Source organism: Cololabis saira, chromosome 12 (genome assembly GCF_033807715.1).
Source record: "Cololabis saira isolate AMF1-May2022 chromosome 12, fColSai1.1, whole genome shotgun sequence".
NCBI lineage: Eukaryota > Metazoa > Chordata > Actinopteri > Beloniformes > Belonidae > Cololabis > Cololabis saira.
The window spans coordinates 38,583,071-38,871,428 of record NC_084598.1 but is presented as its reverse complement, the minus strand read 5'-3'; the positions used below and the strand labels follow the sequence as shown (position 1 = coordinate 38,871,428).

At 42.1% G+C, this 288,358-nt stretch overlaps 3 protein-coding genes across 3 annotated transcripts; 1 reads left to right on the top strand and 2 right to left on the bottom strand.

Moving 5' to 3' along the window:
* Positions 1 to 32,835: 32,835 nt before the first annotated feature.
* Positions 32,836 to 46,678, bottom strand: LOC133457480 (Krueppel-like factor 15). Its single transcript, XM_061736803.1, has 3 exons — positions 46,445 to 46,678; positions 41,680 to 43,241; positions 32,836 to 33,942 (listed from the first exon to the last, which is right to left on the bottom strand). The coding sequence occupies exons 2-3, from the start codon at positions 43,164 to 43,166 to the stop codon at positions 33,765 to 33,767; spliced, it is 1,665 nt and encodes a 554-aa protein (XP_061592787.1). The 5' UTR covers positions 43,167 to 43,241; positions 46,445 to 46,678; the 3' UTR covers positions 32,836 to 33,764.
* Positions 46,679 to 80,917: 34,239 nt separating this feature from the next.
* cpne9 (copine family member IX) lies at positions 80,918 to 218,493 on the bottom strand. The gene is made up of 20 exons (XM_061735068.1): positions 218,417 to 218,493; positions 213,373 to 213,413; positions 172,036 to 172,082; positions 164,734 to 164,837; positions 163,320 to 163,359; positions 158,057 to 158,133; positions 132,336 to 132,399; positions 128,309 to 128,412; positions 124,945 to 125,049; positions 120,112 to 120,153; positions 119,776 to 119,851; positions 116,102 to 116,155; positions 115,888 to 115,949; positions 114,685 to 114,731; positions 107,584 to 107,765; positions 105,617 to 105,744; positions 99,335 to 99,437; positions 96,751 to 96,808; positions 91,618 to 91,691; positions 80,918 to 81,100 (listed from the first exon to the last, which is right to left on the bottom strand). The coding sequence occupies exons 1-20, from the start codon at positions 218,491 to 218,493 to the stop codon at positions 80,918 to 80,920; spliced, it is 1,668 nt and encodes a 555-aa protein (XP_061591052.1).
* A 21,954-nt stretch (positions 218,494 to 240,447) lies between these two features.
* lhfpl4a (LHFPL tetraspan subfamily member 4a) lies at positions 240,448 to 287,815 on the top strand. The gene is given in 6 exon segments (XM_061736801.1): positions 240,448 to 241,315; positions 242,778 to 242,816; positions 242,819 to 243,020; positions 275,327 to 275,563; positions 282,469 to 282,485; positions 285,075 to 287,815. Coding segments are annotated over 6 exon segments (714 nt in total). The 5' UTR covers positions 240,448 to 241,150; the 3' UTR covers positions 285,129 to 287,815.
* Positions 287,816 to 288,358: the final 543 nt, after the last annotated feature.

Below are 288,358 nucleotides of genomic sequence, written 5' to 3'. Positions count from 1 at the left end.
TTCACCTCTGAACTGTCCCACGGCAACCCAGAACTGGTTCCACAGCCCAGAACTGGTTCCACAGCAGTCTTGTACCAACTAACTTCATGTCCTCCTTCACTTCCTCTAGTTTCTGAAACAGTCTAGGAGTTATGGGAATGAGAAGTACTCTAATGGCGCTTTTCCACTAGTACCTACTCAGCTCGACTCGACTCGACTCGCCTTTGCACTTTCCCACCAGGGGTCTAACGTGCCGAGTAGATACTTTTTCTGTAATTATTCTGCCGAGGTTCTAAGCGGCTGAGTCGGCTGTATCTGACGTCATCACACTACAGGCCACCGATTGGTCGGGGGGTTGGAGTCAGACGTCTGAGTCAGGATGTGACATCAGCGAAAGAGCGACTCTGACGGCTTCTTGTTCATTTTATTTAACAGGCAATGGCAGCAGAAGTTTCATGATCCAACTCTGAGGTGCAGATGTTCATAAACCTGGTGGCTGAGGAGAGAATTAAAAAGGGATGTAGACGGGCCAGACTAAGAGCGGTTCACAAGCCTATCATGATGACAAGTAAATCGAGGACCGTTACGTCGCCCGGATCGGCGTCACCGGGGCCCCGCCCTGGAGCCAGGCCTGGGGTTGGGGCTCGTAGGCGAGCGCCTGGTGGCCGGGTCTTTGCCCGTGGGACCCGGCCGGGCACAGCCCGAAACGGCGACGCGGGTCCACCTTCCAGTAGGCCCACCACCCGCAGGAAGGACCATGGCAGGCCGGTGCATTGTGGGCTGGGTAGCAGTCGTGGCGGGGTGCCTCGGCGACCCAATCCCTGGACATCAACCCTCACAGTGGGGACATGGAATGTCACCTCGCTGGGGGGGAAGGAGCCGGAGCTTGTGCGTGAGGTTGAGAGATACCGGCTAGAGATAGTCGGGCTCACCTCCACACATAGCTTGGGCTCTGGAACCCAGCTCCTCGAAGGGGGCTGGACCCTCCACTACTCTGGAGTTGCCCAGGGTGAGAGGCGGCGGGCTGGTGTGGGCTTGGTTATAGCCCCCCAGCTCAGCCGCCATGTGTTGGAGTTCACCCCGGTGAACGAGAGGGTCGCTTCCCTGCGCCTTCGGGTCGGGGATAGGTCTCTCACTGTTGTTTGTGCCTACGGGCCGAACAGCAGTGGGGAGTACCCGGCCTTCTTGGAGTCCCTGGGAGGAGTACTTGATAGTGCTCCAACTGGGGACTCCATTGTTCTACTGGGGGACTTCAACGCTCACGTGGGCAATGACAGTGATACCTGGAGAGGCGTGATTGGGAGGAACGGCCTCCCCGATCTGAACCCGAGTGGTGTTTTGTTGTTGGACTTCTGTGCGAGTCGCAGTTTGTCCATCACGAACACCATGTTCAGGCATAAGGGTGTCCATCAGTGCACGTGGCACCAGGACACCCTAGGCCGGAGGTCAATGATCGACTTTGTTGTCGTTTCATCTGACCTTCGGCCGCATGTCTTGGACACTCGGGTGAAGAGAGGGGCTGAGCTGTCAACTGATCACCACCTGGTGGTGAGTTGGATGCGCTGGCGGAGGAGGAGGTTGGACAGACCGGGCAGACCCAAACGGATTGTGAGGGTCTGTTGGGAACGTCTGGCTGAGCCCTCTGTCAGGGACATCTTCAACTCCCACCTCCGGGAGAGCTTCTCTCGGATCCCGGGGGAGGCGGGGGACATCGAGTCTGAGTGGACCATGTTCTCTGCCTCCATTGTCAACGCGGCGGCTCGAAGCTGTGGACGCAAGGTCTCCGGTGCCTGTCGTGGCGGCAATCCTAGAACCCGGTGGTGGACACCGGAAGTACAGGATGCCGTCAGACTGAAGAAGGAGTCCTACCGGGCTATGTTGGCCGGTGGGACTCCTGACGCAGTAGATAGGTACCGGCAGGCCAAGCGGGCCGCGGCTCGGGCAGTCTTGGAGGCAAAAACTCGGGTCTGGGAGGAGTTCGGGGAGGCCATGGAGGAGGACTTTCGGTCGGCCTCGAGGAAATTCTGGAGGACCGTTCGGCGCCTCAGAAGGGGGAAGCAGTACTCTGCCGGCACCATTTATGGTGCTGGTGGGGAGCTGTTGACCTCGACTGGGGACATTGTCGGACGGTGGAAGGAATACTTTGAGGATCTCCTTAACCCGACTGACATGCCTTCCACTGAGGAAGCAGAGGGTTGGGGCTCGGAGGCGTGCTCATCCATCACCCAAGCCGAGGTCACCGAGGTGGTTCGTAAGCTCCTCGGTGGCCGGGCACCGGGGGTGGATGAGATTCGCCCTGAGTACCTCAAGTCTCTGGATGTCGTAGGGCTGTCTTGGCTGACACGCCTCTGCGACATTGCATGGAGGAAGGGGACAGTACCGCTGGGGTGGCAAACTGGGGTGGTGGTCCCTCTGTTTAAAAAGGGGGACCGGAGAGTGTGTTCCAACTACAGGGGGATCACACTTCTCAGCCTCCCGGGGAAAGTCTACGCCAGGGTACTGGAGAGGAGATTACGGCCGATAGTCGAACCTCGGATTCAGGAGGAACAATGCGGTTTTCGTCCCGGTCGTGGAACACTGGACCAGCTCTATACCCTCCGCAGGGTGCTCGAGGGTTCATGGGAATTTGCCCAACCAGTCTACATGTGTTTTGTGGATCTGGAGAAGGCATTTGACCGTGTCCCTCGTGCCATTCTGTGGGGGGTGCTGAGTGAGTATGGAGTCCGGGGCCCTCTACTAAGGGCTGTCCGGTCTCTGTATGATCGAAGCAGGAGTCTGGTTCGCATTGCCGGCAGTAAGTCAGACTTGTTCCCGGTGCATGTTGGACTCCGGCAGGGCTGCCCTTTGTCACCGGTCCTGTTCATAATTTTTATGGACAGGATTTCTAGGCGCAGCCAGGGGCCGGAGGGGATCCGGTTTGGGAACCTCAGGATTTCATCTCTGCTTTTTGCAGATGATGTTGTCCTGTTGGCTTCATCAGACCGGGACCTCCAGCATGTGCTGGGGCGGTTTGCGGCCGAGTGCGACGCGGCAGGGATGAGAATCAGCACCTCCAAGACCGAGGCCATGGTTCTCGACCGGAAAAGGGTGGCATGCCTTCTCCGGGTGGGTGGAGAAGTCCTGCCTCAGGTGGAGGAGTTTAAGTATCTCGGGATCTTGTTCACGATTGAGGGAACAATGGAGCGTGAGATTGACAGGCGGATCGGTGCAGCGTCCGCAGTAATGCGGTCGATGTACTGGACCGTCGTGGTAAAGAGGGAGCTGAGTCGAAAGGCGAAGCTCTCGATTTACCGGTCAATCTACGCCCCTACCCTCACCTATGGTCATGAACTTTGGGTAGTGACCGAAAGGACAAGATCGCGGATACAAGCGGCCGAGATGAGTTTCCTCCGCAGGGTGGCTGGACGCTCCCTTAGAGATAGGGTGAGGAGTTCGGTCACCCGGGAGGAGCTCGGAGTCGAGCCGCTACTCCTCCACATTGAGAGGAGTCAGCTGAGGTGGCTTGGGCATCTGTACCGGATGCCTCCTGGACGCCTCCCTAGGGAGGTGTTCCAGGCATGTCCCACCGGGAGGAGACCCCGGGGAAGACCCAGGACACGCTGGAGAGACTATGTCTCTCGGCTGGCCTGGGAACGCCTCGGACTCCCCCCGGAAGAGCTGGAGGAGGTGTCTGGGGTGAGGGAAGTCTGGGCATCCCTGCTGAGGCTGCTGCCCCCGCGACCCGGTAACGGATAAAGCGGGAGAAGATGATGATGAGCTGATGAGTAGACGGGCGATAAGGAACGACCAGATCTACCAGGAGCTCTGTCACTTCATAGCTGCTCGTGGCTCCCAGCGGACTTTTCAGCAGCTCTGAGACTAACTAAAGAAAAATTAAAGCTGCTGCGATGAACGGGCCCTTGCGCGTGCAATTTTCACCAATAACTCTTTATGTCAAACCAATCAAAAGTTATGGCAGAGAATAGGATCTATCAAATATCGACCAATCAGAAGAATGGGCGGGCTATTTTGCAGCAATTATGTTCAAGTACTCAAAACCGAGTCCGATGACACCACCCACGAGTCTTTATGTCAAACCATTCAAAAGTTATGGCAGAAAGTAGGAACTATCAAATATGGACCAATCAGATGAAGGGGGGGGGGGCGTGCTTTTTGGCGTCTATCGTCGCCACGGTAATGCTTTTGACTGAGAAAAGTAATGCGAATTGTCGCAGGATGGAGACGCACATTTTGATGTATAACACACCTGGGTGCACATTACGGTTTGGGCGAAGAAGTGGCCGAAGAAATGGCATAAATAGCGCCAAAATTACACGATTAATTCAAAATGTCCGACTTCCTGTTCCGTTTCGGCCATGGCGCCAAGAGACTTTTCTTTAAGTTGCGACATGATACAGGTGTGTACCGATTTTCGTGCATGTACGTCGAACCGTATTGTGGGGCTTGAGGCACGAAGTTTAGGGGGGCAAAAAGGCCCTCGTTTTGCCGGGAAAAGGAAAAAAAAAAAAAAAAAACGACGAGGAAAAAAGTTCCTACAGATACAATAGGGCTTTCGCACTGTAAGTGCTCAGGCCCTAATTAAAAAGTGGCCCCAGTTAAAAGCATTGTTGCTTTGATTTACCTTAGAACAATTGTTAGAAACTTTATCTAAAACAGACATTTACCTTTGTTTGGTTTAGATTTAGGAAGAGGGATGAATTCAACTACATTGCCCTCCCTCTCAGAATATCTGGAAATTGTATTGTAAGTACACAAAACATGTTTTAAAAGTTTTAAAAGTTTTTGGGCATCAACTCCAGAAAACAGATGAGTTCAGGATCTGCCCCAGAACTGGTTCCACAACAGTCTCGTACGACAGCCGAAAGCAAACAGGTTTACTGTATATTATCTTTCAATTAAGTCTTCATTCAACGTTCAGAAGTCAAGACAGTGTAAAGCAAAATGTCGCTAAAGTGATAACAGCATCAAACACAAGCTGCACTACTACTTATACACACATTTGTTGCTTTACGTTACCTAATGTGGTGCAAACATCTCCCCATACAGTTATCATGGATGTCAAATCCAGCTATGGAGACCAAAACATTTTTTTGGTAAAGAAAGTAAAAAGTTTTACAATTTAACATATGTGCATTTGGATCCAGCCCCCAACCCCCCGGCCGAGGAACCGCACTACTGGTTTGGCATCAGACCAGCAGACCCAATATAGCCTCTTGTTTTAGCGCATGCCAAAATAAAATCCAATAACAACTCTGTTTATGAAGAACGCTTCTGAAATTAAGTGCTTCGTTTTCCTGTGGAAAACTGAACAGACATTTTGTCAGCACTTATCTTAAAGCTTTTTAATTAAACACCAGTCATTTATAAGCAACAGGATTATGCTGAATAATTCTTTCATTATTCAGACATCTAATAGTTACAAAGCAACACTGAAGTCTTATTTAACTCTCTTTATCAACAATTACCTCAAAATAGTAGCTGGATCCATTTTTTTTTCCTGTTTTTGACAAGTGTTTTGATTGCCTAACCACAAACAACTACTTTATAATGACTCACAAATTTGTTTTTAATTTCTTAATATTATAATCTTCCTAAAAAGCTACACTTCAAGCAAGAACATCCTAATGTTTTCATACTTAATCTGTCACTCACAGGGTGTAGTCTGTTATAAATGAGGGGTAAGTTAGTTTAGTTTAGCCATTTCAACGTTGTAATTGTTTAATTTGTCTATCCAGACCTTTAAAAAGAAGTATCAATCATTGCTGATGTCAAATTAATCCACAGAATTAAATGGCTGTTTAACGGAGTGTGGTTCAATGCCTCACAGCGAGGGAGGATCCATCTAATAAAACCTGAAAACATTCCCCCGTAGCTGATCATTTTCAACTAACGTGTTCCAACATGTTGCTCAACAGACCATTAACTCGCTAACAGAGGCTTTTAGACGTCCTTCACTTCAAACATGGACATAAACCGTGACATCGCACATACATCCTTGTGAAAATACACCCCCATACAGTAGTCATGGATGTGAAATTTACGTTTTATTTTCTAATTCTGAGACAGTGGAGGCTGGAACTGTGGCTGTTTAAAGTTTGTGACGTTCTCTCACAGCAGCTGGTGTTAGTTTTATTCACAGCTGGTACAATGGACTCACTGCAGCCAGTTTTAGTGGCATAGAAATAAAATTAAAATCAATAAAATCCCAGACCCACAACTTCTTCACAGCAGACACTTTGGCATGTCACAATGGCTAAAGTACAGGTGTAAATTAAAACTTTATTTTCGGCTGTGTGGCACATGTGGGAGGTAAATCTGGAATAAAAACCCAATTCTTACATTTAATTGTGGGTTTTTTTCTGTTTTTCACTGCAGAGAATATTAAGCAGTTATTTCTTGTATGGTCTGGCCAGTTTAATTTATTAATAATATTTATAATAATAATATAAATCTACTCCTGCATTTCAGACATGTGGCCCTTTTCAGAAAAAAACAAAAAAAAGGAGGTAAAACAGAAAAAAAATAAAAAAGACAAAAATGGTGATAATAATGCCATTATTTGAAACAGGTGAATTGAATGAGTGATTTTAATCACTGTTCTCTGAAAAAAGGCACCACCGAGGACTTTGAGAAGAAAATATGAGCAGAGGATCTTCAGTTTGCCAAAAAATACATGAGAAAATCATTTAAAGATTGTCTAAAGGCGATGTTCCCCAGAGGAAGACGGGAAGGGATTTGCATATTTCTCCGTCTGGCCATCCTGATTGTTTGAACGTGGAGGTTAACAGACCCGATTCATGACAGTGACTTTTCGATTTGTTTTCAATAAGTATTCAACAAGTCAGAATGGAAGAGAAAAAAATAGGAAGCCGATTATCAAGATGCACAAGATAATCTTCAGCCTTTTGACTTTTTTCTGGATGTAATTTAAGCAACGAAAAGAAAAGCTTTGAAGAATCTACATTCAAGTCATGTTTTAACTGACCAGATGGAAAGCTATTTCTGTTTTAACCCAAGTGTTTCTGCCTGCAGTTTATTTCAGTGTTGCACTCGAGTCACTAAACTTTAAGATCGAGTCCAAGTCAAGTCCAAATCATTAAGGTCAAGTCTAAATTTCATCCATGATTATCCAAATCCAGTAAAAACACTTTAAAACACATCCAGTCTTTGAAACACATTGTAATTATAAAATGTTAACCCTTGTACTGTCTTCGGGTCAAAATGACCTAATTCTCCTGTCCTTCTTTCCTCCTGCTCTCTCCTTCCTTCCTTCCTTCCTTCCTTCCTTCCTTCCTTCCTTCCTTCCTTCCTTCCTTCCTTCCTTCCTTCCTTCCTTCCTTCCTTCCTTCCTTCCTTCCTTCCTTCCTTCCTTCCTTCCTTCCTTCCTTCTTTACTCCCTTCTTTCCTTCCTTCTTCTTTCCCTTCCTTCCTTCTTTCCTCCTGCTCTCTCCTTCCTTCCTTCCTTCCTTCCTTCCTTCCTTCCTTCCTTCCTTCCTTCCTTCCTTCCTTCCTTCCTTCCTTCCTTCCTTCCTTCCTTCCTTCCTTCCTTCCTTCCTTCCTTCCTTCCTTCCATCCGTCCTTCTTTTCTCCCTTCCTTCCTTCTTTTCTCCCTCCCTTCCTTCCTTCCTCCCTCCTTCCATCTTTCTTTTCTCTCTTCCGTCTTTCCTTCTTCCCTTCCTCCTTCCTTGACTTGAAAACAGCACAAGGGTTAAAACAGCGCCACAGTTCTATACTATTTTGATAAAACCCGAAGACAATCATCGCAAGTTGCAGCTCAACTGCAGGAAAAGAAACATGTAGAATGCATGTGGGAAATATTGCGATACTTTGCCGGCCAATTCGATATCAATATTCAATTATTTTTTTTCCAATAATAAATCAGGTTTCAGACGGGTTGTAAATCCAGTAAGACTTTATTGTAAACATGGGCTTAAATAATATTGTTAATTTCATATTATGTAAATAATACGAAAAACATACGCAAATACGTTGTAACTTTAGCTTGTATAGTTACAATAAAACGGCATGGATAATTTGAATTACATTGTTTTGACTCAGTTTGTCCCATGAATTACCACCATAATCTGGTGTACGTGGATTTTAAGATGCATAACGCCTTTTGCATTTTTCAGCGAACTATGTATAACATCGCAATATATCGCAAAATCTGCATGTGGCAATATCGTATCGTGACTCGAGTATCGTATCGTGAGGTCCTTTGCAATAACCACCCCTACTCAAATACAGTAATAGTTCAAACATTAATATGGACATAGAAGTCTATATTAGAATAAAAATTAGCAATTTAAACAAATTATACACTGTCTGACCGAAAAATTTTATTAAATAAAAGTCACCACCTAATTGGATAATTACTGAAGGGATGATGATGTTTCAGTTCAAGTTATTTAACCCTAACTGGTGCAGTGAGAAGCTTCTCATTTAACATCCTGTGGTTGTGGAAAAGATGTTAATCTGTTTCAGAAGGGTCAAATTATTGGCATCGAGCAAAGAAAACATCCAAGGAGATCAATGAAACTACTAAAATTGGGTTAGGAATTGTCCAAAAACCATTAATAAAAACTTCGAGGAAGAAATAAGTTTGGAGATCACTTAAAGGAGACCTATTATGGCATCTAATACCTATTTTAAACAGGCCTTGGATGTCTTAAAAACAAGCTTTTGATTGTTTTTGCTGAATAAATTAGAAATCCAGCATCTAAACCATGTCTTTATCTTCCCATTCTCTAACCTCATTATCTATGCGGGATTCTGAGGGGGCGGGGCTATGATAATGAGGCTCTGTGCTGATTGGCTGCCTGAATGACGCGTAGAAAATGGCGGAAGCTCCGGCCGGCGGAGTTAGTTGTTGTTGTTCCGGCCAGAGTTAGTTGTGGGCGTGGTTTCACGTATCGGAGGCCAACCTATGTTGTAGAGGCCAAAGAACAGTTCATAGTTCTGTTAACATGATTAAAAATGTGTTACATAAGTTCATGATATATCATTTCATATACTTTATATGTGTTAAAAAGATACATTATTCGATCGAGGAGAGAGGTAAGAAAACCGTTTGCTTCCACAGCTCTCAAGCTCTGACTGAATCTCCTTTGCAATTAGTTACAAAAGGTGTTTTTTGGCCAGCTTAATTTTCTTGCCAGTGGATGTACACTCTGGGAATGAGTAATAAAACGGAGATCCTTATTTTTGTTTTACTACGTTTCTGGAGTGAACTTCTTTGATCTGTGTTGCTAGGCTAGCAACGAACACCGCTTGTGGACGTAGCTTCTTGCTAACGATTGACTGGGACAGAGTAAGCCATAAGCAACTATCTCAAGTTCTAATTTAAACCTCTACACTATGTAAATCGTAAATTCAGAATCTGAACGGCTCGTAGATCCACATCACACTGGACGGCTCATCCGGGCGGCTGTACAGACTCTGCAGAATTTGCTTTCCTCCTCCTTTGAGTTGGCAGGCTGAGGGGAGACCACTTTATATATGTTAAAGCAAGAAAAATCGTGTTTCTCATAATAGGTCCCCTTTAAATATTTGGTGTAATCAAATCGTAAAACAGTAGAACTTAAAGACTATGTTTAATAGTGAAAGTACAAACAATGACGTGAACTCACAGGACTAAAACTTTGTGTGGCCTTAAGGAAACCGCTCAGCAGTGAGTGTGATCCAGAAATAAGGCTTCAATTTGCTGGAGACGAGAAAGCAGAAAGCAGATTTACCAGCATCAACAGTAATAAAAAAAAAGGTCATAGTCAACTTTTAAAAGAGCCGTTTCTGTGCTATGATGCGATTTAAAACCAGACCTTTCCACAAAAGGTCATTATTGTGTAAAAATGCCTCGAGTTGATTAAAAGCAACTTTCTCCAGGACTTTGAGACAGAAAGGGCAACTTCAAAATTGACTGATAATTAGAAAGAACAGTTCGGTCAAGATCTTTCTTTTTTATGAGCGGCTGCACAACAGCATGTTTAAAAGCAGCTGGAACAAAACCTGATCTTAAAGACTTAATTAAATTGAGGCTACGCAAACTGACTGTCTGAAAAACATCTCTAAAGAGACGTAAAGGCGGTCTAGGGCCTGAACTGATGTAGTACGCCTGTAAACCAGAGAAGGTCACAGGCTCAAACCGCTCAGAAGCAGCTGAGCATGATGGAGAGCAGGAAGGGTCAGAGAGAGGGCCTCACAGAAGCTGTGGTTTCAATTAAACCATTGCTTCTTGTAGTGCATTGTGGGAGATTACTGAAATGCTGCAGTAAATAAAAAAGCTTTTCAACCTTGACTTAAATCAGATGAGAGTTTCAGCGGCTCTGATGCATTCTGGGATTTTGTTCCAGAGGTGAGGAGCACTAAAGCTGAACGCTAACTCACCGTGTTTGGTACAGGAAGTAGGCGTAACCCTGACGACCTGAGGGGTCTGGTTGGTTCACTGTCTTTTTTTTTTAATTTTGTATGGAAAGGGCAGTCGACACATACAGAAAAGACATTATATAGAAAAAAAAAATACTTATTTTGTGGGAAAGAAAGCAATAGAGTGAATGCGCATGGCGTCACAGATGCAAGTTCACAGCGGGTTACGCCCACTGAGTGTCAGAAAGACTGAATGGCAGCGCAAACTTTCAGTTTGAGCAACGTGAAAACATCTAAAATGGGAAAGAGCTGTTGTGGGATCGACTGTACTCATAGATTTAGCAAGAAATCAGAGTTATTGTTTTACAGACTGCCGAAAAATAAGCTTAAGAGAGACAAATGGATCGCTGCAATTCACAAAAACAACTGGATTCCAGGCATGGAAACGTGGATTTGCAGTTCCCATTTTGTATCAGGTAATGTTGGATTTTTGGGTAGCTAACGTTAAACGGTCAAATCATAAAGTTCGGTGTCCTCATCACTTTAATTTCGCCAACAAATCCTGCCTTGAAGTCGGACCAAGCGTCAAGACTTTTGTATGCCTTCAAGCTTTGCTTCGTGTATTTCCCCGGCGTAGAAAGTTTTTGTTTAAGCCGATAATCGGCTGTTATCCCGTCTTCTCCACTAGTTGCAGCTGTTTTTGCTGATGTTTTGCCATTCAGTGCGAGTAAGGGGGCTGGTCCAGTGGGGAAGTGACATCAATCCAGACCCTCTATTGGGGCGTGGAGGTCTGTAAAAGACCAAACCTCTGTGTGACATATATCCGTCCTCTAGGAGCTTCACCATCCTCTGTAAACATATCCTCCTCTGAATCTTCAGGTTTCTCCCAGTCACAGTTATGACCCTCTCCTACCCTCATACATGCAGTTTATATATTCATTCATGACCTACTTCTGTCTGTCCCACTTTCTTACAGTGTTAACTGTCCACTATGTACCTACGAACTAAGGGAAGCTTACATTTTCAACATTTTCACAAAGAAAGGGAAGGGGACTTAAAACTTTGGTGCGGTTATACAAAGTCTGCTCGGAATGGAGATATAAATTAAGTCCATTTACTCCGAATACAAATACAAATTTGTCCTTTTGAATTCTCAAAGAATAGGTCAGCTTTTCCATTTTAAACATTTCCAGGACTATCCCGTGCCATTCCTCCAGTGTAGGTGGTGCCGGGTTCAACCACCTTCTCCTAATAGAGTTTTTACTGGCGGCCAATAGAACCTGTAGCAGCTTTATATCCCTCCTTGATTTCAGGCATTTGACATGAACCAGGTAAAGATTTTTGAAGTTTAATGGTATTTGAGTCGTGAACACTGTATTTAATGAGCTTGGGGAAACCCCAGAATATATGGAAGTGATTTGCTGTCATTGAACCACATTATCTCCAACATTGTGAGTTTGTGTTTTTATATTTTTCTTGATGTGGAGTCCTAAAAAAAAATCGTATAATGTTTTTCCAACAGTGTTTTCCAGTCCGTAGAACTGGTTGATGTGCACTGAAAACTGCACATTTCCCCCCAAGCTTCCTCCGAGAGACTCAGTCCCGCCTCTTGTTCCCACTTATTTTTAATATACAGTGTGTTATCCTTTCTAGCGTAGAATAGAGAATTGTATAGTTTAGACGTGGCTTTAGAGTTTAGATTTAGAGTCGAGCTGTAAGCTGCTTCTAGAATTTTATAGAAACTCTGATTCTGCTAGTGGTTGGTTCATTGTCAAACGGAAAATAGTTGTTCATTTTACACTAATAGTATTAATGTTTAATTATAACAAATAAACATTCAAAGTGGTTAGATGAATAAAAGTAGATGACGCAACAGTTGGTTGAACCTAAGAGTTTAATTCAATTGCCTTGTTGCTGAAATGTTCTATATAAATAAACTTTCCTTGCGTGTCGCCCTTCCCTTTTTACGTTTACTGACAGGCAGCGGCGTGTTGACCCCGACCCCGCTAACAACCCTCCTCTGGGGTGACACTTAATCGCGGGTCAGGACTAATGTAAACAGAGCTGACGCGGGGTGGCAGGTCGTGGGAGGAATTGGTTGATGAAAACCAGGATGTCCAGAAACAAGCGCTCCAGGCGAAGCAGCAAGACCACATCATGATGCAGCCTCCGCCGTGCTTCACCACTGAGATGAAATGGGATGACTATTCTTCCAGAACAATTCAAACTCATTACAGATTGCCAATGTGCTCTTTAGCAAACCTCAGGCGGCCAGCAAGTTTTTTTCCTTCAACTCTTTTATTTTGCTCTCTGAATATCTAGTAAGAATTTTTGCATGTTATTTTATTCTTTTTAGCTAGTTCCTTCCCTCCTAAAGGGGAGTTTTTATTGCCACTGTTTGGCTTAAGGCTTTTCTCCCTCTAGGGGAGTTTTTACCTGCCATTGTTTATGTAATAATTGCTCGGGATTTTATGTTCATGTTCTGGTCTCTGGAAAGCATCGAGAGACAACATTATTGTTGTATTAGACACTATATAAATACAATTGAATTGAATTGAATTTATTATATCACTTATTATACACAGAGATATGTACACTATCACAAGTAAAACATCCCAGTTTTAGCAATTCAGCATATTTAAACCAAAATCAGACTAAAATAGTTCTTCATTAATTTTAATTGAGGTAAAATGTTCCATTGATTGTGATATTGATTTGACGTCACATCGCCCAGCACTAATGGACACCTTTTCTCATTCTCATGATCTCATTTACAGACATGTCGTTTAGATGTCCTCCTCGTTGGTTGTCGAGGATAATCAATTCTACATTTGTTTTTTTTTGTTTTTAAGTATTTTTTCTTTGCATTGCTCTCCCTCTTCCAGCCCCGGGAGGGCTGGGAGGAGCTCCAGCCTCCTTCTCTGGGGTATGGAACTGAGGAGGAGTGACTGCTGCATGTTTCTGTGAGGGTAGCTCACATTAATTACCCGAGGGAACACGGGGAGAACATGCACCCAGGGTGCCGATGACATGAGGAAGTCAACATGCCCTCAACACCCACAGCTTTCCCCGGCGACCTGGACCTTCCAGCTGTGAGGAGGCTGCACTACCAGCTACGCCACTGTGACCCCCAATTCTACAGCTTTGCCCATTTGTTATTTTAGTCTGGAGATCAAGTCCTTGTACAAAGAGCATGTCCAAATTTTTTTTTAAGGATTTTCCAGACTCAAAAGACACAATACTTGATATTAATACTCACTGACTGCATTTACATGCAGTCAATAACACTTTTAAAACCAGAATATTAGCAATAACGCGGTTTTGCACGGCCATGTAAACACCAATAACCCCTTTGAATAACCCGAATTTGCTCATATTCGGGTTTTTAAAAACCCGAATATGACCCCTGGGTTACTTCTATACGCCTAAAGGAATATCCAGATCAAAAGGAACATGAATTTGTTTTCTGCGCATGTTCTTTTCGCAAGGAATCTTGGTCTTTTGAGTCCAGGAAGTTCTTATAAACACGGAGAAACACAAGACCACGCCACACTTTTGGAGTGAGGAGGAGACTAATCATTTTATAAATGTAATGAAGGATATGAACATTTTGGCATTCGTAGACGGTAGAAAGTACCGGGATAGCGAGATTTACAAGAAGGTGAGCGAAAAGTTGCGCGAAGCAGCATTTGTTTTGAATTTGGTTACAGGAAGAAGAAGCGGAAATGACGGGAATTGCGTCATGATGTTCTCCGCGTGTCGCTGGTTTGATCGAGATATCCCAAATTCTTAATTACCATGTAAACGGAATATTCCGAATGTTTCAGTAACCGGAATATTAGCAATAACCCGAATATTGACTGCATGTAAACGTAGTCACTGAGAATGATACCCTTATTTTTGGCAGTATCTACAAATACTTTCGATACTGGTATCAGTATTTCCCGGAAAAGTAGCCACGGTACTAAATTGCCTCCATTTATAGACATTTTGTCTCACTTTTGTGTCATTTGCCAGCCGTATTGATTGGATGTCTTTAGAGATCTGCTTTTATGGAGGCATGGTTCACATCAGCCGATGCTTATTTATTACAAACCCCAAACCTTGAATGTTCATCTTTAAACAATCAAAGTAGCTCTGAACCGCACCTCCAAACTCATTAACTGCATCCCAGATGTGAACACCAGCCACTTCAATCAGCTTTTGATGGAGTAATTAGTATATTGGTTCCAGCACTTTCAATTCTAATGAATGTGTTCAATAAATATAAGAAATGACAATTGACCTAGCATGGGTGGTTTAAGCTTGTTGCGTTTGTCTAATATTGAGACTTGAAAGAAGTTCAGGACATTTTTATTGCAAATAAATGAAGAAAACCAAGGATTTCTTGCCATTTTAACCGTTAAAAGAAATATGTATTAGTTAACAAAATATTTCCGACATGCCAGTATCAATTCTTTCTCAAGAGGACATGCTTATTGTCTGCTTTCTAAAGTCTTCATTGAATTATGCAACTGTGACAACGTTAAGATCCTTGAAGGTTTAGGGACAAAAACATCAAAGTTTCGAAATTAAAAAACAAGACATTTGTCAGAATAAAACTGTTGTTTTGCTGACTGACAAAGTAAATGATGGTATTTCTGAGTAGCTGTATTTATCCTCATAAAGCAAACAGGAACAACAACATATGAGAAGTATTAAGTTGTACAGAAGAGCTCGCTGGAGGCTCAAAGGGTTAAAGTGAGCCTTTTAATGGCGTGTTCTGGGCGTCATAAAAGTTTCTGACACCCAAACTGCAGAGTTGGCTCCATTGTGCTCTGTAGAAACTGAACTGCCCTAATTTCTGAGAAAACAAACAGAAAATTCTCAGAAATTAGAATAACAACCATTATATTGTCATTTATGTATGAAAATGTACAACAACAGGGGCCTTTAGTAACTTTACCCTTATTGTAGTTTCTGAGTCACACAAAGACCCACAAACAGTTAGATCCAGAAGAATTTGGACGACGACAGATTTATATATAATTCAGCCTTTATACACCACCACAGTGTATGGTCCAATTTACGAGATTTCACAGAAATGTGGTGTTGATCATTTAGGAATTAGAGCCATTTTAAGCAAAGAGCCTCCATCTTCACAACTGACTGGTAGGAAGTTAACTGTCCATGTGTCACCACTTCAAGAGAAATTAAACAGGTAGAAAGCTCTCAACTCGATATGGAGGTATGGAGGTATTTGGCCGATATTTGACTAGAGATACTAATATGAAGTCCATGGAGACCTGAATACAATGAAAGAGGCCTTCGTTGGGCTGGGAGGAACTACATTAATCTACAGGAGAAACAGCAGAGACCTTAGATGTGGCCAAAGAGCTTGGTACATCCTTAACCCATGTGCTGTCTTTGGGTCAAGGGAGGGTGAGGGGAGGAAAGAAGGAAAAGAAAGAATGAAGGAAAGAATGAAGGAAAGAAGGAAGTAAGGAAGAAAGGAGAAAAGAAGGAAGGAAGTAGGAAAGGGAGTAAGGAAGGGAGAAAAGATGGAAGGGTGGAAAGAAGGAAGTAAGGAAGAAAGGAGAAAAGATGGAAGGAAGGAAAGAAGGAAGGAAGTAGGAAAGGGAGTAAGGAAGGGAGAAAAGATGGAAGGGAGGAAAGAAGGAAGTAAGGAAGAAAGGAGAAAGGAAGGAAAGAAGGAAGTAAGGAAGAAAGGAGAAAAGAAGGAAGGAAGTAGGAAAGGGAGTAAGGAAGGGAGAAAAAATGGAAGGGAGGAAAGAAGGAAGTAAAGAAGAATGGAGAAAGGAAGGAAGGAAGGAAAGAAGGAAGTAAGGAAGAAAGGAGAAAAGAAGGAAGGAAGGAAAGAAGGAAGGAAGGAAGGAAGAAAGGAGAAAAGAAGGAGGGAAGGAAAGAAGGAAGGAAAGAAAGAAGGAAGGAAGGAAGAAAGGAGAAAATAAGGAAGGAAGTAGGAAAGGGAGTAAGGAAGGGAGAAAAGATGGAAGGGAGGAAAGAAGGAAGTAAGGAAGAAAGGAGAAAGGAAGGAAAGAAGGAAGTGAGGAAGAAAGGAGAAAAGAAGGAAGGAAGGAAAGAAGGAAGGAAGGAAGAAAGGAGAAAATAAGGAAGGAAGTAGGAAAGGGAGTAAGGAAGGGAGAAAAGATGGAGGGGAGGAAAGAAGGGAGAAAAGGAAAGAAAGAAGGGAGGGAAGAAGGAAGGAATGGATAATATAAGGAAAGAAGGAAGGAAAAGCAAAGAAAGGTAATAAAGGAATAAAGGAGGGTAAAAAAGGAGGAACAGAGGAAGGGAAGAAGGAAGGAGAGAGCAGGAGGAAAGAAGGATAGAAGAATTGGGTCATTTTGACCCAAAAACAGCACAAGGGTTAAAGAACTAAAAGTACTGGTGGGTTCAATAAAATCCAAAGGAAGACGAGTAAAGTGAATTATCACAGAAGCATCAAACTGTTTTTTTTATCCATTTGACAGAGTCAAAAACACAGAAAGCTGATGAGTCCTAGAAAAGACGATATCTGACTGTCTCGCATTTTTACAGATTGTTTTAATAGTTCCATGAAATTATTGACATTTCCATGCCATCAGCGTTTTAAGTTTCTCTGTATTTGATGTACAGTCATTTTAGTATCCTGCACTCATTTTCTCAGATCTTTCCTGAAAAAGCTAATAAAATAAACAGACCCCAGGCATGAAGAGTAAAGGGAAGCTCAGCGCTGAACAAGAGGAACCAGAGTGTCGGTCAGATCCAGATGTGGTGAGTTAAACCATCCCAGAGACCCCCGAGACTAAACTGGCCCATAAATTGACTTGATCTGTTACCATAAAAAAAACCAGGACATTTGGATGCAGCTTGTTTGCGCTGTTAGCTGCTGCTTTTTTATTAAGTTTAGCCTCTTTGCTTTTGCGCAACAGCTCAATAAACATGGCAACAACAACAAAAAAGCATCCAGTGTGTACAGTGCTGTGGAGGAAGGGGAGTAATTGTGGGAAGAAAGGCAGGGTCCGGTTGAAGAAGAGCAGAGTACAGGGGTATAATCTTCATGCAAATTTGCCATGTGTTACAGATCATGTACTGACATAACTTCACATGTTTCACATTTGTTTCTTATGCAACTTTCCGGGAAACTTTGTTTTTGACTCTTAAGCTCTTCTAAGCTCCAGATGCATTTAAAAGTCAATTTATTTCGAATAATTGCCTCTCAATAAGTCCAGAAGTGACAGTATGTCCCTGAAGATAATTACGAGGGAAAGCCGATCGATTGGCAACCGATCGGGATCGGCCGATAATGTCGCGGTAGACTCTACAGAGCATCAGCACTGAAAATGCCGTCACCGGTATGGAGTTTTACAACGTCCGAAAAGGACAACAAATTTGCAGTTTGCAAGGTGCAAAGGAAATACCCCGAGGAGGGATGTTACAGAATTTCATCAACAAAGCCGATATGACATTTGAAAGTTTTGCACACGAAGGAATATATTGAGTTTCCAAAGTTGGCTGCCGCTAAGGCAGAGAAAGAAAAGGAACAACGCCGCTAACTCAACTGAACGTAACAGAGACCTATAAACGACAGCAACAACAGCAAGAAAAATTAAAGCTGCAAGCAGCGATGAACGGGCCCTCGCACCCTTGTGCACGTTCAGGCTGCAGTGGAAGCTTGTATGACTTGAATGTAGATTCTTCAGGGCTGGACATTTAGTGGATGAAACCACCCACGACTCTCTATACCAAACCATTCAAAAGTTATGTCAGAAAGTAGGAACTATCAGATATTGACCAATCAGAAGAAGGGGTGGGGCTAATTTGTACCAATTGAGGTGAAGGAGTCAAAACAGAGTCCGATGCCATCACCCACGACTCTGTATGTAATACCATTCAAAAGTTATGGCAGAAAGTAGGAACTATCAAATATGGACCAATCAGATGAAGGGGGGGTGCGCTTTTTGGCGTCTATCGTCGCCACGGTAACGCTTTTGACTGAGAAAAGGAATGCCCATTGTCGCAGGATGGAGACGCACATTTTGATGTATAACACACCTGGTTGCACGTTACGCTTCGGGCCGCATTAATGGTCGAAGAAATGGCATAAATTGCCCCAAAATTACACGATTAATTCAAAATGGCCGACTTCCTGTTCAGTTTCGGCCATGGCTCCAAGAGACTTTTCTTTAAGTTGCAACATGATACAGGTGTGTACCGGTTTTCGTGCATCTAAGTCAAAGCGTATTGTTGGGCTCGAGGCACAAAGTTTTCTAGGGGGCGCTGTTGAGCCATTAGGCCACGCCCATTAATGCAAACCATTAAATATCAAATTTTTTGCCAGGCCTGGCTTGCGTGCAAAATTTGGTGACTTTGGGGGCATGTTTAGGGGGGCAAAAAGGCCCTCATTTCGTCGGAAAAATAAAAATAACGAGAAAGAGAATAAAAACGAGAACAATTCCTACAGATACAATAGGGCCTTCACACATTAAGTGCTCGGGCCCTAAAAAAGAACTACATCATAAGGTAATGGATTCATACGCTTTGATCAGAGTTTCCTGGGTCACACGCAGCAGATGCTACCGCTAAAGCTTTTTACAAAGCTTTCATAATTCATTTTTATTTTAAGATTTAATTCCTTCTTTCACAGGAAAACTAAGGTTTAGTTTACAACTCGTATCAACTATAAGAGAGTGACATGCCTGCTGTTGTCTTTGTTGGTGCACATGTTGTGTTGTACACGTATTTATTACCACGAGTCTCTGGAGGGTGAAATATATCAATTCATGATACTTTCTAATCTCTTAATTTTTATACCTAATAATACAATGTGAACAATATTGACCAATTTATTCATGCTGTGATCAGCAATATCGGGATCGGCAGATACTGCTTTTGGTCATTGGAGATCCTAGAGGACTTGGAGGCATAGATAACACCTGCAGAAAGAAAGAAAGAAAGAAAGAAAGAAAGAAAGAAAGAAAGAAAGAAAGAAAGAAAGAAAGAAAGAAAGAAAGAAAGAAAGAAAGAAAGAAAGAAAGAAAGAAAGAAAGAAAGAAAGAAAGAAAGAAAGAAAGAAAGAAAGAAAGACAGACAGACAGACCATGCACCAACTACAACACAAACTCGTATTTATAAAGGAAGACTGTGCTGGGAGGATTTTCACATCACAAGCGTCTCTATTAACCCATCCATTCACACATCTAGGGGGAAGATTAAGCGTGATAGGGTGTAGCAGCCACATGTGAACGTCCTCCAGGAGCCAAAGCTCGTTTGAAACGGACTGAAGCAAAGCAGACCCTGGATTGCAACCAAGGATAATCACTTTGGGCCCCTGAGCAAAGCCCTTAACCCTTGCTGCTCCCCGGGTGCCGTGCAAGTGGCAGCCCACTGCTCGGATAAGCATATCAGAAATGACACCACCCACGACTTCCTATGTAAAACCATTCAAAAGTTATAGCAGAAAATAGGGACAACCAATCAGAATAAGGGGCGGGACTAATTTCAGGTCAAGGACTCAATACCGAGTCCGATGACACCACCCACGAGTCTTTATCACAACCCGTTCAAAAGTTATGGCAGAGAAAAGTTTTCTAGGGGGCGCTGTTGAGCCGTTAGGCCACGCACATTAATGCAAACCATGAAATATCAAATTTATCACCAGGCCTGGCTTGCATGCAAAATTTGGTGACTTTTGGGGAACTATTAAATATGGACCAATCAGATCGGGGGGGGGCGTCTTTGGCGTCTAGCGTCGCCACGGTAACGCTTTTGAAAGAGAAAAGTAATGCGCGTAGTCGCAGGATGGAGACGCACATTTTGATGTATAACACACCTGGGTGCACGTTACGGTTCGGGCCGTATTAAGTGTAGAAGAAATGGCATAAATTTCGCCAAGATGACGACGATTAATTTAAAATGTTCAAAATGGCCGACTTCCTGTTTGGTTTCGGCCATGGCGCCAAGAGACTTTTCTTTAAGTTGCGACATGATACAGGTGTGTACCGATTTTCGTGCATGTACATCAAACCGTATTGTGGGGCTTGAGGCACAAAGTTTTCTAGGGGGCGCTGTTGAGCCATTAGGCCACGCCCATTAATACAAACCATTAAATATCACATTTTTCACCAGGCCTGGCTTGCGTGCAAAATTTGGTGACTTTTGGGGCACGTTTAGGGGGAAAAAAGGCCTTCCTTTCGTCAGAAGGACAATAAAGAAAAAAAAGAATTCCTACAGATACAATAGAGCCTTCGCACTGTAAGTGCTCGGGCCCTAATAACAGCACGGCGCAGCATGGCGGATAATCGGACCCGCTGGTACCGTTTTGCTTCTCGGCCCTGTAGTTCGCCTTTTTCAGCGGAGCTTGATCTGGTCTGGCGTTCGTACAAATCCTGCTTCGCGCAACTTTTCGCTCACCTTTTTGTAAATCTCGCTATCCCAGTACTTTCTACCGTCTGCAAATGTCAAAATGTACATATCTTTCATTACATTTATGAAGTGATTAGTCTCCTCCTGGTCTTGCGTTTCTCCATGTTTATAAGAACTTCCTGGACTCAAAAGAGCAAGATTCCTTTGTGAAAAGAACATGCGCAGAAAACAAATTCATGTTCCTTTGGATGGGGATATTCCGTTAGGCGTAAACATGACCAAATATTCGGGTTTTAAAAGGAGTACCCAGGGGTCATATTCTGGTTTTTAAAAACCGGAATATGAGCAAGAGGTTATTGGTGTTTACATGGCCGTGCGCAACCGGGTTATTGCTAATATTCCGTTTTAAAAAGGGTCATTGACTGCATGTAAACGCAGTCACTGTGGTTCCTGCAGACCCCCATGACACTGAAAAGGACTAAAACAGGTAGATTATAAAAAAATCTAGCCCTTTTTTTCGCCAAAAATCACTTTAAAGCAGGGATCTTCTTACCTGGTCCCCCGGAGCCACTGTCCTGTGTGTTTTAAATGTTTCCAACCCTGATAAATGTGTCTACGTCATCAACAGAGCCTGACAACAAGCTGATGATGACCACTAATCAGAGTCAGGTGGTTAAGGGAAGGAAACGTGCAGCTCCAGGACCTGAACTTCCCCATCGCATTAGAATTTTACTACATGGGCCCCCAAAACGGCCTTGAAGTTGACAAGGTTGTTAAGGTACATAAAGCATGTCCATATGTCCCCCCACTGGACAAAACACACATTTTTAAATCCAGTACAACACAATACATATGACTCATTGAGGCTACCGTCCTTCTGCAGCAGTCGCAGGTTTGAATCCCGGCCTTCGCACCTTTCCTGCATGTCATCATCATTCTCTCTCTCTCTCTACCCCCTTCCTGTCTGCAACTTGAATAAAGGGCCACTAGAGCCATAAAAAAAATCTGACTCAGAGCCAAACCACTTCAGTTCATCAAGGAAAAACATTAACCAAAGTTACCAAAACCAGAATGAAATTGGTTGACAAAAAAGCCTTTTAAAAACTATAAATTATTTACCTTTTGGTGGTTGCTTCACCTGGAAAAGAAGTTTGTGCCACTTTTGTACTTGTGGGTGAAGTAGACGACGCCAACGTCTCCAAACTGCAACTCTTTGGTTGAAATCCTTCAGCAATCCTTCAGTTTTATTATCGGTGGAAATTAATGTCCAATTTCTCCCTTTGTGTTTCTCACGAACTCCATAAGTCGTGAAAATCGTTTGTTTTATTCGCTTTCTGCGCCCAACAGCGAACGCTCGCAACGGTCCAATCTAGCCGTTGAGGCTTTCAATCAAGCGCGTCAGGTGTAATGGCCGTTGTTGAAATAAGTCTGAAAATTTCTCAATTTTCAGCAAGAAATTAAAATCTGGAGTAAGTGATCTTTGGTTGATACGGTCTGAGTTTTCATTTCAAGTTATTCCAGAACGAGATTCACTGAATTTCAAGTTGGTAGAGACCATAATTAGCTCTTTTCTGACCGTTGAGTCTGTTGAACTACAAATGGGGCGGTACCCAAAATGCTTAGCGACAACAATACCCACAAAATTTTGAGAAAAGAAGTAACGGATCGATCGATCTTGGCATCTTTTAAACTTTTCTTAGTAAAAAAAAATTATTTTCCAGTGTAAATTTACCAGTGATTAGAGTTGAAGTCACATACTTTACTACCTGGCAACCGCCGAGGCGCCATAGCTTTTTATGTACACATATATATGTCTTACAAGCCCCACAGGAAATATGAAAATGGAGTCAGAGTCAGATGAAGGTCATGGTGGTTTATACATAAACATCCCATCTGCAGTCTCCTTAAGTTCTGTTAACCTTTCTTTTTTATTTCCCCAAGGATATAATCCCACTTGCTATAAAATATCCTCTAAATCTCTTCCGGGTTTTTTTCTGAAAGCCATGCTGATTGATAAACTCTTCTTCAACTCTTCTCTTCAACTTTTGAGTGAAACAGGAAATGTTGGGCTGGGATCTGCTGGGGTCCATATTCCCCTCTGACTGATGCTAACCTTCCTAAAACAGGACTTTAAACATGTTTGCCATTTACTTTTTAGGGGGGGGGGGGGTTTGTAGGAAAATTAGTACTCTGGCTAACTTTCCCAAGAGATGTTTTTACATATTTGCACAGACAATTTACATTTTTCTTTTTTTTTTATATAATAGTGCTCCTGTCCCTGCTAACAGGACTTATTGCATGCATGCCTGCACATAAACCTTTGGGGTTTGGGTTGGAGGACAGGTTAAAGTTCCGTGTGAAGCAGCAGGGATGGAAATTAGCAACCCCAAATCCAAGGTCACAGTCGGAAAAGGGGTTTGATTGGTCTGTGGGTTTGGGATTGAGGCGTTTCCTCAAGCGTAGAAGATTCAGTCCCTCAGGGTTTTCTTCAACAGTGACAGAATATTGGCACTTGAGATTGACAGGCAGATTAGTGCGGCACCTGAAACAACAGGGCCTCTGTATTTCCTTAAATGCATTCTTTGTTTTTACATCTACTGTTTTTACTTTACCTCATGCAAATCTGCCTCATTATGCAAATAAGGAAGGCGGTCCTTCTTGCTCCAGCTCCTCTACTATTGGTCAGTAAACAGGAAGAAGCAGGATTTGCCAAAATTAAGACTATTACGCAACCGGCGGTGTTCCCAGGAATCTTTATCCAATCCGAAGCCGGCTATTGATCTGATAACTGATAGGAAGACGACTGCTCATATTACTGGGCCGGTAATCTCGGTGTCGAACCCCAACATCGCTTACCGTCCCTGATGTTGGAGAGGCTAACGATTAGCATGCCAGGGCTGGTCCCCCACTGCATCGGACACGTCATCGCCCGTCTTTAAGTTTGAACAGGCTGGGCGTTTATAGCTAGAGTCTGGCAGCTATTGTGCCAAAAAAAAAGAAATAAAGAATAAAAAAGAAAAAAGAATAAAAGTGAATTCTTTAACTTTAGTGACTACGTTTACATGCAGTCAAAATCAGGTTATTGCTAATGTAACCCTTGTTAAGGTATAATAACAGAGCACTGGTAGGTAATAATAAATAATAATAGCTGGACCAATAACAGAAGACTTAAAGTTTGAAAGAGCCCTTATTTTTGATTACCAATAATAACAAAGCAGCAATTGTGTGCTGATTTTTCCCTTGTTTTTGTTTTGTGGCACTTGCTACTACAAACAGACAACACAATGAAAATATAACAATTTATTACAAAAAGAACATTCAATGAAAATAAACTAAAATAATAAAGCCGGCAAAAACAAACAAAAACCATCAGTTCCCAAAGTTAGCGCTGGGGCCCTTTTTTTTCTTCTCTCAGTGTCAGTGTATCAGTGTAGATGCTTGTCCTACCACACAGTCCGACAGAGAGGGGGATTCAGGAAATCCTAGGATTCAACACCAGTGGTTCGATGCGGCTCGCCGCCCAGTTTACACTGGGACTCTGTTATCGGATCTGGAAACAGTCTCTGGATCTGGGAATCGGAAACTTCACACACACCCAGCCGGGGGAGTTCCAGGGGATGGTTGGAAGTAGTTTCAACCTCTTTAAACGATGTCACCAAAAACCTGACCTATAAGCAGGTCAGATGAAATCCAAATAACGTGTTACATTCACAGCTTGTTCGAATAAATCATGTTCTCACAAAGCTTAAGTTGTACAACTAAAATCTATCCTTAATTCAAGTGTTCATTAACAGTTGTGAAACTATAAATACATTCAAAGTACTTCTTAAAATTATGTTCAAGTACTCAATAAATTGTGGTTACAATAATAACCATTTTTCAGAACTGAAATGACCGTGGTTACATTAGTAACTATTCAAAAATCCTTTTACAAAAATAGAAATTACAAAGTAACAATTCCCTTTAATTTGGTGGAAATTTATATTAAATGATGTAAACATTCAAAGTAACAAAGTAAAGTAGAGGCATTAAAGTTTAACGTGCTTAGCTGTCCCTCCTCGTACCGGTAACAGTGAGAGACTGCACTGAAAATTTACCTCTATTTATCACAAACACGAAATAAACATATGTAGCAAACTAAAATTTAGGAAAATAACATCCCGCTTTTATAAACAAAAAACACCATAGTAAGTGCTTCAATAGCTTATGAGCCAAATAGCCATACCAGCTAAGTGGCTGGGCCCAAGTTAATAAACCATTAGAATTACAAAAGAATAATCCGTGGCCAGCACCATTAGCACCTTTTTATGGCTATGTACACCAACAAGCATGAATATCAGCTGCAACACGACAGGCTAAAGAGTGTTTTCACTCACCAATGAGTCAAGGCATAAATGCACTTTAATTCAGGTCGCCAGATGGGCAAAATCATCCCGTCTCTCTCGCTGCTCTAAAAGGTTTAAATATAACAGTACAGCGATCAGCAGCTGTTAAACATCATTAAGAATTGATAAAACTTGGTTTAAAAGATTATTTTCGTGTCTTACCTAGTGGATGACAATCGATTTTATCTCAGAGTCTCTCAACCGTACACGAGGCAGCAAGCGTGAGAAAATGTCCGCCAAACCGGAAGTAGTGACAGGAAGTAGAATTATGGGGCCGATCAACTGGGGCTCACTGATTTAGTTGGGGATGCAAAATATATTTTTTCCTTCATCATTTTAAACACATTTTTAACCACTTTTAATCATTTTTGGTGCATATAAATCAACTTGAATTAATTATTTATTTATTTCAAAATAAAATTAATTGTTTTAACGATTTTAATGAATTCTTTACTTCAAAATTAAACCAAATTATTTGACAGGAAGAACTTTAATATTAAAAGGATGTCACTTTAGAACCTGTGCTTCACTAATATTCCGGTTACTGAGACATTCGGAATATTCTGTTTACATGGTAATTAATCATTTGGGATATCTGGATCAAACCAGCGACGTGCGGAGAACATCATGACGCAATTAGCGTCATTTCCGCTTCTTCTTCCTGTATCCAAATTCAAAACAAATGCTGCTTCATGCAACTTTTCGCTCACCTTCTTGTAAATCTCGCTATCCCGGTACTTTCTACCGTCTACAAATGCCAAAATGTTCATATCCTTCATTACATTTAAGTGATAAGTCTCCTCACTCCAAAAGTGTGGCGTGGTCTTGTGTTTCTCCATGTTTAGAAGAAGTTCCTGGACTCAAAAGACCAAGATTCCGTGTGAACAGAGCATGCGCAGAAAACAAATTCATGTTCCGTTTGATGGGGATATTCCGTTAGGCCAGTGGTTCTCAAACTTTTTTCGTCATTCCCCACTTTGAACAAGTGGGGATTTTCAAGCCCCACTTGCCACCGTCGCCCCAACAAAAATCTTGACGAATTACTTCAAATTATTTTAAATGTATTGAAATTACTAGCACCAAGTATATCAGTACTATTTGATATAGAATCAAAATCAAAAACAACAAATAACACAGTTCAAAAAGTTCAAAAAGAGAAAATAAAAGTGCAGTTGTGCTATCATAACTTAATTTGCAAAAACATAAACAAGTGAACTTTCCCTACATTACTGGTGGCTGCAGTGTTGCCTGTTTTGCACTGCACATCCTTTCAAAACGGGGTTGCAGGCTGGAAACTGCCACTCTCAAATCATGCTCAATGTTGAGCTGGGATCTGTACTTAGTTTTTAGAGAAGCAACAGCTGAAAAGCTTCTCGCAGAGATATGAAGTGGCAAAGGGAAGAATGATGTTCAAAGCTTTCTGTCCAATGCTGCAAATATTGTCCCGCTGCAATTAACAGTCCAATGTCAATCGTTGTTTTTGAACTTTAGTTCCAGGGTACATTTTTCTCCGGTCCCCTAATGCTTTTTACCGTATTTTTAGGACTATAAGACGGATATAAACGTCTTTTTTTATTTTTAAATGTACCGCACGCCCAATGACGCAATGCGCCCATAGTACTATTGTAAAGGCTGATTTATGGTTCTGCGTTACACCGACGCAGAGCCTACGGCGTAGGCTCCGTGCGGGGCGCCTGGAGCGGATGGAGCGACTACCGAGAAGGAGACGCTGCTCCCGCGGGAGTCGCGCCGCAGAGACGGGCCCGAAGACCGGAGGAACCACCGCCCGAGCGGGAGCCGATGCGTCGGCTGCCGCTCGGGCGGCGGGCTCCGTCGTTTACTGTTGAAGGATTGTTAAAGAATTGATGCGTGGGCTGACGTGTCTGCTGGGTTGGACTGTTGTTCGGGCTTTTGCAAAAGCCGGCATCATTTCCGAGGGGCCGCACGGCAGGAAAATGACTCTGCTATCAGCGCGGCCAGAGAGCTGCGGGCTCTGCCCGTCGCAGCTGATCAGTTCTCCCGGTCTCATTAATCAGGCTCGGATATTTGCAGAAACGGAGGATGAAGATTTCGATGGGTTTGATAATAACTTAAATAAAGCACAATCAAACTAAGTTTTGCTCCCGCTCTATTTTTAAATACCACACTTGTATGCTTGTGTGTGTGTGTGTGTGTGTGTGTGTGTGTGTGTGTGTGTGTGTGTGTGTGTGTGTGTGTGTGTGTGTGTCTGTGTGTCTCTGTGTGTGTGTGTGTGATTGTAAGGCGGCGATCCGTGTGTGTAGGCGGCGCCTTTTTGTTCAAGCGCCATGTGTGTGTTTTAAATCCAGAAATGACACACAAAACTGATGGTTTCCACACGGCGTGGCGAATGGTCGCGAAAATACGGTTTAGCTATTAATTATTGCTGTTTGTGTGTGTGTTTTGTTTAGTGAATTATCTTTATTGTCAATAGCATTTATAGTAAAATAGGCATGAAATTGAAAATTTCCTCCCGTTTGTCGCGCCCCACCTGACATGTCTCCGTTCCCCACCAGTGGGGCGCGCCCCACACTTTGAGAAGCACTGCGTTAGGCGTTTACATGACCCAATATTCGGTTTTTAAAAGGAGTAACCTAGGGGTCATATTCTGGTTTTTAAAAACCCAAATATGAGCAAATTCCGGTTATTCAAAGGGGTTATTGGTATTTACATGGCCGTGAAAAACTGGGTTATTGCCAATATTCGGGTTTTAAAAGGGTTATTGACTGCATGGAAACGCAGTCAGTTTTTCTTGCGCTTATAAACAGCAGAAAAGACCTAAAGAGTGCTTTTTCCGTTTCTGGCAGCGTTGTCGATAAATGTCCTCAATATTGATTTATATTCATCTCGATTCTACTCTACATTTTATTCCAGACTAAAACTAATATGGTGGGTGAGTTTAGGATAACGACACAACTGGTCCCAATGAGAGTTAAGACGGCTATAAAAAAGGCAAATCTACACAGGTACGGCTGTGAGAGGAGGTTCAGCCTGTAAACTCAAAGGTCGCTGCTGCTGTAACCAAACATTTATGTTGGCTGATCTTAGCTATTGTTTCAGGGATTAATTTGTAACTTACATCTTATGAATCAGTTTGTTATTATATGTTAGCTTTTAATGACCAGGAAGCTCCAACTGTGAGTGCCAGAAGCTGGTTACCTAGATCCCTGCATACTGGCTTCTCTGCTTGAGCTGAGAGAACAAACACACTATTTCGCCCGGGGAGCAATTAGGGTTAAGGTCTTGCTCAAGGGCCCAAGGTGGGTCATCTTGGTTGCCATTCCGGCGTCCTCCAGACCCAAGCCCAGCTCCATAGCCGCTAGACTACTACTCCCCATTTTACCCCTCTTTCCTGCTAGTATTTTCCCGTATTGTAATATAATAGCTTTTTAAAAAACGTTCTTTTGTCTCTTCATACGGTGGCCGAGACCCGCCATTGCTGAAAATTAAAGAAACGCTGCAAATAAAAACAAACGCCGCTGCAAATAAAATAAATGCTTTGCAAATAAAAAAAAAACCTTTGCAAATAAAATAAATGCTGCAAATAAAAACAAACGCCGCTGCAAATAAAAGAAACGCTGCAAATATAAAGAAATTACGCAAATAAAAAATTCACAACGGAAGTGATATACCGGGGACTATTTTTGCTGATGCACCGCTGTTTTTTACGTGAGAGGAGAAGAAGAAGACGAAGAGGACGTAAGTGAAAAGGAAGAAATAAGAATAGCGAGGAATAAGAAGAACAGCCAACGAGGAAATAAGTGAAAAGGTTAGTGTTCAACGTCGCTATGTGTAATTTTTAATGTGCAACGCCGGTGCATCGGCAAAAATAGTCCCCGGTAATTCACTTCCGTTGTGGCTTTTTTATTTGCGTTGTTTTTTTATTTTATTTGCAGCAGGGTTTCTTTATATTTGGAGCGTTTCTTTTATTTGCAGAGGCGTTTCTTTTTGTTTGCAGCATTTATTTTATTTGCTAAGCGTTTATTTTATTTGCAGCGTTAGTTTTATTTTCAGCAATGGCGGGTCTCGGCCACCGTATCTTCAAACTAAATTGTCACTATCCTCGCTCTATCACTCTGGCCCAGCCCACAAATATACTCCTCCCGAAACAGTGTTAAAAGATGCAACGTCTGCAACACATCTGCATGATCATGCACGAGTGAAAATGACAAGTTTAAAAAAAAAAAGAAAATGTAAATGTTTCACTTGAAGACAATCAATATGTATATAAACTGAACATATGTAAAATAAATAAATGTGCTTGAAATCCCTTTTGTGTTTTCATTTAGGCTCTATAGGAATTACATATATAGGAATGTCCACAGCATTTCAGTGTCAACAAAGGTAGAACTAGCAGTTTCTGATCACCTAGTTGTAGTTTGTAAGTGGTTGACAGGTAGTTATTTTAGATTTCTTGTGAGGGATGATGGACCTTGGTTGGGCGGCGGGAAAATTTCCAGTATTTTAAAATCCAAAACTTGACAGGTATGCTTTATTCACAGCTCAGGAGTTCACTGAAAGTGCTAAATAGAGACAGTTTTCTTCACTTCCTGGGTTAAGTTAGGCCACCACACATCGGCGGTGCAACCGGTGCAGCTGCAGGGGCCAGACGCCATCAGGGGCCCATGAAGGAGGGAGAGAGAAAAGAATCGTTTTTGTGAATGGAATAGTCCAATCACCTTAATAGGCTACCTTTTTTTTTAAGCTCTACATTTTAATTATTATGATGTCTCCGTTGTGTGTATGTGGGGTTTGTATGAGGGGTGGGGGGGGGGGGGTTAAAAAACGTTCTTTTGTCTCTTCATACGGTGGCCGAGACCCACCATTGCTGAAAATAAAAGAAACGCTGCAAATAAAAAGAAACGCCGCTGCAAATAAAAAAAAATGACGCAAATAAAAAAAACCACAACGGAAGTGAATTACTGGGGACTATTTTTGCTGATGCACCGGTGTACATGGCCTAACACATTAAAAATGACACGTAGCGACGTTGAACACTAACCTTTTCACTTATTTTCTCGTTCGTTGTTCTTCTTATTCCTCGCTCTTCTTATTTCTTCCTTTTCACTTACGTCATCCTCGTCTTCTTCTTCTCCTCTCACGTAAAAAACACCGGTGCATCAGCAAAAATAGTCCCCGGTAATTCATTTCCGTTGTGACTTTTTTATTTGCGTAGTTTTTTTAAAAATTTGCAGCGGTGTTTCTTTATATTTGCAGCGTTTCTTTTATTTTCAGCAATGGCGGGTCTCGGCCACCGTAGGTTTGGGCCCTGTTTTAACTTTTTAAATTGTACAATTTCTAAACATGTAAAGCACTTTGCGCTACATTTATGTATGAAAAGTGTTTTATACATAAAGTTTGCTTGATTTATTGACCTGTCAGTCATGTTAAATGCATGATGACGCAAGAAAAAAAAGTAAACAAAAGAAAATAGACGACAAAAATAGCGTAGCATCATGTTCAGCGAGCCCAAATAAAAAAGCGGCGCACAAAGGAGAAAAGAAAAAAAGAGACAGGATGATGTTAAAGCAAAAATGGCTAAATTAAATCAGTTTTTACTGCAACCGAGGAAAAAGCTAGCGAGGGGGTGGGAGGGTGACCTACATGTAATAGCTATATAATGGCGGTGTGTACTTTTTCTTTAGGAGGGGGCACAAAGGAAATATTTGCACCGGAGCCATGATGTGACTGAATCACATATTTTCATACTAAAGTAGCCCCCAAGAAAAGCGCCGTTGCTGTCACCTCAACACACTTTCAGCTTTCAGGCTCATGATGTTAATAATTAAAACACAATCCCTTGAATTTCCCCAGAATCTGACTTCTTTCTGACGTCTTCATCCTCCATCTGTAAACTTCAGCCTGGCGATGATGGAGACCGACAGTCGAGGCACGAGACGGTACTTTAACTTTAGGTTTTTATTGTAAATATGTTTTACATAGTAGAACAAAGCAAAAATACAAGATTTTTTAGCAACTCGTTTAGTTTGTGCAGAACACATTTCTTAAATAACTCACATGTCTCATGTTGCATTACGTCACCGTTCTGCACCGGTCACAGTCAACACACCGATGACACACGATCCATGGATGCATCATGAAACATTTCATGAAACTATTTAGTAATGTGTCCTGTAAACAGCTGACAAAAAAACAAAACAAATACGTTTTCCATATCTTACATTATGTATGCGAATCATTGTGTTATGTACACTTTCTTTACATTTTCAGAAATTGTTCACAATCACGGAAATCACAAAAAGGATGTTTCATGTCTCCTTTTCTGATGCATGTACAGTATTTACATACATTCATGGGATCACGCGTGACACCCGTTCAGAGAAGCGTCCTCTGCTCGCATCGAAGGAATGCCTAAAAGAGTAAGTACACTTCCTCCACACAGCATCGCGGGGGTGCACCCAGCCCTCCACATGGTTCTCAATCATCCAGGAAATCTTTCTAAAAACAACAGAATTCTGATTCTCAACTATTATTATTTTTTAAAATCTTTAATAACTATTTTAATACTGACTGTTAGCTACTCTCTTGACGTTGTGGCACGGGACGTCAACATCTGCCACGTCTTCCACGACTCGTTTGGTTTCATTTGGACCGATCTGCACCGATCAGGTACGTGTGATACGGTTAAAAAAAGCAAAAAAAAAGAGAAGCTTAAATGTCACTGCTCCCTTAGAGTACGAGACAAAAGACAGATGTCATGTGCTCACGACCAAGGACAGATAACGGTGTTCCTTGGATGCTTTTTCAAATCCCTGTTAACCATTAACAAGCATGCAGCGACGAGTGATGAATGAGTTGATGTGCGGCCTCAGCGCACCCAGAAAACACTTAAAAAACTAAAATGACGGGTGAAAATAGTCATTATTTGAGCTGCTTGATGTCTCTGTGAGTCAGGTCCAAAATCTTTCACTGCGTTCAGCTTCTAAAAGAGGGAACAGCACCTTTAATATCTTAAACTACGAGCAGTTTTACTCTGAGAGCCTTCGTCCGTCCGCTACGACCAGAAAACTTCTGTTAATGTTAGAGAACGTTAGTGCATTTATTTTACTAAATCATTTTACTTTTTTATTATTTTTATCTTTCAGCTCAGTTCAGCCCCAAAAAGGGCTGTTAGGAGGAAAAACATTTTTTTTTTTTTTTAAGTTAGAGCCAACCAACAAGGGGAACTTTGACCGGGCCAGAACCTTTGGTTAACTTTGCCAACTTTTTGCTAAAAATTTGATGACTGCATCAGTTATGCAGTTAGAATTAGTGCTTTTATGTAATTTTTTTACTTTATTTAAATTCAGCTCAGTTTCAACAAGGGCCTATAAGGAGGGAGCGGAAGAAAACAATAATTTTTGATATTTAAAATCTTTCATTTGATAACTTTTTTTCAGGAGACAGGTGAAAGTTGGAAATGATTAAAAGCTTTGGCTCATATTCACTTCTTCTGGCTAACGTTTGGTGCCCGCGTCAGCTGTGCAGCATTAGTGCATTTATCTGAGGAAGCAGGGGGTGATTTTAACGTTTTTAGCTCAGCTCAGACTCAACAAGAGGAAATACTTCAACTTATATTTAATAGTCCATCCTTTCATTTGATAAATTAGAAAAACATTAACTATTGAACTAATTAAAGCCTCTAGTTGCACTGCGACCTTGTACTATTCAACAGCAGAGACAATAAGTAAATGAAGTTACATGAAGCGTTGCGGCATTACATAACAGAAGAGTTTCGGACACAGTTTTCAACCTCAGCTTGTTTCCTGGATCGTGATTGGCTGCAGCCAAAATAGCCAATAAATAAGGTATTTTATCTAAAAAAAGAAAGTTTCTCTTCCTTAGGTGAGTCAAATAATGAGTAAGACCACAGTGCAACGACATAAAATACCAGATATTTCATGTGTGCCAGTGCAAATTACACAGGGGGGGCAGTGAATCAACACTCGTGTCTGCAGGATATTATTTTTTCCACTAATGAGACTCAAAAGGCGACAAAATGACTTTTTCAAAGTCCAAAGGAATGTTGGTGTATTCATCACTCCGCTGTGTCTCCAGAACGACTCGGACCAAGAACCCAACAGTCCCCGCTGCTTCCCAACGGCCGCTAAACATCTTTACTTGCATCCCTTTTTAAAACATTTGGCTCCAGAAAAGTAAAAAAAAAGAAAAAAGAAAAGGGGGAAGGGTTAAAAAGAGTAGCAGACCCTCCCCGGTGATATAAAAGAGTTTGATATAAAGCTCCAGTTGCAGAAAAACCGCACATCAAAGTGTAAAAATACTCGGAAGAGCAAGATCTTTTCTTCAAAATAGATCATTTACATTTACAAGATTTGAGAATAAAGTCGTAATGTACAAGAAGCTTATTCCACCCGTGAGATTGCTGTGTCAAGTAACAGTTTCCTGTTTTTAGTTTACAGTTTGTTTGTTTGCTTTTTTTCCTCGTCACCCAATAAATTATCACAGTACCTTACATGCGCATGTCACGCGGACATACCTGGACATAAACACACACACAAGCAAAAAGAGCCCTGCACAGTTTCCTTTTAAGGGTGTTTGGACACTTATCACCCCAACCCCCCCCCACCTCTCGTTTTCGTCTCTCTCTCTCTCTCTCTCTCACACACACACACACACACACACACCCCTCCCCCTCTCCCTGGCCGAGCGGGGTCAGAGGGGTCCGTTTGCAGAGCGTCCTGTCCTGCTGCTTCGTGGAAAGCGGTGGACTTTGAGGTGTTTCGACAGGTGATCGCTGCGGGCGAACTTCTTTTCGCAGACGATGCACTGGTATGGCTTCACTCCGGAGTGGGAGCGCCGGTGCCGGGACAGCTCGTCGGATCGGGAGAACCTGCCCGAAAAAAAAAAAAAGGAAAGTGGTTAACGACACCCGTAAAAAAATGACAAAACCAACATTTTCTCTAATCGCGAAACACGGCTCATAAATGTAACTTTTATAAGCCAATAAAAGTCTGAACATGAATGAAGCGCTTCCTATATAAAACGACCACGACTACAGCTGACCAGTGAGATAAAAGCCACGTTAAAAAGCTTTATTTCAGTAATCTGATCCGTTCTGCGACATCTCTGAAGTTAAAGAGCTGCTGCCACATTTAGCCCAACACATGAGCGCTGTAAATCCCGGCCGGGTCTATTCCTGGCCCCGATCCGCTGTGGTCTCCACGGGTTCCAGCCCCGCTATGGCAGCGGTGAAGGGTTAAGCAGATGACAGCGACGAAGTTAAGATCAAATTAATCTCTACTAGCGGTTGATTTCACGGTGGCGGTAGTCGTGGAGGTGATAATCACAGATTTAGAAGACACCACGTCGCTCTTTATCTCCGACTGCTTCCAGACAAGGATCTCACGACGGGTCCATTCATCACTTTAATGGCCCGGTTAAGAAGATAACTGGAAGAGCTTATTAAAGTCAGGCTGTTGAATCTGCAGAAGTTAGAGACTCTAAACAAACGCTGGAGACTGCTGTGGTTGGTACCGGGACCTCTCTCACCTCCAGTCCTTTATAACCCCAATAATAACAGTAATCAGTCACCGCTGAAGCAGAGGTCAGTCTGCAGGGATGCTCCTGCGAGGCCGTCTGGATGACAAACCCCAGTTTACAATTAGATCCTTTTGTGGTTTTGTTTGTGGGTTTTTTTTGCCTTATTTAAAAAAAATGTGGTCATTTGGTTCTCAGACGTGTTAAAGTGACATCAACGTCAGGTAGAAATGGTAAGTAACACTGAACGTTAACGAAGCACGTAAATGTATTATTCATGTAAAGAACTTGTCAGCATCTATCCTGCAAAACAGGGAAAAACTAAATCCTGAAGTCGTTTTAATCGATTTTTAGCAGCTCAGAGAAAATAAACCCCCCATTCACACAGTCAGTTTAGTCCGCCACCGTTTTACCATTATTACGCACCACTGTAGCACCTCGGGAGGATGTTAAAGGGCGCAACAGCAGCGAAATAAGTGCTGTGTGACTTCCCACATACTCCTTTTCCACTAAACCTGTTCCAGGGCTGGTTCTGGGTCAGTGCTGGTGCTGGTCAACTTGCGAACCAGCTGAGAACCAATTTGTTTTTCCATAAGTCGGGGGCTATGGGGAGCCACGTCATTACGTCACCGTAAACGTCAGTTATGTCTCTGCATTTGCGTGAAGAGTTGAAGCAACAGTTATGTCTCTGCGTTTGCGTGAAGAGTTGAAGCAACAATAACGTATTTGCTCTAATACAGACTTGGTCCATGTAGCACCTCCGTGGTCCATATCGCTAAAAGATGCATCCAGATTAATTCTTATTTGAAAATGTCTCCGTCTCCCAGTCTTGCTATTGCTTGCTCTAGCCCAGCAAAGAGTTGGTGCTACGTTGGAACCGGGTTTTCTGGCCCGGAGCCAGTTCTTTGTCCGTGGAAACAGAAACTCAGTACTGGCCCAGAACCAGCCCTGGAACCGGTTTGGTGGAAAAGGGGCGAAAGAGGACTGAGATCACCGACGGAGGGATGTGAAAGACCAAGAAAGAAAAGACAGTGAAGGGTGCAGTTTGGTGACTGTGTGATGTTTTATGTGTAACATGTTGGGGGTAACTGTGGAGCTGCTTTAAGGCCGGGATACACCAACCTAACAGCCGACCGTCGGCAGAAAAGCAATGCGGCTGAAAGTCAGCTCTCGTCTCACCGAGTTGGTCAAAATAAAACCCTCGAACACCAACCGACACCGACTGGAGCATACGTTCTGCGCATATGCAAGGTCGTAATACGTCTCCATAACTGCAGGGGGCGCTAATCTGTGATGTCACTCAGAAAGAAAAGGAAAGAACAACCGTAAATGACGGATTGAAAATAAGATGCTAATAATGAAAATATAATATAACCAATCAGATTGGTCATAACGGCTGATGGATAGTGGCCAATTCTACATGTTTCTACAGGCCTCAGGGAGCGTTCCAGTTGAAACCTCCAACTAGGAACTGGGAAAAGGAATTCCAAGCACAATTACATGTTATTACTTTCAAAGATGTCGACTGTTCCCATCATAGACTACATCTGGGAGTCATCAATCTGAAGTGAACAGACAGATTTAAGTTCCACATTCGACTTTTATCTGTTTGACTTTGTTCATTAGCTCGCTGCTAAGTCTGTGCCGTGGTTTTATCAGCTGCTTCAGACGAGGTCATCGAGAGGTAACGATGGACCAAAACATTTAAGATTCGCGATGCTAAATAAAAATGATGAACTGAAGGGGGCTGGCTTGGATCCAGTGGCCACATCTCAATTGTGACCGGGTTTCGTGTAGCTTTAAATCTGCAAAGCAATGTCTACTACCGAAGGGTGGCGGGGACAGTAGTGGGTATGAGTTGGTCGCCCTCCAACTGGAAGGTCGCCGGATCAATCTCCAGCCCCTTCATGTGCCAAAATGTCGCTGGGCAGGACACCAAACACAACACCGTGCCCCCCTGCTCTGGGCGCTCCGGTCAAAAGCAATACGCAGGACACGCTGTGACGACCGGGAAGACAGGAGCAGGACCAAAATTATCCTCTCTCCTAAGATAAAAAATAATTTGACAAGGCTCACGACTCTTTTAGCCCTACATGACTTTACATGCCCATGTTAATGCTCGTGGATGCTGCTCATGCCGCCTGGAGCTCCGCCGGATCGGCTGCAAGCCGGTGCACGACAGAAACCACGTCCAGCTCCTCTCCTGACTGAAACTGGGCCCCGAGCCCAACGACAACATGTTATAGAACCCAAACCAGTAGAAACACTGATATCTTCTTTATCTTTAGGTTTTTCATGCACCGATTCCCTTGTAATCCAACCATGTGTGTCTTTTCACCTCTCTACACCTTTCTGCTCTCCCATAATCCCCCAGTTTGGAGGTTTTTTAGTCTTAGTTTTCTCCAGGCGACTTAGTGTGGCCTCCGCCTTAGTGTAGGTGCTGTGGGAAACATATATGCAGGTCTTGTTCTGGCTTGTCCCAAACTGCTGCGAAGGTGCGGCAGTCAGATCTTAAAGTACACAGTCATGTACACAATCTGAGAATGTACTGTACATCGAATGTCTTCTCAAAGTGGTATTTGTTAATCGAGTCGCTGGCTTGGTGGTTAAAAACTATTTCTGAAGCTATTGTGGTTGTGTGAATTTAATATCCAGTCCCTCTTTTGCTTTTGTCTTTCTTTTGACTTCTAACAATCAACATCTAATGCAAAATAATAAAAACCCTGACAGCTCTGTCACCACCCCACATTCTGTTGTCGTAATGTTGAATAAATCAGCCCACAAAGACAACAAACCACAGCCCCGATGACAGATGTTGAGTACACACACGCCGCAGTGTTTTAACATCAAACTTCAGTTCGCAGCTCAACCCTCCCGTCTCCGTCACGCAGGTCTGATTCCCTAAAACCTCCATCGCTTGTGTTTCCCGCTGCAGGTTTTGGATTTGAGTGTCCAGATTTGTAAAAGTGCATGACTACTTACTGCTGTGTATCGAGACGAAGCAAGGGCGAAACAAGAAACACAACTTTAGGTTGCAAGCTGGAGTCCAGCCAATGGAATACCAGCCCAACGCCAAGGATCTATTCTTAGGTCAACGGAGGGTTGGGGGGGCGAAAGGTGCCTAACTCGAGAGCTCATGGCTATTTCCTGCCCTGGGGGAGAGGGGTAACATGGGGGGCAGCTTTAATATACAGTCGATCGCTGCTGTCACAAGAGGACGATAATCTAAACCATCCCAGTAGTCCTTTTTACCTCGTAGCGCGAGTAAAATAACCCAAAAGAGGTCATATTGATTATGTTTATTACCTGTATAGTGCGTTTCAAACTACAGTCGTTCTAATCTCATTCCTGGCATCAAAAATATTGGCATTATGTCAACGGAACGGTGTTATTTTTATGCTGAGGAGCTCATTACGTAAGTCTGCGGTTACACAAAAAGCCTCATTAAGGATTTAATGAGAAAACCGTATCGCTAGAAACGGAGGAACCGCAGAAGCAAACTTCTCACGGACGAGAGAAACCCCCCCCAAAGAAAGCAAGAAGGCCACAATAATAAGAAACACCGTTGTTTTTTTTATGATCTAAAACGATATATCTATCGCAGGGCCGCCGCAAGGGGTGTGCGAACCGGCCCGTTTTTTTTTTTTTTTTTTTTTTTTTTTTAATTTTTTTTTTTTTTTTCGTTTTTTCCCTTATAAATATCGACAGTCACGTTCCATTACAGACCTAAATGTGTACTAGTCTGTGCATATCAATAAATATATGTGCAATGATGCGCGTGTCTGTTGTTCAATACAACTAGACCAAGCGCAGACACAAGGTGCTCTGATCCAGACGGTGGAGTTGGAACAAACTGTCACACAATGTCGAGAGAACTAGACAGAATCAGGACATTTTCATCAGGGGATGAAAAAATTAAAAAAAATAAAGAAAAATGGAAGAGTTTAATGCCTTTCTGAAAGGCTTGTTTGATACATTTGTTACAAAAATCACAGACCGGGTCTCAAGCAGCCACGGGGCCTCGCGTCGAGGCAAGCCAAATGATGATGAGGCAGGGGAAGGTATCCAGTACTTTGCTAATTGGAGAGTTAAAATTGCGCATATAGACACCCGATCCGACCCGAAAAACCCCAAAAAATTTGCGCGCTCGCTACGCTCAGGCGTGAGGGCCCCCCCCAACCATTTCGCACAGGGCCTCGCAAATCTCCCAGGCGGCTCTGATCTATCGGGACCAGGAGGAGAAAAACTGTCTCCGAACTTCTCCATTTGAGATTTTGTGCAGTTTTAAGGACATGAGGACAGTTATTCAGACTATTTAATGAAGATTTATTACTACGATAGCATGCACACACACACACATACATCAAACAGGATCTGCTGAGTGAATGAATCATACCCCGAGATGTTCTAAGTGTAACGGCACTCTTAGACACATGGAGCATTAATCAACCACTAACTGTTGACATTTATTCATTTCCTCAGAAAAGCCTTGTCTAAAAATGGACCTTTCATCATCACTGCTGCTTGTTCTACGGCTTGTTTCCGTTGGGGAGGCGAAATTTGAGCAACAGTCATGAAGATGTTTATCTGAGGTCTGTATCCATGGCGTCAGCCAGAATGGCAACTAACGCAGCGCTGCTACCTGCCAAAGGTGAGATTTGTTCATCCTGGACCCGTCAAAGACTGAAAAAAGTTGTCTTATTCGGCTGAATCCTGTTAAATTCAGCCAGTTTGGTCATGAAATGGCCCGTTTTGGTTAAAAAAAACTCAGTCGTGCAGCAGCCAAAACACACACACGCTTTATACAAAAAATTTAAAATAGAAATAACCAATAAATAGTTAAATAATAAAAAGAGCAATATAAAAAGTAGAAAAAGAGTATGTACAAGAGAGAGAGAAAAAAAAAAAAGTAGCCACTGAGTAGCCACTGCCACAATTCTCTCCAAATTGAGCTGCAGTAACTCTAAAATCCGCCCAAGTTTAGACTCAAAGTGATCCGTTTAGTGACAAAGTTCATCTATCGCATCTTAGAGAAGAAAAAAACAAACAGTTAAAGTTGTCTTAAATTATCTCACGCCGCTAAACTGGTGATATAAGCCGGTTAAAGTTTGGCCGGAGCAGTAAAGTTGTAACTGTAATCAAGTTAAACAAAATCTCGGGATGTGGAGGATTTTAATCGGATGCGGGTGCAGTGAAAGTTTTATCACACAAACACACAAACAATGTGTGGTCATGTGTGTGTTTGCCCCCCCTCCACACACCTAATTAAAGCCTCCAAATTAAATCCTTATCTTGATTTAAGCTCCGTTATAGTGCTTGCCCTAACTTAACCCTGTTTTTTATTCCCTCTCCCTCTCCGTCACACACACGCTTGAGCAATAACTGCAAGCATAGAGGTGAAATTCGTTGGCCAACAGGTCAAAAGATGGCATTTGTACTTTGGATGGAAGAGATCAAAACAAGATGTTGTTACACAGAGGCCGTATTTAAAAGAGGGGTAACTTTAAAGGCGGATCCGTACTCAATAAAGTGGACTTTGAAGACGCTTCTTGCATCAACGTCATCCGTTAAAAACACCTTTACACCTGATTCTGCAGCGATGCCGTGCGTTACAGAGTCGTTACGGAGAGCGAGCCAACAGGTGGAATAACTAACGGGGGGCCGAAGTCCACCCACTTCAAAGGGCGCCCTATCTAATCTGTATTTTGAACATGGTTCAAAACACGCAGATAGCAGCGCCGAGCCGCCTTGTACACAAGAACAAACTGTAACCACGCCGAGCGGTCCAGAGTGTTCCCTCCTCGCACGCTGGACTTCCTAATGCGTGTCTGCGTATAGTAAACACACTACTGTGACCCCATAAAACTGTTGTTTCTCATTGTAAAAGAACATCTTTGACCCCTTTAAACCACCGCAGTGACTTCAGAGGACTCGCTATGGAGAGAAAATCAACTCAAAACATTATCTTGTTTGTGCGTATTGTTAGATTTGTGAGTAACTTGCTCAAAATTACGAACAAAACGATAATTACGAATTCACACACAAATCGTTGAATCACACAAAGCTATAGATACGCACAAATGGTTTTGAGACTCTTTTCACGCCTCCAAGAAGCCTCACAAATTCGTGCATGGTGCATTTAAGTACTTGTGGAAAAAGCTGGGTCATCTGAGTTTTCCTCTGAGTCAAGCGTTATTTCCCTGATAGTTACCTACCCTAAGTAGGTAAACCTATTTAAGACCACCTTAGACCACCGTGATGCCCCACCATTACTGTCTTCCTGCCTCCTGATTTGACCGTCAGTCAAAAGTCCACCACCTAACTACTGGTGGAAAGCTGGGTCATATGAGTTTTCATCTGAGTCCAGCGTTATTTCCCTCGATACTTAGTTACCTCTGTGTAAGAAAGAATATCTCAGCACCCCGTGGTTATAACACCTTTACTTTGTAATATTCTATAATTCCTTATATGGACAGATGTGCATTTATGAGCCCTGTGCATTTATGAGCCCCACAAATGTAATTAGATGTTAAAGCAACGACCACTAGGTGGTGGACTTTTGACTGACGGTCAAATCGGGAGGCAGGAAGACGGTGATGGCAGCATCACAGTGAACTGAAGTATGTTTAGGGTAGGTTACCAAGTATCGAGGGAAATAACACTTAACTCAGATGAAAACTCAGATGACCCAGCTTTTCACCAGTCCTTAAATGCACCATGTACGGACGAATCTGTGAGGCTTCTTGGAGGCGTAAAAGAGTCTCAAAACCATTTGTGCGTATTTAACGATTTGTGTGTGTGGGAGGCTTTTTGAATACGTAATTATCGTTTTTTCTGTAACTTTGAGCAAGTTACACACGCAACATTTCGAATAATACGCACAAATCAAGTAGTACGCTCGGATAATACGCACACAAATGATTTGAGTCGATTTTCTCTCCATAACTCGTAGCCACTCCTCTGAAAAGTATAAAAAAATCTACAAAGATGTTTTCAGAGAAGTGTTAAAACAAGATTCGGAGGATGTGCTCTGTCACCTTTCGGTTAATGAATAATTATCTTTAACGTGAGGGCGGTCGGTTCTGCTCACCTCCATCCACAGCCGGGCCACGTGCAGGCGAAGGGCTTCTCCCCCGTGTGCCTCCTCAGGTGAGCTTTAAGGTGGCTGCTCTTGGTGTACATCTTATTGCAGCCGGGAAAGGAACACTTGTGCATCTTGATGAGGTCTGCTACCGCGCTTTTCTGGTACCGCTGGCCCCCGGCCAGGACGCCTGCAGCCGAGCCTCCACCCAGAGCCCCGTCCCCGAGCCCGGTGGGCTTAGCCGCGATGGGAACCGGAGCGATCCGGACGAACTTGGATGGAGAGATGGTTCCGCCTTTGCCTGAGTTGCCAGCTGCCGGGGAAAGCAGCTGAGGCACCAAAGCGAAGGTCTGGCCTTGGATGGTGACCAGGAGCTGGGCGATTTTGATGTCGGATGGGCTTTGGGTCGCCTGGGAATGGGCTTTCGGGGGTTGACTGGTGGCCACATCGGATATGGCGTTGGGGTTCGGCTCTTGTTTGATGTGTAAAGGCTGGATTTGTAGGATAACAGGCGCCGTGGACGCGGCATCGTCCGACGACTCTGTGGACGATCCACAGTCCTCCTTTTTGATCCCATCAACACAACTGCTGGAGGAAGCAGTGGAACCAGCATCCACAGGTATGTCTGATGCATTCGGCATCGAACGTTTGGTCTCTAGAAAGGAGGAAAGCGGAGAACGAGCCACAGGCACAGTCTGATCCGAGTTCTGCGATGCCGTTTCAAGCAATGTCCTTGAACCCTCCGCATCGGCATCGTCGCACATCGACGCCTCGGGCGACATCGCCTCATCGCTCCCGTCTTCCTCCCTCTCCATCGCCACGACCATGTTCTCCTCCAAGAACTCCTCAATCTCCTCCAGGGTGGGCTGGAAGAGGAGCGCCTCGGGGTCCTGCAGCTCGTCCAGGAAAACCGGAAACTCAAAACCGTCCTCCTTGGCTTGTTGCGGTTGGGGGTTCGGCCGCTGCTCCCTCCTGGATTCCCACCCTAGGCCCATCGGCAAGAAGGGGGCAGTGGGAGACGAGGAGGTGGAGGAGCCCGGGGAGGAGGAGCAAACCGAGGACGACGGAGGGAACGAGATGGCCCCGCTGGCTCCATGGGAGCTCGACGAGTTGGTGAGGGATGCGTGCGAGAACAAGAGGTCCAACAGGCTCTCCTGGCTCTCGCCCGACGACGTGCTGAAGCACTCGCTGCTCCTGCCGCTCCGGCTTTCGTAGGTGGACGAGATCCACGGCGCCGCGGACGACGACTCGGGGCTGGAGCAGAGGGAGGAGCGAGCGCTGGAGGAGTCGCTGAGGTCGTCCTCGGAGAGGCACGGCGGCGAGGCCAACGTCACCCCCTGGTACGGGTGGTGCTGGTAGGTGCACGCATCGGTTACCATGACGCCTGGCGAGACGCCGCCGCCGTCGGCCTGGCGACGGGCGCAGCTGTAGTCGGACCCCGGGGAGCCGGCGTAGTACAGGAAGGTCTCCTCACCAAGCGGCAGGTGATCCACCATTCCTGTGCGGATGGATGGCAGCTCGCCCTGCTTCCCTCTCGAGATCAAGCCGTTGACGGAAACTTCTGTTTATTCCTGTAAGAGAAATACGTTTAAGATTGACAACAGAAACACTCAAAATTGCATTTTCCTTTTTCAGAACTTAGGAACATTTCACACGGTCACATCCAGCTCTCTTTTGCAGCTTTTTGGTCGGACGGTTCAACTATAGACGAAGTCTCCAGTTGCTTTAATCGATGTTTTCCAAGACTTGGACCTTAGATCTTTACTTTCTTGAGCCTCACCTCAAGCAATACTTTCTTTTAACCCTGGAAACGTCAACCTCAGCCTCAACGATGATAACTAATGTACCTCTGTGAACTGGCACTACTATTTTTGATGTATATAAGGGCTGTAAAGTGATTGCGAAATTGGCACAAAAGACGACTGAGGTGGGAAAGGTACTTTGGGTGGTTTTTGCCGATTGTTGGCGTTGGAGACCGTGAGATTGAGGCAACACTTTCTGAAGGTAATAAGTGTGTACCCCTGCTCTCCAGCAGATCCCTGTGACCCTAATTGGGAATAAGATGACATAAATAAAGGATACATGAATATTAAAACAAATTAAGGATGGGGAACGCCATGGTTTAAAGAATTTGACTTGAATTTCTGCAGGATCCGTATAAAATCCAACACAGGACCAGGCTTGAATATGGTGGACAGTAGGGCTGTGCGATTAATCGATTTTAAATCTAAATCGGATTTATTAATCAAGACGATGTTAAAAAAGGAAAATCGGAAAATCGATTTTCCTTTTTTGCAGCTGGCTGCATTACAGACAGAGCTCGTCTAGTCATCTTTGTTTGGTCAAGAAAATTGTAAATGTTGTCACTTTACTAAACTCAAGGAGGATTTACAGTATCTTTCAATTGCACTTCATTCCCAATAGGGAAATTTGTTTGCTATTTTTCTTTAAAAATAAAGATAAAATATTTGAAACAATTTATTCCATTGTCTTTTGTAGTTTTACCCAAAAAATCGAAATCGAAAATCGGGTTTTCAGAGAAAAAAAAAAATCTGGATTTTATTTTTGTCCAAAATCGCACAGCCCTAGTGGACGGACTTGGTGGATGTCAAAAACTTTTATGTTTTTGACATCCACCAAGTCTGTGGTCAGTCTGAAGTAAACAGTAACGTTAATGTTTCACACGCCGGTGCCTCAAGCACCAATAATGACAGACTACGGCTACTCAGTGACTTAGAATTCAAATGTTTGGTCTCAATGGACAACTAATGGCACTTCAAAAAGGAAAGTCGGGCATGTGAGAGGGAAGAGGAATTTGAAAGGTCCCTCCGTGTGAGAGTGTATGTGTGTGAACGTGTGTGTGTGTAAAAGTGTGTGTGTGTGTGTGTGTAAAAGTGTGTGTGTGTGTGTGTGTGTGTGTGTGTGTGTGAAAGTGTGTGTGGACGGTGCAGCTGCTGGTTAAGACTTCAAGCTGACCATGTGGAATCAGGAGTTCCCATTTCTCACCACTGCTAAGATTAAAGCCACATGGTCATTTAACTGAGTATTTCTACCCCCCTCGTCTTTCTCGTGGCCCTTAATTCATCTTTAACCTGAACAACAACCACAATGCCACAGTTATGTGTCCTGAGATTAGAATAAAATCTGAACGACTTCATGAAAAGAGAGAAGGATTTAGCCTCTATTTTTACATATCCAACAGGTCACAAACAATACATCTCATCTACATTTACGTGGATTAAAAAATACTCGACAGCATCAGATGGCTTATGACAATTAAACATGAGTGAAATCCCTTTAAAACCTTAAAACTTTGCGCTGAAGCCCAGTGACCGTGCGCCCTCTTCTGTAGACTGTCAGAACAAAGCAGAGCGGAGCGGGGGGACGCTCCAGGTTTCCTACAAGAGACTCCAGGTTTCCTACAAGAGGTTCAGGGGTCCTACAAGAGGCTCCGGGGGTCCTATAAGAGGTTTAGTGGTCCTACAAGAGTTTCCAGGGGTCCTATAAGAGGTTCCAGGGGTCTTACAAGAGTTTCCAGGGGTCCTACAAGAGGTTCTGGGGTCCTACAAGAGGTTCTGGGGTCCTATAAGAGTTTCCAGGGGTCCTACAAGAGGTGTAGTGGTCCTACAAGAGTTTCCAGGGGTCCTACAAGAGGTTTAGTGGTCCTACAAGGGTTTCCAGGGGTCCTACAAGAGGTTCCAGGGGTCTTACAAGAGTTTCCAGGGGTCCTATAAGAGGTTCCAGGGGTCTTACAAGAGTTTCCAGGGGTCCTACAAGAGGTTCTGGGGTCCTACAAGAGGTTCTGGGGTCCTATAAGAGTTTCCAGGGGTCCTACAAGAGGTTTAGTGGTCCTACAAGGGTTTCCAGGGGTCCTACAAGAGGTTCCAGGGGTCTTACAAGAGTTTCCAGGGGTCCTATAAGAGGTTCCAGGGGTCTTACAAGAGTTTCCAGGGGTCCTATAAGAGTTTCCAGGGGTCCTACAAGAGGTGTAGTGGTCCTACAAGAGTTTCCAGGGGTCCTACAAGAGGTTTAGTGGTCCTACAAGGGTTTCCAGGGGTCCTACAAGAGGTTTAGTGGTCCTACAAGAGTTTCCAGGGGTCCTACAAGAGGTTTAGTGGTCCTACAAGAGTTTCCAGGGATCCTACAAGGGTTTCCAGGGGTCCTACAAGAGGTTCATTGGTCCTAAGAGAGCTTCCAGGGGTCTTACAAGGGGTTCCAGGGGTCTTGCAGGAGGTTCCAGGGGTTCTATGAGAGGTTTAGTGGTCCTACAAGAGGTTCCAGGGGTCCTACAAGAGTTTCCAGGGGTCCTACAAGGGTTTCCAGGGGTCCTACAAGAGGTTCCAGGGGTCGTACAAGAAGTTTAGGGTGCTACAAGTTGTTCCAGGGATCCTATGAGAGGTTGCAGGGGTCCTACAAGGGGTTCCAGGTTGTCCCGGTAAAACTATCTCAGACTTCCACCAAAGGTGACAGCGCACGAATTTCCCACCTTCTTTTGTGAATTATTCCAGATTGCCAGATTTTTCAGGGGGGTTGGAGGGGGTTATCCTCTGACATGCATGGGGGGGATCTGCAGCAGCGGCGTGTAGCGGACACCTCACGGATAGGACAGTCGGAGAGGAGCGTGCACGGACTCCCTGGAGCCCCGCGGAGCAGCTCTGACAGCGCGATGCGCTCCTGGAACCTCTGCCGGAATCCGTGGCACGTTCAATGCACTTCATAATGGGAAACGGAGCAAACCGTCGCGGATTAAGACTCGGCTTGTAAAAATACTCACCCCTTAATCGCGATGAAACTAAATCCCGCTGTGTTTTTGCGCTGCGAGCTCCCGTCTGAGAGGAGTGCGTCGGTGCGTAAAAGCGCGCAGTGGCAGTCCAGCTCCAGCGCAACGGGCTTTGCAAAGGTTTAGGAATCTGTCCCTCTCCCATGCACACATGTAAGCAATCTCTCCTTCCCCCTTCTCTCTCTCTTTCTCTCCTTCTCTCTCTCTCTCTCTCTGGAGTTGTGGTGGATCGCTTAGCCGTCACATGACCGCGGAGCTGCAGTCAAATGAGGGGCTCGGCCTGTGAAGGCTCGCCCGCTCCGCGCGTCCCATTGGCCGGCTGCGAGGAGAGGCCGGGCCCGGGGAGGAGAGGCTGGGCCCGGGGAGGAGAGTCCGGTCCCGGGGAGGAGAGGCCGCCCCGGGGCCCGCCGTCAGCGGCTGGAGGTGTGAAGAGACGAGGCAGGACGAGTTCCCATCATAAATCACCTTCATGCCCTGTTGTAACTTCATAATAAGACTGTTCTTGACGCACGTCACGCAAATTCATACCAAAACACGTCAGGACGGCATGTGAAATGTCAATGTCAGATCTGAAAACATGTCAAATGTTGAAAGTGCATGGGGCATTTGAGATATTCATGAAAAATACTGGCTCATTTTGATTTTAGTGGCAGCAGTTAAAAGTTAACTTAAAAAAAAGATGGGACATGCTTAAAACAAAGGTTTAAGGTAATAAGTGATACCACACATCTGACATCTCATTAGGTTAATCGTCGGCATAAGCAGAGGTGTCAAAAGTATTCACATTCATTACTCAGGTAGAAGTATAGATACTAGAGTTTAAAAACACTCCTGTAGAAGTTGAAGTATTAACTCAAAGTTTTTTCCTCAAGTAAAAGTATAAAAGTACTCGTTTCAAAACTACTTAAAGTATAAAAGTAAAAGTAATGTAAGGGGGAAAAAAGCCATTAAGGACAAAAGCCATTGAAAATGAATGCATCTTAGTATAATGCAAATATATTAAAGAACCATATATGTGTACTATTGAGCATTAACATGTGTTTCAGAGAGCAGGAGATATGATGACTAGTTGCCTATAAGTATTGTAATGGTGCAAAAAGTCAAACTTCAGAGGCATGTTATCATTTATCCTAACCTTTATTGGAATGTACATCCAAGTTTAGTTGCAGGAATCTGAGGGAACGGATGTAAGAACAAAACTGGACAAGAACATCTGAAACAACCACAACCAAATTCACTCTATCCGGACGGAGCAATTTAACTGGATAGTTTTTTTTTAAAAGGCCGAAATGAAATAGAGTAACAAGGCTGTTTTTAAAATGTAAGGAGTAAAAAGTACAGATAATTGCGTGAAAATGTAAGGAGTAAAAGTAAAAAGTCGTCTGAAAAATAATTACTCCAGTGAAGTATAGATAACCAAAATTTTGACTTAATAAAGGTAACAAAGTATTTGTACTTCGTTACTTGACACCTCTGGGCATAAGTGGATATAAAACAGCATCTTAGAGCTAAAGATGAGCAGAAGTTCATCAAGTATCGAGGGAGGGTTGGAATGAGACGTTTATAAAGGAAACACCAAAGACTTGGACACATTTTGTGGTGCCCCGAAATAAAAGAAAGACAAACCCACTATGTGATCACTGAAATAACCCAAAACTGACAAAAGTGATGATAAATAATCATTTACTGAACACTGACTGATGAAACTCAAAAACTTTCACTTGGTATGTTTACATGCGCTACCAGAAAGCCGAATTGTTGCCTTAATTCGACCGATATCGGAGTTTTAAAAGCCGTGTTTACACCTTAGCCAGGCTGTAGTTGAACAGAACTGAAGCCTTTGAGATGAAGCTTTTAGTGCCAGATAATGCTCCTAATCCAAGCTATTCCTGCATGTATACCAGCCCACACTTAGCTGAGCTACTGACCGCCCCGGGACCCCCCACTTCTGGAAGTGACGACACTGCAAAAGCCAGAATATCAACACAGTAGAAGAAGAAGAAGACGAATGACAAAGAAATAACTGGAAGAACGCCGACGGGAAAGTGCGTGTGGTGCCACCTAGCATCGCGGAGTCAAAGGCACCTCACTCAATAATCCATCGTCTTCTCGCGCATGTTTACTCTGATTACTCTGAAACTCCAGTTTAATCCATAGCTAGATTGTTGCCAATAGCTTGATTTAGATGTGCATGTAACTGCAGAGAGAGACCTGTGCACCTGTAGGCGGGTGTTTTGGTCAATTCATGGACAAACCTTGACATGGAGTTCACCTTGAACCTCTGGAGGTTGTTTTGGACCAGGGGTCGGCAACCCAAAATGTTGACAGAGCCATATTGGACCAAAAAGACAAAAAACAAATATGTCTGGAGCCGCAAAAAATGAAAAGTCTTGTATCAGCCTTAGAATGAAGACAACACATGCTGCATGTTTCTATATTAGTTATAACTGGGGGGAGATTTTTTTTTTCATTATGCACTGAGAAAAAAGTTGAAATGTCAAGAAAAGTCGAAATTTTTAGAAAAAAGTCGAAATGTTGAGAAAAAAGTCGAAATTTCGAGAAAAAAGTCGAAATGTTGAGAAAACATTTGAAATTTTGAGAAAAAATTTGAAATGTCGAGATTAAAAAGGAAAGGAAAAAGGAAGAAAAAAAGAAGAAAGGAAAAAAGAGAAAAAGAGAGAAAAAAAAAGGAAAAAAAGAAGAAGAAAAAAAGGAAAAAAGAGGAAAAAAAGAGAAAAAAGGAAAAAGAGAGGGAAAAAAAAGGTCAAACATTTTTGAAAAAGCTCCAGGAGCCACTAGGGCGGCACTAAAGAGCCGCATGTGGCTCTAGAGCCGCGGGTTGCCGACCGCTGTTCTGGACTCTTTGGTTTCCGTTTGTACCATCCATCTCTTCAGTTTGTCTTACGTTGTCCTCTGGTGTCCACGTCCAGGGATGCTGTCTTCAGTCCTGTGAAACCAACAGGCAGAGAGAGACTTTCACCCTTTTAACTCGTCTGACTGACTGGAGATAATGTCAGGGTTTGACACTTCCCCCAGTTTTTGAGTTTCAGTTCTGTCCCTCCTGTTTCCCATCTGCCCTGATTGTCTGCACCTGTGTCTCGTTATCCCCTGTGTATATCTAGTCTTGTCTTTCCCCTGCTCCCTGTCGGTCCGTACTGTTTGTTTTGGTATAGATTTTTGTTAAATAAACCCTGTTTTTGGAACTCCTGCCTCCAGCTCTCCTGCTTTTGGGTCCTCAACTAAACCACACCTTGACAGATTTATTTCATGGACCTTTGTGGCTTTTGGATGGAAGGGTACCAACCAAGACCAAGTACCACCTGTATACATGCCGGTTTTGGAGTAAGCTGCGCTCCCATCCAGGTAACATTCAGGGAAGGCCTTGCATGTTTCAGCAAGACGATGCTAAACCACACACCGCGTCCATTACAAAAAGCATCACTTCATAGTAGAAGAGTCAACTGAAAACAATGTGTACATCATAAAACAAATGTAACGAAGGCAGCCCGGGACCTTTGGGCGTTCGGACAACATTCCTCTCCCCAAAACTCCTCCGGCTGGTTTCAGTTCTCAGGTAGTTTATGGACTGTTGTCAACCGAAGAGGGGACACTACGACAATATTGGGCTAATGAGTAGAGGCCGCCTGGCAGGTTTTGTAATACCACTTTGTCTCACTAGAGTTGAACTCCTTACACCAGGGTCTGGAATATACTGCCACCATGTGGTCAGATGTGTTAATGCTACATAGACTCTCTTTAAAATGGCACATTTCAAGTGTTTTCCATGTTCTGTTGTGAGTTTTAAGAGATTTGTAAATAACTGACGTTTATATTTTCAATGTACAATTATTACCAGTTTTATTTATTTATTTACTAGGAACTGATTTTGTGAACTGCATCGCTATATTTATTTATCTTTAGTATCTTTTTTTTCAGTTATTTTCTCTTCTGTATCAGTCACTAAAGAACTTATATACTTCAGTTAACCCTTGTGCTGTCTTTGGGTCAAAATTACCCAATTCTTCTATCCTTCTTTCCTCCTGCCATGCTCTCTCCTTCCTTCTTACTTTCCTCTTTTCCTCCTTTTTTACCCTCCTTTTTCTTCCTACCTCCCTTTCGTCATTTGTTAATAATTACCTTATTTTCTTTTTCTTCCTTCTTTCCTTATTTTCTCCCTTCCTTCCATCTTTTCTCCCTTCTTTCCTCCCTTACATCTTTTCTCCCTTCCTTACTCCCTTTTTACTTTCTTCCTTCTTTCCTTATTTTCTCCCTTCTTTCTTCCCTTCCATCTTTTCTCCCTTCTTTCCTCCCTTCCATCTTTTCTCCCTTCGTTACTCCCTTTTCTACTTCCTTCCTTCTTTCCTCCTTTCTCCTCCTCCATTCCTTCCATCTTTTCTCCCTTTCCTACTTCCTTCCTTCTTTCCTTCTTTTCTCCTTTCTTCCTTACTTCCTTCCTTCCCTCTTTTCTCCCTTCCTTCATTCCTTCTTTTCTCCCTTCACCCTCCCTTCACCCAAAGACAGCGGAAGGGTTAAATAAGTTAATCAATTGTTTGGACTTGTCCTGTCGCATAGTATTTGAGAAAATGGTACACAGCTTCAAAAATTATTCATTTTTATAATAATACTTTAAAATATTTTTTTATAATAATGTTTATATACAAAATTATTTATATATAACTATTTATTATGATCCTGGGGATAATATGGACATCAGCTACCTAAGAAAACAACCTTTTACGTGTTTCTGACCGAGTGGCAATGTGCCTCGGTTAATGACAGAGTTGTGTAAGTGTGTGTGTGTGTGTGTGTGTGTGTGTGTGTGTGTGTGTGTGTGTGTGTGTGTGTGTGTTTACACACTGTGTAATAACATCAGCAATCACCAATTTGCTTCCACTCCCGCAGACATACAGGCCTGTACAGGACACGGACGCCACCTCTTCTCAGGCTGCAGTCTAATCTGGTTCACCATCATAGGTTTGGTTCTCCGTCAGGGTTCTGGGATAAATGACACACTTTCATTTGGGTCGAACACATCCGGACTGTTTCACCGCACGAGCCGGCGCTCAGCGCAGACAGAGGCGTCGTCTCAGCCACTGAAAGGACGACGAATGTCCCACTGAGGAGGTCCGTTGTGTCCTGGACGTCTTGGGTAAACGTGCACCACTCCCACGGCAGGTTTTCATGCCACTGACGCCTCAACAACCTCTCTCTATGACGTCTGAGCTGTTGATTCCTCCAAGATTGCTCCCACTTTACCGTAACTACCGTAGCACTTCCACTGATACGGCCACTGTTCAACGGTTAATTATTAGGGATGGGTGCACCATATATTTCTGGTACCCGTCCCTCATTAGGTCTGTCCCAGACTGCCGAGAAGCTAAAAAATATGATTTGGAGGTGGTAATTCATGCTATCGTGTCGTCTCGTTTGACAGTGAGTGCACCAGTTTGTTTTCTTGCTTAAACAAGAAGGAACCGTCTTCAGAGGTGGTAGTAACAAGTTACATTTACTCTGTTACATTTACTTGAGTAAGTTTTGGGAAATGTTGTACTTTTAGGAGTAGTTTTGAATCACTATACTTTTTACTTTTACTGGAGTAGATTTGTGAAGAAGAAACTGTTACTCTTTCTCCGCTACATTAGGCTACGTTGAGCTGTTACTTTTCTTTTATCCCTTTTATCCGCGTACGCGTCAATCTCATGACATCACTGGTGATTCTTTGGGAAAAATGTTTGTTTTTGCATGTTTTGTCACATTTACACAGACTCAAACACACACAGAGTTTCTATGAGTTCATGTTTGTTCTAGTTCTGCCTGGTTAAAAAAGAAAAGTACAAAGGCTTGAGATTTTGTACTACTTGTGCTTAATTTATTTTTTTATTATGTTATTTTATTTATTTTATTATTTATTAAAGTACTTGAATTTACATTAAGCTTATTTTAATTGAAGCGATTTTTTTTATTAATTTTAATTTATTTTATTATTTTATTGATTTAATTTGCCTGATGATTATTTTGTACTTATGTCTGTTTGAATGGTTGTGTTAAAAAAATAAATCAGACGTTACTCAACAGTTACTCAGTACTTGAGTAGTTTTTTCACCAAGTACTTTTTTTACTTTTACTCAAGTAATTATTTGGATGACTACTTTTTACTTCTACTTGAGTCATATTATTCTGAAGTAACAGTACTTTTACTTGAGTACAATTTTTGGCTCCTCTACCTACCTCTGACTGTCTCGTCTTCAGCAAGTCCAAAACTCTGCAGTAAGGCTGCTGACCTGCTCTGATAGATGGTTCACATCTCCACTGGCTCCCAGTCCCTTTTAACTTTAAAATCTTGGTGCTGACATTCAGAGCTCAGACCCCCTCCTTCATCCAGGACCTACTACGCCCTCCACTCCGTCTCGGAGGCTGAGGTCATGTGACCAGAGCTCCCCGACGGTCCCTCGTACCTTTAATCTTTAAGACTTGAGGAGATGGCTCCTTCAGACCGTTGCCCGAGGCTCTGGACCGATCTCCCGCCGTCTCCATCCATGCTTTTAAGAGCAAACTTAAAAGCCACCTGCTTCTCCGAGCTTTGAAAACATCACTAGTGAGACGGTTGTTTTATGTACTTTTATCCTAGGAGCTTTTTATCTGTGTCGTCTTATTTTTATTGTATTTTTACTTTTGTTGTATAGTTTTATTCTTTTTGAAGCACCTTGTGCCATTCCTCTTGTTTATGAAAGGTGATATATAAAGAAACTTTACTTACTTACTTCTGAAAATGGTGCCATTTCCTGTAGTTAACTTATGGCGCTTTTCCACCAGCACCTACTCGGCTCTACTCATCTCGGCCTGGTTTCTTTTCAATTCAGCACCTGGAGAAGAAGTAGGAGGTTGGAGTGAAGCTGCTGTGAAGTATTTGATTGAGTGATCTAAAGAAAGAAGACAACAACACTAAATATGTAGAACCTGGAGGAGATGATAGATGTGCTGCTGGGTCTGTGGTTTGTGTTTGATATCAAGTTAAAAAATGAGAGAGAGGGAAGCTTCAAGCGGCGGCACTTTTGAACTTTTTTTAGTTTGTCTCGGCGCTGCTGAAAAGTCAGCTGGAGCCGTGAGCAGCTATGAAGAGACAGAGCTCCTGGTGGATCTGGTCGTTCCTTATCGCCCATCTAGATCCCTTTTTAATTCTCTCCTCAGCACCAGGTTTATGAACATCTGCACCTCAGAGTTGGATCATGAAACAGACTTCTGTGCGTCTATTGCTGGTCGAATAAAATGAACAAGAAGCCGCGGTTAGAGTCGCTCTTTCTCTGATGTCACATCCTGACTCAGACGTCTGACTCCAACCGCCCGACCAATCGGTGGCCTGTAGTGTGATGATGTCACAGCCCGCTCGGCAGAGTAGTTACAGGAAAAAGTATCTACTCGGCACGTTAGTGGGAAAGAACCAAACCGAGCCGGGCTGAGTAGATACTAGTGGCAGGGATGGGCGGTATGGACTAAAAAATGTATCACGATAATTTCTGGCCTTTATCCCGATAACGATAAAAATGACGATTAAAAAAAATACCAATTCAACTCCACCTTTTTAACTATAAATCTATCTCGCTCTCAGATCCACCTTGTTTGATACACAAAAACGTCATCAACGGGAATTTATCTTTCTTTCTTTCTTTCTTTCTTTCTTTCTTTCTTTCTTTCTTTCTTTCTTTCTTTCTTTCTTTCTTTCTTTCTTTCTTTCTTTCTTTCTTTCTTTCTTTCTTTCTTTCTTTCAATCTTTCTTTCAATCTTTCAGGCTCATTTCCTTCCTTCCTTCCTTCCTTCCTTCCTTCCTTCCTTCCTTCCTTCCTTCCTTCTTTTCTTCCTTCCTTCCTTCCTTCCTTCCTTCTTTTCTTCCTTCCTTCCTTCCTTCCTTCCTTCTGCGTCAATTTAAAGCAGAACCATAAATCAGCTTTACACAAAAACGTCATCAACGGGAATTTATCGTTTTTACCGCGAGATGACAAATTCTTACCGTGGGGAATTTTTTTGACGGTTTATCGTGAACGGTAAAATATCACCCATTCCTAACTAGTGGAAAAGTGCCATAAAAGACACTTTTACCACTGGTAATGATAACGTAGCGGGACCATCTTGCATCCGTGATTCAGTTAGCTCAGATCCATCAAGTGAAGCTATAGGGCTCATAACGAGTTTGTTTTGGTCTTGTGTCTCTCTGATCCGTCAGCAGACACCGTCCCATCTTTCCCGTCTAGTTACCATCTTGTTTCCCGATCTTTGAGTCTCTCATGGTCCAGTTTGTTTGCTTTGGTGTCAGTTCTGGTGACCCTAACCCTGGCAGCACATTTTCTTTCTCATAAAGGACATTGGTCTTGGTTGAGCATCATGTTTCCATGACAACCGGGCTGAAAAGCATAGCAACACAACAACTACCTATTTTCCAGTTTGTTTATGTGCTCCATCAAGACCCACAATGCACTGCCCAGCTGGTCTAGGGAAGCTTTCAATTGGTTGCAGAGCTTTTACATCCCAAACGGACCGCCTCAGAGTTCGCAGATAGCCTACTTAGACCTCCTTGTCAATCAATCAATCAATAACTTTATTGTCCCCAATGGGGCAATTAATTTTGCAGCAATATATACACATATACACATAGTAAAAAAAAAAAAAAAAGGACAATGAGTTTAAATCTAAAAATCCAAGCCCCACAACAGCTACCTTTTCCTCATGGAATTGAGAAGGGAGATGCAGAAGGTACAAAAGAATGTTTTTATCTATTAGTTTTGAGAAGTGGAAGTCTGAGCAATGTACCCGACAGGAGAAACTGAAACTCTTGGTGTAGAGGATGGAACAGTCTGATAGGATAGTTTTTGCTTCCCTATACAGCTGTTTGTTCTACAGGTCCTGTAGAGTCACCTGAGCAGAGCCAATTATTTTACTACAGACATTAACCACCTTGGTAAGAACAGTTTTCTGCTTTACACTAAGTGATGAAAACCAACAAATGAAAGAAAAAGTTAATACAGAATCAATGAAAGAACGATAAAACATGGACATCAAGGATGAATCAACATGAAATTTGGACATTTTTCTCAGACAGTACAGACGCTGCTGACCTTTCTTGTAATTTAAGTTGGTGTTACTCTCAAATGTCAGCTTATTGTCTATTATAGTTCCCAGATACTTATAGGACTCTACAATTTCTACATCTTGTCCATTAATCTGTCCTATCCAGAGAGGGCTGAGAACGTCTAAAATCTATACACATGTCCTTTGTCTTTGATACATTAAGAGATAAAAAATAATCCTGGCACCACTTAAGAAAGTAATCAACCACAGGGCCATGGGAGTTTTCAGTGCCGTTCAACAGATTCACAATGACGGTATCATCTGCAAACTTCATTATATGATGGTTTAAAAATGTGCTACAGCAGTTTTTAGTGTATAATATGTACAGCAGAGGAGAAAGGACACATCCTTGTGGTGAGCCAGTAGATGTTAAAGATAGGTCAGAAAGTTGTCCATTTACTCTCACTCTCTGAGTTGTGCCCGTTTTGGTGCTCATTGAACCAACCTCGTACCCACAGTTCCTTTGGGCCGACCTAATTAGTGCCAGTGTGGAAACACCTTGATAAGTATTGGAATTGATGAGCAGTATTGGTTTTCCCTGATCTGAATCGGTAACAATACCCGTCCCCAGTTATGGTTAGAGTGGGGGCCGTGGCCTAGAATCGATCCCCGGTCTCTGGATATGAGTCTGTACCCCCAACGCCTCCATGGACCCACCCAACGGACGTGTGCGTCGTGTTTCCACATCTTTTCACACATTTGATCGCTCACTAACGTCGGCTGACAAAGTCAACACTGGTTCTTTTCTTCGCTCAACGAGCTAATTGGTTTTGGCTGCCGGCTTCAAACTCGCAAACACCTCCACAGATGCATGTTGGGTAACCCCCAGGTGGATCAAAGTGATTTACTTCCTCCGGTCCGGCGTGAATCGCACCAGGAGTGAAATGATCAGTGGACAGCGGTGACAGAAGCGTGAAGACGCTCCGGAGGAGCAGATTTATGTTTCCTGGTTTCCTCCTTCTCCTGATGAAATGATGCCAGCTCTAAAAACTTTAGTGATTTGGTGACAGGAGGATGTCAGACATTTATTTCCTCCTCTTCCTTCTTTTTTCCTTCTTCATCCTCTTTCCTTCCTCCTTTTTGGCATTTCTTCTTCCAACTCCCCTTTCTTCATTCCTCTCTTTTCTTCTTCCTGTCTTCCTCCCTTTTCCCTCCCTCTTTATCTTTTCACTTCTTCTCATTCTTCCTTTAATCCGTCATCCCATTTTATTTTTCTTCTTCCCTCCTTCTCTTCCTTTATTTATTCCTCGCTCCAATTTATTCTTCCCTTTCCCTTTCTTAATTTCTTCCCTCTCATTTTTCCTTCCTTCCTTCATCTTTACTCCTCTTCCTCTGCTTCTTTTTCTGTCTTTTCATCTTTTCATCCTCCATTCCTCCTTTATCTTTCCTCCGTCTTTCTTCCTTTGCTCCTTCCTTCCCTCCTTTTTCTTCTCCCCTTTGCTTCCTTTCCTCCTTCCTCCCCTGTTTCTTCTCCCTTTAGCTTTCTTTCATTTCTTCTATCTTATTGCTTTTATCCGTGTGTTTTCTACCTTCTCTCACATACTTCCTCTTATTTCTCATTTTCATCCTTACTCCTTTTTTCTTCTCTTCTTGCTTTCCTTTATTCATTCATGTATTTCTTTCTTCCATTTCTTTTTTCTTTCCTCTTCCCTTCCTTACTTCCTTCCATTTTTTCCTCTCTGCCCTTTGCTCCTCTTCTTCTGCATCTTTTATTCATTCTCTTTTCATTCTTCCTCCTTCTTTTTTTCCTTCCTGTCTTCCTTCCCTTCCTCATTCTTCCCCTGTTTCTCCTCCCCTTTTCCTTCTTTCATTTCTTCCTTCTTATTGCTTTTTCCCGTACGTCTTCTCTCTCTCCTCTCTCACTTCCTTCTTATTTCTCATTTTCATCCCACCTCTCTTTTTCTTCTGTTCTTCTTTCATTTATTCACTCCTCATGTCCAATCTTTTCTTGCCTTTTCTCTTCATTGATTTCTTCCTTATATTTCTTTTTTCTTCCATTTTCTCTTCCTAACTTCCTCCCCTCTCCTCTCCCTACCCTTTACTCCTCTTCTTCTACATCTTTTTCACTTTTTCATATGGCACTTTCACTTTTTTCCTTCCTTCCTTCCTTCCTTTTTCTTTCCTTCATGCCTTCTTCCCCCTCCTGTTACTTCTTCTTTCTTTCGTTTCTTTCTTCTTATTGCTTTCCCCCCATACGTCTTCTACCCTCTCTCACTTCCTTCTTTATCTCATCCCTTCCTTCATCTCATTCCTCATTTTCATCCATCCTCTCTTTTTCTTCTCTTCTTGCTTTCTTTTATTCATTCCTCATGTCCAATCTTTTTTATTCATTTATTTCTTCCTTACATTTCTTTTTTTCTTTCCTTCTTCCTCCTGTTTCATCCCTCATTCCCTTCCTAACTTCCTTCCCTCTTTTCCTCTCCCATTAACTCTTCTGCCTGTTCTATTTTCCCTTCCTTCTTTCCTTCTTTTCTTCATCCCCTTCATCTCGTCTTTCTTGTTCCTCCCTCCCTTCCTTCGTGTTCCTTCCTTCTTCTTCATTGTTTCTTACCCTGGTAGCGCAGCACGCTCACGTCGTAACCAGATCAATCCTCAGCAGCTTTAGACGCCGTCATGTGAACAAGAAGCAGTTTAAGTTGATCCGACCAGCTCCGTCACGCGAGTCCACGCCGCCAGAAAAACAAGGAAAAACTAAGAAATTCACTTTTTTTCATATAGTTTTTCACTCTAAAATTATCTAATCGCTGAGAAAGAGAAAACCCTGATCCCGCGTCTAATTTCTCACCTCTCAGAATGTTAAAAATGTTTTTCCAAGGAAAGTTTTTGTTTTTTAGTTTTTGTCTTTTTGTGAGTAAATCGACCTTTTGCCTAAAGTCCCTGTTTTCCTCATATACCTGACACACACACACACACACACACACACACACACACACACACACACACACACACACACACACACACACACACACACACACACACACACACACACACACACACACACACACACACACACACACACACGTCTATTTCCAGTCTCTCTCCTGAGACGCTCACAACATGAAATTTTCGTTTCCAAAAGTGTTGTTGGCAATAAAAAAAACCCTCTGGGAGTTACGCAAGTGTTTTGATAAAACTGTAAGGAACCTTTGTCCCTGTAACCCTCCAGCCAGTCCCCAGTCCCCGCACACACACACAAACACACACACACACACACACACACTCTAACAAACACTCCTCCTGCGCTAATACACTTCCTAGACAGCTTAGCTGGCTTTTAGTTATACGTGCAAGTCTCATCCTATTTGATGGATTAAGAGTCGCTGCCTTGGGCCCACATGCATTAAACTCACACTGCACATTGAACCCTGCAGTTACATAATAACATGTGTCTGAGATCTGTAGAAACGTAAACACGGCTCTAAACTCCGGCTTTATCGGTTTAGCCCTCTACAAACATATCCGTGTTGACAGAACATGTTGGCCAATAAACATCGTGAATTTAGAAATGCCAAAGATACCCGGCCATCCATCACCTGCCGCCCACACATGACCGGCCTGGAAAGTGAATACCCAGTAAATCCCTGGCCGCGGCCGCAGCCTCCATCTTCCTGAGGTATTCTGGGCCTTCGCAGGCTGGTCGGGATATTAAATCCAGCTAAATCTTCGGCCCTGAACAAAAATGAGTGGCGGTACGAAGGATTAATTAGAGCTGTTTACAAAGCCTTGCTGCTCGCCGCCATTTGTCACCGACATGCTGGAATAAAAACATCCAAATAGGAGTTTTTAGGATGCTCAGAGGGACAGCTCAAGGTTCAAGGTTCACTTTATTGTCATTCCAAAAGTCCAAGTACAATTGCAACGAAATTTTGTTGCCATGCTGTACTAACCCTACTTTTTAACAACTTGTGCTTTTTATTATTTTACCTATTTTCTTATCATTTTATTTCATTTTATTTGTTATTTACTGTTTAATTGTGTCTTGCCGCTTTTAATGTTGATGTAAAGCACTTTGAAATACCTTGTGTTGAATTGTGCGATACAAATAAACTTACCTTGCCACTGGCTCAAAACATGCAATAATAAGATAAGGAACTCCATTCAAGTGCTTGTTTTGTGTCATGAATGGCATCTCAAGGAGATTCGTGCTATTGTTAAATAAATACAGTAGTTAAATAAATACAATTGTTATTTTTATTCGTGTTGATTCGTGTTATTGTTTTTATCGTGAGGCTACAGTACGTCCGCACCAGCGCAGTTTCACAGAAAAACAACAACGTGACTGTTTGTAGATTACTCAACAACTTTGCCGCCGATTATTTCGTTTTAGACGTCTAGGGAACGTCACGTTGGCAGGAACATTCAAACTTCGGGGTCGATGCCATCCATAAGGAGGAACGGTTGTAGTTCATCGACTGACCACTAGGGGCTGAATCAGTCTCCTTTGATCCCCGTGTTGAAATGTCAAACTTTGCAGCAGAAATAAACGTACTTCCAGCCTGGTTTCCAGCTGCTAATTTTAATTGGCAGTCGGCACAGCTGATGTATAGCTATTATCACTACGTGCTACGTAGGGTTTAGCACTGAACGTAGCATCAGAGTCATACGCGTTCATATCTTAAATACAGAGGTGTATAATCCAGGTACCACCAGCTAGGGTCCATCAATCCACACTAATACATTTCTCCGGAATGAGTATGGATAGAGCATACTATTGAGTACGTTCTAATGTTTCGGACGCACTAAAAAATCTCACATACTGTTTTTGCTACTCATTAGGGTGGAAGTATGGAATTTCGGACGCAGCCCCAGTCTTGCTATTGGTTGGTCTTTATAACTCCGCCCCCTCCGCTTACGTAAGCGGTTCTTTCCTCTAGACCAGCAAAGAGTTGCTGCTATCTTGGAACCGGGTTTTTCGGGCCCAAAACCAGTTCTTTGTCAGTGGAAACAGAAATCCCGGTTCCAAACTCAGCACTGGCCCAGAACCAGAACCAGAACCAGAACCAGCCCTGGAACCGGTTTGGTGGAAAAGGGTTATTAGAGATCATGTTTTGTTGGGATTTTACTTACCTAACAGACCACTGGCTGTAGGGGGGTCTGGAGGCTCTCAGGATGAAGCAATGCTAATCTTCAGCGAGGATCCGCAGAGCGAGCCACGACGGATCCTTTCAGGACGCCTCCACATGGAGGTCTGGATGGTCTCAGTGGAGCTCTACCAGTCCTGGTTTCAGCCCTGGCAGCACTTGTGTCAACAGCAACACTTGTAATGAGAATGTTTGGACATATTTAAACATAATTAATGTAGATTGACATTAATTAGCATCATGGGTTAGCATTAAATATGTCAACTATGAGCTAAATGGCTAACTGATATTGTTTGCAACATGGCGCCAACCAGTACTAAGAATAAATGGATCCATTGAGACAAAGACACTTTAATTCAGTCATCACAATCAACTTTTTTAGCTTAGTTTAGCTCATGCTAATCTATCATGCTAACATTGCCTTACTCAATGTGTTCAGTTTGTTTCAGCAGCAACGTCTGAAACCAGGACTACCAGAGCCAAAAGGACGACTGGCAGGGCTCCGGACAGTTTCCACAGAGCTACTGTGGTCAAACCGCTCCGAGCTAGGTGGCTAGGCAGCTCCAAAGCAGCTAACAGCAGTTTCAGCTGCAGCGGTCGGCTTCCCGGCAACATGGAGCCAAAGCAGCTGCTGGCTCGGCTTCCACCCTTCATTTATTTGATGTAAGAGGCATCTTAAATGTCGGCAGTGCAAAGGGAATGGCTGTCGCCATAAAAAGCAGTTGATACAGTGTGATATCAGCAATTCTGACACCATTGTGGTTGTTTTGAACGTTGTTTTGAACGGCAGAGCTTAAAGCCCACCCCTCTCCGTTGTGATTGGTTCGGTTTGTTCCTCGCTGGTGTAAATGGTCCTGAATGGGACTGTAATGGACCCATTTCATGAGAGAACTTTCCCAAAGTGAGCGGGGAGGGATGGCGAGGCCGTCAGATATGATGAACAAGGGTTTCTGAAGCATTATGGGGGATCTTCAAAAAGCACCTGGACTTGTGCTGATGAGTTAAGTCCTCGTTTTCTGTCACTCTTTGGTTTTTTGTTCAGTTTACGTATAAATATATGTTTAGGGAAAGTGTGTAGTTGAACCCTTAAGGGTCACAATTTTTCATACATTGCCAGGGTTGCAGCGTCACCGGAGAGTTCACTTGCAATTGTTAACATGATTATTAGGTTAGAATTACAGCTGGAAAACGACTAATCTGCTCTATATTTGTTGAATTACTAAAATGTCGTGTCATTTTTCATCACTCAACTGCGTCTTTCAGTTGTTCAAAGATTAAAAGAAAATCAAAGCGAGATGACGAGATCATGAACTTTTTTCATGTCCCTCAGAGATAATCCACGCTTCAGTTGTTTGCTCATCTTCCCTTTTTATTTATTTAGCCGATAAAAACGAGGTCGTCAACCGATTCTGCTCCCAACCAACGTCAGGGACCAGGCTTGTTTCCAGCCGCCAGTCACGTATTAATCACACTTTATACATCCTCAGGTCGTTTCCGTGCTGAATTATTTCAATCGCCATGTTTGCGGTGTCCTGCTCAGATGTGCAGACATTTATCTGGTCTCTCTGTGAATGAATGTTTAATGATTAATACCTGGTACTAATGTGGAATAAAACTGTTTGGAATGTGTTGTATTTGCTTTCTTAACCAAAGTTGGACAAAAGAAAGAATATCAACAGTTTAAATAATAGTGATTCATCTCTTTTATGAGCTCTTTGTTCACTGGATGTAAGAAAAGGATAAAAATACAAGGTTAGGAGAGACAAATATGGTGAAAACAGAGCAAAATATTTGAAAAACCAAATCGAAGCATCGAAATAAAAGACTTCCTACATATTTAAAATGTAGACATATTCAAATAAAAAAATAAGAGTCTAAGGAAGGAAGGAAGGAAGGAAGGAAGGAAGGAAGGAAGGAAGGAAGGAAGGAAGGAAGGAAGGAGAAGGAGGAAAGAAGGAAGCAAGGGAGAAAAGAAGGAAGAAAGGAAGGGGGAAAAGAAGGAAGGAAAGAAGGGAGTAAATAAGGAAAAAAGGAAGGAGGAAAGAAGGAAGGAAGGGAGTAAAGAAGGAAGGAAGGAAGGAAGGAAGGAAGGAAGGAAGGAAGGAAGGAAGGAAGGAAGGAAGGAAGGAAGGAAGGAAGGAAGGAAGGAAGGAAGGGAGAAAAGAGGAAGGAAGGAAGGGAGAAAGAAGGAGAGAGCAGGAGGAAAGAAGGAAGGAAGGGAAAAAGAAGAAAGAAAAGAAGGGGAAAAAGAAGGAAGGAAAGAATGGAGTGAGGAAGGAAGGAAGGAAGGAAGGAAGGAAGGAAGGAAGGAAGGAAGGAAGGAAGGAAGGAAGGAAGGAAGGAAGGAAGGAAGGAAGGAAGGAAGGAAGGAAGGAAGAAAGAAGGAAGGGGAGAGCAGGAGGAAAGAAGAAAGAAAGAAAGAAAGAAAGAAAGACAGAAAGACAGAAAGGAAGGGAGAAAAGAGGAAGGAAGGAAGGAAGGAAGGAAGGAAGGAAGGAAGGAAGGAAGGAAGGAAGGAAGGAAGGAAGGAAGGAAGGAAGGAAGGAAGGAAAGAAGGAAGGAAGGAAGGAAGGAAGGAAGGAAGGAAGGAAGGAAGGAAGGAAGGAAGGAAGGAAGGAAGGAAGGAAGGAAGGAAGGAAGGAAGGAAGGAAGGAAGGAAGGAAACAAACACAGACAGATTGTTTAATGAGAACTGGACGAACCCTTTGGTGACATCTTCCATGAAAAAGTCTTCGGAGTCTGATAGCGGAGGTTTGTGTTGGTCATCTTGCCAGGAGCCGACTCCACCCCCAGGTTTTTAGGTTGACCTAAAAATTGGGCAAACGGATGAAAGAAAAAACGGAAATGCGACGGGCTGTGATGACGACCCGCATGGTTCTAAAATGATGGAAATACCATTTTCTCTTTACAACGGCTTCTGCGTACTTTACTGCGTTTCTTCATTTCTTGACCCTAAATAATATAAAACAGATGTGGCTACATCCGTAAAATGATAATGTCCTCATAAACCCCCAATAAACACATATCTCTTTACACTCTGTTACATTCACACTATAATACAGATGTTCATTTTCCTTTGTGATCAGCAAATCCTGATGAAGATGATCACAGGATGATTATTACTGCGTCTAAAATCCGATGAAAGTTTGGAGGATTGTGACTTCAAAGACTTCCCCTCTTTGCTTTTGGGTAATAGCACCCCGTAAAAGTGAGTATTGAGCTCCTCATCCATTGTTTCCATGACTCCTCGGGTCCCAGGTACGACCGTATTACCAGAGGATACGAGGCCTCCAAGTCCTGCGTCTGCAGTCCTCATCCAGACCGTTTACAGACACCGAGAACAAAGCGCTGCCTTCATTCGGACTCCACAACAGGGGGATTACGTTTCCCCATCCTCCTCTCTCCGTTCTGATCTAAAAACGGTGAGCGTTCAAAAGCGTAGTGGCCAAGTCGTGATTTAATGACTTTGAGCGACTCCTCGGTCCGGTTCACGGATTCTGGCGGCAGAAACGGGACGTTGTTGGGGGAAAAACAGAAAGTATTACGCAATATCTTCCGAACAGACTGTCAAGATCGTGTTAGTGGCAGAACACGTCGTGCATTTGGTGGCTGGTTTGGTTACAAATACAAAACTCCTGGATCTCAAGCCTGAGACGGTCCAGTCAGAACTAGGACAAGGTCTCGTTGTTTACCAAATGAGCTCCTGCACAGAGCCTCCTTTACGAAAACCAACACAACCCTCCCTCCTGGACCCGGACTCAAGAGGACAACTGAGGACAAACTGAAGACAAGGATGATACGAACAAAAACCAAAGAGTCCAGAACGGCGTCCAAGGAGATTCAAGGTCCAGGTCCCTCAGAGTCAGATCACACCGTCCATCACTGTTGGAACCAAAGTGGACCACTGAGACACACAAAACTTCTGTGAGGACATCCTCTGGACCAGGGGTCGGCAACCCAAAATGTTGAAAGAGCCATATTGGACCAAAAACACAAAAAACAAATATGTCTGGAGCCGCAAAAAATGAAGTCTTGTATACAGTAAGCCTTAGAATGAAGGCAACACATGCTGCATGTTTCCATATTAGTTATAACTGGGGGAAGATTTTTTTTTTCATTATGAACTTTGATAAAAAAGTCGAAATGTCGAGAAAAAAGTTGAAATGTCGAGAAAAAGGTCAAAATGTAAAAAAAAAGTCAAAATTTAAAGAAAAAAGTCGAAATGTCGAGATTGATGTTGAAGTATAAACTTGAGAAAAAAGTCGAAATGTTGAGAAAAAAGCCGAAATGTTGAGAAAAAAGTTGAGAAAAAAGTTGAAATGTCGAGAAAAAAGTCAAAATGTTGAAAAAAAAGTCGAAATGTTGAGAAAAAAAGTTGAGAAAAAAGTCAAAATGTCGAGAAAAAAGTCAAAATGTTGAGAAAAAAGTCGAAATGTTGAGAAAAAAGTCAAAATGTCAAGAAGAAGGAAGGAAAAAGGAACAAAAAAAGAAAAAAAAAAGAAAAAAGGAAAAAAAGAAAAAAGAAGAAAAAAAAGAGAAAAAAAGAAATTAGATTATTATTAAAACTACTTAAGTAAATTTTCTTGCTCTCGATTTTTTATCTTTGTGTCTGTGAAGCGTCTTTGAGATCTTTTAAAAGCGCTATATAAATAAAATTGATTATTATTATTATGACTATCATCATATTAGAGATTAATAAATGTGTCTGTGTGTGTATAACTTCTTCATTTGAGATTATTTATCTACTTTTCTTTTAATATTCACCTCATGAAATTGGTTAACCCTTGTACTGTCTTTGGGTCAATATGACCTCATTCTCCTGTCCTTCTTTCCTCCTGCTCCTTCCTTCCTTCCTTCCTTCCTTCCTTCCTTCCTTCCTTCCTTCCTTCCTTCCTTCCTTCCTTCCTTCCTTCCTTCTTTCCTCCTTCCTTCCTTCCTTCCTTCTTTCCTCCTTCCTTTTTTCCTTATTTACTCCCTTCTTTCCTTCCTTCTTTTCCCCCTTCCTTTCTTCCTTCTTTTCTCCCTTGCTTCCTTCTTTCCTCCTTCCTTCTTTCCTTCCTTCTTTCCCCCTTCCTTTCTTCCTTCTTTTTTCCCTTCCTTCCTTCTTAACTCCCTTCTTTCCTTCTTTCCTCCTTCCTTTTTTCCTTATTTACTCCCTTCTTCACTTCCTTCTTTTCCCCCTTCCTTTCTTCCTTCTTTTCTCCCTTCCTTCCTTCCTTCTTTACTCCCTTGCTTCCTTCTTTCCTCCTTCCTTCTTTCCTTCCTTCTTTCCCCCTTCCTTTCTTCCTTCTTTTCTCCCTTCCTTCCTTCCTTCTTTACTCCCTTGCTTCCTTCTTTCCTCCTTCCTTCTTTCCTTCCTTCTTTCCCCCTTCCTTTCTTCCTTCTTTATCCCTTCCTTCCTTCTTTATCCCTTCCTTCCTTCCTTCCTTCCTTCCTTCCTTCCTTCCTTCCTTCCTTCCTTCCTTCCTTCCTTCCTTCCTTCCTTCCTTCCTTCCTTCCTTCCTTCCTTCCTTCCTTCCTTCCTTCCTTCCTTCCTTCCTTCCTTCCTTCCTTCCTTCCTTCCTTCCTTCCTTCCTTCCTTCCTTTCCTCCTTCCTTGACCCGAAGGCAGCACAAGGGTGAATTAGATATGTCATAGTGTAAATCTTAGTGTTTGATTTGATTTGTTTATTTGCCCAACACACAAAAAAACGGTACAAAAGTTTAAATGAACATAAAAAAGCATGAAAATATGTGCAGGTGAGAAAGGAAGACCTAAATGGGCTTATTCAAAGTTCTCACCAAGAAAAATACATTGTATTGAAATAATAGCAAGAACAAAAAAAACAAAAAAACAAAAAAAAACAGCGTTCAAAAAAGATGGATATAAACAGACAATTTCTCGGTGTGCACATGCAGTGTTTATCTGCTCTTCTCTGAACACAGGTCTCCGCCACCATGTGGTCAGAGGTGGTACTGCTACACAGGGTTAGCTTTAAGCTGAGATACGTTAGCTCCCCGCCAGGTATGGGTTGAACAAATTTAATCGTAGCTGACAGATTATTTTACAGGTGCTTGGGTCGCCTCCGGAGACCGTGTTTGGGTCGGGCCTTCGTCGGCGGCACATCTCACCTGTGACGGCCCAACAACAACAACAGGAAGCTGTGTTTCTGCAGCCGTGGTGAGGTAGGTGGCGAGGGAGAAAGGCCTGCATTGTTGTTGCCGGTCATACTACTGGTACTTTAACGAGTCTCTTAAAAGCCGATGAGATTACACATCTCGGTTGTTTACCCCACGTGGGCCGATGGTGCAATCGGCCCATCGTAAAAACCTCGGCCGTGACTCCTGAGGAAACTGCTCCTGGAACCGGCTCAGAAATCGAACGGCTTTTGTTTGGGAGCAGAAGAGATTAACTTACAGTAGCTCGTCCAGCTCTCGTAAAGAAACTCTCTAAGAACTTCAAGCGTGCCTCGTCATCCTGACTTTTCTTTTCCAGTTTCAAGGCCTCGTTTATATTAGTCCAAAGTTTCCCTGAGCTAAGCCGCTCTGACCTATTACCCAAAGTCCCACAAAACCGGGCTTGTTCGAGGTCCCTTTAAAACACATAAACACACACACACACACACACGTTTTTGCCAGATGTTGTTCCTTGTTTCTTTCCACATTAAAAATTATGTTTAGAAAGGGAAAAGAAGGCGTGTTTGTGATGACATCAGGATCTCCTTGTTGTTGTCCAGAGCATCAGCATGAAAAGGTCCCAGTTTCCCAGCTGTCACACGTCTCTTCGTCCGAACGTCACTGCGCGACCCGTTGGCGGCGTATCTGGATAAACCATCAACTCGCATCTGCTTACAAACGCCTCTCGTGTTTTCATGCAGACACAGTTGCGCCTTTGCTTCTCTTTAGTCATTATGTTTAATAGGCTGTGACAAAGTGTCCAGGACTGACTGTTCCTCCGAGCTACTGCTGCGCCCACGACTGTGGTTGTGAGGGGGAACCGTAACCAGGTAACCAGGTAATGAGGTAACCAGGTAACCAGGACCCCAACACGGGCACAAATCTCTCTGTTAGGGAGTCCGTTGATTTGATAGTTTTTAATAATCAAGTGCCAACATTCAAACATCCTGTTTATTGAAACCGACACAGAGGTGAAACAAAGCTGCAGAGCCCAGAATCGCCACTAGGGGGCTGGATCTTAGCGTGAGCCCATTTTTGTTGTTCTCTGTGTTGAAACTAGTGATGCACCGAAATGAAAATTTGTGGCCGAAACCCAAACCGAAACTAATAATAAACACTTGGCCGAATACCGAATAACATACCGAACATGGTTCTTCGCAGTTTTTCCATTTATTTTGCCAATTTTTTCACCATTGCATAAATCAAATAAATGTGCTTTAGGCATGGCTTTTCAAAGAAAAAAATATTTTACAAAATTGCAAGGTTGAAATATTTATTGAACATGAACAACTGAACATTTCCCCGCATTTTTAAGTATTCCAAACTTAACTTAAAACTTAACTTAAATAAAAAAAACTTAAAATAAATAAATTAGTAAAATACATTTTTTGACCATGCATCTTTGAGCTTACATTAGGCCTATAACTGACTGTAACATAGGCCTTGAAAACAAAAAAAATGCATTTAGTGCATTAAAGTGCATTGTAAAAAAAGTGCAAAAGAAATGGATAAAACAAAATAAAGAAAAAGAAAATCAATCCCTTTCCCATACAAGTATTAATATGGGAAAGGGATAGACTTTCTTTTTTTTAATTTTGTTTTATCCACTTCTTTTGCGTCATCTAAACAAGCCGTTATAAATTGTTCGGTTTTTTCCCCACTTATTCCACCGAACACCGAAAGTGTTTTTTTTGCCATTTTCAGCCGAACAATTTCGGTTACTGAACATTCGGTGCATCACTAGTTGAAACGTTGATTTTTACTAACAATCAGCAGGGCTGGCTTTGGATCGGTATGGAGGGGTTTGAAGAGGAAGCCTAGGGTGAACAGTACGTGGCTCGAGTTAACCGAGTGTTGGCTAAATTCGGCGGCCATTTCTGATTTCAACACGGAAACGACGTGTGAAACAGGAGGTCAACGTTGCAGAAGTAGCCACTATTAGATCATTCCAGGACCCTCCCGGCAGAAGTCTACTGGGATCCCAATCAGGGCCAATCAGCCCGTGGGACCGCGAGTCCGGCCCAGATTCACCGGATCCAACCTCCGGAGCGATCGCAGGTCCCAGCGGAGCCCTGCGGTCTATGATTTAGATCCTCACCTCGTCTAGGCGGCATCCCAACTAGATGCCCAAACCACCAAGGACAAGTCCTTCTATCCCTCTGCACAGATGTTTGGTCTTAATGTGCAGCTCATTTTGTAGAAAAACCAAACACAATGAGTGCGTTTACATGGGAATTTTAATTCCTCTTTAATTCAGAATTAAAATTAAATCTGATTTAAAATTAGTAAAAATGACCATGTAAACACCTAATTCTGAATGAAGATGGCCATTCCGAATTAAACTTAATTCCGAAGTAAGTGGCTGGTTTATTCCGATTTTAAATCCGAATAGAAAAATTCCACGATCATGTAAACACTCATTCCGCTTTAAATTAATTTCGGTCTTTTGCGCTGCTCATTCCCTCGCCCGTCTGTCTCCATGACGCTTATATTCCGCGCTGGGCTTGTTTACGAAACAAAGTAAACGGTGGTCAAGAGCAGAAGCGATTTATTTAATAAATAGTTTGGAGGACCTGGAAATAATTAAAAGAACAGATGGCAGGAAACTTAAAAATTGTGAGCTTTTCAAAGTTGTAGCGGCTAAGTTTGTTTTTCTTCCGGTAGACGTAACTTCCGGTCCACCCCCCTATCCAATCAGAACCTTCCCAACCCCCAGACCTTAAGCGGAATTGGATAAAGCCGATCAAACGTGTTTTCCATGTAAACCTCAATTCAGAATTACTATTTCCATGTAAACTCGAAGGAAAATTGTTTAATTCTGAATTATTTAATTCAAAATAATTAATTCTGAATTAAAAAAACATGTAGCCGTGGCCAGTGTTTCAGCAGATCCACCCTCTGTCAAGCACGGAGGTGGCGTGGTCGTGATTTGGACGTATTTTGCAGCTGCAGCACAGCGGTACCTTGCGGTCACTGATTTGACCATGAACAAACCACAATGCACACGTTATCTGTCTGACAGCTGAAGCCTGGCTGAAACCGGGCCTGCGACAGCGATTCGAAACGCAGCAGCAAATCTACTCCAGAGGGAATCAAGGTTTAGTAACAACGTGGTCACAGTCAGGATCTCAACTCAATTGAAAATGCTTGGGAATCGGAAGGGAGAGTAAACTTCACTAAAATGATGCAACGTTGTTAAAAGAATTCCTCCAAAACTGTGTGAGATGCTGCAAAAGTCAAACAGGAAACAAATCCTCCAGTTTAAAAGGTCATGAATGAATAACAATGCTTAGTATTACTCACATATTTAAGAATCCCACTATTACCCGCCCTACTCTGTCTCTGATTGGCTGACTGGTGACGCACGTCACATGTCGTGAAACCTTGTTAAATACGCATTTAAGGCCTAAAAAACGTCTGTGGAGCAACAGCTGGTCAACAATATTAAAATAGGTTAAGAAAAAAGATCCAAGTGGTGACATTAAACTGTTACGGCAGCTTTTTGGTGTGTTTTTGACATGTTTTGACAGTTACCTAACCAACGTCGTCAGCTGGTGCTTGTGTATTATGTTTATTCTCAGACAATGAAAAGAAAGTCCACAGACGGTTAAAGTTAATCAACGTGTCCTTGAGAAGGACCGTGACTGATGAGCGTTTAAGCAACTCGGGTGTGCCGAGCTGGGGCCGTAAATCTGGAGGACTTTGTGGACGTGTTCGCCAAAAAACACATCCACAGGCTAATTAAGCTACTCTGAAGCCCCGCAATCAGAATCAGACTATTGATCCCTGTTGGGAAAGTCATAAAGCAAAGACACAGTTGTTTCTGTACTCGCTTTTATTTGTATCTGCTTTGTTTGCAATAAATGTACACCTTTTGCCAAAATAAAACAAATTGTTGTGCAACTCAAACTGTTAACTGTAGTTTTATTAGTCTATGCACATTAGATCATTGGAAACATTAAATATAACACAATAAAGCAAAGTATATCAGTATGCTTTTCCCTTTCTGACCGGTTTACTACAGCAGTTGAATAAATGTTTTTAAATTATGGGCTATGAAACATTTGCGGATGCGCCACTGGTTGTAAATGAGGACGTAAACAAACGCGGTTTAAGAAACCGATGCTCGCAGTCGCGGATAAACGTGGCGCTTCATTTACCAACGATATAGTTGTTGGTGAAAATGTATAATTTATAAATTAGGTTTGACTTTTAAGTATAGTTTTCCTGGAGTCGTATGAATAAAAAATATATAGGAAAAAAATGGACGTTACGTTTCTATAGTGTCTTCGCGTCAGTTCAAGCCCGTCATCATGGTAACACGACACCCAGCCGTGTTGGATGTGGCAAATTTACCAGTAAACGAATTCATTGAAATGGACCGAACTTCATTAAGTGTTTAATTTGCTAATTCTTTTTGTCGGAGTAAACATTTCTTGTCCAACGAAAAAAATTAGCAAATTAAATTGTAAAGCCACGGACAAAATGAACTTTATTAAATCATTCTGTAAGTGTTTTACAAAGGGTGTTTTAAGCTGTTCAAACTGGCTCACTCACTCTAACCGGACACTGTGCACTACACTACACCAGTTTGTTTTATTTATTGGTCTATGTACTTTTTTATGCTGTCTGTCGCTGCTTTTTTGTATTAATTGTATTTTAACTTATAAAATGTGTGTTTTTAACTGTATCTCTTGTAAGGTGACCTTGGGTGACCTGAAAGGCGCCTCTAAATAAAATTAATTATTAGGGCCCGAGCACTGACAGTGCGAAGGCCCTATTGTATCTATAGGAATTTTTCTTCCAACAAAATGAGGGCCTTTTTGCCCCCCTAAACGTGCCCCAAAAGTCACCAAATTTTGCATGCAAGCCAGGCCTGGCGAAAAATGTGATATGTAATGGTTTGCATTAATGGGCGTGGCCTAATGGCTCAACAGCGCCCCCTAGAAAACTTTGTGCCTCAAGCCCCACAATACGGTTTGACGTACATGCACGAAAATCGGTACACACCTGTATCATGTTGCAACTTAAAGAAAAGTCTCTTGGCGCCATGGCCGAAACAGAACAGGAAGTCGGCCATTTTGAATTAATTGTGCAATTTTGCCGCAAGTTATGCCATCTTCAAGTGTCGTACTTTAACGAACTCCTCCTAGCCGGATCGTCCATTCAAAAGACGTTAACGTTGAAAAATTATCAAAATTGTGAGTTTTCGTGAAATGGCTTGGCTGTGGCGCCACGTCAAACTTCAACGTTAAACAGGAAGTGATACTATAATGGTTTGACATAAAGAGTAATGGGTGGTGTCATCGGACTTAGATTTGAGTCCTTGACCTTTATTGGTGAAATTTGCACGTGCGAGGGCCCGTTCATCGCTGCTTGCAGCTTTAATTATTATTATTATTATTATTATTATTATTATTAAGCTATTGTCCATCATTGATCCATTCACACACACAAACACTAATATATATCTCTGCCCCTAGTTGTACATTTAAGGTTGTGTTTGCCTTAAACGGAGAACCATTGTGACAAAGTAAGGGTTTAAAATGATGTTTATACACAAAGAAACAGGATTAAAAAAGCAGATAGCGACTTTAAGACGTAACTGAAGTGAAAGTTCATCCGCTCTGTGTATTTAAAGCTTGTAAACAGTTTAGTTGCCTCTATAAAGACAGAGAAAGTCCTTTCTCTCTCCCAACCCTCACATTTCCACATGGCGGCCCTCTGCCGGCTACGACTTTACTCTCAACACAGGATGTAAACAGATGCCGGCTTTGTGATGAATCCTCTGGGGGCCTTAAATCACTGAGGAGGCAAACATGTCACCAGTGTGTGTTTACGCCTTTTAATCTGTTTGATGAATCAACATTTTGAAGCTCACTCTGAGCAGCGCTGTAAACAAATAACTACCACATACAATAATCAAATTGTCTGGCTTTACTTTTGGTAATATTGCACTGCAGTTCCTTAGACGATGTGAGCACACACAAACAGTTTCAGACCTCATATCAAAACACAACAAGATAGATAGATAGATAGATATATTTTGTCTGAACAGTTACTGTTTTCTAGTTTCTACAGTCTCCTCACAGGACGTCCTTAAAAACCTCAACAAACAGCACAGATGCTATCAGAAACACGGATGTAAAAGACGTCTGTAGCTCTAATTCAAGCAAACGAGTGAGAAACATTTGATCACGTACGGTTATATTTGTACAATAAAATGTATCTGTCCTCTTGTTTTCAAAATGTCCGTAGAGACGGAGACAGAAAGAAACCCCAGCATCCTCAGGTGTTTTCTCAGGCCTGGTTCCCCCCGAGAGCAGGAGCGCCGCGGTCCGGCTGAGGGTTTGATCCGACCCCGACTTCACGGCCCACGTACCAGGACCGGTAGCGACCTCAGCTAAGAGCAGACAGCTAAGCCGAGCGCCGGCTAAACGGCCGTCAACGTTGTGATTCTGTCCCTGAAACGACCGGTCCAATAGAGAGAATGTGCATGACGTCACAGATGCGACTTCACAGCGGGTTACGTCCACTGAGTGACAGAAAGACTGAGTGGCAGAAAGACTGAGTGGCAGGGTAGACTTTCAGTTTGAGCAACTGGAAAACATTTAAAATGGGAAAGAGCTGTTGTGCGATCGACTGTACTCATAGATTTAGCAAGAAATCTGAGTTATCATTTTACAGACTGCCGAAAAATAAGCTTAAAGGAGCATGAGGCAGGATTGAGGCAGGATTTATGAAAAAAATTTGTATACTTTTTAATTTTTCTAGTAATAATGTCAGATGAAGCGTTCCAAACCAAAAAGAATGATTCCTCTAGTGTATCTCTCCGTTGCCTTGAACAGGCTGTGTGCTGCAAAATGTGCTGCAATTCCGGGCCCGAATTTCCCGCGCTGGGCTGCGGATGATACGTCAAATGACGCTGCATGCGCGTTCTCCCGTGCCGGCTTCACTGTTGGCTGCAGTACCCCCGAGAACGGGGAGAACGCGCATGCAGCGTCATGTGACGTCACATCCGCAGGACAGCGCGGGAAATTCCGGCCCAGAATTGCAGCACACAGCCTGTTCAAGGCAACGGAGAGATACACTAGAGGGCTCATTCTTTTTGGTTTGGAACGCTTCATCTGACATTATTACTAGAAAACTTAAAACGTATACTAATTTTTTTCATAAATCCTGCCTCAAGCTCCTTTAAGAGAGAGAAATGGATCGCTGCAATTCGCAGAAACAACTGGATTACAGGCACCAAAACGTGGATTTGTGGTTCCCATTTTGTATCAGGTAATGTTGGATTTTTGGGTATCCAACGTTAAACGGTCAAATCATAAATTTCGGTGTCCTCATCACTTTAATTTCACCAACAAATCCTGCCTTGAAGTAGGACCAAGCATAAAGACTTTTGTACGCCTTCAAGCTTTGCTTCGTGTATTTCCCTGACGTAGAAATTAAGTACATATAAATATCAGGAAACTGGATTCGTGGCCAAATATTAATGTCCATGGACCACTGGTTCTTGGGGTAACTGTACGGGTCACTGTCAAGTCCAACTGCCTTTAATTTAAGCCGATAATCAGCTGTTATCCCGTCTTCTCCAACTAAACAGACTCGCTGATTCTCAAAGGTCGCGCTGAGGTCGGAACAGGACGGCTGGACCGCGGCGCTTCTGCTCCCACCAGAACCCCGGCTTCAGTCCCATATGCATGAACCTCGCACTCCTGCTTTAAATCGGCCTTTACAGATATCAAAAATACGTGTAATTTCACAGGATTCTGCAACACAAAGAGCAGACGAGTCAGTTCCCAAATCCACACATGAACATTTACAGTGACGGAGGAAAAGAATGCATAATACTTTGAGATATATCTCTCTCTATCTTGTTTTTTTTTTTTTGGCAGGTGACATCTACTGGACCATTTATTCCCCAACATGCACAAAAAAAGGTAAGAAACATCATTATACTTACAAAGCACATAAATAAAACACCCCTCTGAAGCATCACCAAAGTTCATACTTGACACTTTTCTCGTACAGTCGGGTCTGGAGACGCGTTTGGACAGTGATGGAGGTCTAATGAGTTTGCCTTCATGCAGCAACACGACAGATTTAAATACTTACCTTTGTGAAACTTCTGGAGGCTTATTTTAGTCTTGAAGTAATGTAGAAACGGTTTGTGTCATCTTATTTTTTGTAAATCTCTTAAATCGAAGGTGAAGTTCTTTATTTCAAACGTGTTGCTGCATATTTAAAAGAAAGAAAAGCAATAACAAAGAAATGGCTTAAGCCTGACATCTATAGATGAATGGTATAATATAATTTATGATACATTTGTGATGGAAAGGATTACTTTCTCAACGAGGCTGCAGCAATCTAAATTCAAATCTGGGAGCAATGGAAAAATGTATATTTCCCTGGAACGCCCTGCTTTTGTTTAATTTTCTTTTCTTTTACAACTTTTAAAACAGATTTGTTTATGTATCTATTTTCTTGTATTACTACAATAGAAAACACCCCATGTTCATGTGTTCTGTTATAATGGAAAAAAACAAACAAATGGAGCATATGTTTATATTTATGTACAGAAATGGGCAGCTATGTATATATATATATATATATATATATATATATATATATATATATATATATATATATATAGATATAGAGCAGATGGAGTTAATATAGAGATAGTATGGTATAAATAAGTATATTTATATAAATATTTATACGGAAATGTGTGTACAAATATATATAAAATACTCAACTATGTGTATGTATGTATAGGTAAGCGTGTGAGTAAAATATAGTATAATTAGTTATTATACATACGTGTTAATAAATGATTAGTGAATGGGGGTAGGATTAAATAAGTATGTTAAAGTTAAAAATTCTTTGTTTTGTTTTTGTTTTTTTTGTTTGTTTTGTTTTCTTATCTTCTCTTTTAATCGTTGAATTTTACATGTACAAAATAAATCAAATCAATCAATCAATCGAACTGTGTTAAAACATGTGATTCCAAACAAAAATAAAATAAAATAAATAAAAATAAAAGATTTATAGGCCCAAAATGTAAGCAAATTTAAATAAAACCTCTTATTTTTGAAATTTTTTTGAAAAATAATAAATAATAAAAATAAAGGTAAAATCATGAGAACTCTCATCATCGTCCAAACGCTGGTGGACCCGGACTGCAGAGATTCTGCAGAAGTTCTGCAGTTCCTCCCATCCCACGTGGTTCCGACCCGTTCTGTGGTCTCTGACGGTGATCTGGGCTGCATGAGTCCGTTCTGGTTCTGGTTCAGACAGTATTGGAGCACATAGACATATATCCGTATATATGTCTATGGTGGAGCAGAGCACAGTCTTCATGCATAATAAGAGCAGCCTGCAGTACACGGATCCGCCACCAGGGGGCAGGCCTCGCCCGCGCTGGGCAGCTCCAGGCTGCTGGGAGGGAAATGTCAGGTGGCGGCGGGAGTTTGGGGGGGAGACATGCATCAGGACTCGGGGGTATTGCTTCACATAGATGTGCATTTTTTCCTCCATTTAAGATCCATTTCTTCTAAAAATACACAAACAAAGACTCCTCAAACTAACTAAAGGTATCGCTGAGCCCGGCTCATCCTGCTTTTCTTTGCCTCCCGGCTTCAAACAAAACAAATCCCATGATGCCCCCCCCCATCACGTCCTTGAGCATCTCTCTCTCTTACTCCCCCTTCTTCTTCTGGCTCTCCTCCTCCTCCTCCTCCTCCTCTCTGCAGGGCAGCTGGGGAGACTGGCATTTCTCTAACAGTAGGGGGGGGGGGAGCTCAGGCCCCCGCTGGGCGGAGAGACTCTGGGTGTGGCCTGGCAGGCTGGTACCATGTGACCCGGTTCCCCCGGGGACACCCGTCCCGGTGGGGGTCGGCGTACGGAGGCCAGGGAGCGTTGTTTTGCAATAATTTGAAATTAAATGGGATCGGATCTTTGTCCAAGTCACAAGTAAAGATGAAGACGAGGTGCTTAAGCTGTTGATTTATCACCGTTCTGCAGCTCGATCGTCCGGTCTGGTCATGGTGAGACACATGCACCGTCCAAACGTGAGCGGGAAACCCCGCCGTTGTTGCCAGGGTTTGACGCAGCATTGGTCACTTTAAGAGATTTGCTGAACTTGGATGCAACTTTGAGCCAACGGTGGGTCAGCGGTTCCTCCGTGGTGTTTTATCAGCGAATCTCAGCAAGTGTCTGCTGATCTTCAGCTAAAGCAGGGGTCGGCACTCAAAATGTTGAAAGAGCCATATTGGACCACAAACACAAAAAACAATTAAAGCTGCAAGCAGCGATGAACGGGCCCTCGCACTCACGGCCACCACCCCCCATAAGCATATGAGAAACGATACCACCCACGACTTCCTATGTCAAACCATTCAAAAGTTATAGCAGAAAAAAGGAACAACCAATTAGAAGAAGGGGCGGGGCTAATTCAGGCCAATGAAGGTCAAGGACTCCATACAGAATCTGATGACACCACCCACGACTCTCTATGTCAAACCATTCCAAAGTTATAGCAGAAAATCGGGACAACCAATCAGAAGAAGGGGCGGGGCTAATTAAGGCCAACGAAGCTTAAGGACTCATTACAGAGTCCCATGACACCACCCACAACTTCCTATGTCAAACCATTCAAAAGTTATGGCAGATAAAAGTATTCTAGGGGGCGCTGTTGAGCCGTTAGGCCACGCCCATTAATGCAAACCATGAAATATCAAATTTATCGCCAAGTCTGGCTTGCATGCAAAATTTTGTGACTTTTGGAGAACTATCAAATATGGACCAATCACATGAAGGGGGGGGCGCACCTTTTGGCGTCTAGCGTCGCCACGGTAACACTTTTGAAAGAGAAAAGTAATGCGTGTAGTCGCAGGATGTAGACGCACATTTTTATGTATAACACACCTGGGTGCACGTTACGGTTCGGGCTGAATTAACTGCCGAAGGAATGGCATAAATTTTGCCAAAATGACACAATTTATTCAAAATGGCCGACATCCTGTTCGGTTTCGGCCATGGCTCCAAGAGACTTTTCTTTAAGTTGTGCCATGATACAGGTGTGTAGCGATTTTCGTGCATGTACGTCAAACCGTATTGTGGGGCTTGAGGCACAAAGTTTTCCGGGGGGCGCTGTTGAGCCATTTTGCCACGCCCATTAATGCAAACCATGAAATATCAAATTTATCGCTAGGCCTGGCTTGCATGCCAAATTTGGTGCCTTTTGGGGAACTATCAAATATGGACCAATCAGATGAAGGGGGGGTGCGCTTTTTGGCTTCTAGCGTCGCCACGGTAACACTTTTGAAAGAGAAAAGTAATGCGTGTAGTCGCAGGATGGAGACGCACATTTTGATGTATAACACACCTGGGTTCACGATACGGTTCGGGCTGAATTAACTCTCGAAGGAATGGCATAAATTGCGGCAAAGTGACACGATTAATTCAAAATGGCCGACTTCCTGTTCGGTTTCGGGCATGACTCCAAGAGACTTTTCTTTAATTTGTGCAATGATACAGGTGTGTACTGATTTTCGTGCATGTAGGTCAAACCGTATCGTGGGGCTTGAGGCACAAAGTTTTCCGGGGGGCGCTGTTGAGCCATTTTGCCCCGCCCATTAATGCAAACCATAAAATATCAAATTTTTCGCCAGGCCTGGTTTGCGTGCAAAATTTGGTGACTTTTTGGGCACGTTTAGGGGGGCAAAAAGGCCCTCCTTTCGTCAGAAAAATAATAATAATAATAATAATAATAATAATAACGCGAAGAATTCCTACAGATACAATAGGGCCTTCGCACTGAAGGTGCTCGGGCCCTAAATATGTCTGGAGCCGCAAAAAATGAAAAGTCTTGTATCAGCCTTAGAATGAAGGCAACACATGCTGCATGTATCTATATTAGTTATAACTGGGTCCTCGGCTGCAAATGTAGCTGCTTATGTCTTTCCACGTGATTCTTTTTGTTACCCGAATTTATGGAAGAGTATCAGGGCCAGGCAGGAGAAAAATAAAAATAATATTTTAGAGGAGGAAAATTTTTTTTTCATTATGCACTTCGAGAAAAGAGAAAAGTCGAAATGTCGAGAAAAAAGTCGAAATGTCGAGAAAAGTTGAAATGTCAAGATTAATGTTGAAGTACAATTTCGAGAAAAAAGTTGAAATGTTGAGAAAAAAGGCGAAGTTTTGACTTTTTTCTTGAAATGGTATTTCAACATTATTCTCGACATTTCTCTTTTTTCTCTTCCCCTCTCAAATATCTTTTCTCCTGCATGGCCCTGATACTCTTCCGTACAAATCTTCGTTAACAGAAATGTTGAAATGTAATATTTATTCTACACATTTTTACAGCATTGGAAAATGTTAAGAATGTTTGTGTCATGTTTTCCTACAGCAACCAGATTAAAACAAAAAACATTTTTGAAAAAGCTCCAGGGAGCCACGGCTGTCCAGAGGGGGCATGTAGAGCCCAGGACTGTGTGCATGTTTTTGTGAGGGTAGCTCCCATTAGCTACCAAGGGAACACGGGGAGAACATGCAAACTCCACACAGAAAGGCCCTTTCACCAACCCCACCGGGGTGTGGGCGCTGAAGTCATGAGGGAACTTAACACGCACTTCAGCACCCACAGCATCCCCGACAGGAATTGAACCCAGGACCTTCTTGCTGTGAGACGGCTGCACTACCAGCTGCACCACCGTGCCTCTCAATTTTTTTTTTTTTTTTTTTTTGAGAATCCCTTCCATTGCCAAAGCAAAATTGGTATTGTAACTGGAATATCGATATTGAAACGTATTGGAATCGTATCGTATCGGGAGGTCAGTGATGATACCCAGCTGTAGTTACTGGAACCGACAAACATCCCTGTTCACGAGCCATGGGAAGATTGTGGAGGCACATGGTGGAGGAAACATGGGGTGGTAATCTAGTGGCTGCAGAGGTGGACTCGGGTCTGGAGGACCAGGTTCCAGGTTCAAGTGAGTAAGGCCTTAACCCTAATTGCTCCATGGTGTTTGTTCCCTCAGATGTAAGTTGCTTTGGATAAAAGCGTCTGCTGAAGCTGCTGCAACAAGTCGCCACTAGCGCGGTGCCATCTGCTGACAGTAGCAACAGAAAATAACGTGCAATATCTGTCTACCTCATACACATCCTACCTGCTTTTCTTTCTTTCTCATACTGCACTACTTTTTATTTTTCATTCCAATGTATATACTGTTCATATTTTGTAATTATATATTTTTTACTTTTTTTAATTCAATTCAATTATATTTTATTTATACAGCATCTATTACACGCTTTTACCCTTTCCCTGCATGTGTATTGAGTGTCCTGCTGCTGCACAAAGTGAATTTCCCCATTGAGGGAGGAATAAAGGACAATCTAATCTAATCTAATCTAAATGACAGTAGTAGTAGTAGTAGTAGTAATAAACATCAGCGGTGGGTGTTGAAGGTTTTCCCCTGGACCACCTCGACTATCCAGGCTGGAAACCTGCTCCATGGACCCGTTTGGGGCGACTTCCCATCATCAGGTGACCAGAATCTCCTCCAGAATAACGTCAACTAGAAGCTTAGTGGACGTTGGGTGATGGAGCAGGAGAACGAGTCTGAACATGGGAGTAAATCCATCTTCTGGTCCAGTCAGAGTCCGGACCGTACCGTGACGCAAAGGAGGTTCAAGCCACCTGACTCTTAAGGGGTTCACTCACTTTTCCTTCCAGCATTTTCAATATTTCTCTGACGTAAGAGGATCCAACGGTTGCTTTCATCAGCTGTACTTGTTACTACGACGTGAATAAAGATCAGATCACATTTTCACGGCAGATTAATGCAGGACAACAGTGAATTTAAAGGAAAACAGGGGGCGGGGGTTGAGGGGGGGGTAGTCAGCCCACTGAGGATGACCTTTCTCAACGCGAGAGGAAAAGAGAAGGAGGGATGAATTATAGCAGCAGGCAGCGTCTCCTCAGTTCCTTCATTCATCCGTTTACCGTCACAAACACGATTAAAAGACACAGGTGAAGATGGAGGAGGAGGAGGAGGAGGAGGAGGAGGAGGAGGAGGAGGAGGAGAGCCGGCGGTGATGGGGGGTCAGATGTGCCGGTGCAACGCCGGCAGCGGCGAGGAGGACAGCGCCGGCCGCGGCTCGACCCCCCGGCTCTTCATGAAGGACAGCAGCTGGTCGGGGATCTCGGCCAGGACGTCCTTGGCCAGACGGGCCATGCTGAGCACCTGGTTGCCAGATCTGTCCACGTAGTCTCTGAAGGGAACGAACTGCAGGAGGAGAACAGAAGAAGAGAAGAAGAAAGAGAGGAGCCACGTCAAAGCTGGCAGCGTCACATTCAAACACTTTTTAAATCAAGGCTTAAAACCTATTTATTTGGAATGGCTTTTAACACCCAGTAGTGTGGTGACACTACTTTGGCTCACCTAGAGGTGGCTGTAAAGGGCTATATAAATAAACATTTACATTTACTTTTAGAAAACCTGCATCGACGTGTTTATTCGGATGTTTTTCTTCTTTTCAGACGGAGATGAAACAGAAACCTCACAAGAAGCCGACTGAAGGCTCAGAAGATAAATATGAAAGTAAATTAAACTAGAGTCTATAATTATTATTATTGTTACTACAACAAAAGCAGAAACGATTACAATTAAGACCTGTTGATGGTCTGTTTCCACAAGGAGCAACGTTAAAGCCAGCAGCGCCATATTCAAACACTTTTAGAAAATCTGCATCGACGTGTTTGTACGGACGCTTTTTCTTCTTTTCAGGTGGAGATGAAACTCAGAAGATAAATATGAAATTAAATTAAACTAGAGTCTATTATTATTATTATCATTATTACTAAAACAAAAGCGGAAACGATTAGAATTGGGTTAAGACCTGTTGATGGTCTGTTTCTACAAGCACAGTGCATCATTTTCCCACATGGTTTGAGCAACAACAAACATCAGACCTGAACTCTACTGGTCCTCTTAAACTGGGCATACAATGTGCGAATCGTTTGATTCAGCCCCATCTCAAACTGCACGACTAGATCGCTGAGTTCAAAAGTTCGCAGTCCATGATTTATGGTCTCACACTTTACGACCTGATGCTCTGATGCTCCGTCTGCTCACACTATACGATCCTCACGTCGGACTTCTGTTACTGGAACTGCAACGTCGAAAAGAAGTGGAAGAGGAGGAACCCCGAAGTGGGAGAGCAAAAACAAATGCGCTGCCTTAAGCCTGAATTATGGTTCCGTGTTAAATCGCCACCGTACCCTACGCCTTTGGCTCTGCGTTGGTGTAACGCGGAACCATAAATCAGCCTTTAGCAATTTGTGTCATTCTGTGTGGCAATAAATGAAAAAAGATTAGACAACGTTGTGATTGGACAAGGAATTGGCTGGGCAGACGTGGAAATGCGGTCTTTTTTCTGCGATTAAAACATGATTTGTAATGTGAATTTGCAACACTTTAAACTACAAATAATAGTTTTTGACGTGGCATCAGAGATTGTGCATGCTCTCTGTGAAAGGATGAGTCCAATCGGGTCGTAGCTGCTTCAACTTTGCGATTCCTTCACGAGGAGCGACCAGGATTTCAAACACGCTTGATGTTCTTGCGAGCACACGATTTGTGATCGGGAGCTCGTCGTGACGTGTTAAGGCTCAGTTATGGTTCTGCGTCAAAATGGCGCCGTGCCTACGGCGTGTGGTTTGGGTCGACGCAGAGGACACGCCGTCACCTGCGTCGTCTCTGACGTGCACCTCCCGAAAATTGTAACTACGCGTCGAGGAGACGCAGACCACACGCAGACAGAGAGGGCTGTGATTGGTTCGTTTGAAAGCGAAGCATTTCCGGTTTCCGGTTTGAATCAGTAGTGAACTTCCAGGGCTTTTTACTTCGTTTATATATGTGATTTTTTTTGTTTTTGTTTTTTGCACAATAGTTGTCCTTATTTCTTTGATTTACTGTGACCGGAAAAAGTCGGATAAACCATTCAGAAAAAGATCGCTAACTAGTGGCCGCGGGGGGTACTGCACCACGGCCAAATGGAGAGACGGAGAAGTCCGAAGGGTTCAGCGACGTCACGGCTGCGGCGTGTGCTCTGCGTTGGTGTGACGCAGAAGCATAATTCAGCCTTACCTCTCTCGTCGTGAGGTGTTAATCTCTCGTCGTGAGGTGTTAATCTCTCGTCGTGAGGTGTTAATCTCTCGTCGTGAGGTGTTAATCTCTCGTCGTGAGGTGTTAATCTCTCGTCGTTACCCCACGTTTACTGCACAAGGCACGACCAACAATTGGGTCGAAATCCGGCCCGATCCAAAAAATAGTCGCACGACTGGAAAATCGGTTCAAAACGAGACAATAATCGCACGGTGTCTGCCCGGCTTTAGGCAAGGCAAGTTTATTTGTATAGCACAATTCAACACAAGGTAATTCAAAGTGCTTTACATCAACAGTAAAAGCGGGAAGACACAATTAAACAATAAATAACAAATAAAATAAAATGATAAGAAAGGAGGTAAGATAATAAAAAGCACAAGTTGTTAAAAAGGGCAGTAGAGTACAGCAGGTACATCTCATTCTTAAAATGGCAAGAATTACGTTTCTATACGGTCAAAACGTACAAAGACCGGGTCAAATACAGTATTACAAAAGTAATCTGTGACAATTCGCACGGTGAATTAAACCAATTTGCTAATTCTATGCCACAATGCCTGTTTCCAGGTCTTATGGCCATATAATCTTATGGATGTGCTGAAGAAAACAGTCTGATGCTGCCATTGTCGGAACAAGCTTGATGAAAAATTTACGTAACTTTAAAAGCACATAGAAGTTGGGACGTTGTATGAGTTTATCTAAACAACGCCCCAGCATCAGCATTAGCTGTAATCGATGCTTAAATACACAATGTAGCCATCAGAGCCATCAGCTTCCCTGTCCTACAGTCGTGGAGAGCATGGAATGCTGTTTCAGTTGTCAAAAGGCATCATGTAACCATTACTTTGGAAAAGTGCCATGCGTGCAAGTCCAAAACAAATCATGACTTTTTATACTGTGAAAAAAAAACAACAGAAACCCCCCCCCCAAAACAAGAGACTATTATGGGGGGGATGAAATTTAAAAGAAAAACACGCTCATGACTAGGGTTGCCAACTCCCTGAAAAATAAATATGGGACGCCTCATCGGCGGGCCAACCCGGTTGCCTTCACCCTTCCTGGCGTGGTGAATTTTTTTAGCCCCTTTTTTTGTGAGTGAAACGATTTTTTAACTATTTGACTCAAACCTGAATTGAATTAGTTGCATTTTTTTGAATGCCATGAACACATGGAAAACAAATTATTATCCAGCAATTCACTTTAATACAAAATAACAAAATTAACTGAATAAAATAAGTATCTTTCACAAACCTGTACTGCTTAACTTAAAATCGTAAATGAATATAAAACAATAGAAAGAAAGCAGAATATCTATTCTAATGTAATAGTGCACATTTTTAGTGCAATAACAAAAGTGCAAACAGAAAGTCTGTAGAAAAACTTTGTGTCTCAAAGGCCATGACCGTAGGCCACAGTTGGAGTAAAAACAGAAAAAAATAAACATTTTTATGTATTACATTACATTACATGTATTACATACATTTTTAGTATTAGGGCCAGGCAGGAGAAAAATAAAAATAATATTTTAGAGGAGGAAGATTTTTCTTTCATTATGCACAAAAAGTCGAAATGTTGAGAAAAAAGTCGAAATGTCAAGAAAAAAGTCAAAGTTTCGTGAATAAAGTTGAAATGTTGAGAAAAAATGCTAAATTTTGACTTTATTCATGAAATTTCGGCTTCATTCTTGAAATTGTATTTCAACATTAATCTCGACATTTCGACTTTTTTCTCAACATTTCGACTCTTCCCCTCTCCAATATTTTTTCTCCTGCATGGCCCTGATACTATTCCGTACATATGAGTATTCTCTGACTCTCAGTCAGTAATACGGGACAAAGTGCGTCCCTTTTCAGCTCAATACGGGACGTACTTTAGTTTATAAATACAGGATGATTCCGTTTTTCAAAGGACGGTTGGCAACCCAATAAACCCTATAGTCATGAGGGAACTGAAGTGTTTGGAGACGCCCAAACCTCTTTTCTGCCCCTCTGGAGGGTAAGTAATAGATATTTCTCCCCTGGATTATTATTTTCCAGGCCGAACTCGGCTGCCGGCTCGATGTCTGGTCAACACCTTGAATCGGGTGTGAAATGTGGCACCTCGCCTGTGACTGGGATGGGGGGGGGGTCCTCGCCGCGCAGGCCTTAATTAACGGAGCTGTGAGGACGAGGAAACCGTCTCGTCGTTACTAGACGACGATTTCAAGACGTGTGAAACTTCAAAGCAGACCACTGCGCCCTGATTGTCTGCTTATTACTTCTACTGTACTTTGACGGGAGAAAACACTCGAAATCGGCTCATTTAATGATTCAGAATTCATTAAAACCACTTTTATGTCATTCTTTGATCAATTGAGACGATTAATAATTGAATAAGTGAGAACATTTCTCAGTTTTTTGTCCCTTTGTGCATCTGGATGATGGAAATGTACCTTGAGCACGTTCGGTCCCTGTTAGCAGTTCAGTACGGCTTTGGAACTCGTATCATTTTGTCTTAATTATGTTGCTCTGCTCTGTTAAACTACTTTAATATCGATTCTCTGCGTCGGTCTTCATCTCCTGAGATCAACGTCTGACTCCTTGGATGCATCAGTGATTAAAACTCACTCAAGGAGTTTCCACTTCCACCAGAACGAAACCAAACCTCAATATTTCAGAGAGAAACCTGGAAATGTTGTAAAATCCTCTCTTTCCTGAAGTCTCTGGCACCACTGGATGTGATGTAGTTGGTCACATGACCATCTGACTTCAGAGGAAGGGATTCAACGAGGGTTGAAAACCTCGCAGGAACACGTTTCACTCGTAAAACACCAACCAATGGAAACCTCTTTCCCGGCATAACGATGACAGATAGCACACAGAGTGTTACATCATGACTTTGTAAAGATCAGGGGCCTCATTTATAAAAGAGTGTGTAGGATTCATACTAAAAGTGCACACGCGCCCAAAAGCCGAAAATGGCGTGCGCACAAAAAAATCCGGATTTATGAAACCGTGTGCACGCACATCTGCACGCAATGTTCGCTTTATAAATCACAGTCCACCTGGAAGGTTGCGCACGTGAATTTGCCTCATACCCCGCCCTCTACACGCCCACTTTCTACCATGAATAGTCAATGCAAAGTACTCCATGACTGTATTTGCATATAAATGAGCCTGCTAAAGGAGGTCTGTAGCCACAAAAGAGGTACCGTTTCTTCTCCCAAACATTTCCATTTGAGAGGAATAGTTTCCCCTCAGTCTCAAATCCAACGTTTTTCCTGCTCTGCCCAGCTGGTCTTCAGCAGGAGGGTCCCCCTTATGATCCAGGTCCTGGTCCAGGTTTCTTCCCTCTTAAAGGGGAGTTTCTTGTCACTGTCTGTCTTAAAGTTTTTCTCGCATTAGGGGAGTTTTTACCTGCCATCGTTTACATTATGTTTATGTAATAATTGTTCGGGGGTTTATGTTCTGGGTCTCTGGAAAGCGCCTAGAGACAACTTCTGTTGTCATAGATGCTATATAAATAAAATTGAATTGAAACATTGAACGTTTGTTAGATGTGGACGGATGTGAAGCCAGAATGAAACCCCTCCCACTTTAACTCTGTCAGAGCGCTATCAGCAGGTTATCATGATGAGGTCGTCCTCATGAGCGACGCCTCAAACCCGTGAGCTTCGGTGTGATTAGGGATGGGAATCAAAAACCGGTTCTTGTTGAGAATCGGTCCCCAGTGTTACAATTCCTTGGAATTGTTTGCCTTTTTTGCAAATGATTCCCTTATCAATTCCAGTGGGCGCGAATGACGTCACCGCGCATTCGCGCCCAGCAGGAAAACACGGCGACAAAGCGGCATAAACGCTCGAAAGTTTGGTTACATTTTACCAAAAAGAATGACAACAGGGCGACTTGCAGTACTTGCAATGTGGACATTTCAACAAACGGAGGAAACTGTTAGGGCTCGGCCGGCTGGGGTTTTCCTCCGCAATCTGGTTGCGCTCGGAGTGCGGAGTCGGCCGGCGTGTGGCAGGAAGAGCCACACGCTCGGCCACGAGGACGAGCCGGCACTCCGGCGAATAGCTGAAGCTCGTCAGCTCATCTATGCAAGAAGTTAAAGAGCTTCTACCGCTAGCTTCTCCTTTCATCAAGGCAGGGAAGAGTATCAGGCCAGAAATGATGAATGTCACCGAGCAGTGACTAAGTTTGTGGTGTTGAACATGTTACTGGACATTCTTGTGTAATTGCCACAGAATAATTTGTTGTATGAATTGAATTGAAGTTTATTAATGTGTCATACACCTCTAAGGTGCCCAGCCTATAAGGGCTTACAAGACACAGATACACTGCGCCAGCAAACAAACATCAGCTGCGTACAAACAAAAAGACAAAATTATAAATTCCACTTATACTTTACAGATCAAATTACAGATCCTTTCTCAGTTTCCATATAATTTGTCCTTTCTCTGTTTCCAGGCTCTCTTTAAAAAGGTAGCTATAGAGAAAACCTCCTCTCTGAAAAACCATCCCAATTTAGCATCATCCTCAGTCCAAAACAACTCAGGTTTCAAATCTTGCAAATTTTCTGAAATAAAAGCTTCCTGGCTTCATCATATAATGGACACTACATAATGTTGTATTTAGTTAATTTCTACAGAAGAATATTTATTTTATTATTATTACAAATAATTTTGTGGGGACCGCCTGGCACCGTCGAGGAGCCCAAGGCTGGGGGCGTCTTAAGACCTCACTTGTATTTTTTTATTCAAAGATATAAAAGTTGATGCTAATCAACCTGTTTGTTCTCCTTTTTTCCAAATGAGAATCGATAAGAGAATCTATAAAGAATCGAATCGTTAAACAGAATCGAAAATGGAATTGGAAAAATCTTATCAATTCCCATCCCTAGGTGTGAACGGTGTCTCCTGCTGGCGACGCCCACTAACGCCGTCGTGGTGGTGAATTATTGAAGCTGAATAAATGACCAGGAGTGAGATATTAACAGCAGCCCGGACTCTACAAATAATAAATGTCATTAATAACTGATGTTAAATATCAGGACGTCAGTTTGTCCACCGTCTCGTCCCCATGAGGGTTTGGAAAACACAAAACTGCAGAGACTAAAAGAAGTTTCCCTTTGTGAGGAATGGATTATTATTCCTCAGACGCTGACATGTCACCGGCTGCGTGTCGGCCGCTAATGAAACGGCCCACATGAGCGCGTCGCTGCATCCCATCTACGTTTTCTACTTAGAAGAGAGTGTAAACGGGATAATGAGTGCAGCGGGCTGCTGGGTAATCAACTAAGGCAGTTACCTGACTGAATCAATAACAACTAAAACTCCTGAGTGCACTTTTTCTTTGACTTGTGTGAACATTCAGCTGGAATTATGGTCCCCGAAGGTCAACGAAGGTCGAACGCTTGAATGCAAATGTGACAGAAATAGACTCCTTTACAAAGCTGCTGATATATAAGTGGTTATTGATTATAGATCGTATAAACGGGACTGGAAAAACCCTTCTGTGGCTTTACCCAACACAGGTATGAAACTTCAAAATAAAAGCACGGTCACAGGGAGGAGAATTGTGACGACGGGTGAAACGACCGAAAATGGCAAAACGTTAAGTTTTATTACTTTAAAACAAAATACGGTGACGTTATCAGAAGAAGAAGAGTCCATGCCAGAAGTCTAACCAGTATTGGTGCAGTAATTGATTAACGTTCAATCGGTGACTCTGATGAAGGCGAACGTAATTGCCGAAACATGTCAGGTTTTTAAAAAACGTAAATATTCTAGTCCGACCAAAAGAATCATCAAGTTAAATTGTAAAGCCATGGACAAAACAAACTTTATTAAATCAATGTTCAATCATCTTTGGAGATATTAAATCCCCAGGGGCCGTTAAAGGAACTACACATTTTCTACGGCGGCTCCATTGAGGAGGGTTTAGAAATATGTGAACATCGCTTTGCTTTGGGCCGTCGATTATGGCATCGATGTCGAAATAAAACTTATTTTAGGATCATAAAACGGCCACTTTGGTGGATTAATATTCCTCCTCTCAGTATCTGTCGCTGGAAGTATTCAGGAGTCACTTCAACGAGTCAATAGTAGTTGAAACCGAACTGGAAACATCTTTTTAAATCAAAAGCAGTTAATGCGAGGTCAGAGCTGCCTCGGCGCTCTACGAAACTGTCCAGCTGACCTGCAGGGACCAAGAAAATCACTTTTGTTGTCTGTTACACAGCTAGAATTACAGCTAAAACAGCTGTAAACGACGATGGCAGAGAAATCAATCCAACCAACACGAGGCTGATGTAATAAACAGTCCTGTGAACTTGTTTTTGTCACATAAAACACTTGTTTTTAACACCGTTTATGTTGGTTTTCCTGTTTATAAGCTGCACTTCTTTCCCAATAAAAGCCCCTGTGAATACAGGAGGCTTTTAATTTGATGTGGTACAGGAAGTGGTGGTCACATCTCCATGAAGCAGCCAACACCTTTCTCAACAAGCGTCCTTGATCTGCGTTACTATGAAATACAGACTTCGCCACCTGGGGTTCAATGTAAGAAATGCAGGTTTATTTTCATTGTCATCATTATTTTCTACCTGATTGATGAAACCGTCACTGCAGGTTTCAATTCTGTGTTTCTATTTTAAAAAACTACTGAAATACGCCTGGTTTTTGCAGCAAGGTTTTTGCAGCTCTGTCCTCAGGTCTGATCGGGGGCGACTCCCAGTGCGTCATTTTCCAGGAGTTCAAGTGAGGATTGTGTGGTTATCTTCTCGTCTAAATCACCCACGACTCATCATGATTCATGTTAAAAAGACGAGTGGTGTAGAGAAAACGGTCCATCCGAAGCCTCCGCTGTCACGGGTGTGGTTTGTTGAGGACCCAAACGCAGGAGAGCAGGAGGCAGGAGTTGCAAAAAAGCAGGATACAAGAGGAGGATACAAAACAAGAACATGAACGTGAACGTGGCTACAAAAACCTGACGAGGAAAACATGGAGGTAGAAACAGTACTGACCGACAGGGAGAAGGGGAATGACAAGACCAGATATACACAGGGGATAACGAGACACAGGTGCAGACAATCAGGGCAAATGGGAAACAGGAGGGACAGAACTGAAACTCAAAAACTGGGGCAAAGTGTCAAACCCTGACATCCGCAGGTCAGACTAAAGTTGGTGATGCAGGTTGTAGCCTGCTCTGGGCTTTTATTTTGAAAAATCACCAGACTCTTGACTCTACATTGACCAGAACAAACTTTACATGTGTCACAGTCTACGGTGTCGGATGAAGAGATCGCAATCACGTCACCTTAAACATGACCCGACATCTTGCGCTGTTACTAACAGACTACAGACAACAGAACTGGCTTTGGGCTTTTATTTTGGAAAAATAACCAGACTCCTACATGGACCAGAACAAACTAGCAGAACTGGCTCTGGACCAGACCGCCTCGAGGGTCCCATTGGCCCATTTCTACGTGTTTCAGAAACTTTTGGGTCGCATCGTTGAGGGTTTTCGAAGACTACCAAAACTGGCTTCGGGCTTTTATTTTGAATAATCACCAGCCTCTTGATTCTACATTGACCAGAACAAACTTTACATGTGTCACAGTCTACGAGAGATCGCAATCATGTCACCTTAAAGATGACCCGGCTTCTTGTGCCGGTCCGAACAGACTAGCACAGGGATCAGCAACCCGCGGCTCTAGAGCCGCATGCGGCTCTTTAGCGCCGGCCTAGTGGCTCCTGGAGCTTTTTCAAAAATGTTTGACCTTTTTTTTCCTTTTTTCCTTTTTCTCTTCCTTTTTCCTTTCCTTTTTAATCTCGACATTTCGACTTTTTTCTCGAAATTGTACTTCAACATTAATCTCGAAATTTTGACTTTTTTCTCAACATTTCGACTTTTTTCTTGACATTTCGCCTTTCGCCATTTACCTTCATTCTAAGGCTTATATAAGACTTTTCATTTTTTGCGGCTCCAGACATATTTGTTTTTTGTGTTTTTGGTCCAATATGGCTCTTTCAACATTTTACGTTGCCGACCCCTGCACTAGCAGAACCGACTTTGGGCTTTTATTTTGAAAAATCACCAGACTCTTGATCCTACATTGACCAGAACAGATGACCAGAACTGGCTTTGGGCTTTTATTTTGAAAAAAAATCCCCAGATTTGTGATTCTGGCCCGGCTCGTGGGTCCCAGTGGCCCAGGTTTCAGAAACTTCTGGGTTGCATCGCGGAGGGTTTTTTTTGCAGCCTCTCCCAGAAAAACAAAAGCTGGTTCTGCTCCACACCAAGGGTTTATATAACGGCAGAGCGGCATCACGCTGTCAGATGACACACATTTCCTCACACGGCTGCCGTTATTCATGTATGCACGACTTTGAGGCGGCTTTCCTTCTGAACCGGGGCCGCCGACTCATTCTGGGAGGCTGGATGTTCCAGCTGTGTGGATCTCTGAGAGCAGAACCTCGGTTCTGTGCAGCCGAGCGGGACTCTGATGTGAGTCCTCAGAGTGTGTGTGTGAGTGTGAGTGTGTGTGTGTGTGTGTGTGTCATCCTCCTTCAGGCACACTGGCCCCCCCGCCGGCGCCGTTCAGAGAAGAGTACACGAGTCTAACCTGCAAATTTGAGTGGAATCAAATGGAAGTACCTGAACAATGTCTCTCTCAGCAAGACGTCCTCTGGAGGAAACTCTCACCTCGTCTCCATCCAGCTCCTCCATCGCTGAAAGAACAGAAATCAACAGACGGAAAATGATTCAGCGCCAGAAACCGCCGGGGGACGGAGATGAAGGAGGTACGAGGTGTGCTTTTAGAGGCCTCTTGTGAACATCGCAGGGGGAGATTATCAAATGTAGATTGTTATGGAAATGCTGAGGTTGAGCCTTCAGATGGACCAGCATCAGCAGCCTGTGTCACCACGGCAACATTTATTCAACTAAAACAAAGTAAAACACTATGGCCCAATCCCAATACACCCGCTACTTTCTACCACTAGCCCTCCCTCACTATCACTACCCCTAAAAAAGAAGGGACAGATTTTAGGGCACTTTGAAATCTTCCCAGGGCCCTGTCCCAATACTCCCACTACTCCTACTTTCAGCACCACCCCTAAAATCAGGAAGCTGAGAGCTAAAAGCTGTTTTAATTTCAGCTGTAGCGCTGTTAATATGCCACTTTATTAAGTTTTGATATTTTTTCAGGCGTAAAAGTAACCGTTAAGATCCCCAACCTGGGCTCAGTTTATCCAAATAACGCCTGTTAAGAAATTTGACCCAATGTTTTCGGAGATGATAACAGCCGCCGGCTCGGAGCAGCAGCAGCAGCAGCAGCAGCAGCAGCAGCAGCAGCAGCTCACGTACAGACGTGATCGCCAGGTCAACCTGCACCGTCGTACCGGGGGAGAAACCTGCAGCTCTGTGGAGAATTACCGCTGGCTGAAATAAATCATTTAGGAAAATAAATGTTGGTTTAATAGATGAAATCTAACAGTTGTAGCTACGCCTGTTAAGAAATTTGCTCCAAAAACTTAGAGATTTCTGCCTGCCGGCTCAGGAGCTGATTTATGGGTCCGCGTTAAATCGGCGCAGAGGCTACGGCATAGGTTACGTAACATACGCCGTAGGCTCTGCGTTGGTGTAACGCGGAACCATAAATCAGCCTTTATTCTAGCGAGGTCTGAAAAGACTTCGCAACAACGGGCAAACAAGTGATTATGTACATTCACTGAGTGAATATTATGAAAGTAAAATATATATTTCTCGCTAGAAATGTAATCAAAACGCATTTTTATGCAGAAACTAACTCAAAATATTGATTCTATTCACTAAAAAATAAGAAATGTCTGCCATGTTTTTTTTTTGATTCAGTCCGCAAATGACGACGAAAAGCATTCTGGGAAATTTTTCTAGCCCTCGGTCATCTAGGGTACATTTGAAAACCCTCGTTCTGAAGGGACAGATTCATAGCCACTACACTAGTTTTCTTCACTACCCCTAGGTGAAAAGAGGAATTGGGACACCACTACCCTCACGGGAACGCGCAAAATTTAGGGGTAGGGATGAAAACGAGGGGTAGTGGTAGAATTGGGACAGGGCCTAAGTACCCTCTCTCTGCTTCCTCGGGTTTTAAAGGGACCTTAAAGACTTCTAGAAAAGACAACATAGTCTAGGAACAAGTCCTCAAAAAAGGCTTTAGTTTTCGAGATAGCCCTACCCGAAGTAGAACCAACCACAACAATGATTTTTATTTAAATAGGGGAAAAGTGAGGAAAAAAAGCCCATAACTTGAGAATGCTCACTCTTTTCTACATCAAACTTGCTGGGGTAACCAGGTGGCTGTACACCTTCATCAAACAGTCAGAAAATGATTTACCTGAGAAAATAGTGAAATATAGCACTGTAATCATACCTTTAGTTTAGGCGGAAATTGTACTTTTTGGTAATAAGAACATATAGGACTCCTTCCCTTTTCTCTCATTTATCAGAAAAACATAAATCCCTATAAAATATACTATTACTTAGTTGTCTTGAATGCTATTGAATACTAACCAGTGGTTTTATGGAGATTGTTCCTAGACTAACAGTCAGATGTGTGTTTACCCAACGCCAAAAAGACAGGGCATGTTGATGGACAAGGGCAAAAAAAAATAAAATTATAATAATAAAATAAATATGATATACTAAAATATATATGATATATATTATACAGGACTGTCTCAGAAAATTAGAATATTGTGATAAAGTCCTTTATTTTCTGTAATGCAAAAATGTCATACATTCTGGATTCATTACAAATAAACTGAAATATTGCAAGTCTTTTATTATTTTAATATTGCTGATCATGGCTTACAGCTTAAGAAAACGCAAATAAAAAACTCAAATATCTCAAAAAATTAGAATATTCTGGGAATCTTAATCTTAAACTTAATCCAGAATATATGACATTTTTGTTTTTTTTAAATTGCATTACAGAAAATAAAGAACTTTATCACAATATTCTAATTTTCTGAGACAGTCCTGTATATGAAAATATGAAATATGCCTTAGGTTTTTACCAACTGGGTATTAACCATTAATATATATGCAGAGAAAAAAAAAGAGAAAGACAGGGCGTAAGCGGTGGCCTTAGAGGAAAGGTGTTGCCACACATCAACCTGGAAAAGGCCTTGAAACCACTTCAAGGTAATTTAAACTTCTTTTATACGACGACAAGAAACAGAAACATTTCTGAAGTCCTCGGTCTCACTCCAGGGTTCAAGTGATGCAATTCAGCTTCTTTTTATGGCAACGATGGGATACGTGCAGCAGACGGGTGTATGACAGATTCACATAGGTGCTTTTCCACTAGTACCTACTCAGCCCGACTCGGCTCGCCTGCACTCGGTTTGGTTTTTTCCCACTAGGGGTCTAACGTGCCGAGTAGATACTTTTCTGTAACTATTCTGCAGAGGTTCTAAGCAGCTGAGTTGGCTGAATCTGACGTCATCACACTACAGGCCACCGATTGGTCGGGGGGTTGGAGTCAGATGTCTGAGTCAGGATGTGACATCAGTAGAAGAGAGACTCTGACGGCTTCTTGTTCATTTTATTCAACAGGCAATGGCAGCAAAAGTCTGTTTTATGATCCAACTCTGAAGTGCAGATGTTCATAAACCTGGTGGCTGAGGAGAGAATTAAAAAGGGATCTAGACGGGCGATAAGGAACGACCAGATCTACCAGGAGTTCCGTCACTTCATAACTGCTCGCGGCTCCAGCTGACTTTTCAGCAGCGCCGAGACGATCTAAAAACATTAAAAAGCGTTGCCGGGTCTCAAGGAGCTAACCACTTCCATATTTTTTGGGACTGCCAAGCAATAAGACCTTTTTGGAAGGAGATACAGATGCATGTGGAAAATATATTTAATGTGAACATGCCATTGAATTGTGAAACATTATTTTTGATAGACATAATATTCGAAACGTGGAATGTAAAAGACAAAAAACTGCTGACTATACTGTTGGCAGCCAGTAAGAAATGTGTTACAAGGAAATGGTTGAAAGTGGAACCCCCCACTATCGACGACTGGATTGGGATCATCTACGAGATCTATGTTATGGAGAAGATCTCTTCCTCCCTCAAGGTTGAGAAAGAAAACTTTTATAAGATCTGGTCCAAATGGACTGAGTGCGCTCCCTGGTTTTTTGTTTTTAATTTTTTATTTTTTATCTTTCTGTTAGTGTTTCCAATTACTGTTCATAAAAAATGACAGTAGGGACAAAATCATTTAAGTTAAAGATTGAATGTATAAACGTGTAAGATGGAATACTGCTGTTCTAAATAAAAAGAGAATAAAAAAAAAAAAAGCGTTGCCGCTTGAAGCACACAAGCCACAGACTCTGTTTAGATCACACAAACACAATACTTCTGCTCCAGCTGCTGAATTGTTATGGAAAAGAAACCAGGCCAAGTTGAGTCGAGGTGAGATGAGTAGAGCCGAGTAGGTACTAGTGGAAAAGTGCCAATAGTTTAGGATCGGTTTCAGGCCTCATTCAAACGTAGAAATAAGTCGGATTTGAGTCAGGTCTGCCGCGTCTTGTCAGTCCTCAGACGAGGGACGTCCGTCATGGAAACACCCTTCGTCTCAGGTCCAGATCGGCCGTCTCCCAGGATGCTGATGACGCCACCGGCGGCCCGGCTCATCAGCCTGCCGGGTCACAGCGATCTGGATGTCCAGATCCAGGTCTGTCCAGCGCAGGAGGAAATCCTGCGGTTCATGACACGCAGGGTTTCCCTCGGCAAAGCTCGGCTCTGTCGTCTAAAAACCTGAAACACGTCCGCCTGGGAGTTTACCGACGAGTCCCTGGATAAAACCGGACTTCTACAAGTAATCTCTCCGTGGAGTGTCCTCTTTTTGTTTCTGCGACTGACTTCGGTGAACGTTTCCTTTCACATCTTTGCTCTGAAGTCAAAAGCTTCTGCTTTGATCCCAGATTTATTCAGATCCAACTAAAGTTGCTTTCGTCAACGAAAATTATGACTAAATATCGTCGTCGACGAACCTTTATCACCTGAGGAAAACGAGACGCAACGGAAATGCAGGTCATGTGACGATAACGATAATTAAATATATAATGCAATATCGTCGACGAATAAAAACGAGACTAAATGTAGATTACAAAATAAAAACTCTGCTAAAATGTGTCTTCACGCTCTAGGTTCACGTCAATTAAAAACAAAGTTACATAGAGAAATGTGGGGATCTGCTCTGGGGCTGGAGAAGAAGAAGAACCATCTTTGGATACACTTTCCTACATAGACGTGGAAAAGAAAACCCAATGTGTCGTGGAAAAAGAAAAAGATGGGGAGAAATGCAGAAAAATAAATACGTTGTAAACTCAAATTAGAGTTTTCTGTATCTGGAATTAATGTATTCTTGAGTCTATAAAGTAACAATAATATAATAATAAGATAACCTCGTTTGAATTGTAAAATGGGTTTGGATAAATACAATCTTTGACTAAAACTAGACTAAAATGGTCCTGGACAATTCTGACTAAAATAAGACTAAAATGCTCAGACTTTTAGTCGACTGAAACTTGACACGACTAAAAGGAGAATGAACGTGACTAAAATTAATAAAAACTAAAACGATAGCTTGACCCAAAGACTACACCAAAACTAGAACTGAAACAGGCTGACTAAAACAACACTAGATTGAGCTCGTAGCTGCCGACATGAACCGGGTTCAAACGTGACTCTGGGTCACGTTTACTCGTGATGAAGATGTTTCTGTGAGACTCACCGTCAAACTCTGCCGGCCCCACACCGACGATGATGATGGACAGGGGGAGGGACGCTGCCTGTTCAGACACAAACACAGCGTTGGTTTAACTGGTTAAAGACCAGAGCTGGGTAGAGCAGCCAAAAATTGTACTCAAGTAAAAGTACTGTTACTTCAGAATAATATGACTCAAGTAGAAGTAAAAAGTAGTCATCCAAATAATTACTTGAGTAAAAGTAAAAAAAGTACTTGGTGAAAAAACTACTCAAGTACTGAGTAACTGTTGAGTAACGTCTGATTTATTTTTTTAACACAACCATTCAAACAGACAAAAGTACAAAATAATCATCTTCAGGCAAATTAAATCAATAAAATAAATAAATTAAAAATTAAAAATAGCTAAATTAAATTTAATTAATCTTAAAGTAAATTCAAGTAGTTTAATAAATAATAAAATAATAACAGAATAAAAAAAAATAATTATGCACAAGTAGCACAAAATTTCAAGCTTTTGTACTTTTCTTTTTTAACCAGGCAGAACTAGAACAAGCCCATGAACTCATAGAAACTCTGTGTGTGTTTGAGTCTGTGTAAATGTGACAAAACATGCAAAAACAAACATTTTTCCCAAAGAATCACCCAGTGATGTCATGAGATTGACGCGTACGCGGATAAAAGGGATAAAAGAAAAGTAACAGCTCAACGTAGCCTAATGTAGCGGAGTAAGAGTAACAGTTTCTTCTTCACAAATCTACTCAAGTAAAAGTAAAAAGTATAGTGATTCAAACTACTCCTAAAAGTACTAAATTTCCCAAAACTTACTCAAGTAAATGTAACAGAGTAAATGTAACTCGTTACTACCCACCTCTGTTAAAGACACATCCTGTCATATTGGAAGCAGACGTCTGATTCTGAGCCATTTATTTGAGTAAATTCTCTGTTTTCTTGCTCTTTTCCAGCAGCTCCGCCTCCTCCTGCGCCCTGATTGCTTATCTGCCTCAGCTGCGCTGATTAGCCACACCTGTGATTGATCGCTCCTCCTGTGATTGATTACTCCTGCACTGTATTTAAGCTCCCGTCTCTCCAGACCCGGGGACCGTGTTGTGTCTTTGCAATCAATGTTTCATTTTTAAGTTTAGAACACAACAGATCAGGTTGGGTCGAACCTCGATGCTTTCCATCCAAATGGTTGGATCTCAGTCCGACCCGGGACGCCCCAAAAAACTGCAATTCATCGACTGACCACTAGGGGGTTCCAAGAAGTGAGTCAATCCCCTCAGCAAATATAAACATTTACAGTCTGGTTCAGACAACAGTTCTGGTTTCTGTTGAACACCCAACACTCATTCAGCCTTTACACGTAGCAAAAACGGTGGTGTTTTCATGCGTTTTTGCTGCTCAAAAGCTCAAAATCACCAAAAACGATAATTTCTGAAAACTCCGGCCAAAGTGGGGATTTGCAAAAACTCCATCTTCACGTTTGCTTGTAAACAGAGGGAAACGGACATTTGTGATGTGATGCTGTGGTGGAATTTTTTGCAGTTTAATATTTTAACGTTAAAAAACATTCAGATACATAATTTCAATGCATAAATATTCAGTGGTACAAATTCAGCCACTTTTTTCTTTCAAAGTCCAACAACACTGACTACGTTTACATGCAGTCAATAACTCTTTTAAAACCGGAATATTAGCAGTAACCCGGTTTTGCACGGCCATGTAAACACCAATAACCCCTTTGAATAACCGGAATTTTCTCATATTCCGGTTTTTAAAAACCCAAAAATGACCCCTAGGTTACTCCTTTTCTAACCCGAATATTTGGTCATGTAAACGCCAAACGGGAAATCCTCGCAGGAATTTATTTTCTGCGCATGTTCTTTTCACAAGGAATCTTGGTCTTTTGAGTCCAGGAAGTTCTTATAAACACGGATAAACACAAGACCAGGAGGAGACTAATCACTTCATAAATGTAATGAAAGATATGAACATTTTGGCATTTGTATACGGTAGAAAGTACCGGGATAGCGAGATTTACAAAAAGGTGAGCGGAAAGTTGCATAAAGCAGGATTTGTACGAACGCCAGACCAGATCAAGCTCCGCTGGAAGACGCTGAAAAAGGCGAACTACAGGACCGAGAAACAAAACGGTACCAGCGGTTGGTTGCCGGAGCCTGTGTTTGGATTTCATCCTTCAATTATTATTCTGTAGAATAATTAATCTTGAGACTGATTTTGCTGTAGTTATCATTTTCCTGGTAACGACCAGGTGGTGCCCCGTCTTTTTCAATTCAATTTGATAAATAATCTACCTCATTAATTATTAATATTTGTTGAAGGACAATTATTAATAACTCTCTTGATAACTGAAACAGCATTTACTTGTGGCACAACATCAGTAACCGTAATATTGACCCTAACCCGAATTCTGACTGGATGTAAACGCAGTCACAGATTTACTTCCGTAGACCTCCCCGTCTACCAGCTCCAAACATGCACCAGATGCTGAGATGTTCATCAGCAGCAGGATCCACCTGTGTGAGGTGTTTTACCCTCACGCCTGAGCAGGTGCGTCCAGGTGTTTGTGTGTGTTTTGTTTACTCACGTTGACCACGGCCTCTTTGGTCTGGACCATGTCAGATATCACTCCATCTGTGATCATCAACAGCACAAAGTACTGAGAGCCATCTGTAATCTCTGCTGCACAGCTGGGGAACGAACACACACACACACACACACACACACACACACACACACACACACACACACACACACACACACACACACACACACACACACACACACACACACACACACACACACACACACACACAGTTTAAAGACCAACACTGCCGGTCCACAGGAATCACAACAAATAAGCTCTTCAGCAAACAGAACACAACCTGCAGAATGTCACTGATGTGCTTCAGTTTTTGATGAAAAAGTTCCTCTGTACAAGAAAAAGTTTATAGTTCTACAAAAAATAAAAAAATCTATCCATTTTAGAATAAACGTAAATAAATGAGAATAATTTAATGACAAAGATTTTGCAATATTATGAGATTTTTTTTTACCAAAAAATGTAATTACAGGAATGAATTCATAAATTCAAACAATTATGTAAAAGATACAGTTGTAATCTCGTGGGAGTAAAATCATAATTTTATTAGACAATTCTATATGAAAATTGTCTTAAAAATAAAGTTGTACTTTTACTAAAAACTGACAATGTTACTAGATAAAAAAATAAGAATAAAGTTGCAATTTAATTATTACAGGGTTAAAATAAAAAAGAAGAGTCACTTTTGTAAAACTGTATTTTAACAAGTTATCATCAAAGTCACGTAATTTAATGCTCAAGTTTATTTGATAATATATAAAAAACAAACTGCAGCATATTTAAAGCAGATGAAAATGAATTACTCATCCAATAGCCCGTGCTAGCCCACACTAGCCCATGCTAACACACTAGCCCATGCTAACACACTAGCCCACGCTAACCCAAACTTGCCCACGATAGCCCACACTAGCCCACACTTGCCCACGCTTGCCCACACTTGCCCACATTAGTCCGCGCTAGCCCACACTAGTCCACACTTGCCCACACTTGTCCACACTTCCAAACTAGCCCACACTAGTCCACCCTAGCCCACACTAGTCCACCCTAGCCCACACTAGTCCATGCTAGCCCACACTTGCCCACGTTAGCCCACACTTGCCCACATTAGTCCGCGCTAGCCCACACTAGTCCACACTTGCCCACACTTGCCCACAATTCCCCACTAGCCAACACTAGCCCGCGCTAACCGACACTAGCCCACGCTAGCCCACACTAGTCCACCCTAGCCCACACTTGCCCACAATTGCACACTAGCCCACACTAGCCCGCGCTAACCAACACTAGCCCACACTAGCCCACACTTGTCCACACTAGCCCACACTAGTCCACGCTAGCCCACACTAGCCCACGGTTCCACAACATAGCCTAAAACCCCCAAACTGCAACCCAAAGCTACAGAGACGCCTTCAAAAATAACAACAGTAAATAAATAAATAAAGAACAGGCAGTGGCTGCAGCTCGTTTTCCCTCTCATCCTCATGCGTCTGCTGCGCGTCTCCAAACATAAGCTGCGAGGGCGCCGGCGCGCGGCCCCTGCACGTGTGTTTACACTGATGCGTGTCAGCGCTCGTGTCTCACACGTCTAACAGGTCTGTAGCGTGACGCCGGGACGAGCGTGTCGCTAGATGAGACTCCTCTCACTGTTTGATCTTCATGCCACATCGACAGCGCTGCCTGCCTCAACAGAGCGAGGGATTAAAACTGGAAACTGATTAATCAATGCAGTGACACTTCACTGTATAACAAATCATTTTTGAGTGTGTGCCCCCCTGCCTTTGTCTGCATATATATTAATAGTTAATACAAAGTTTGGCAAAACCCAAAAGCCACATATATATATTTATTATAATTTTGCAACAAAGGGGCTTTTGTTTTGTGCACGAGTGTTTCCAGTCTATCACGTTGGATTGATCCCCAGAGAAGAAAAGAAAATTGGGGTTTAGCACTGATGCATCTGAGTCTTACGTGTTCATATCTTAAATTCCCCTTTTCCACCAAACCGGTTCCAGGGCTGGTTCTGGTTCACAACTCATTCAACTTGGGAACCGGTTTGTTTTTCCACAGCTCGGGTGCTAAGAGGAGCCACGTCAGGACGTCACTGCAAACGTCAGTTACGTCGCTGCGTTTGCGTGAAAGTTGAAGCAACAACAAGGTATCTGCTCTAACAGGACTTGGTCCATGTAGCTCCTCCGTGGACACATCTCTAAAAGACAGGTTGTCTCCTCCTCAGACCCATGATGCTTTGCTGCATCCAGATTAATTCTTATTTGAAAATGTCTCCGTCTCCCAGTCTTGCTGTTGCTGTTGGTCTTAATAACTCCGCCCCCTCCGCTTACGTAAGCGGTTCTTTCCTCTAGACCAGTGTCTCCCAACCTGGGGTCCGGGCCCCCCCTTGGGTGGGGCGCAAAACTTTGTCTGCTTTGAGGATATGCAGTTGTAAAAATTATATTTGTGCATGTTAAATAAATAAAAAATCATAATAACACCTAATGGAATAATGTAATCCAAGTCTGTATAAACCCACGTAGTATTTTAAAATGACCAAAATATATTTCTAAGTTATTTAACAGGATAAAAACTTAATAACTTATTATTATTATATCATTATTCAACATTTAATCATACTACTACTCCGACAGGTTGTTAAAGGAAAAATGTTAAAAATGTTTGCGCTCATATTAAAAGAGACATTTTTTTCATTTTATGTCCTTGCAATTTTTTTCTGTATGTATTTTATACATTGGTGACACAAAATGAATGTGAGAAAGACAAAGTAATCTGTATACAGGGTAAACCAAAGAGAAATGTATCACAAAAACATAATAATTAATAATTAATGTTCATTTTTTCAATTAAAGATTTGTAAAGAATCACTACTCTTTTGGTGCTAGTACGTACGGGTCGGGGGGCCCGGCTGGTCTTAGACACAAGTAGGGGGGGAAAAAGGAAAAAAGGTTGGGAACCACTGCTCTAGACCAGCAAAGAGTTGGTGCTACCTTGGAACCGGTTCTTCTGGCCCGGAACCAGTTCTTTGTCAGTGGAAACAGAAACTCAGTACTGACCCAGAACTGACCCAGAACCAGCCCTGGAACCGGTTTGGTGGAAAAGGGGCGAAAGAGGACTGAGATCACCGGCGGAGGGACGTGAAAGACAAAGAAAGAAAAGACCAGACAGTGAAGGGTGCAGTTTGGTGACTATCTGATGTATTGTGTGTAACATGTTGTGTTGGAGTAAAAGGCGACTTTTAAACACAGGACAACCAGGTATTTACAAACAGAAGAGGACAGAGAGAGGGGGGGGGGGCATTCCCTTTCAGTTGTGCCGACAGCACCCACCCCTGTTGTATTATATTGTTTCTAACAGTATAATAATCATTAAATTGTAGTTGGTCTAATTATGAGACAAATCTGAGACAGACAACAAAAGATTAACTTTTTGCATCATGTCACTTCGGGAATCCTAAATCATCTCTTGGAGTTTATATCTTATTTCTCTGAGCATTGCACAGCCTGCCCTTGGGGTACGGCTTCTGGGATGGCTATTCCCCGGTTTTCAACTTAAAATAAATAATATTTCTCCCTGTAGAAAGTTGAACTCTGAATGGTTTGGAAATGGCTTAATTACTTTTCACGGATTGATGTGAAGCAAACAGACCATTGTGTCTTTCCCTCTTGGCATTATGTTAACATACACCAGGGTGCTCCGGAGGAGGGGACTGCCAAAACATCTGCTTTAGAGGTTCTGCAGCTGATGATTAGCAGCATCTGGCTAAACCATCATCTGCAATCCTATGGAAGCACTGAGGGGGTACTTGGTATTGCCCATAAGTTTTCTTGTAATAATAATATTATTATTATTATTATTATTATTATTATTATTAATAATAATAATTAATAATAATACACTTTATTTATATAGCACCTTTCTTAACAAAGGTACAAAGTGCTTCCCAAGAACAATAAAATACATCAAGATAAAAATACAGAGCATAGTGGATAATAACAAAAGACAGCAATAACCAAGTCTAAAATTAATAACAATATTCACACCACCATGAAAGCTTTTCTAAAAAGGAATGTTTTTAGTGAAGATTTAAAAGCAGTGGGGGATTTGGCTAAAATCCAGCATATTTAGCATATGTTTAGCATATGTTTTCTTGTTGTTTTTTTAGGGTAATAAATAATAGCATGGTGAAAAAAGTTATTCTAGAGGTTGTGCTTGCAGAGACCCACTCAGGTGACTTTAAATGTGTCTTTATGTTGGGGAAAAAAAAGGATTAAAAGAGGAGGAACTGACTTTTGTACATGACTATGGGCTATAACAGTAAAGCCGATCCACCTGCAAAACACTGATGTCACTTATGACGGCAGAATATTTTCATATTTTTTGTTAACTATTTATCTTCTCATATACTTTAAATGTCAGATACCTAAATAACCTATAAGCCGCCCACCCACCTCTCAAACTTCAAACTGAGGACTGCCGGATGTGAGACTGATATTTGCAATAAGATTGTCAGATTACGAGGCGCAGCGGCAGTTCGTGCATGCAAATCGCGGCTCAGCCTCCACCCTGAAGAAGTTGATAATGAAAGACTTCCACATCCCCCCGGGGTGGCGGAGGGGGGGGACTGTAAACAAACAGAGAAAGCACCTGGAGAATACTCAGAGAAGAAGAAGTCTGATATCAGAAGGTTTAACTGAAGCGCCTGAAAGTTTACTTTCATGCTAAGTGGGACAGACAATAAGGAATAATGTGATTTTAATATTCCACGCTGCGTAGATCAGTCAGACCTCCCGAACTGAACCAGACGGCTCGGGGACGTGAATCTGACAAGTTACTGAAGTTAAAATCAGATAAAACCGCCCGACTTCAGTCGACGGGAGAAAACATGGATCAAGTCTGATAAACTGAACGGCTGCAACAAACAAACTAAACAATAATTGATTTAATCAAGAACTCTGTCCCGAGCAAATGATTAATTCAGCACCAAAACTAATGTATATAAATGTGCATCAGAGCCTGAAATATAACACAGAAATGTTCAGTGTTTATATTCGATAACTTGTGTAAATACAGCCCCAACTCAATGCGTGAAATGTAAATAAAAAGCTGAACGCCGCGTTCTGCAAATCTCTCTGATCAGAATTTACTCACAGTAGAAAATCTGAAATAGTTTAAACTGACGATATGTTCCATCTTGGGAGAAATAAAAGGTAATTGTGGCCTTTGACTCTCGCTGGAGACCCGAGTGGAGTTTAGGTTGAAGTATCTCTGGATCCAGGAAGGATGGATGGATGGATGAATGGGTGTGTGGATGGATGAATGGATGGATGTGTGGATGGATGGATGGATGGATGGATTTGTGTTGGATGGATGGATGGATGGATGTGTGTTGGATGGATGGATGGATGGATGTGTGTTGGATGGATGGATGGATGGATGGATGTGTGGATGATGGATGGATGGATGGATGGATGTGTGGATGATGGATGGATGGATGGATGGATGTGTGGATGATGGATGGATGGATGGATTGGTGGATGGATGGGTGGATGGATGGATGGATGGATGGATGGATGGATGGGTGGGTGGATGTGTGTTGGATGGATGGATGGATGGAAGTTGTTTTTTTAATCTTCACAAGATCATCATGAATGCACCAGAGTTTTGTTTGTGTTGCCTAGCAACAACTGCACTGATGATGTCACATGCAGCTCAACTCTCTTCAGTCTGCAGTTTGGACGGAAACTTGCAGCCAACGGTTCAACATCTGGGCTGCAGAGGAGCTGCTTCACAGCAGCCAGTCCGGTACACTGGCACCGTGACGATTCCTGGTCCAGTTCTGCTGGTCTGGGACCTGGTCCTGCAGCACATCTCCAAAACCCCTGCTGTCTCCTCGGAGCCCCAAGCTCGTCACTTATACTCCATCCAGGAGAAAGAGAACCTCTTCCTTCACCTCTCCTCATCAGCTCGTGTTCATTTACTCAGATCATTCACAAACCCACAATCCGTCTTCTGACTGAAATATCTCAAATGTTCCTGAATAATCAGGTTCGTGACGCACATGTTGGAGCAGAAAGAATGTGATTATGTGCCGACGCTTTAACCTCCTTCACACAGAAACCTCTATAAATGTTTCTGTACATCTGTAACGCTTTTGATGCTTGTGAGTCGTTCCACTAATGAGGTGTTTTATGTAAAGATAGGAGCCTGTTTGAGGTCAGGAAGTGGAATAAGCTGGAACATGAAGGTTTTTGGTCTTACTTGGCCACCTTGTTGATGACGGGGGCGAAGTTGGTGGGTCCGTAGAGCTGCACCGTCCTCAGGCTCTGGAAGTACGACTCCAGCACGCCGTCGATGCCCCCGCAGTTGGGATTATCCCCGTCACCGCTCTGTGGAGGACACCATTCCTGAGAGAGGGTGGGGTTCATCCATCCATCCATCCATCCATCCATCCATCCAACCTGCAAATGTGTTTTTTTTTTAACTCCTTTATTGACTACATTTAGGGCCCGATTTACTAAGATCCTAAATAAAGAGTACTAAATTGCGTGTGCACTGAAAAAGTTTGCACGTGCTGTTGTTGTGTGTTTTGCGGGCGATCAACTAAGATTGCGTGCGCAATTGATAACAGGTGCAAACAGCAGTATTTAAATGAGGTGTTGCGTGTCTTACGGTTTGCGGCGCAAACTTTGCGCCATGGAGAGTCTGGATGGAAAGCAGGATATAGTCGCAAGCGCAAAATGAAATTTGACGAGTTGGAGTTAGAGATATTAGTGGAAGAGGCAAATTGTTGTGCCGTATTCAGCACCCCTGCCGTGAAAAGCACCCCCTCGTATATTCAATGATAAGTAGACCAAGAAAAAAAACAACACACTGACACTTCAATATATTTATATATACACACTCACACAAACACATACTTAGGAGTTTATATTATATATATTTACAAATATTATGGAAGACAACACAGTAAGCAGGCTATTAATTAATGACATCAATAACCATTTACTCGATTTTTGTTATGTGTGACTGTGATTGTGGGAAAGTATGACTATTGTGGAATCCATGAGCGCATTTAAACATGAGTCATTAACACAAAACTGGACGCTAAACAGAACGTGACACAGAATGAGAATATCATTTTTGTCAGACGAGGGGGTGCTTTTCACGGCAGGGGTGCTGAATACGGCACAACACCGGGGTATGACAACTGCAGAACAGGCGCACAATAAGAAACACTTTTTTCTCCATGAAAACACGTGATTTATTTATTATCACAAATAAAAAAATGAATGTGCCTCCTGTGGCAACCTTTTGCTGAATAATACTCGATTTAACATTCAAATAAAATATTTCTCCTTTTGCATGTGGAGAATCCTCACAATAAGTTGAGCCATCCCCACCCCAGTCCCCAAATCAGGCACCAACAAGCATCCCTGCGTAATGCTGGGCAGATTAGCACCTTCCTTTCGAACGTATTAAATACAGACGCAATCACAATCCCCGCAAAAACTTTCAGGCTTGGTAAATCTCATTGCGTGTGGTAAATGAACATATTTGCATTTTCCCCTCCCAGTATTTAGCGATTTCTGGCGGGTACGCCCCATATTGATTATTCATCAGGGCAAAAGTACTAAATGAATTGCGTGTGCTATTTTGCGCATTTGAGAGGCGCAGTCCTCTTTGCACGCTGTTAGTAGATCAGCTTGCACATTGGTTTGCGCGTGATGTCAAGTTTGCACACGTTTTTACGCACGCAAACCTTTAGTAAATCAGGCCCTAAGAGTCTAAATGTAGATTTAAATTTTTGACTCTCTGCTACCGTTTATGATAACATTGATCCAGCTATCAAGCAATGATGTCTGTGTTCAGGTCACAGCGGCAAGAAAAACAGATTAGATCCCAGAAACCAAGTGAACAATAAAGAAAAACGTTTCCAAACAAACATGTCTTCTAATCCTGCTGGAGTCTCCGTCACTTCTGCATAAAGGTGGTTGGAGACATGGTGATATCTTGGTTTTTACTTAAGCTCAACATCCAGTGATTCCTGACTGGTTGCCCTCATCCCTCAGGAGGGAGCAAAGAGGAAGCGGAGGGGATGCTGGGAAATCCCCGCTGGCAGCCAGATGAGCCGCCGCCTCAATTTATGAGACCGGCTGTCGCCGCGGCAACACCTCCCGGTCCAAACGGGCGCGGGCTCATGTGTTTGTGTTGCCGGCGTCTCTTACCAGCGGGAAGGCGTGGGAGATTTTGCCGTCGGGGGGCAGCTTAGCTCCAAAGCCGTAGGCAGGGAAGAGCTTGTCGCTGTCGTAGTCCTGGATAATCTCTCCCACTGCTTTCAGCGCCATGGCGTACGCGTTCATCTGGTAGGGGCTCATATAGTGGAGGGAGGTGGGCTGGGACGGGTTACCTGGGACGGAGAACACGAGAATGGGTCACCCGTCACATCGACATGCCAAATGAATAACAGCTATTCTGAGAAACTGGCCGGATGTGATCCAGCATCTGGAGATCACTGGAGACTACAAATATTTAATCTCTTGAAAATCGAAAAAAACATGTAAATGTGACTGTGATGGACTGTTGTTGCTCCATGGAGTCATTTTAATGACTTACATTCGAGCTTGAGACCCAATAAAAGCTTTCTGGTATTTACCAGTTCTTGAAAAACCTCAACTTTTAACTATATGAACTAGGGTTGTCCCAATCAGGATTTTTTAGCTCCCGATCCGATCCCGATCACTTGAGTATCTGCCGATCCCGATTTTTCCTTTTTTTGGCTCCCGATACATTTCCGATACTTTTTCCCGATCAGATACATTTTGGCAATGAATTAAAAAAAAAAAGAAAAGAGGACTAAAACTAAATTATCCCAAGTTTCTTTTATTGTCCATTGGAGAACAACATGGACATATATTTCAACAAAGCTTATCAGGACTGGTGCCACAAAATGTAAAATCATGAAATTGTAAACTAAAACAAAAAGTGCAGAATAGTGCAATAAAGTAGTTGAATGACATTCAGTCAAACTCACAAACACAAGAAAAATAAAATACTTTTTGGCTTAACCTTAGTGCAACATTCTGAATGGTATGAAATGAATAGCAGCAGCTTAATGCAACATGAACTGAAATTTCACAATCCAAACATGTAAACCCTGTATAGTTTCGCTTACTTCGTCGGCCGGAAGTGACGTTAAATGCAACGATATATAAAACGATTTAATATATATTGAAAACATTAATAACTAGGTATGTCCCGGTACTTTTTTGGCCGATACCGATGTTTTGAAAATGCCGTGATCGGGCCCGATCGATCGGGATATGAACAGATAGACTCTCAAGTCCAGGTTAGCGCATGAGGTTAATTTGCGTCGTTCACATTTCTGCCACATGGTGGCATCAGCTGTTCATGATGCCTTGTGGAGCTACCGTCTAATCAATGAGGAGAGAATGAATGCTCGCCCCAAGCAAGCGCCAACCATCCAATCCATCCAGAGCTAAGACTCGTTGCAGTTCCTCGACTGGCCACTAGAGGCTGCTAAAGCTAGTCGATCTCTCTCGACCTCCAGGTTAAGCAGAAATAAACATATTTGTCGTCTGGTTCAAAAAACTGTTTTGGTCTCAATTGTTATGGCGGGGGGGGTATATATAGCATTACATTTGTTTATAATATAATTGATCGTCATGGTATTGAATTAACCCAGCACCGGCTAAACGCAACAGTCATTTTGACAAAAACATGTTAAACGGCTTTTCTGCTGGTCTGATGGCAGCTCTGCAGATATTTGGGCGAGTAACCACTGAAGGATCTGGTAAGCTAAAGCTAACTTTGATTGACATGCATTGGGCGTGTTCCTGACGGTTTCCAGGGCAACATGGCCACGTCGCGCAAGAAGGAAAAATAACCTTCAAAACCGCTCTTCAGAAGCCACCAGGTCACGTGTCAATCAAAATTAGCAGCTCAAATCAAGTCTTCCCAGCGCCTCCTCTCGTTACGTTTACCGAAGGAATTAGTTTGGATTCCTTCATCGCTTCCAAGCAGCGTCCGATCGACTGGATCCATGTGGTCACGAGTTTACCTGAATGTTTTTAGATCACGTGAGAATCACAAGATAACTTTTTCTTGCCACGACTTTCTGCTAAAGGGTAGCGGATCATACTCTGCCACGCCTACCTGGCAACCGACCTAGCAACCGACTGTGGCAAAGCTTCGCTAGCACTCTTTTCAACTATGGTCGTACTGTTAATGACGTTGTTTAAGTTGTGACATGAAATTCAATCAGCATAAATGTAAAATAGCATAAATTAGCATTATAGGTTAGCATGCCCTAAACCAAACTAAAATTTTGGGCGGGCAGAGTCAAGTTTCAAATCGACTCCTTTGAGAACGCGTGACGTCACAGTTCTTTTAATCCACTCTTTGTTTATACTTGCTGATGTCTTTCCTTCTTGGCATTGTATTAACACACACGATTTCTCCTTTGCTTTTACAGAGTTATTTACATTTGATCAATCTATCAAAAGTATTTCTTCATCACCTTTTCACCTCTTTTCTTGGACATTTTTCCTTTTTTGTTACATAAACACCCACAGCGCTGCTCATCTGAAGATGCAGTTCCCTAATTTCATGAGCTGGTAGGGACCAGATGAGTTTTTAATTTGCTGGTATTGAAGGGGTGGGGGGGGGGGGTGTACTCTCTTTTCCACGTGGCTGTAACTGAATTACAGCTCCCTCCCCTCCCGCTGGGACCCGAGTGCTTTGGACTCATTTTAAAAAGGACCTCTCTGCTTTTACGGGGGCCGGGAGGCCGGGGCTGATTTGATAAGCTGCAGTGGGTTCCACACTCCAACACACCCTCCAATAATGTGCTCCCCCTAATCCAATCAGCCTTCAGACGGTGCCACAGGTGTACCGGGAGACAAATGCTTTCTCCCTAACCGCTGAAGCGATCACGCTTGATTGCTCGTCTCTTTAATAGAAGCCTGAAAGCAACAATGGACACAGAACGTGCTCCACGGAGCCATCGGTCAAGAGGAAGGAAGAATTACAAGATGTCGGTGAAAGGAAAGGAGACGAGCTTCTTTCATCGTGGATTTGTACATTTTAATTGAAACCTTTTTTTTCTCTCTTCTATTAAATATAAAACATAAATTCCCTGAGACACATGTAATAAAGTCACATAAGACGCATCGTGATCCTAACCCAGTAATCCTCTTTTAGGTCGTTCAGGCAGGTTTGGGCTGAAGGACCAAGGAAGACGCCAGCCCACCCATACCCCTTTACCACCAAACCGGTTCCAGTACTCGTTCAACTTACGAACCAGCTGAGAACTGGTTTGTTTTTCCACAGCTCGGCAGAGGTGTCAAACGTATTCACATTCATTACTCAGGTAGAAGTATAGATACTAGAGTTTAAAAATACTCCTGTAGAAGTTGAAGTATCAACTCAAGTTTTTTACTCAAGTAAAAGTATAAAAGTACTGGTTTCAAAACTACTTAAAGTATAAAAGTAAAAGTAATGTAAGGGGGAAAAAGTCATTAAGGACAAAAGTCATTGAAAATGAATGCATCTTAGTATAATGCAAATATATTAAAGAACCAAAATAGGCCCTTTTCCACTAGTCCCGCCTCAGCTCAGTTCTACCCGCCACGCCCCCGTCTTGCGCTTTTTGCACTAGGGGCTGAGACGGGTAGAGCCGCTCCAAGCTGATACTATTTCTGTAACCATTCTGGCGAGGTTCTATCCGGGCTGAGCCAGGACTATTTCTGACGTCACCACCCTCCGCGCCACTGATTGGTCGGGGGGCCGTCAAACGTTTGAATCAGGAAGCGGGAGTCAGCGCGAGAACGACTGGCGGCTCGCGGCGATTTTATTATAAAGCGCAAAACGTCTGTTTGGTGATCCAACTCTGAGGTGCAGATGTTCATAAACCTGGTGCTGAGGACAGAATTAAAAAAGGGATGTAGATGGGCTGTTTTACTCTCAGCTGCTCGCGGCTCCAGCTGATTTCTCATCAGCGCCGACATGAACAAAGCGGTTGCGCAATCGAGTACGTCACAGCAGCTTCACCCCAACCTGCCCACTTCTCACCTGGCTGTGGAAAAACAAACGGGGACAAAACGGGTAGAGGCGTGACGAGCCGAGTCGGGCCGAGTAAGGACTAGTGGAAAAGGGCCATATGTGTACTATTGAGCATTAACATGTGTTTCAGAGAGCAGCAGATATGATGACTAGTTGCCTATAATGTAATGGTGCAAAAAGTCAAACTTCAGAGGCATGTTATCATTTATCCTAACCTTTATTGGAATGTACATCCAAGTTTAGTTGCAGGAATCTGAGGGAACGGATGTAAGAACAAAACTGGACAAGAACATCTGAAACAACCACAACCAAATTCACTCTATCCGGATGGAGCAATTTAACTGGATAGTTTTTTTTTAAAGGCCGAAATGAAATAGAGTAACGAGGCTGTTTTTAAAATGTAAGGAGTAAAAAGTACAGATAATTGCGTGAAAATGTAAGGAGTAAAAGTAAAAAGTCGTCTGAAAAATAATTACTCCAGTGAAGTATATAGATAACCAAAATTTCTACTTAAGTAAGGTAACGAAGTATTTGTACTTCGTTACTTGACACCTCTGCAGCTCGGGTGCTAAGAGGAGCCACGTCAGTTACGTTGCTGCGTCTGCGTGAAAGTTGAAGCGACAACCAGATATCTGCTCTAATAGGACTTGGTCCACGTAGCACCTCCGTGGACACATCTCTAAAAGACAGGTTGTCTCCTCCTCCTCCCATGATGCTTTGCTGCATCCAGATTCATTCTTATTTGAAAATGTCTCCGTCTCCCAGTCTTGCTATTGCCATTGGTCTTAACCCTCCTATTGTCCTAATTTTCTGAATAGAACCCGTGTCCTCCGGGTCAAAATTACCGGTCTTCAGTAAACCCCCGTTATAAGCACCTTAATTGAATTTTAAACACCAAATTTCATCTTGCTTGAAGAAACAGCTTGTCATTCATCACAAAATGCGTGAATGCTTAAGTTTTCCCTCTTCATTTGTATTTCTATAGGTAAAGAAAAAAATGTGCAAAAGGGAGTTTTGAATGCATTATTATTCATCCCAATGACTCAGTTTCTTTTTTTTCTCCAGTGAACAATTTTAGATAATGTACTATACAAAAATCCCATTCAACTAATTAGCACGTATAGGGCAGTATGCAAGTGCACAGCCTTTGTAGATGTATTCATTACACCTGAAGGACACAGTATAGTCCTTCTTTTGAGGGCAGAACTCACATCTCTTCCTCTTACTTGCCCTAGCTGGGGAAGTTAAATTTCAAGTAAAAAAACATCATTTAAAGGATTTTGGGTTGATTTTTAACACAGTGGCGGGTTATTGTGACCCGAGGACAACAGGAGGGTTAATAACTCCGTCCCCTCCGCTTACGTAAGCAGTTCTTTCCTCTAGTCCAGCAAAGAGATGGTGCTACCTTGGAACTGGGTTTTTTCTGCCCAGGAGACAGTTCTTTGTGAATGGAAACAGAAATTCCGGTTCCAAACTCAGTACTGGCCCAGAACCAGAACCAGAACCAGCCCTGGAACCGGCCCGGGGGAAAAGGGGTATTGGATGTGATTCATTTCAAGCCATGGCCCGTGATGGCCAGTAATGTGTCTAATTGGTTAGGAACTCCAATGACCACAGAATGAGTCATGAGAATGAGTAAACATATTCACAGTCTGGTAAGTAAAACTGAAACTAACAGAAAAAACTCCAATCCCGTTACCTGAAATGATAATAAAAACAAAACATTTTTGACATCTGAAACTTTTCTAATTACTAAAAGAACAAAAGTATTTTTGTTCAGTATGTTGACAAGATCCTTTCATCCTAAGTTGTGTTGTAAATATCTGTAAGTCAATAACTCTAAAACTGTAGTGCTTGTTTAACTAAAACTAAACTGAAATAACCCACAAAGTGAAAAACAAAGTAAAAAAGCTATTAAAACCTCAAAACCACTACAACTTTGGTCCGATGCAAAAAAACCCACCCAAGTTTAACATCCGTGACGACATGGGATTAATTTTATTTTGTTTGTACCAGATCAGGTAAAGTTGTATAAATGTATGTTTAATTAGGTCTGTCTTTGATTGGCGGCTCACGCAGCCAATAACTAGCCGTCGTTACTTTGGTTACTAAGCACTGTTTTGACGTCTAACGGACCATAATCACTCACATTTTAGTTTGGTAATTCTTTTTGTCGGACAAGACATTTTTAGGTTGACATGTTTCTGCGATTCCTTTTGCCTTCATCAGAGTCACTCTGGGCGGCTCTGGAAAAACCAAACAATGTCTTGTCCGACAAAAAGAATTAGCAAGTTAAATTGTAAAGCCATGGACAAAATTAACTTTATAGAATCATAAACACTTTTTCTTTTTTCCTTTTTTTCTTCTTTCTTCTTTTTTCCTCTTTTCCTTTTTCTCTTTTTTATTTCTTTTTCCTTTCCTTTTTAATCTCGACATTTCGACTTTTTATCGTAATTTTGAATTTTTTCTCAACATTTCAACTTCTCGACATTTCGACTTTTTTCTCGACATTTCGATTTTTTTCTCGACATTTCGAATTTTTGTGCATAATGAAAAAAAAATCTTCCCCCAGTTATAACTAATATAGAAACATGCAGCATGTGTTGCCTTCATTCTAAGGCTTATACAAGAATTTTCATTTTTTGTGGCTCCAGACATATTTTTTTTGTGTGTTTTTGGTCCAATATGGCTCTTTCAACATTTTGGGTTGCCGACCTCTGATTTAGATGATTTAATATCTAAAATATGATCATTAATATTTTTATTTATAATTATTATATATATATATATATATATATATATATATATATATATATATATATATATATATATATATATATATATATATATATATATATATCATATATTATATTATAGAATTATTATATTATTATTTATTATTAATATTATTTCATATTTTAGAGAGAATACGTCAGTTAACTTGAAATATAACATAAACTGAGTTGTCTAAGCTAACGTGGCTAACTGTGATTGACAGGTGTACCGGCTCCACCATCAACACGATAAAGAGTCTTCGTTCTTCGGTAAACCCACCAGTGACCTCACAGAGGCGTAATTACACAGTCCATGCTCCAACTTTAATCCTCATTCCCCCCCTGATTGTTTTCATCACCCCCCCCCCCCAGCTCACGGCCGTACAGACGGGGCTGGAATGTAGATGGAGCGGCCCGTCCACCAGCCGAGAGGAGATCAATTATCTGGAACTAAAAGCGCCAGTAGCTCACCATTAGACGCCGTGAAGTCGATGGCCACCGTGAAGTTCAGCTGCGTCCTGTTGCAAGGCAAGGCAAGTTTATTTGTATAGCACAATTCAACACAAGGTAATTCAAAGTGCTTTACATCAACATTAAAAGCGGCAAGACACAATTAAACAGTAAATAACAAATAAAATGAAATAAAATGATAAGAAAAGAGGTCAAATAATAAAAAGCACAAGCTGTTAAAAAGTAAAGGCAGTAGATCCAGCAGGTACATCTCATTCTTAAAATGGCAAGAATTACGTTTCTATATGGTCAAAACGTACAAAGACTGGGTCAAATACAGTATTACAAAAGTAATCTGTAACAATTCGTACGGTGAATTAAACCAATTTGACAATTCTACGTCACCATGCCTGTTTCCAGGGATTATCCATAACTTTGCACGGTTTTCAAAAATCACAAGTAATTAATTTAAGACTACTCTTATACAGGACTGTCTCAGAAAATTAGAATATTGTGATAAAGTTCTTTATTTTCTGTAATACAATTAAAAAAAACAAAAATGTCATACATTCTGGATTCATTACAAATCAACTGAAATCTTGCAAGCCTTTTATTATTTTAATATTGCTGATTATGGCTTACAGTTTAAAATTAAGATTCCCAGAATATTCTAATTTTTTGAGATAGGATATTTGAGTTTTCTTAAGCTGTAAGCCATGATCAGCAATATTAAAATAATAAAAGGCTTGCAATATTTCAGTTGATTTGTAATGAATCCAGAATGTATGACATTTTTGCATTACAGAAAATAAAGGACTTTATCACAATATTCTAATTTTCTGAGACAGTCCTGTATAACAAATAAAATGAAATCAAATGATAAGAAAATAAATAATAAAAAGCACAAGTTGTTAAAAAATAAGGGCAGTAGAGTACAGCAAGTAAAGTGAGAGCAACAAAGAGCATCACAAACCTCAGCAGCGACTGAACGTTTCAGTTAGATTACTGGCGGAGCAGCATAATAGTTATTGAATGTCTTGAGGGTTTAATGGGTCGGAGCTGCACTTAAACGTGAATGAACCCAATAAATAAGGGGTTTACAAACTATATTTACCAAAGTGCAGTTCAGTATGTGGCTTACAAAGGAACTTCTGGGGAAGTGGGCTCTTTATTTTCTCTGTGTATTTACTCACCGTGAGACCGGCTCATTATCATTCCACTCACCCTCCTCGGATGAAATCCACAAAGGTGTACTCCGACTCCACTTTGAAGGACAGCAGAGTTACCTGGCACACGGACGCAGGGACGACCAGGGAAGGACAGAAGAAGAAGAGCAGGACAGGCGAGCCGACAGGAAGCAGTCAGAGGAGAAGAAGAAGAAGTGAGAGGGAGGACAGCAGATCACATCAAACATCAACCCGGGGGTCGGAGCACTCACGGTCCCGGAGTTGATGTATTTCTTCTTCTTGCCTTTCTTCTTGGGATTTAAAACCTGCGGATGGAAAAGTCAGTTAGAGATGAAAAGGATCATTTTATAAACATTATATCTTGTAATGATGCTTATTGAGTTTGAATGATTCAGACGGTGCAAACAACTATAAACTGAAATAAGAAGTAACTGATATTTAGAGATCATCCATCCATTTATCCATCCATCCATCCATCCATCATCCATCCATCCTCCATCCATCCTCCATCCATCATCCATCCATCCACCCATCCATCCATCCGTCCATCCATCCACCAATCCATTCATCCATCCATCCATCCATCCATCCATCTATCCATCCATCCACCAACCCACCAATCCGTCCATCCATCCACCAATCCATCCCTCCATCCATCCGTTTATCCATCCATCCATCCACCCACCAATCCATCCATCCATCCATCCGTTTATCCATCCATCATCCATCATCCATCCATCCATCCATCCATCCATCCATTTATCCATCCACCAATCCATCCATCCATCCATCCATCCATCTATCATCCATCCACCCACCAATCCATCCATCCATCCATCCATTTATCCATCCACCAATCCATCCATCCATCATCCATCCATCCGTTTATCCATCCATCCATCCATCCATCCATCCATCCATCCATCCATCCGTTTATCCATCCATCCATCCATCCATCCATTTATCCATCCACCAATCCATCCATCCATCATCCATCCATCCGTTTATCCATCCATCCATCCATCCATCCATCCATCCATCCATCCATCCATCCATCCATCCATCCATCCACCCACCAATCCATCCATCCATCCATCCATTTATCCATCCACCAATCCATCCATCCATCCATCCATCCATCCATCCATCCATCCGTTTATCCATCTATCATCCATCCATCCATCCATCCATCCATCCATCCGTTTATCCATCCATCATCCATCCATCCATCCATCCATCCATCCATCCATCCGTTTATCCATCCATCATCCATCCATCCATCCATCCATCCATCCATCCATCCATCCGTTTATCCATCCATCCATCCATCCATCCATCCATTTATCCATCCACCAATCCATCCATCCATCCATCCATCCATCTATCATCCATCCATCCATCCATCCGTTTATCCATCCATCCATCCATCCATCCATCCATCCATCATCCATCCATCCATCCATCCATCCACCCATCCATCCATCCATCTATCATCCATCCATCTATCATCCATCCACCCACCAATCCATCCATCCATCCATCCATCCATCCATCCATCCATCCATCCGTTTATCCATCCACCATTCCATCCATCCATCCATCCATCCGTTTATCCATCCACCAATCCATCCATCCATCCATCATCCATCCATCCATTTATCCACCCACCAATCCATCCATCCGTTTATCCATCCACCATTCCATCCATCCATCATTCCATCCATCCGTTTATCCATCCATCCATGCATCCATCCATGCATCCATCCATCCATCCATCCATCATTCCATCCATCCATCATCCATCCATCCGTTTATCCATCCATCCATGCATCCATCCATGCATCCATCCATCCATCCATCCATCATTCCATCCATCCATCATCCATCCATCCGTTTATCCATCCATCCATGCATCCATCCATGCATCCACCAATCCATCCATCCATCCATCCATCCATCCATCCATCCATCCATCCATCCATCCATCCATCCATCCATCCATCCATCCATCCATCCATCCACCAATCCATCCATCCATCCATCCATCCATCCATCCATCCATCCATCCATCCATCCACTCATCCATCCATCCTCTTCTGAAAGGTAATCACCAGAGACGTATTCATCTTTTCGCCGGAGTGTTAATGTGTTTGCTGAGCAGAAAATGCTCTTTAGCTGAGTGGAATTTAATGAGCTGTGGCCTTTAATGGAGTTATCATTTCAAGAGTTTAATAGCTAACTATTTAGCATGTGAGCGTACATTTTTGTTTCCAGAAAAGCAAATAAGAAGCTCTCTTTCCCTCATTTTCCCCCGATGATATTCTCAATTACTTCTGAACCTCACTATGATGTACAGCAGATTGCAGGACTTTTTGGTGTGATGGTGCCATTATCTCCAGACATGAAGATTAAAGAAAGTTGCAATATTAAAATCCAAATTGCACGCTAAAATGAATGTAAGTTGTTGATTTCTCTCATTATTTTCTGCACAGCTTTTAAAGTAATGCATCTCAGTGCGTGGGTTGTTATATGCCTTCATAACATTTGTGTCTTTTGCTTCATCTGCAAACCACAAAAATAAGATAAATGCAGTGCTTTAGTTGTCTCTGAAAGTCTGTTTCAAAGCAAGCGTAGATGTTTTCCCAAAACTCTGACCAAGAAGTTTTAAATGTTTAACTCCAACTGAAGAGGAAATGAAAGTAAAGGAAGGTTAATAACCTTTGAGTATAAAATAAATGTGAACGGCCTCACAGGACTTGGATAAAGCTGGAACAGTGAGGGAACAGAATTGGGATTATAAAGCATTTGTTTAATGAAATATCTGGATGAGAGGAAGTAAGAAGATTCCTCCCAGAGAGGACAGAACTCATCGTGACCCTCCAAGCCGTTTGTGGGTACGAGCATGAACCCTCCCCCCTGACTGGCCTTTTCTGGGTTAGAAATCCTACAGAATTACTTAGCCTACCTTTAGCTACCTAGAAAAACAAAAAGTCTTAGCTTGCTAACGACAGCGCCCTCTACTGCCATCTGGCTTCAAATCAAATACATTCTCTCAACACAATTTTATGAACAAGCCTGTAAAATTCCACAAATATTGTTCGTTTACATTTGAAACAATTGGCCTCTTAAATTTAATGCGCTATTAAGCAGCCAGTTTGAAGAGAATCTAGTGGGTAGCTGCTAGCTTGTACTACGAGTAAAAATCTACTACCTAGTTACTAGCTGTATATTACTAGCTACTTGTCATCTAGTATTAGTAGTAGTATCAGTAGTATTAGCAGCAGCAGCAGAAATAGTAATAGTAGCCAGTAACTACCGGCCAGCTTGTAGTAGTAGTTAGCGGTAATAGTAGCCATTAGCTACCAGCCAGCTTGTAGCGGTAGTTAGTGGTAATAGTAGCCAGTAGCTACCAGCAAGCTTGTAGTAGTAGTTAGCGGTAATAGTAGCCATTAGCTACCAGCCAGCTTGTAGCGGTAGTTAGTGGTAATAGTAGCCAGTAGCTACCAGCAAGCTTGTAGTAGTAGTTAGCGGTAATAGTAGCCATTAGCTACCAGCCAGCTTGTAGCGGTAGTTAGTGGTAATAGTAGCCAGTAACTACTGGCCAGCTTGTAGTAGTAGTTAGTGGTAATAGTAGCCAGTAACTACTGGTCAGCTTATAGTAGTAGTAGTGGTAATAGTAGCCAGTAGCTACCAGTTAGCGGTAATAGTAGCAAGTAGCTACCAGCCAGCTTGTAGTAGTAGTTAGTGGTAATAGTAGTTATTAGATTCCCCTTTGGAGAAATTGAAGAGGTTTTTAGTTAATTATCAGGATTCTGATTAGCTGATTATTAGCTGCTTGAAACTACAAGCAGAAAGACGTTAACATATAAATAACTCCTGAAGTCGACGGTGACAAACATCAAACCGACTCCGTGTTGGTTCTCACTTCGTAGACGTTGAACTGGTTCTGGCCGCGTGAAAGCTCCCTGTAGCTGGTGGTGAACTCTCCAATGAAGTCGTGTCTGGAGACAAAAACCAAGTAACCAAGTAAAGAAACATCCTCATTTATTCACTCAACTTTTCCAGGTTGTTGCATCAGCCTTCTGGCACATCCCTGCCAGTCCTTGTTGACACATTTTCATTTTTATAGAGCACACTTGCACAAAGTCTTCAAATTCACCCCCAGAATTTGCACAGAACATCTAATTTGTTATTGACATTCGGGAGGTCTCAGTGTGAATCATGAGCCTGAAGAAAAGTTTTAATCCTCAGGTGCTTTTACCTTCCATCTCGATCCCAATCATAGACATCTACCTTCACGGTCCTGAAAGGAGAAAAAAAGAGAGAGACAGTATCTTCAGAGAAGCAGCTCTTTTCCAAATCATCAGCTGTCGATAAAGAGAACAGAAAGTTCTGTTTGAAAAGAGAAAAAAATGTATTCTGCTCCACCGAAGCAGCGGCAGAGAGAACAATTACACATTCACTCAGTAAATAAAGTCATGCTGGAGAGGACTGTTGACGACGAAGGTGCAGATTATTACGTGAACTGGTTTCCAGCTAGATTTTGCAATATCACATTAAGAAGAGAAAATGGAAACCTCCTTTCTGGCTCGCCAAGAACAGGTAGGCGGCTGATCATCGCAAAAAAGTATGATTGTGAATTAAGTTTCATCAAGCAGGAAAACATAGAACTCTAAACATTTCATGAATTTTCAAGCACCCATATATACATTATAATTGTCCTTTTTAAAAATATCCCTTTTAAAAAAGGGACATCACATGAAAGCATTTCTGATCTGAGAGAATATATTTGGGTTTGGGTTCAGCTCACGGTCACGATATTTGGGGCCCAAACCAAAACACAGATCCAGATCAGAGCAGAATAAAACCATTTTTATCATTTTTATCTCCAACTAATGGATCACACTGTTTTACTGCACTTGAAAATACTGAAAACTGATTTCGAGAGGCCCTGAGGAAGAGCGAGGCGGGTGGTGGAGTGGCTCTGACCGCTAAAAAGGGCTTTTAAGAACAGATCCGGTTGAAAATTGAGCTCTGGTACCATCTCTATGACAGTATTTTGAAACCCATTTCATCATGACCTCAGGGCATAATAACCCTGCTTAAAAGGCGACAAATAATAAATAAATAAAGTGTGTTGAGTGTTTGACAGCATTTATTTGGGCCTCCAAAGTGACCACCAGATCAAAAACATTGGGAAAACTGTCTCTGGTCTCCATCCGACTGCACATCTTGCTGCGTTTCAGTAGAGGACACACTAGTCGCACCAAGTCACAGCTGGGATATTGGGGTTTTACAGCCACTAAATGTACTTATTTATTTCAAATAGAAATGTTTTGGGTGGTTTTTGTATCAGCTGGTCTCGGTACGTGTGCCGTTTCTCGGCCACGGCTGCTCGTAAAAGGCCGTATCTCAGGAACGCCTTAAGGCAGTGGTCCCCAACCCCCGGGCCCTGGCCCGGTACCGGGCCGTGGGTCATCTGGTACCGGGCCGCACAGAGAGAAAAAATAATTTCTGTAGCATCGCCTGATGATGGTTGACTCTCAAACTGATGTTTCACAATGTTTTTATTCCTTGGATGCACAATAAATACACTGCAAACACACTGTAAGAGCTATAAAGGAATACAATAAAATAGAGTTAGTCTTTTGTATATTCATATAAGTTTCATTTAACTTAAATACAGACCGACGCACCTGCTCGCTCGCTCGGTAATAACAGCTACAGGCTGATTTATGGTTCCGCGTTACACCTACGCAGAGCCTACGGCGTAGGGTGTGCGTCGCCGCGCAACCTACGCCGTAGGCTATGCGGTCTTTTAACGCAGAACCATAAATCAGGCCTAACGCTAAACCCCAATACATGAGTAACCATGACAACCAAACTCAATATGTACATAAATACGGCATAACATTTGCAAAGAAAACCAATCCTTATCAGAAGGTGCTTTCCGTGGCAGTTGGCCACCACTTTAGCATTCCCGACACTAGTTTAGTCTTTCAGACACACTTTCTACTGCCGTTAAACTTTTACCATTAAAGTCCAAAACTCAGGATGTTTACAATTTCTCGGCGAGACGCCTTCAAAATAAAAGCACTAAATATCGGTCTCCTTAATAAATAAAATAAAGGCCTGGCTTTAAATAACGTTAATGAGACATAAAAACATAAAAACACATTTATAGAAATACTCATATTAAAGGTAATTTACAATTTCCATTATTTTATTTTATTTTTTCGAAAATTATGTTTTATTATTATTCATTATTATTATTACTATAGAGAAAATACAACAGTTTTTAATGCTGATCTTGTCATTTTATTTAGTTTTTATCAACTACACCTTTAGATTGGGCCATGAAAATATTGTCAGACATTAAACCGGTCCGCGGTTCAGAAAAGGTTGGGGACCACTGCCTTAAGGGATGTGGGTGATTATATTCAATTCAGTTCAAAATACCTTATTAATCCCAAAAAGGGAAATCAAATGTGTGATTATTACGTCCGACACCTCTATGGAATATACACACCCAATTTTAAGGGGATACACATAAAAACAGTTTCACTCCGGGTGTTATCCAATCAGAATGAAGATAGCTCTCCTGTGCAGATCCCACCAATAATAGACACAATCTAAAGGCAAAGACACACCGACCTGACGCTGACTAGAGCGTACATTCTGCACGTGTGTGAGATTGTAATATGTCCCCTCTCCAGGTGGTGCTAATCTGTGATGTTGCTCAGAAAGAAAAAGAAAGAAGAACAACTGGAAACGAGGGATCGCTCGAGTCTAAAGTTCTGAACCGAGCCCGCTGTCATCAGTGTTTTCACATCTGAAAAAAGTCAAGAAGGATTGAAAATACGATGCTAATAATGAAAATATAATACAATCAAACACAATCCAAATCCAAACCGATGCCATGATAGAGTGTAGTGTACCATTGCTGTTTATCTAGTTTGTTTACCATCGTCATGTCCGGTTAACTCTGATTCACTAGTAGAGGGCTAGCACTCCACCAATAAGATTGGTCGTAGAGGCCGACGGCTAGTGGACGATTCTACTAGAGGTGGGTGCAATTCATCGATGTGTCGATGCATCGCGATGCGTCACGTGACGATTTGGAATCGATTAATTTTTTTTTTTTTTTTTTAAGTTATCCTATCCAGATTCCAGACTGAATAAGCTGCTGAATCAGTTCATTTTCAAGAATGCACATTGCTTATTGTTCACTTGAAATATGGCAGATATGTTTACACTAAATACATTTGATGGGAGTACATATCTTGTTTACTTGAATTAATGAACTCATTAAATCCAGGGCTTGACCGTTTTCAGTGTTTTCCGCCAATAGAGGGCGCTCTCATGCAAGTGCAGCTTTCTCTGGTCAAAGTTAAGTAAGTCAAAGAGCAAATGTTTACATAGTCATAAAATAAATTATTTTGTGTCTTTGAAAAATACATGTCAAATGTTCAAAAAACCTTGTTATTTACTTAATGAGTGTTGTTAGAGGAACTGAGTTAATTGATTGGCTATTTATTTACAAATGTAGCCACAGATGAAGACAAAATCAATCTTGTCTGGAAAAAAGCATTAAAAATCACAATAATCGAAGAATCGTGGCACCAATAATCGAATCGAATCGACAATCGTTATAATCGAAGAATCGAAGAATCGAAGCTCCAATAATCGGAATCGAATCGAATCGTGAGGTACCCTTGTTTGCACACCCCTAGATTCTGCATGTCGAATCGGCCAAAATGAACCCCGACGCCGACGGACGACTGCCCAGGACACACCAACCCGACTCAAGGCACAGACTTGGCCCGACTGCCGATTATGAGGTTGATGTGTCGCTGCCTTAAGAGACAAAAAAATGACTTTATGTTGACGCAGAGACGTGGGATCATAGTCAGGTGGAGTTTTCCACTGGAATATGATTCATGATGGTGAAACATCACAGGTAGGACTGGATTAGGATTAATATGAATTTATATTCGTATTCTATTCTGTTCCTTATGTGTTACATCATAAATGATCCAAATGTAACTACCTGCATTCATGGCTGGTCATGGATCATCAAAGAAGTGACTGGGAAATTACATTTGAGTTTAGGATATTGTAGGAGGCTAGTTTAATTATGCCTTGATCTTTGTTTATTAATTTTTTGTATTGTATTTATTTATATTTTGTTATTATTTAGTTTTTTCTTTATTTTCTTATTCTATTCTATTTTAATTTTTAATCAGCTTTCTGCTTCCTCCTGTTCCCTCTCGAACACATTATTTTGCTGTTGTTCTTTATTTCTGGATGAGACTGTTACATTGTTTTGCTTTTTTGATATTTTGACGCTTTCAATTTGATGGTGATTTGTTGTTGTTCAAGATAAAGCCAACAATAAACAATAAACAATTAGTAGGATTCAGAGAAAGTTGGTTTTGTGCTTCGGCTGCTATCTCAGCGTTGGTGATTCTCACACCTCTACAATCTGTGGAGTCTTAAACCAATCTTGTTAATCTTGTTTTTCCAACAAATGCTTGCTTCGTTTAGGTGGAAACAGTCTATGGAGGATTAGACCTGAGTTTTATAACATTTGTCTGATGTGCTGCACCTGTACAGGTTACCATCTGCTCCTGCTGCTAACACTTGTTAGGACGAGATTACGTAGGAATCCTGTTGGATGCGGTTCATTGAGCGGATGTGAGACGACCCCTCGATGTCCACTGAGGTGAAACAAGTGTAACCGAACCGTTCAAACTCTTTCACATACTAGAAAAAGAGACGTCTGAATAGCCGGCACTTGAGAGCGCCATTCGCCCGGCGACCAGAACGAGCGGCGGCGTGTTCCCGAGCACCGATTGGGAAAGTACAACACAAACGCTGCGTGACAGCCGGGTCGGTCTCAATAACGCCAGCGCTGGTCTCTGGGACACCACGACCGACTGCTGGCATTATTCTGGCCGCCCCGGTAACAGGCGACGTCATCCACTCAGAAGCCTCTTCTTCCTTTAATCAGAGGGAGCCAGGAGCCTTTCAGCAACCCGGCGGCTAAAATACCTCTGAACGCCATGAAAGGGTTGTGCGAAATCCTCCTGACCTGTCATAGTCGCCGTTACAGAGCGCCCGGACGGGGATGGTGAACGACTGCCACACCGGGTTCAGAGTGTTCTTGATCACCTCCGTCTTGTGGCAGATGGTGAACCTGCAGACACAACAACAGATGTGAGAACCCCCCCCTGACAGAGAGAGAGAGCATTTATAATATCCACATCAGACCTGTGAAGATAAACCTGCTCCCTTATCTTAGGAAAAACCTCCTTTCTACAGCAGGTCATCTCTTTTTATGTCCGCGGGAGTGTTTCTCTGAGACGAAGCAGAACTCCAGACGGACTTTAACTGCTGTAAACGTCTGAGCAAACCTTTGAAATGAAGCAGCAGAAAGATTAGGCGAGTGTACGTCTGCGTTCAAGCTGAACGGGAAGAAAAGAAACGAGTGATGAAACACCACTAATATTGCTGGATGGATGTATTTCATGTTTGATGCCAGCACTTTCTTTGGATCTGCACTTTCCAGTGGCACTTTGGGATAATTGCTGGCAGTGGTTTTCGACTACAGTCGGTTCCTAGAGCTGAATGGGCCTCACTCTCAAATGAGGCTGTCGTTGCGATTATGAACTTTTATAGAAAAAACTATAGATTTCACATGATTTGACCACCAAGTTGCCAAGATAGAAGAAGTGTTTTGGTCTAATCGGGGCTGGTTTTGGCCGTTACGGCTCAGTTATGGGACTGGGACACGAGTTTGTGGGCCAGACACATCAGGAATTGGATCGGACTTGGGTTTTGATTTGTTTTCTTTGAGCCAGATGTGCGCCAAATTTCAGAAACTAGCTTTTAACATGAGATAAGTGTTGTGCCCAAAAGCCCAAAAGAAAAAGAAGACTTGGACCAGGTCTGGTGAACATGTGGGTTTAAGCTCACGCTCACCTCGAGTTGACGCCATCGATTAACTAACAAACCTGCAGATGTGGACCGTGCATGGTAGAAACATCTTTCCATGGCATCCATCATGATCCGCTTATCAAGTTTGGGTCATGGAGGCACCAACCTTGGCTCGTAGGCCAAGACCTCCCTCCTCCCTAAGCCTCTTCCTACACTACGTCAGTTAAGACATATACTCTCTATGTCTGCTTCAAGGCCTCTTCCCGGATGTCTGAAACATCTCCCTAGGTAGGTGTTGCTCGTGCAACGGTCACCTGTGGACAACAGAGATTCAGATATCTGCTGTTATCTTCCGCTGAAGACCCTGGTTCGCTAATAGACTGGTGGAGGGAGGTGTTTCCAGGTCCAGGAACATCTCCAGGCCTTTTTCTTCTTGACGTCATTGAGGATTCATTGGAGTCATCTTGGCTGGACATTAGGAATGGGCGATATTTTACCGTTCGCGATATACCGTCAAAAAAATTCCTCACGATAAGAATTTGTCATCTCGCGGTAAAAATGATAAATTCCCATTGATGACGTTTTTGTGTAAAGCTGATTTTTGAAAGAACGAACGAACGAACGAACGAACGAACGAACGAACGAACGAACGAACGAACGAACGAACGAACGAACGAACGAACGAACGAACGAACGAACGAACGAACGAACGAACGAACGAACGAACGAACGAACGAACGAACGAACGAACGAACGAACGAACGAACGAACGAACGAACGAACGAACGAACGAACGAACGAACGAACGAACGAACAAACGAACGGCATAAATTCCCGTTGATGACGTTTTTGTGTAACAAACATGGCGGATCTGAGAGCGAGATAGGTTTATAGTTGAAAAGGTAGAGTTGAATTGGTATTTCTTTTATCGTTATTTTTATTGTTATCGGGATAAAATGCCAGAAATTCTCGTGATTCTCGTGAGCATTTTTTAGTCCATACCGCCCATCTCTACTGGACATGTCCACAGTACTAAACTGTCTCCATTTCTAGACGGTTTGTCTAACTGTGAACTTTAAAATGACCTTGTTTCACCTTCCAGACTTCCAGCTGAGGGGTTTGTGGACATCATCAACCATTTCCGTCACAATAGATCGTACAGTAGTCCACATCGATTTGACCCAGGTTTACGCCGGGTTCCCGTGGAGACGCACACCGATATACCTAACAAACATATTTTAGGGGCAGCGGGAGGAAACCGGAGCAACCGGAAGAAACCCATGCCAGCACCCACGCAAAGAATCGAACCAGGAACTGTCTTGCTGTGAGGCAACAGTGCCAACCGCTAAGCCTTTAGCCCCCCCGAGGCGTTGTCAGACATGATTTGTGAAAAGTATTGAGAGCAAATCAACAACTGATGATAGCTTGTCCTCAGAGAACTCCGGTTTAATAGCTGCGTTCCCTGAAAATACAAGGAATTATAAAAGTTTGTGTGTCATAAGCTTAAAAATGTTGCGTTGCTCTACTTTTTTTTAAACTTTTGTTTACTTTTCCGACTTTCATAAAGATCAGATCACATTTTACAGCAAATTAATGCAGAAAAACAGTTATTTTAAGGGGTAGACGTGAAGTGTTTCTGAAGTGTTTTTATTTGAAGCTCAAAGCTAAAAAAAACAGGTTCAAACCAGTTATAAATAGACCTTGTGTGATTATCTGATGGTGCTGTGTTGTGAACAGTAATGCATTTTAATCTTTAAATGCAAAGTTATGTATCCCCTACAGTATGAGGAAGTAAGTGTGAAAATAGGGCTGGGCGATATATCGAGATTTTAATATATATATCGATATATTTTCAAACGCGATATGGTACGAGACAAAATATCGTTTATATCGATTTTAAAAAAAAATAATAATAATTTTTTTTTTTTTTTTTTTTTTTTTACGATTTTGATATAGCTTATTTTGGGACAAATTGACTTGAATGTTTTATTTGAGATTTGCACAAATGTTTTGTTATTTGCACAACTGTCAACCTCAGTGGAAAAGTCTGCCTGTTACTGTCTACATTGAATTAATTGCACAGTGTATTTTAATTTAATTGTTATGCAGGAAAGGGATATTTGTTTTATTTTATTCAAGAAGCATTTTTATTCTATATATGCAGGCAGTTTATTTTTATTTCATTTGTTTTATACATTTTGATATTGTGCAGACCTCTGTTAATAAAGGAACCTGTGTGACATTTGGCACGAGGCTTTGTATTAAAACTGACTGTTTTTTTAAGGGTTTGCCTCAGAAAAAAATGAAGCTAACAGAGATACTATGCTATAATGCTTTGGGGAAACCCCAATTATGGCACAGAAAAAATATCGATATATATCGAGTATCGCTATTCAGCTAGAAAATATCAAGATATGACTTTTGGTCCATATCGCCCAGCCCTATGTGAAAAGTTCCCTCTGCAGTCTCGTGTACGTTTGCATTAACGCTTTGAGCCTCCCGGACGAGCCCCAACTCACGTCCCATCCTCGTTGCTCCGGTAGAAAACCAGGAAGGGGTCCGACTTCCCGAAGAAGTCTTTCTTGTCCAGTTTGTTGGCGCACAGCTGCATGGTGGCGATATCCTGGCAGGGAAGACAAGCGCCCGTCAAAACAAGTGTCAGAACTTTCACAGCCTGCAGGTTCGTGCAGGACGTCTGCGTGACAGTCGGGAGACGTGGAGTCACTCTGGATGAACTCATGAATAATGGCGGTGACGACGTGGACCGGAAACCAAACACTTTAATAAGCTGATGCATGCACGGGTTGCAATCGCAGCTTTGTAAGAAAATTACACATTTATAAGAGTAAAATACTTCTTATTAGAGGACGTCTGCGATAAAGTCGGAGAAGCAGAAGGGAACGATCTATAAATATTCATGAGCGGTTACAGCGGTTAATGAGAAGCTGTGTTTCTGCTGCCGAGATGCCGAGGATAAGAGGGCGAGGAAGGAAAGGAGGAAGGAAGGATGTATAGATAGATGGAAAAATAATGAGATTCAATTTCTCATGAGGGGAGGCATCGCGGGAAACCTAAGCTCGGCACTGACGGCATTTGTATCTTGTTAGTTGTGAAAACCTCCCAGAACGGTGATGCCGAGATAAGCCTGTTGGTACGAGGGTCTCTGGTATAAAACCGTGTCGGGGGAAAATGGTGAAGCTGGAGGAGGAAATCGCTTCTAAAGAGAAAACTACCCGACAGTTTATCTTAAACACACTTAGACGAGGAACACGGTGAGTTGAGACCAGATCAAGGCCCCTTCACACACTCCTGATCTGTTTTGATCATTAAAAAATAACAGTCACGCAAAAGTAGGTTTCCCCTCTTTTGATCCTGTTTTTCTTCTTTTTTTTAGAAAAATATAAACAAATTAATTTGATCATAACATGTGTTTGCATCAGGCTCAGATGAACAACAAAACCTTTGTTCCCTGCACATTTAGTTATTTAACATAAACGAAGCAAAAAGAAAAGCTTCATGTGGGCAATCCTAAGTACCCCCACGAGTTAGTAGCGGGTGGCTCATTCTTCACTTCCCAAATCATCACCACTCCACTGCCATGCTTATAAGTGGGTATGAGGTAGGAATGGGCGATATTTTACCGTTCACGATAAACCGTCAAAAAAATTCCCCACGGTAAGAATTTGTCGTCTCGCGGTAAAAACAATAAATTCCCGTTGATGATGTTTTTGTGTAAAGCTAATTTATGGTTCTGCGTTAAATCGACGCACAACATACGTGAAGGAAGGAAGGAAGGAAGGAAGGAAGGAAGGAAGGAAGGAAGGAAGGAAGAAAGAAAGAAAGAAAGAAAGAAAGAAAGAAAGAAAGAAAGAAAGAAAGAAAGAAAGAAAGAAAGAAAGAAAGAAAGAAAGAAAGAAAGAAAGAAAGAAAGAAAGAAAGAAAGAAAGAAAGAAAGAAAGAAAGAAAGACACACAACGTACGTGAAGAAAGAAAGAAAGAAAGAAAGAAAGAAAGAAAGAAAGAAAGAAAGAAAGAAAGAAAGACGCACAACGTACGTGAAGGAAGGAAGGAAGGAAGGAAGGAAGGAAGAAAGAAAGAAAGAAAGAAAGAAAGAAAGAAAGAAAGAAAGAAAGAAAGAAAGAAAGAAAGAAAGAAAGAAAGAAAGAAAGAAAGAAAGAAAGAAAGAAATGAGCAAGAAAGACAGAAAGACAGAAAAAAAGAAAGAAAGAAAGAAAGAAAGAAAGAAAGAAAGAAAGAAAGAAAGAAAGAAAGAAAGAAAGAAAGAAAGAAAGAAAGAAAGAAAGAAAGAAAGAAAGAAAGAAAGAAAGAAAGAAAGAAAGAAAGAAAGAAAGATCAATTCCGGTTGATGAGGTTTTTGAATGTGGTGATAGATTTATAGTTACAAAGGTTTTTTTTTAATCATCATTTTTATCGTTATCGGGATAAATGCCAGAAATTATGGTGATACATTTTTTAGTCCATACCGCCCATCCCTAGTATGAGGGTGTTTCTGCTGTATAGTCCACGAGATGCAGCTCTTAGGATCCTTTGTTGCTAAGTACAACCTTCAGATACATTTGCAGCTACATCGTCTCCTCAGAAGAAAGTTTCTCACTTGTAAGTTATCGTTCTCCCTCCAAACTGTTTGGAAATTACGTCTATAACCATTTCCATTTATGTATATGCAGCCACAGCTGTTTCTCTACGACAGCGATTCCCACTGTTTGGGCCGCGGCCCGCTGGTGGGCCGTGGTGGTACTGCAGGTGGGCCGCTGGAGGTCATTCAAAATAAACCAATGAATATGTTCAATCCGTGATTTTGTAAATATGTTTTTAATTACTGTAAAATATTTATGACATGATTTAAACAAATATTTGTGTTATTCTACTGTCACCACAGGTGTGACCTTTTTGTTCGACCGTCACATTAATATAGGAACGTAGCTTATCTCTCGTCATCAATCGGCCATCATAAGACTTCAGTGGCTCACAGGAGTCAAAAGGAAAAGAGAAAACGAAGCGGCAAGTGAAACCGGCACCGATAATCAAAACAAATGTTGTTTTTTTTATCATACAAGGACAAATAATATGTGCAGGAGAGGAAAAGAAGCCCGAAGGGCTTATAAAAAATCCTCCCCCTCAATACAAAATCACCAAAACAAATCAATCAATAGAAAAAGAATAGAAAGGAAAAAAAAAGGTAAAAGAAACAAAGAAAAATACAATAAACACCCAAACAAAAATATCTATGAAATGGCAATTTCATTTTAGTACGAATAGCCTGTTAATTTTGTCTATATAAAAGATACCCCATTAAGCTGGTCCTAAACATTTTAATGATGACGCTAACTTAAGAGATCTATCTAAAGAGTTCCAGAGTTGAGGGCCATGGAATTTGATAAAGGATTGGTGACTGCAGGTACGACAAAGAGGTAAATGAAAGTTCTTCCCACCTCTAACTGAATAAGAATGAATATCTGATGATAACAGAAAAAAATTATGAAAAGTGCCTGGAATGTCTTGTTTGAAATGAATTAACTTAAACATAAACAGGCATGTTTGAAACTTATTAATAGAAAAAATTGATAATAATTTAAATTTGCTAAAAAAGGGTGCAGAAGGTGCTTGATGAGAAGAAAATGAAATCATTCTCAAGAATCTTTTCTGAATTAGAAATAATTGGTTGAGGTACGAAGAATAAGAAGCGCCCCAAACAATGTTGCAATACGTCAAGTATGGATAAATTAGACTATAATATAATATCATGAGACAGGACTGATTAACTAAGAAAGAAACTCTTCTAATAATACCATAGGATTTCATAATTTTTTTTGCATACATACTCAATGTATGTTTGGCAATTAATTCTAGTCTTGTATGTTGATCACATTTGTGATTAAAGCTTTGGTGACTGATTTTATCTTTTATTCTTCTTCTTCTTATTATTATTATTATTATTGTATGTCGACTACAGTTGTGGTTAAACGTTTGGGTGGGCTCCGAAGATTTTTCACATTTCAAAGTGGGCCTTGGGGTTCTGAAGTTTGGGAACGGCTGCTCTAAGACAACTGATTATATCTTTCCCTGGTGACATTGTGTTAGTTTCAGACGTTGAACGCTTCAGAAAAGCAGAAATATCTGCTGTTATATGAGGTCTGACCATGAGTAACGGCACCGGGCTGCAGCTTACCCTTTTAAATCCCAGGAAAATAGTAAAAGGGGGTACTTAGTATTGCCCACCTGATTTTTTATTTTTTATTTGTTATTTTTTTGGGCTTGGTGAAAGTTATATATCGTTGTCTGAGATTGCATGTCATTTTCATTAAAAAAGGAGGGGTGCTGACTTTCCCACAGGACTGTCGGGGGGCTTCGATTGCCTGAGTGGGAGGAGACGACCGCAACTACAACAACACAGCCGGTGGTGATGAAAAATGCAGCCATGGAGATGATATAGCAGCATCTGTGTGTGTGTGTGTGTGTGTGTGTGTGTGTGTGTGTGTGTGTGTGTGTGTGTGTGTGTGTGTGTCTGTGTGTGTGTACACTGACCCTGCAGTTACTGAGCTCCTCTGCAGTCAGGATAATGACTCCACACTTCTTCCCTGGAATCCCACTGAGAGTGCGAGGAGACGGGAAAGAGAGTGAGGGGAAACAAGGCAGAAGGGTGGCAGCTGCATCACGGCATTAATAATAAAAGTGCAAAGCAGATGTCATTCATAGCTATGAGCTGCTACTGAGCCGGCCGACGGCCCAGCGTGCGGTTTGCACGTTTCCAGGAGAACGCCAGGCCTCCGCGGGGTCCTGGACTCGCTCTGCGATGGGAACGAGTGGAAATGAGCTCGTATTAACCGCCGTGTTCCGGAGGAGGTTAACGCCGGAGATGTTGGGCGAGGGTCGGGTTTCAGGAGACACTGCAGGGGACGTGTAATGAAGATTGTCTCTGAAAAAACACAACTATGCCTCGTTGTTTGGGGCTGTTCGAGTCTTAAATGTCACTTGGTGAGTTGATCAGATCTGCAGGGAACTGTGACGTGACGGTAGAACCAGAATCAAGCTACAGTTAATCGTCATCTCAACTGCACATCATTCTGCTGTGGTTGGGAGTAAAAATCAGCCCACCTCACGGTGTCCACACCCCATGAACCCAACGCTATGATCAGAGCTGTAAACTCATAGTTGAAAAGAGAGCTTTCGTACCACATCTTTCCTAGACAACAGGACAGGACGAGGACTAGCAGCAGCAGCCCCAGACCCAGTCTCAGTCTCAGAGGACTGTACGAATCTAATGGCACTTTTCCACCAGCACCTACTCGGCTCTACTCATCTCTGCTCGACTCAACTTGGCCTGGTTTATTTTCCATAACAATTCAGCACCTGGAGCAGAAGTAGGAGGTTGGAGAAGCTGCTGTGACGTATTTGATTGTGTGACTAAACGAAGAAAACAACAACACTAAAGATGTAGAACCTGGAGGAGATGATAGATGTGCTGCTGGGTCTGTGGCTTGTGTTCGATCTAAAGTAAAATAATTAGAGTGAGAGAAGCTTCAAGCAGTGAGGCTTTTTAATTTTCTTTTGTTTGTCTCGCTGCTGAAAAGTCAGCTGGAGCCGCGAGCAGCTATGAAGTGACAGAGCTCCTGGTAGATCTGGTCGTTCCTTATCGCCCGTCTAGATCCCTTTTTAATTCTCTCCTCAGCACCAGGTTTAGGAACATCTGCACCTCAGAGTTGGATCACCAAACAGACTTTTGCGCTGCCGTAGCTGGTCGAATAAAATGAACAAAAAGCTGCAAGTCTCTCTTTCGCTGATGTCACATCCTGACTCAGACGTCTGACTCCAACCCCCCGACCAATCGGTGGTCTGTAGTGTAATGATGTCAGATACAGCCGACTCAGCCGCTTAGAATCTCGGCGGAATAGATACAGAAAAAGTATCTACTTGGCACGTTAGACCCCTAGTGGGAAAGAACCAAACAGAGAGTCGAGTCGGGCTGAGTAGGTACTAGTGGAAAACCACACAAGACCCAACACAAGAACACAGTTCTCTTTGTTGTGGTGCATCGGCCACGTATCGTTACGGCGAGGACCCAAACCCGGACTGAGAGACAGCAGGGGTACCAAACAAAAACTACTTTACCAACCAAAAACGTGCTGCGCAGGCATCACCACAACAAGCCAAAAACACCAACGACTGCCCTGACTGCAGTGCAGGATTATCAAGGGATGGTTGACGACTAGCAGCGAAAAAAGAAACATTAAGATAATAAGTGCATTTCCACCAGCAGGAGTTCTGGGTAAATCCGCCAGACAGGAACCTCTAACAGGGCCGACCGTCTGTTACCGGCGTGTTTCCATCAGACTGTAGCGCCACACAAGAACCTTTGACTGCGTCGACCACCAGGTGGCGGTAACGCTCATTTTTTGCAGTTCGCAAACAGACAGCACATAAACAACGAATGCTACTTGAGTTTTTCTTTTTAAACATACACCGTGGTCGTAGTAATTGAGATTAAAAGACCCCCCCCGCCGGACCTCAATACTGGTGTAATATGACAACAATACCTGAAGACGCGCAAACGACCCTGAAAAATCTACCTGGAACTCCCGCTAGTGGAAATGGCCCTAATGTTCAGAGGTGTCAAGTAACGAAGTACAAATACTCTGTTACCTTACTTAAGTAGAAATTTTGGTTATTTATACTTCACTGGAGTAATTATTTTTCAGACGACTTTTTACTTTTACTCCTTACATTTTCACGCAATTATCTGTACTTTTTACTCCTTACATTTTAAAAACAGCCTTGTTACTTTATTTCATTTCGGCCTTTAAAAAAACCTATCCAGTTAAATTGCTCCATCCGGATAGAGTGAATTTGGTTGTGGTTGTTTCAGATGTTCTTGTCCAGTTTTGTTCTTACATCCGTTCCCTCAGATTCCTGCAACTAAACTTGGATGTACATTCCAATAAAGGTTAGGATAAATGATAACATGCCTCTGAAGTTTGACTTTTTGCACCATTACAATACTTATAGGCAACTAGTCATCATATCTCCTGCTCTCTGAAACACATGTTAATGCTCAATAGTACACATATATGGTTCTTTAATATATTTGCATTATACTAAGATGCATTCATTTTCAATGGCTTTTGTCCTTAATTACTTTTTTCCCCCTTATATTACTTTTACTTTTACACTTTAAGTAGTTTTGAAACCAGTACTTATATACTTTTACTTGAGTAAAAAACTTGAGTTGATACTTCAACTTCTACAGGAGTATTTTTAAACTCTAGTATCTATACTTCTACCTGAGTAGTGAATGTGAATACTTTTGACACCTCTGCATGGAGGTGAAATCTAGATCCAGATTGATGTCAAAACTGTTTATTGAACCAGGTAGTTAATTTCTGCTTAACATGAACAATGACTCGTTTCTCAAGTCAAGCCCCCCGGTGGTCAGTCGCTGAATTGTTCAATTCCTGCTCCACATCAGACCTTTTGGGGTTCATAATTCCAAAACCGAAGGAGTTGCTGCCCAGATAGCCGGCTCTTAAGGTGCGGGTATACTTCTGCGTCACACACACGCAGAGCACACGGCGCACCCGTGGTGCCGTCACGAATCGTTCAGACTTCTCCGTCTCTCCGTTTGGTCGCGGTGCAGTACCCCCCGCGGCCACTAGTTAGCGATCTTTTTCTGAATGGTTTATCCGACTTTTTCCGGTCACAGTAAATCAAAGAAATAAGGACAACTATTGTGCAAAAAACAAAAACAAAAAAAATCACATATAAACGAAGAAAAAAGCCCTGGAAGTTCACTACTGATTCAAACCGGAAACCGGAAATGCTTCGCTTTCAAACGAACCAATCACAGCCCTCTCGGTCTGCGTGTGGACGGCGTCTCCTCGACGCGTAGTTACAATTTTCGGGAGGTGCACGTCACTGACGGCGCATGTGACGGCGTGTCCTCTGCGTGTCCAAAAACCACACGCCGTAGACACGGCGTCGTTTTGACGCAGAAGTATAATTCAGCCATTAGCCCCGAAAGGGCCCGAACGGACCAGCCGGTTGGCTTTCTCTCGGATAGACGCCGTTGTAGATATTAACGGGGCTTTTCTTTGGCTTGACAACGAACTGTCCGCTTTGAAAAGTAAAGTGGCTTTAAATCATGAAAACTGATATGTCTGTGCTTCACCTGCCTCCCACGGAGCCATCAGCGGTGAAAAACTCCACAGGGTGCCTTTAATCGCACGTTATTTCAGATAAAAGAAACAATTACTGCGAGTGCGTAACTGATGAAGTGATTCAAGTACTTTCTGTTGTATGATTGATGATCCCACAAAAGAGGTCTAATTTTTTATTATTTAGGAGCATTTTGTGGTAATTAAACTTCCCCCACGTTTCAAACACATTTTATTTCCCAGCAGACGTTCAAGGTCGCCGCTCGCGGAGGCTGCCGCCTCGCTCTCTCCACGCTTCTCATTCAAGCCTGCATTCGGCGTGGAGCCTCGGCGCCGAGCTGCCCGCCGTGGATGGACAGTTCAGTGGAGCGTCGCAAAAGAGGGGGACGCTGAAAGACAAACAGTGGTGGGGGGAAGCGTGCCGGGGGTGGGGGGCTGAAAGGAGAAAAATGAGGGTATAATTTTGCCGACAGTTGGGCACAAAAGGGCCGAGCGCCAGCGCTGCTTCATTATCATCTCTGAAAGAGGTGGAAGAAAATAAGGAGGGGGGGGAGTGTCTGGGGGGGGGCAAAGTATGCATGATGATGGGAGGAGGAGGACTGATGAAGAAAGACCGGAGGAGGAAGAAGGTGACGAGCAATGACATCCCTGCCGTCTCCTTTTGCAAACATAGGTGATACAGAACGGGTCGCTCTGGAACGGTGGCGGCGGTTTCATGGTCCGGGGTTTGTCCGACGCCAGGAGAATAAACCCGATTTGATCCGTCTCTGTTTCCTCCCTGGATCTGTTTGGTAATTCTGCCACATGATGTTTCTGAAAGCAGTTCTATCAGCATTCTGGGAGCTGATTGGTACTTACAGCATCATTAGCTGCCAATACTTGCTGTTGAATCTCAATATAGTACTAGTATTAATATGTTTATATCTACAGTCATGTAATTCAGTTACAGCTCAAAAAACTGTTTTTACCCTTGTGCTGTCTTCGGGTCAAGGAAGGAGGAAGAGAAGAAGGGAGGAAAGAAGGAAGGAAGGATGAATGAAAAGAAGGAAAGAAAGAAGGAAGGGAGAAAATAAGGAAGGGAGGGAAGAAGGAAGGAAGGAAGGAAGGAAGGAAGGAAGGAAGGAAGGAAGGAAGGAAGGAAGGAAGGAAGGAAGGAAGGGAGGGAGGAAGGAAGAAGGGAAAAAGGAAGGAAGGAAGGAAGGAAGGAAGGAAGGAAGGAAGGAAGGAAGGGGAGAGCAGGAGGAAAGAAGGAAGGAAGGGAAAAAAGAAGGAAGAAAGAAAGAAAGAAAGAAAGAAAGAAAGAAAGAAAGAAAGAAAGAAAGAAAGAAAGAAAGAAAGAAAGAAAGAAAGAAAGAAAGAAAGAAAGAAAGAAAGAAAGAAAGAAAGAAAGAAAGGAATAGCATAATAGAGGGGTTTCAGGTGGAGGTGGGACTACATCACCGAGAGTTTGCCCTTGTTTCCATGGTGATGCCAGATGTGAGGTCAGAGTACGGTGTTACACGAGCAATGACATCCCTGCCGTCTCCATTTGCAAACATGCAAGATACAGAACGGGTCGCTCTGGAACGGTGGCGGCGGATTCATGGTCCGGGTCCAGGTTTGTCTGACGCCAGGAGAACGTGACCCCCCCACTGACTGAGTCCTGATGGGTGGAGGAACTGGTCCAGGACACGTACGAGAGCAGCACGGCAGCAGGGGGAGGTGTGTGGTAGAGTAGGCGTAACAGAGGGGTTTCAGGTGGAGGTGGGACTACATCACCAAGAGTTTCCCCTCGTTTCCACGGTGACGCCAGATGTGAGGTCAGAGTACGGTGTTTACAGGTGACTTTTACGATCCGTGGAGGATCAGCAAGGTAAAATAAGATTGATGTGAAAGAAGAAGATGCAGAAGAATGAGAAATCCACGACCACGACGAGACCTCTGAAGGGAAAGAGAGATGAATCTTTGAGTGAGTGCAGAACCGAGCGGATCGGTACCAGAATAAACATGAGCCCGCTGGATCTTTCTGTGGAATGTAAATTGTTGCTATGAGCCTTTTCTTTTTCCTTGAGCACATGTTGCATCACCTGAGTGGTGGTCTGGTTGTGGGGGCGGAGCCAACAGAAGCTCGGCAGCTTTCCGGGTTAAGAGGCCCCCCGAGGAAGAGCCGGGGGGCCCGGCTGCCGCTCCGCCGGACCGCTTTAGCCGCGACCCGGGTTCGGTTTCCAGAACCAAGCCGGATACAGAACACGCAGAAAATAAAGGAGGGAAAAAGACGGGAGGCAGCAGGCTTGACCTGACAAAAAGATGTAGAAAGACGCGTCCATGCGGGGAAAAGAGACTTAAGGATGAAGAATATGGTGTGTGTGTGTGTGTGTGTGTGTGTGTGTGTGTGTGTGTGTGTGTGTGTGTGTGTGTGTGTGTGTGTGTGTGTGTGTGTGTGTGTGTGTGTGTGTCACATCCACAGCCTTGCGTGACGTTCTCTCCGAGTCGATGGACTCCAGAGCTCACGCTGCCTCCCGGCTGTGGCGAGCAGCAAGTGAGAGAATTATTTATGAGTTTATCAGCAGCGTTTCCAACTGGACCCCCGTCCCTCCACCAGCCGGTCCACCGGAAACACATCCCACCTGGACCATCCGTCCAGGTCACTGCCTGGATAAACAACAATGGAGCCGGACCTCCCGGCCTTCTCATCCGAGGCCGCAGAGACTCGTTAGACGCGTTTACATCATCGCCAGCTCGGCTTACGTCACCCCAGTAAACCCATGAAAGAACAACAACAAGGCCGAAGCTGCGATTGACCCAAGAACTGAGGAAAGTTCTTCACAGACGACCCGTTTACTGCTTAGCTGAAGTATAACGCCGATTCCAGTCTCATCACATCAGCAGAGTAACGATACAGTCAAAGGTAAATAAACCCTGTTTTAATCCCGTGATTTCTGTGTAAAAACTAGGGCTGGGCAAGTCAACGTGTTATTATTGCGTTAACTCATTCATTTATTAACGCCGACATTTATTTTATCGCGCATGTTGCTCACATGCTTTTGTTTTGAAAATTCTTTTGCCGGCTGCTGCGGAACCGGAAGAGAGTTGGTGGAAAAACATGCGGAAAAGCTAAAACAGACATGGAGAGCGGTAAAATTACGGAACGGTTACATGGACATTTTCATTTTAAAGTTCTCCCAGACGGCGGATTCGAGGAAATTTCAATAGTGATTTTTTTTTTTTTTTGTGCTTCACACTTTCTAACAGGGACATTTGGTGCTGAATATAGACGGTAATGCTGCTCCCCGTTAAAAGTTTCTGCTGTTTCCTCAGAAATTGACGGTTTAAAGTCATGATTGTGGATCAGGATTTTGTTGGTGGACTTTTTTTATTTTTCATAAAAAAAACATGATGACATTAATGCCCGGGAAGTGGCAATAAGCTATATTTTATTTGACATTTTTACACTAAATATGTGTTACTGACAAGTGCTGATGTTTGCTGAGATGTTTGCACAACAAATGTTATGGCACTTTCGTTCATACTTTTATAAATAAAAGACGCACTTTACACAACTTTTGAATTCATTATTTGATGTTGCATATACAATGTGATTAATCGTGATTAATCAGAAAAATCATGCGATTAGTCGCGATTAAAAATTTTAACCGTTGCCCAGTCCTAGTAAAAACACAAGATCATAGCTGATCTCATAATTACACAAATAAAAACTCAAAATTCTGTCACCATTTCATCATTTACGAGACAAAAAGTCAAAGATAAATATGGGCAGCACCAAGAACTGATCACCGGCAGATATTCGGACCTTTGTTCACGTGCAACACAACACAACGCCAAGAGAGGAAGATATAAGCAGTTGTTTTAGAGAAGCAGTCGTTCCTTCACACTGGGGGTACTTGGTATTGCCCATTGCCCTATTTTATTGTATTTTTACTTCTTGTTGATGGATAAATAAAAGTACAGCAGAGTATTTAGATGAATTCATATCACGGTGATAATAATTGTAATTATAATAATAACCATAAAACAAGGCAGTTTGTTTAATCTCCAAGTTATTGATCTGACTTTAGTGAGAAATTTCTGCACTAATGAGGATTTTTCATCCAAAACATAAACGAGAGGAACACTGGCAGAAGAAACGCGCTTCAAAAGTGCTGAATTCAAAAGAATAAAAGTTAAAAAACCACCTAATTTCTATATTTATAAAGTTAAAAATGCCCTTCGTCAAGTTTTATTTTGCAAAGAGTGGATAAGAAGAACCGGACAACCCATCTGCCACACCCAACATTCCTGTAAACTAATTCTGACATCCTTGTTTCCAGCGTTGCTATAGAAACAGCATCTGAAACGAGAGCTGGCGGAGCTGGACAGAGGACGAGCTGAGCCCTCCATCCATCCATCATCCATCCATCCATCCATCCATCCATCATCCATCCATCTATCATCCATCCATCCATCCATCCATCCATCCATCCATCTATCCATGCATCATCCATCCATTATCCATCCATCCATCCATCCATCCATCCATGCATCATCCATCTGTCCATCCATCCATCCATTATCCATCCATGCATCCATCCATCCATCCATCCATCCATCCATGCATCATCCATCCATCCATCCATTATCCATCCATCCATCATCCATCCATTATCCATCATCCATCCATCCGTCCATCCATCCATCCATCCATGCATGCATCATCCATCCATCCATCCATGCATCCATCCATCCATCATCCATCCATCCATCCATGCATGCATCATCCATCCATCCATCCATGCATCCATCCATCCATCCATCCATCCATCCATCCATCATCTATCCATCCATGCATCATCCATCCATCATCCATCATCTATCCATCCATGCATCATCCATCCATCCATCCATCCATCCTTTCATCCATCCATCCATCCATCCATCCATCCATCCATCCATTCATCCATCCTTTCATCCATCCATCCATCCATCCATCCATCCATCCATCCATCCATCCATCCATCCTCCATCCATCCGTCCATGCATCCATCCATCCATCCATCCATCCCTCCCTGCTCCTTCCAGTTCAGGGAGTTTATTCATAGACCATATCAGCAGATCTGCTCAGAACTTGGTTTCCAGCTGTGTATCTGAGCTTCGCCTCCAACCATCAGTCCCCGGAGTCTCCAGTAACATCAGACGGTGCCCAACTGAATTGTGGGGGATCAGTATGTTGCGGCGGGTGAGTTTTTTCCATCCAAAGCTGGTGTTTACGGCCGATGAGACACGCTGGAGACGTCGTACCTCTCACAACTCTGGAGGGGGCGGGGCTTCAGCTGCTTACTCAAACTCAGGTAAACAGTAGCTGATTAATGGATTATTATGATTTTACCTGACATCCCACCCTAGTGGTGAGTCAGGGAACTGCACTCCAGCACATTTCAGCGAGATGGATGTCACGCCTGGAGCCTATCAGAGCTTCCTTCAGGCGGGAGGCGGGGCTAAACCCTGGACAGGTCCGCAGTGATGTTATTCCCTTTCCTAATAAATGAATATTCAGACTACTTGATTATATGTCAGCCCACCATCCCGGGTTTGGGTTAAGGTATTCGCTGCTACGGAGGAGGGGGGGCTGCTGGAGGCTGCCCCTCCGGGAGGGGAGGGCCCCGTGATTGACAGGGAGAAGCCGGAGGCTCTGGTCCGCACCGCCACCGCCGGCGGGGGCCGGCCGCCGCTCCCTGCATCCCATCAGGCCCGTTTAGCGAGCGCCGGACAATTACAGCCGCGGCCGCATGTGACGCAGATTTATTCAGACAGCTTTTTGCTTCAGAGGCACAAAACCTTCGGGGCTCGCCGCTTCATTCCAAAGAAAACGAGACATTCGGCAGCGTTGGAAGAAAATGACGGTATTTTATGAAAATGGGACCTCGTATTTAATCATTCAGCTATAAAACGTTATGGCCTGAAATATTCTGAACAGCTTTATTAAAATAATAGAACATTTCTGGGAGGAAGTTTTATATCTATATTCGACACACTTCACTCTGCTTCAAATCTATCGTATTTTGAATGTATTTCTTGGTCTTTTGTTCATTTTAAATGCATTTAAGCACTTTGGTTATAGACGTGCGGCACATTAACAGCTGATTGATTGATGTGCAGCAGTTTGACAGGATGAGTGAGAATAGAGCTTAAAGGGGACACGGAAATGCATTTATTCAGGTGTCTGGAGAAGCAACCACTTTCCCCACCGGGCCTTATGACTGATTCAGAACCAGGACGCGGTGCTTAAAAGGCCCGGGACATAAAACCTGTCCACCAGTCTCAAAATCTACAAAACTACAGAAGGGAATTCAGTTTTTTACAATTTTATTGATGATTTTTAATAGATTTCATTAGAGTTTTAGGTGGTTTTCCACATTTAAATAGAGGAACTCTGAGATAAACTGCTCTTGTACAATGTTTTTAATCCATAATAAAAGGTAACTACGAGGAATAAAAAGTAAAGAAGTAACCCAAGAACGCTGGGCGTCACTTTGGCCCTGTCCCAATACTCGCACTTCCACCCTCGCACCCCTCGTTCCCGATGATGGGTGCGAGTGCATAGAGTCCCATTTCTCCACAGAGGTCTTTAGCCACCTATTCACCCCTGATCCAACCTTCGCCGTAGCCTGCAGTCCGCGCAGATTTCAGCGAAGCATAATGCCCCGAATTATTTGCAATATCGCCCAAAACATCAGCCAGAAAAATGGCTTCGTCTGCGGATCCTGTGCCAAAAAGATTTGCATTTAAGTATAATTGTTGAAATATTTAAACTTTTCTTACGTGTAAAAACAATTAAGGTTTGCTATGTTACCTGGGAAGAAGCATAAATATCTGATGAAACATTACCGTCATTTGTGCAGCGGTATTTACGGACATTCTATGCTAATAATTTCATAACTTAAAAAAAAAAATCATTCATATAACATCCCATTTAAACTTTTCACTTGTACAATTAATTTTGATTAGAATGTATAAAAACTAATGAGTAAATACATAAAACTTACCAGATACCAGTTACCTAATCTACATTTAACATTGAAATTATACTGCTGGCTCATATAAATCACTAATAACTAGGGGTGTAACGATACACTAATCTTACGATACGGTACGATACACGATATTGAGGTCACGATAACGATACGATAAGATATTATAGCAGTATCTTTTTAACAACCTTGAATGAGGAACATATGACTGGAAAAAATGTTTTTTTATTTGAAAGACACAAAATACAAAACAATACTGGCCCGGTTTCCCAGATCAGTTAAGTAGTTCTTAACAGCGAAAGACTTCTTTCACAGGCTCCTTAAGATGGTTTGAAAGAAGTCTTTCGCTGTTAAGAACTACTTAACTGATCTGGGAAACCGGGCCACTGTGCGTTTGCCCTATTGTTACAGTTTGTAATGCTTTATAACTGTTTAAGTTTTAAAGAGAAAGCCAGGCCAACCATTTTCCACAAACTGAACTAAAAGTAAATGTCAGGTTTGCATTATGCATCTTCAGTTTCTTACAAGTACAAATATTTTGCCACAAACTGAATAGTTTCTCTCATGTATGATTTAACTTTTTTCTTTTCCAGAAAAGTAACAACTAAAATTAAGTAAATACATACAATTTTACATAATAAAAAAGATTGATTCATGCTCACCTTATAAGTGTAAGAGGAGATTTATTTTTGTTAAGAAGGTTATTTTGGTAATTCAGGGTTCATTATTTTATAAATATATTCTTTAGGCAAGGCAAGGCAAGGCAAGGCAAGGCAAATGTATTTATATACCACAATTCAACACAAGGTAATTCAAAGTGCTTTACATTGACATTAAAAGCGGCAAGGCATAATTAGACAGTAAATAATTCGACATAATTAGACAGTAAATAACAAATATGACTTTATATTCTGATGTAAATCAGGGACTATAATGACACTAGTCAGTTTATCTGTAGTGATTAGTCTGTTTTAGATTGGGCGGAGTGATACGCCACAGTACGGCACTAGGTGCTGTGTTGATGTTCTAAAATCCTACACTGTTGAGCGGACGGTAAAGTACTCTCGAACTCTGAAGAAGTTTTCCCCAACCCGAAAAAGGTTTAATTTAATAAGGTAAGGCTTAACTCTACACCAGACTTAAAGGTTCAGAGCTCAAAACCCTAAAAGTCCGTGATCGGGACCGCAAAACGGAACTAGTTTCTTCTGGGTGGAGGAAGATTTTGGTCCGCGGGTCGAGCCGCATTCGGCACGCGTGCTCGGATGCGCGTTTCTAGTCAACACAATAGATTAATATTAATAAAATAATATCGCGATACACTTTGTCACCTCCACGACACGTTTCGTGACGTTTTTGTAGAGCAAAATTTCGTGGCACAATATATTGTTACACCCCTACTAATAACCAATATACATTTATTTTAACGCGGGTGTGGATCAACTCATTAACTTTTAATTTTACTAAGTTTAGGTCTGAAAATGAAAAATCTTTTCACTGGACACAGGATGCCTCAACTCAAGTCGATGACGTAAACTGCATCGTCCCAATTCTGCAATTTGTGCACGCTTGCAACCTCGAACACTTAAGTGAACTTCAAACAAGTGCACACTTCGTAGAGCAATGTAGGGTGCATTCTGGGTATTGGGACAGGGCCTTAAAAACCAAACCAAACACGCCCTTCCTCGTGCTTCTGCATCATTCTACACATGTAAATAACAAATGTGCCCGAGCTATCAGTCCTGATGCCGCATCACCGGCTCGTAAATCCGTCTTCGTTCCAACTAAAGTCTCGGCTAACAGATTAGAGGAATCCTCACGGGAAAACCGCTCCAAGCTGGACTCGGCTCATCCTGATTTATTTTACTCATTTCGTGTTAAAAGATGAAGCAGCAGCGCCGATTCGTCCGTCGGCGGTGGCTAGGCTGATCTTTGTCAGAGGCAAATTGACGCTTTGTCAAGCCCCCGTTGCTAGGTTGGACAAAAATGCCATCTCTCCTGTCCACTTTTATTGTAAAAACTGGGTTTTACATCACTTTATTTCAAATTAATGTATCAAAGAAAATCAACAGCAACTAGATATAAATAAAAGGGAACACTTCAGGTACCGTGGAGTTTCAAAAACTGAGGTTTTTGACAAAAACAAGATATTTTGATTAGTTTAGCTGATAGGGAAAGTGGAAGGTGTGGCCGTCCACATAGCTTCATCCAAAGCAGACATTTTTAGTAATTTACCGTTGGTTTTGGGATGAAATGTATTCCAGTGATTCTCTATTTTACCAGCCCCGAGCACACCACTTAACCACTTAAAGATAAATAAATAAAAGCTTTCGCCGTTGTAGCTATGGGTTGTAGCTGCTGCCGAGCCGACTTTGTTTCCGGCAGTTTGGGGATAAAAAATACGCAGCACCCTCACGACACTACAAGTGTTCTTTTCTACTAATAAAAAGTTTAAAAAAATAATCCAGTGATTGAAATTTTAATACAAGGCAAGTAAAAACTACGCTTTTTCCATTGATGTGGCTGTTTTGTCCAACCGGATATTCTGCCCGGACGTAGCAACAGAGAATAATTTTTCTGATTGGTCAGTCAGGGACCAATCAGAAGGCTGATAAAGGGTCAATTGAAACCGATAACGATGAGGCTCCTCCTGCAGATACTTCGGCGACACTTCTTGGGGATGGGTTCTGCAGAGCTGGAGCTTAGACAACGAGATGAGACGAGGGTGACGACACTTTCTGAACAACATTTTCAGCAGGTCACATGTTGCATATCTGACAGGTGGGACAGGTGAGTCCTGGACCTCCGTACCGGACGGGAGGAGACGGAGCTGCAGGACCGCGGAGGAAGAACGATGACTAAAGGATGCGAGTGTGGCTGAGTCACACGGCCGTGGCCCCTGATTTGATCGTTTTTCTGACACCCACTGGTTTCGTTGGGTAATTCTGTTCTGTTTATATCAGCAGTCATCCAGGTTAAACGCCGGAGGGCTGGAAGTGCATCACTGCTGACCTCCTCCTCCATCCTCCCAACGAGTCCACTGACCTCCACGTTAGAAAGATTCAAACTTTGCAGCAGAAATAAACATGTTTACAGCTTTGGTCTCCATATCTAGCTTCCACGTCAATGACGGCTGCAGGAAGGGTAAACTTCTACGTACCAGATCAGGTAAAATTACATAAATCAACAAATAATTTATTAATAAGGATGTGGTCTTTTGATTGACAGCCAGCACGGCCAACAGCTAGCTTTACCCCCTTTTTTCTCCTCTGCACTTTGCACTGAATTTTGCCTCGGCTAACCGAAACGGGACGTTGCAACTGACTCAGTTGGTCTGGAAGGGTCTGAAGATGATGCTGAGCTAGGAGGAGGCAGCTTGTGGTAACCGAGCATCGGCTAACAGCGTAGGCAAACAGACAAGTCTAGTGACTTCATTCAGATTTTAGTGAAGACTTTTGTGGACTAACGTGAAGACTCGTATCGTTGTAACTCGTATCGTTCTAACTCGTATCGTTGTAAATTGTATCGTTGTAACTTGTATCGTTGTAACTTGTATAGTTGTAAGTCGTATCGCTCTAACTCGTATCGTTGCAACTCTTCTCAGTGAGCAGCAGGTGCTGCTGTGGCCCCTCCCCAAACCTCTCAGGTGACCCGGTCCTCACGCAGCTGCCCCTCCGAGTGGCAGTCAAAGCAGATGTTAACCCCTCTGTATCCAGACTATGAATGAATTCTGAGGCGGTCCCTGGCTGATCCTGCCCAGAGCCACTGAATAATGATTAATAATTATTGGGGGGGCGTTTGTCACAGTGTATCATAGTCTGCACATCGATTTGGATGCCATTGCTGCTGCAACCTCGCGAGCACTGGGAACACACGCAAACATACCCAACATACATGTTTTTCAGATTGTGGGAGCAAACCGGAGCCCCTGGAGGAAACTGGAGCAAACCGGAGGAAACGGGAGAAAACCAGAGCCCCCTGAGGAAACCAAACCGGGGCCCCGGGGGAAACTGGAGCAAACCGGAACCCACGGAGGAAACCCATGCAAGTACGGGGAGAACATGCAAACTCCACACGGAAAGACTCCGGCCAGATCCCCCGGAGTCAAACCAGGGACCTTCTTGTTGTGAGGCAACAGTGCTAACCACTAGGACAAATAAATGTAATTATTATAATAATTATTCAATGACAATAAAGGGGGGGGGGGGGGTTGTGACATAAATAAAAAAAAATGGAATTGACTAAAGAAAGTTTATTTGGCGTTCTAAACATAAATTGGGTGTTTTTTTTATACATAATAATCGTGAGTATGTCATTTTGCGACTTTAAGTAACAATAAATTACATCACCGGTTACCTTAAACAAGCTAAAATGGTTATCTGTGATGGAAAACAAGTTTCCGACGTCTTCCCAGGTCCGTCTAAAACCCGGTTCTGCAGCATAACAACCAGTAGCATCACACAGAAAGTCCAGTTTCTGAAGACTGGGAGCGTACTACTGAACCCCAGACAGTAAAATATTAGCATTTTGACTAACCCTTTCAAAATAAGAGCACCTCATATATAGTTTTTGAACGGGGGCCTGAGAAAAAGCTGGGATTTAAGATGTTAAATAAAACCATTGAAAGGAATCTCTCTTTCTCAGCCTGTTGCAGAACTGAGTTAACTCCACTTGCAGACACAATGCCGGAGCAAACCCGCCTCTGCTGGCCATCTGTCACGGAGCAGAAGACATTATTCTGTGAGACATAATATTTCTGCGTTTGCCAAACGTTTGCAGTTCTACGTGAATCTTCTCCGTACGACGGAGGCTGCAGCGACTCCGCCGCCCACCAGCTGCTCTCAATCACACTCTCTTCCCACCAACGCTCTGAACCGACACATTGACCGTCGTCTCGCGCCGGACACCCAGGGAGAGACAATTTCACGACGCGGGATGGTTCTGCCATCATAAACCAGGCGACATGGCCAACTGGCTCCATGGACAGCTTATTTACTCCACAATGGAGCTCATCAATCTGCATCTGTGCAACTGGCAGCGCGCGGGACCGTTAATGCAATGGCCTCATTTTCTTCTGATTGGAAAAAAGAAATGGGGGGTGATTTGTATGTTTGTTTTGAGATGGAGACATCGTCCAGTTTCGGTGCACGAGAATAAATACATTATAAGCAGAAGCTAGAGCCCCCTCGTTCAATCTTACAGGTTGTTTTTGTGTTAAAACATGATAAATAGTGGATTTTTAGTGTTAATTCATAGACTTTAGGGGGGTAAGTTACACAAACCTCCACAAAAGGAGACCTTTTGTCCGAAATTTGGTTGTTTTTGTGTTAAAACATAATAAATAGTGGATCTTTAGTGTTAATTCATAGACTTTAGGGGGGTAAGTTACACAAACCTCCACAAAGGAGACTTTTTGTCCGAAAATTGGGTTGTTTTTGTGTTAAAACATAATAAATTGTGGATTTTTAGGGTTAATTCATAAACTTTAGGGGGGTAAGTCACACAAACCTCCACAAAAGGAGACTTTTTGTCAGAAAATTGGGTTGTTTTTGTGTTAAAACATAATAAATTGTGGATTTTTAGTGTTAATTCATAGACTTTAGGGGGGTAAGTTACAGAAACCTCCACAAAAGGAGACTTTTTGTCCAAAATTTTGGTTGTTTTTGTGTTAAAATATAATAAATAGTGGATTTTTAGTGATAATTCATAGACTTTAGGGGGGTAAGTTAGACAAGCTTCCACAAAAGGAGACTTTTTGCCTGAAATTTGGGTTGTTTTTGTGTTAAAACATAATAAATAGTGGATTTTTAGTGTTAATTCATAGACTTTAGGGGGGTAAGTTAGACAAGCTTCCACAAAAGAGGACTTTTTGTCTGAAAATTGGGTTGTTTTTGTGTTAAAACATAATACATAGTGGATTTTAGTGATAATTCATAGACTTTAGGGGGGTAAGTTAGACAAGCTTCCACAAAAGGAGACTTTTTGTCTGAAAATTGGGTTGTTTTTGTGTTAAAACATAATAAATAGTGGATTTTTAGTGTTAATTCATACACTTCAGGGGGGTAAGTTACACAAACCTCCACAAAAGGACACGCTTTGTCTGAAAATTCGGTTGTGCTTTTACACAATGCCAAGAGCGACAGACTTAAGCAATGGTCTTAGAAAAGCTATCAAGAATCAAAGTTTCTTCCAAACTTGTAATTAATGACAGTACCATCGTGGTTCCACACAGAAACGCCAGATTAGAGGAGGCGCCCCTAACTTTTGCACGTTTTTACATCTTACATTAGGGTTAAATTAAGTTAGGCTCTTCCAAATGCGTGGTCATGCTGTTGGGGCGTTCATGTTACACATACCTCTCAGCTCTCTTTTTTTTTTCTCACCAAAATAAAAAAAAAGTGTATTTTTGAACATTATTACCCTTTTTACTGCCTCGGCTAATGGCTCCCTGGGTTACCATGGCGACACGCAGGTAAGTGGACAGGAGTGCTAAGTTTGCCGCGCTGCCGGAGGCTCGTTCTCTAAAACCATTGACCTATAAAAATAAAAAAAAAAAGGGGAGAGAAAAACATCCACCGACACGAGGAGACGGTGAGAGCGATAGACGCCGCTGAAACCGTTTCTCTTAAAGTGCAAATGCAGGTAAAAAAGCAAAAAAGAAAGACTCTTCTTTCATGCCGGAGAACCAAATGTGCCTTTTGAGTCAGTTTCCCTTTGGTGGATAAACTTTCCACTTCTCCATTGCTCAGATACTGCACCTGCACTTCTTCCTGCCTTCCTTCACCTCCATCTGCCTTCATCCCCCGTGTTCTCCTCCCGTGGGCTTCAGCGGTGTCTGATCCATCTCAGGCTCCAGACAACCGCCGGTTCCCCGCAGACAGCCATCAGAGACGCTGACCGTACGGGAGAAATATTGATTCTGCTCGGCCGCTCGCTCATTTTTTCCTTTTCCTTTCCTTGTAAAGTTCCCTTCATACTTACATCTTGAATTATTGCTAAATCTGTCTGTCAGGAGCGACAGCGCTTGGTCCTGCTGACGGAGAGATGCTTTCCTAAAGAGGCGTCCTGAGGGATCATTAGGGAATAATCTTTTCAGTGTTGTAGTCATGTTTCGACTGGATATATTATTCAGACCACTCGTTTTGAAAAAGGACGCGTCATGAAAATAATTTGTTTGTGCTGCCGAAAGCATCTATTTTAGTGTCTGAGGGGAGCAACTACACAAAAACAATCCCATCAATGTTCACAGATCTGAAAAACTGGTCTGGAGGCCAATCAAACCAATCAGATTAGGGTGGGGGGTAGTACCAAAGAGCCACGATTGAAACCAACCAAGATAGCTGAAAGAACTGGTAAGAACCCCTCGGACCAACGAAGGAAGGATCTTGCCCCAGGTGGAGGAGTTCAGGTAACAGCGGGAGATTGACAGGTGGATCGTCTGGCATCAGAAGTCCTGTGGATGGTGCATCGTTGAAGAAGCACCTGAGGCGAAGGGAAACTCCTGATTTACCAGTCGGTCCACGTTCCCAACCTCACCTAGGGTCACGGGCTGTGGGTAGTGACCGAGATCATTGATACGAGTGGGTGAAATGAGATTCCTCCACAGGGTGCCCGGGTTCCTTTGCCCTTAGAAGTTCAGTCATACGGGTGGGACTCCAATCGAGAGGAGCCAGATGAGTTTGCACGAGCATCTGGTGAGGATGCCTCCTGGAAACCTCCCTGGTGAGGTTTTCAGGGCATGTCCCCCTTGGAACTAGATCCCAGGAACCCAGGACCATCGGGGGGACTATGTCTCTTGGCTGGCCTGCAAACACTTTAGGTTCCCCGCCAGATCCTGATGAGCTGGACAACGTGGCCAGAGAGAAAAGAAGTCTGGGCTCCCCTGCTTAGGCTACTGCCCCTTTGGACCAATACGTTGTTTATCTATAAAACCAAAAAAAAAATCACTAGTGTTCCTGCAGCCACTTCAGATTTCTCATCTTGAGGAACCACATTAAAATGTTTATTGAAGAGGATAGGAATTAGGGTGGCCTGCCGGTCTAGTTCCTGACTTGTGGCCCCTTAACAACTGGGGCAATGGGGTTGACCACCTACATCCTCCACGCCACGGTTAACCGGTCCCATATTCACTTCTGCTCTGATCTTCAATTCATGTTGCATTCAGTGTATCCTAAAAGTGGAAAACTCTGTGTTCGGTGCTTCAGCATTTTATATTCCAACAGGTAATCTTAGGCTGCTTTTAGACTACGTGACCTAGAGACTCTGCAGATTGCTGATCTGTTCAGATTACGGGACTCGCTGTTGCGTAACTAGGATCCTTGACCTATTTTTTCCACATTGTGACTGATCGCCGTCGGATCTGACAGACTTGGTTCTCATGGGAGCGAAAATGGTCGTAAAAGCAACGTAACCTCCAGACCTCTAGGGGGAGTCCCTGAGCTGAAAACGACAAAACTAGCGTTGTACTTGCTTTGGGATTGAATAAGACGGGTATTTACTCACACCTTTTCAACGACTCACATAGTGCAGGTTTTTTTGTGCAGTGATAAAATGTAATGTGGTTCCCTTTTCAGTGGATGAGACTTTTGCTAAAAAAAATGTCAGCTTGAAGAGTTCAAAATCCCACTTTAATATCTGAAGACGAAGTCGGTAATAAAAAGAAAACCTATTTACTCTGACAGTGCTTAATTAAAACATAAAGCACCAAGGCAGTTCAGCAGGTTGCTTCGTAACCACTGCAATCTTGTTTTTGTTGGACTAATGCTGCAAACATAAACTTGTAATGACAGTCACTTATATGGATTGACAATATAAATGTAGAGAAAACGTTTTTTTTTCCCCTTTGGGCCCCAATTTGGTATAAACCTGGTGATTCCTTCAATTACGAGCCAGGGAGGCCAAAATCATTCCCAAGGGGGATTTGTCTACGTGACCTTTAACTGATGTCACCGTTCTCATTACTCTCCTCAAGGTGAGTTCTATTTAAAGGATAGCGAGAAAAGATAATTAATCACACGGAAATTACACACGGTTATTGATGAGGGTGAAGAATTATCTCCATTTTCAAAAGTCCTTATCAAGAAGAAGTGTCATGGATTTTCATGGTTAAGACATGTGATGCTTAATGCTGCAAAACTGAGCTTATTCAGTTTTATTTTTGGATTTTAAAGGGTTTATTTTTCCCAGTATCAGGTCTGCATCTCCTGGGACACTTGGGAGGACATTTTCACCTTTCTGCTGCACCTTCAGTGTCTCATGGGAACGATTCATGTCGGGACTTTAACGTACATCAATACGCCGGGTGCCACAGCTAATTAAAGGTGATTTCTACCCTAGAGTGCACGAGCAAAGTCCATCCTCGATGTCGTCCCCTGCAAAGGTGGTGACCGGGAGGATTCTCCCGCTTGAACTCTGTTCCTCAAACCTCCAGTTTAACCTCATTACCAGTCGTATCTCGTTAAAAAGGGCCTGGAGGGAAACGTTCAGAACCCCCGAGTCCTATTAGGATGCTCCTCGCTGAAGGGTGGTCTTTTTGTGCCCAAAATGTGTTTGGACAATGTTTTTCAGACAAAGGTCGTCCCTGTAAAACTGTAAAATAACGACCATAGTAGTTTACGTGCAGTCAAAATTCGGGTTAAGGTCAATATTCCGGTTACTGAAACATTCGGAATAATCTATTTACATGCGTGAGCAAACAGGGTCATTTACCCCTGTATACATGGTTATTGTAATCATTTGGGATATCTGGATCAAACCAGCGACGCACGGAGAACGTCATGACGTAGGGCTGGGCCATTTTGGACAAAAATAAAATCCCGATTTTTTTCTCTGAAAACCCGATTTTTGATTTCGATTTTTTTTGGTAAAACTACAAAAGACAATGGAATATTGTTTCAATTTTTTTTTTTTTTTACTTTATTAAAATGACAAATAAAAATCAAAATGTTTCAAATATTTTATCTTTATTTTTAAAGAAAAATAGCAAACAAATTTCCCTCTTGGGAATGAAGTGCAATTGAAAGATACTGTAAATCCTCCTTGAGTTTAGTAAAGTGACAACATTTACAATCTTCTTGACCAAACAAAGATGACTCGACGAGCTCTGTCTGTAATGCAGCCAGCTGCAAAAAAGGAAAATCGATTTTCAGATTTTCCTTTTTTTTAACATCGTCTTGATTAATAAATCCGATTTAGATTTAAAATCGATTAATCGCACAGCCCTATCATGACGCAATTCCCATCATTTCCGCTTCTTCTTCCTGTATCCAAATCCAAAACAAAAACAATAACAGCAGCACGGCGGATAATGAACAGCCCAGTAGAAGTTGTTTTGTTTTGCGCTTTGGTGCTGGTACTGACCCACCACTTTGCGCAACTTTTCATTCACCTTTTTGTAAATCTGGCTATCCCGGTACTTTCTACCGTCGACAAATGCCAAAATGTTCATATCCTTCATTACATTTATGAAGTGATTAGTCTCCTCCTGGTCTTGTGTTTCTCCGTGTTTATAAGAACTTCCTAAACTCAAAAGACCAAGATTCCTTGCGAAAAGAACATGTGCAGAAAACAAATTCATGTTCCGTTTGATGGGGATATTCCGTTAGACGTTTACATGACCAAATATTAGGGTTGGAAAAGGAGTAACCCAGGGGTCATTTTTGGGTTTTTTAAAACCAGAATATGAGCAATCCGGTTATTCAAAGAGGTTATTGGTGTTTACATGGCCTTGTGCAACCGGGTTATATACGGTAATCCCTCGCTATGACGCTATTCACCTTTCACGTCTCGCTGCTTCACGGATTTGCATTGTGCATCGTGTTCTGCATTCTGATTGGCTAAACAGTCGCCCCGCTTCCTCCGCTATGTTTTTCTTTTGAAAAAACACACCTGCACCACTGGCTTTAGAAGAAAAAGACGCTACAGAGCGATTCAGGATGCAGCAGCAGTCGGGGGAGCAGTGAAGCACCCGCGAGTCACAATTTGTCCTACTGTACTTATTGTATTTTTTTTCATAATCATTTTTCATTTTCTCCCGTTCAAATCTAATTAATTGGTGGGGCGGTGCTGATCTCAGCAATTTGAAGCCTTGTATAATAACTGTAAACAAAATAAAGGTTGCTACTTCACAGACTTCACCTATCACAGGTTCTTTTGGAATGTAACCCCCCGCGAAAAACCAGGTCTTTTATTCAAAATAAAAGACCAGTACACGGACGCTACGTCAACCAGCGGAGGTCCGACAGGTCAGAGGGATCCAGATGTCTTTCCCCACATGCATGAGGCGAGGTTCATGTGAGAAGTTGACCAGCCAACCAGCCTTATAATGATATAATAGCCAGGGCTGGGGATCGATTAAAATGTCAAGAATCGATTCGATTCCGTTTCTTAAGATTCAGAATCGATTATCAAGATTTGATTCGATCTGATTCGACTCGATTCCGATATTGATTTGGGTTAGTGTTATTAAAACAGTTTTTTGAGTTGTTGCATGAATTATATGACTGTAGTTATGCAACATATTACTACTAGTATTATATTGAGATTAAACAGCAAGTATTGCAGCTAATGATGCTGTAAGGACCAATCAGCTCCCAGAATGCTGATAGAACTGCTTTCAGAAACATCATGTGGGTCAGAATTACCAAACAGATCCAGGGAGGAAATTTTTTTCCACATTCCGTTTTTATTTGTTCAATTTTTGGTCTATTTTGGTTTTTAATTTTTGAGCATTTGGTTTTTAGCATTTTTTGCAAATGTAACCCCAAGACAGTATATAAAGTAATGAATAAGACAATTTATGCAATTATAACCTAACACTTTAATGTTTTCATACCTTTAAACATATTTAAAGCCAAAAACATGGCACCGGTTATTCTCGTGTCCAACAAAACATTCCTTTTTTGGGGATAAACAAAAAAATAACCAAAAGTTGTAATGTAATGATGAAAAAAAAAATACATAAATAAATAAAAAAGAACCCCCCCCCCCCTCCAAAAAAAAAAAAAATCGATCTTTAGACATATGAATCGATTTTTAGGAATTAATATGAGAATCGATTTATAATTTGGAAATCGATTTTTTCAACACAGGCCTAATAATAGCAGAAAGATGAAGTGATGAGGAGGGACGGGCCTTCAAACATGCAGATCTGCTTCTGAAATCACAGCTGGACCACAGTCAGGCTCGGACAGACGGACACCGTGGCTGCAGACGTCTCGTCAGGTTTGTGGAGGCGTTGAGGTTTCAGTCCCGGTCCTTGCAAACCTTTACCCCCCCCCCCTGCCTTATTTGTTCCCTAATTACCTTCGTTAAAGGTCACCAGAGCCAGAAATACTCTTAGAAGTCTAATAATTTACTATTAATCAGTCGAGGCTTTTTCATAATTAACAGAAATAAAAACGAGGTTGCTGTTTCACCATTTCTCACCAAGTATCCTGAGAAATTAACCTGATGGATAAAATCTGCAGAAATCTGCTTTTATAAATGAGCTCCAGGTTATAATGACATCACGTTATTAATTTACCAGTTGTGTGTTTATTTAAGTAAAGTTATCGTTTGTGAAAGTCAGAGTTTATTGTTCGCAATTAAAACTCCGGAAAGGCAAAAAAACGAATCAATTAATTTAGTTTGAAATAAAGAATAAGGGAGGGGAGAATTTCATCTATTTATCAGAGATTAAACTCTTGGATGAGGTTTTTTTTAATCCAGGTCCTGCAGTTCCTTGACTGACCACTAGGGGCTGGATCCAGAATGACCCCCCCATGACCCCCATCTCAAAAACCATCCAATTTCCCAGCAGAAATAAAGGAAAAATTGGTTCTGGTTTACATTAGATCACGTAAAAATTCTGTAAAGCGACAAATGTACGTGTACTTGGGGGCGTGGCCTAGTGAGTGACAGCTTGGTTGCAATCCATGGTGTCAAACAGCTGCTTTCAGTGAGCTGGACTTCTGAGCTGCCAATAAAGAACTAATAGAGAATATTCATTTCTGTTTTGAAAGATAAATTGGCTTGTTGTTGTAGTTATTCTTCTCAAAGAAGGACGGGACCGGTTCTGAATTGGACTTAATGGCTCGACATGTTGAAAGGTACATTTCGCTGTAAACGTGTGACGGCAGCTCTGCAGGTATTTCGGCTGGGTTCTGCTGAAAGAGCTCGGAGTAAAGCTAACTTTGATTGACATTCGGTGGGCGTGTCCTCGTGTGCCTTTCAAGCAATATGGCCGCTCCCCTCACAAAGAAAAACTGTTTTCATAACACCTAATGCTTCGTCTACGCTCAGCTCCAACAGTATTTGACTCAAATGACGATTCCCCATTTAGCCCGTTTGGCCCGTTTTGGGTTAACCTGGGTCGGCTCCTGCTACGTAGCGTTTGTTGTTTTGGTGCAGTCTTTGACTGACTTGAACACAAACACGGGTGCATGTGGAAAAAAGACGTTGGCCATAAGTAATCATACAAAACCACCACATCAATGCCACTTTCAGGAGAATCGTCTCAGAACGAACTGGTATCTAATCACAACTGCAGCGCTGCATGAAGGAATCGTCCAATCAGATCCTTGGTTTTCAGCCGTTCGAGCCAACTCATTACTTACGGCGACCTTGAGTGCCATGAAAGGTGCCTAACAAATGAAATGTATTATTATTATTAGTGCCACGGCTGCGCCAAGTGGCACGCCTCCTCCATAGCTATGCAATAGCTATGGAGGAGCAGTGCCTCTTGGCGCAGCCAGAGGCACTATTGTTATTGTGTCGATTTATTTTACTTATTCATTTTCCGGACAGATTTCGGTTCGCTACTAGTCCCGCAGCTTTGAGAAAACGCGAAAAGTAAAAACGTAGAAACGTGCGCCTTAAGCGGGAATCGTGTGCTATGACTTTTATTAGCGATTGGCATGCACGTTTTTGCGCAACGTATGCTTTTGGCGCCATCCGGAACGCATTGCGAGAACTTTGGGGCCTCACCACTCGCACACCGTTACTCGGAAAATTCTGAAGCGATTTAGAAAGTTGTAGGCCCTGAATTTAACTACAGTCCTGTGGATTTTCAGAGCGATGGCACAAATAGTTTGCATGAAGTGCAAAAACATTTCCAAATTTCCAAACTAATGGAGAGATTTTCCCATGTAAGTGAATGGGGCAGAATGTCACAATGTGGGTGGAAGGAGGTTCGAAAAAACCCAAAATTCACCTTTTTTCTGAGTCACGTATCTTTCTCATACTTGCATGTAGAAATGTCATTCAAACTTCAAAACGGAGGAAAACTTTCTCTTCTCTCTCCAAACCTGAAACAGTTTTATCCTAAAATGTACACTTTTCAAGATATGAGCCCTCAAGCGAGGACTGGAAATCACTTTTTTGTCAAATTTAGAGTGGAGCTCTCATTTTTTAGAGTGGGAGGGACAGTAAAAAAATGACCTTAATTTTTATTTTTAACTCGAGCTCACGGCCGAACCGTGAAAGCTAGGTTGTCCCTATTGTCTGCTATAACTTTTGAATGGTCTGACATAGAGAATTCTGTGTGGTGTCATCGGACTTAGTTTTGAGTCCTTCACCTTTATCGCTTGCAAAATGCAACAATGTACACAAATGGGCAGCAGCTCGCCGTGGCACTCTCGAAATTTCTGCGAGGAAATTGTCTGGTTATTATCATTATTACAAAGCTTCTGCAAAGACGAAGACTAATAAAACAGCTCTCATCCGGCTCTCAACCTCTCCGACTTCACTTCTCTCGTTGTTTCCCAGAAAACACCACGTTATCCGACTCTGCAGACATGCAGTGAAATAGACGACTGCTCTCGCCAACCAACCAACCAACCAACCAATCATCCAACCAACCAACATCACGCTTTGCTGCAACAGAATAAACACAAGAATGATGCAGCAGGCCAGCGGTTCTTCTCCCGCTCGGATCCAACAATATAAAAGCCGTTTAAACCTGGATGCGTCGTCCTCCACGGCCGCAGACAGTAAACACGGAGCAGACCGGGATTCACTTCACTCTGCTGGTCGTGAAATCGTTCAAGCGCAGGGTTGTATTTCAACACCGAGACAAAAACAAAGAAATAAAAGAGGAGAGAGTCTGCTGGAGTCTTACGATAAGGTCCTCTCCAGTCGTCCTCCAGCGGAGCCGATGATCTCCCCGAGCGTGCAGAAGGTCTGGCCCAGGAAGTCCTTCACAGGAGAGAGAAATACTGTCAAACCAGGTTTGGAGACACGGAGTAAATCACAAGAAAGAAGAGCATCATAACTAACGGGGATGTACTTGTATTTCATTTAGGTTCAGTTCTGATTTTTAACATATCTGAGCAGAATCAGCTCTTTGTGATCCCATCTGATCCGGGTCTCCATGCCGACGGGGAGACGGTTGCTATAGTGACCAGCACGAATCGATGTAGACAAACCAAAACGGCGGGTGGTGAATTAGAAACGGTTATTTGGAGTTACGGGAAGGTGATGCGGACCGAAGCAGTTTCGGGGCCGTACTTACAGTACGGTCGCCTCTTGGGCTTCAGCTTGTTTTGAAAACCACTGATGACGCGGGACGATGGCCGATGCTTCTGTTTGCTTTTTTGTGCTGCAAGTCAGTTTGGTCAGTGATGGTTGGAAAGGTTCTTTGAAAAGACCCGGGTTGTTTTGCTCCATTTATCCAAAAGATTTGTTTCGTTCATTGAGACTTTCCATAAAAACGCTCAACAAATCTGCCAAGACCGGTCAGGGCCGCTCTCTCGACTCCGGGACTAACGACAGGAACAAGACTGATTCATGGCTGTAAACCAGGGGCCGGCAACCCAAAATGTTGAAAGAGCCATATTGGACCAAAAACACAAAAAACAAATATGTCTGGAGCCGCAAAAAATGAAAAGTCTTGTATAAGCCTTAGAATGAAGGCAAATGGCGAAAGGCGAAATGTCGAGAAAAAAAGTCGAAATGTTGAGAAAAAAGTCGAAATGTCGAGAAAAAAAGTCGAAATGTCGAGAAAAAAGTCAAAATGTTGAGAAAAAAATCGAAATGTCGAACAAAACATTCCAAATGTCGAGATTAATATTGAAGTATAATCTCGAGAAAATGCAAAAGGCGAAATGTCGAGCAAAAAAGTCGAAATGTTGAGAAAAAAGTCGAAAATGTCGAGAAAAAAAGTCGGAAATTCGAGAAAAAAAGTAGAAAAAAGTCAAAATGTCGAGAAAAAAGTCGAAATGTCGAGAAAAAAAGTCGAAATGTCGAGAAAAAAGTCGAAATGTTGAGAAAAAAGTCAAAATTTTGAGAAAAAAAGTCGAAATGTCGAGATTAAAAAGGAAAGGAAAAAGGAAGAAAAAAGAAAAAAGAAAAAAAAGGAAAAAAAGAGTAAAAAAAGAAGAAAAAAAGGAGAAAAAAAGTCAAAATGTCGAGAAAAAAGTCGAAATGTTGAGAAAAAAAGTCGAAATGTCGAGAAAAAAGTCGAAATGTCGAGAAAAAAGTCGAAATGTTGAGAAAAAAGTCAAAATTTTAAGAAAAAAAATAGAAATGTCGAGATTAAAAAGGAAAGGAAAAAGGAAGAAAAAAGAAAAAAAAGGAAAAAAAGAGGAAGAAAAGAAGAAAAAAAGGAAAAAAAAGGTCAAACATTTTTGAAAAAGCTCCAGGGAGCCACTAGGGCGGCGCTAAAGAGCCGCATGCGGCTCTAGAGCCGCGGGTTGCCGACCCTTGCTGTAAACCAATCATTCTTGATCCTTGACAACATTAGTTTGGCCTTCCCACATCTCCTGAATCTGGAGACAAGTCTCCAGTGTCCCCAGATCAGATAACACTAGTGGGTCGAGGGTTCGAGGGGTCGAGCCTCACAAATGACCCCCCTGTAGTCTGGTTGATGTATTCATTGTTTGTTGTAAAGCCAACAGAACCACATCGTAAACCACCACCGTCTGTGGTTTTCGGGCCGCTCTGGATGCGCTGCGAGACTCGGTCCTCCAGAGTTCAATAGTTAACAGCCGGAGAATGAAGTCAGTTACTCAACAACACTCAAGATCTCTCATATCAAACGCTACTCCCGGGTTAATGCCACGGATAATAAGCTCAACAGCAATTATGAATGAGAGTTAAATCAGCAAAGGGCAGAGGCAGGGATATTAAAGTCATTAAATTACAATTTCATCTTAATGTCATGTCATTTTAAATTAAACATTAACTTTACGGCTCAGTTCCATCATTAACATAAGTGTTCATTAAAAACACTGGATCAAGCTTTGAGGAGCGTTCTTGAGTTCAAACCACCATGGCTCCGTTATTAGATGGGAAGGAGTGGAAACTTTAGCCTTTTTTATCATAAATATTCAATTCCAACCCTCCTCCATGATTCTGACTACAGTAGTAATCACATTGTAATCACATTACATAGTCAGCCAGCTGAGCCAAGACTGGGCCACCTGCGGGTGCTTCGGGACGGGGGAGGGGCCGCGGCGGCACCTGCTGCTAGCTGAGAAGAGTGTGAACAATACAACACTTTACTTTAGTCTCCAAAACTCTTCTAAGACACCTGAAAAAAAGTTGCTGGATTCGACGCTACTGGCTTTTTTGGAAGAAGAAATAAGAAGAGTTGCTAAATATGGCGACAAAGTTGCTAAATTGCTAAACAACAGCTCTACTAGTCTCGTTTTAGCTCTGGCAGCATTCCTGTCATATGTTGACTGGGTAGCGACACCTGAAACGAGGATATTTGTCCTGATTTGATTAGAATAACTATAAAGTAATGTTAATTAGCACCAATGGTTAGCAAGCTAAGTTAACTAAGCTAAAATAAGTAACCGATTGAAATAAATTGGGCAAGTTCCAGTCGGCTTTCCAGGTCTTTCAGTTCCAGCCGTCTCCAACATTTGCAGAGTACAAGAGTCATGTGACCCTTCGGTTTCTGAAGAGTGGTTTAGGAGCTCCCGGTTCTGACGGGGAAACAAACGAAACCCCGCCCACTAAATGTCAATCAAAGTTGGCTGTGGATACCAGCTCCTACAGTCGATACCCGCCTAATTATCTGCAGAGAATCTGTCGTTTCACACGTTGAGTAGTTGAGTTGTTGGGCTAACACTGATAGCTTCGTAAGCGCGTAACGATTATTGATGATGGATCGATGGTCAAATCTTCAGGACCCTTTTTTTTTTTATTATGCACTTCGAGAAAAAAGTCAAAATGTAGAGATTAATGTTGAAATACAATTTCGAAAAAAAAGCCGAAATGTCGAGAATAATATTGAAATACAATTTTGTGAATAAAGTTGAAATTTTGTGAATAAAGGCGAAATTTCGAGAATAAAGTCGAAATTTCGAGAATAAAGTTGAAATATATTTTGACTTTTTTCTGGAAATTGTACTTCAACATTATTCTCAACATTTCAACTTTTTACCGCAACGTTTCGACTTTTTTCTCTATATTTCAATACGATCTTGAGTCCGACACACCCCCTCTGGTACGGAAGCCAGCAGGAATATGTCCTTGGTGTTGCCGTACTTTGGGAGGCGGGGAGTAGGAGGTGGTGTTTGGTGTCATTTGGAGTCCTTCGGAAGATATTAGGAGTTTTTTGCGAGCCTCTTCTCCTTATAACGGTAGCGCCTGGGGCATAGACGGACACAGACGATAAAGCGTCTAAATAACACATGACTGCCGCGAAACTCTTCATTTCTTTTATGAATCACTAGATCTGCTTCCAGGACCTGTTGTAACATTGTGGCGCTGTCTGTGTAATAAATAAAATAAATAAATCCGTTTGTAAACAAGACCTCTGAACTCATGACGTCATCTCTGTGCGCGCGTCCCAGACACAGCTCCGTGTACAGAAACCTCACGCTACTGTTAGTTTACTGATAGTTATTTGAAACATGTCTGAATATTTGTCAAATTCTGAGGTTGTGGACGACGACTTTGAATATGATGGACGTCCTTACCGTTTTGAGCCGGAGTATACGGCTGAAGAGCTCACTGAACGGAGGACAGAGTGCGTGCACAGAGATGATGTCATGAGGTCAGAGGTCTTGTTTACAAACTGATTTATTTATTTTATTTATTACACAGACCGCGCCACAATGTTACAACAGGTCCTGGAAGCAGATCTAGTGATTCATAAAAGAAATGAACGAGTTTCGCGGCAATCATGTGTTATTTAGACGCTGCATCGTCTGTGTCCCTCTGTGCCCCAGGCGCTACCGTTATAAGGAGAAGAGGCTCGCAAAAAACTCCTAATATCTTCCGAAGGACTCCAAATGACACCAAACACCTCTGGGTGAGTATACAACCATAAAAAATTCCAGAAATAAGGTCCAGGTTGTAAAAAACCGAACTTTCCCTTTAATCTCGACATTTCAACTTTTTTCTCGACATTTCGACTTTTTTCTCGAAGTGTACTCCTGCCTGGCCCTAATACTCTTCCCTAAGATCAGGATCCCCAGTATTCTTCACTGTGTATTCTCCCGTTCACCTGATTGACCCTTTCGGTATTTCATCTACTTGTTTTTCCAGTTTGGGACGGCTCTTTTGTGCATCACATCACATCCAACAACAGACCCGAAGCTGTTCCTCTAAAAGTCATAACTCAGCCGCTTGTTGACCGGCTGATTGGAACCCGCCAGCGCCGGCATGAAATGTCATCGGCGCAGTCGTTGGACGGTTCCAGCGAGGAGCAGATTCGGTGGTTTACAACCGGGGAGAGAAACACATGGCAACATAAAAGCAGAGATGACACGGCATAATAAAACACACGGCGCTGCAACGGGGGGAGAGGCTGATGTTTGTGGTGCGTGGGCGCCACACGGAGTGAATGTGAGTGCTGTAAATGAACACTGAAGGTGTGTACGTGTGTGTGTGTGTGTGTGTGTGTGTGTGTGTGTGTGTGTGTGTGTGTGTGTGTGTGTGTGTGAATGCACAATACGGAGAAGCCTATATTGAGACAGCAGTGATAGCTGCTTTTACCTGAGAAAAACAGGTAAAATGAGCTACGGTACGACACAATGGTGGAAGCTCTCCAGCTGGCAGCGCCGGCCGGGCCGTGATGAGAAACGATGGAAGAATGGCGGAGGAATACAATAACGTGAATGAATCGCGCCACAAAATGACAAGTTCCATTTGGGTCGGCTGAGATTTACAGGGGAAATGAAAAGTGAAAGGAACAAAAGGATAACACTGGCACTCAGGAGGCCGACGATCTGCAGGTGAAAGCGCTCACCTTCTGCTCTCCGAAGTTGTTCATTTCAGAAGGAGAGAAGAGAATAAAAGGACATTGTCACAGGGCGAATTTGCAGCACATTAAATGCGTATTTTATTCATGCTAATTCATATTCAGCTGCTGCAGGAATAAAAGAGACAAATCTGACGTTGAGTTCAGCTCAACGAGCCGCACTTACGTGTTTAGATATGTTGCAGCTTCTCGAGTCCACATTGTACCTGCGCAAGAAAAAAGAAAGTCATAGATCTGAGGAATGTAGAAGCTGATGACAGCAAGAGCAAGTGTGTGAACCTCTCAGATCTGGGAGACTCGGCATGAATTGGTCATAAATTTGGTTTAAATGGCAACTATGTACACAGCCCGAATACAGGAGTGCATGCTCTGCAATTATCGCTCGTGTCACGTGAGGTGAAAGTATCTAAATCTATTTCAGATCATCAAACTTAAAATCTTTGAGCATCTTCGATCAATCGAAGTCGGCGACCCTTTTTTTATGAACTGGAATCTGTAAACTACAGATTCCCATTGAAGTGATTGGTTCAAGAGAGGAAGAAAAAAAATCAAAACACGAGGAAATTCGTGCTTCACTTGAGACCAAAAGGCATCTGCTTGAGATTTTTTGTGGGGGCTTGAGGTGGTGGAAGTAACTTTCTTTTGATGAGTAATTGATTGCTATTTGTGATTCGGATTTGTTTATTTATTTAGGTTTTTTATTCAATATGTATTTATAATTTCAGGTTGAAGTTTTTTATTTAATATTTTTTTATTTATTTCAGGCTGAATTTTTTAATTTGATATTTATTCCCTTAAGGTTGAAGTTTATTTAATATTTATTTATGTCAGGTTTAAGTTTATTTAATATTTATTTATTATTTCATTTTTAAGTTTTTCATTCAATATTTTTTTTATTTATTTCAGGTTGAAGTTTTTTATATTTTTTAAATTTATTTCAGGTTGAATTTTTTATTTGATATTTATTTATCGCAATATTTTTTTTATTTATTTCAGGTTGAATTTTTTATTTGATATTTATTTATCTCAGGTTGAAGTGTATTTAATATTCATTTATTATTCAAATTTTAAGGTTTTTATCCAATATTCATCTATTACTCACGTTTTAAGTTTTTTATTTAATATTTATTTATTATTTCAGGTTGAAGTTTTTTTATTTAATATTTATTTATTATTTCAGGTTGAAGTTTATTTAATATTTATTTATTTCAGGTTGAATTTTTAAAATGTTATTTGACTCATACAGTCAAACTAAACAACTGTATCTATACTTACAGAACATTTTTTGTTATTTATAAAGGTTGTCAAGTTAAATGGCATGATGTTAAACAGTCATTTTGTACCTATGATACATTTGGGGAGAGGTGTGAGGGCGGGGGGCGGGGGGGGTTGCTCCAAATAACATTTCACTTACTGTAGAACCCTGCTTACAGTTACTCATTCTTTGTGTGTCATCAGCTTTAGCACATTCATTCTCTGAGGTTCCCACAATCCTTCAGTCGACTGTATAAACTAAAGTTTGACATTTTTGAGGGCGATCAGAGATACCGGTCTAGAAGAAGTGACACCAGACTACTTACACATCAAACCTTAGATTCTGTTTCTCCTCAAAGAAGAAATCCAGGACGAACTTCCTCACGAAGTCTGGATTGCGAGTGTTGTCGATGACCTCCGTCCTCCCGAACTGCAGGAACGAAAGACAGAAGAAGATGTTTGGTACTAAAGACGGCGCTGACTCTAGTGCACTGGGTTATTTTTATGCAGTATAAACAGTCGGATCAGGGAGTTCATGAATATGGAATCTGGTTCTGCAGAAATGTGACCAGACTGTTGAGACTAAGAAATCCCTGGAGAAATCACTGCATCAGAGACATCAGAGTAACCGTAACCTGGGGAGTTTCGGCGGCCTGCTCCGAGCCGGGGCGTCTTTCCATCACCCTGACAATCACACCAGTAATCCCCCCCCCCCTAGTCAAGGGCTGCCCTCGCCTCCCAACAGCACCGTGTAATGAGCTATTGATCCTGGCAGCGACTCGCCGCCGCTTCAATACCGCGACCCGTGTCTTTAGCCCCCCAACCTCTCCACTGCCGGGGGGGCGGACTGGACTTTTGAGCGCACCTGCGGTACCGACCCAGCGGGAAGATCCCATGATATTTCCTCGCTTCTATTTTTGCGGTCCGAGGGGGGGGCTTTGGTTTATAATCCCTTTCAAACCTGATTGGTTAATAGGTGCTGGAGCCTCGTGGGTGAAAGTTAGGGGATGGATTTGTTGCTGGCGGAGATTCCTTCTGCTCCTGAGGTGAGTTTCAAAGACAATTACCGGTTTGATCAGAGCCTCTGCTCAGAGGTTGGTGTCGGAGGTCTGTTACAGATACAGCACGTCCTCTTTTATTTAACTGTTCAACGACAAAAACGTGTGCGATATACATGCAAATGAGCTCAAATGTGCAATAAAGGTGTTAGATTTGCATTCATTGTGAATGAATAAGAGAAGGGAAGTGCACGTAGACTCCACTACAACAGATTTTGCACATGTGTGTTGCCAGATTGGCTCGTGAATGAGCACATGAGCGCCGCTACGTCCGCCCGGGCCACTGCGGAGGTGCCGAAATGTGTAGTTCCTCAAATGACCACTAGGCTCCAGAAGGGAGTCAATCTCCAACTTTACAGCAGAAGTTAACGTTCTTACAGCTTGGTACAATCACACATTTATGCTTATGTTTTTTGAGTGACAGCTGTATTGCAGTTTATATGTGGTTGCCATCGCTAACACGCTACGTGAACATACTCGTTTTAGACAGCTAACCACCACCAACTAACCACCACCAATTAACCACAACCAATTAACCACCACCAAATAACCACCACCAACTAACCACCACCAAATAACCACCACCAGCTAACCAATAGCAGCTAACCACCACCAATTAACCACCACCAGCCAACCACCACCAACTAACCACCACCAATTAACCACCACCAGCCAACCACCACCAGCTAACCAATAGCAGCTAACCACCACCAGCTAACCACCACCAGCTAACCACCACCAATTAACCACCACCAGCAAACACGACCAATTAACCACCACCAGCCAACCACCACCAGCTAACCAATAGCAGCTAACCACCACCAGCTAACCACCACCAGCTAACCACCAACAATTAACCACCACCAACTAACCACCACCAACTAACCACCACCAAATAACCACCACCAACTAACCACCACCAAATAACCACCACCAACTAACCACCACCAATTAACCACCACCAGCTAACCACCACCAACTAACCACCACCAGCCAACCACCACCAGCTAACCAATAGCAGCTAACCACCACCAGCTAACCAATAGCAGCTAACCACCACCAGCTAACCACCTCCAGCTAACCAATAGCAGCTAACCACCACCAGCTAACCACCTCCAGCTAACCAATAGCAGCTAACCACCACCAGCTAACCACCACCAATTAACCACCAACTTCTCCAGTTGGTCAGAAAACAGACAAAAACATAGAAAACTTTAATGAATACTAATTTCAAAATATGGAGCTCCTGATAAAGGACATTTTCTTATGCCTATGCTCCACTTTCTTGCACGTGCCGGTGCGAACAACTAAGTTCACCTCACGGTTCAAGGACTCAAGTCTTTCATATCATCGTGGAAGAACTTTGGCCCAGTCTGTACATTTTTGGTATTGTTCATTGAAGTTTTGAAGAAATCGTAGGAGCACAGCTGTCTCAATGTCTCATGTCAACAATTCAGTTTTATTTTTCATGTGGACCTGTTGTTTTGAGTGGGATCTGTTTTATGTTGCATCTTTTTTGGACAAAGTTGGCCTCATAGTTGACAGTAGAGAAGGTCATGGTGGACTCAGCTCCTACGGCAGGAAAACAAACCCTAACCATTACCCATCCACCGCCGTGCTTGACAGTTGGTCTGTAGGGCGGGGAGATCGGGGGTTGAGGTGGTCTTTGGCGCATCGACTACTGTAAAGATGTGATGTAAAAGAGTGAGTTGAGCCAAAAATGATGCGTCTCTTTGAATTGTCAATCAATGTTTCTTCTGTCACCTCTGGTCACCAACTGTTCGGTCTACCAGGAGGGACTTGGAGTAGAGTCGCTGGTCCCCCACATAAAAAGCACAAAATTCCCAAGCCAGCTCAGCTGCTTTTTTTTGTTACATTTTGTGAGGATGGACCTCTGCATGGCTTCCTGGGGAAGTTCCTCAGGGGGGACCAAGGACACAAGAGAGAGATTATCTAACTGGGATGGCTGGGAAAACCTTGGCATTCTCTGGAGGAGGTAAACGGGCAGGGGGAAGTCTAGGCCCTGGATGGATGGATGGATGGATGGATGGATGGATGGATGGATGGATGGATGGATGGATGGATGGATGGATGGATGGATGGATGGATGGATGGATGGATGGATGGATGGATGGATGGATTTAGCATAGGTCTCGTTTTTTTTTTTTATAATTTAGCTGTACGTCTCTCGGACTGACCTTGGGGTGAAATCCACTCAAGCAAACTCCAACAATCGTCTCCAACGTTTATCACTTGTGAATCATCGTTCACGCTGAACAAGGATGAACTCCAAATTGTTTGGGAACGACCTTACGACCTTTTCCAGATTATTGGGCGGCAACGATCAGGTCTCTAAAGACTGTAGCTGATGTCTTTCCTCTTTGGCACTGTGTAGCAGACACCTCAGTGAGCCGTTAATCCGGTGCATTTGATTAACAACATCTGGCTGCGACGGCCGTGGACGCAGTAAAAAGCTTCTTCTGTTGCACGTCAGAAATGTTGTTTATCTGAGGCTCGGACTCGCCTCGTTTGAAGAGCCGGCAGAGAGCAGAGAGAAATGTTGTATTATGCTCTAATGGAATTGAAAGAGGGTTTAATTCCTCCTGTTTGAAAATGCGAGTGGTTTTTAATCAGACTCCCACTCGAGGGTGAGGACAGAGCGAGGAGAGCCAACTGCTGCTCCTCAACTCTTTTAGTGAGTCTGATACCCCTTTTCCACCAAACCGGTACCAGTGCTGGTTCTGGTGCACAACTCGTTCAACTTGTGAACCAGCTGAGAACCGGTTTGTTTTTCCATAGCTTGGCTGCTAAGGGGAGCCACGTCATTACGTCGCTGCAAACGTCAGTTACGTTGCTGCGTTGGCGTGGAAGTTGCAGCAACAACAAGGTATTTGCTCTAATAGGACTTGGTCCACGTAGCACCTCCGTGGACACATCTCTAAAAGACAGGTTGTCTCCTCCTCCCATTATGCTTTGCTGCATCCAGATTCATTCTTATTTGAAAATGTCTCCGTCTCCCAGTCTTGCTATTGCCGTTGGTCTTAATAACCCCCCCCCCCCCCCCCCCCCGCTTACATAAGCGGTTCTTTCCTCTAGACAGGCAAAGAGTTGGTGCTACCTTGGAACCGTTTTTTCTGGCCTGGAGACAGTTCTTTGTCAGTGGAAACAGAAAGCCCGGTTCCAAACTCAGCACTGGCCCAGAACCAGCCCTGGAACCTGTTTGGTGGAAAAGGGGTATGAGATATGCATGAAGTCTCCTTCGCCTTCGCCATCCTGAATCACCGGCTGCCGCAACAGTAAATGTCAGTATGGGCAATGTACGGGAGTGACAAAAGCCAGACTTTCAGAAAATCAGCTGTTTTGATAAAAATAGAAATCTGCTGTTGAAGAAAGAGTCTAAAAATAGATGATACGGGTGCCACGCTGGGGAGCGGCCAGGGCTTGCCCCCCATTGGCAGACGATAATGATGTGTGAACAACCAAAAGACCCGTGCCGACAATCATCTGGAGCCATCGGGGGGGGAATCACGGACTGAGCTACACGTGACAACAATCTATGGCTGAAGTCACCATGAGGGAGGGAATCCCGCAGACGATAAAGAGACGACACAAATATAGACATTTTAACGTCGACTCATCTTGGGAGTCGGCCCCTAGTGGCCAGTTGAAGAAGTTCTACTTCCAGAACGGCGTCAGCTCTGAAAAACCAGACGTTTCCTCTTACAGTATGACCAGCACTTATCCAGCTGTACCTTCCTATGTGATTTTGTGCTTGTGTTGTTCTCTCAAATGTAAGTCGCAGATAAAAGCGTCTGCTAAATGACGGTAGTAGTAGTAGAAGAGAATGACCCGACTGCTTTTGTGATACACTGCCCCCATTTGGTCACGAGTGGTATTGCTATTAACACTCCATGGGCCCGATTTACTAAAGGTTTGCGTGTGTAAAAACGTGTGCAAACTTGACAGCACCCGCAAACCAAAGTGCCAGCTGATCTACTAACAGCGTGCAAAGAGGACTGCGTCTCTCAAATGTGCAAAATAGCACACGCAATCCATTTAGTACTTTTGCCCTGATGAATAATCAATATGGGGCGTACCCGCCAGAAATCGCTAAATACTGGGCGGGAAAGATGCAAATTGGTCCATTTACCATGCGCAATGAGATTTACCAAGCCTGAAAGTAATTGCGTGGATTGTGATTGCGTCTGTATTTATTACGTTCGAAAGGAAGGTGCTAATCTCCACATGCAAAAGGAGAAATATTTTATTTGAATGTTAAATCGAGTATTATTCAGCAAAAGGTTGCCACAGGAGGCACATTCATTTTTTTATTTGTGATAATAAATAAATCACGTGTTTTCATGGAGAAAAAAGTGTTTCTTGTTGTGCGCCTATACTTGTTCTGCAGTTGTCATACCCCGGTGTTGTGCCGTATTCAGCACCCCTGCCGTGAAAAGCACCCCCTCGTCTGACAAAAATGATATTCTCATTCCGTGTTCTGTTCATGTTCTGTTGTCCATGTTCTGTTTAGCGTCCAGTTTTGTGTTAATGATTCATGTTTAAATGCGCTCATGGATTCGGGTAAAAAAAAAAAAAAATCGGGTAAATGGTTATTGATGTCATTAATTAATAGCCTGCTTACTGTGTTGTCTTCCATAAAAACGCGCAACACCTCATTTAAATACTGAGGTTTGCACCTGTTATCAATTGCGCACGCAATCTTAGTTGATCACCCGCAAACCACACAACAACAGCACGTGCAAACTTTTTCAGTGCACACGCAATTTAGTACTCTTTATTTAGGATCTTAGTAAATCGGGCCCCATGTGGGATAAAAGTGCAGAAATGGTCAGTTTCCTCTGAGGAACCTGACAAGACAACAGCAGCAGTGTTTAATGCCATCCAAGTGAAAGTGGTTTCGGACGAGCCGACCTCCTCTGAAAACCCTTCGTTAACTTTCTCCGAGTTCAGAATCATTGCCGTCATTCTCTCATTTGATTTGCAGGATTTAGTACGATAAGAAACCGTTGATGGGCTATCTAGATAGATATAGATATCTATTAACGTCAGCTTTGACGTGTCCCGGTCATATGAATTGGTTTAGTAAGTGACTCTTTAAACAGTTAAACGCAGTTAAAAAGTCACAGGTTTGAATTCTGGGTAGTCAGCGCCTTGAACTCTGGCGTGAAGGTCTGCAGTCTTCGCCTGCCGCCTTCCATCAGCTCCCGCTGACGGAGTCGCGCATAAATGATATAATTATATACACGAGGACTGGGTTCACATCTGTGAAACACGATGTCAGAAACCAACAACAGCGTTTCAGTCCGAGCCTCAATTATCATCCTCTCAGGTGTCAGTATGTGTTCAGCTGGTGGCGCCCTGTTGACGCCGCTGATTGCGGCGCTATTCACGCCGTGCTCTTTGATTGAGCTACGAGGCGTTTTGAAGTGAGCGGATCAGCGGCAGCAAAGCCCTCGGTGACACATCGGGGCTGGCTTTGACTTTTCAAATGAATGCAAGCGACTAAATACATGATGTCAATACTGTAGAGGACAGAGAGAGGGATGAGACATGAAAGCAAGTGTGTTTGCCAAAAGGACATAAAAGGGATTCAAAGCGGAGCGAGCGTTTCTGATAAAATATGACATGTTTAAAACGGCGTCGGCGGGAAAAACAGAGTCAAAAGGGAGCATTTCTGATCCGGCTGAGTCACTTCGGCCGACATCTTCTTCATTTACAATCACTTTGGGTCACACACAGGCCAGGTCTACGCCGACGCTCAGGCCGGGGTCCCACACACTTCCTGTTCGGCTGATTTCCTGACATCCCGAGTTGATGGGAAGGATTTGAAATCACTTGAGAATCACACGGCAACTTGTTTGGAGCCATCACCCCAGATAGCCATTTTTGGAATACCACCGGATTTTGGACTTTTGACCGCAAAACAGTCTAGAATGGTAGCATTTACCACACTGATAGCAAGACGTAGAATATTGCTGGGGTGGAAATCCCCAAAGCCTCCTTCTATTGCCTTATGGCTCAAAGATATTTAATAGAAATAACTGCTTCTCAAACGTGGTTGAAATCTCTTCTGACGGACTCCAGGCAGAGAGGAGATCCTGATGTTGAGCCTGTTTGTGGTGTTTTATTTTGAAAATCAACCAGATTATCACTTCCTGTTGGCTCCATCAATGCCATGTCGGCGCTATGTACCCAACACCAACCATCTTTTTGTCCGTATAATTTCAGGAAGGATCTCAAAACCTTCAAATGAACTCATGATGTCACCAATCCATCAGAACCAGCCAAGAGAGCACCACCGTCCGAATCCGGACCAAAGCACTTCTGCACATGGCGGGCCCCGGGGGGTTCGGGTTTATAGAGGTTTTAATTACTTTCAAATAACAGAAAACTGAGAAGAGAAGCAAAGAGGGTCACAGTGTGTAACCTCTGGACTTGATGACCCCTCTTCTTACGGAGAACAAGTCTACGTGTAAAAAACCCCCAAAAAACAACCAAAACATGAAACAATCAGATAAAACTGGGAACCAAAAGGTCCGTTAAACTCACCTCTCTCCATTCTTTAGTTCCCACACCCTGCAGGTACAGTACGACCACTGGAGAAGAGACGGGAGGAGACGGCGGACGACGGCAATGAAGAGAAGACAGAGACAAAAACAGCAGTCATTAAATACGTTGTGTTTTGAGTCCATAATTCTCGCTGAAAATTATAAAATTATAAAACATTTTTAAGTCATATCATATAAGTTCACCCTAAATAAGTCTGTAACCTCAGGTTGATGAAAACGTAAACCCGGTCGGTGAACCTGCAGAACCCAGAAGAAGTAATCACTCCGTCGCTAAAGTCCTCATTGAGACCAGGAGACCAGAGTCCTCACTAAGACCAGGAGACCCGAGTCCTCACTAAGACCAGGAGACCCGAGTCCTCACTAAGACCAGGAGACCCGAGTCCTCACTAAGACCAGGAGACCAGAGTCCTCACTAAGACCAAGAGACAAGAGTCCTCACTAAGACCTGGGGCCTCATTTATAAAAGAGTGCGTAGGATTCATACTAAAAGTGTACGTGCGCTCAAAAGCCAAAAATGGCGTGCGCACAAAAAAATCCTGATTTATAAAACCGTGTGCACCCACATCTGCACGCAATGTTCTCTTTTTAAATCACAGTCCAGCTGGAAGGTTGTGCAGGTGAATTTGCCTCGTACCCCGCCCTCTACATGCCCACTTTTTACCAAGAATGGGCAATGCAAATTACTTGATGACTTTATTTGCATATAAATGAGCCTGCTGAGCATGCGTAGCGGACAGATGAAAATACCCCGTCAGATCACGCTTCCACATAGACATCAACATTTATCTATGTAGAAGCGTGATCTGACTTTTTTTTTCTTCCGCCGAAGTGTCGTACACATAGATCTATGTGGAAGCACATTCAGACTTCCTGCTGTTAAATTGTCCATTTGCATGAAAAACCCTTTGAAAAAAAAGAAACTGAGATAAAAGAAACGGGGATCGTACGGTAGTATTTTCAGCCGAGGTAGGGTGTACATGGATCTATAAGTCTGATATGTGATGACATTAAAAGTATGACATGAATCTGTCTTCATTTCACCAGCTCACGCCTGCTTCGCCAGTTCCCCATATCTTCAAAATGTTCGTGCGCGAGGGTCAGGGTTGGCTTAAAGATACGCACATTCTTCCGTTAGTTTTTTTTTTTAAATCCCAACCTTTGCGTAGAAGGTGGCGTGCGCATCTTTCAAGCCCTGTTTTGTGCGCACGCAAGCTTTATTTAGAGTCCTCACTAAGACCAGGAAAGTGGACCGTATAACTCCAGTTCTTAGATCTTTCCCCCGGCTTCCTGTCTGTCACAGAACAGATGTTAAAATCCTGCTGCTGGTTTATAAATCTCCGAAAGGTCTCGGACCAAAATACATCTCTGATCTCCTGGTCCACGATGAACCAATCAGAACCCTCCAGTCATCAGGTTCACGCCTACTTTTCAGAACCCAGAGGATCCGAACACGGCTAGGCGGCGTTCATCTCCATGAAACAATGGATGAAGCATTCAGTCACGTGACCCACTGGTTTCTGAGAAACCAGTTTTGAAGCCCGTTTTTTCGTCCTGGGGGGGTGGAGCTATGTAGCTGACGGAAACACGCCGTATGTCAATCAAAGATTATTGGCTATTTAGCCAAACCCACCGAAATATCTGCAGAGCTGCCGTCAGACGTTTCCAGCGGGATAAGCCATGTAGCATGTAGACTCGCCGCCGAAATAAAAAATAAGCGGTTACGGGTGAGGAAGTGATGCGGCTGGCCAATGGCCGGGCCGACTGTCAATCAACCATAATAGTAGTAAACCTATTGCTCGATATAAACTCTTTTGGAGTGGTACAATAAATGTCACCCCCCTCTGAGATTCTTTGTGGATGTTTGATCAAACGATTTAGACAAAAATGTCTTTTTGAACCCGGCTGTCTCATAAGATCCGACCCAACAGCAGCGACTTGAGTCTACTGAAGGTTCGGTGAGACGTGAAGAACGGTGCGACTTCACGACTAGAGCCAAACGCTAGAGAGGAGGCCTGACAGAGTCAAGACTAAGACTACGCTCCTACAGAGGACCAGAGACCACGGCCCAGCTAGCCTCGGTCCGGCTAGCCACGGTCCGGTGAGGAGGTTCGTCTGGAGCGGAACTCTGATTCCAACCGGTGGCGACCTTCACCCCCCCAGCCGAAACTAGCGACCCCACTTCACTTCCGATACCCAGTCAGCACCTACTCAAAGACCACTTAATCCCCCAGCTTGTCACGGAGTGGTTGGATGAGGACCCAGATGCAGGAGAGCGAGAGGCAGGAGTTCAGCAAAAAGGGTTTATTTTAAAAAAAAGGGCAAGAACCAAAAACGCTGCAGAGCAGGATTAACTAAAAACACTGGAGCAAAACCTGAAAACCTGGCAGGACACATGGAGGAAGGAAACAGGACGGAACCACCAGGAGCAAGGGAAAGACAAGTCAGATATACATTGACTCCGGACCCTTTCAGGCCATCCCAGAGCTGGTTGTGACGGTCCGGTGGTACCATTAGCAGTACAGTAAACCATATTAACTTGAAAATAGGAGCATTTATACTCTCAGCTTTCACAGCACACATGTCAAGTTCATGAAATATGCTTAAACCTCGGTAACTATCTGATGCTACAGATGGCATCAATCAAGAACTGTCCTTCCACGTACATCCGCCATGGAGGTGTAGTCCATCTACGGTAGGGATGGGCGGTATGGACTAAAAAATTTATTACGATAATTTCTGGCATTTATCCCGATAACGATAAAAATGACGATAAAAGAAATACCAATTCAACTCCACCTTTTTAACTATAAATCTATCACCACATTCAGTCTTTGGAGCCCCCAAATCACTGCTCTAAAAGAATACTAAATATTACTAAACTACACCAATTAAATTGAATTAATAAAAACCAATTAAATGAGTTACACCTGTACTGCAAAACTGGAATGACTCAGATCCACCATGTTTGTTACACAAACACGTATCAACAGGAATTTATCTTTCTTTCTTTCTTTCTTTCTTTCTTTCTTTCTTTCTTTCTTTCTTTCTTTCTTTCTTTCTTTCTTTCTTTCTTTCTTTCTTTCTTTCTTTCTTTCTTTCTTTCTTTCTTTCTTTTTTTCTTTTTTTCTTTCTTGCTCATATCTTTCTTTCTTTCTTTCTTTCTTGCTCATATCTTTCTTTCTTTCTTTCTTTCTGGCTCATATCTTTCTTTCTTTCTTTCTTTCTGGCTCATATCTTTCTTTCTTTCTTTCTGGCTCATATCTTTCTTTCTTTCTTTCTTTCTTTCTTTCTTTCTTGCTCATATCTTTCTTTCTTTCTTTCTTTCTTGCTCATTTCTTTCTTTCTTTCTTTCTTTCTTGCTCATATCTTTCTTGCTCATATCTTTCTTTCTTTCTGGCTCATATCTATCTTTCTTTCTTTCTTTCTTTCTTTCTTCTTTCTTTCTTTCTTTCTTTCTTTCTTTCTTTCTTTCTTTCTTTCTTTCTTTCTTTCTTTCTTTCTTTCTTTCTTTATTTCTTTCTTTCTGGCTCATATCTTTCTTTCTTTCTTTCTTGCTCATATCTTTCTTTCTTGCTCATATCTTTCTTTCTTTCTTTCTGGCTCATATCCTTCCTTCCTTCCTTCCTTCCTTCCTTCCTTCCTTCCTTCCTTCCTTCCTTCCTTCCTTCCTTCCTTCCTTCCTTCCTTCCTTCCTTCCTTCCTTCCTTCCTTCCTTCCTTCCTTCCTTCCTTCCTTCCTTCCTTCCTTCCTTCCTTACTTACTTACTTACTTACTTACTTACTTACTTACTTACTTACTTCACGCACGTGCATCGATTTAGCGCTGTCTTTGCTTTACACAAAAACGTCATCAATGGGAATTTATCATTTTTACCGTGAGATGACAAATTCTCACCGTGGGGAATTTTTTTGACGGTTTATCGCCCATTCCTAATCTACGGACACCAAAATGGTAACGTTCGACGGCTTAACATGGCGGTTGATGGAGATGGACTCGGTTCTAGACGCTGCCCCCGGTGGCCATTCAAGGAACTGCCCGTTTCAATGTTTCCAGGCTTATATCCGTCTATGTTTTTCCTTTTCAGAGATGGTCTCTCGCCTCAAGTCAACGTTTCAGCATGTTAACCCCCCCCCCAACCCGGTGTCGAGGGGTCGGACCCAGTGACCACTCCGGTACACCTCCAGCCTGCAGGTATAATAATAGCAGCACCATCATTATTCACGCTCTACCGTTCGGGAAGTCCCCCGGTGTCCATCGGCCTCCTGAAGAAAAATGTTTATCTGAGTTTTACAGCATACAGAAAGAGAGACCCGACGGGTTATTTTTATATAACCCCCCCCCCAAAGGAAGCTTCATCTCGTTATTTCACACGTCCATTCCCGAGTAAATAAACACTCATTAAAAAGGCTAAAAAAAGACCTGTGTTTACTGGTCATATTTGCTTCTTGTGTCTAGACGGGAGGCGTCAGCCGCCTTCTGCTCTGTGAAGTTTGGACATTAGCTTTAATGAACTTGAGATGGTCTGGACCAGCGGATGATTAAAACCACATTTTCCCTCTTAATGAGCAATTAACAGCGGGGAGATAAGAGACAAAAGGACGGCGGGCAGTAAACCTTTCGGGCGGCGGGATTAAAAGGAAAAACAATCTCTTCTTCGTTCACATTGTCAACCATGCGGGGAACGGTGTAGAGTGCCGCCTAAATTGGTTTTCCAAATCTGATTAAAACGAGTTAATCAGTTCGTGACTTGCATGTCGGCCCTCTGTAATGAAATCACAGGGAGCGAAGACGAGTGTGAACGACAGCCTGTTTGTCTGGAGTCACGACCCCACGCCGCCTTCATTGAGTCTGAGGCTGGATGTTTGCGGAGGCCGAGCAGCAGAGGCCGACAGAGGACTCACACTAATCTGCAGTCGAGCCAGACGAGTGGCCGCTGGGCCTGGAGAACTTGACTGACGTGGAAAGTGGCCGAGGAGTGAAGAGGCCCGTCTGGTTGGTCACATCAGCACCGGCCGAGGTACCGGACAATAGGAATGGGGGATATTTTACCGTTCACGATAAACCGTCAAAAAAATTCCCCACGGTAAGAATTTGTCATCTCACGGTAAAAACGATAAATTCCCCGTTGATGACGTTTTTGTGTAAAACCTGATTTATGGTTCTGTGTTAAATCCACGCACAACGTAAGGAAGGAAGGAAGGAAGGAAGGAAGGAAGGAAGGAAGGAAGGAAGGAAGGAAGGAAGGAAGGAAGGAAGGAAGGAAGGAAGGAAGGAAGGAAGGAAGGAAGGAAGGAAGGAAGGAAGGAAGGGAAGAAAGAAAGAAAGAAAGAAAGAAAGAAAGAAAGAAAGAAAGAAAGAAAAGAAAGAAAGAAAGAAAGAAAGAAAGAAAGAAAGAAAGAAAGAAAGAAAGAGAACGGACGGACGGACGGACGGACGGACGGACGGACGGACGGACGGACGGACGGACGGACGGACGGACGGACGAACGAACGAACGAACGAACGAACGAACGAACGAACGAACGAAATGAGCAAGAAAGAAAGAAAGAAAGAAATGAGCAAGAAAGAAAGAAAGAAAGAAAGAAAGAAAGAAAGAAAGAAAGAAATGAGCAAGAAAGAAAGAAAGAAAGAAAGAAAGAAAGAAATGAGCGCAAGAAAGAAAGAAAGAAATGAGCAAGAAAGAAAGAAAGAAATGAGAAAGAAAGAAAGAAATGAGCAAGAAAGAAAGAAAGAAATGAGAAAGAAAGAAAGAAAGAAAGAAAGAAATGAGAAAGAAAGAAAGAAATGAGAAAGAAAGAAAGAAATGAGCAAGAAAGAAAGAAAGAAAAAAAAGAAAGAAAGAAATGAGAAAGAAAGAAAGAAAGAAAGAAAGAAAGAAAGAAAGAAAGAAAGAAAGAAAGAAAGAAAGAAAGAAAGAAATGAGCGAGAAAGAAAGAAAGAACGAAAGAAAGAAAGAAAGAAAGAAAGAAAGAAAGAAAGAAAGAAAGAAAGAAAGAAAGAAAGAAAGAAAGAAAGAAAGAAAGAAAGAAAGAAAGAAAGAAAGAAAGAAAGAAAGAAAGAAAGATCAATTCCGGTTGATGAGGTTTTTGTGTGAATGTGGTGATAGATTTATAGTTACAAAGATGGAGTTGAATTTGTATTTTTTTTAATCGTCATTTTTATCGTTATCGGGATAAATGCCAGAAATTATCGTGATAAATTTTTTAGTCCATACCGCCCATCCCTACGGGACAATAACCCGGCTGCATTAGGGGTCCAGAGGGGGACTCTTATCACCAATGATTATCAATTCTGTTTTATTTTAAAGGCTTGATCAAATACCCCCTTGACAATATTGAAATCAATCATCTTACACATAAAAGGTTTAAAGATGAATAATTGACCACATAGCTTCTATCAAAGGTCATTTTACCAAATTGTATCCGCGGTATCTAAGCAACTGAAGCGAGAACTTTCCCCAGGTGCCTGATCCTCCACAGACTTGTTAGACCGAGCCAGACCTGATTCAGATCCAGACCCTGAGCCTGCCTGACCACCATGGACTTGTTAGACCGAGCCAGACCTGCTCCAGAACCAGACCCTGAGCCTGCCTCACCCTCCGCGGAAACCATCTTTTGGTGAGTTTTTCTTTTTCTGAATCGTATGGTCCAGGACCAGCCTCGTCCTCAGAGTTCATGTTGTGGATTACCGCCGAAACCAATTGACCCCAAGCTTGTTCAAGCCCTACACGGATCCGTTTCTTCAGCCTGTCAGATCCAACTACGAGTCAACCTGCCGGGTTTCCTGCTGCTGCTGACTCTACAAGAGCTCAGCTTCTCTCCTCAGTGGATCTTCTTCCTGGCACCATCCCAGAGATGTCTGAGCAACATCAACTTCACCAACATCAGAGCATCAACCCGTTGCTGAAATATGCAGATGATGTGATACTTCTGCACTGTGCAGAACCGTCAAAGATGAAATGGGGCTTAAAAAGCTGGAGTCCTTATTTAAAGGAGCATGAGGCTCCTTTTAAGAAATGAGACTCTCTAGCGCCACCCTTCACCACGACGGCCGTTGGGGGTACTGCAGCCAACAGTGAAGCCGGCACGGGAGAACGGGGAGAACGCGCATGCAGCGTCATGTGACGTCACATCCGCAGGACAGCGCGGGAAATTCGGGCCCCGAATTGCAGCACATTTTGCAGCACACAGCCTGTTCAAGGCAACGGAGAGATACACTAGAGGATAATTCTTTTTGGTTTGTAACGCTTCATCTGACATTATTACTAGAAAACTTAAAACGTATACAAATTTCTTTTCATAAATCCTGCCTCAATCCTGCCTCATGCTCCTTTAAACCTGGATAGAAACGAAAGCGCAGATTTCATTGCAGATGGGCAATTATAACTTTGATCATTTATCAGAACCAATATGAACATTTCCAGGGGCTCATATGAGTTCCAGTCTTCAAGGAAGTTCTCAGGAGGACCGTGATCAATCCTGGAGGGAGGAGGCAATTATGATCATACAAATGCTTTCAAGCTCTGCTCTGAGGTTTTTTTCTCAGCGGAAATATGGAACCAACAAAAAGAAAAGAGCTTCCAACAAAATAATAGATCCCTGTAGCACAAGCTGGTTTCAGTGGTCATGTGACACCTTAAATATGGTGGTACATTACAGTTAGGGGTGTGCAAACAAGGGTACCTCACGATTCGATTCGATTTCGATTATTGGAGCTTCGATTCTTCAATTATAACTAATTTTAAAAAATAAATAATTTTTTTCCATACAAGATTGTTTTTCTCTTCATCTGTGGCTACATTTGTAAATAAATAGCCAATCAATTAACTCAGTTCCTCTAACAACACTCATTAAGTAAATAACAAGGTTTTTTGAACATTTGACATGTATTTTTCAAAGACAAAATAATCTATTTTATGACTATGTAAACATTTGCTCTTTGACTTACTTAACTTTGACCAGGGAAAGCTGCACTTGCATGAGAGCGCCCTCTATTGGTGAAAACACTGAAAACGGTCAAGCCCTGGATTTAATGAGTTCATTAATTCAAGTAAACAAGATATGTACTTCCATCAAATTTATTTAGTGTAAACATATCTGCCATATTTCAAGTGAACAATAAGAAATGTGCATTCTTGAAAATGAAATGATTCAGCAGCTTATTCAGTCTGGAATCTGGATAGGATAACTTTTTTTTTTTTTTTTTAATTAATCGATTCCAAATCGTCACGTGACGCATCGCGATGCATCGACACATCGATGAATTGCACCCACCTCTAATTACAGTACTACTCATGTGCCGGGAATACTAAACAAAAGTACCTGTAGAGACCAAATGACATGGTGTTAGTTAACGGCCACATCCCACATCCACATTTCTAGGTACACTGGCTGCTCTTTGATGCAAAAGTCTAATCAGCCAATTACAATGCAGCAGCTCCGTGAATTCAGGCACGCAGACACGGTCAATATGACCCCGAGTTCAAATAGGATGCAAAGGAAAAGGGGGGAGAGGTGAATTAAGTGTCTCTGAACGTGGCGTGGATGCTGATCTACTGGGACTTTCATTCAAAACCATTTCTAAGGTTGTCAAAGAGTGTTTAAAAAGAGCGAGAGAGAAGCTATCCAGCTGATCTTGGCTGAAAATTGCTTGTTGATGCTAAAGATCAGAGGGGAAGGTCCAGGATAACGTATCGCCCAGTAAACTAATTATACCCAAGTGGTTAAAGCTTCGTAGCAGCAGTAGATGTATACCTTAGAAGGTAAAATAACCTCTGGAGGGATGACAACTATAATAACACAAGAACTGCGATGCTGAGCCAAGGATCATGAGATAATAATGATGCAGAAGCTAAATATGAAGATAAAAAAAGAGTGTAAGACCAATAGACCAATAGACTATCATCTTTCACTGGTATCACCAGGAGGATATCGCCAACATGACACCATGGAAGGTGAGATGAGTAAAAAAGGTGATAGAGAGAACGTAATTAGGGTCGGTAAGTGCTCGTAGAGGAGATTTCTTGAATGTAGAGGGATCACATTTTGTTCCACCACCGAGGAACCGCAAAGGAAAACCGTCTCACTGACGTCTCCTAGGGCCAGTCCATGTTCTTGTAATGGGACGCCTGGGAAAAACCTCAAGGGGTTCCCAGTCTTTCCCTGAAATCATTTTCCAGGACATTGTAATTCAGTGTGCTCCTCCTCCCTGTGGTCTTTGTGAGAATCTCACTCTGTTGACTTTTATTGGAAATTAATGAGGTTAAGCCGACATGAAAGTCATTAATCTCTCTAGTTTCTTCTCCCATCTATCTGTGCACATACACAGTATTTTAATACAACAGAATTACAGAAGTTATTTTCCACTTACTTTCTATTGTCAGACAATAAAACAAGTGTGAAATACTGAATAAGATCACCTGTTACCTGTAATTAGCTCCCGCTCTGCTGAAATCAGAGCTGCAGCCAATTAAGAAAACGACACGCCCACTACAGCTCTCCTCTGCCTGTCACTCAACACAGGAGAGGGAGGGGCTTGTGGCCGTGGGAAAGAAAAACATCACATCTAACGACACTTTTCAACTTTCAGTCGCCAGTTTTGTCTCCAAGCGTTTAGTTCTAAAGCGGCTGAAAAGTCGCTAAATCCAGTTACAGTCAACAGGAAGCTCTGGGTTGGAGTGCCGCTCTGAGCAGAAGATCTGATTGGCTGGTAGCGTAACGCTGCCCCTCTAGAAGCGGAGAAGCGCTGTGCCTCCTCCTCCTTAATGTCGCCCTGATCAGGTGACAACAGATTAGGCCTGGGCGATATATCGAGATTTTAATATATATCGATATATTTTCAAACGCGATATGGTACGAGACAATAATAATATATCGATTTAAAAAAAAAAAATAATAATTGTATTTTTTTTTTTAATGATTTTTTTATGATTTTGATATAGCTTATTTTGTGACAAATTGACTTGAATGTTTTATTTGAGATTTGCACAAAAGTTTTGTTATTTGCACAAACTTTCAACCTCAGTGGAAAAGTCTGCCTGTTACTGTCTACATTGTATTAATTGCACAGTGTATTTTAATTTAATTGTTATGCAGGAAAGGGATATTTGTTTTATTTTATTCAAGAAGCATTTTTATTCTATATATGCAGGCAGTTTATTTTTATTTAATTTGTTTTATACATTTTGATATTGTGCAGACCTCTGTTAATAAAGGAACCTGTGTGACATTTGGCACGAGGCTTTGTATTAAAACTGACTTTTTTTTTAAGGGTTTGCCTCAGAAAAAAATAAAGCTAACAGAGATGCTAACAGAGATGCTATGCTATAATGCTTTGGGGGAAACCCCAATTATGGCACAGAAAAAATATCGATATATATCGAGTATCGCCATTTAGCTAGAAAATATCGAGATATGACTTTTGGTCCATATCGCCCAGCCCTAGGGGGAAACCACCAATTACGCTGCGTAAGAAATATCGAGATATATATCGAATATCGCCATTCAGCTAAAAAATATCGAGATATGACTTTTTGTCCATATCGCCCAGCCCTTCAACAGATGTACATACAAACTTTTAACCCGTTTAGATTCACTAACAAGGCAGAGGGAAGAGGACTTCCCAGAAAACATAACCTTTTCCATGACATTTTTGCTTTTTTTCCCTGTTTTCCAGGTTTTCAAGGACACGTGGGAACCCTGCCTTAGGTGGAAGTTTTAGAGAAAAAGTTGGCGAGCCAGCTAGGAGCCGTCGCAGCAGTCGAGGTGGGGGGAGGTTAGCAGCACATAGAGTCATGTATGTCCCAATTCTTCGTTTCCTGTAAAAGCCTGAAGCAACTAAACCGGGGGGCAGAGATGTGGCCAGAGGAGGATGACTGGTCCTCTTTTTTTATTAACCAAACTATGAATGTGTTTATTTCTGCCACAAATTTGGACATATTGGATCCAGCCACTCGTGGCTCATCAATAACGCTCAGCCCAACTGAAGATGACAGATTATTCTTGGACTCATCTAACGAATGTTAAATGAGCTGACAGCCAGAGTCACCTGTGTGAACCTCTCTTTTTTCTTTTTTTTCTTGCCCAGGGGGGGGATCTCTCGCCGCCTGCCTCCTGGACGTCCACTGCAGGAAAATATAACCAGAGACGAGACAGACACAGTCAAGATGGCACAAGCTTCCTTCCAGGCCGAGGGCACAAGCTGCTAGCTGTGAGGTGAAAGTGAGAGGTGGAGGGGTGGCGGAGCGGCGGGGACGGAGCCAAAGGACTGATGAAGGACAAGGTGGAGTATGAAAAAAGAAAGACAGGATGGGGAGGGAAGAGAATACGGGGGAACAGAGAGGCTGAGAAGAAGGTGAGGACAAGGATGTATGATTGCTGCGCACGTCAGAGCAAATATCAGAGTTCAGCGCTGTCTGGGGGAGGAGGAGTAGGTGTAGCTGTCAGAAACCCTTCATAAAAACACCTCTCACGAGGTAATTTAGGTGAGGGCGGGGGGTCTCACATCACACCTAATCTACTGATCTGCTGTCAAGAGAGGGACGAGGCAGCAGAGCCCAGGAAACCTCTTTCTCCAGCCTCGCCGGGGATTCTGGGACATTTCCTGTTTACCGTTTAAAGCCGTGCAGTTATTCTGAGGCTCATTGTGCTCAAACAACGGCTCCGCCCACTTGCTGTTATGACATGCATTTTTACTAATTTGTCAGCCGACTATTCCTAGAATAAGATTCTATGTAGGAATGGGTGATATTTTACCGTTCACGATAAACCGTCCAAAAAATTCCCCACGGTAAGAATTTGTCATCTCGCGATAAAAACGATACATTCCCGTTGATGACGTTTTTATGTAAAGCTGATTTATGGTTCTGTGTTAAATCGACGCACAACGTACGTGAAGGAAGGAAGGAAGGAAGGAAGGAAGGAAGGAAGGAAGGAAGGAAGGAAGGAAGGAAGGAAGGAAGGAAGGAAGGAAGGAAGGAAGGAAGGAAGGGAGAAAAGAAGGAAGGAAAGAAAGAAAGGAGGGAGGAAGGAAGGAAGGAAGGAAGGAAGGGAGAAGGAAGGAAGGAAGGAAGGAAGGAAGGAAGGAAGGAAGGAAGGAAGGAAGGAAGGAAGGAAGGAAGGAAGGAAGGAAGGAAGGAAGGAAGGAAGGAAGGAAGGGGAAAAAAGAAGGAAGGAAGGAAGAAAGAAAGAAAGAAAGAAAGAAAGAAAGAAAGAAAGAAAGAAAGAAAGAAAGAAAGAAAGAAAGAAAGAAAGAAAGAAAGAAAGAAAGAAAGAAAGAAAGAAAGAAAGAAAGAAAGAAAGAAAGAAAGAAAGAAAGAAAGAGAAAGGCGGATCTGAAAGTGAGGAGTTTGAGTCATTACAGTTTTGCAGTACAGGTGTACTAATTTAATAGTTTTTTATTAATTGAATTTAATTGGTGTAGTTTAGTAGTATTTAGTATCTTTTAGATCAGTGTTTTGGGGGCTCCAAAGACTGAATGTGGTGATAGATTTATAGTTAAAAAGGTGGAGTTGAATTTGTATTTTTTTTATCATCATTTTTATCGTGATCGGGATAAATGCCAGAAATTATCGTGATACATTTTTTAGTCCATACCGCCCATCCCTAATTCTATGATGTTGCTATTCACACTCGACACTTTGAAGATGCTTTTAGGATGACGAGCGACTGATGTTACAGGTGTTATTTTATCTAATTACTTCTGCAAACATGGCCACAGGTGCAAAACAGGGTTGTCTTGGTAAAAGTCAAAGCAGCAAGACCCTTCTTTTGATGTGCTGCCCCCATGTGGTCAGAAATGGTGTTACTACATAGAGTGGCTTTAACATTAGTCGTTTTATTTCTTGTTTTTTCTTATTTTTTTGTCCTCGTTTGGGGTTGTGCTATCCAGTCACAGAACACCATCAACCCAGTGTCTAACAGCTGAGTTACTCTGATTCAAGATGAGTGAAGAACTTCAAACATTCACTTTTCCTCTCAAGTCGGTTTTATGATTTACTTGTTTGTTTGTTTGGTTTTTAAACACAGAGGGAAACTTCAGGTCAAGTTTGGTGCTGAATACGTATTTTTTAGTATTTGCATTTTGTGATTTTGCTAAGCCTTGAAGTTCTGCCTGCAGGGAAGAAAAGTGATCCTGATAAGACCCGCGGGGATCAACCACAGCAGCGTAATTTACCAGAATTAGCATAAAATGAATGTTTCAAAAAGGGACGATGATGATGATTCCAGGTAGTCAAATCTAAGGAGGACAATTTCTGTTGATTTTTCACAGCAGAGAAGACGGCAATGTCATTTTAATGTCGGGAAGCAGAACAAAAGTCGCAAAAACACGCACGAAGCGTACCTAAACAGGTAAATACACTACAAAGCTCGCCAACTGATGTTATTATTGAAGGTTTATTCTGCCGTAAAGGTGCACCAGCGGCTCTGCAGATATCGTGGCCGTAGCGTCTCAACTGAAACCGTTTTCAGAACAACTCCTGACACTGAAGTCCTTACGGCCGTAAAAACGACAGACGAGCGTAAACAGGTTTATTCAGATCTCATTAGGAGGCCGGAGGGGTAATTAGACACCAGTGACCTTTATTTAGGAGATGTGACTCACCAAACCATTGAGCCTTTATCAAGTTACTGTTGACCGGCTGAAAGTGAAATTTAACAACCAAAAGTGTGTCTGCGTACAGTAGATGGAGAAGGTGCAGTAAATGTGAAATCATTTCCCTAGAAAGTCACAAACCACCGCCCCCCCCCCACCTCAAACACAAAACCACACTACAGAAAAGAAGAAAAAAAAACAGAATGCATCTGCAAAAGTGCAGTTTTGTACAACGGGAAGCTCAAATATAGTTGGAAAAACAAAACTAATTAAAGCTGCAAGCAGCAATGAACGGGCCCTTGCACGTGCAATTTTCACCAATAAAGGTCGAGGACTCAAAACCATGTCCGATGACACCACCCACGAGTCTTGATGTAAAACCATTCAAAAGTTATTGCAGAAAATATGAACTATCACATATCGACCAATCAGAAGAAGGGGCGGGGCTAATTTGCACCAATTAAGGTGAAGGACTCAAAACCGAGTTGGATGACACCACCCACGACTCTTTATGTCAAACCATTCAAAAGTTATGGCAGAAAGTAGGAACTATCAAATATGGACCAATCAGATGAAGGTGGGGGCGCGCTTTTTGGCGTCTATCGTCGCCACGGTAACGCTTTTGAAAAGTAATGCGCATCGTCGCAGGATCGAGACGCACATTTTGATGTATAACACACCTGGGTGCACGTTACGGTTCGGGGGAAGAAGTGGCCGAAGAAATGGCATAAATTGCGCCAAAATTACACGATTAATTCAAAATGGCCAACTTCCTGTTGGGTTTCGGCCATGGCGCCAAGAGACTTTTCTTTAAGTTGCGACGTGATACAGGTGTGTACCGATTTTCGTGCATGTACGTCAAACCTTATTGTGGGGCTTGAGGCACGAAGTTTTCTAGGGGGCGCTGTTGAGCCATTAGGCCACGCCCATTAATGCAAACCATGAAAACATTTGGTGAGTTTTGGGGCACGTTTAGGTGGGTAAAAGGGCCCTCATTTCGTCGGAAGAAGGAAAAAAAAAACGAGAACAAAATAAATCCTACAGATACAATAGGGCCTTCGCACTGTAAGTGCCCTAATGATTTGTCAGAATAATTAAAACTATCAGATTTAGGGCTGCAAGTAACGATTATTTTAATAATCGATGAATCGGATAAAAAAAAGTATAATTTCCACCTCTTTCTCCCAATATAGAAGATTTGAACAGACAGAGCAAATAAGCGCACAAAAAACGGGTTGCTGCTCAAATGCTCTTTACAATAATATGAAAATTTTAACAAACATTTTTCAGTTGGATTAACTGAGTTCGGCTCACCAATGCGTGACGTAACCCAACACACTGTAATTTCCAGGTTGGAGCCAGCGTGGAAGTTAAAGAGTTGCAGTTCCTCGCCTGGCCACTAGGGGCTGGATCCAAAAGAACCGTAAAACTCCAAATAAAGGCCGGGCGTTTATTTGCTTAAATTGCTCAAATCAACAGGCGTTTATTCAGGACCTGCCTTCAATATCCAAACACCGGTGGATGATTTATGCACTGACCGCGGACTGGCTGCAACAAATGGTGGAAAATTTGAACTTTGGGCATCGACTCCTAGTGTGGGAGGCGTACAGGTACGCATCAGCACCGCAACGAGAGCTCAAACGGGGCGACAACATGACCACGGCGGTCCTTCCTGTAGGTCTGATACAACTCTTTCCCCATCACTCGTATCTTCCACGACACACGTAGTATCCAAGCTACGACTTTAGCCTCTAGCCCTCCACCATGCAATCTCACACGCTTGCTGTTTTCCATAGCTAACTCTTGGAGTTTGATTTTATTTTTTTTTCACTCTCTGGCTTCTCCACTATTTTTCTCTGCATATCAAACTACATTTAATTAAACTGAACATCATATTTCACCAATAACCCTTTTTAATAACCCAAATTTACTCATATTCAGGTTTTTAAAAACCTGAATATGACCCCTGGGTTACTCCTTTTAAAACCTGAATATTTGGTCATGTAAACGCCAAACGGAATATCCCGATCAAACGGAACAGGAATTTGTTTTCTGCGCATGCTCTGTTCGCAAGGAATCCTGCTCTTTTGAGTCCAGGAAGTTCTTATAAACACGGAGAAACACAAGACCACACTTTTGGAGTGAGGAGGAGACTAATCACTTCATAAATGTAATGAAGGATATGAACATTTTGGCATTTGTAGACGGTAGAAAGTACGGGGATATGGTGATTTAAAAGAAGGTGAGTGAAAAGTTGCGTGAAGCAGCATTTGTTTTGAATTTGGATACAAGAAGAAGAAGCGGAAATTACGGGAATTGCGTCATGATGTTCTCCGCGCGTCGCTGGTTTGATCCAGGTATCCCGAATGATTAATTACCATGTAAACGGAATATTCCGAATGTTTCAGTAACCGGAATATTAGCAATAACCCGAATTTTGACTGCATGTAAACGTAGTCATTGTTTGACCCGGCCTTTATTTGGGGTGTTTGATATGAACAATATTTTGCTACACTAGTTGGATAATTGGGACTCGGCCATTATTTGAAGTTTTACTGTAAGTCCATCTCCATTGACCTCCATGTTAAAACGTCCAGAAACACATAAAATTATATGAAGCAACACGTTTTTGTGCAAGGGGGCTGTGGCAGGGTGGAGGAGCAGCCACTCAGCCGATTGGGCACACCTGTGCTCAATCGGCTTCTCCACCCTGCCTGCCTTCATAAGGAGCAGCTGCACACCAGCAAGAGGTTCTGCTGGGAGAAGTCTCTGCTGAAGGTGCACGTGTTGCTGTGTGATTGAATAAAGAGCTCCTGCACCAAACCCTGTGTCTTCTGTCCTGTCGGTCGGCCCCAGTGGCAACGAGCTTGCTACAGGGGCGTGGACTCTTGATTGGCAGCCGGCACAGCTGAAGCCTGGCTATCATCACATTTGCTATTCAGCTCTTAGCGCTGCATCGACTTCTGAACTGCGAGTCACGACGGTTCGTTTCGGGGTCATTTCAGGATTCCTCCAAGTGAAAAGTCTGCCAGGACCGAGGCATCCCAGTGTAGCTCTGCTAGGCCTCGTTTCGGCTCCGCCAGCACTTGTTTCGGTCGTCGTTTCCATAGCGACACCTCAGTTATGTTGTTCATCTGAGGCTCCATTTGTCTGAGATTTTACACATAAACAGAGATTTAAAAGAGAAATCTGCTATTGTTTGCACATTACTGAACACGGTACGTGAATGTTTGTGGGTTTTGAAGTCTGCAGATCTTTAGATCAGAACAAAAGTACCACCTGAAAGCAAACACCGACTCCTACCTGCTCGTGAGTCACAATACTCAACTGCAACGAGATGAATATGCAGCAGATATCAGAACACGTTCAATAAACATGAGCGGCTATTGATCACAGCGTGGTGTATTCAGCCGCTGGTTTTCACTGGGAACTATTCCTGGAGCGGTGGGAGAGGAGGGAGGCCGTCACTCCTCCGGATTCTAGTGGAGTGAAACACCCGAGCGTGTGGATGGAAACTGCCAGTCCTCCACCGACAAATGATGTTACATAAGACAAGTGGGATGCTTCATATGGAAGCCTGGTGGCGGTTTAGATGCTGGTGGACAGAAATAAAAAGAGCACGCCGAGTCTCCTGTGTAGCTGCAGGAGCTGCACAGCTGCTGAAAGGCTTCATCTCTAAAACCACTCCGTAATGATCTCATATCAAAAAGCACCTTTTTCAGAAAATTCAGAGCTCAAGTCGTGTTTTGTCAAATTATTAAAGACCCCCCACCAAAAAAGGGTCACTCGAGTATATATACACATACATACATACATACATACATATATATATATATATATATATATATATATATATACACATATATATATATATATATATATATATATATACATATATATATATATATATATATATATATATATATATATATATATATATATATATATATATATATATATATATACACATACATACATACATACATACACACATATACAGGACTGTCTCAGAAAATTAGAATATTGTGATTTTCTGTAATGCAATTACAAAAACAAAAATGTCATACATTCTGGATTCATTACAAATCAACTGAAATATTGCAAACCTTTTATTATTTTAATATTGCTGATTATGGCTTACAGCTTAAGAAAACTCAAATATCCTATCTAAAAAAATTAGAATATTCTGTGAATCTTAATCTTAAACTGTAAGCCATAATCAGCAATATTAAAATAATAAAAGGCTTGCAATATTTCAGTTGATTTGTAATGAATCCAGAATGTATGACATTTTTGTTTTTTTTAAATTGCATTACAGAAAATAAAGAACTTTATCACAATATTGTAATTTTCTGAGACAGTCCTGTATATAAATATACACACATACATATATGCACGTATATACACACACACACACATATATATATATATATATATATATATATATATATATATATATTATATATACACGCATACATACATATATATATATATATATATATATATATATATATATATATATATATATACACACACGCATACATACATATATATTATATATATACACGCATACATACATATATATATATATATATATATACATATATATATATATATATATACACATGCACACATAAACACAGTATATAGTCATCACTGGTGGTGGAGAGGATGAAATATCGAACAGATTGGATTATATTTGTATTTTGCTCGTGAGAATGTATCATGCAGCTGAATTTGTCTCTCAGACCCTTTTATTCCTTCAAGCCCATAATCCCTCCAGGCGCTGCAGTGTTTCTTATCCGCTGCTGTTCTGATGAAGTGGTTACAAAAAAATAAAAATAAAAAAATAACAAATGTGTGAGAGCTTTTTGCATCCCTGCAAGGGCAGCGTCGGCGTGGCTGAGGTCACACATGCCTGGAATACGTTAGAGACGCCACTGGATCAGGCCGCGCAGGGTGAGCCGGTGTCTGACTTCATCAAGGTGCAGCGTCGTCAGCATCCCGGCTGAAAATGAGTTTGTTTCAACCCCCCCCCCCCCAAAAGAAAACACTGACGAAATGAAAAATGAAAAAGAAAAGTGTTCTCCAGACTTTAATCTGTCTCACAGCTGACGGTTAGATCCATTAGACGGTGAACCCTTATTTCATTTTTGACGATAATAAAGACATGTGTTCTTATTATGTCACTTTTCTGTTTTGTTTTATGTTTTTTGGGTCAGACTTGATGCTAAACGGTCCATTATTTTCAAAAGCAGCACCAGCAGACTTCATCCAGCTCCTCAAACGGAGGAACACGGTGGAAACGGGAACAAACGCAGTTCCACTACTGGCCACTGGGGAGGTTGTTGCCTCTACACAACATCTGGATTCTAAAGGAGGGGCTAACATCTGGATTTCTAGGCTAATACGAGCCTAGAAATGCGGAAACATGCCGTTCCTTGACTGACCACTGGGGCGGAGGCTGCCTCTGAACAACATTTGGATCGCAACGAAGGGCTAACATCTGGATTACTAGGCTGAACCGAGCCTGGAAATGCATAAACATGCAGTTCCTTGACTAATCACTGGGGTGGAGGCTGCCTCTGAACAACATCTGGATCTGTACAGGTGGCTAACATCTGGATTAGTAGGCTATCACAAGCCTGGACATGCAGTTCTTCTAATGAAGAACAACATCTGGATCTAAACCAGGGGCTAACATCTGGATTACTAAACTGAAATGAGGCTGGAGATCCAGAAACGTGCAGTTCCTCTACTGGCCACTGGGGGAGAAACCTCTACACAACATCTGGATGTAAACGAGGGGCTACATCTCCATTAGTAGGGTGATACGAGCCTGGAAATGTGGAAACATGCAGTTCCTTGACTGACCACTGGGGCGGAAGCCTCTACACAACATCTGGATGTAAACGAGGGGCTAACATCTGGATTACTAGGCTAATACGAGCCTAGAAATGTGGAGACATGCAGTTCCTTGACTGACCACTGGGGTGGTGGCTGCTTCTGAACTGGATGTTTGAGCTGTAAGAACTAAGAGAATAATTCATTTTAAGGATAACACGGACTGTTGTGCTGTTATTAGTCCTAACGGACACTGTGACCGATGTTTCTAGAGGTCTGGAAGAGTCTGGGGGTGAAGGTATGGAGCCAAACCCCATGACAAAATGTTTAAAAAGCTGTTTTAGACCGTACTTGGCACCAATCGCAGTATAAAAGCAATAAACTATCCCAGACTGTACAGTTCAACAGCCACACTTTAAAGTATGACATTTCTTACTTCCACATACTACCGTGAATGCATCGCAGTGTCGTTTGTCCGCGCAGTATCGCAGTAAGCTTTTTAAACAGAAATGCGTCACTAATATCAGTTTTTTCCACTGCCAATCACATGAATAAAGTGTATATACTGTGCTGAATCATACTTCTTCTGATAACTTCTGCAACCTACGATTCCTGAAGGCAACATGACTGAGGAACGTCCCCCGCCTTCTCTGTTATGCTGTCACTCATGATGCCACGCCCCTCTCAGTTGATGCCACGCCCCCCACGCCAGATCGGGGCCAAAATTCCGAAACTGAAAAAAAAAAATTGAAACTGAAAAAAAAGATGTGAAACTGAAAAAAAAACCTGAAACTGAAAAACAAAGATGTGAAACTGAAAAAAAGATTTGAAACTGAAATAAAAAGTTCTGAAACTTAAAAAAAGATCTGATACTGAAAAAAAAAATTAAACTGTAAAAAATAATTTTCAGGTTCAAATTTTATTTTCAAACTAGCAAAACTTTTGGCCTTGATTTGGCTCCATACAAAGGTGGCCTAAAGAATCTTGCTCTGAGATTTGAAATTAGTCTCACCAGAGATCAATTTTAAACTGAATGTAAATTGATTTTAAATGAGCTTTGGTCTGGATAAGTTGTCGGTGTTTCCTGCTCACGTTCACATCCGACTTCCTCTTTGCATCATCGAGCTTTAACGTTAGTTTGTGGATGAAACGGTTTGTTCTTCGTCATTTCTAGGAAACGCCCGAGTCCATGGACTGATTCCCACGACTCAAATATTTCTGCTTTTAATGCCGTGCAGCCTGAGTTTTTTTGTCTCGTTTTTACTACGCCCACCTGCGCACAGAGATTCCTCCAGATTCTCACATTACACACTGTAGATGATGAGATATTTAAAGTCTCGTTTATGGAACATTTTTATTAAAATTACAGTTTTTCATCTTTCATCTTTCTAAAATGTTCTTTTTATACTCAAATCATATCACTGATCTGTCAACATTTAACCTACTCAGCTGTAAATGTTCGTCCGGATGTTTCCTAATTTCCGACTGATGTTAAAAAATAAAAACTTTATATTAAAATGGTAAAAAAAAATCTCGCTCTCAACCCTTTCCTCCATCCAGTCGTGAATCAGGTTCAGCTTAGAGAGATCTGTAAATGTCTGCTGTTTTCAGCGTCTGAATTATTTAAAAGGGAGAGGCGGTGAAAGCCGGCGCCGCGTCAGAACAGATTAATTTCACAGATTACCGTTTCCAGCCTCTGGAATCTTTGATTCAGATCTCGTCCCGTTAAAATCAAGCCACGTTTACGGCCCGCTGGAGCCTCGGTACGAGAGGAGGGGGGCGGAGAGGCAATCCCAGGAGCTGCAGGTAAAACCAGGGGAGGTTTTAACAGACAGGTGGGAAGTCTGCAGCTCTGGAGCTTTGAGACGCCGCTCTGACAGGAGAACGATCCAGAACCAGAACCATCCAGAACCAGAAGGATCCAGAACCAGAACAATCCAGAACCAGACCACGAGTCCAGAGACAACGTGGTTAAATGTGGTGGCGGTTCTTCCTCGAACGTAATAATGAAAAATAAAATAAAAGGTTAATGCTGCTTAAACATTTAAACCTGATCCGTTCAGATATGAAAACCCACTCGTGAAAAACCTTTAACCCCGACACCAGCACCTGATTCAAAAGGGTAATTTTGTATAAGATATAAAATAACTTCTGATTGAATAATCTATTAATCTGTGATAATTAGGCCCAACATTAAGACTAATTAACCTAATAACGATTAAAACAGGTGTTGGGCGGAGTCTGCTTCTTACAAACGAGACGAGTCATCAGAGAACCCACAGGTTCCTCCCGCCCTCTTCCGGTCTCTCGGGTGGCGTGAATGTTCCCTCCTTCCTCCACTATAGTTGCAGTTCACGTAAAGCTGGGCATACACTGTGTGATATTTTAAATGGTTTGATTCAGCTCCATCTCAAACTGCACGACTAGATCGCTGAGTTCAAAAGTTCACAGCCCACGATTTATGTTCTCACACTGTACGTCCTGTCTGCTCACACTATACGTTCATAATCCTCACGTCAGACTTCTGTTACTGGAACTTGAGGCCGATTTTGGGGCAGGGGTGGGCTGTGTCCACCCAAACGTGCGTCCTGCCCACCCGATCAAAGGTTATGGGGAGCCTTTATTTTTTTATAATTTTATTTTTTTATATATATAAAAAAAATCCCAACATATCTGTACCGTTTCTGATTGGGTGGGCACTGCGCATCATTTTTAGACACAACAATGAACGCATACTGCAAAAGTTGTGTCTCAGCAGAGGAACCCGACGTCCCAGCAAAATGAGCACAACAGAGAAGAGAAGTGTTCAGAACAGCAGACAGCGCACACACTAAAGGCTGATTTATGGTTCCGCGTTACACCAACGCAGAGCTTACGGCGTAGGGTACGCGGCGACCCGCACCGTACGTGGAAATGCAGTCTTTTTTTCTGCTATTAAAACATGATTTGTAATGTGAATTTGCAACACTTAAACTACAAATAATAGTTTTTGACGCGACATCAGAGATTGCGCATGCTCTCTGTGAAAGGATGAGTCCAATCGGGTCGTAGCTGCTTCAACTGTTCGATTCCTTCACAATCTGTTTACATGCGTGAGCAAACAGGGTTATCCCTGTTTACATGGTAATTAATCATTTGGGATATCTCCATCAAACCAGCGACGTGCTGAGAACGTCATGACGCAATTACCGTCATTTTCGTTTCTTCTTCCTGTATCCAAATTCAAAACAGCAACAATAACAGCAGGACGGCGGATAATCAACAGCCCAGTAGAAGTCACCTTTTTCAGCGTCTTCCAGCGGAGCTTGATCTGGTCTGGCATTCGTACAAATCCTGCTTCATGCAACTTTTCGCTCACCTTTTTGTAAATCTCACCATCCCGGTACTTTTTACCGTCTACAAATGCCAAAATGTTCATATCTTTCATTACATTTATGAAGTGATTAGTCTCCTCCTGGTCTTGTGTTTCCCCATGTTTATAAGAACTTCCTGGACTCAAAAGACCAGGATTCCTTGCGAAAAGAACATGCACAGAAAACAAATTCATGTTCCTTTTGATGGGGATATTCCGTTTGGCGTTTACATGACTGAATATTCAATTAGAAAAGGAGCAACCCAGGGGTCATATTCAGGTTTTTAAAAACTGGAATATGAGCAAATTCCGGTTATTAAAATGGGTTATTGGTGTTTACATGGCCGTGCGCAACCGGGTTATTGCTAATATTCCGGTTAGAAAAAGAGTTAATGACTGCATGTAATCAATGATGAGAGAACTGGCTTATAGGCTTGTAGCCTGTAATTGCTGGTACCTCGGAGTAGGGCTGTGCGATTAATCGATTTTAAATCTAAATCGGATTTATTAATCAAGACGATGTTAAAAAAAGGAAAATCGGAAAATCGATTTTCCTTTTTTTTTTCCTTCATTACAGACAGAGCTCGTCTAGTCATCTTTGTTTGGTCAAGAAAATTGTAAATGTTGTCACTTTACTAAACTCAAGGAGGATTTACAGTATCTTTCAATTGCACTTCATTCCCAATAGGGAAATTTGTTTGCTATTTTTCTTTAAAAATAAAGATAAAATATTTGAAACAATTTATTCCATTGTATTTTGTAGTTTTACCAAAAAAATCGAAATCGAAATGGAAAATCGGGTTTTCAGAGAAAAAAATCGGGATTTTATTTTTGTCCAAAATCGCCCAGCCTTACCTCTGAGTATTGAAAAAAAATGTAAAAAATAATTAAAAGAAAAAAGAAAACCCATAGGTGACATCACAGCAGACTTGTCCAGTTATTTTTTTACAGCCCACAACAAGGGGGGGCGGGGGGGTCAATGAATAAATGCACTAAAAGTAAAACTATGTTGTAAAAGGCCATCTCAGCCGCTCTTCACTTCACATCGATCGGAAGAGTTCACCCCCCCATCAAAGTGTGGGCGAGAGACAGAGAGACAGAGAGAGAGAGGGGTGATACGATGGCGGCGTGAGAGAGAAACTCAAACTTAATTCATACAGAAACAACATGACGCAGCCCCAAGGACGAACCGTGAGTCAACAATAAACCCAGTAACTGAGAGACGAGTCCTGCCTTCCTGTCGCCTTCCAGTCCCCGGCAACATGAAACTCTCTCGCTCTCAACTAGAAAACCGCTGCTAAGTGCGAATGCAGATCTGACAAGAGGAACACAGGGCAAGCAAAAAAAATAAAGATTTATCCCCCTCATGCTCTTCAGAAAAATCCAATTACGGCCATTCCCCAACAACACAAATAAAGAGCTCCAGCGTGGCGCCGAACAAAGCCTGAATATCAATAGCTGCATCAAAGCGCTTCAAGTGCCATCAAAGTATCCAAGCCTTGCGTTTGCTCTCATTTGCGTTTTTCTATTTCCAGCCCAGTTGTGCCGTCATGTGCCACCATGTCGGTATTATTATCATCATCATCTCTGCTGTGATACTTCTGTTGATAGAGATGAATCTGCGATCACCATCTTTGATCCCTCGAAAGCTTAATAATGTGCAGCAGACTACTACTTTATTACAGCTCCACCTTTACACGGAGGTCTAAAACACTTAAATCTAATATTACTAAGGTGGGGTAACGCTTGATGTTTGGTTTCTTTACAATCATTGTTTGGGTGTAGCCAGTACTCGAGTTGTAAAAGAAAATCAGGGGGGATGGTGGATTTGATCATATGGGGACAGATAATTTGTGCTGATTACAAATAATATAATATATTACAAATAATAGCACTGACCAAAACACCTGCAGAAATACTGCAGGAATGACATAGCAGCAGTTAAATGCAGCCTTCTGTAAGCTTTAAATATCCACTGGGCTTACATCAAATACATCAAAACACAACAATAAAAAACTGTTTTCTGAACTTATCAATATGACTCTGTCCTTCACAGGATAAGTAAAATGGATCACTGCAAAAACTCACAATCTTAACAAGAATATTTGTCTTATTTCTAGTTAAAATGTCTCATTTTAGTAAAAGAAAGCTCATTACACTTAAAACAAGACTCATCACTGGAAAAAACAACAATTTTCACCTGTTTCAAGTAGATTTTCACTTGAAATAAGTAGAAAAAGAAAAAGATTTTTTTGCTTGTAATAAGAAGATAAATCTTGTCCCACTGGCAGATTTTCTTATTTCAAGTGAAAACGTACTTGAAACAGGTGAAAATTGTCAAATAAGTTATCTTTCTGGTGTTATTTTTCTGGTGATGACTCTAAATGTTGAAATAGCAGTAAAACCACATTCATTGATGAAATGACATAAGGGATGGAAAGGGGGGATGATTTGGACCGTTTTTATTTCTGGGGAGATGCCATCCCCCCTCATCCCCCCTCAACTCCAGTACTGGGTGTAGCGGGTGGAGTTGATCGTTCTCCGCGTGGAAGGTCGGCGGTTCGATCCCCAGATTGTTTTCATTACTCCAGTGACTCATAGTACCAGGCCAATGCAGAATAAATGCAGAGGTTTGCCTGAGGAAGGGCAACTGGCGTAGAACTGATGCCAAATCAAAATACAAAACATGCTGGTCGGCTGTGGTGACCCCAGAAAAGGAAGTGCATCTTTTTAACGTTTTTTGTTCTGATAAAACTGTTAGGGACCTCAGGTGAGAGAAAAGCAGTTCTTTCCCAACACCAGGTAGTTCTGCTGGGTCTGAGATGGGGTACGCACATCACCAGGACTGAGGTTCTCCCCAGGCGGTGGGAGGCAGGAGGTTAGGGTTAGTCAGGGCCGCTCTTTCAGAGTCGAGGGATGGAGGGGGTCTGGGCCGGATTGGTGATCTCAGGATTCCAGCTCATACACGGATAATGAGGGAGATTGACAGACAGATCGGTGCAGCGTCCGCAGTTATGCGGTCGATGTACCGGACCGCCGTGGTGTGAAGAAGGAGCTGAGTCGAAAGGCAAGGCTCTCGATTTACCGGTCAATCTACGCACCTACCCTCACCTATGGTCATGAACTTTGGGTAGTGACCGAAAGAACGAGATCGCGGATACAAGCGGCCGAGATGAGTTTCCTCCGCAGGGTGGCTGGACGCTCCCTTAGAGATAGGGTGAGGAGTTCGGTCACCCGGGAGGAGCTCGGAGTCGAGCCGCTGCTCCTTCACATTGAGAGGAGTCAGCTGAGGTGGCTTGGACATCTGTACCGGATCCTCCTGGACGCCTCCCTAGGGAGGTGTTCCAGGCATGTCCCTCCTCCCTAGGGAGGTGTTCCAGGCATGTCCCTCCTCCCTAGGGAGGTGTTCCAGGCATGTCCCTCCGGGAGGAGACCCCGGGGAAGACCCAGGACACGCTGGAGAGACTATGTCTCTCGGCTGGTCTGGGAACGTCTCGGACTCCCCCCGGAAGAGCTGGAGGAAGTGTCTGGGGTGAAGGAAGTCTGGGCATCCCTGCTGAGGCTGCTGCCCCCGCGACCCGGGAACGGATAAGCGGAAGAAGATGGATGGATGGAGGATTCCAGCTCAGTTTTGGTCTCATCGAACCATCGAGATAGTGACCAAAGGAACAACAGTGGATACGAGCGCTTTGGATTAAATGAAAAGTCGAGCCATTCGGGAGAGATCCTCCACATGGAGAGGGGGCAGCTGAGGTGGTTCGGCGTCTGGTTAGGAAGACTCGCTGGAGAGGTGTTTCGGTCCAACCGGGAGGAGGCATCACGACGGATGGATGACGGATCTCGGATGACCTGGGAACATCCCGGTTTTCCCCCAGGAAGCTGGAGGAGGCGGCGGGGGAGATGAACCTCCATAACCCGAACCCACATAAGGAGAAGTGAATGAAGCAAAGGATTGTTTTTGTTTGTTGTTTTTGTGAACATTTGTGTAAATGGTCATGAGAATAATGATGTCGGGGAAAAGATCCATCCAGCTGTTTTTCTCCCCGTAATCATAAGTCAGTCTAATTAAGTTATCCATCAGTGCAAATATAGGTTGGAGGAAAAGGTTGTTGGTAAAAAAAAAGATCCATCTTTATTATAAGCTTAAATTTTAATGCTGAAAAGGACTTTTATCAAGATGTTTTAGTTTTGTTTTATTAAATCTGATCATATTGGTTGGTTTGGATCATTTTCAGACTAACAAACAAACAAAACGACAGACGGTGTTCAGAGAGAGATCCCAGGTGTGAGCCTGAGTCCTTAAACTCTACAAAGTTAGGACTTCAACCAAGGCGCCGGCCGTCTTGGCCGGTCCAAGTCTCACTCTCCTTAATGATTTTATGTTGCCACCATCTGGTTGGAGATAAGTTTGCCAAATGCAGAATAAACAGACCTAAATATAAATAAATAAAATAAACGTGTCATTTTGATGTGTTTTTGTTGTAGTTTCTGCTGGCTCTTCATCGAATGAGCCCTCTGGGATAATAAAGGTAATACATCTTCACATACGTGACAAATATTAGTTAAACTTCCTGGGAAATGACATGTGGATTACATAGCTGTTGCTTAACAAATGTCTAACTCAATTGCAACATTTACAGGTGAGAAAAGGATTTAGATGATCCACAGGTTAGAAATCAAACTACACGCAGTTAGGGCTGTAGCGATAGACTGAACTCACAATGCATGATATTCAGCTCATGATACGATTCGATATTATCCAATACACGTACATCATTTTCTGAATTCATTATTTCAAGTCACAAAGTAGAACATTTAAACATTTAACTTAAACCTTGTGCTGTTTTCGGGTTAAGGAAGAGAAGAGGGAGGAAGGAAGGAAGGAAGGAAGGAAGGAAGGAAGGAAGGAAGGAAGGAAGGAAGGAAGGAAGGAAGGAAGGAAGGAAGGAAGGAAGGAAGGAAGGAAGGAAGGAAGGAAGGAAGGAAGGAAGGAAGGACAGGAGAATTAGGTCATTTTGACCCAAATACAGTACAAGGGTTAAAATGTACATGTCCTCTAGGGCTGGGTATCACCAGGTACCTCACGATACGATGCTATCGCGATATCCTGCGCAGTCCCGCACAACACGTGGAAACCAATGATTTCCAGGTCAAATAAACCACAGATTTGTCGATTGCCGAGATCTTTGGATCTCTGGAGGGGAAGGTGGCTCAGTTGGCAGAGCGTTCACCCATGAAGATCAGTGGTTCGAACCCTAGTTCCTCCTGTGTTCACCAAAGTGTCCTTGGGCAAGACACTGAATCCCCCGGTTGCTCCCGGTAGTCAGGCCAGCGCTGTTGTGTATGGCAGCTCCGCCGACGACCAGTGTGTGAATGTGTGCGTGTGTGGGTGAATGTTTGCAGTGTAAAGCGCTTTGGGGCTGTAGGAGTACAGCTGGAAAGCGCTATATAAGTGTAAGCCAAGATAAAGATCTTTGGGAACCTCCCATCACCAGTCTCTCCTTTAACTTTAACTGGTCCAGAAGCCTGATGCCGGTGAATCTGGCGTCCCAGAGTCACTCCCATACTGCCAGCTCTCCCCGCTGCTCACCAGCTCAACAACCTCCAGTACTTTCCCTCCGCAGCAGAACGGATCGCCCACCACCCCCCCTTTCTGAGAACCAGTGACTGGCACCTTAATGCAGATGCTCGAAAGGTAAACGATGGCATCCAGCCTATGGCAGTGTCTTTGTGTCGAGTTGATGGAGAAACAAACCGGCCTTTAACATCTTCACCTACAGGACTGTCTCAGAAAATTTGAATATTGTGATAAAGTCCTTTATTTTCTTTAATGCAAAAATGTCATACATTCTGGATTCATTAAAATCGACTGAAATATTGCAAGCCTTTTATTATTTTAATATTGCTGATCATGGCTTACAGCTTAAGAAAACTCAAATATCCTATCTAAAAAAATTAAAATATTCTGGGAATCTTAATCTTAAACTGTAAACCATAATCAGCAATATTAAAATAATAAAAGGCTTGCAATATTTCAGTTGATTTGTAATGAATCCAGAATGTATGACATTTTTTTTTTTTTTTTTTTTTTTTTTTTTAAATTGCATTACAGAAAATAAAGGACTTTATCACAATATTCTAATTTTCTGAGACAGTCCTGTATACAGAGATACTATCGCCCAAGAAAAATAAAATACTGTATTTTGCAAACCATAAGGGTCACCAGGTTTTAAGGTGCATGATAAAACATATAAAGCGAGAAAAAAACGGTCTGGTAAGTTGAACTTTATTCAACTCGTTCACAATAACTCAGAATATTGTTCAGTTGTAACTAAAACAGAAAAATAAACTCACATTTTAAATCATTCGACTTCCACGAATCCACCAATAAAAAGTCCGAACATCAAGTCAAGTCAAGTTTGTCGTCATAAAACTGGTTAGAGGTCAGTAAACTCAACAAAATTCATACATAAGGCGCCCCGGATTATAGGGCACACTGCTGATTTTTGACAAAATTTAAGGATTTTAAGTGCCTTATAGTGCAAAAAATACAGTAAGTTCAATGCAAAAGTTCCTTTGTGCTGCTTTACGCAACTTAATGAGTTTTGGCCAACGCATCGGCCCACAAGCGTCTCGTTACACGCTGAGGTTGCAGCTCAAACCTCTTCTGTTCGCGTCGTGAGGTCATACTTTGTGTTAAGGTGTCCAGATGACACATTTATCGGGGGACGTCCATCAGCTCTGGTGTGAAAACACCTTCGATTTCGTGATGGGAGGACACTTTCTTCAGCCTGATTTGTTTTCCGTGTTATTTCTGCCGTCTAGGTACTGAAGAAGCAGCAGCAGCTATTTTTAGCATTTCCACCATCAGCGGTGAAGCCACACATCTACCCGACTGCAGGAGCGTGCTTTGACTAAAACTGAAAACTACTGACTTCTAAAAGCAGCCAGTGTTACTTCCTTCCCACCAAACCACGCTGAATTATCACCGCTGGTGGTAATTTGGTCTCGGCAGCCGTTGAAGGTTGGACGGACCCTCGGATCAGTTAACTGGTCTGAGTTGGGAACACCAGGGTGACGTCGGCTCAAGAAGCGTCTCCAGGTGAGATAGTTGAGTCATCTCAGCCTCCTACGAGGGTGAACTTTTTAAAAGCATCAGACTGGCAGGGATGCTTGTCTTGGTACTCGAGATTAACTGTTACTCGTGAACTACACCCAGTACTCGAGTTGTAAAATAAAATCAGGGGGGGTGGTGGATTTTATCATATGGGGACAGATAATTTGTGCTGATTACAAATAATATAATATATTACAAATAATAGCACTGACCAAAACAGCTGCAGAAATACTGCAGGAATGACATAGCAGCAGTTAAATACAGCCTTCTGCTTTAAATATCCACTGGGCTTACATCAAATACATCAAAACACAACAATAAAAACACTTTTCTGAACTTATCAATATGACTCTGTCCTTCACAGGATAAGTAAAATGGATCCCTGCAAAAACTCAAAATCTTAACAAGAATATTTGTCTTATTTCTAGTTAAAATGTCTCATTTTAGTCAAAAAAATCTCATTCACTTGAAATAAGTAGAAAAATCTGCCAGTGGAACAAGATTTTATTTGCTTGTAATAAGAAGATAAATCTTGTCCCACTGGCAGATTTTCCTACTTATTTCAAGTGAAAATGTACTTGAAACAGGGGGAAATTGTCAAATAAGTTATTTTTCTGGTGTTTTTTTTCTGGTGATGACTCTAAATGTTGAAATAGCAGTAAAACCACATTCATTGATGAAATGACATAAGGGAAAGGGATGGAAAGGGGGGGTGGCAGTTTTACAGGGGGGATGATTTGGACCGTTTTTATTTCAGGGGGGGGATGCCAACTCAACTCCAGTACTGGGTGTAGCGGGTGGAGTTGGTCGTCCTCCTCGTGGAAAGTCGGGGGTTCGATCCCCAGATTGTCTCCATTACACCAGTGACTGAAATACCAGGCCCAGTCCAGAATACATGCAGAGGTTTGCATGAGGAAGGGCCACCGGCGTAGAACTGATGCCAAATCAAAATACCCCAAAAAAAAAAATCTCATTACACTTAAAACAAGACTCATCACTGGAAAAAACAACAATTTTCACCTGTTTCAAGTAGATTTTCACTTGAAATAAGTAGAAAAATCTGCCAGTGGAACAATATTTTTTTGCTTGTAATAAGAAGATACATCTTGTCCCACTGGCAGATCTACTTAAGTGAAAATCTACTTGAAACAGGAGAAAATTGTCAAATAAGTTATTTTTCTGGTGTTATTTTTGACTCTAAATGTTGAAATAGCAGTAAAACCACATTCATTGATGAAATGACATAAGGGATGGAAAGGAGGGATGGCAGTTTTACAGGGGGGATGATTTTGACCGTTTTTATTTCAGGGGGGGTGATTTTGACTGTTTTTATTTCAGGGGGGGTGATTTTGACTGTTTTTATTTCAGGGGGGATGCCATCCCCCCTCATCCCAAAATCAAGTTTCAAAGCCATCGAAACAACACCTCAGAACCCTGGAATCCCACCAATCTGGCAACATCATCCATTTATGAAATCAGCTGGGCTGGCCGTCTTTAAAGCTTTTAAATAATTCACCTTTTCATGGTCACTTAACTCAAAAACAGAATTGGAGTAGACAAGACCTCAATCAAGCATCCTCTCTTTGGGTTTTAAGTCATTCAGACAGTGACCTGCCTGATCAGGTTATTAAATGTGTCGGCAGCAACCGGCTATGCTCCGTTGTTGATACCGGCATCCAAAAAGGTACCGGGCGGCATTTAAACACCTCTCAAAAGTCTTGATTTTCTGCATCAAATGAACCCCTGATTAGTGTTTGTTGCAGTCCCACCTCTTCTTGATTATTAATCTGGATATATTAAGCAACGGTCGGCCCAAAACTTTCTTCATTTAAATGACAACAAAGCTGAATGTATTGTGTTTGGGGATACGGTGACGGCGCTTCGACTTCAAATTGTAATTGTAATTTATTTCATTTATTTATTTCAAAACAGGGACAGTGCACAATAAGACACTAATCTTGTACAAGAGAATATGCATTGTGCCAGGTTGTAGCAACTTGCTATTTTCCACCTGTAGTCCCTGGGCAGGTTGATGGAATAGTACATAAAAATGATTATAGAAAAAGAAAAAATAAGTAAAAGAGCAGAACAAAGCAAAGAGACGATAGATAAAATAGATGAGTAGAAACATGGAAGCAAATTCAACAGAGCATGGGATCTGTCAGATGTTGGCACCTTAGATTTAAAGCTACGCTCCCCCCCCAACACACACACACAACACACTTCATAAATGTACACACACTTGTCTTGACAGTAACAGACGCTTGGCAAGATGTGAGAAGGTGTGGGGACTTGTACATGAAATAATGTTTGTTTATGTTTGAGTATTCCTTTGAGTCATTGCAATACAGGAAAACTATGACTTCCCAAATGCAGTTCTGCGTTGGGGTAACACATTTTTTCAAGGGCCGAGCTGCAGAATTATGGATAATTTTAAAAAGGTAAGCAGACATTTGAGTGCTTTATCAGATTCTCAAAGTTTAAAATTCCATATTTGTTGAGTATACAGGACTGTCTCAGAAAATTAGAATATCTTTTATTATTTTAATATTGCTGATTATGGCTTACAGTTTAAGATTAAGATTCCCAGAATATTAAATTTTTTTAGATAGGGTATTTGAGTTTTCTTAAACTGTAAGCCATGATCAGCAATGTTAAAATAATAAAAGGCTTGCAATATTTCAGTTGATTTGTAATGAATCCAGAATGTATGACATTTTTGCATTACAGAAAATAAAGGACTTTATCACAATATTCTAATTTTCTGAGACCGTCCTGTATTGGCCCTTTCGCACTAGTCCCGCTTCACCTCGGTTCTACCCGCCACGGTCCCATTTTGCACTTTTGCACTAGGGCTGAGGCGGGTACAGCCGCTCCAAGCCGATACTTTTTCTGTAACCATTCTGTCGAGGTTCTAACCGGGCTGAGCCGGGACTATTTCTGACGTCACCACCCTCCGCGCCACTGATTGGTCGGGGGGCGGAGCCGTCAAACGTTTGAGGAAGCGGGAGTCAGCGCGAGAACGACTCGCAGCGATTTTATTATAAAGCGCAAAACGTCTGTTTCATGATCCAACTCTGAGGTGCAGATATTCATAAACCTGGTGGCTGAGGAGAGAATTAAAAAAGGGATGTAGACGGGCTGTTTTACTCTCAGCCGCTCACGGCTCCAGCTGATTTCTCATCAGCGCCGACATGAACAAAGCGGTTGCGCAATCGAGTACGTCACAGCAGCTTCACCCCAACCTGCCCACTTCTCACCTGGCGGTGGAAAAACACACGGGGACAAAACGGGTAGAGGCGTGACGAGCCGAGTCGGGCTGAGTAAGTACTAGTGGAAAAGGGGCATTAGACAATGATGGTAGCGAGGTGGTTTTTTATCATGGATTTTTAGGGCACCTTTGTATAATGATTCAAGTGGTTTTAGAACTGTTTTATTTGACTGAGACCAGCTTGTAATACAATATAAAAAATGCAGTATAATCATAGCATTCAGATACATACCGGAGGCCTCAACTGTGAGTGAATTCCTTATGTATCTAAAGTTAGCGAGATTAAATTTCAATGTGTTTCTCAGTTTTTTAACATGGATTTAAAGCTGACAGTTAGGTCAAGGGTAACACGCAAATACTTGAATTTATCCACATTGTTAATTGTTTGCCCATTTTACTGAGACATCTGGGCAATCATTCAGTCTGCGCCTGAAAAAGATCAGTTCAACCTGGGAGAGACCTTTGACTGTCGTCTAAGGATCGATAGAACAGGTCAACAATGTGGTGAGATCATGTTTTTTTTAGTTGGCCAAAGTTAAAATGTTTTAAAGTCGACATGACCAGGAGAAGGTCGTCCACTCCCTAATTAGCTCACGGTTCGACTATTGCAACGCACTTCATGTAGGAGTCTCCCAGTATTCTCTTAATCGCCTTCAACTGGTGCAACATGCTGCTGCCGTCTCTTAACCGACGCTAACAGACCTGTGAACGTCACTCCTGTCCTTAACTCCCCTCATCGGCTTCCCGTCCTTTACAGAATTGATTTTTAACTTTTGATGTCTGTTTATAAAGCTCTTAACGGCCTCGCACCCTTGTATTTATCCGAGCTTTTGACTGACCATAATCCCTGTAGAGCGCTGAGGTCGACTGATCAACGTTTGTTGGAAGTCCCGAGGTCAGAATATAAACACTGGGGTGACCGAGTCTTCTCCGTACACCCCCCCCCCACAGGCTCTGGAACAAGCTCCCCACCGAGGGCTTATTTCTGACCTCTAGGATAAAAACCCACCTATATAAGATGGGTTTTAACACCCAGTAGTGTGATGACACTTTTATCTTACTAGGTTTTGTTGTATTTGATTGTATTATTTTTTTATCTATTACTTGCTGTAAAGCACTTTGGCACACCGACAGGCTGTTGTAAAGTGCTATATAAATAAAGTACATGGTCGTAACAGCTACTAGTAGCCTGGTCAGCCATCCCAACGCTTGTCCTCTTCCATATTAACCATTATTAGTCTGGTTTAGGTTCCATTTCAGGCAGAAGTACCAGCAGACAGAGGAAACTACCGTATTTTGTGGACCGTAAGGCGCATGCGGTTATAAGGCGTATGATATAGCAAAACAAAACAGTCTGGTAAGTCGAAATGTATTCAACTGATTCAGAATAACTCAGTATATCGTTCGGTTGTAACTAAAACAGAAAAATAAACATTCTTTTGGTGAGTCTTTTCTGTGAAGGGTGCAAAACTCTGGAATTCTTTACCCACTAATTTAAAATTAGAAAACGCATGGCAATACTTTCAACAGAGGACTCTATCCTAATAATCTAAACAACAGTGCCTACATGAATAGGTCAGGTCTGGTTCTGCTCTTAAATTATGTTGTCTTTGCTTTATATCTTATGTCATCCTCTAATTTTATTGTATATTTTATTGTCTGTACTTTTTTAAAAGCCTCCTGTGGACAAGTGTTGCAAATTAGCATGTATGCTAAAACACTCAAACAGTGCATTTGGTTTGTCCTATGTAATTGTGATGTCCATACCAAATAAAGAAATAATAATAATTTTAAATCATTCATCTTCCACAAATCCACCAATAAAAAGTGGAGGAGATAAGCGTCGTACTACGTCCTGTTCTCTGATTGGTTCATCGCTGCCAGCGATAGCAGACACCTGAAGTTAGTGTGAGGTTGGAACAACATTGTATTCCAACATTTGATTATAATTGATTATGATACAAATTTGAAAATTGGGTTTTTACTATAAAAACCTGACGTTGATGTCTAATTACAGTAAGGTGACGTTGACTAGATGATGGATGATGGTTGCTAGCCAGAGCTACATAATTAGTTATCTAACAATGTCTAACATACGTATGCAACCAAGGACTGACTTTAATGTGTCTGAACGGTCCGACTATCGATCAAGCGCAGCGACTTCGTTGCTACTAAAGTCACAAAAGCTGCACTATTTTTCAGGGCAGTGTACCACAAAAAACTGGTTGGAGGTCAGTAAGTACGACGAAAGTCATACATAAGGCGCCCTGCAGATTTTTGATCAAATGTAAGTATTTTAAGTCTTAGAGTGCTGAAAATACGGTACCTCTGAACATCATTGGATAGACATGCAACCCATTAGAGACTCTCAGCAGGACCCTACTCTATGAGTCACTAGTAATGCACTCAGGTTGACAACTGCATTTCTGTGATCTGAAATAAGTTTCCAGGAGTAGTTTTGTACATAAATAGAGGGCACGGCTTTTTGAGTGACAGCTACGTTGCAGTCTATGGTGTTAAAAATATTAGCTAAAAATATTTAGCTACTGTGGATCACAGTTGGAACATTTTGCAACATGCATTGAAATTGGAAACGTTTGTGCAGCTTGGTCAATTCAAATCCTTGATTGCTGACCATTTTACTCATGTTTGTAATTGTTTTTAATTCTTCTCTTTTATTTTTATTGTATTATTCTTTTTATATGGTTGTTGTACATTCGGCATCATTGTAAATGAGGGCTTGCCTTCAATGATTTCTCCAAAGTCAAATAAAGGTTGATAAAAAGCAAGAAATAAGTTTCCAGGAGTAGTTTTGTACATAAATAAGGGCGTGGCTTTTTGAGTGACAGCTATGACAGTCTATGGTGTTAAAGGGCATCAGCCAATAACTTCACGCTACAAAAACTAATTTCTGAAGAAAATGTTTTTAAGTAAATTAGTCTTTTTGTGTAGTAGCTAAACTATTTTGCTCATTTTAATAGTCAAGATTCTTTTATTTTTTTTACCCCTTTTGCTTAATTTGAGACATTTCGATTAGATTCAGGACTTTTAGGCTCATTTGTAGATGCTCTGTTTTGCTGCATTTTCAGTGAATTTTACATCCAAGCTGTGAAATAAAATGTATGAAAGCATAATGGCTTATTTTCAAAGATATGCTATTCGCCTATTTGCCTTTAAAGCCCAGCAGAAACTGCTTCCAAACTGCATTCAGGATTTGTTCCAAATAAAAGAAACCCGCTATGACCTGAGGGGGAAACTAATGTTTGAGATGACGACAGTAAGAACAAATATTAAAAAGAAATGTACATCAATTAAGGCTAGAGAAATATGGAATAGTTGTAATAACGACCTAAAAATGTGCAGTTCTATCTTCAAGTTTAAGGAAATATTTAAAGAAAATACTGTAAATAAATATAAAACACTATAATTATAAAGTATATTATCAAAAACATTCTAGAATTTGAAACGTGAATTTTATATTTTGTCTTACTTATTTTTGTCTTCTTTATGTATTGTTTGTTTCCACGGAGTAATGCTAATGTTTCATATTTAAGCTGATCATAAGATAAGATAAAAAGGGTCGGCACTATAAGCTACGGTTTCAGCTACACCTTTTCGGTAAAGGAAATGTTTATTTTTCCTTTTCATCTTGTTTTGTAAAAAAGTGTGTACAAGCCGAAATAAAAGATTCATTCATTCATATGTTAAAACAGACCACTGTGACTGGGTCTGCATCGGCCTGCAAGGGTCCAGGGGTGGAGATCACCAAACAGCGAGCTAAGCTTAGCCAAGCAGCTACGCTTTACCCCGGACGAAGGATACCAGCGAGTCTCCGGACACATGAACCCATGAATGTGTCATTAATAGCGACTTCTTCTCAGCATAAGACTAAATAAAGCCTTCGGTGTAGTTGCTTGACTCAGAATAGTCTCAGCTGCTCCGGAGCTGCACGCTAAGTTTTATGCAAATGCGTCACCTCAGAAAATCGCTCATTCTTACTACCGCGGGACATCAAACACATATTTGCATAATTTCCAACAATTCAGTCCTGTTTATATTCTTCCCTTTGTACTTTTTTTAATAAGCTTCTGCTGCGGAGGACGAGCAAGACACATTTCCTAAACACTGAAAAAGGGATTATTGAATCAGAACCTCTCCTCTGGCACGTGAAGTCTGTATTACTAGAAGACTCGGCCCAAATTACATCTTCAAGCTCTCGGAGCGCCGTCCTCCACACGCCTCCCCCCCAAGCTCCTCGGGCAGCTGCACATCTGGAATCAGTCACACGTATCATCACCCGGGTCTCAGGACCAGCAGCTGGACAGATGTGCTCTCCAGATGTGTCATTTAGAGCCGAGTCGTCGCCATCGTCTCTCTGAGAAAGTGTCGCCCTTCGGGCTCGAAGACGCTTATCTGGACCGGTGGAGAGCTGCGATGTCAAGAGGGCAAAAGGGATGAACGCATAAACTTGTAATGGAGAAGTTTTTTCTTTTCTCTCACTTCTCTCAACATGTCTTTCCTCTTCAGATACTGAAACATTGCGGGAAAAACGGTCCAGAAGATTATATGAGAGGCTTTTCAGATATATTCCCGGTCCTTGGTCGGAGTCGCGACACAAAAAGTTCCAAGTATTTTTGAAATATTAAGAATCTCATAGTAACAAGATGATCATAGTACTGTCATAAATTAGCATAGAGAATGGAAGCAGTACGGTCAGAAACTCTCTCCTCTTCCTATGCAAAAAAATTATAATAAAAATAAAAACAAAACAAAAAAACTACAGCAACAATAAGAAAACAGACCAAAAAAAAAGTTTCAAGTAAAGTCTTTAAATATTTAAAACGCCCTGCAGGATCCTGGTCTGAATGAAAAATTCAGTTGCCAGAGTTCTCGTTTCCATGAAAACTATTTTCCAGGATGACTTTTCACTATTTCTCTCTGATTTTTATCCCCCCCTCCCCGGCTCTTAAAAACCACAAAACCAGTTAAAAAAGGCATCCAGATGTGTCAAACAGTGACAGTGCTGAAGTCTTTTTTAAAAGGGCAGATATTGCGCTTTTCCTTACTTTGAAAAAAGTCCAAAATTGTCTTAAACTTTCATAAACCCAATTTCCTGGCTGTCATTTTCAGCAGCTGCACGATAAATAAAAAGGTTTTGAAGCCGCAGTCAGACCAGGAGCTCCGGGAGATTTTCTTTTGCTCCTGCAGGCGTCCAGTTATTATTTTTATATATTATTATATATTTTTTTTCTTCTATTCTTCTTTATGTTTATGGCTTCATCTTTCTAATTGTTAATTAATTTTCTAATTACTCAAAACAAAGAATAAAGGATTTCCATTCTGTTTGGCACTGCTGATAAATCAAAACCTCTAAAACTAAAGCCAATTTTTCAAAACTAAGGCTAATGATTTTAAACTGACTAAAACGAAATAATCAAACATACTAAAAAAAAAACAAATAAAAATTAAAGCTGCAAGCAGCGATGAACGGGCCCTCGCGCGTGCAATTTTCACCAATAAAGGTCAAGGACTCAAAACCGAGTCCGATGACACAACCCACGACTCTTTATGTGAAACCATTCAAAAGTTATGGCAGAAAATAGGAACTATCACATATCGACCAATCAGAAGAAAGGGGGGGCGCGCTTTTTGGCGCCTATCGTCGCCATGGTAACGCATTGTCGCAGGATGGAGACGCACATTTTGATGTATAACACACCTGGGTGCACGTTACGGTTCGGGCCACATTAACTGCCGAAGAAGTGGCATAAATTGCGCCAAAATTACACGATTAATTCAAAATGGCCGACTTCCTGTTCGGTTTCGGCCATGGCGCCAAGAGACTTTTCTTTAAGTTGTGACATGATACAGGTGTTTACCGATTTTCGTGCATGTACGTCAAACCGTATTGTGGGGCTTGAAGCACGAAGTTTTCTAGGAGGCGCTGTTGAGCCATTAGGCCACGCCCATTAATGCAAACCATTAAATATCAAATTTTTCGCCAGGCCTGGCTTACGTGCAAAATTTGGTGACTTTTGGGGCACGTTTAGGGGGGCAAAAAGGCCTTCATTTCATCCGAAGAAGGAAAATACAAGGAAAAAATGAAAAATTTAATTCCTACAGATACAATAGGGCCTTCGCACTGTCAGTGCTCGGGCCCTAATTAAAACCATCACAAAATTCAAAACTATTATAACTCTGACGCCCATGACACATTCAGGTGAAAAAGAAACATGTTTCTGTCATCATGGCGAATCAAGTAAAGCATCGGTTTGGTTTAGAAAGGTAAGAAATAACAGCAGAGTGAGCGGGGAGGGATAAACGGGATGCTCACTGAAGAACACAGAACAAAGAGGATTCAGCACCAACGATGATGAAACCAATCATATCCAACCACGGCTGTCCATACAAATAATTTTGGTCAAGAAAACAAGAGTTAGGAGCGATTTCCAGTAGCTAGCGGGTGAAACCAGCGTCCTACTGACGGGACTGAGGACCAAGTCACTCCGAACGTTTTGGCTACAGAAGATTTTATACCTGAGTTTGCCGTCGCAGAACTCGCCGGTGCGTAGATGATAATCAGTAGTTGTTCGGGACTAAATTATTGTAGCGTGAACAACTTGAAGACTCACAAAAGACGCTCGCTGACACGTCACAAACATTACTGATGGGTGCTAGATTTTCAAGAAAGGGGATGTTACCATGACGAACGAGAAACATTCAACACGCCTCACCTCCTTTTGCATTATAAAAGACTTTGGTTATTCACCTTCAACACTGTCTTTTTCTAACATTTGCTTTTCTTAGCAAATGATAGCCTAAACATAGCTAGCACATGCATCATTTGCCAGTGTCACACATCAATATGTAAAAGACTCCAAGATACCCAATTACAAAACAGCCAGTCTCGTAATCTGAACAGACCAAGAAACTCACAGACCGTCAAATACTCCTACAACCACAAGGAGGCGCCAGCTCCTTTACTATAACTAGCGTTTAAACCACTAGAAATAAAGACTATTTATGACAATAAATCAATGACAGTTGACGCTAGGGCTGAACGATTTTTGAAAATAAAATAATTGCGATTTTTTTCCTCAATATTGCAATTGCGATTTAATATGCGATTATTTTTTCAAGGTCCTGTTTTCATGTATTTTTCAACTACACAAGCAATAAATCAGTTTGTTTTATTATAAACAATGTCAGATGTATTTAAAGCACAGATTACAACAATAAAGAAAACAAATCTGTGGCTTTACCTCTTTAACACGTCTGTACACACGAGTGTTATGGGTCGTTGTCTCTGAACCCAATCGCACGACACCAAACCGGGTTAAACTTAAAACTTAAACCAAAACGAGGCGTAGTTTAATAGAAAAACACAGAAAAACTCCCACAGGGAACAAAAAAACCTTCCTCACAGGAAACTCAGAACTTCTTCACAAATAACTCAAAAATCACAGAGAAAAAAAACACCAGCAAACTAACAAACAAACCAACAAAGCTCACAGAGTTAACAAAACGAACCAGCAAAGAACAACTCGCAGCCCCGCTGTTTAACCTCCCGATGAGCTGACGGGCTCCAGGTGTGGTTTAAGGCTGATTTATGGTTCCGCGTTACACCAACGCAGAGCCTACGCCGTAGGGTACGCGGTACGCGCACCGTACGGCGTGCGTCAGCGCTTAACCTACGCCGTACCCTACGGCGTAGGCTCTGCGTCGATTTAACGCGGAACCATAATTCAGGCTTCACAGCGCGACTCCACTGTCCGCCGGGGCGCGCCAGGCTCGTGCTCGTTGCCGCGCGCAGCTCCTCGCCACGCCGACTCCATGCTCATATATTTAATACATTTATAAAGCCCATATATTTATAAAGCCCCGCCTGGCCGAGCCCTAACACTGAGGCCATGATAGATAGGTTACACGCAGACACTTTTGACTTTTTTCCCCCTGCCGGCAACGTGACCAGATCATGTGACCGGTCAAATCGCAACCTTTGCGGTTAGAAAATCTCGTTTTATCACATCGCGATATTATCGCAAATGCAATTAATCGTTCAGCCCTAGTTGACGCCTCTTTCAATAGTTCTGAACCCCAAATAAAAAAGCAGAAACAAGCATTTCAGAGTTCATACATACCAGGATCTGATTTGGAGAATGTGTCCACATCCAGCAGACTCCTGAGGAGACAACGACAGAAAACAACCCATTAATTAACGCTTTTAACATTCAGTTTTAACCCCTTTTTGTTTGTTTTGCTGTACCGCAGCAGCTCCGACAAGCCAAAGTAATCTTATGGACTGATATTAAAACATCTCCATAAACTATTCTGTGAAACTAAGAGTCAAAAACTGTTTCCCCGGAACGAAGGTCAACTCAAACAAAGAGCCGAAAGGCAGATGACACTGGTGAATATTCATGAAGTCTCATCACTTCTCAACACTTGAGCATTTCTATGTTTTCTCAGAAGTATTACTGGGCATATATAGATGCTGGAGAAGCAACCGTGTCCTAAAAAGGCTTGATTGCTTTGCATCTCGCTGCTGCATGACTGTACTGTTTTCATCATATTTACCAAAAGGAGAACATGATGCAAACTCTTTAGGGGGAGTAAGAGCATCTATTGTGGTCTAGTGTGAACATCTATGCTTTCAGATTATGTTCATGGTGAGACTTTTCTTTCCAAGGCAGAATACAGCCATACATCAATACTCCTCCCTGATGGTTTGGATAAATGTCACTTCAGGTTCGTTTAGAGAGTGAGACACGACACAGGATTTTTCTACATGACCACCAACGAAGGCAGACTTTCCCCCCACTGAGAGTCAATCTTTGGGATTCATGCACCTTTGGATAAAAATAAATATGACATTACATAAAACGGTTCAATTGATGTCATGGTGAATGTGTTGCGTAATTAAATCTAAGGGTTTTCAAAGAACAATCCAGAGAGACAAGGCCATGACGTCCTGAGCTGGACCTTCCCGGGCTTAAAAGTGGCCCAAAGTCCCACAGGAAATGACAATAAAGTTGAATCTAATCTACAGTAATCTAATCTAAAAGATTTGGACCATGTCTGGTGGATACGTGGCTAAATTTTGGTACCTTCACTCTCCTAGAGTCCAAACTCAGTCAAGTACGAAAGTACGAGCCATATCTGGGTAAAACATTATTTCTACCTGGTATTTGACAGTTTTTCCTCCAGGTGTATATATACTCATCAGTCATTTATTACTTTTTAGTCTACATTTTTCTCATGTAAATTATTATTCTACTTTGACAAGTGATTAAACAAGTTTAGACACTTGGTTCTTAGATTTTAAAAAACAAACATTATGGGTTTCCATGGAAATTACCTTGAATATTGGGCTCTCCCGGTACAACTTTTTTACTTCCTGTAGCCTATGATAACAATATTGCAGCCATGAATATCGGCCGATACCAATATTGATCCGATATTATAGTATCAACCCGGCCGATATATCTTGTCCTTGCTATGTACACACACTTGTTGTTGTGATCATGTGATCTTTACATGCTGGATGCTTTTCTTCTTTGGCGGGCGGCAGCAACGTTAAGGTGCATTACCGCCAACTACTGTGTTGGAGTGTGAAGTGTCACTTATTTTTATAGGACAGAAATCCTAAGGTGGACTTTGTGGAATGAAATACTTATCGGAGTGTTTATACCGGAGATTTTAGATGCAGTCCAAAAAAATCCAATATTCGTTTTTTGGCTGATATCGGACCGATATCTGATATCAATATCGGATCGGGACAGCCCTACTTGAATATATAGAAATTCTTTTTAAAATGTATGAGACTTAACAAGAATACAATTTTTAATTGCTAATTTTTTTCTTTCTGTCCGACAATTTTTTATTTTTTTTTATTTACCTTACTTTACCTTACTTTGACCTGCAGCAGAAACATTAGAGGGAAAAAAAATATTTAGTAAACAATCAAAATGCCAATTGAACTAAATGATGTGTTGTCCCTCCAGTTAAGTAACTTTTTGTAATATTAAAAAGGTAAACATATTTGATCTATGAAATTAAAGTTTAACTCACAAATACAGTTGTTAGCCAGTATTTATTTTATATTTCCATGTTTTATGCAACAACTTTGTCAGAAGAAGCTGAGTTTCAACACGTAAAAGAAATGAAGGTTATATACTTACATTACTAAATAAAATATTCCACATTTAAGCTAGTAAACAACATTTGGTTGTGACTGTAAGTTAGCTACCACAGTGCTAGTTATCTTTAATCACACAAGAAAAAATGTTCTTTGTCACATTAATTTAAGAGCACTTAAATCGACTAAATAGTTTGGTAATTAAAGGTCACTTTACAATAAAACGACTAACTTTTAATCTTTCACCTGCAAATATGATGTTTTGCGGTTCACACTTTTAAAGTCTTTAAATGTTTTGAAGTTCAGGTTAGATTTTATTATGTGGAAACTTCTAGGGATCAATAAACGCCGTAAACTGAAGTGGAGGCAGAGTTAGAAGGATTATGTTTGCAGCAAAAAGGCGATTAATGTTATTCCTGGGGGCGAGAGACCAACCTGGAGCTGCGCAATTCATCCAAAATTACATTTTTAGCTGCCAATGGTCACAGAAACTTTTTTTTTTTTTTATGATGTTGAGACAAATATTCAGTCTCCTGTTCTGAATTATGCAAACTTTAATTTAATCGTAACATTTGAGGAGTTAGCGTGTCGTCCTGGTGCTGTTAGGGTTTTCTCCGGGGACTCCGGTTTCCTCTTACAGTCCAAAACTGTACGCCAGGTTAATTGGTGATTTTCTAAATTGTCCACACCGGTGAGTTTAAGCACGAGTGGTTGTTTGTCTAAATCTGTGGCCCCCGAGGGACCTGAGACCAGAAGATATTAACAAGTTTCAAACATGCCTGTTTATGTTTAAGTTCATTCATTTCAAACAAGACATTCCAGGCACTTTTCATAATTTCTTTCTGTTATCATCAGATATTCATTCTTATTCAGTTAGAGGTGGGAAGAACTTTCATTTACCTCTTTGTCGTACCTGCAGTCACCGATCCTTTATCAAATTCCATGGCCCTCAACTATGGAACTGGTTAGATAGATCTCTTAAGTTAGCGTCATACTTAAAAATGTTTAGGACCAGCTTGGTGGGGAATCTTTTATATAGGCAAAATTAATTAATTAATTTCCTTTCTATTCTTTTTCTATTGATTGATTTGTTTTGGTGATTTTGTATTGAGGGGGAGTATTTTTTATAAGCCCTTCGGGCTTCTTTTCCTCTCCTGCACAATTCATTTGTCATTGTATGTTAAAATTGCTGTTATCATTGTGCAAATAAATAAATAAATAATAAATAAAATAGCTGGGATAGACTCCGGCAGACCTCCATGACCATCATCTATACCCGCTTGGGAACAAGTGGGTATAGAGGATGGATGGATGGATGGATGGATGGATGGATGGATGGATGGATGGATGGATGGATGGATGGATGGATGGATGGATGGATGGATGGATGGATGGATGGATGGATGGATGGATGGATGGATGGATGGATGGATGGATGGATGGATGGATGGATGGATGGATGGATGGACAGAAAAGGGAAAGAATAAACACTGCTGGATAACCATCCCTGGGAAGAACATCATCTCCCCCCTGCACTTTCTGGGTCAATATTACTTAACAATGCGATAATGAACCTGACCTTTTGCTTATACTGTTACTAAGATCAATAACTGTTCTACATTCACTCACCAATAAATTACTGCATTTCAAAATTTATTTTTTCATACACACAGCTGTGAAAATGTATTCCTCAAAAGAATTAGGACAAAGCACAATAACAACAGAAGAGCTTATTAAAGACGCTGTTTATACTGGTGTGGATTGTGGGTTTATTCCCACTGACATTAGTCTATTTCCATGAAACTAAAAGTGATGCCTTGCTCGTGGTGTGTTGGGGATAGCCACCTTAAACCTGACATGGATTGCAGCTGAGGCAGAAAGCAACAACTCTCCATCGTCTCCAGCTCCGAGGACCAGGCGCCTGGCCCACTTCGCGTCCAGCAGATCTCCAGAGCATCTCCACGGGGGCAACATCTATTCATTATTCACGGGGTGGATTTGGAAAGACAGGTGAGCACACCGCTGTGTCTGGAAACATCCTGCCGAGTCTCCCCGCTCCAGTCAGCCAGACAACAGGTCAACTGAAACCACCAGGAGCAGGATGCATAAAAGATGGCCCTCGTATGTCACACAGAAACACCTCTCTGAGCACCTTTCTGGGCACCGTTCTGGGCGTAATGTGCGGTTTTACCAGCCGTATTTTCCCCAGTGGGGACCTGAACATGCTGTGGACAGCACTGGGAATTTACTTGGCCAATGGCCAGACTTGATGAAGGGGACTAAAAAAAAAATAAAAAGAGAGAAACTCTAAAGGATTTGAAGTCACTTTGATGTCAGTTGTTGAAGCTGGATCAGAAATTCACCAGGGAGGTAAAGGTCACCTGGATGGATGGATGGATGGATGGATGGATGGATGGATGGATGGATGGATGGATGGATGGATGGATGGATATATGGATGGATAGTTGGATGGATGGATGGATGGATGGATGGATGGACAGATGGATAAAAGGATGGATGGATGGATGGATGGATGGATGGATGGATGGATGGATGGATGGATGGATGGATATATGGATGGATAGTTGGATGGATGGATGGATGGATGGATGGATGGATGGATGGATGGATGGACAGATGGATAAAAGGATGGATGGATGGATGGATGGATGGATGGACGGACGGACGGACGGACGGATGAATAAAAGGATGGATGGATGGATAAAAGGATGGATGGATGGATGGATGGATAGAAGGGTGGATGAATGGATGGATAAAAGGATGGATGGATGGAAGGATGGATGAATGGATGGATGGATGGATGAATAAAAGGATGGATGGATGGATGAATGGATGAATAAAAGGATGGATGGATGGATAAAAGGATGGATGGATGAATGAATGGATGGATGGATGGACAGATGCATGGATGGTTGGATGAATAAAAGTGTGCATGGATGGATAGAAGGATCTCAAGTTAGTCCTTCTTGATCTTTATCAGAAAGATCCTCCACGATCCCGGACTTTAAAAGTGAGAAACCTCTTACCTGCAGGACACGGTGACTTCTATCTTAGTTGCGGGGACTCTGGTGTTGAGAGGATCGAACTCCCCTATTGATGCCATCATCTCGCCTCACGACGGCTCTGAGCCTCGGCCGGGGAGAGGGGAGGACCGGGGGACCGGGGGGACCGGGGGGACCGGGGGCCAGTTCCGGGGGACAGCTGATCACTCACGGCCGGGTCGTGATGCCAGTAAATCCATGGCAGGTGCGCGTCCTCCTCTCCGAGGTTTGGCTCGCGGAGACGCGGAGCAGCAGCGGAGGAGGAGGAGAGATGGAGAGAGAGGGAGACCGGCGCACGCAGGGATGGAGAGATAGAGAGAGAGAGGAGGGTGAGAAAAAGAGAGGGAGGGAAAGTTGGGAGGCTGGTTTAAAGTTCATTCATCCCTTGCGCGTCCCTCCTCGGGTCCGGCGCGCAGGAGGAGGAGGAGGAGGAGAAGGGAGGAGAGCGCCTCCATCCGGAGGAACAGAGATGCGCAGCGCGCTCTTGTTGGAGATTCACATTCACGAAATCACCTGTTAAACGGGGTGGACACGGGTCCAGGAGGGAGCAACTTCCCTCTCCAACTACACATTTTCAGTAGCAAGCACGCCCCGATGGGGCTACTTTACTATCCCTTTTCCACCAAACCAGTTCCAGAGCTGGTTCTGGTTCACAACTCGTTCAACTGTCAGGCCCCGTTTACATGGAGCAAAAACGGAGGTGTTTTCATGCGTTTTGGCCGTTCGTTTACACGAAAACGGAGCTCAAAGTCACCAAAAACGATCATTTCTGAAAACTCCGGCCAAAGTGGAGATATTCAAAAACTCCGTTTTCAGGTTTGCGTCTAAACGGAAAACGGAGATTTAGGCTTCAGAACGTCACATTATGCAACAGAAACGTCACCAGCGTAATTTGTGCGACCTGTGTTTACAATTAGTTTGGCCACCGTCAATATTTTCTTGTATTTTACCTGTTTTATATTCTAAAGTCACACTTAAAAGTAACTCCACTTCTCTGTCACTCCAAACGAAAGACTCTCGTTTCGTCTTGGAAGTAAAGCCTGAATTATGGTCCCGCATTAAATCGACGCAGAGCCTACGGCGTAGGGTACGCGGCGATGCGCGCCGTACGGTGTGCGTCGCCGCATACCCTACGCCGTAGGCTCTGCGTTGGTGTAACGCGGAACCACAAATCAGCCTTAACTGGAAGTTACACGTGTCATTTGTTGCTGTTTTTTCCAGGATTCTGATTGACTGGCATGACGTTAACAGCGTATTTATGCGGATTCGTGTAAACGAAGAGATTTTGAAAACGATCTCGTGTAAACGATGGAATTTTTCAAAACGTAGAGGGGGAAATATCAGTTTTTGTAAATACCCGGCTATGTGTAAACGGGGCCTCAGTGTCTGACATTTCTCCCAGTTTGTGTTTCTATTCTGCCCTGCCTGTCTTCCATCTGCCCTGATTGTTCACACCTGTGTCTCGTTATCCCCTTGTGTATATCTGGTCTTGTCTTTCCGTTGCTCCTTGTCATTCCGTCCTGTTTGCTTCCTCCATGTGTCCCTTGGTTTTTTGCTCTAGTGTTTTGATAATCCTGCTCTGAAGCGTTTTTGGTTCTTGCCCCTTTTGTTGAATAAAACCCTGTTTTTTGGAACTCCTGCCTCTCTCTCTCCTGCATCTGGGTCCTCAACTACACCAACCATGACATCAACTTGTGAACCAGCTGAGAACTGATTTGTTTTTCCACAGCTCGGGTGCTAAGGGGAGCCACGTCATTACGTCAAGGTCAGTTACGTTGCTGCGTTTGCATGAAGTTGAAGCGACAACAACGTATTTGCTCCAATACGGACCTGGTCCACGTAGCACCTCCGTGGACCGTATAGATAAGGGTGCTTTCACACCTGTCCCGTTTGGAGCGGTTGTTCCGAAACGGGAAGCGTTTAAAGATCGGTTCGTTTGGTATATGTGAACACAGCAATCGCGCTCAGATGCGGCACAAAACAAGCGAGCCGAGATCTCCTAGGAGAGGAGGTCTCGGCTCGCTTCCATTCCAGACCTGGGGCGGTTTGTTTGCAGTGAGAACATAATCGACACAGCAACCGACACAGCTCACTCATAACCATTGTTGTTTTTCCCGGGGTACGGAAGAGGAAACTCCCGCTTTCATTTCTGACCAATGAGAACAGTTGGTTCACGCATGGCATTTGTTAAAAGCTTTGAACCTCTACAGACGGTTGCCTTGTGAACACAAACGGCACAAACGAAAAATTAAACAACTGTATCGATTTAGCCCCTGAATCAGAACAAAACAAACAGGCCACAAATCTGAAAGCTCCCTGAAAGACAGGTTGTCTCTTCCTCAGACCACTGCTGCTTTGCTGCATTTATTCTTTGCTTATTTGTCGCATTCTCTCAGTTTTTCTATTGCAGTTGGTCTTGGGCCACAATTACACATAGTAATAATAAATTTAAAAAAAATAAAATAAATATCCGTATTTACAAAAACTGATATTTCCCCCTCTACGTTTTGAAAAATACCATAATTTACATCAGATCGTTTTTTCAAAGTCTTTTCATTTACACAAACCCACATAAATAAGCTGTTAAGGGGCGCTATGAGCTGCCAAACCTACATGCGGCAGTGTAAATGAGAAGCATAAAGTCATACTAGCCAATCGGAATCCTGGAAAAAAACATCAACAAATGACACGAGTAACTACAGTGGCCAAACAAATTGTAAACACAGGTGGCACACATGACGCTGGTGACGTTTCTGTCGCATAATGTGACGTTCTGAACCCTAAATGTCTGTTTCCCTCTGTTTACAAGCAAACGTAAAGACGGAGTTTTTGCAAATCTCCACTTTGGCCGGAATTTTCAAAAATAATCGTTTTTGGTGACTTTGAGCTTCGTTTTCGTGTAAACAAACGGCCGAAACGCATGAAAACAACACCGTTTTTGCTACGTGTAAAATGGGCCTTAAGCCTGAGTAATGGTTCTGCGTCAAATCGACGGTGTGCCTACGCCGTCGCTGTGACGCCGTCGTGAACCCTTCGGACTTTTCCGTCACTCTATTTCGCCCGGTGCAATACCCCCCGTGACCGTTAATTCGCAATCTTTTCCTGAATCGTTTATCCGACTTTTTCCGGTCACAGTGAATCAAAGAGATAAGGACAACTATAGTGCAAAAAAACTAAACAAAAAAAATCACACATTCACAAAGAAAAGAGCGCTGAAAGTTCACGACTGCTTCAAACCGGAAACCGGAAATGCTTTGCTACCAAGGGAACCAATCATGCCTAACCAAAATGCACCAGTTGGACTGCTTCTGGGTCTCCAACTTCTACCTTTTCCAGCACTTGGGTTCGCTAGTCAAGGAGCTTTCCCCTCCGTTGAGTAACCAGACCACTAACCAATGACTCCTGAAACGAGAGCTGCCGGACCTGAAACAACCCTTTTGAACCATGGTCTCAGATGTGGAGGTGCTGGAGTTCCCCGCCTGAAATCCCAACTACTACTGGCAATGCAGACACAATAGCAACTGGTCCAGAGCCCCACACCCCTGAAGCACGACCCAGAACACCCCAGGGGTCAAAGACCTTCTCCAAGTCCACAAACCAAACACACAAAGCATATGAGCTATTGATAAATGACGGTTCTTGATGATGTCTTAGGTATCAGATGCCACAAGTGTCCCGCTTAGGGTTGCGCCCTTTATGCACTGAAAATCATTTCAATGTTGTTTGGCACTATTGAAGGAGAAATATGCAAATATTTTCCAGTATTTCATCCTCTGCACATCCTTACGTCTAACTGAATTTCCTGGATACTCTTTTTCCACTAAATCATAATTACGATCGCTTGTCTTTAGTAGCACTAAATTGTCCCTGTACTGACTTATCTGGAGTGTGCTGCAGACCTGAAATGTAGAAATGGAGGTACAGTATATAAGTACAATAATTGAAGTTAATGAAAAAGAATGAATTGGTAGCATAGGCTCATACGAGCTCCACGGTGGTAGCGCTTCAGGGGATCCACTTGATGTTCCTCAAAGCTGTGGGGGCTCCCTATAGGTCGTTCAGTAAGACAGTTTCATGCCAGGGTGGGGGTTGGCTGCCCTTTATCACATATGTTCAAGCTCTTATGGAAAGCATTTATAGGTGCAACTAAGGAGCAGAAGAGGTCCGGTTTTAATCTCCGCTTCCTGCAAATCATGTGGTCCTGTAAGTGTCATTGGGTGGGCAGTTCCAGCTCTCGCTGGAGAGATTTTCTAGCCGTTAAAAGTTGAGGATGAGCATCGACACTTCTGAATATGAGCCCCTGGTACGGAGTCTGAAGCTGGTAGATGTCCTCTCTGGGTTAGTGATGAGACGCTGCCTCGTAAGAATCTCAGGGTCTCGTCTCCGTGAGACACTGAGGTGCAGGTTCAGGTCTGTTGTGGGCAGTCACTGAAAGAAGAAGATTACAAATACAAACAAATGAGCCGCATGAGCTGCAGGAGGGGTGCACTCTCCCACGGAGGGAGAGAAGGTCAACGATGGAGGGATGAGGAGGGAGGTTGGTTGGAACACCTTGGTATTCCCCATAGAAGAGCTGGAATGAATGGATGGATGGATGGATGGATGGATGGATAGTGGATGGATGGATGGATGGATGGATGGATGGAGGGATGGATGGATGGATAGTGGATGGATGGATGGATGGATGGATGGATGGAGGGATGGATGGATGGATAGTGGATGGATGGATGGATAGATAGTGGATGGATGGATGGATGGATAGTGGATGGATGGATGGATGGATGGATGGATGGATGGATGGACAGACGGGTGGATGGATGGATGGATATATGGATGGATGGATGGATGGATAGTGGATGGATGGATGGATGGATGGATGGATATTGGATGGATGGATGGATGATGGACGGACGGACGGGTGGATGGATGGATGGATGGATATTGGATGGATGGATGGATGGATGGATGGATGGATGTATATTGGATGGATGGATGGATGATGGATGGATATTGGATGGATGGATGGATGATAGATGGATATTGGATGGATGGATGGATGCATGTGTTTATGGGTGGATGGATGGATGGATGGATGGATGGATGGATGGATGGATATTGGATGGATGGATGGATGATAGATGGATATTGGATGGATGGATGGATGCATGTGTTTATGGGTGGATGGATGGATGGATGGATGGATGGATGGATGGATGGATGGATGGATGATGGATGGAGTTCATACCGACTACAAAGACATAAAATTCGAGGGAAACGTAAGAAATGTCTTATTAATTTCTGATTTGCATTTCCAATATCACTGTCTTTTTCTGATTTGTGGTTGTAACTAAAACCCCGTTAGAGATCTCTTGTCATCTTTCCCGATTAACGTGGCCCTTCTCCCCTCCATTCAGACAGTAATACAACTTTTCTCTCCTTTGTAATACGCGACAGCCGCATCCTACGACCGTAAACATCCGCCGGAGCTTGTAATCCAACAGTTGGGCCGACGGTCAATTAGCTTGAATAGGAAACAAGCTGCCACGCTCTAATGTGATGTCCGCGCTTCTAAATCCGGAAGGGGCTACTTTATTCTGCCATTTTCCATGTGAATAACACGACGCAAGCCTTGAAAGCCTCCCCTCCCAATCATCATCAAATTTTCCCCAAAACACAGTTGTATTTTTGGACATGCAATGTTGAAAAAAGGTCTCTGAGCATCAGAGGGCAAAGACGGCGGAAAGAATATGTGCAAACAAACAAAGGAAATGTCAACAATTAGTACCAGCTATGCTGGAAGGAGTTCAGCTAAAAAGGAGTTATGGAGGGAGAGGATTTCGACTCAAGGGAAGCTTTATCTCGTACAGAACCCACAGAAATGTAATCATGGTCTAAGAGAGACTTGTGTACGGCTCTGTGGAGGGTTGGGGTAATGGAGGGGGGATGAGAGTATCAGCTCCCCTGGTCTTGTCGCACACCAGTAATGATAAATAGACGTTTCTCTCAGCTGCACGTCCGTGTGTGTGTGTATATATATATATATACAGTATATATGTGTGTGTGTGTGTGTGCGGATCCACTCAATTTTGCAGCTGATCAGGTAGAAATTGAAATTTTTCTTGGGGGCGAAAGAAAAAACAAAACCCGGCAGTGAGTGCGAAGGGAGAGGGGAGGTGGAGACGGACAGAAAGGAAGATGGAGGGGGAGATGGGAGTTAGATGAAGAGGGAAACTGTAGTTATTTACCCGACATCCAGCCTGCTGTCTGAGCAGGAGCAGGAGGTGTTATCCCGGGTGATGACGGGGGGGACGGCGGCGTTGGAGGGTTTGTGTCTGAGTGTCTAGTGGCAGCTAATTATCCAAGGAGCAGAAATCCGGTTTATTTTCCATCTCAGTGTTCAGCAGAAAGCAGCTGTCTGACAAACACTGAAATCCTCCTGCAATAATGCAAACTGAAAGAAAATAGATATTTTTATGCTCTTCAGATATTCTTCTGCATCTCTAATTACCCCCCCCCCCCCCCACCCCCCTCTCCTATCCATCTGTCTGAGGTCGCAGCGCTCTGAGCTTTTCTTATTCCTAGAAAGCCAGCATGAGGTATAGCAGTGTTTTTTGATTTTTAATCAAGAGTGAGTTATTTTGAATTGGGAGCAGGCTGGAGTGGTTTTCTGTCTCTGCCTGAGCTCTGTGAGGGACTCGTCGGTGAGAGCCCACATCCTCAAATACCTGGAAACCTGGAAACCTGGAAACCCTCCAGAGGAGAGCAGACTCCAGCCTCAGAAACCAGGGGTCGGCAACCCAAAATGTTGAAAGAGCCATATTGGTCCAAAAACACAAAAAAACAAATATGTCTGGAGCCGCAAAAAATGAAAAGTCTTGTATCAGCCTTAGAATGAAGGCAACACATGCTGCATGTTTCTTTATTAGTTATAACTGGGGGAAGTTTTTTTTTTCATTATGCACTTCGAGAAAAAAGTCAAAATTTTGAGAAAAAAGTGGAAATGTCACGACTAATGTTGAAGTACAATCTTGAGAAAAAAGTCGAAATGTCGAGAAAAAAATCGAAATGTCAAGAAAGAAATCGAAATCTTGAGAAAAAAGTGGAAATGTCGAGAAAAAAGTGGAAATGTCGAGAAAAAAGTGGAAATTTCGAGAAAAAAGTCAAAATTTCGAGAAAAAAAGGAAAAAAGAAGAAAAAAAGAGAAAAAAGGAAAAAAAGAGAAAAAGAAGAAAAGAAGGAAAAAAAGAAGAAAAAAAGGAAAAAAAAGGTCAAACATTTTTTTAAAAGCTCCAGGGAGCCACTAGGACGGCGCTAAAGAGCCGCATGCGGCTCTAGAGCCGCAGGTTGCCGACCCCTGTCCTAGACGAAGGACGTACAGAGAATATACAGACCTGTGTGGATGAATGTGTTTCATCCGGCATAAATTTATCTCACGTGAACTCTTGACTTACAGAACATGGAGAAAGAGTCTGGGAATTACAGAGCCAAGAAATATGGTGAAGTTGAGTAGGTTTCTGCATTAATTTGCCATAAAATATTTACCTAAGTCACAATAGCACACAAACACAATTCAAGATTGAATGTTCTTTTGTCATTGTTTTATTTCATAACAACTAAATTACAGGGGCTGGTCCTTATATAAAGTGCAATATAAGTAAAGAAAAAAAATAAGTATAAAGCGCAAGATAAGTACAGACAAAATAAATAAATATAAAGTGCAAGATAATAAAAAAAGTGCTTAATAAATTGCAAGATAAGTAAAGAGAAAATAAATAAAACGTGCAAGGTAATTTAAAAAAAGTGCCTAATAAAGTGCAAGATAAGTAAATAAATAAATATAAAGTGCAAGAAAAGTAAGGGAAAAAAATAAATATATAAAGTGCAACCTAATTAAAAAAAATTGCTTAATAAAGTGCAAGTAAAGTAAACTTTCACTGCTGGAACACCTGGGAAGGTGGATTTTCTTTTTCTGAAGGATGACTAAGGGGTTCACATACTTTTCCTGGGACCAGCACCTTCGATAAAGAACCTGTAATTTCGTTGTTCCTACAGCTAACATGAACAATGACAATAAATAATCTTGCATCTTGAACTGATTATTCATGACTGCCTTGGGTTAATTACCATCCGTCATCAAGAGTGTTTAGTTTTCAATAAGCGAGCAGGCTTTCTTGCTCCAGAGCGTACATATTGTACTGCTCTCCTTAGAAGGTAATCCCGTAACGGTAATCAGTCTCATACCTGGCACTCCGGTGGCCCGGATCTTTGATTGGGTTGCTTCACAGAAATCCGAGAACAAACAGCAAAAATCCAGGAGGTGAAGAAAGAGGCAGCATGAGCGCGAATAAAAGGGCTTGAACTCCAGGGAGGAATATTTGTACAAGAGGAAGTAGATATGAGAGCAGAAACTTGAGTTGAGGCAGAGATTATATGCACACAAGCAAGTGTGAGGCTGAGTTTTGAGGGAGGGCAACAAAACATATGAAAACAACAAAGACATCATGCCTCCATTACATAAGGCTTTCCTTTTGTGAAGTGTATTTCTGTGAAACGAGGCAGGGCCCGCCTTCCAACTTGAGAAGCTAAAACGTTCCCATGTTTCTCCTCGTATGAACTCTGATCTAAAGACATATTTTAAGATCATCAAGGGTAAAATAATGTGGCTATTGTTGTTAATCCAGCAGGCATGTTGCTCCAGATGTCTTTCCTTTGGGCTGTTGGAACAACTTCTCTGTTTACTTGCAGTCAGTTTGGAAAACAAAGATTTTGAAATGATTCAAATAAAAATGTGCTTATTTGAACAGCTTAAGATAATCGCTCCAAGAGCTGGAGTTTCCATGTTTATTTGTATGACTACACATTCGCCTGAATGGCTACAATAGTTACTGTTGACTCCAAGAAACAACCAGCATATGCGGCTAATGAGCTTGCCAGAAATATCTTAAAATCCCACCAGAGACAGAACTTCAACCGCATGCCAAGGGAGGTGCAAGGCATTGATTATTGACTGCAAGATTATAGGTGCCGGATGTGGTGGCAATATTCAAGAGCAGCGATGGACGCCTTGGTGAGGGAGGCTGAAGAAAGAGTCCCTTGAAGGGGGTTGGGTAAAGAGACCGTGGAGATTCTGGCGAACCACCAGAAGTAAAATATGTCAGGCTGAAAAAGCAGTGTTTAACCAACACTGTGTAGTTCTGCTGGGGTTCTCTTCACCTCAACTAGGAATGTTGTCAAGCAGTGGAAGGAGAATCCCACCAACATGTCTCCCACAGAGCAAGCTCAATCTTTGGACTCTGGGATAAGCTCGTCCATCACCACAGCTGAGGTTGCAGAGGTACATGTAGTCAGAGGTGGAAAAAGTACAAAAATATTGTACTTAAGTAAAAGTACAAATTTTCGGCTTGAAAATTACTTAAGTAAAAGTAAAAAGTACCCATTACGAACATTACTTAAGTAAAAGTATAAAAGTACCACAACTTAAATATAATAAAGTACCAAAAGTACATGGTGTAAAATGTACTTAAGTACAAAAGTAAAAAGTAAAAAGTACAAAGTACAAAGTACAAAGTACAAAATTCAAAGTACAAAATTATTTTCAAAAGGATTGCAAAGAAATGAAGAATCCAAGAATTTGCTTACAACTCTGGCTGTAGGATTCCAACTCTCCTTTTTGCAGATGACATTGTCCTATTTGTGTCATCAACCCTTGATCTTACAGCTGGGAACTAAGGGGTACGGATGGGGACCAAACCATGATTAAAGAACTGTGCCCAACTCTCAGACAGGCTATGGTTCTCAGTTGGAGAGTGGTGGATGTGATCTCCGGGTTAAGGGTGAGGTTCTTCCTCAGATGGAACTCAAGTATCCAGGGGTCTTGTTCATGCGTAGGGAAGGAATGGCTCTGGAGATTGACAGGTACATTGATTGAAATGTCTGTAATAATGCAGACTCTGTATTGGTGTATAGTGGCTAAGAGAAAGCTTAGCCTTTTTAGCAGTTGATCTAAGATGGTAAATAATGAGTAGTGAGGAGGACCAGAGACATTATATTTATAAGTGTTTGCATATTACTTGAAATCTTCAGGTAATGTCTGATCATCACTTTGTTCATTCCAACTTTTTTAGAATGTTCATTTTTGAAACTGTGCAAGATATTTGTGACACATTTTAGTTTTCTGGACGTTTCCACCTTATATAGCAACTCCAACAGATGATTACACAAACTGGGACGTTTTCTGCTGAATTCACACTTTTCCCTGATTACCCGATAATTAGCTTTTCTGCGGAGGCTAAATGAGCTGCTTCACAGCTCCACTGAAAAAAATGGATCTATAAATTCACACAAGCACGTGTTGATTATGGCAAAATTAATAGCTGCATGCAATCAACAGCGTTCACGTTTAAAGTGATGACAGTTGCTTTGATACATAAAAAAAAACAAAAAAACGTGGAAGCACAGACAAGTTCATATTCAAAACTAAACTCAAGAGCAGAGAAACAAACTTTCTGCTTTTGAGATTAACTTTAATTTTTGTTCTAATAATGTTGGTACAGCCATAAAGAAAGTGTACAGGTAAAAGCCAGTCGGCACTATTAGGATTCAAATACTGCCATCTAGTGGCCATTGCATGGAACTGTAACTACACGCTTCCCTGCAACTTATAAGCTTCAGTTATTTTATTGTCATCTAACAATGCATTTAAAGACAGTTTAATTGCCGGGGGGGGGGTTTCCTTGCCAGGTTCTGGTCTCTCTGGTGGCGTGGTTGTGCCCCCTCCCCCCTCCACTATAGTTGCAGTTCAGGTAAAGCCTTGTTTTCACTTTCCACACACTCACAGGTTTGGGGGACAGATAATCGCAGTAGCCTAGTCTTGATTTAGTTTTAGAGACCTTGAATGGTTGCTGTTTGTGTCTCATTTTCGTTTGTTTGTTTTCTCTCTTGCAGATTCCAAAGGCTTGTGAAAACATCCATCCATCCATCCATCCATCCATCCATCCATCCATCGTCCGCCGCTTATCCGTTCCCGGGTCGCGGGGGCAGCAGCCTCAGCAGGGATGCACAGACTTCCTTCACGCCAGACACTTCCTCCAGCTCTTCCTCCAGCTCTTCCGAGGGGAGTCCGAGGCGTTCCCAGGCCAGCCGAGAGACATAGTCTCTCCAGCGTGTCCTGGGTCTTCCCCGGGGTCTCCTCCTGGAGGGACATGCCTGGAACACCTCCCTAGGGAGGAGGGACATGCCTGGAACACCTCCCTAGGGAGGAGGGACATGCCTGGAACACCTCCCTAGGGACGCGTTCAGGAGGATCCGGTACAGATGCCTAAGCCCCCTCAGCTGACTCCTCTCAATGTGAAGGAGCAGCGGCTCGACTCCGAGCTCCTCCCGGGTGACCGAACTCCTCACCCTATCTCTAAGGGAGCGTCCAGCCACCCAGCGGAGGAAACTCATCTCTAAGGGAGCGTCCAGCCACCCTGCGGAGGAAACTCATCTCGGCCGCTTGTATCCGCGATCTCGTCCTTTCGGTCATTACCCAAAGTTCATGACCATAGGTGAGGGTAGGTGCGTAGATTGACTGGTAAATTGAGAGCTTCGCCTTTCGACTCAGCTCCCTCTTCACCACGACGGTCCAGTACATCGACCGCATAACTGCGGACGCTGCACCGATCCGTCTGTCAATCTCACACTCCATCGTTCCCTCACTCGTGAACAAGACCCCGAGATACTTAAACTCCTCCACCTGAGGCAGGACTTCTCCACCCACCCGGAGAAGGCACGCCACCCTTTCCCGATGGAGAACCATGGCCTCGGTCTTGGAGGTGCTGATTCTCATCCCTGCCGCGGTGAAAACAATTATGAAAAAATTGGCTTATAGGCTTCTGGCCTGTTATTGCTGGTAACCAAAAAAAAAAAGACAGTTAACTTTAGTAAGTGAAGGATTTATTGTCATTTTTATTGGTGGAAAAGAACAACATAACCAATAACTACATTTATTGGAGCTTGATCAAAGTGATTTATATAAAAGAAAGATTATTGCACTGATGAAATTCAAGTGGAAATGCGCCAAGAATGAGAAGGAATAGAATACGAGTGTAGAAATGCTCAAGTCACATCAATAATGTCCAAAGTTTACCTGAACAAGTCCTCAGACCTCTGGAGCAGCTGGGGAGTCTGAGGGTCTGACATCGGGGAAGAAAGGAGGTTTCAGCAGGTGGCGTCACGCAGTTCAAAGCTCTGAGAAATCAGCCTTCAACGCTTCTTCACGGTACCGACGTTCAGCTGGAGCACAGTCTCACTCCAGACTGTGCAATAGTTACACCGATTCTCAAGGCTACAAATTAATGACACACTTTTGACTCTTGATGCATTTTGCAATAAACAAAACTGTCACGAAATGAATGTTTACTGCAGCCACGAAAAAAAAAAAACCCAACTGAAAAGCTTAGTGACGAGGAAGGAGGAGACGGCTGGAAGGGGATCCCGTTCCAGCAGCTCTGGTTAATCCACAGATGAGATGCTGGAAGCCGTTTGTGTTTTTATTGAAGGAAATTCCACCTTTTTATTTTCAAATAGATCCAACTGTAGTCCGTGTAGCTGCATTTATAGGCTATTTAGGTGTCACTTCATAACAGGAACCCAATAAAAACACAAGTAGTGTCTCTTAATATAAATCAATCCATAAGAAAACATGTTATCTTAACCAATCTTGATCAATACCAGTTTATGGTTTCGGGGGGGGGTGAACTATAACTGATATTAGTCTTAACTGGAAGAAATTAGGAACAACTACCCAATCCTTTTCTATTTTCTTTTCCAGCGTGACTGCACCCCCTTCATTCATCCATCCATCCATCCGATGAGTTTGTTGTGGAGGAAGCTGACCAGCCTGCACAGATCCCTGCCCCCCCTGAGTACCTTTGAAGCGAACTTGAACAGGGACGGGGAGCCCGGCCTTCACGTCCAACCTCGTCACCTGACTTCATAAACGTTCCACAGAATGAACGGATGCAAACTGGCACAGAAACACTCGAAAATCCTGTGAAAAGCCTTCGAAACACAGTAATCTTTCATAGCTGCACAACGGGATCCAACTCCACGTCAAATCAGATCTAAATACAAAGTTATTACTGTCGTTGCTGGTGTAATGGTTGGGTTTAGGTCTAGTTTTACCGGTGTCCTGTCCACTGTAACTACCAAACAGCTATAGTGACATCTGGTGGTGGAAACTATTTACTGCAGCTCTTTCAGAGAGAGGGAGTCTCATAGATGTCTGATAACAGTCCAATAAGCTCCTGTGTCATTATTAAAGTTAATCACATACTTCTCAGACTTTCAATAACACATTTTGATGTCGGTTTGATGTCAGATATGAGTCAAAGAACGTCAGAAGTGGAGCCGGTATCAGATCCTATAAGGTCCTCTAATGGCGCTTTTACACTAGTACCTACTCAGCTCGACTCGACTTGCCCCGGTTTTGCGCTTTTACACTAGGGGTCAAGGCAGGTGGAGGCGTGCCGAGTTGATACTTTTTCTGTATCTATTCTGCAGAGGTTCTGAGCGGCTGAGTCAGACTGTGATGTCATCACACTACACGCCACCGATTGGTCGGGGGGGCGGGCAGTGGTGTAAAGTAACGAACTACAAGTACTTCGTTATTTTACTTAAGTAAGATTTTTGAGAATTTGTACTTTTATTGATACTTTCATTTTTCTGTACTTTTACTTTTACTTCGTTACATTTTCAAGGAAATAATCGTACTTTTAATTCGCTACATTTAAAATTGGACACGTCGTTACTCGCTACAAATTAAAGAACAGCACAGCGGGGGCTGATTTATGGTTCCGCGTTACACCGGCGCAGAGCTACAGCGTAGGGTATGCGGCGACGCACAACCTACGCCGTAGCCTACGGCGTAAGGTGTGCGTCGATTTAACGCGGAACCATGAGGCGGACGGGGAAGGAAGGGGGGCGCTTGAATATACCGAGAAGGAGCCGCAGCTCCCGGGAGAGTTGCGCCGCAGAGGCGGGCCGGAAGGCCGGAGGAACCGCCGTCGCGTCGAGTATCGAGGAGGACTGAAGCCTGAATTATGGTTCCGCGTTAAATCGACGCAGAGCCTCGCCGTAGGGTACGTTGGTGTAACGCGGAACCATAAATCAGCCTTGAGCGGCAGCCGACGCGTGTCCATGCGCACCATTCTTTGATTCCACCACTTCTAAGGTGGTTTTGGCATTTAAAAGTTCAAAAGTCTCATCCTTTATCAGCTGGGGTTGCTTAATGTTGTCACTGCATACTACAGGCTGGGGGTGGACCTGTCAGCGGGGCCAATGGGGTACAGCAGCAGTGATGAGCAAAGGGAGAAATTAAAATGGGGTAATGGAGACAAACACTAAAGGGGTCAGAATAATATCACCATTATTTAGAGTTGTAAGCAAATTCTTGGATTCTTCATTTCTTTGCAATCCTTTTGAAAATAATTTTGTACTTTGAATTTTGTACTTTGTACTTTGTACTTTTTACTTTTGTACTTAAGTACATTTTAACCCATGTACTTTTTGTACTTTATTATATTTAAGTTGAGGTACTTTTATACTTTTACTTAAGTAATTTTCTTAATGGGTACTTTTTACTTTTACTTAAGTAATTTTCAAGCAGAAAATTTGTACTTTTACTTAAGTACAATATTTTTGTACTTTTTCCACCTCTGGGGGCGGGGCCGGCAGACGTTTGAGTCACGAGGCGGAAATCAGCAAAAGAGCGACTCGCGGCTTCTTTATTTTATTCGACAGGCAATGGCAGCGCAAAAGTCTGTTTCTGATCCAACTCTGAGGTGCAGATGTTCATAAACCTGGTGGCTGAGGAGAGAATTAAAAAGGGATCTAGACGGGAGATAAGGAACGACCAGATCCACCAGGAGCTCTGTCACTTCATAGCTGCTCGCGGCTCCAGCTGACTTTTCAGCAGCGCAGAGACGAACAAGCAAACAAAAAAAAGCGTCACCGCTTGAAGCTTCTCTCACTCTCATCTTTTAACTTGATATCAAACACAAGTCACAGATCCAGCAGCACATCTATCATCTCCTCCAGGTTCTACATCCAAGTGTTGGTGTCTTCTTCGTTTAGATCACATAATCAAATACGTCACAGCAGCTTCACTCCAACCTCTTACTTCTGCTCTGGATGTCTAAAAAGAAACGAGGGCCAGGTGAGACGAGGCGCTGAGTAGGTACTAGTGTAAAACGCCATTAGTTGGGATTTTCAGACATCTAATGAAAAGTTTTTAAAGGAGGTTCCTCCAACTTTAGAGCATATACCTTGTTTTGACTCTTGTCCATCCATCCATCCATCCATCGTCCGCTGCTTATCCGTTCCAGGACAAGGATGCCAAACACAGCAGCAACTATACATCGGGATATTTAAAAAATGAAAGAATGAAGGTTTTGTCATGAGCTCGTAGGCGTCCCGACCTGATCCGGGTTGAAATGCTGAACCTGAATCTTCAGAGAGCTTCGTGGACGAGAATACCTGAAAACCTCCATGAGCTGGAGCAACCCTAAATGATAAACTTTAAGGCTGAGTTATGGTTCTGCGTCAAAGCGACGCCGTGCCTACGGCGTGTGGTATGCGTCGTAGGCACGCGACGCGTACCACACGCAGACGAGAGGGCGGTGATTGGTTTGCTTTGGTAGCAACGCGTTTCCGGTTTGAAGCAGTCGTGAACTTTCAGCGCTCTTTTCTTCATGTATGTGTGATTTTTTTGTTTTTGTTTTTTTGCACAATAGTTGTCCTTATCTCTTTGATTCACTGTGACTGGAAAAAGTCGGATAAACCATTCAGGAAAAGATCGCAAATTAGCGGTCACGGGGGGAACTGCACCGTGGCGAAATGGAGTGACGGAGAAGTCCGAAGGTTCACAACGGCGTCACGGTGACGGCATAGGCATGGCGTCGATTTGACGCAGAACCATAACTCAGCATTTAGTTATTGCTGATTTACAAACTACTGAATTATCGGGGTGCTTAGTATTGCCCACATTATTATCTATCTATTCTATTATTATTATTATTATTATTATTATTGGCAGTGCAGTTCACTCCTGGTGCAGCAGGTGGCAGCCTAACACAGGAAAAAGGCAGTGACCACAATCAGCTTTGTTTTAAACGCATTTACCACAAGATCTTCAAATCTGTGACATATAATTCAGATATCATGACATAAGATGAGGATGAAAAACAGCAGGCCTCTGGAACGAAGAGAGAGAGTTCAAGAGCCGTGAAAAACAAACAGGTTTGTTTAGACGGCATCCAGATGTGCTGTGTGTGTATAGGAAGTGCCGGAACGAAAGAACGGTGTCTATTATTAATCAGTCACATAAGAATGAGCCGAAGAAGCATAAACGGGTGTCTCTAAGTAGGTTCTAGTTCTTGCAAATCAAACACAAAGGACTTCTGGGAAGATAAAATGTCACGATCCTTGCCTGCTCCCTCCTGCAGAGTCCAGCCTCTCCAGGCCGTCCTGGCCTAGTTCTGCATGAATACGCTGCTCCGGGGCAGATGTGTTGCTCCCCAGAGTGAGTAACCCAGCCCTTAATGGACGGAGCGTGAAGGCTTTTAGGAGGCAACATCTGGCCTGGAGAAAAACAAGACTTCTGAATAAAGAACACGGGGAACGAAGGCTGAACTAACACGTAACCTGCTGTGCATCATAACCAGAGACTGTATGAGAAGAACTGGACAAACCTTCTCCGGTCATTTTACGGTTTAAAGCTACCATGACGATAAGCGGAGCCAAGACGATATTCATCCATAAAATAATTTTAGTTGACGACGGCATGAAAGTTCAGACGGGAATATTTCAACAATTACCAGAAACTTCCTTCAGAGGCCACGCCCACATTGGGTCAGGGTTATCAGAATGAATGAGAGCTGAAGATGTGGACCAAGTTTGGGCCAAATGTTCTTTGCTACCTGCTTTCTTAGTACTTTTACTTTTAACTTCTATGCCACTTCTTTAAAGACATGTTAGGAATATTATGTGATTGGTGGAATGAGGTTCTTTGGGCTTGTGATTGATTGGATTTCTGTAAACCTTCTGTGAGCAGTGGCGTTTCTGAATGAATACAAGCTTTCTGTTCCCAGCAACTCTATGACCATTGCTTATATCTTCCCCTCTTGGCATTGTGTGAATACACACCTCAAAGCTCCAGGTCAGAAAACAGAGACAGCCCATTCTGCCCATTATTAAATGGATAAAATAAAATAATAATAATAATAATAATAATAATAATAATAATAATAATAATAATAATAATAGTAATAATACATAGAATAAATACAAATACAATAAAATAAAATAAATAAAAATAAATAATTAAATTAAATAATAATAAATAAAATAATTAAAATAAAATACAAATAAATAAAATACAATTTTTATAATTTTTTTTAATTTATTAACAGCAATAATAATAATGGAAAAACGAGATAACTGTACGGACCGGGATCGACGATGACGTCCCTGAGGCAGCTGTATTCCTGTACCTGCCTCCCTGGTTAGCCCCACCGGCTAACAAGGGCGAGATTTACCTTCCCTTGTTGGTAATTCAGCTTTATTAATACGTTCACATACAGTCAAGCGCAACTTAGTTAGATGTAGATGCGATGATTAAAGGGAACGGCAGAACTCCTCACGTCAGCTGACGGCAGGAAACAGCAACTCTGGTGAAGTGGGAAGCATCACCTCGTACGGGGGGTCAGTTTCCAGTTGGGAAGAACCAGAGATTCATGGGATTTTTTTATTTTGACATGATGACGTTAATTCTTCAGAGGAAAGTAGGCACCAGAGGATATCTGTGAGCCTCAACCACTAAAAGCTCGGAGAAGGTGAATCTAACTGGGTAAAACAACAGGGCAAGCTCCGCTTTGAAAGATCCAGAAGTCACCTTAAAGGGGACCTATTATGAAAAACACGTTTTTTCTTGCTTTAACATATATAAAGTGGTCTCCCCTCAGCCTGCCAACTCAGAGAAGGAGGAAAGCAACCAAATTCTGCAGTGTCTGTACAGCCGCCCGGATGATCCGTCCAGTGTGATGTGGATCTACGAGCTGTTCAGATTCTGCGTCCGTCGTTACGTGATGACGGGAGCAATGCGTGAAACCACGCCCACAACTAACTCTGGCCGGAACAACAACAACTAACTCCGCCGGCTGGAGCTTCCGCCATTTTTTTGTAGCGATGTATCCCGTCATTCAGGCAGCCAATCAGCACATGCATCATTATCATAGCCCCGCCCACTCAGAATCCTGCATAGATAATGAGGTTAGAGAATGGGAAGATAAAGACATGGCTCAGAGGCTGAATTTCTAATTTATTTAGCAAAAAAAAATCAAAAGCTTGTTTTTAAGACATTCAACGCCTGATTAAAATAGGTATTAGATGCCATAATAGGTCCCCTTTAAATGGCTATTGGGGGGGTTCACTAGGTGATGGCTCGTTCGTAAAATGGTTAAGTTTTAATTTCTCAACATATTTACGTATAGGCAAAAAAACTGAATGTATTTCAACAGTTAAATTGATATAAAACCATAAACATTGTTAGGGGAATGCTTTTCTTTATCTATTCAGTGAATTTGACATCTGAGCTGGGAAACCAACCGGAGCGTGATTGTTGCACTGTTATTAACAGAACATATAAGTTCAGTGAGGGAGTAAATTAATAAAAATATGACATTTTAAAAAGTTCCTCCCAATATTTTAGAGCATCAGTCAGATTCATTATTATAGAATGAGGACCAGAACACCTGTCTACAGGTGGACATGAGGACCAGAACACCTGTACAGGTGGACATGAGGACCAGAACACCTGTACAGGTGGACATGAGGACCAGAACACCTGTACAGGTGGACATGAGGACCAGAACACCTGTACAGGTGGACATGAGGACCAGAACACCTGTACAGGTGGACATGAGGACCAGAACACCTGTACAGGTGGACATGAGGACCAGAACACCTGTACAGGTGGACATGAGGACCAGAACACCTGTACAGGTGGACATGAGGACCAGAACACCTGTACAGGTGGACATGAGGACCAGAACACCTGTACAGGTGGACATGAGGACCAGAACACCTGTACAGGTGGACATGAGGACCAGAACACCTGTCTACAGGTGGACATGAGGACCAGAACACCTGTACAGGTGGACATGAGGACCAGAACACCTGTACAGGTGGACATGAGGACCAGAACACCTGTCTACAGGTGGACATGAGGACCAGAACACCTGTACAGGTGGACATGAGGACCAGAACACCTGTCTACAGGTGGACATGAGGACCAGAACACCTGTACAGGTGGACATGAGGACCAGAACACCTGTACAGGTGGACATGAGGACCAGAACACCTGTACAGGTGGACATGAGGACCAGAACACCTGTACAGGTGGAAATGAGGACCAGAACACCTGTCTACAGGTGGACATGAGGACCAGAACACCTGTACAGGTGGACATGAGGACCAGAACACCTGTCTACAGGTGGACATGAGGACCAGAACACCTGTACAGGTGGACATGAGGACCAGAACACCTGTCTACAGGTGGACATGAGGACCAGAACACCTGTCTACAGGTGGGCATGAGGACCAGAACACCTGTACATGTGGACATGAGGACCAGAACACCTGTACATGTGGACATGAGGACCAGAACACCTGTACAGGTGGACATGAGGACCAGAACACCTGTACAGGTGGACATGAGGACCAGAACACCTGTCTACAGGTGGACATGAGGACCAGAACACCTGTCTACAGGTGGACATGAGGACCAGAACACCTGTCTACAGGTGGACATGAGGACCAGAACACCTATACAGGTGGACATGAGGACCAGAACACCTGTACAGGTGGACATGAGGACCAGAACACCTGTACAGGTGGACATGAGGACCAGAACACCTGTACAGGTGGACAAGAGGACCAGAACACCTGTACAGGTGGACATGAGGACCAGAACACCTGTACAGGTGGACATGAGGACCAGAACACCTGTACAGGTGGACATGAGGACCAGAACACCTGTACAGGTGTACATGAGGACCAGAACACCTGTACAGGTGGACATGAGGACCAGAACACCTGTACAGGTGGACATGAGGACCAGAACACCTGTACAGGTGGACAAGAGGACCAGAACACCTGTACAGGTGGACATGAGGACCAGAACACATGTCTACAGGTGGACATGAGGACCAGAACACCTGTACAGGTGGACATGAGGACCAGGACACCTGTACAGGTGGACATGAGGACCAGGACACCCGTACAGGTGGACACGTCTCAACCACCGTTACACAAACCACTTGATTGACTCAAAATGTTGTGAAACGAATTATTAAGTCGAGGATCCATAATTTTTATGCAGAACCGTTTATTTATTTTAAATGATTCTGTTCTCATTAGTCCGTTTTTGGTAAATTATTATCATCTGATCACCAGTACTGGAGTTGAGGGGGGATGAGGGGATGGCATCCCCCCCTGAAATAAAAACGGTCAAAATCATCCCCCCTGTAAAACTGCCGTCCCCCCTTTCCTTCTATCATGTCATTTCATCAATGAATGTGGTTTTACTGCTATTTCAACATTTAGAGTCATCACCAGAAAAATAACACCAGAAAAATAACTTATTTAACAATTTTCACCTGTTTCAAGTAAATTTCCACTTGAAATAAGTAGAAAATTTGCCAGTGGGACAAGATTTATCTTCTCATTACAAGCAAAAAAAATCTTGTTCCACTGGCAGATTTTTCTACTTATTTTAAGTGGAAAATACTTGAAACAGGTCAAAATTGATGTTTTTTCTCATTTTTTTTTTTACTAAAATGAGACATTTTAACTAGAAATAAGACAAATAAGTTAAGATTGTGAGTTTTTGCAGTGATCCATTTTACTTATCCTGTGAAGGACAGAGTCATATTGATAAGTTCAGAAAACGGTTTTTATTGTTGTGTTTTGATGTATTTGATGTAAGCCCAGTGGATATTTAAAGCTTACAGAAGGCTGCATTTAACTGCTGCTATGTCATTCCTGCAGTATTTCTGCAGGTGTTTTGGTCACTGCTATTATTTGTAATATATTATATTATTTGTAATCAGCACAAATGATCTGTCCCCATAAGATAAAATCCACCATCCCCCCTGATTCTTTTTTACAACTCGAGTACTGCTGATCACTTCACTGTCACTTCAATATCTCAGGTTTTTCAGCGTTGGGGGGTCAATCATACGACGGAGTATTAGGGCCAAACTAAGACAAAAAAAATTGGAAATTACGAGAATAAAGTCATAATATTATGAGAATAAAGTCATAAATTTACCAGAATAAAGTCGTAATGTTGCGAGAATAAAGTCGTAATATTACGAGAATAAAGTCGTAACATTACGAGAATAAAGTCATAATTTATGATAATAAAGTCGTAATATTATGAAAATAAAGTGGTAATTTATGATAATTCTAACAGGAAGAGCAGTCTTCTTCCCTGTGTTAAAATTAGGAATATTGAGCAGCATCTTGTGAAGTTATATATATAATATATTTAATATTACGACTTTATTCTCGTAATATTAAGACTTTATTCTCAAAATATCACGACTTCATTCTCAAAATATTACGACTTTATTCTCGTAATTTTACGACTTTATTCTCATTATATTATGACTTTATTCTCGTAATTTTACGACTTTATTCTCGTAATATTATAACTTTATTCTCGTAATTTTTTTTGTCTTAGTTTGGGCCCTAATACTCCGTCGTACAATCATGTCAGGAAAACCTGGAAAAATGTCTTCTTCCTTTTCAAATCCAAGGTGAACGGCGACGGGCGCGCGCACTGATGCTGCCGCCGTGGCCGCGCACGCGGGAGCGCGCCGCATCGCTCCCACCATCATCATCATCATCATCATCATCAGTCCAACATCAGCATCTTCCGGGGCGCGCGCAGCGGAGAAACCGGAGGAGGAGGACGGAGAAAGAGAGATGGAGAGAGAGAAAGAGAGGAGACGACGAACCCCGCGCTGATGATAATAATAATAATAATGGAGTCGAGGTGGCGGAGGACGACCGATGAGATCTGACTCAGGTTCTCCCATTTTTCTCTCTTTTTTTCCCCTCCTTTTCTTTTCTTCTCACTGGGCTTGATTTTCCACCGATGGGAGACTCGGGCTCCACGGATCCCCTCCCACGGATAAAAGGACACAGATCCGGACTGATGGACGAGGAGGACCATCATCTTTAGCCCCCCCTTTACCCCCCCATCCCCTCCACCTCCACCTGATGACTGTGAAAAAATGAGGAGAAGAAATGTTATTTGGATGGATTTTTGTTAATCATTGATGCTGTAGCCCCGAGGAAACCAGCCTTACACGGCGATGTCGGATCACTGGTGTCGCTGAATTATTCATTAGGGACAGAAGTAGGCTATGATTTTATATTGCTTTAATGTAGCATTCACCCCCCTCCGCTCGCTTTTGTAATGTTTTTTGCATATTTTTTTTATTCTAATGATTTTTTAGGCCCTGGATCTCGAGGTGTGCCAATGCTGTGTGGGAATTTTCTATCATTTCGTGTGAGAGTAAAGAAGAGAGACAGCAGGGCGGGGGTGTGAAAGGATATAGCTCTAAGGAGACATTATTTATTAAAAAAAGAAAAAGAAAAAGACACCCAAACATGTTGCCTTCCCAAGAAGCCTCCAAGATCTACCATGATAATTACATGCGCAACTCGCGCGCCATCGGCGTGCTGTGGGCCATCTTCACCATCTGCTTCGCCATCGTCAACGTGGTGGTTTTTATCCAGCCCTACTGGATCGGAGACAGCGTGAAGACCCCGCAGGTCAGGTATATGGGAGAGGAGGGGGGGTCAACACATAACAGAGGGAACAAGGCTATATGTGGATATTTATGTATAAATGATATGTTGAGAGGGATAGAATCAGAATCAGATTCTGATTCTATTTATGTATACAGGATTGTCTCGGAAAATTTGAATATTGTGATAAAGTCCTTTATTTTCTGTAATGCAAAAATGTCATACATTCTGGATTCATTACAAATCAACTGAAATATTGCAAGCCTTTTATTATTTTAATATTGCTGATCAAGGCTTACAGCTTAAGAAAACTCAAATATCATATCTCAAAAAATTAGAATATTCTGGAATCTTAAACTTAAACTGTAAACCATAATCAGCAATATTAAAATAATAAAAAAGCTTGCAATATTTCAGTTGATTTGTAATGAATCCAGAATGTATGACATTTTAGTTTTTTTAATTGCATTACAGGAAATAAAGAACTTTATCACAATATTCAAATTTTCTGAGACAGTCCTGTATATTATATGTTGAGAGGGATAGTTATAGTTATGTCATATATGTTATATATTTATTATGTATGTAGCATATATATATATATATATATATATATATATATATATATATATATATATATATATATATATATACACATATATATATATATATATATATATATATAGGGATATTTATGTAGTTTATATAGTATATACTTATATAGATTTATATAATATTTGTATTTTCTATATATTGATATAATATTTATATTTTTCTATATACTTATATGGATAATTATGTAGTAATATGCATGTTTACGTAGTATTTATATACTGTAGACTATATTTATAGAGATGCACCGATCAGGATTTTGAGGACCGATCACTGAGAACCGATCTCCAAAATCAGTATCTGCCGATCCGATGTTGCCGATCACCGATCACAGCGTGAAATCCATAAATTCGTCAATTAGTGTTGTCTCATGACATGACACTGACATTGTATTATTAGTTATATAAAAAATGAGGAGATGAGAAAGTATCATGAATTGTCTGTTTTATTGCAGGGTTGAGGCAATATGCAATATTTCACTCTCTACAGACTCTTAGAGACGACATAGACTCGGCTTATACGAAGAGTAATAGCTCACTAGCTTAAGCTTTCCTGTGGCGGTTTGTTGTTGTAAACGCCATCAGATCGGCCCGCTTTGAACTATTATTTTCCGATCTCCGATTGAAAACCGATACCAATCGGTTGCCGATCGATCGGTGCATCTCTAAATATTTATATGGATATTGTGTAGATATAATAATAGCAATAATGTAAATTCCTAGAGTTATAAAGGGGAACTAGGAAAAAGTGTAAACTTCTTCCAACTCCTTTTTCAAACCTATGTGCATATGAAGATGTTACTGTTTATTTTTTAATTTTATTTTTATATACATGTTCTAAATAAATTCATCCATTCATTCATTCCTTCATTCAGGTGGGCTACTTCGGCCTGTTCCACTACTGCGTGGGCAGCGAGCCGGCGCCAGCCGCGAGCTGACCTGCGTGGGCAGCTTCGCCGACTTCGGCTCCATCCCGTCCGGAGCCTTCCAGGCGGCCTCGGTGTTCGTGCTGCTGTCCATGGTGCTGATCCTCGGCTGCATCGCCTGCATGGCGCTCTTCTTCTTCTGCAACACCTCCACCGTTTACAAGACCTGTGCCTGGATGCAGCTGCTGTGCGGTACGTGCTTCTCCATCCTGTCCCCTTTTATTATCGTCATCATCTGTGAGTTACATTTCAAATCTGAAAACGAAGACAAAAGAGAGTGCCTGTAGTGTCTTGACTTGAATCCAATTTGAAAATTTCATGTGAAACGACCACCTGAAGTCAGAAAACCCTCAACTATACTGACTTTAGCGTACACCCACACAGCAGTAGCTTGGTGCTTGAGGGTTGGTATCAAAGGAATAGAGATGGGCGGTATGGACTAAAAAATGTATCACGATAATTTCTGGCATTTATCCCGATAACGATAAAAATTACGATAAAAAAAATACCAATTCAACTCCACTTTTTTAACTATAAATCTATCTCGCTCTCAGATCCGCCATGTTTGTTACACAAAAACGTCATCAACGGGAATTTATCTTTCTCATTTCTTTCTTTCTTTTTTTCAGGCTCATTTCTTTCTTTTTTTCAATCTCCTTCCTCTTCCTTCCCTTCCTTCCTTCCTTCCTTCCTTCCTTCCTTCCTTCCTTCCTTCCTTCCTTCCTTCCTTCCTTCCTTCCTTCCTTCCTTCCTTCCTTCCTTCCTTCCTTCCTTCCTTCCTTCCTTCCTTCCTTCCTTCCTTCCCTTCCTTCCTTCCTTCCTTCCTTCCTTCCTTCCTTCCTTCCTTCCTTCCTTCCTTCCTATCCTTCCTTCCTTCCTTCCTTCTTCCTTCCTTCCTTCCTTCCTTCCTTCTTCCTTCCTTCCTTCCTTCCTTCCTTCCTTCCTTCCTTCCTTTCCTTCCTTCCTTCCTTCCTTCCTTCCTTCCTTCCTTCCTTCCTTCCTTCCTTCCTTCACGTTGTGCGTGGATTTGACGCAGAACCATAAATCAGCTTTACACAAAAACAGGAATTTATCGTTTTTACCACCAGATGACAAATTGTTACCGTGGGGAGTTTCTTTTGACCGTATATCGTGAACGGTAAAAGTGGCTGAAAGTCTAGTGGCTAAAAAGGTGGGCTTGGAGAACCAGGTTCAAGCCCCAGAATGGCAACCAAGATGAACCACCTTGGGCCCCTGAGCGAGGCCTTAACTCTAATTGCTCCATGGTGTGCTGTGTTTCAGATGTAAGTCGCTTTGGATAAAAGCGGCTGCTAAATGACAGTAGTAGTAGTAGTAGTAGTAGTAAAAACTGTCCCATGTGCCATCTTATTGTCTAGCTGCGGTTTGATTGGCTGAGGATTTGCAGAATACCGCAAAAGCAAAGTAAAGATTAACAAATTCACCAACTTATAACTGAAGCAACTGCATCTGGAATGGCAGGAACCCACAATTCACCTCAGCAACGCTTGACGACAGTGAACCAGCAGCGTTTTCAGCATATTCATGAGCTTATGTTTCAAAATCCATCGCGGGAACCATGAAAACATTGAGGTAATTTTACTGTTGATGGCATTTCTGTCTTATTTTATGCACGTCGAGTCAGAGATACGCGTGCTACTGTTCTGTTCATCTGCGAGCTACATTTCAAATCTGAAAAAGAAGACAAAGAAATCCACCGACAACAGGGTGCCTGTGGTGTCTTGACTTGAATCCAATTTGAAAATTCCATGTGAAACGACCACCTGAAGTCAGAAAAACCTCAACTGTCAGTAGCTTGGTGCTTGAGGGTTGGTGTTTCTCACTAGCACTGCTCATATCAAGAGGAACAGAAAAAAGGTCACATTTCTTCTGCTTCCTGTCCAAATAAGACTTTAAAAACAGTCAGAACACACAGTATTATTGAATAACTGCCAGATATTGAAAGTTGAAGTTATCTTGGGAAAAGTATGGGCAGAAGGAGCACTCATTCTTTGCACATTTGACAATTCTACAGCTATAAAATCAAAATAAATCCAGACGGCCTGAGCGTAATTACAGTTAGAGGAGGGTTAAAACTGTCCCATGTGGCATTTTATTGGCTAGCACAAGCGTTAGCTGTGGTTTGATTGGCTGAGGATTTGCAGAATACTGCAAAAGCAATGTTAAAATTAACAAATTCACCAATTTAAAACTGAAGCAACTGGCAGGGACTCACAATTCACCTCCGCAACGCTTGACGACAGTGGACAAGTCAGCGTTTTCAGCATGTTTGTGAGCTTATGTTTAAAAATCCATCGTGGGAACAATGTTGAGGTAATTTTACTGTTGATGGCATTAGCGTGCTACTGTTTCGTGTTTATCACTGAGCACGATGCTAAGGTGGAAAATGACCCTGCTAGCCGTTCTCGTTATGTCTGAGTCGACCGAGTTCCAGTTGCAAAGTCTGAATACAAACTTTCAAAAATGTTGGACGAGGCGTTGATGTCACTGCGAGCCAGCATGGTGGGGCTACATGTTCTGAGCTAGAACAGCTTACATCGACCAGCGGGGTCATTTAGCTGCCAGCTAACGTGCGGTGAAGGAGGTGTGGAGGACTCGAACGCAGGAGAAGTCAAACAATCCCATTTAAGTTTAACCTAAAATGCTGAAAAAAGCAGGAAAACGAAGAGACAATCAAATTTATAAAACGCAGGGACCAACAAAGGGCAATGAACCATCAGGGGGATGTGACAACAGACGATATTTGGATGCTGACAAAATGAGACACAGGTGACAGTAGACAGTTACAACACTGGAGAACATGGAAGTCTGTAAGAAGTTTAAACTGAAAATAAAGCAGCAGTCAACCAACATAAACTAAACTAAACCAAGGCTGAAACTTAAAAAGAACCAAGACTCAGGTGAACCACAATCAAAACAAAGACCATAATCAATCACATTAGTTAGTCAATCACATAACCTGCAGTTACCTGGGAGGTGTTCAGAGCCGCTAGAGCAGGGACTCTGGGATGCAGGACACTTCATCACTCAATGGCAGCAATGCAGTTGACAGAAGGGAAGCACTATGGCGTCAATTCAACGCCAAATTAAATTGCATATCAATCAAAACTCAGAATCTGTCATCAAGAAATCAAAATCTCTAACTAGCATCATCTTTTCTTACACATTTCCCGTCTCTGCATCATTTCTAAAACCATCTCTGTTTTCCATCAGTTTCTCTCAGTTGTGCTTTTTCTTTTGTGGCTGCAATTCCGAAACGAGTCTCAAATTTGAATTGAATTAATTGGCGACTTATGTTGATGTCAGTGCGCCAAAAACTAGCTTGCCGTGGTCATGGAGAGGCAGCAAGTGGAGAGAAGTTATTTATGTCTGTCCTTCTTTATTTACGATAGATTTGCCAACGTGAGTCATTTAGTAGCCAATTAGCTACTAGATATTGGCTATGCTCCGCCTCCCCGCTGTTGAGTGACACTGCAACGATTTGAGACTCGTTTCAAATCACAACCATAAGAAAAATTAGGTGCAACTGAGAAAGACGGTTCGAAATGGGGATGGTTTTTCAAACTGATGGAGAGTAAAGAATAGAAGGATAATTGTTCACAGGTAAAGAGGACAACAGACTTTGTTCTGTGTGGAATTCATGAAAAGTCGGACGTGAGCAGTAACTAAGACGGGACCTGAATACTTGGTCGAGATCAGTCATGTGGACCTCCTGATTTAACTTTGGTTATCCAGATCAGTATTTGCTTTTTGAGTGTTTTGTATATTGAGTCCTGAACATTGAGGCCACTCACAATCAGCAGTAAACTTCAGTCCATTTTAGCTGTAAAACAAAATAACTCAGCAGTGCACTTTAAACTGGGGGGAGGACCAATCACCAGACAGGAAGAATCTTTTTACCGACGTTCAAATTATGTTCATCTATTGAGTTTCTGCTGTGCAGTAACATCTCTTCTCGAACTCAGGACGCTGACGCAGGACAGGCAAACAGAAAGTGATTTAATTTAACAAAAAATGCAGCCAAAAAAAAACGAAAAAAAATAAAACTAGAGAGGCCAAAGCACAAAAGGAAAAACAAAAAAGCAGAAGAACTTACGGGTTGTGAGCGCGGCAAAAAAAGTCCCACAAGCACAACGAATAAAAACACATCAGAAGAAAAGTCAGAACAAAAAAGATTATCAGGGATGAAGAGAAAAACAGGATAATAAACCCACCCATAGCACAGGTGAAGACAATCAGGGGAGATCCAAGGCCAGGGAAGTCAAGTCGAACTAAATAAACCAAGACTTTCAAAATAAAACGACGAGAAATTCATAGAAATCAAGACCAAACAGAAGAGCAAAAAGCCCTTTACCGGTCTTTCTCACCCGGTCGGGACCCGCCATCACCCCTGTATGACAAAACATGATCCACATAACGGGGAATTTTAAACTTCTCAAATGTATTTAATAAAAAGATGGCACAGTTTTAGCCTCGGGTTGTATCCAAAAAGACTCAAAAATACCTGTTAACTCAATACATCACACGTATTGTTCTAGTAAAAGTACTCACTTGGTGTTTCGCCACTCACCGGCTGAGAACCGCTGTCCTGTAGAGAGCAGAATTCAGCCCGAGCAATCACATGGAGGCAAATGCAGTGAAGCAGCAGAAAAGGAAAGGTTGCATTTGTCACGGTTGGTGTTCGTTGAGGACCCAAACGCAGGAGAGCAGGAGGCAGGAGTTGCAAAAAAAGCAGGGTTTATTTTAAAGAAACCAAAAACCAAAGCGCTGCTTAGCAGGATCAAAAAACACAAAACAGGGATTCAAAAAACTGGAGCAAAAACTTGGCAGGAAACATGGAGGTAGAAACAGTACGGACCGACAGGGAGAAGGGGAATGACAAGACCAGATATACACAGGGGATAATGAGACACAGGTGCAGACAATCAGGGCAGATGGGACACTGGAGGGGCAGAACTGAAACTCAAAAACTGGGGGGAAGTGTCAAACCCTGACAGCATTACCGATAAGAGCACAATGACACTAAAGGAGGAGTGAAACTCGACAAAGTACGCCATTCGGACCATAACCACAGTATTGCTAACGATGGATAGCAGCATACACCGCAGCTGAAAGGTTTGGAAAGGTTCATTTCCAACTACCAACTCACCCCCCAAAGTACAACAAAACCCGGGTGATGTGGGTGGAGTCTGCTCCGATCTGGGTCTGTGATGTCACAGAGCGCTGCAAACACAACCAGCTCAGAGGTTCTTCAGCTGAGACACTTCTGGCTCTCAAAAAGAAGATAATCCAATCTTAAGATCTTTTCTGATATTATACATCCTCTTATTTCAAGCAGCAGTCGGCGCTAAAGGAATATTAAATCCTGAACTCCGAGGTTAATACATAGAGGATGTTCAGCTATCACGTGGAAATCTCGCGACTCCTGCAGGAGTGGAAGTTAGTGGGTTGGAGTTATCGTCCCGTATCCTCGGTCGTATGTGGGGCTTTGTGTTTTGGTTGTAGCTGATTAATAAAATTGCGCATTTTTTCCTGTAGAACAGGACAGAGATGGCAGGAATGCGTTTTAGGGATCACTGAAACCATTGATATTCTGTAGATACACCGCTGCGGCGGCGGGATCATCGCTTTACCCTGATGAAATGCAAATGACATCCATTCATTCGTTCCTTCGTTAATGAGTCCGTGTGTGCGGGATGCGACGGGTGGAGGAGTGATGTGTGCAGATGTGGATTCCTGCGATGGCAGCTGCTACTTTGAGGATGATTCCAGGTCGATTGGATTACAATTTCCAGGGGGAGGTGATGTTTGGTCTCCTGCTCCGGTGTTCTGTCGATCCATGCTACCCGTCGAGAACTGCTACTTTGTGGTTCTGCGCACGCGCACAGTCGATTTTCAAAGTTTGATTGCCATAATTTCTTGCATACCTTCTGTCCATGCTGAAAAATATTGTGATGTTAGATTTTTGCGCTCTGTTCATCTACTGTTTTAAATGTTTTTTCAAATGAGAATTTGAGAAAGTTTGTTTGTTTGTGTGCCTTTACTTTTATTTCTTATTATTTTATACTTATCAATCCACAAATAGTGATTACAAAATTGATAATTTGGGGGGTGTAAGTTAGGGATGGGCGGTATGGACTAAAAAAATGTATCACAATAATTTCTGGCATTTATCCCGATAAAAAAAATACCAATTCAACTCCATCTTTGTAACTATAAATCTATCACCACATTCAGTCTTTGGAGCCCCCAAAAGATACTAAATGCTACTAAACTACACCAATTAAATTGATAAAAACCAATTCTTTCTTTTTCTATTCTGGCTGGCACCTACCCTACCCCTTCCTTCCTTCCTTCCTTCCTTCCTTCCTTCCTTCCTTCCTTCCTTCCTCCTTCTTCCTCCTTCCTTCCTTCCTTCCTTCCTTCCTTCCTTCCTTCCCTTCCTTCCTTCCTTCCTTCCTTCCTTCCTTCCTTCCTTCCTTCCTCCCTCCCTCCCTCCCTCCCTCCCTCCCTCCCTCCCTCCCCTCCCTCCCTCCCTCCCTCCCTCCCTCCCCTCCCTCCCTCCCTCCCTCCCTCCCTCCCCTCCCTCCCTCCCTCCCTTCCTTCCTTCCTTCCTTCCTTCCTTCCCTTCCTTCCTTTCCTTCCTTCCTTCCTTCCTTCCTTCCTTCCTTCCTTCCTTCCTTCCTTCCTTCCTTCCTTCCTTCCTTCCTTCCTTCCTTCCTTCCTTCCTTCCTTCTCCTTCCTTCCTTCCTTCCTTCCTTCCTTCCTTCCTTCCTTCCTTCCTTCCTTCCTTCCTTCCCTTCCTTCCTTCTTCCTTCCTTCCTTCCTTCCTTCCTTCCTTCCTTCCTTCCTTCCTTCCTTCCTTCCTTCCTTCCTTCCTTCCTTCCTTCCTTCCTTCCTTCCTTCCTTCCTTCCTTCCTTCCTTCCTTCCTTCCTTCCTTCCTTCCTTCCTTCCTTCCTTCCTTCCTTCCTTCCTTCCTTCCTTCCTTCCTTCCTTCCTTCCTTCCTTCCTTCCTTCCTTCCTTCCTTCCTTCCTTCCTTCCTTCCTTCCTTCATGTTGTGCGTAGATCTAACGCAGAACCATAAATCATCTTTACACAAAAACATCATCAACAGGAATTTATCGTTTTTACCGTGAGATGACAAATTCTTACGTGGGGAATTTTTTTGACGGTTTATCGTCAACGGTAAAATATCGCCCATTCCTAGTGTAAGTATGCTGACATTCATCCTACAGTGGCAGTGAGTTGATTAGTCGTCTTTAAGTGACGGGAGCATTATTTGATAGGATGTTACTGGACTATCAAATTATGCTACCCCTGAAATATTGATTTAAAATTGATAATATGGGATGTTGAGTATTTGATCCTTCAAAATACACTACCCATGACATGAATTGAATTACACTTTGTAAACATTATACGATAAAGAGAGAAAAAAAACAATTCTATCGCTTTATTTGATATTAATTCAGTCATTCGCCTTTATTTAACCAGGAAACACATTCTTATTTACAATGACGGCCTGGCAAGCGACAAGGACCACTTGGGGTAAAAGGAAATGGGCTATAGGGAGTAAAACAGTAACATTGTAGCTCTACAAAGGTAGAAAACCATTAGGTAGCATCTTTTGATAGGGTAGCAAAAATCGATAGAAAGACGCTATCGGTTTATGCGGCGGTAGCAGTTTTCGACAAAGCAGCAGAAATCGACAAAACACCGGTGGGTAGAGGATCACCGTTTGTAGAGATCGTGGAGGAAAGCGGCGGCTTCCCAAACACACAGTTGATGGTTTGCGTTGCAATTACGCGTAAGACCCTTTAAAGAGAGCTTTGCAGGCAGTGACGCTGAGACCCTTCTGCTTTACCCTGATGGTAATTACAAGTAAAAGTCACAAAAGGAGGGATTTTTAAATGACCTGAGTATCAGTTCTCACTTTACTTTGACATTTTCAGATCCTGTAATGCAAGAAAAGGCAATAATGGATATAAAAAGCCTGATTTTAAGCACATATGCAGCCAGCCTCCTGTGTGTTCGAGTTCTCCATAAGCTGATCAGTGTGATAAATAGGCCAGGCAGAATAGCGTGGGAGTCAGGTTTCTGTGCAGAAACAGTCAGCATACCGAATGGGGAGGGAGGCAGGGAGATCAGCACTTTTTTTTCCTTGGGTATTGTTCTTTTCCTCATCCTCATCTGCCCACTCGGTCCTCTGTTCTGCCGAGTGCGTTGAAAGGGTTCGCTGCTCCGCAATCAGCACGAATCAGACAGAACAGCAGATGCTGACTCCTGCTCTCTTCGCTTAAATGTTCATGACTTCACAGGCGTCGCACCTCACCGTTCCTGCAAACCAATAATAACCCTGGAGAAGTATTCAGATCTTTCATGAAAGAAAATGGTGCAAATGAATGAAAAAAAAAACAACAATTATTGCCAAGTACATTACTGGACATACAAGGAATTTGTTTTGGCGTGTTTTTGGATTTTTCTAAATATGGAGATTTGGAACAGTAATATTTTGATATTTTATTCATATCAAAACAAGTAATGTAATGGGTTACTATAAATATATATATATATATATATATATATATATATATATATATATATATATACATACATACACACATACACGGTGGGTGAACAATGAAGAGTCATCCTAGCCAGAGACGGAGTTTGGCTGATTGACCCTTCTGTGCCCTCGAGTCGTCCAGATCTGGCTGCTACTAAGATGAGAAGCTGATTCTAGAGACAAAATAATAATACATGTTTGTAGAAGTGGGGAGGTATTAGGGCCAAAGGAGAAAAAATATTTGAGAGGGGAAGATTTTTTTTTATTGTACACTTCGAGAAAATAGTCAAAATGTAGAGACAAAAGTCGAAATGTCGAGATTGTTGAAATACAATTTCAAGAATAATGTCGAAATTTCGCTTTTTCTCAACATTTCGACTTTTTTCTCGACATTTCAACTTTTTTCTCGAAGTGCATAATGAAAAAAAAATTCTTCTTCCTGTAAAATATTATTTTTATTTTTCTCCTGCCTGGCCCTGATAGTCTTCCGTAGTGGAGGAAATAATAACGAGGAATATAACAATCTTTACAGAGTACAGCTTTGACACAAACATGAGTGTATATATACAGCGATACAGAGTCTATTCTATTTTGTACTATTTTATTTTATACTTATTTTTCATTTCATTTCATTTCATTTTTATTTATTCCATATCATGGGAATAGTTCACATATGTTCCATTCCATGATGGAAAAGGGGCAAGAAGAAGAAATTATTCTTTTTTTTTTACTTAAAGTTTTGAAGGAAAACACCACTTGGTGCTGTTTTCTACTTATTTCAAGTGAAAATCTACTTGAAACGGATGAAAATTGTTGTTTTTTCCAGTGATGAGTCTTGTTTTAAGTGTAATGAGATTACTATTACTTTTAACTAAATTGAGACATTTTAACTAGAAATAAGACAAATATTCTTGTTAAGATTGTGAGTTTTTGCAGTGATCCATTTTACTTATCCTGTGAAGGACAGAGTCATATTGATAAGTTCAGAAAACTGTTTTTTATTGTTGTGTTTTGATGTATTTGATGTAAGCCCAGTGGATATTTAAAGCTTACAGAAGGCTGCATTTAACTGCTGCTATGTCATTCCTGCAGTATTTCTGCAGGTGTTTTGGTCAGTGCTATTATTTGTAATACACGTTAGACCCCTAGTGGGAAAGAACCAAACCAAGTAGAGGCGAGTCGGGCTGACTACTGTAGGTACTAGTGGAAAAGAGTCATTAGAGGCGGGAAGAGCTGGGGAATCATTGGATTTCTGCATCCAGATTGAAACTCACGATTGTGACATTGCGGTGAAAAAAATCTCCTGATGAAGGCAGAAATGGTGGATAATGAGCACCAAGGGGAACGGACATGAGATGCTTGCAGAATAAAGGTAGGAAAGATGTAGAAAATAGTACCAGAGGTACCTGGAGCACTCTGGGCGGTGGCCCCCAAACCTACACAGTAAAGTTACTGTACGAGAAGCTGCATATACGTATATGACACAATCATGCAGCTGGAACACTTGTTAGTGAGTTAGGTGGATTTTTTTTTATTAAACCCATCTCTGCCGAGCTTTAAATTGTCATTATGATCAGTTTCTGTCATCTTATTTTAATTTCTGGAACCTCCAGAGTAGCTTTGCACCCAGAATAACTCAGAAATTATGTAATTACGTCTGAGTGACATAAGTGATCAGATTTGGCTCAAGAGTTGTTGATTGGTTGAATTCCTGGAGGCTTGTTAATGGGTGGAGCTAATGACTCAAGGATGTGCACAGCTCTTATTGCAGATCAGACATACAGTATGGCCTTGTTATCAATACCACGTTTGCAACATTTCCTGTTAATCATTTTAACCTAAGTCCTCCTAATGCTTGAGAAAGAATCAGACGCAGAAGATAAAAGTGGACAGCAACACCAACACCGACAAGAAAGACTAGAGCTGAATGTCTCTCTTCAAGACACATTACCAGCTAAAGGGTGACATCACGGATTATGTTGTCTTTCAGTCATCTATAGAGCATACAGGAGATACCTTTTTTATAATGCATGTCCATCTTAATAGGTGTAGATGTGGGAAGTGCAGTAAAATGCCAACTAAGAAAGAAAATGGCTGCAGCAAAGAAATAGGAAAGCTAATGATGCCGACATCAGTGATGTTACTCGTTGCTGGCCTTGAAAAACAAATTGCCTCCAATGAGCAGTGACCAGCCAGCTTTCCCTTGCAACCATGTCAGTGGAGACATCTTGCAAACAAAAGCGAACTAGGTCGTACTAGGAGATCCGCCTGGATGGAAAACACAGGATCCTTGCTTCACGGATGTGAACTTCCACTTTTCAGTGACATTCACAGCCTGGATAATTTTACCATATAAGGAAATTCTGCCATCTATGACATCACAGAGAGCCAATGATAGAAAAAAATACTCCAGTCAGCACCTTAAAAACAAGTGTTTTGCGTGTTGGAATACTTGTATCTTGTTTCTTGAGGCGCCAATCACATCTAAGATGATACTTTATCTTAATAGGACTGTAGCCAAGTCTATAAACTTTTAAGTCTTTAATCGTTCACATATTGTGAAGACTAGACCTGTTGGTGTTTGCTTTAACTTGGCGAGCATCGTTCACTAATCCAGGGAAACCCAACTCACCGTCTCAGACACTACAGAACAAAACAACTTCTACGAGATTTTCATGGCAAACAAAAACACATTTTGTATTTATATAATAAAACTGTGTACTCACCTGGTAAACATTACCGCTTTATGCCCAACAGTGAAAGTAGGCCTGTGTTGAAAAAAATCGATTTTCTGATTCTAAATCGATTTTAATATTAATTCCTAAAGATCGATTTTTTTTTTTTAATTAAAAAAAAAAAAAAAAATATATATATATATATATATATATATATATATATATATATATATATATATATATATATATATATATATATATATATATATACATTACATTTTACATTTTTGCCTGGTGAACTTTAATCCAAGTAGTTTTGAAAACTCCTGAACTAAATTAACTTTTCTTTAGAGAAAATGCTGGACATTTCAGCTTAAATTTCTAAATGTTATATTAGTTAAGTGAAGTTCATATTATCTATATTTACTATAGCTTGTTTGGTTTCTCTGTTATCGGACACGGTTTGTCATGAAATACCTGAAAAATGCCGGGTGCTTCATGGCAAGCTGTGTGTCTGGTGACAGAATAAATCAGACAAGCTAAAATAATTTGTTTACTGCTTGAGCTGTTGCAATTTCTTTCTTTTTTTGCACTTTAAATGAATATTGAATTTTGAGTTATTTATTTCTTAGTTATTTCACAATAATTATTGTGAATTTATTATTTCAATAGTTATTTTACAGTCATATAATCCAGGCAACACTAACCTAAATCAATATTTATATATAAAATAAATAAATAAGATTCTGAATCTTAAGAACCGGAATCGAATCGATTCTTGACATTTAAATCGATACCCAGCTCTAAGTGAAAGACTGTCTTTTTCGGTGATGAGGAGCTTCCATTGACTGTAATAAATTTGATTTAATTTTTCCTTCTCAGAATAAATAAATGCACGTAGCTCCTAATTTGATTTCAGAAGGTTTTACTGTCCCGTCTGTGGACACGTGTGATGTGTGGTGAAGGTAAGTCGTCCAGTAAGCCTGGCAGACAGCCTAATGCTATTCACCACCTTGGAGCTGAGCGTTTAATCATCCACTCGGCCCTGCTGGGTGGAGCAGCAGGCCTCCTGGCACGGCCGAGTGACGGAGTTAAAGCCAACGAAAACCTTCGGTGGCACACGTTTTTATCCAGACGGACCAAAGCAGTCAGTTAGATCCCAGTTTGGACGCTGTTTTCTCTCTGATTAACGACAGAATCGTTGATGCTCATCTACTCACCTCACTCCTTTCATAGCAACAGTAGGAACGTTTGACGGCAGTTTTGATGGAGAAGCTTGGATTCTGGAGCAGTGGCTCATCACACTGGTTTTAGTTAAGACTGAATAAAAGATGCAGGGAAAACCCGAATGGAGGCCAAAACACTGAGACGCAGGACTCTTGGCAGGGAAGGCTGATGCTGTGTGTCTTGGCGTCTAATAGCTGAAAACAGGCCAACGTTGTGCTCTATGCAGATTAAACTGACTCAATGTGAATGAAGTTTAGGCACTAGAAAATGACTTCTAGCTGGCAAACATAATTCTTGGCAGTACAGTGTAACTATATATGCTGATAATCCAAGATACAGGTCAATAATGACCATTACATGAAGAGATTAAAGTCTAAGAGTTTTGGTGAATGCAATGTTGTAGATTTTTGTCATTTTGAGCTTTTTCTCCATTTGCAACCCTTTTTGTTCTTGTGGACTTGTTAAATGTCATCAGTCGCAGCTAAAGTGCTGTATCAATTAGAGGCCATCTAAGCAAGTACCGGATGTGTTTCTTGGAAATCCTGGAGTTGTTGTGTGACAAAATATATCTGGAAGATGTTTTTAGGGTGTAGTTCTTCTACACATTTTCCCTGGTTGGAGGTGCCCCAATAAACTCCCCACTGAGGCAACCAGATGCCCTCTCGATGGGGAGGAACGGTAGCTGTACCCCTAAAGCTGGGCATACACTGTGCGATATTTTAAATTGTTTGATTCAGCCCCATCTCACACTGCACGACTAGATCACTGAGTTCAAAAGTTCACATCCCACGATTTATGGTCTCACACTGTACGACCCGATGCTCGGATTCGACCCGTCTGCTCACACGATACGATCATAATCCTCCCGTCGGACTTCTGTTACTGGAACTGCAACGTCAAAAAGGAGTGGAAGAGGAGGAACCCGGAAGTGGGAGACACCAGAGATGCTCAGCAAAAACAAACGCGCTGCCTTAAGCCTGAATTATGGTTCCGTGTTAAATCGACGACGTAACCTACGCCGTAGCCTCTGCGTTGGTGTAACGAGGAGCCATAAATCAGCCTTTAGCAATTTGTACCATTCTGGCCATAAATGAAAAAAGATTAGACAACGCCGTGATTGGACAAGGAATTGGCTGGGCAGACGTGGGAAATGCGGTCTTTTTTTCTGCTATTAAAACATTATTTGTAATGTGAATTTGCAACACTTTAAACTACAAATAATAGTTTTTGACGTGACATCAGAGATTGCGCATGCTCTCTGTGAAAGGATGAATCCAATCGGGTCGTAGTTGCTTCAACTGTGCGATTCCTGCACGAGGAGCGACCAGGATTTCAAACACGTTTGATTTTCTTGCAAGCACACGATTCGTGATCGGGAGCTCGTCGTGAGGTGTTAATCCCTCGTCGTTACCCCACGGTTACTGCACGAGGCACGAGCAACGATTGGCTCGAAATCCGGCCCGATCGAAAAAACAGTGGCACGACTGGAAAATCAGTTCAAAACGAGCCGATAATCGCACAGTGTCTGCCCGGCTTTAGATCCCCTAAGATAATTTCTTCGAAAAAACACTGCGTAGGAAAATCCTTTCAGGTACTCATTTTTTCAATTTTGTTCCTTCACCACAATGAGCATGAATGAGGGGAAAGGTCATAGATCTGCAAGTAAACAAAGAGCATTTTGACTCTTGAGCTACTGAGCTGTGACATCATCAAAGTCTGAACTACATTCTATCATCCTTGGGTTTAAGAAGCAACTTATATTTCCTTAACCGCAACACAATCCTCATTGCCCGGACTAAATACCCAAAGTAGAGCTTTTGCTCTGTTTTAAGTTATTGGCAATTTTTATGTTTACGTTATTATAGATGGCAAAGAAATGTTCTAAGCAGTAGTTAGCTGGACGCACCCGTCATGCATAGGAAGTACTGCCACTCCTATCTGCAAGGGAGACACTAGTCTGAAGTACAACAACCCCTTTCAAAAACCGATAACTGCAAAGCAGGAAAGGCGTTTTTAAATCCTGAACACAACAAAACAAAAAAAAGGTGGCTCAAATTTAAAGACATTCTTACCTTAGGGTGGTGATGTCTTCCAGTTTCTGAAAGTTCTTGGTTCATCAGATAGATGTCTTTGATGTTGTGGTGGATAGGACCCATCTATCATATCTACCTCAGTACTGCTGCACCTTTCACTTTTTAAAAATTGTTTATTTGTTATTAAGAGCTATCATTACCATATCTACCTCATTGTGCTGCACCTTTCACTTTTTTTTAATTGTATATATGGTAAAGTGCCACATTGTTTATTTACTGTACATTTGTTATTTACTGTTGCTACTTTTAAATCTGGGTACAGTGAGCGAAATAATCGGAGTCAAATTCCTTGTTGGGCAATGCTCAAACTTGGCCAATAAAGCTGATTCTGATTCTGATTCTGATGCAAGAGTTCCCAAAAACGTGTTTTATTTCAAATTTAAAACAAAGAAAAGTGCTGCTTAGCAGGATTGCAAAGAAACCAGAACATGACAAAATCCAAAAACCGGACCTGAAACACGGAGCAGGGAAACAGTACAAACCAGCAGGGAACGAGGGAAAGACGAGACAAGATACACACAGAAAGCTTGACGAGACACAGGTGCAAACAATCAGGGCAGATGGGAACAAGGGAAGTCAAGAAGTAACTGAAACAAAGAGACACAGGTTTTCAAAATAAAACAGGAACCAAATACCAAAACTGTGACATTTGAGGATCTCTCTCACACACCAGCCTCGGGTAAATTAGACTGTTATGGAAATAATGTTGCTTGGTTTGAAACTCACCTGACAAGGTTAATCCTACATATATGACACGGCTGCAGAAACAGAGCGGCCGCAGATAAAAACAGCAACACGTGGTGCCGTTGGAGTGTTGATGTACAGAATGCACGGATAGAAATTTAGATTAAAGTCGATTTAAATCAGTTTAGCTGGTTCTTCATAACATAACAGAAGTCTCTTATTCCGAATGCATCATCGATGGAGTTAATGATGTGTTAGTATTGCAGTTTAGCTGTGAATATTTCAGTGGTTCTGGAAATGTATGTAAAGAAGAACCTATTTTACCTTCAAATACCCCTTTTCCATCAAACCGGTTCCAGTGCTGGTGCTGGTTTACAACTCGTTAAACTTGGAACCAGCTGAGAACCGCTTTGTTTTTCAATAGCTTGGGTGCTAAAGGGAGCCACGTCATTAAATCACTATAAACGTCAGTGACGTCACTGCATTGGTGTGAAAGTAATTGATAAGATGCCGATAGCTCGCTTGCACAGTCCAGAACGTTGGTTAAAACAACACTGGTGTGAAGATTTCCAATATTTACTTGTATACTTATTACAAGAACTAAAGACTGCAGCTCCACTCCGTTTCTGGAGAGTGTGAATGATGATCGTATTGGAGCTTTCGTAGAAGATGGTACTTGACTTACAGGAGGGCTGCTCCAAAGACGAAAAGGTAATTCCTGCTGTAATTACTTCTGCGAATAGCGTCCAACAGCGCTCACATGTCTGTGGCCATATTAAAATAAACCCCACCAGCCCTGAAGAGAGACATAAATCCAGTCGGTGTTGGGTTTAATGTGTTTTCATAATGTGGGGCAACTCAAGGAACAGCAGAGGAGGGATGAGGCAGCAACACGGGCGGCTACCAAAACATATCAGCATTCACCACCCGGTACATTAAGGAGGTCAGACGGGACAAACACATTAAAAAAACATTAAAACATTAAAAAAAAGGTTAAAAATGCGCTCAGTTCAAGCCGATAAGCGGAAATGACTCCGTTAATGCTCGACTTTCTTCCTGTCGTCCACCTCGCTCGTGTAACGCCAGCAGGAAAGTGAATAATATGGTCATTTTAAACTAAGCAGCGTTTGTTTCCTTATATAAAAAGAGCAAGAGGAGGGCTAGATTTCCCAGAAGCACCTCGGGTTTCGAAGAGCTTCGCTGCTCACACCTTTGCTCGGATTTTGATTAATTCGGCGAGAAATGCTCCCGGGGAAACGGCTGGAGCGTCAGTTTAAACTCCCGTTAGATGAACAAAGATGAATCTGTTGCAAAAAAAGAAGAAAAAAAAAACTTTGGAGGAAATGTGTTTAGTCCCAGCAGACTTTGGGAGGTCTCTGCCTCCTCTCCTCCGTTGCATCCTCCTCCCATCGCTTTGACACCAGTGCGCTGACAGCAGGTACCGTGAGGAAACCTCAGCAACTTGGATGGCATTCCAGTTTAATGACTTTCCTCTCTGGCTCCTCTCCTCCGTCAGCTCATGCCTCCATCGCTCCTTCATGTCTGACCTTGTCTGTTGCAAAATTAAACAGAACTAAGCAGTACATGGGCCATGGCACCGGAGAGGAGCTGCCTCGGGGGAGCGACCTGACAGCGACTGCTGGGTCCCTGAGACTTTGTGTAGGCGTAAGAGAAACGACAGAGAGCATGGGACTGGTGTGGGGATGTGAATGTACGTGTAATCAGTACTGGAGTTGAGGGGGGATGAGGGGGGATGAGCGGGGATGGCATCCCCCCTGAAATAAATACGGTCAAAATCATCCCCCCTGTAAAACTGCCATCCCTCCTTTCCATCCCTTATGTCATTTCATCAATGAATGTGGTTTTACTGCTATTTCAACATTTAGAGTCATCACCAGAAAAATAACACCAGAAAAATAACTTATTTGACAATTTTCACCTGTTTCAAGTCAATTTTCACTTGAAATAAGTAGGAAAATCTGCCAGTGGGACAAGATTTATCTTCTTATTACAAGCAAAAAAATCTTGTTCCACTGGCAGATTTTTCTACTTATTTCAAGTGAAAATCTACTTGAAACAGGTGAAAATTGTTGTTTTTTCCAGTGATGAGTCTTGTTTTAAGTGTAATGAGATTTTTTTTTACTAATATTAGACATTTTAACTAGAAATAAGACAAATATTCTTGTTAAGATTTTGAGTTTTTGCAGTGATCCATTTTATTTATCCTGTGAAGGACAGAGTCATATTGATAAGTTCAGAAAACTGTTTTTTATTGTTGTGTTTTGATGTATTTGATGTAAGCCCAGTGGATATTTAAAGCTTACAGAAGGCTGCATTTAACTGCTGCTATGTCATTCCTGCAGTATTTCTGCAGGTGTTTTGGTCACTGCTATTATTTGTAATATATTATATTATTTGTAATCAGCACAAATTATCTGTCCCCATATGATAAAATCTACCATCGCCCCTGATTTATTTTTACAACTCGAGTACTGCGTATAATGTATAGTCGGTTTAGTTTACGTTGAGGTATGTGAGAGTGAGTATTTGTAGAGAGTCCAAAGCTCAGGTGAAAGTGATCGAATGAGAGTAAAAACCACAGCAAATGCTAAAGAAGCGCTTTATATTTGGCTGAAAATGACCAAAAAAGCACCACATAAATGTAGTTGACGTATTATTACTTAAAAAGGCAAAAATGTAAAGCTGCTCTGAGGCATAATGAAGTTAACTCTAGTCTTTACTGATTTGCTCCAAAGTGATGCTTCTGTAAAACGTGAGTAGAAAGTTTCACTTCCTGTTAATCTGCTATTCACCAAAGGGGCCCCACTGAGTTCGTCCTCAGTGAACAGAATTGAACAGGCGTAAAGGGCTACACATCTGGATGTAGGCAAGAAAAGAAAAGAAAAGAAAAGAAAAGGCCTAGATTTTATATTAATTTTGACAAAAACAGCATCAAAATGAGTTGAAAATGAAACAATCGCCTCTTTTTTTCCAGGGAATTTTAGCTAATGGATTCTGATTGGGCGGCTGAGAGGATAACGGCAGGTTCTCCGAGGTTGGATTTACACTGCAGGATTTATCTCCTATTTACACTGCAGGATTTATCGCCTATATTTGATCTTTTTAAACAGTTTCCTAGATCATCTTAATTAAACGTGGTCCAAAGTTGACGACTGCAGTCACGCTGGTAGCTGGGGAATCAGCGGAGACGGTCTGCAGGCTTGGCTGAAAAAGTCTGGCAACATGGGAAGTTTCCTCAGTTTTCATCAGAACACTTTTACCGCTGCTCTGTCAGCTGGCTCAGATAAAGTAAATGCAGTAAATTAGTCAGTTGATCACTTAAAATATACAGTAAATAACGTAAATGCAGAGTCAGAAAGATCTGATCCTGATTTGAAAAGCTGAAAATTGGTTTTGGTTTGGTAGTGTGGACATTATCTTGCACTTGAATACATGCATCTACACTTTTCCATGTATTTATAGCTACTATACAATACACTGCTTTTATTTAGTTTGTCTTCATTTATTCTAATTATTCTGCACTTCAGCATATGTATTTTGTAGTTTAAAGTCAATATGAGCAGGAAAACGTAACTTTTTAACTAAGATTTTGACCGAATATCATTTGTCTTTAGACCAAATACTTTTAAGTACTGTTAGAGGAAGTAGGAGTCAGTCTTTAAGGATGTTTGCAGGAGGGGAGAGCGAAGGAGAGTCAGTGAAACAAAGTGAATCAATATCCGCACATATGCTGATGACATGCTTCTGTATTTATGTATGTACATCTGTGTGCAAGATCAAGAACGTGTGAATCAGCTGGTAAATGTACACAAGATGGCATAAGGGCTGAATTATTAAAGAGAACATTTCTTTTCTGTTCTCCACTGGTGTTTTTTTCTTCTTCTGCTCTAGTAAACTTGTTAAGAGCACGCAGACGTGCACAAACATAAAGCATCGTATGTGCAGTACACAGGTTTCCAGCAGTTCCGGTTAAGTAAATGCTGCAGTGGTCGAGTAGAAAAGAGTTTCCCTGGAGGACTTCCCCGCCTCCCGCTCCCCCTCTCCGAGATTTCTGTTGGCGTTTCTCAACCAAACGTACATGTTTTAATTATCAGGCACTTAATAAATTATTTCAAAGTCACTGGGGTGTTTCTAAAAATATCCCGACAGCTGAATAATGGATTCCTTTGACCCGGTGCATCATTGTCACTTAGTCTGATTGTGTGTGTACATGCATGCGTGTACAAGAAAGAATCAAAGCCCTTGAAGCTTCTTTCTTAAATATACGAGGGGAAAAAGAAAAATATACATCTTCTGGTTTATGTGGAAGCCTTTTATTTAATTCTCACTTTAAGAATTACCGCCCACGCACTTTCGTGTATTTATTTATATGCTTCTCATTTTGCATGAAACTGAAAATCATTTCCTGTTTCATTTCTGATGCTTCCTTCAGTATATAACTATACATTTTATGTTAAAGGCAACATTATGAAACTGCAGTTCCTCCACTGACCACCGGGGGGCGACGACAAAAAGTAGCCAGTGTCCACCGACTCCCACGTTAAGACATTCAACTTTTTTGGCGGTAATAGATATATTTACAGCCCGGTTCAAAAAATGCCACAAACTGGTGCAAAAAATGCCACTAACTGGTGCAAAATTAGGATTGTGGTCATTTAAATGTTTTTTTTTGGCTATAGCTATTGGCTTATTGTGGCGTTAGCGGCACTAAAAGACTGCTGTGGCTGCTTTTGGTTCGGCCGGAGAGATATGGGGCTACGGTTTAGCTAAGCAGCCCAAACATTAAGTCCTGTTAGGGTTCAGCTTCTGTGAGACTTTGTTTTCTCGGGATTGTGAATGACGCGTCCAGCAGTGCGGTGACACGGTCGTTGGCGCCGTTGCTTCCCAGATGGAGGGTTCCTGGTTCAAATCTCGTCCCGTATGGAGTTTAGAGCTTCGCCTCCCGTGTGATTTGTCTCCAACTCCAAAGGCTGGACCATTAGGCCAAATCACTCTAAACATGGACGTAAATCCACCACGTAATGGCTTCAGAAGAGTCCACCTTCTGGAGCGGTCCAGTCAGAACCCAGAACTAAACCATATATATAGGCCTGTCTCAGAAAATTAGAATATTGTGATAAAGTTCTTTATTTTCTGTAATGCAATTAAAAAAACAAAAATGTCATTCATTCTGGATTCATTACAAATCAACTGAAATATTGCAAGCCTTTTATTATTTTAATATTGCTGATTATGGTTTACAGTTTAAGATTAATATTCCCAGAATATTAACATTTTTTGAGATAGGATATTTGAGTTTTCTTAAGCTGTAAGCCATGATCAGCAATATTAAAATAATAAAAGGCTTGCAATATTTCAGTTGATTTGTAATGAATCCAGAATGTATGACATTTTTGCATTACAGAAAATAAAGGACTTTATCACAATATTAAAATTTTCTGAGACAGTCCTGTAGATGCTGGGAAGGATCAGAAAGTGTTTGAATTTAATGCAGAAAACCAGTCGATTCCAAAGGATTCGTATATATTAGTTCTTCCCCCTGCATTGATAGATGACAAATATGGTTTATTGACGTGGACCGAATGGAAATTAATGAGTGTGAGCATGTACAGTCGGGATGAAAGAGTGAAAGCTTTGTGCCAAGTGGGCCAGTGATCCCTGGCAGCAGTATCTTGTAAAGTGCCCCTTCAGCAATCCACACACTCAGTCCTGTACATCAGCGAGGAGGCCATCCATTAGATAGATGGAGGACAGCAGCCAAGGTCCAGACACAGTGGCCGGGGGGGTAGGAGGGGGCACACTTTATTACATTATGGGCTGGACATGGTGATCTCTTAATACAGCCATGTTCACACTTTCCTACCCCACGGCTATGTGTTGGACTTCAACTGCAGGATCATGCGAAGGGAAAGGGCTTTAACTGTTTCCAATGTTACGATCTACAGATGTATTTTCAGGTTTTATACCTCCAGGTTTACTTCTGGGTGTGGAACTGGATTTGGAATGAGTTATAACAATCATTTAAATACTAATTTACATTTTGCTACCAAATTTTTAAGATGGGATTTTAGCAAGCGGTTAAAGCTAAAGTGGAAATAAGAGAAGTTGCAGTTCCTCTTCTGACCACTTGGGGGAAGAGTCATCACCAATTCACTTTTGTGTTAAAACATCCAACTTTGAAGCACAAATAGGAATATTTTCAACCTGACTTTTCATTTACATCCCCAACAGCTGGGTGTAGGCTTCACTTTTTTTCTACCTTCAGATTAAAAATATAAAAATGAGCAAATGTTTGCGTAATTAAGGACGGTGACATTTGATGGGGGCTGTCATCATGTTTGTTAGGTCTTCATCTCTCCTCATGATGGGGTTCAAATCTCTTCTTAAACCCTCTGAATTGAACCTTTGTCAGCCTTCCGATTGGTCCCTGACTGACCAATCAGAAACATCATCCTCCGTTGCTACATCTGGTTTATCCGGTTGGACCAAACAGCCGTGTCTCGTTCACATCAACGAAAAAAGCCTAGTTTTTACTTGCCTTGTATGGAAATTTATTAATTATTATTATAATTTTTTTCAAACTTTGTATTTGTAAAAGGAACACAGTGTCATGAGGGTGCAGCGTATTTTTATCCCCAAACTGGCAAAACAAAGTCAGCTCGGCAGCAGGCTACAACGCATAGCTACAACCGCGGACGGGTTTATTTATTTATCTTACAATGGTAAAATGATGTGCTCGGGTCACTTGTAAAAGTGACACCCGCTACCCAGAGAGAATCACAGGAATACATTTCATCCCAAAGCCAACGGTAAATTACGAAAAAATGTCTGTTTTGGATAAAGCCATGTGGACGGCCACACCTTCCACCGTGCTATCAGCTAAACTCATCAAAATATCTTGTTTTCGCCAAAAAACACAGTTTTTTAAAGTCACTACACGGTACCTGAGGTTTTCCTTTTTATTTATATCTAGTTGCTGTTGATTTTCTTTGGTACAATAATCAGAAATAAAGTGATAAAAAACCCTGTTTTTTAATCACCCTGTTTTCAGTGTTGCCAACTTAGCGACTTTTTTTCAAAAAAGCAACTAGCGACAAATCTAGCGTCTTTTTCTGGTGTTATTGGAGACTTATCTGGTGGGCAGAGCAGAGCAGAGAGGAGACCCTCACCACTCCGCGTCCAGACTGCAAATGAAATGCGCTTGCGCAAAGCCGCCGCTGGCTTGCAGAGCGGGATGTAAATGTAAACGTTTCTTTTTTCTTTTGGGTCACTTTGCTGGTCCCAAGCCCGGATAAAGGAGGAGGGTTGGTTGTAGAGCTAGTAATTTCACCCTACATAACAATCTTTTGATTAAATTTGCTGTTATAACATTTAACAATACAGGACAAAACTGATGTGTGTAATGTGGATCTAGACAAAGCATTAAAATCATTAAATGTTGTTAATGTTGAAATTATTTTTGTACATTTGTAGTTCTAAACATATTTAGGGTGTTTTTTACTCACTTTTGTCTCTCCCACGACGTTATTCTTCTCTCCTACAGCGTCCATTACAGTTATATGCAAATTGCCAATTATGCAAATTAGGCGATGACGTCATTTAGCGACTTCTAGCGACTTTTGGGACAGCCAATAGCTACTTTCCTTACTGAGGAGTTGGCAACACTGCCTCTTTTATTCAACTTAGCAATAGGGGCAGGGCTTGACAAAGGGTCAATTGATCACCCACATCCTTCACAGGTAAAGTTAACATCCATGTATGTGTTGGAGCCACTTGTGGTGTTTTATTTTTAAAATTTGCTGGATTCTCCAGGATATTCTCACGTCTGACTTCCTGCTAGCTTCGTCGTAACTGATGTTTTTTTAGCGAAGCAAAGCGTGCGGTCGCTTCAGCGATGCTTCTAACGTTCTCCACAGTGTTTTTTGACTTTTCTGGGACTTTACTTTTACTGTGTTAATTTTGACCCGTTTGGAGCCCCTTGTGGTCATTCAATGAACTGCAGGGTTTGGGACTTACGGGTGGAGAAACTGGAGGTTGCCTCTTGAAGAAAACACATCTTATTCACCGAATGTATATATGTATGTGTGTGTAGCACACTGATGTTAATTTTAGAGCTCTTACATAATATTTCTGGTTTTCGCTATCATGAAAAAAAGATGAAAAGGAAATCTGGCGAAGTCGTTATGTAACAGGTCCATAAATAAACATCAATGCGCTATAAATAAAAGAATCCAGTTATTTTGAGAAGTCGAAAATCAGAGACGTCTTTCGGAATGTTGTCATTGGCTTTTTTTTTACTGCTCTCTCTGATGCCTCCCGACTGCTCAAAAGAAGTGATGAAGTGAAAAGAGAAGAAACGGTAAAATGGAGCGGCAGACTCCAGATGAGTTGTTATCTTCCTCCTTCTCTTCTTCAGCTCCGTCCGTCTTTCTCTCTCTGCTTCCCGCCTTTGAAGCTTCTTCCCTCCAAGTTCAGAACACGGTGTCTTTAGTGGGGGGGTGGAGAAGGGAAACCCCCCCAACAGCTTCAAAGTGCTTTTCCTGGGTTGTAGAAAGGTGTGTTATTTTTAGCCGGTGCCCACTTGAACGCCGGAGTCGAGGACGGAGGAGGAGGAAGGCAGATGGACGATAGCGGGAGGGATTTCACACGGTCGCAGCTGCCACACTCAAAGTCTAGGTGGCCTTTTCAACTCATATGCAAATATATACTTCCTGAAAGGTTTGTGAGGACGCAGTGAGGCGTCTGCAGACGATCTAGAAACTGAAGGAAAGGAATCAAAGGAAGGAAGCATGATGAGCCCCTTCCTCAAATGCAGAAGCCACATCTTCCAATGGGAAACACATTTTGGGCCAGGGGACGCATTTGCGCTACCGTGAGGCTGAGGAGAGAAAATCTGACCGTGTAATGATTGACAGCACTCGACATCTGACCAATCAGAAGGCTGAACTGTGACTCGGATTTGTTTATTTATTTAAGTTTTTTTAATTTAATATTTATTTATTATTACAGGTTGAAGTTTTTTTATTTAATATTTATTTATTTATTTCATTTTTTTTATTTAATATTTATTTATTATTACAAGTTGAAGTTTTTTTATTTAATATTTATTAATTTATTTCAGGTTGAAGTTTATTTTATTATTTCGGTTTTAAGATATGTATTCAATATTTATTTATTATTTCAATTTTATGTTTATTATTTAATATTTATTTATTATTTCAGCTTGAAGTTTATTAATTTAATATTTATTTACTTGAGGTTTGAAGTTTATTAAATATTTATTATTTAAGGTTGAAGGTTTTTTATTTAATATTTATTTATTATTACAGTTTGAAGTTTTGTATTTAATATTTATTTATTTCAGGTTGAACTTTATTTTATTTTTTCGGTTTTAAGTTATTTATTCAATAATATGTATTTATTATTTCAGGTTGAAGTTTATTAATTTAATCTTTATTTATTTTAGGCTGAAGTTTATCTAATATTTATATATAATTTCAGTTTTAAGTTTTTTATTAAATATGTATTTATCATTTCAGGTTGAAGTTTTTTTATTTAATATTTATTTATTTCAGGTTGAAGTTTATTCAATATTTATTTATTATTTCAGGTGAAGTGTTTTATTTTATTTGACTTCATACAGTCAAACTACTGTAACTATACTTACAGTACATTTGTTATTAATAACGGTTGTCAAGTTAAATGAGTAGTTATTATACGGTCATTTTCTACATATGATACATTTGGGATGGTGAGAGGTGTGAGGGTGGGGGGGGCTCCAAATATCTTTTCGCTTAGGGCCACAATTCTGTCAGGGGCAGATGATGAGCTAGTAGTCATGGACATCGCAACGTTAACTGGTGCTCTGGGTCAGAAGAGTGTTTGAGCTCGGAACGAACAAGCAGTTTCCCTTGAAGCAGTAAAGCAGTTCCCTTTCAAGTTTCCCTTGAAGCAGTAAATCTGGATGTATCTAGATTAAAACTAACAAACCAATACAGATGTGTTGTCTCGGCAATGCGGAAAATACCAGCTAGGCTATGCAAATAAACGCACAACCGAAAATTAAAGTACTATGATTGTTCGCTCTTTCCAGTGTGCATCTGAGCTGTGTGCCTCGCATACTATATCCCATAATGCAATGTGTCACTACAGCAGGGGACGGTGGTCACATGACCAGCATCTGCATGTGTTTTAGTGTAGTTGTTTTTCTGGTTTTATAGTACGTACCGGCAACCACGGCCAGGCAAGTGCACGTACCAGTTGACCGGTTGAGACCATGATTGAGACCAGTTGAGACTACGGTGGGTCCGAAATGCCATACTAAAAAGTATATACTAAAAAGTATACTTAAATTCGGCACACTTTTGAGTAAATATCCGTAGTATGCATTAATTCGGACGTACTATTAAAAGCGCACAGGGCACTTCCTGCCGCAGGGAGGGGGGGGAGTTGTTACCATGGAAACCTGTCACAGCAGCAGTAGCAGCACCGCTCCGCTATTTCCCGTTTATTCTGGCCGAAAAAAGATGACATTATATAATATTATTATATACGAATATTATAATATTAATATTATATAATAATATTATTATACTTAATATTATACTTATGACATATACGTATCACTTAGCAACCAAACGCTGCTGCATTGCATTGTGGTGTGTGCATTGCAAGTTTCTGCTCGGCTAGTGTCCATCAATCCACACTAAAAAAATTCTCCGTAATGAGTATGGATAGAGCTACTATTGAGTACGTTCTAATGTTTCGGACGCACTAAAAAATCTCGCACACTCATTTTGCATACTCATTAGGGTGGAAGTATGGAATTTCAGATCGAGCCCAGGATTGAGACCAGTTGAGACTAGTTGAGACCATGATTGAGACCGTTCTGTGATCGCCGCCGAAGGGCAATGACGCAGCTGTGCATCAGTTTGGCGTGTGTTGTAAAGTGATGGCAAACAGGAAGCCAGCCTGTGGGGAAAAAATCGAAAGGAGGACTCGTTAATTAAAATAACAATCAGCTAACTTCAAATCCGGGACAACTGGCTGATGGGTAATCCGTGCCCGTCAGTGCAAGAGTGAGCAACATCACGTCATCGTTTCTGGTTGGAGTCTGGGTTTTTGGTCCTATCTTGATTGTTCCCACTTGTGTCTCATCAGCCAACAATCCAGTGGCTCCTTGTCCCCTTGCCAGTATCAGAAATACATTTATTGCCAAGTAGTTTAACATACACAAGGAATTTGTTGTGGTGATTGGTTCAATACAAAAGAACAAATAATCTTAAAAGAAAAAATGTACAACATGTTGGTTTTAAAGTGTCGGAGTAATGAGTCTGTACAAAGGTGACCTAGGATGTGCGTTAATGTGACGCATAAGGTCAGAAGTGGGGGATTGCCAGTCTGTTTGTCTTCCTGTTTTCTCAGACTGGCCTCTTTTTCGGCCTTTTAGTCCGTGTCCTTGAGAGTTTTACACCGTTTTTAGGGTCATGAGGTTTGTATTTCCCTGCATGAACAGGCTTTTGTTTCCTGACGTACAGTAAGAGATTTGTTTAAAACATGTCCTCGTGCCTCCTACGTTTGGGTCCCCAGCACCGACTCATTAGATCTGAAGCCTTTGGTGTATTTCCAGACCGGGAGTGGGTTTATCATGAAGGAAAGACACCGTGTGCAGCTTTACATGCCAATCTAAGGCAACCAGGAACATTTATTACGAAGGAAAATGAGTTGCCATGAGCCTGAGACTCTTTGGGATGATCTCTTGCCGTGCTTCCAAAAAGGCCCACACAATAAACTTTGGATGAGTTTAACGCCAGGTGGGGAAACATTCATCAAAAATCCATAAAAGCCGTTGCCTGATGCTCATTACTGCGTTAATGATTTTAACATCTCTCATCGTGGCTAATATCTTGCATAAAGGTCATAAAGAAGCTAATAACGTGATGATTTCCCCTGACGATTGCTTCCTTTGCTCTTTTATTCTCTCATTACTTACTGTATTACCATCATTACGCTCTCCCGTTACGCCGGCCATCGTTGCCGGAGCGGCGGCCACGTTTTTCCAACGGCGTGTGTTTACATGTTTACACTCAGGTGGTGACTCATCTCATATCCTGCCTCGTCTGTTGCCACGAGTTCACCGCCCACATCTTTCTCATGATGGATTGCCAGAGCATATAAAACAAAAAAAAAAAAACAGATGGTCTTCGGTGGGAATAAGCGTCTCATCATAGGAGGATGTGACTAATGGAATTCACCGCGATGAACTCATCACTCTCAAACCCTACGAGCCGCGTTAGTCTCATATTCTACCTTTTAAGAGACAAACGTCTGCTACCTGCATTATACTTCATATTTCTATCAGCTTACTTATGAATGCACAAAAAAAACCTTTCACTTCACTTTCAACCGCCACATCTGGCACATCTGTCCAGGGCTGCTCCTGACCGAATTGGGGCCCTAAGCGAAATGCTATTTGGAGCCCCCCCACCCTCATATATCTCCTCATTCCAAATGTATCGGGTACAAAATGACAGCATAACAACACGTTATTGAATATGACAACCTTATTCATAATAACAAATATAGTATAAGTATAGATACAGTAGTTTGATTGTATGAGTCAAATAAAATAAAAATAAATTTAACCTGAAATAAATAAATATTAGATAAATAAACATCTACCTGAAATAATAAATATTAAATAAAAAAAACTTCAACCATAAATAATAAATAAATATTGAATAAACTTCTACCTGAAATAAATACATATTAAATAACAAAACTTCCCCCTGAAATAATAAATAAATATTGAATAAAAAACTTCTACCTGAAATAAATGAATATTGAATAAAAAAACAACCTGAAATAAATAAATATTAAATAACAAAACTTCCCCCTGAAATAATAAATAAATATTGAATAAAAAACTTCTACCTGACATAATAAATAAATATTAAATAATCTTCTACCTCAAATAAATAAATATTGAATAAAATCACTGAACGAAGGAGACGGATTAAAAAGGCGACTTGGTAATAACGTGGACTCTGTGCAGGTCCGTTTACCGGTTGATTTGCTGGTTTTGAGGGATTCCAGAGAAGAGTTGAGGTCAGGATCAGAGCCGGATTAACGCAAAGGCAGACTAGGCATGTGCCTAGGGCCCGACAGAGGGGGGGCCCAGACAGAGGGACAAAAAAAAAAAATTTTTTTTTTTTTTTTTTTTTTTTTGTCTGCACACATATTAATGGTTGATAACATGCCGGTAAAAACCTAAGGCATATATATATATATGTGCATTATTACTATATTTAGTATACATACATATATATATATATATATATATATATACGCATACGCACAGGGCCGGCGCAAGGGATGTGCGAACCGTGCGACCGCACAGGGCCTCGCGCCCCACGGGGCCTGGCGCCCCAAGGGGCCTGGCGCCCCAAGGGGCCTGGCGCTATGGGCCGTTTTTTTTTTTTGTTTTTTTTTTTTTTTCCCTTATAAATATCAACAGTCACGTTCCATTACAGACCTAAATGTGTCCTAGTCTGTGCATATCAATAAATATATGTGCAATGATGACGCGTGTCTGTTGTTCAATACAACTGATCAGACCAAGCGCGGACACAAGCTAGTCTGATCCAGACGGTGGAGTGTGGAACAAACTGTCACACAATGTCGACAGAACGAGACAGATTCAGGACATTTCCATCAGGGGGTTAAAAAAGAAAAAAACAAAAGAAAATGGAAGAGTTTAATGTCTCTCTGAAAGGCACGTTTGATAAATTTGTTACAAAAATCACCGATCCGCCCGGGTCTCAAGCAGCCGTGGGGCCCCACGTCGAGGCAAGCCCAGATGATGATGCAGGGGAAGGTATCCAGTATTTTGCTAATTGGAGAGTTAAAATTGCGCATATAGACACCCTATCCGACCCGAAAAACCCAAAAACCCCAGCCATTTCACACAGGGCCTCGCAAATCTCCCAAATGACTCTGCATACGCATACACATACAGACATACATACTACAGCACACTTTGTCTTACTCCAAATTTTATTGGTCTTTGTTAATAGCATTTAATAGAGCGTTGTAATAACGTATAAATAATAAAAATCTAAAAATAGTCTGATAGACTGTTTAATATACAACACATGACTTATTTTGGAATACAAAGAGCCAACTTGACTATGACTATGCTATGTAAAATGTGAATTAACTTTTATTAGTAACTTTGGTAAGTTTAAGATTTCATAAATAACATCGATGGAGGGGGGCCCAAAAATCACAGGCTGCCTAGTGTAGTCCATTTATTTAATCCGGCTCTGGTCAGGATGTCTACAAGACACCTCCCTAGGCCTGTGTTTCACCCACATCCACCCGGGTTGAGGCCCTGCAGGAGACCCACAACACTCTGGAGAAACTACATCCCTCAGCTGACCTGGGAACGCCTCGGCTTTTCCCTGTGAAGAGCCGAGGAGGCGGCCGGGGACGGGGAAGACAGGGCAAGTCACAACCCAAACAAAGATAAACGATCGGATGGACGTTTGAATGTCACCCAACAGCCTTCAACTCATAACGAACTCAGTGACTACGTTTACATGCAGTTGAAATTCGGGTTAAGGTCAATATTCCGGTTACTGAAACATTCTGAATATTCCATTTACATGTGTGAGCAAACAGGGTTATCCCTGTTTACATGGTAATTAATCATTTGGGATATCTGGATCAAACCAGCGATGCACGGAGAACGTCATGACGAAATCCCGTAATTTCCGCTTCTTCTTCCTGTATCCACATCCAAAACAACAACAATAACAGCAGCACGGCGCATAATGAACAGCCCAGTAGAAGTTGTTTTGTTTCTTGGCCCTGTAGTTCACCTTTTTCAGCGTCTTCCAGCGGTGCTTGATCTGGTCTGACGTTCGTACAAATCCTGCTTCGAGCAACTTTTCGCTCACCTTTTTGTAAATCTCGCTATCCCGGTACTTTCTACCGTCTACAAATGCCAAAATGTTCATATCTTTCATTACATTTATGAAGTGATTAGTCTCCCCCTGGTCTTGTGTTTCTCCGTGTTTATAAGAACTTCGTGGACTCAAAAGACCAAGATTCCTTGCGAAAAGAACACGCACAGAAAACAAAGTCATGTTCCTTTTGATGGGGATATCCCGTTAGGCGTTTACATGACCGAATATTCGGGTTAGAAAAGGAATAACCCAGGGGTCATTTTTGGCTTTTTAAAAACCGGAATATGAGCAAATTCCGGTTATTCAAAGGGGTTATTGGTGTTTACATGGCCGTTCGCAACCGGGTTATTGCTAATATTCCGGTAAAGAAAAGGGTTATTGATGCATGTAAACTTAGTCAGTGTTTCTCTCATTTGAGCACATTAAAGACATCAAACCACTTCAACATTTACTGGAATCAGATAATCTAACAAAAACCTTTCATGTGCATCTCGAGTGATGCTGCGTATGACTAAGATCCATGTGGCCAGGTGTGATGTTTCAGTACGACGCCATGTATGTTCCCCGTGTCCCAGCGGGATCCGCCGCTTTACCTCCAACCCCCCCGAGGCCGAGGCAGGCGGCGCGTTAGACGGCTGCTCGTTAGACGGCTGCTCGTTAGACGGCGTCGCTGAGCCCGGATAGGCGACATCAGCTCCCAGATGGTGCACGCTTTGATGAGTGGGGGGGGTGAAGTATAGATTACCTCTGTTGTTTTGTTGAAACTGCATAAATGCTTTTCCCCCGGGGGTTTTGCAACGTGGAAGGATCGGAGGACCATTAGAGAAATGATAAATCTCTGAAAGGAAGAGAAAATTAATGAGGAACAGGGCGGGTTCATGACAAACGGGCACATCTGATCACAACCGGGGTTCAGTTGAGTCTCATACCTACACATATTCCACAAAACCCTTTCCTTGTGAAAATTATACAGGACTGGATTCATTACAAATCAACTGAAACATTGCAAGCCTTTTATTATTTTAATATTGCTGATCATGGTTTACAGCTTAAGAAAACTCAAATATCCTATCTCAAAAAATTTGAATATTCTGGGAATCTTAATCTTAAACTGTAAGCCATAATCAGCAATATTAAAATAATAAAAGGCTTGCAATATTTCAGTTGATTTGTAATGAATCCAGAATGTATGACATTTTTGTTTTTTTAAATTGCATTACAGAAAATAAAGAACTTTATCACAATATTCTAATTTTCTGAGACAGTCCTGTATATTTAAAAAAAAATCCTGATTCATTAAATTAGGGCCACGAAATTCATAGAGCCGGCCCTGAACAGGGGATATACAGAAAATGAAATGTTGCCCTCAGGTAGACGGTACAGAGCTATAAAAACAAGCCGATTTAGAGACAGTTTTTATTCTACAGCTGTAACAAAAAATCTCAAAAACAAACTGTTAACTGACATTAAGGATTGTATGCATGTGCAGGCTATTTTTAATTATTTATTGGTTTTAATCAGTTATTTGTTTTATTTTATGTTGTGTGAAAGTGTGTTATGGTATTTATCTGTTTGTTTTTCAGCACTGACTGATGGCTCTTCGAATTTCGTTGTTATATAACAATGACAATAAAGATCTAATCTAAAAATCTAATCAACTGCTAATGGTGGGGGGGCACATGTGATCACAACTGGGGTTTAATTCACCTAAACATATTCCACAAAACCTTTTCCTTGTGAAAATTACTTCACAAGGAATTAAATGTGGAATAAAACACGACCCTCCCCCCAGGACTCAAGCTCCATTCTGGATTTGGGCTGTAGATATGTCCAGATAGATAATATCAAGAAAAGTCAAATACCAATGGGAGATGTTAAGCATGTGTGGTGGTTTCCATCTTACTGCAATTATCTTTTTTGCTGCTGTTCGGCCAGCAAGCAAAATTCGTTTAAGACATAGTGAAGCATTAACTGTGGATAAATAATTTAAAATAAGTGTTTGAGGGTTTACTGGAATATTCTGTACTGTTATCGAGGATATTGCAGTTGCAACCTGTTGCCAGAAGTTTGCAACAGGTTGGCATTCCAGAAACATGCATGAAGGTTCCTGGTTTATTCTGAGAGTATAATAAAGAGATAACCAGGATCTTCACATGGTAAAGCTTACAAGGTGTTAAATAAGTTCTGTGTATAAATTGATAATGAATAAGCTGATGATCTGGGTTTCGATTCCTACCCTGCAGGAGTGTGCCTGGTGCTGGGCTGCATGATCTTCCCGGACGGCTGGGATGCCGAAGTGATCCGGGACATGTGCGGGGAGAAGACGGGGAAGTACGCCCTAGGGGACTGCTCGGTGCGCTGGGCCTACATGCTGGCCATCATGGGCATCCTGGACGCCCTCATCCTCTCCTTCCTGGCCTTCGTCCTGGGAAACCGGCAGACCGACTTCTACCTGGATGACCTGCAGACGGACAACAAAGGTGAGCAAAGAGCGTATTCCCTAGACCTCCTCTTCGTCCCATTCCTCCACTGCCCCAATAGGGCGGCATTGAGGATCAACAAGAGGTCCTTCCATGGCGAACATCTACTCTTTTTCCACGGTTTTTGATGATTTCACAATCTCTATGCCAATAATACCACTAGAGCAGGGCTCGGCAACCCGCGGATCTAGAGACGCATGCAGCTCTTTAGCGCCGCCCTAGTGGCTCCTGGAGCTTTTTCAAAAATGTTTGACCTTTTTTTTCCCTTTTTTTTCCTCTTTTTTTCTTATTTCTTTTTTTCTTATTTTATTTCTTTTTTCTTTTTTTCTTCTTTTTCTCTTTTTTCCTTCCTTTTTCCTTTCCTTTTTAATCTCGAAATTTTGACTTTATCCTCGACATTTCGACTTTCTTCTCGAAATTGTACTTCAACATTAATCTCGACATTTCGACTTTTTTCTCAACATTTCGACTTTTTTTCGAGATTTGTACTTCAACATTAATCTCGACATTGACTTTTTTCTCAACATTTCGACTTTTTTTCGAGATTTGTACTTCAACATTAATCTCGACATTGACTTTTTTTCTCGCCATTTCGACTTTTTTCTCAACTTTTCAACTTTTTGACTTTTTTCTCAACATTTTGACTTTTTTCCTCGACATTTCGCCTTTTCGCCATTTGCCTTCATTCTAAGGCTTATACAAGACTTTTCATTTTTAGCGGCTCCAAACATATTTGTTATTTGTGTTTTTGGTCCAATATGGCTCTTTCAACATTTTGGGTTGCCAGCTAGCTAAATATGTTGAGGCTAACAGCCTTGCTTTAACTTGGGTGTTGGTTCGCAGCTTCCTACGTACATGATGCAATTCTTCTTCCTCTGATGGCTTTCCTTTTTAGGGGTCAACATGCAGATAATTGTATAAATGACACAACATAAATGACACAACAGTCTGAGACCTGTAGCATACGTAGCTTCTTCAACAGCTAATGGGAAGCATGAGTGACGGTGACCTCCATCATTCTGACGCAGTTTGTGAAAGTTTTTCGTGCGTCACATAGATCACGGTTGTGGTAGATAGGACCCAGATGCAGGAGTTCCCAAAAAAACGTGTTTTATTGCAAACTTAAAACAAAGAAAAGCGCTGCTTAGCAGGATTGCAAAGAAACCAGAACATGACAAAATCCAAAAACCGGACCTGAAACACAGAGGATGGAAACAGTACAGACCAGCAGGGAGCAGGGAAAGACAAGACACACAGAAAGCTTGACGAGACACAGGTGCAAACAATCAGGGCAGATGGGAACAAGGGAAGTCAAGAAGTTACTGAAACAAAAAGACACAGGTTTTCAAAATAAAACAGGAACTAAATACCAAAACTGTGACATTTGAGGATCTCTCTCACACACCAGCCTCGGCTAAATTAGACTGTTATGGAAATAATAATGTTGCTTTGTTTGAAACTCACCTGACAAGGTTAATCCTACATATATGACACGACTGCAGAAACAGAGCGGCCGCAGATAAAACCAGCAACACGTGGTGCCGTTGGAGTGTTGATGTACAGAATGCACGGATAAAAATTGAAATTAAAGTCGATTTAAATCAGTTTAGCTGCTTCTTCATAACATAACAGAAGTCTCTTATTCAAAATGCATCATCGATGGAGTTAATGATGTGTTGGTGTTGCAGTTTAGCTGTGACTATTTCAGTGATTCTGGAGATGTATGTAAAGAAGAACCTATTTTACCCTCAAATACCACTTTTCCATAATTTTAAACTGTCCCACATTTTTCAAGAAGATGTCTTTCCTTATAAGATATTGTCTTAAATAATTTCTTAATTTCTAGTTAAGTCAGAGCTAAATCTCAGATAACTGAGCTAATGAACAGTCTCAAAAGTACTAAATCTAATGTTACCAGACGGTATCATATCTTTATAACTTTAACTTTATAACTGAGATTTACTGCTAACTGGTAGCTAATAGTATACCTGAAAGTGTGTAGTACTATAACTTTAACTTCACATCTGCTACCAGATGTGCAGCAGAGCTGTCTTTAGGAATTAAACTAATAAAAAGTACAGTAATCTAATCTCCCTCTGCAGCACATGAGCAGAGTTGATCCTGCATGTTGTCATCTCTGATTATGACGACAGTCAGAAGAAGCTTCTGCAAACCCTCACCTCCGATTTAACCTTATTACCGACCGGATCTATTTTTAGACTTCTACACATCCCTCCGTGACATATTTAAGTCGCATCCGATTTCTCCCCGGTGGAAGCTGGAAGAGAACCGTACGGCTGTGTTTTGGACATCGCTGGGATGTTTCGGACATGTGGAAACGAGGCCTCTGACTTCCCGAAGGGGAACAGCAGTGACTTCAGGAGGAGAGTAAAAGTTCATCCTGCTGTATAAAGAATATCAGTGGAGCTCAAAGCACCAAATCTGAGGGTTTTTTGAAACGTGTCCTAAAGTATAAAGTATCAGTAAAAGGATGCCTCACGTCCTCGCTGAGGCTAAAGTTGCTTTTGTCAACGAAAATTATGACTAAATATCGTCGTCAACGAACCTTTATCACCTGAGGAAAACGAGACGCTACTAAAATGCTGGTCATGTGACGATAACGATAATTAAATATATGATGCAATATCGTCAACGAATAAAAATAAGACTGTAGAAAATGTAGATTACAAAATAAAAACTCTGCTAAAATGTGTCTTCATTTTCGTTGACCAAAACGAGACGAAATGTTCTACCAAAGATCCTTAATCTCCATGCAGAGTTAGAGGCTGATGCCGTTAACGCAGAGCTCTAGGTTCACGTCAATTAAAAACAAAGTTACATACAGAAACGCAGGGATCTGCTCTGGGGCTGGAGAAGAAGAAGATCCATCTTTGGATACACTTTCCTACATAGATGTGGAAAAGAAAACCCAATGTGTCGTCGAAATGAAAAAGATGGGGAGAAATGCGGAAAAATAAATATGATGTAAACTCAAATTAGAGTCTTCTGTATCTGGAATGAATGTACACGGAAGAGTATTAGGGCCATGCAGGAGAAAAAATATTTGAAAGGGGAAGATTTTCTTTTGTTGTGCACTTCGAGAAAAAAGTCGAAATGGCGAGATTAATGTTGAAATAAAATTTCAAGAATAAAATTTTCGCCTTTTTTCTCGACATTTCGATTTTTTTCTCGACATTTCAACTATTTTCCTCGAAGTGCAAAAATAAAATATTTTAATTTTTCTCCTGCCTGGCCCTAATACTCTTCTGTAAATGTATTTTTGAGTCTATAAGGTAACAATAATATAATAATAAGATAACCTTGTTTGAATTGTAAAATGGGTTTGACTAAATACAATCTTTGACTAAAACTAGACTAAAATGGTCCTGGACAATTCTGACTAAAATAAAACTAAAATGCTCAGACTTTTAGTCGACTGAAACTTGACACGACTAAAAGGAGAATGAACGTGACTAAAACTAATAAAAGCTAAAATTATAGCTTGACCCAAAGACTAAACTAAAACTATAATTTAAAACAGGCTGACAGCAACAACACTAGTTGAGGCCTTGGTCCATGAACCGGGTTTATTCAGGGGAATCTGACCTCAGCATCTCCAGCCACGTCGCGTTCAGAGCTGGATTCAGGAGTGGGAGGGAAGAATCCTCCAGAAGCTTTCTGACAGTTTGCATGATGTTGCATCAGGAAAGTCGAATCGCATTGTTTCAGCTGTGTGAAGAGGGAGGAAGAGGAGCTGCAGAAAGCAGCCAGAGCTACAGTTCAGAGCAGCGGAGTCACGTGCTTCCATCCGACTCCACAAAACCCCAAAAATACATCGCCGCAACACAGAGAGCGAAGGTGAGAGACGAAGCGGAGTAAAGGGAGAGAGGAGGAGGAGGGAGAGGAAGAACAGTGACATAAGACGTCTTGGTTCTCCGACGGTCTATCTCCGTGATGGTTTCCATGGTAACTGGAGATATTCCAGTGCGCGGGCGTGTCTTTCTGTTCTTATCTGATTAACCTCGCTGACAGTCTCAGAGATTTTACACATTTGACGCCTCTATTGCTTCATCGGCCGCGTCGAGTTTCCTCTCCGCTTCTTTCATAAAAAAGTAAAACGTCCCTCAATCAGAGCCGAAAGGAAACGTCCGTAAAAATCATCCAAGCTGGTGTCTTTGATGCACGTACGTGCTGATATGACAAACTGGGATTCGGCTTTCCTTTACTGGCGTCACTTGAAGAAAAAAAAAGTTCTTTTTAGTGTAAAACTAAATGAAGTCACTGTTTTAAGGTAAAAAAAATCGTTGAATTTTGACTCAATGTGCAAAAAAAAAAGGCCATTGGCTCCTGTTTAACTGTTTTTAGCTCATTTTGAACACCAGCAAGCATCATATTAATGTACAAACACGTTATTATTCCTGTTTTCAAGTTAAAGAAACGGCAAACTGACTGTCATCACTCCACAAGGAGTCAGTTGGTCTCTCCGATCAATATTTATAAAATCTAAAAGACAAAGACATGTGTCTTATGTTTGTACTTTTTGCTCAGGTGATTAAGAAAGTTAAAGCTTCTCTATGCAGAAATATCAGTTCTGGTCACAAGGGGCCACTTAAAATATTGGACCTTTTTTTATGTTGTATCCAAATGGACCGAAATAAAAACTCAAAATCAAATGGGCAGCATAATGCAAAAAATATCCTTTTTGTCCGTGCCATAAAATGTAAAACTTAAAAAAACCAAATAACCCATGAACTGGATAAATTCTGATTGATTTATTAGAGCTTCAAAGAGTTGAAGTTTTAAATAACCTACAATTAAATAAATGAAGGCCCTAAAAACCTAAAGGAGCATGAGGCAGGAAAAAAATTTGTAAACGTTTTAAGTTTTCTAGTAATAATGTCAGACAAAGCGTTCCAAACCAAAAAGAATGAGCCCTCTAGTGTATCTCTCCGTTGCCTTGAACAGGCTGTGTGCTGCAAAATGTGCTGCAATTCGGGGCCCGAATTTCCCGCGGTGTCCTGCGGATGTGACGTCACATGACGCTGCATGCACGTTCTCCCTGTTCTCCCGTGCCGGCTTCACTGTTGGCTGCAGTACCCCCGACGGCCGTCGCGGTGAAGGGTGGCGCTAATGAGTCTCATTTCTTAAAAAGGAGCCTCATGCTCCTTTAATTCCCACCCACTATTTCTTAAAACGTGCTAAAAGCAGTAGATCCCCCGGCTGTCACAATATAGCAATTAAACAGTTTTCCTTTTCCGGCATCATTCCTGATAACAGAGGAAACGTGCTTTTGTACATGTAAAGAAATGCACATTTCTTTTCTTTACATCAGAGCATCTTCTGCTTCGCCTCTTGGGTGCTTCATTTACCTGCGTTGCTGGTCCCGGTAACGCTATAGTCCATAAGCTGCTGACAGAGAACTATAAAGCATTTTTCTTGGTTCCACCGCAGGTAGAATCACCTCTTCCACTATTTCTGAAAGATCTTTCCTCTCAAAACGCACTTCTTTAGTGTGGCACCATGTCCACAGGTAAAAGATGTGGGCTGAGGGTAAACACTTACTGTCACGAATGCGGTGGATAGGACCCGGATGCAGGAGTTCCAAAAAACGTGTTTTATTAACTTAAACAAAACCCAAAGCGCTGCTGAGCAGGATTGCAAAAAAAATCCAAATGGCATAAAACCAGACTGGAAACATGGAGGGATGAAACAGTACAGACCAGTTGGGAGCGAGGGAAAGACAAGACCAGATATACACAGAAGGGTTGACGAGACACAGGTGCAGACAATCAGAGCAGATGGGAACCAGGGAAGTCAAGACAGAAATGAAACACAGACACGGGTTTCAAAATAAAAGAGGAACTAAATAACCAAACCATGACATTTACAGCAATGGGAGCTTGCTGCCAATCAGCCACGTGTGAAGAGTCCTTGCAATCAAATCAAAATCTTAAAGGGGACCTATTATGGCATCTCATTTCTATTTTAAACAGGCCTTGAATGTCTTAAAAACAAGCTTTTGATTGTTTTTGCTTAATAAATTAGAAATTCAGTTTCTGAGCCATGTCTTTATCCCATTCCCATCCCATTCTCTAACCTCATTATCTATACGGGATTCTGAGTGGGCGGGGCTATGATAATGAGGCTCTGTGCTGATTGGCTGCCTGAATGACGCAATACGCCGCTACGAAAAAATGGCGGAAGCTCCGGCCGTCGTGACTGTCATGACGTCACGACGGGAGCAGAATCTGAACAGCTCGTAGATCCACATCACACTGGACGGCTCATCCGGGCGGCTGTACAGACACTGCAGAATTTGGTTGCTTTCCTCCTTCTCTGAGTTGGCAGGCTGAGGGGAGACCACTTTATATATGTTAAAGCAAGAAAAAACCTGTTTTTCATAGTAGGTCCCCTTTAAGTATCGTATTGTAAATCCAGAGTTTGTGACTTCTGTGAACGACTGCTCAGATTTCATGAATGAGTCTCGTTGAGCAGCCGGCAGCGATGGTAACAGCGTTCCCAGCTGCCTCGGGTGAAGGTTTGGGTGTTTTACATCAACACAAACATCAGTTCAGTGACGTCCACCGACTCCTGTAACGTTGGCTCCTTTAGCAGCCGTGTAGCCCTCGAGCATCTGCGGTGCGGCTCTTCATAACTAATTCATGCTCTGTTACTTCCGCTCCTTGAGCGATCTTGTGGACAGCTGTTAGAAAACGTTCGGTCCACCTGTTGCTCTTCTTGGAGTCCCTGTGAAACCAGTGGCTCCAATCGAAGTGGTATTTGGACGCCAGTAGGAAAAGGCCTGAATGCTTCACTCAGCGTATTCGTGTTTTGCACAAATCTGCATTTCTCCTGCTCATGTCTCGCTTTATGCCAATGCTTGTTTTCTCTCTCTGTCCTTGCAGATTTTGCTGTGTCGAGGGTGAGTTGACTTCCATTACAACCTACGTTTTATCCACATTATGTTTCAAAGGAAAGACCTGAATCAGTGTTTGTGGAGTCGTGGAGAGGGTTCTGGTGATACAGACCGATGTGTCCCTGACATCTAATTACTGCACTAGTTTCACCAACGATTTTATACATTTGCATTAGCGGAGGGTGTGGGGAAGTGTGACGGGGATTCAATGGTTGAAGCAAATCTCTTTCATCAGGAACGGCTGTACAACAACAATGTTTGGGAACCTCTACGGGGCAGAAACAAGCCCCAAAAATACCGCCAGCATTAGGGAATACGTTGACTTGACTCCTATTCCCGTACGATTCCGTCCTGATTCACGTCCACCATCGCAGTGTGTAAAACAGTAAACAGGAACAACAATCTCAGCTTTTAACATCGCTCTTCCACAAGGTATTGGTGCTAGTGAGTATTTATATCCGATACCTTGTAATTTTCACAAGTAGAGTCCCATTTCATCAAGGATGCCCCCAGTGGAGACTTGTGGAGAGCACACTGCAAAAACTCAAAATCTTACCAGGAATATTTGTCTTATTTCTAGTTAAAATGTCTCATTTTTAGTCAAAAAACCATTGCACCATCATTACACTTAAAACAAGAGTCATTACCGGAAAAATAACTTGTTATTTGACAATTTTCACCTACAAATACATTTTCACTTGAAATAAGTAGAAAAATCTGCCAGTGGGACAAGATTTATCTTCTCATTACAAGCAAAAAAAATCTTGTTCCACTGGCAGATTTTTCTCTTCCAGTGATGAGTCTTGTTTTAAGTGTAATGAGATTTTTTTGACTAAAAATTAGACATTTTAACAAGAAATAAGACAAATATTCTTGTTAAGATTTTGAGTTTTTACAGTGCAGAATCCATTTCACACCAAAAAGGGAATAATTTCCATTCAAATTCAAAAGTACCTAATTTCCCTTCGGGGATTAATAAAGTAAAAGTAATTTAAGTGAAAGTAAAAGTAAAAGAGAGGAAAAAACTGTTGAAATATTTTCATGCAAGAAAATAGTCATATTTGTGGTAAAGTTACAAAGAGAGAATATTGAAAAGTTTTTTCGTTTCACTTGTGCAAAACTTTATTTATAATGGGGCTGACGTACAAAAGTAAACATATTGCTTAAAGTAATGATTATAAAAACTTTAGTGAGCCCAATATATGGTCCTTTCTCACGTCTTTTGTTGTTTTTATTTACACCCAAGTGAAGTGTAGACATTTTTCAAAAAGTAAATATAGAAGGTGTCAGTAGTGGATTGGTTGGTCAGTAGATCCTACCGGGTTCCTCACAGAGACACGGCGGCTGATTTCAGCCTCCGCGGTTTCATCCCCGACCTCGCTAATGGAAGTGTGGCTAATGTCAGTTTAAGACATATGTGAACTCTAAATTTAAGTTTAAAATCCGTCACTTTTTGGCACAACAACATTGGTCAACAGTGGCTAAAGGGTTTAAGCTAGCTCATTTGACACCCAACAGAGTTACAAAAGAAGAGAAAATTAAGGGACAAAGCAAAACACCAAACAAGATTAAATCTTGGACAGTGTGTTAAAAGTGACTTAGATCCACACCTATAGGAGGAACTCCAGGGTTAAAGTTTGTGTCACTTTAAATCCGTGTTCAGTATCAACTTGCATTTAAATAATATCAATCCATCTATTACTCAAACGCACTTGTTCCTATTCAGGGTCACAGGGATCTGCTGGAGTCTGTCCCAGTTCTAATCAGGCAAAAGACAGGGGTTCACCCAGGACAGGTCATCAGTCCCTTGCAGGGCCTGAAGATATTATAATAATTAATTCATTGACAAAGCACAGGTCTGAATGGTGATTTCCAAAAACATGCATGTCAGTTACCTGCTGATCCTTAATTGCCAATAGAAATGAATGAGCGTGCGTGTGGTTGTATTTCAATCTGTACCCCTGATTTTCGCCCAGAGAGCACTGGAACAGGGTTCAGCATATCAAGGTTGCCAGATCTCGAGAGAAAAATAAGCATCTGGAAGCCTGACAACAAGTTTAAGACATAAATAAAAATAAATACCATAAATTAAAAAGAGATCCATAGAGATTCTTAGCAAATCGAAGGAAAAGTGGCAGATATACTCAAGCCAGAAAAACCTGCAACCCCTAGAATTCTGATATTTTAAAGCAACTTCATAAAAGAAAAAAGGAACAGGAAAAGGTTGGTAGAGATGATGGATGATTGGGCATTACAGCTTCTGCAAGACCTGACTGATGCCAGGAACTGTCCTCTTGACTTTAATGGAAGGTAACTTTAGCATCAGCGTTTCCTTGTAGCTTTATACAGGTTTTCTTGTGAAGGAGTTCCACAAGGATCTGTACTTGGACCACACATGTTCATCCTCTATACACGTGTTGTCATTGTTGTTTTTATCATGTAATACTCACTTTTTACAATCCATTACCTGTTTTTGTATATGTTGTTCACCGCTTTGAGTTTTACTTTTCCTTTAAAAGGAGCTTTATAAAGCAGAGTTGTGTTGTGATGTTCGGTTTCCTGCGTTACCTGAGTGACGTCTTGTGTTTCCTGCAGATCGAGGTGCGGGATCGAAGAGAGCCGCGGTACGGAGTTCAGCGTCTCCACTGAGAGCAACAATGGCACTGGACAACTTATTCTCTCTTTCTTTCCCTTCTCCACCTCTACCAACGATCAGGATACCCCCCCCCCCAAATCTCAAAGCAGACACCAAGTGTACAGGATGCTGTAAGATAAAAAAAAAACACCCTGGGATAAACTATATTTTGAAAAAAAAAAAAAATTATACAAGATTGTACAGTGCATTTAACACCCGATTTTCTCAAGAAATACCTTTATGATAAAAAAAAAAATACGATTGACTGTATTTAAAGTCTTGATTTGTGTGGGAAATTCAATCCTTACGATGAAGAACCATAAAGTCCACTTACTTTCAGTTCCTTCAAATGTCCCTGAGTTTGAGCGTTGTGTACGTTCATCGCATCGTGTCTCGCAATACAGCAAGTCCATTATTTAAAACAACAACAACCCTTCAGCAGGGACGTGTATGGCTCTTCATCTAAGGACTTTGAACTGCGAGGAATTTAAACGAGCGCCCCCATTGCAGCTTTACAGAACTTAACATCTCTGGGAGATTCTCTACTGTACAGACTGAACGATGTAAATAACTCTACTTGCTGACGAAAACAGCCAACAACAAAACCTCATCTGACTCCAACGCATTTGAGTATTTCTACCCTTGGTTTCAGTGTTCCTCGTGCCGGTAAATCACCCGAGTACTTTGTGTTCCTAAGACTCCTCACTGCTGATTCAGTGGGATTACGTTGATTTGGAAAGAATCTAAATCTTACCTGGATGTTCCACCGAGAAGTACGGCGCCATGAATCCGAATGATTGTGTTTGTCGACTGGAAGAAGAGCACTTCCCCTGCATCAACACGGCTTCAGCGGAAGCCACTCTTGGTAGTAGTCCTGGTTATTTCTTCTCCTTTCGGTCATCTCCCACGATCCCCTCCTGTTTCCAGTGTGCGGTTTACTCCAGTTTATGGTTCCAGCATCCAGTGATCAGTTTACTCTACAGATGTCTTAAGACTGTGTGAATACGGCTGCTGGAGTTGGCCCCAAGTGCTGCATTGTCTTAAGGTGATGTCACAAATAATGCCTCTTTGAAGAAGCAATGCTGCCTGCAGTAGTCACAGGTGGGACGTCCACCGCTCATGACGACTATTATATTAAGTTATAAGAAAACAAGAACACAAGGGGTGCTTTCACAACTACGGGCTTTTGTCCACTCAAATCTAACTTTTCCACTTGTTGCAGTTCATTTTATGTCCCTTGTGAACACGGTAATCCCTATCGGGTTTGGACCAAAACAGGTGGACCTGGTCTTGATCAAGGAGCGACATCCAGTTTTGGAAATTGCGCAGAAGTAGGGAGGATTGCAGTTCGTCAAAGGACCTTTGGAGTCAGTTTCATTGGCGGCAACGTTAAAAAGTCCACCATTACAGCAGAACTTGGGTATAAAAGCCTAGATTTTATAACCGAGACAACGGGGAGACAACTTTTAAGTAGCTAATCAGGTTAAATTATAGCCCCAAATCTATGCATAAATAGGATCGTGTTTTTTGAGTGACAGATATGTTGCAATCGACTAGCTTTCCATCTAGCTACCTAGCATTTTTGAGTTCAATTGGGTTGAAAGTAGATTTAATTAGCTGCTGGTGGAGGTGGCTGGGTGTAGTTTCCCAGTCAGCGTTTTTGTTTATCCAACTTTAAAAAAAGTCCCCAATTCTGCAATTTTTCTATGTTTTTGTTATCCCCAAACCTATTGATTTTTTCCAATTTGCAATTCAAAAACTCTTTGGGTTTGTCAGATCCTGCAGCCTTAGTCATTTTTTTCAGTTTGCTCTTGTTTAAGTCAATTATAAACCTTGAAGTCAGTAAAAACACAACTAGGGACTTTTAAGACAAACTTTAACCGTACTGGACCCAAGAGACGCTAGTGCTCACTTTAACTTCCTTCATTGGAATATAGCGAGACAGATTTGATCTAATCAGAGGCCGTTCAGAAGGACTTGGAATCAGCAAAAAGAGATGTTAGCAGTTGGGTTTTTTGGGAATTGTTTTAAATATGGCTTTCGGAAACGCAGCCTGTCTCTTTTACTGGAACTGTATTATAAGTACACTTAACGGCAACGTACTGTAGATCTGGGTTGATGGAGTCTACTTTCATCACAGATTAGCCTGAGCTAAGCTAAAGGTTTGGTCGGCGTGTTTTGTCCAGTTGCTGCGCCATTTGCACCATTTTTGGATCAACCAACGGCAGGAAAAGTGCTTCAAATGCAATCCTTAGAAAAACCTGTGGATGAGGTTGTAGAGATGTTGTGCAGTTCTGTTCCTGCCTCCTGTGGTCTGGATTTGAATTCAACGCCGGTCTCTGACGGGGTCCGTCCTGTCGGGAACGCTTACTGAATCAAAGCAGTCTCATGATTTAAGGCATTGAATTACTCTTAGACCTCCATTTCTGTTCGATTACAGTGAGATCAATCATGTCGCTTAAAGTTCTCCGTGATTAATACAAGCAAGACCTTATAATGTGGTGATGTTCTGTTTTTGGTTTGTTAAAACGTTCCTCTGGCTGTAGCTGTGCAAAAGTGATAAATGCAGTCACGAACCTACGTGAAACCCTACGGATCTGTGCAGGAAACACGCCGATATAAGATCTTCTTCCTGTGTTTATCTGTGCAGTCACACGGATAAATTTGACAGACAAGCGGGGAGGACACGGTCGTGTGGGTCGAAGTTTCGATATGCTTCGGGGGAACTGAACCAAGTTGAAAAGGCAACAAGTTTACAAACCCAGATGATTTGGACCAGAGCAAACCGACGAAGGTGTGAAAGCACCCAAAGATTACAGAACCTGACTGAGAAATAGGGGTTTGTTTCTTCGGGATAGGAGCCACTTTGGTGAATAAGTGAAAGCAAAATGGAAATGTTAACATCTATTAAGTCAGTTTCTTTATGATCCACGGCAACACAGGACTTCCTCTTTCTTGGAAAAAATTGCGACAATTTTAACACATTTTTTAAATACTGAGAAACTGAAAAGTAATCACAGTGTAGGGGTTCTTTTGTGTTTTTATAATGTTGGGTCTCGTACAGAACTATCTTAAGATATTGCACTTGACATTGAGGTTTGTAGGTTTAGATTTCAAATCCCAGGAAACTTGTGGTTGACTGTTTGTTCAAGCCAACGAGGAGGAGGAGCGTGTTGCCCAACAATGACAGGCAGAATTTCACACCACAGAGCTTTTAATGTTGGAAATGACTGGGGAGGAAAAG

Coding starts and splice junctions, on each gene's coding strand:
- cpne9 (XM_061735068.1), bottom strand. CDS start 218,493: ATGGCATCAATAGGGGAGTTCGATCCTCTCAACACCAGAGTCCCCGCA. Junction 105,745..107,583: donor TCTCCCACGCCTTCCCGCTG/GTAAGAGACGCC, acceptor TGTCCTCCACAG/AGCGGTGACGGGGATAATCC. Junction 81,101..91,617: donor CTGAGAGAGACATTGTTCAG/GTACTTCCATTT, acceptor CTCCTCCTGCAG/TTCGTTCCCTTCAGAGACTA.
- LOC133457480 (XM_061736803.1), bottom strand. CDS start 43,166: ATGGTGGATCACCTGCCGCTTGGTGAGGAGACCTTCCTGTACTACGCC. Junction 33,943..41,679: donor TGGCCCGGCTGTGGATGGAG/GTGAGCAGAACC, acceptor TTTTTCGGGCAG/GTTCTCCCGATCCGACGAGC.